Here is a 259,693-nt window from a genome sequence, read left to right on the forward strand (position 1 = left end):
CCAGATGACAGGGAAATGGAAAAGAGAGGTGGAGGCAAGGGGCAAGAGATATAAACAGGAAAAAAGGGGTCCTTTTTATCATGTTTATTTCCCTTGCCAGTTGCCCCCACCTCCCTTCTCCCTTTCCCTATCGTCTGCTTTAAAAAAAGGGATGTGGAGGAGAGGGGAATGAAATAGAGTATGGGAGGGGGGCCGTGTATTCTTAACTTTTATATTTAAACTACTCTCTGTCTGCTATACTCAAAACTAACACAGCGAGTAGAGGCATTTTTACGCACTCAGTCAGAAACTGCTAAATTCTTGCACATTCCCTTTAAGCCAGTACCTAAAGTCTGAGACTCCTAAAAATTGAATATTCGATCCATTGTCCCCTCCCTTACTCCCTGGCTTAGTGGGGTGTATTTGAATGGAATTATTATTACTTGGATCTTACACAAGATTATCATTTCCTCTAAGAAAGTGAAACTTGTAGCTGACTAAAATAAAGATACTCACCATCCGACGCCTTTACCCCATCCCCTCCACTCATACTGGATGAACAAACTGAACAATAAATGACAAGGGAAATAGCAACCTAAATTGACGACAGATCTGAGCTTAAGAGTAAAAAAATTTGTAGGTGAGGAGCTGATAAATTTTTGTGTTATATACATTCTACTGTTTCCTTCCTCCCTGATTATTTTGCATTTGAATAAAAAGTTGTAAATAAATAGTACTGCATTGAAACAAACATAAATATATAAACCCGTAATATGCTTTTTTATTTAAGTTAAAAGCTAGTTTTTTTAAGATCTAACAATATATAAAATAACTGTACCTCCGTCAACAAACGGGGTTATTGGGATTGAGACACTTGAAATTGTGCCTAATCATTAAATTAGTTACAGGAATCTTCAAAATAAGTTCTTGATTTGGGATTATAAGAGGTAAGGACAGGTGTGAACACAGTAATAGTGTCTGACTGATTATGACGTAACAAAAAAAAATTAGCCAATGAGAGGCCGTTATTGACCAATGGTAAAATTTATAGTGGCCTCTCATTGGCTAATTTTTTTTGTTACGTCATAATCATTCAGACACTATTACTGTGTTCGACAGGTGTACTAACATCACTTTATATAGAAAAGCTACATGCCAAAAAATATTGTATGTTTTATAAATAGAGACATTAGACTTTGAATTACACTGGTATCTAAAGTTTTATAATAGGGTGGGTCGATTTTGGACATTTTTTTTCTGAGGCCAAAGCGGGGATCTGCAAATGATTTGTATGAGTATAATACACCTCTGGATGATTTAAAATTTATCCTAAGTCTTAAAACCGCTGACGACCAGACATTCAATTGTATAGCTATTAGTAAATGGGAGTCAATTTTTTTAAAAATCAGAACTATGGCTTCATGGTGCTCCCAGGAAAGGCATTGAGTAGTAGAATCAGAAACTTTTGACCGTTTCAAAAAATCTTGTTCCTAGCCTGAGAAAATCTAAAAAATCTCTACAAATTAGACATTTCTCAATAAACCTTAAAAAATTGTGTTTTTTTAGTGAATTCTAAGGCTAGGAACGAGATATTTTAAAACGGACAAAAGTTCCTGATTCAGCTCCTCTAGGACTTTCCAGAGAGCACTATGAAGCCATAGTTCTGATTCAAAAAATGTTTTGAATGTCGTCTTTGCATATTAATAAGTAATGAAATATATTTTTAAGTGGTCGCGTTCTAAAACTCAATTTTTTAGAATTCTTTTTCGGTCAGAAATGTTTTTATGGTTAATTTTATCTGTTGCATATCCCCTCTTTGTCTAATTCTGAAATGAACCCGCCCTATTTTATAACAACGTTATTCGTTGGCTAAAAAACTTTGGGTACTTATTAGATTTCTATTGGTTGGTTCCCAACTTGTGGTGTCTACCTTTCTCCACTATCAATTTTAAATAGCAGAAGGAGTAATTTTTTTTCATCATTGGGGATGTATACAAAATTTATCATTCATTGTCTTATCCCTCAAGATCCATGTATAGTACATATACAGGGTGGGGCACATAAATCCGGACTTTTTTTTAAACGGTCATAGCGTCAAAACTACTTAGTTTACTGTTAGATACATAAGCAAGACACTAGAAAAGACTAGAGCTCTCTATCTGAAATGGCTTGGCCGTAGTACTCCAGCAAAGTGAAACGTGGTAAATTTTGAGATGTCAAAAACGCCAAAAATTGTGAAAATTTCTCGGTTCTCGACTTCAGGGACCCATATGAAACTTTAAAACTCATTTTAGAGTATGGGTTGCGCTGACAACTCTAGCTGAAACTTCATGCAATTTCCAAAAGGGTAAAGAACTTCGTTCTAGCTCAACTGTGGTCCAAATAAGCCTCCGTGTCTAAGGGTAGCCTTAAAGTTGGGTGAATTTAGATCCTGCGGTTACTCACGTTTCTAAGGAAATGTGGCCTCCAGAACAGCCCGATCTTAATTCAATAGACTTTTGGGCCTGGGGCTACTAAAAGTACGGATTTATGTACCCCAACCTGTACATACTGTTTACATGATTATACAACTGAATATATTAAGCATAAAATTGTGCAAATTTTGTGAGCTGCTTCTATTTCGTTGCAAAATTTTGGCGGCTCTTTTGCATTTATGCAAAATTCATTAAAATAATCATTTTACAATAAATTTTAATATTATACAATTAGTTTTATCATTTAATAGTTACTGCGGCCCTAGATTAAGAGGCAGCTTAACACAAAAACCCTTGCTAACATTTTCGAGAGGGGGTTGAGGTGGTTAATTTTTGCAAAATAGCCTAAAACATGTCCAAATAAAAATGTTGATTATATTTTTCTTAAATAAAGTTACGCGCATTTTTACGCAAGATCTTGTTAGGATTGCGTCTTGAAATTTAAATCAAGCATAAATCAGAAAAAAGGGATATTGGAGCCAGGTAGAAATGATTTTTTTTTCTCGCTAAAAACATAAACATTGTTTTTGATGTCAATATGTATATTACAAGACTAGATGAGAACTTTGGTTATTCTTACGTTCAGGGATTTTAGGGGATTAGACAATTGACGATGAATGTATTTACATCCTCAATAAGGTTTTTAAAAATTGCCCTTTCTTTACATTAAAATTTCATAAAAACTTGAAACCAATTGATCAAAATTGAATAAAAGTTCCCATAGTTTTGGGGCAACCAAATAAGATATCGTGGTTACTTTGAGTACCAGTATTTTTTCCAATGTCCCCTCCCTTCTTGGGTATGCCTGATATTCCTGAGTAAAACAAACATTAAAACCCAACTTTATACCGCATGTAAAATAAAACATATAAAGTAGAAAACTACTTTAATTCAATATTTTAAATGTAAATAAACACTTCCTGAGAAAATCTATTTTATTTTGAGTTGATTGGGAACATGAAAGGCTTTTAATTAATTGGATATTTAATATTAATCTCTTACTTACATATAGACGGACTTAAAGACTCTTAAAGTAGGAGAGCTTCGCTTTTAAAATAGAAAACCCATTAAGAATTCCCAATAAGGTAATTTCTTTCAAGTCTGATGATGTTATTAATCAAGTCAACAATGAACAGTGAGGAAGATGAGTTCATGATAGTGTAATAGAGTGGATGATAAACAGTGAGGGTATTGAGTACATTACAGTCAAATAAAACAGATATTAAACAGTGAGGGTAGTAAGTTCATTACAGTGTAATAGATATCCCTGGTAATAGAGTGGATAATAAACAGTGAGGGTATTGATTTCATTGCAGTCAAATAGAGCAGATAATAAACAGTGAGTGTAGTTAGTTCATTGCAGTGTTATAGAGTTGATAATAAACAGTGACGATAGAGAGTTCATTACAGTGTTATAGAGTGGATAATAAACAGTGAGGTTAATGAGTTCATTGCAGTGTAATTTAGCAGGTAATAAACAGTGAGGGTAGTGAGTTCATTACAGTGTAATAGAGTTGATAATAAACAGTGAGGAGAGTGAGTTTTAATAGTTTAATAAAGTGAATAATAAACAGCGAAGTTTCTGAGTTCATTGCAGTGTAACAGAGTGGATAAAAACAGTCAGGGAAATAAATTAATTAATTTGTAATTGAGCAGATAATGAACAATGAGGGTTGTGAGTTCATGATAGTGCAATAGAGCAGAAAATCAAATAACCTGTATCCAAGTAAACAGATCAGAAAATGAGATCAATTTAACTGAAACTAGGGGTTGGACTATAAATAAGTTTAAAAACGAGTTTGTATTGCTTAACTTAGGTTGTGATGTATGTAAGCACCAAGTGTTAGACCCTCTTAATTGAAAGAACAAGAGCCTTGGTGCAGGTCATTTAAATTCAATTTCCGAATGTGTACTTAGTTTCCTCATTCTATCTCAATATTTACTACTAGCTAAAAAAGCTTCAAACTTTAAAAATTTAGATTTATTTTGGAAGTTTGAAGCTTTTTTAGCTAGTTGTAAATATTGGGATAGACAGACCTACACAAAGTGCAGGAGACAATTAATTTTAAAAATGCATAATAACAAGGTTGCTACATCCATAAAAGCGAAGTGTTTTCTGGTAACGATTATAGAGTTGCTACGCTTCCTAAATCGTACCTAACTGTTATAGGAATCATCGAAGCATGAAAAAGTGTCTCCACAGATTATGACGTCATACGTTAGAATAGCCAATGTGAAGCCAGTATACACCAATGGTAAAATTTATCCCGGCCTCTCATTGGTTATTCTATCGTATGACGTCATAATCTGTGGAGCCACTTTTTCTTGCTTCGAATCATCATGCAAAGTTTGAAATCGATATGATAATTCTAACATGTTTTAATCAAAGAAAAGTGCTAACCTTTCCGGACGGACGGACCTTAATTATATAAAAGCTTTGCTTTTAAAAATAAATACAAATTGGCAATAATCTGATCAACTGTAATAACTAGTTATAAAGTTGCTTGTAAAATTAAATGACTTTGTTTTATTTTTCATTTTATTCAAGTCATTTGATTATGACATAGATAAGATATAATCTATTATCTATGTATATATTTAATCCAAGAATAGTTTAACAAGTATAACATTGCACATAGGAAACTAGTCACGTGACATAATAAATTTAAAATAACAATAATTATGACAGGGGGGAAATTTAGCTTGCTTATATGGAACTCATTTATTGGTCAGTTCGTTCATCCACTAGGAGGAGGGGTATTGTTATCCAGGGGCGTCCAAGCTTTTTTTTTTGGGGGGGGTAAAAAATTTTAGGGGGGGGGGGGGTAATTCGTGTTTGGGGGGGGGGGGGGGTAAAATGGCGCGCGAAGCGTTTGGGGGTGCCAAATGGCCCATTACCCCCCCCCCCCTTGGACGCCTATGTTGTTATCTTAGCCTGCTGCATGTTACACTTTATCAAAGAACATGATAATCTGGTGTAAGATCCAATTGATAATATATTCTTTATTCTACAAATATTCCTGTTTCTCTGTATTTCTTTCTGTCTATCTATTTGTCTATCTATCTGTCTATCTATCTGTCTATCTATCTGTCTATCTATCTGTCTATCTATCTATCTATCTAACTGTTTGAACTCAGATTTTTCTAGATTTGCAAGTGTTTGCACGTTTCTATTTTTGGACGCAATCGTCCCCGATTTTTTTTGTCAGTGTTTCCCTCCTCCCGTCCTGTGTTGGAACAAAATCGATTTTCTTAGCTGCCATGTACAATAGACGTCTCATTTTTGTGCATAGATTCCCATAACAATGAGGTATATTAAAGGATAAAACAAATGAAATATCTTTACTACATACATGGTTAAACGTCTTTATCCATTGGAAGACCATCGTGCTACATATGTACTTATAGAATAGCTGTTCTACAACAATGCATTTATTTTATTAAAACTTTTTACAAAAGAAAACAAATTTCAATAATTATCAAACATTAAAACATAAATCATAAAGGATAACAACATCAATAAAAGCGAGGATGTAAAATCAGAAGGGAGGACAAACGAACAATAACTATTCTAAAGTGTCAGACGCAAAACATTAATTTGTAAGTCTAAACAAAATTGTACATAAATTTATTTCAGAATCGCGTAAATACAGTATAGTAAATACTTTCATTTGTAAGATTTGATTAGAGTACTCTACCTTGTTGTCCTAGGAATCATTATCACAAAAATAAGATGAAATGGTCAATTATCATACAACAGTTTGTTGTCAAATAAGTTAAAAACCAGCATGCACGGTTTCTGGTAACGATTAAAGAGTTGCTACGTTTTTTTAAATCGTAGTTATATGCCTTAGTTATAGAAAAGCTCTGCTTTCAAAAATAATGAAAATGTTTATATTTAAACATGAAATAAATCAAAATCAATGAAAATAATTCATTTGTTTTAATTGTCTGAAATTTTAAAGTCTGAGCAAATAATATTTGAATTACAGACATTTGAAAAAAAATCAAATAAATGAATATGGAAAAATTTCGTTAATTCCAGTTGCAAAGATGGACATCATTTATTGGTCACTTCGTTCATCCAGTAGGAGGGAAAGGGATAGAATAAAGGAGGTGGATAGAGTTATTTGATATTTTAGCCAGCTACAAGTTTATTAGAGTACATGACAAGGTGGTGTAAGATCCAAGTAATAATAAATCCATTATTAAACAGCATAATCAAATTGTTGTTTTTTATTGTTTATTGTTTTTATCGTGGATGGGGATGTTCCTAGCTGCAAACTACCAAAGTAGGACAAGTATAAAGCTTTCTTGTAAATCCCCCCATCCCTAACTATGAATTTTCTTCCTGATAGACGAACTAAATCCAAGTTCTGACTCCTAAAGTCTCTAGGGGCTTTTTAAAAGGATCGATGAACCCCAACAAATAGAATTAAATTTGGAGGTAGAGTAATATTTTGTTTATATGAACTATAATTTTTTGGGCGATTTTTTGAGCTTCTGTTCCTTAAAATGGATAAAATCTTACCAGGACCTACAAGAAGCTTCACGATATAAGAGTACAATAATGGTTTATCATTTAGCGAGATCTTTTAGCACAAACAGCAGCAGACATACATACTACTTTTTATTATTATCATGATATTCTATATTTTTATTTAAGGGTTTACTATGATTTATATAAAGTAAAAAATAAATTATTATACTATCCTTTTAATGTAAACATTTATTGAAAGAAATATAATTTTTACATGAGTGTTTTCACGGATTTTAGGGAAACTTGCATGATAAAGGCTTTTTGTTTGTCCATTATGATCTCGCTAATTATTGAGCGGAGTTCTTCGTGTTAGGTAAGTTCACATTGGTTTCTAGATGGTTTATTTCATCCTATTTTTAAATATTAGTCTTTTAGGCTATCATATCCTCTTCTCTTACGAAAAAGAAAGAGTAGAGGGCTTGTGTAATTTACCCCCTTAAAAGTAATTTTTGATTGGGAATCAATTTATTTTAAAGGAAAATCTTTTCTATCCGTTAGTGCTGTGTTTTTTGGAGTTGAATGCAGTTTCAACCAGGGATCTATAGGGATAAGACAATGGACGATAAATTTATGTACATCCCTAGTGATGATACACTAGATTTCCCCTTCCGAAGATTACAATTAGTGGTTGAAATGTTTGGACACTCACCTTCTAATCAAAAGACTCCAAATTTTTTATACAAACGAATATCATTATAAAACTTTGGGGACTAGTGTAATAAACAGCCCAATGTCCCCTTTCTCCCTGATTTTCAACTCATACATATCATGTGATTACATTTTTTATTTCATTGACTTTTAAGGGTTACAGGGAGTGTGAATGAAAGATAAAAAGAAGAGGGAGGTTGTCTTTCTCTATCTGCCGAAAGATCTTTCTAACTGTAAAACCGAATGGTTTCTCATTGAAAGTGAAGTTTAATATAGGTCCTGGGAAGTTTCGTTATCAATTTGGGAAAGGATAGCTCAAACCTCCCATAGAAAATTAGCTCTAGAAAAAATTAATAATTTGATAATTTACAAAACAGAGTTTCCTCGCTTTTGTTTAATACAATTCATTATTCCTTTTATAACCTTTGTTTTTATCTATTTAATTCCTTTTTAATAAGAATAACCTTTTTTTTAAGAATTTTAATTTATTTAAGGGAGTAATTCTATTCTTTCCATCTTCGCACAAATTACCCTTGTTTTTTTACAACCCCCCTCCTTCACATCCTCATTTAGATTGCACTTATCCTAAGCAGTAAAGTGATGAGTTGCTCACTGCTCAGGGACAGAGGGATATGGCAATAAAATAATATCCCGCCAAATGATTGTGTGAATTCTGTCTTTGGTAGTGCAATATTTCAAGAAGATTAGTTTAAGGACGTCCAACCTTTTTTTAATGAGGGGTTGCAAAGATTTAAAGAAGTAATCTAATGTATATTTAAAATTTTAATGGGGGTAAAATTAGGGGTTTGAAGGGGGTAAACACTACTTTACACCCCTATTAGTAATGTAATATATGACCAAGATTGGGGTAAGGAAGTCTTTACCAGTGTTACAAATGTTTGAGAGGTGTAATCTAATATATGCTTAAAATTTTGAGGTGGTAAATGAGTGGTTTTAAAGTTTAAAGGAGGTAAACACCACTTTACCCCACTCCCTGGACGTCTATGGATTGGGGTGTAAAATAATTTGCATGCTACTATCCTCTCCCTCCCTGTTAGTTGCTCCTGACCTTCAGAGGGTAAAAATATTTTGCAAATATTTTTCTGATTAAAATATTTTCTGTGTTGAAAGAGAAAGGAAAGTTATGAGTGAGGAAACAAGATTAGTTGTAAAGAAAACTTACGCATTTGTACGCATCTCTAACATCTGTAAAACTTGCGTAGTAAAGGAAAGAAAATTGTATTTTTTTTTTAAATTTAATCATTCAGTTTTTTGGGTATGTATCGAAATATAATTGAAATGGTTACATTTTTACTGTTCTCCTTGCATAGGGCTAAGCAAAGATCCTTTAACCTAATCAAAGAATATAATCTCTTTTTTGAAATCTGGGTGCAAAATCTGTTAACATGGACTAGGGTGTGGCAGCTGCGCGTCAGCCGCTCATTAGCCTAAAATTTAAATGCAAAAATTATTTCTTAACAGATGAACTGCCATATTTGAAACATGATTAAGTTCAGAACGACGTTTTAAGTTACATTCGATAAACAGTCAAAATTTCTTCTAAATATCAGAAATAGTGAAAACTTGTTTCTTCAGCAAATGCGCCATAAATCAAAACTAAAATGCACCTGGGATCTAAAACTCATAAAAAAAACTATTCTTAAAAAGCTTTGCAAATATTATTTCTAATTCCTTTGAAAGCATTTTTAAGATTTTAAATTTTAAAATGAAGTTCCTACTTTAAATTTGCATGTTGATCATCTTTATGTTGCACGCAGCTGCAACTTTTTTAATTCTGTAACTTTGGTAAACTGTACAAATTGCTGTTATTAAATCTACATATCTTTATGATATTAGCATGATTTCACGAAATTAGTTTAGGAGTGATCCTGTGTTGAATTTTATATATGTTTTATTATTGAGCTATGACCTCTTCAAACAAATAACAATTAGTCAACACGAACCTTTAGGGTCATATGTCAACCTTAAGCTACCTAGTACAACAGGGAAGTTGACCGCTGTGAGCGCACTGTTAGCTAGGGTTGACCGCTGTGAGCGCACAGCTAGCTAATATCTAGATGCAGCTGTTCATAATATACTTAGTGTTCATCCAATACAACCATTTTTCACTTTGAATTATTATTTACCACCTACTAGTTGTAATAGATTTAAATATAGATATAAAGTTATAAAAAAGGAAAATAGCTTTAAACCATCCTGGGACCTTTGCGAAGCTTTTCTAAAATGAAGAACTCAATCGGTTCAGGGGTTAGCTTGATTTTAACAAAAGCTCTAGGAGATTTCATAAAATTATTTAGAACCGGTTTTCTTCCATTGTAAAATAAATTTATAAAAATCAAAGATCTAATATTATTTTCCTTTGCTTTGTGATAACATACATAGAAGCAAAAACTAATTTAATTTTAATTTGCAAACTAAAAACACATTTGACCCTCTCAAAAGCTTCTCTTTGATTTACTTTAACTTTATATAAAAGATTTAAATTAAAATAATAATTTTAATAATTTAAATAATTTATTTTTTTATAAAATTAATAGGGGAGAAAGAAGGGAGATATAATAAATTACCACCCAAATTAAGAACAAATTTTATATTTTGAAGCTTGAAAATATAAAAAAAAATTGTAAAAAAAAATAAATTCCTACCCCTCAAAGTTTTTAAATACATTTTTATGTTAACTAGATAAAAAGCAATCTGTATATTTTTTGTTTTTTGATTTGTCATGATTATAATAACGATTTTATAGTAAAATCTAGCACATTAGTTTGTATTTATGGATGAATTAAAAACTAATTAAAATATTTTAGACAGCAGCTTATATTTTAAAAGCGAAGCTTTTCTATAATTAGGGTCGGTCCGAACGTCCGTCCAAGATAGATAGCTTTATTCGTTAATTTAGGCATGTTAGAATTGTCCTTTCAAACTTTGCATGGTGATTCCTTTAGTAGTTAGGTACGATTTAGAAAGCGTAGCAACTCTATAATCATTACAAGAATGTCCGTACGTCCATTTTAAACATGTTGATTTTTTAAAATAGTGACTTCGCTGCTTGTATCTTTTTTTGTGTATCATTAATGGGGATGTACATCAATTTAACGGCCATTTTCTTATCCCTTCAGATCCCTGGTTTTTTCGCCCTTTATACATTTTTATATTCTTGTTTTTTAATTAATTAGCATTTAAACAAAAAGAAAGCTTTTAAGACTTTTGTAATTGCTTTTTATTCTTTGCTCTAGAATAAAAAGACAAATAAACCTAATAAATATCATTTCAGAAAAATCGACACAAAATGAAAACTAGGGCTCGGCCTATGCCTAATATTTAAACATGCCTGTGTGCTAATTTTTTTTGTTTGTTGAAAAGATATATTTTCTGTTTTGGAACAGGTTTAGACAACCAGCTTAATTTTTAAGTTACAGTATAATACTATTTTCCAAAGGATGACACGCGGCCAACGCGGCTGCCGAGCCCATGATTGAAACATTACAAGGATGAAAATCTATAAGTGCAAAATTTAATTAAAAAGATAACGAGGTAGCGCTGCAAATCTTTAAAAAATTATCAATGGACGACAAGCTGCACTTTGACGTCAGGTATAAGTTGATAATGTTCTCTTTCTTTCATTTTTCTTCTTGCTAAAATAAGAAAAATCACCTTCTTTTTTAAAATTAAACAAGAAGTCAACACCCATAAAAGCGAAGCTCCAAAAATCAGAACATGAGACAAACGAACATTGTCAAATTTAAAGTGACTGCACATTCAATATCAATGAAACTAAATGTTACTTCGAATATGAGCAAAACTTTAATGTTATATTGTTGTTGTTAATTGGCTACAATGCAGGATTTTACTAACTTTTTAGCATTTATGCCCCACGCATTATATGGTGCCTAATCGCCATATGAATCACTATTCAATGCATATTGGTGAAGAACAACTACATCACGTAAAAAGTTGATTTCTAAATATTTTTAAAAATATTTCAGAAATCACCATGCCAAGTTTCATAATAATGGAACAGTTCTAACGTGCCTACCTTGAAAATAAAATTAATAAAAATAATAAGAAAATTTGAAAAAATAAAAATTAAATCAGACATTTGGGAATTCTAACCCTTATAGAACAAAGTGTTATAGTTAAACATATCAAATAATAAATATAAATAAATATATTATTACTTGGATGTTGCACCACATTTTCATTTTCATGATAAAGTGATGATCGCAGCAGCTGGCTAAAATACCCCATCCCCTACCCTCCTACTGGATGAACAAACTGACCAATAAATAAGGTCCATATAAGCAAGATTTATAGACGACAAATTTTTCCCCTGTCAATAAATCCACATATATCCTATATCCATTTAAATATATTATGTGTATGATAAATAATTGTATATTGTTGGCCAATGTTTTGTTAGATAAGAGTGCGGGTGTCAGATAACTTTGTTATACATTAAACCAGGTCAGTTGAATTTGAGTTGCCGATTGTGTACACAGTTTCCTCAGTGTTTCCTCATCGTATCTTAATATTTACTGCTAGCTAAAAAACTTCATATATTTCCCCAAATTTATTAGTAGCGAAGCTACTCTATAATTCACTTTGTCCGTCCATCAGTCAGTCCTCAGTCCGTAACGCTATGGGGGAAATGGGATTTACTCAGCTCCTATAAAAGATAGAATGCTGAAATTTTTGACAACATTCCCATCATTAAGGAGCACAATTGACTATAAAACATCATTGGCGTTCGGACCGATTTTTAGCAGGTTTTAGGCTATTTTTATATTTTTCACATTTTTCTCCTATCTTCAATGTTTATGGTCCGATTTTCAAAATTTTTTCAGTTACAGATATCAAAATTAAATTTCCCGTCGTTTAAAGGAACAACCATGAAGGCCAGACTGCCTTTTCAGCAGGTTTTAGGCTATTTTTATATTTTTCACATTTTTCTCCATATCTTCAGTGTTTATGGTCCGATTTTCAAAATTTTTTCAGTTATAGATATCAAAATTAAATTTCCCGTCTTTTAAAGAAAACAACCATGACGGCCAGACTGCCTTTTTAGCATGTTTTAGGCTGTTTTTTTTTATATATTTAACATTTTTCTCCATATCTTCAGTGTTTATAGTCCGATTTTCAAAATTTCAAATTCAGCTGACCTTAAACCATTGTAAACCAACTAGATGTATATGAGGAAGGATAGACAACCGCAGCAATGGATGTATTAATACTTGGATCTAACACCAGATTTCATGTTCTCTAATAAAGTGAAACAAGAAGAAGGCTATTATAACGATTCGTCCCTTACACACACTTTACGCCATGATTTTAGATAATAAAACTTTTTCAATAAACTTTTTTAAGGCCTAGTTGGACACTGATACTAAGACCCCAGCGGGGCTCTCCTCACTCTAGGAAGAATAATAGAAGAAAGATCGTTGAGCCTTTTCTTTTTAGTTTTAGATGCTTTCACTTAAAACCTATTTCTTGATCTATGAGTTTTGAAAAGAAAATTAACGAGGGGCTTTAACCCTTTAGGGCATTTTCTCTACTGAGTCTTATCTGGATTAAAGAGATTTGAGTGATAGCCTATAAAGCAAAAAACACTTTGAATCAGTGTATAATACAATACATATTACATAAATTGTTTAAAATTTAAATTTAATTTTCTATTTGCAAAGCAACTAAAATATTCCCCTGGATTGTTTATAAAACAAAAATAAATGTTTTTCCATTTTCAACTGTAATCCTTTAATACCTCTCCGAGTTCATACTATTATTCTTTTAAGGCTATCTTTAAAGTTTAAATCTTTTTTAAGGGCATTACTAAGTATGTTTTATGGGCGTGCGAAGGAATTTATTAGTGGGGATAATTGTAGTAGAGCAAATTGAGTCATGATAAAATTACCCTTTCGATTTCAAACCCTGTGTTAAGTTTTCTTTACTGATAAAGGGTAATCTAGGAATCGGGGTAACTCTATAATAATAATCTAAATGCTAATAATTTTAGGGGTACGTAATTATATCATAAAAATGGTGGCTTCCTCCCTAGACTAAAGTGACATGGACAAAAGATGTAGAATATACGTGGATATTATGTCAGGGGAAAAATTGTCGTCAATATATGTTGCTAACATGGAACTCGTTTATTGGTCAGTTCATTTATCCAGTAGAAGGGGATAGGATGGGACAAAGGGGGTGTAAGTGGGGAATCGTTATTTTAAACCACTGTGAGTTTTACTTTGTTAGAGAAATTATTAAGTAAAATAATCCTATTTTTATTGTAGAGTTACAGAGTAGGTTCTTTACTAAAATCAACTTAAAAAACAAGGATGTAAAAATGGAAAACGTCTGTTATTATTTTGGTTTATGATTATAAAAACAAGATATAAAATTGGATATGTGTAATAAAAATGAATGCTCAGTGTTTGTTGATTGCAGCGTTGCGGAGCCGTTTGATTTTGGTGCGGCTCCGGTTCCGGCTCCGCGGAGCCGTCAGTGATGATGGCGGCTCCGGCTCCGACCTAAAATCAAGAAAAACTCGACATATTTTTTTCCCACGTCTATTTTGACTTTTGAAAGTTTTAAAAGTTCAATTTTTGATAAAAATGGACTTGAAAAACTTAAAAAGGGCATTTGCACATGACAAAACAGAGTTACCAAATTATAATTTATCAAAAATCTCTTTGTTTATCTAGTCCGGAGCCGGAGCCGTTTTTCACGAAAATTACGGCTCCAGCAAAATATGGCGGCTCCACGGCTCCCGGCTCCGGCTCCGTAACAAAGGTTGATTGCATTACTTTTATTTAATTTTGTATTCTAAGAGTGCTCATATAAAAGTAACAGGATGTCTTTGTATCTTTTTGTTTGATGCTTGGAATCTCGCTAACCGCTGGACCGATATTGGTCTCCTTTACAGTGAAGCTTCTTATAGGTCTAGGGAAGGTTTATAACTACTTTAGGGGGGTTACCTTGACAATCCCAAGAGAAATCGAAACTTGTAAAAAAAACTCCCCCAAAAGATTTTTTCTTTATTTCTAAATCAAAATATAAATGACATGGTTGACTCTCCTACCCCTTCCCTCAAGTGTTCCTAGAGGCCTCCAGGGACGTAGCCGCTAAAATACATATAAAGAATTAAGTATTTACATATTTGCATAAGAACCACATTCCTCATGCGTCAACTACATATATACGCATAGTAATAGATATAGAATACCTGGATAATCTGACAGGCGAATTTTTATCGTCAATTTAGGTTGCTAATATAGTCCTCAGATATTGGTCAACACGTTCCTCCATAGTCAGGTAAGGGGTCAGGAAAGGGATAAAATTATTAGAGGGGGGGGATGGTATCGCTATATTAGCCAGCAGGGAGAAACATTTTGTCAGGGTATGCAAAAATCTTTAACAATATCCACGTATTTTATATCCATTTGAAAAATCTTATGTTATAGTGTGGTATACCACCTCTTTGATTTACTATTTAACAAATAAATGATTTCAAATAATGAATGTTGGGCACGTGTTAGGAGCATCATAATGTTTTCTGAGTGACACGTTCACCCATTCGTTGGCTTAAACCCGTTACAAAGTCCTTGAATAACCTATTTTTTTAAGAGGGGTTGCACATACATTTATCGTCCATTGTCTTATCTCTGATAATTCTTGGTTGTAAATCTGTGAATTTAAAATTGTTCTGTAGAGTTTTAACCTTATATGAAGATTACTTTATCAAATAGGCACAATCTTTTAACCATTTTAACATGCAGTGAATCCATTTTGAAATAATGTACTTGCTATTTTTACATCAATTTTATACTTAAAATATAGAATCGTGGAAAGAAAACGAATTAGCGGGTTTCATCGCAGTTTTACGGTAGCTTTTGATAGGTTATATTAATTTAGGTTAGGTATAAGTTAATGATTGCCCCGCAAGGTTAGAGTTACTGTGAAAATACGACAGAAGTAGCTAATTCGTTTTCTTTCCGTGATCCGAAATATAAAATATAAATTTATAGTTCTGGTAATTCTATTATTCGTTTGCACGATACTTAGATTTATTGAGCTCCGCATGGATGTTGTAATTCTTGTTTTTTTTGGTATGCATATTAGTTAAAATTAGCATTCGTAAAGAAACCATTGGGATTACATGGTCGGTATAGGAAAAAAAAGCAAATAGTTTTGTGGCCTTAGGGGTTAAGAATGTCATTTACATGAATAAAACTTGTCAGACATTGTGTGTGTGTGTGTGTGTATGTGTGTGTGGGTATGTGTGTAAAATGGTTGAAATAAGTCAAGTTGTCAGTTTTATCATGGTTACCATTCTAAAAGTTTGGGGTAAAGGGAGTGGGGGGTATAGTTATTTTAGCCAGCTACGAGTTTCACTTTATTAGAGTACATGATAATCTAGTGTGAGATACAAAAAAAACATTGCAAAAAAATTCATAGAAATAACAAAATGTGTGATTTTTATTTTATTCAAATCTACATAAATTATTTTCTTGCAAAAATTTATTTGGAGAAAAAAGTCGAAATTTAACTATAATACCCCAAAAAGTGAGCCAGTAGGGGGTGGCAAAGTGGAGAAACAAAAGACTGGGAAAAGTTTGGATCTAGTGCAGTTCTCGGTAAAATATAAACGGTAGGCCGGACGTACAGATTATGATAGCACAAAATTTTAACCGACAAAATAAAGCCGACAAATTATAATCTTTAATAGCAATTACCCAATAATGAACATTTATTTTGCAGTGCACATGAATGCGCGAAAAAAGATTATTTACGCGTTTTTTCTTCTGTGAAGCTTTACCCGTGCATCATTGAATCTTGGCTATTTCAGATTGTTTATAGGCCTTCTTATGCCACTTTATACATAGTGTTCGAGCATTACATGCACGCATAGCCATTTGGTACCTAGCCGCCTTTAAATTTCATAGATTCTTGGAAAATTATCGTTACCAGGGAGGAAGCTTTACAAAGTGTTCCAAAAAAATCAGCCATGTAACGTCATAAAAATGAGGGATGAGAGAAGAAGTGGAAAAGGAAACCCCTAAAAAAAGATGGTTAATCTGTCATTTTTATGACGTCACATGGCTGATTTTTTGACACACTTTGTAAAGCTTCTACATGAAACATTTTACCGCGAACTTCAATGGATCCAAAAGTTTTTTATAGTTGGTCAGGTCAAGGGGATCAGTAATATTTGACATAATATCATTTAACATAAATTCATTTCACATAAAACATTTGACATAAAATCACTTCACATAAAGGTACATTTGACATAAAAACATTTGCCATAAAGGTACATTTGCCATAAAGGTACACTTCACATAAAAACGTTTCACATAAAGATACATTTGACATAAAGGTACATATGATATAAAGGTACATTTGACATAAAGGTACGTTTGACATAAAGGTACACTTGGCATAAAGGTACATTTGACATAAAGGTACACTTGGCATAAAACGTTTCACATAAAGATACATTTCAAAGTCTACCCGAGGTTGTCATTTTTTTCCCCGAGCATGGCAACCGGTGAACAGAATCTCAGTTCTGCACCACAAGCCTCGCACGACTGAAGTTCCCATGTCTGTACAGTCATATTTATATGAAAATATTTTTAGAAGATTTTTGAATTTTTTTTTGAAGATTTTCCATTTTTTTTAAAGATTTTAGAAATTTTTATTTATTATTAAAAGAAAATCTTCAAAAAAATTCAAAAATCTTCTAAAAATATTTTCGTATAAATATGACTGTATAGACATGGAAACTTCAGTCGTGTGAGGCTTGTGGTGCAGAACTGAGATTCTGTTCACCGGTTGCCATGCTCGGGGTACCTTTATGTGAAATGTACCTTTATGTCAAGTGTACCTTTATGTGAAATGTACCTTTATGTCAAATGTACCCTTATGTCAAATGTACCTTTATGTCAAGTATACCTTTATATGAAATGTATCTTTATGCCAAATGTACCTTTATGCCAAATGAGTTTATGTGAAACGTTTTTATGTCAAATGTACCTTTATGTCAAATGAGTTTATGTCAAATGATACTTTATGTCAAATGTTTTATGTGAAATGAATTTATGTGAAGTGATTTTATGTCAAATATTACTGATCCAGGTCAAGGTGGTAAAAAAAGGCCAATGAACAGTTGGGTAGATTAGACATATTCTCCTTCATTAATTTAAAAAAAAATAGTAACCAATAGATGATTATCATTTTAAGATTTTGCATAACAGTTATTATAATGGACTTATCATTACTTGGATCTTACACCATATTATAATGTACTCTAATAAAGTGAAGCTTGTAACTGGCTAAATTAACGATCTCTCTTATTCCCTCCCCACATACTGGATGACAGCAACCAAAATTGATAACAATTTTTCTGTTGTCATAATATCCAAGTATATTCTATAATAATGGATAAAAATAAATTAAACAAAATGCATGTAAACTCAACAACCCAACTTAAAATTTTGTTGCTTAGTGATGGCTGAAAAGAAATGAAAGAAGTTAAAGTGGGTGGTCTCAGGGATCTTAAGGGATAAGACAATGGACGTTATATTTTTTCCATCCCCAATGATGATAAATAAGATTATTACTTCTGAAAATCAGGTTGAAAACTTAAAAGTTGCTTGGTGCTATGGGCGAGGACGTTCGAAACTGTTTTATAAATGATCTCTTTATCCATGTCTGTCTTTTATCTTGATGACATAACCTGGGACGATGTGCTGAAAATGGATTGCCTATTTCTTTCCTAATTTCCAAAGTTGTACAGCAGATAACCCAATTATTGCAAACGCTATTTTCAGCTACTCCGGTCTAAAGGAAAAGCAATATAATGTATAAACGATTTATACATTATACATACATTCAAAATTTTAATTTTTCAAAGAAGGTGTATCAACTTTTTTTTTATAGCTAGCCGGTTCTTTTAGTAAGTAGTAGATGTAAAATTTTTCATAGAATTCAGATATGCAATCGTTTTTTTTGTAGACCTCTTATTTTTTAAGTAATTTAAGTTTAAAAAAAAAAGATTAAGTCGATTTTAAGGTACTAAAACGCAACAAAAAAAAGGAAGAAAATGTCCATTATGTACAAAAATAGTAAGATCTTTAATTTGACACCTTACTTTTTGAATTTTGTCAGGTAATTATTGAAAAAATTGATTTTTTTAAACTCATGAGAATAAAAACTTTGAACTTAATTTTATCATTTCACAGGTAAAAAAAATATGGGTTCATATATACCTTTAGAATCAGAAAAATATTACAAATCCATTGTAAGCAAAATTGAAAAAAAGTAAAAAAATAAAAAATAAACAAATGGCCAATTATATTTTTTGTTCAGGCAACACTTTTGTCATCCCTTTTTTACCCCCTCTTTACCCCCTTCCCATTTTTATACTTAATTCAAGAATTAAGACGTTGCCTGTATAATATAATATGATATTTTCATATAATTCCTTTTATTGTAGTTTATATACACTTTTTTTTCAATTTTGCTTACAATGGATTCGTAATATTTTTCTGATTCTAAAGGTATATATGAACCCATATTTTTTTACCTGTGAAATGATAAAATTAAGTTCAAAGTTTTTATTCTCGTGGGTTTAAAAAAATTGATTTTTTCAATAATTACCTGACAGAATTGAAAAAGTAACGTGTCAAATTAAAGATCTTACTATTTTTGTTCATAATGGCCATTTTCTTTCTTTTTTTGTTGCATTTTAGTACCTTAAAATCGACTTAATTTTTTTTTTTTAAACTTAAATTACTTAAAAAATAAGAGGTCTACAAAAAAACCGATTGCATATCTGAATTCTATGAAAAATTTTACATCTACTACTTACTAAAAGAACCGGCTAGCTATAAAAAAAAAGTTGATACACCTTCTTTAGATTTTTTTGGGGAAGTTTGAAGCTTTTTTAGCAAGTAGCAAATATTGAGATAGGACACGGAAGCTAGGTACACTTTCGTAAACTAAAATTCAGTACATCCCTGGGACAAATAACACAGTCAGGGAGGAAAGGCACATTGTCCTCAAAGTTTCATAACAACGTTTTCTTATTTGGGGACTTTTATTGAATTAGTTGGTTCTTAAAGTTGAGCAAGGTAAAGAAACAATAAATTTTCCATAATTTTTCTTCAACTCCATTAATTTTGTTACTGAAAACATTTACAGCATGATAATGATTTTTTAGTTGAAAAAAGGATTAAATCAATATGTTTTTTTTCAAAATTAAACATGACCTAATAGCTAGATATTTCCATAGACACATTTGATTTTTTTTCTTCTATAGCCTGTGTGATATGATTTATCTCTCGTTGACCTATCCCTTGTCCCTGAGGAAAAAAACAACAATTAAAAACAATTTAAGCCACGCCAAGGGTGAAAAAAAGATTTGACTTTTGAGAAATGAGATGGGGTGTGACGATGGGGGGTTAATTTAGGGTTCGATTTTATATAGTACATTTCTATCTCGAGTTTTATTGTAATATTTTGAAGGGCTCTACTTAAACCCTAAATATATTAGATCTTTAACTAATTCTCGGTCTACCTGGTATCTGTTATCAATGTGTCACTATAATCTTTTTTTTTATAATAAAGTACAAAGTTTCTGCTAGTTGTTGAGAAGTTTTTTAGTTTAAGTCTGTGTCATATGAAAGACATTAACAATTGTATACATCCCATATAGTAAGATTTTTTCTGGAACGAAGGAACTCGCGAACTGCTGAACAGATATGGTTCTCCTTTACAACAAACTTCTAATAGGTTCAGGGAAGAATTAAAATTTTTTTGGTGCTTCAATTTATGGAAGCTTCACAAAAACTCCAGAGTTTTTTTTATAGGCTATTCAATTCTAAATTTAAGTCTTGGGATGTATTAGGCTATTTATTCAATCACTAAATACAGAGCCTCTAGATGCTAAGGGTGCAGTCACTAGTATGAACATATATAAGGAAGCCTGTATTTGGCCATCTATTTTTTTGATGATAGAATTGATTTTACAAAAATATGGTAATTGATGATAATTTATAAAAGTGCTAGTATAAGAGCATTGTTTCTAAAGGATTGAGAGGAAAATTGGATGTTTTTATTACACAAGTCCCCAAAGTTTTATATTTACGTTTTCTTATTTGTTGGCTTAACCACTTTGGGAACTTTATTGAATTTTGATTGGTTGTTCCATTAAGTTGAGTGCCCTTATGTTTCAACCATTTATTATAATCAACTGAAGGTGTAGTTTTGTTTATCATTATTGGTTATGTACATCAATTTATAGGCCATTGTCTTATCCCTTTATATCCCTGGTTGTTTTTACACCGCCCGTAATCCATAACATAATTCTTACCAATTTAAAATATAAATACAACAAATGATAAAAAATAGTTATTTCTCGCATCATATTATAAACGGCTTTCCGCGGATATAGAATGTACAATTAGTTTTTTTAGCCCCGAGGTGCCGAAGGCACCGGCTAAAAAAACAGAGGTGGGTTCTTAAAAAACCTTACCCCACTGAACTTTGGAACACTCGTTTGGAACACTCAATTGCTCCCTTGTTTTCCCATTTTTTTGGAACATGAAATGGGGTAAATGTGATTCTCATTCTTGAAAAAAAATCAATTGAGAAAAAAAGTGGGGCAAAATAATGTTCCAAAGAGTGTTCCCTAGTTCAGTGGATTAAGTTGGGTAGCCATAATTAAATTTCGAATATTTTTTTTTAATTCAGAGATTTTTCAAAATTTCAAATATCTAAATTAAGCATAAAAAACATGTCTAAAAAAACAAATACTAACAAAGACAAACAAATTTTTAATTCAAATAAAACTTGGCACCCCATTTTGTCGCCATTTTGTATAGGCAAATACCTAAAATGAGAAGACAATTTTTCTCAGCAATTTGTTCCCTTTTTAATAGCAATTTTTTTGGAGTCAATTGTAAGCAGATAATTCCTTTTACTTTGATTTATTAGTTTTAATTTTTAAAAAAATTACAATGTGAAGCTGTTGGGATTTTTTGTCAAGTAATTTTTTGTCCCAAAAAAACTGGTCAAGGGAGGATAATTTATCCTCACTCAAAAAATCATTTTGGAATATTATAACCAGCGGGTTAAAAGTTTTTTAAGAATCAATATTACCAAATTTTTTATTTGCCCAACTGGTTATAATGTTCCAAACTGATTTTAGTGGGGTAAATGTTTTTTAAGAACCCACCTCTGGTTTTAATCTTATGATTGTACATTTTTATATTCGTAGAATGCTGGATATAATTCGGTGCAAGACATAGTTTTATCGTATGGATGAGAACCGGTTCCTATCCACCGGATTCGCATGAATTACGAGAAAATATCTTTAAAATCTAAAACTGGTGTTGTTAATACAAGCATAATTAAAGTAAAGTGTATGTTAATATTTTACCCCCCATTTTTGGCAATGGTGTAAATTTGCACTAGTGTAAAAAACGAACACACCCAAAGTTTGCAGATTTTGTTTAACCCCGACACATAAGAGAGAACAAAAACATTAATAAGGATGAAAACATCCAAAAGAAAAACAATATAGGGACAAGGGGTTAAATAACTGTATGTCCCCACCCCCGAAGACCCTGTGCCGACTATAAATTGGGTTTTTGAACATCAGCCAATGGTGTCGTGAATATTTACACAGCCAAGTCGATACAAAAGAGCAAAAAGCCACTTGCTAGCAGACGAAAAGGTCCCCAACAGGCGGATCCAGGTAGTTGTCTGGTTATACATCTATATTTATAGATTTATTAAAAGAATCACTGTAAATTTAACTTGTAAATATCCTCTTAAAGGCTACTATCGATTCTGTCGATTTTTTAGCATTAAATAAAAGTGGTCAGGGCTGACATATCAACTACATGTTGTTATTCTAATATATTATTAATATCGGCAGCCGAGCGTCAGCCACAACTAAGCCTCAAATTTAAACCATTTTGGATGCTTTGGATATTTTTAAGAAAAGAGGGATTGCCATTTTTGTGTCGGATTTAGACTTCCAATTGTAAAATGTTGATTTCCCTGAGGCTTACTTGGGGCCTACCCGCGACTGTCGAGCCCTAATTAATATAAACCTTTAAAAAAAGCTATTGGCCATGCATTGGTTGTTGGGCTGTTTACTTCTATGGTCCCTAAAGGCTTATATTGGAATTTTCATATTGGCTGGCTTAACAACCTTTAGAACTTTTTGATTGGTTGGTTTATTTAGTTGATTGTGCAAATGTTTTGATCACTAATTGTAATCTAAAGAAGGGTAATTTTGTGTATCATCATTTGGGATTTACATCAGTTTATCAGCCACTGTCTTATCCCTTTAGATCCCTGAAATAGCCACACTAATTTATTTGTAGAAAAGGTGCATTCCTAATAAAATGGTTGATTTTATCACAAAGCAATTTAAGAATTAATTTTCCCATTTTGGTATCAAGTAAAAAAATTCATGGTTGAGATTAGAAGTGCATCCTACCAAGTTTTTTTGTTTAATCGAAGCTACTCTAGGATTAACTAAATAATTCCGTTAGAAGCAAGGTTCACTTCGGCTTTAAATGATTGTTCAATGACTTTATGACATCGACCAAGAAGTGTTACTTTATCGCCCGAGGATACTGAATTAAACAATTTCCAACAGACACCAAACACCTTGGTTGCACGACCTCTAAAACTATTTTTATCTCTGAGCTTCGCTGCTTTGTATGTTATCATCATTGTTTACTTCATAACAAGAAATAAAATGTAAAAGGCGTAAAAATGGACAAAGGAGGGTATATTTCTTGAGATAAAAATCCATTTGACCCAAACTTTATTAGAAGTATTGATTACTAAACAACAACAAAAAAACAATGATAACTTCAAAGTTTGTTTGATTTTATTGTAATATATCCTGTTTTTTAAAGTAGTAAGGTTTTTTTTGTCTGAAGCTTAAGATCTCAACAACTAATAAACTGATTTGGTTCTCAATTTCATGTATTTATTATGTAGGTCCCGTGATGGTTTTAGGCTATTTCATTTTCAGATTTAAGTCTAAAGATGGTTTAAAGCTATTTTTCTAGCAGCCCCTTTTTGCTCTTTTCAATACAGAGCCCCTAGCAGCTTGTATATACACACAAAAGGAAAAATTTAACCTTCTCTACTACTCCAGATTTGCATGTACTCTAATAAATTAAAACTTGTAGCTAGGTAGAATAACGATGCCTCCAACCACCTCTTTACCTTAACACTTTACTTTCTACTGAATAAACGAATTTACCAGTAAAGGATCTCCATGTTGGGAAGCTAAATTTATGATAATTTTTCCCCTGCCATAATATCCACATATGTTATATTTACAACACATTCATTTTTATTTAATTAATAGAAAATTCATTAATATTAATGTAAAAGCAAATATTTAATACCCACCCCTCTACAGCTACTTAAATAAATATAATGGACTTTATTTTTTTGTGTAAATCTAAAAATTTGCTTTGTGTATAAGTAGGATGAGAGATAAACAAACATTAACACCAATCTAGCTAAGTGCCTGCACTGGAAAAATTATTTTTTTCTAGAGATTAATTTTGTGCTAGCGGGTACGCTTCGCCCCTTTAGGGGCATTTAAAGGGGGGAGGGGGAGTTGATCTCTCCCGAATATCAATTTTAGGTTTTAACAGAAAAAGATTTTTGGGGGGAGGGTAATTTTTTAGGGTGATTTCTAATAAGAGAGTAGTGGTACTTTCCCAGAACTTATGAGATACTTTATTGTAAAAAAGAACCATATCGGTTTTGCAGTTATCGAGAATCCTCGGTATAAACAGACAGACAGACACACACACACGCACATAGCAAAGAAGACATCCTGTTACTTTGATATAAGGATTGTTTGTTTAATGGGTTGAGAGGGTTCTATCAAGATTTACATCCCTCACTCTGTCTTTATGTATGTATACAAAAAGTTTGATCATTTGGAAAGAAAACGAAGTAGCGAATTTGTCCTATTTAGACAGTACCTTTTTCTCCTTTTTCTTGCTCCTGCGGGGCAATCATTAAGTTTTACCTAACCTAGAATAACCTATCAAAAGCTATTCATTTTCTTTCCATGATCCAAAATGTTTTACTTGAAAATAAACTAATTCATAATTCATAACTTGACATTAAAGGTTTGGAATGTAGTAATACCAAATTGTAAAAGTTTTTATAGTGTGAGAATATATTTTATTTTTAGGCACTGAAGAATATTTAACAAAAGAGACATATACAAAATTTTGATTAATTTATAGAAGCAAGACTATATAAGAGAAAGATAGGTTGAAGAGTATTAGATTGATAGATAAAGAGATATTATAAGGAATGGAAGGAGATTTTCTGTTAAAATATAGAAAATGGGATTATTAGATAAAATATAAATAAAACAGTGAAAGCTACAGAGAGAAAAATGAAAATAAGAATTTTAAAGCAAAAATTAGATAATAAGATAGACCAGATTGAAAGATATGTATGTTACAAAAAGATAGATCGAAATAAAATGAAATTAGGTATTAGGAAAGATAGATAGATTATAACTGAAAAATAGAGAGAGATGGGTAGATAGATAGAAAGATATTTGAGTGAGAGTTGTATTAAAGTGGTTAGGACAATATTTACCCAACTTTATATTTTGTTTGATCAGAGCAGTTATAGTAGGCGTTCCATCAGAGGTTAGGGACATTTATTCTTAAAATAGATTTATTATTACTTATATTTTGTTTGATCAGAGCAGTTATAGTTGGCATTTCCATCAGAGGTTAGGGACATTTATTCTTAAAATAGATTTATTATTACTTATATTTTGTTTGATCAGAGCAGTTATAGTAGGCGTTCCATCAGAGGTTAGGGACATTTATTCTTAAAATAGATTTATTATTACTTATATTTTGTTTGATCAGAGTAGTTATAGTAGGCGTTCCATCAGAGGCTAGGGACATTTATTCTCTAAATAGATTTATTATTACTTATATTTTGTTTGATCAGAGCAGTTACAGTAGGCGTTCCATCAGAGGTTAGGGACATTTATTCTCAAAATAGATTTATTATTACTTATATTATGTTTGATCAGAGCAGTTATAGTAGGCGTTCCATCAGAGATTAGGGACATTTATTATCAAAATGGATTTATTATTACTTGGATCTTACACCAGATTATCTTGAACTTATGAACAATGTATAACTTGTAGCTGGCGAAAATAACGACCCCCTCCCTAACCACCTCCATTTCCGATCCTCTCGCCTTCTACTGGATGAATGAACTGAACAATGAATGATGTCTATGTTAGCAACCTAAGTTGACGACACTTTTTCCCCTGTCATAGCATTCACACATGTTCTAAATCCATTTTATCAAGAACAATATAAACCCCCTGAAGTGCAGCAAGGATGAAAAATAAATTACAAGTTTCTTGTTGTGACAACCTATGATGACAAGTAGATAAGTAGATGTATGAGTAGTAGAGTAACAAAACATTATAACATAGAAATAGTTAAACAACCAATGTTGTTTAATGACTTATAAGTAAATCTATCTTTCCTAGCAGCTAAGTAAATGACGGTCATTAATGACCTACATGTATAGAAGGTGGATTTTAATACAATTTCATGGGTAGTTTAAGACATGACAAAACCACATTAAAAGAGTTTTTTAAACCCCCATTAATATATTGAACTACTTAGATGTGCTGAAAATGGATTGCCTATTTCTTCAATAATTTCCAAATGTGTACAGCAGATAACCCAATTATTGCAAATGCTATTTTCAGCTACTCCGGTCAAAGGGAAAAGCGATATAATGTACATGTTCTCTATAATTTTCTACATCAAAGGATATCAAAATATTTTTTTTACATCAATTAACAGCTGAGATTTTTAAAGCCAAAGTTTAGAAAAAGTGCTTGAGAAACTGGATATTGCTAAATATTTCTTAGTTTTTTATTAGTATATTACTTTTTATCAACCAGTTAAAAAACAAATAAGAAAGAAGAGCAAGTTTACAATTGATACCTTTTTTATTGCATTAAAAAATGTTGGTTTTACATTTAAAAAAATACTTTTAAATTTTATTGAATGCATTTTTTCTAATAACCATTTACCCATAAACCTTATAATATCCCCTTCTTAACCTTAAATGAACCCCTCCCCAATTTATCCTTATGACCGGAAAGGATTAGCGCAAATTTGACCTAATAAATTAACACCCACTTATACAAACTACTTAAAGACACATAAAAATCATTTAAATTGTGAAATGTTTAATAAAAGTTTGTAGCTGTAACTTTTTGGTTTTTAACTTATTTTAATAAAATAAAAAGTGTCTGATTTCTGTTTATGTAAACTTTTTATTTGCTACTATTTTTTATAGGATTTCTTTCTGTAAGGGTGTTTTTGCAATTTACACTAATCTAAAAATGCCTTTTAGAGCAAGTGAAAAAAGTGCTTTCAGCATGAAATAAATTTCTTGGAAACATCTTAAGTTTTATAAAAAGTATTGAAATTATGAGGAAAACACATCATTTCACTTAAAAAAAACATTTTTCTTGAAAAGTTACTTTTTCCTCAGCCACTTTTTCAAAACTTTGGCTTTAAAAATCTCGGCTGTTAATTAATGTAAAAAAAATATTTTGATATCCTTTGATGTAGAAAATTATAGAGAACAAGTACATATGAATCTTTTAATATTTTATTGAGAAATATAGACTGCAGATGCTTAAAAAAACTTTTTCGAGGGTCATGCTGTATAAACGATTATATCTTATACATTCAAAATTCTAATTTTTAAATTTTGTTTTTTGTTTAAAGCTTTTTTAGCTAGTAGTAAATATTGAGATAAGACGCGGATGCTCGGTACACTTTCGGAAACTAAATTTCAGTACATCATTACTTAACTTATGGTTATACCATTTAACTTATGGTTATTTCATAAAACTGCTTAAATTTTTGTCTACTCTGTCATATTTAAAAACAAAAGTATTTTTATAAATAAATGTCTGTGTGTGTGTGTATTGTGTGTGTGTGTGTGTGAGTGTGTGTGTAACCGTGAATGATAATGACATGGCACTAAATTAAAAGACCGCTTCTCAAATATCTGACACAGGATGTCCACAAAATATATACTATTCCATAAAGTAGCTTGTTTTGTCTGTTGGGAAGGATCTCGCTATCCTCTGAACCTGTATAGATCTCCTTCACAGTGTAGCTTCTTATAGGTCCTGATATGGTTTTGGGCTATTTTGTTTTTATAAATAAATATGTTTATGGTTTTAGGCTATTTTTCGAATTTAGAGCTCTTAAATGCTATGGGCGTAGTCGCTAGTTGGTCTAAAAATTACTTAAGGGGCTTTTTAAATGTAAATCACGCTTTAATATTCTGGCCAAACAAAATATCAAACCTTGAGCTGTATACTAAGACCAAGTGCAATAGTATTGAAGCAGAAGTGAAATATAAAAGACTAAGGTGCCTAGGACATTTGTTCAGAATGGAACAAAATAGGTTTCAAAAAAAGTGCTTAAAATGGAACCCCACCACTGGTAAACGTAAACAGGGACGACCAAAAATGACCTGGAGGCAGAGCACTGAAAAAGACCTAATTAATCAAAGAAGATAAAATATAGAATAGAATCCAGGTAGAAGATTCTGCCTGGCTAGCCTGAATTAAAATTGGAACATTTGAAAGACCAAAACGGCTATGAGGCTGTTAGTAAATCACATGATTTAAATTATTATTCTGAAAAAATATTCAAAATAAATTCCTTTTGCATTAATTTACTAAATCGAATTTTATGTGCAAAGCCTTAAAAATTTTGATTAAGTAAGCAACTTACTTTTCAAAAAAATGAAAATGTTTTCAAACAGCTGATTATACATACTAGCAACTACATCCATACATGAACTTGAGGTAGAGGAGGGGGGGAGGGAGGGGTTGTACCCATTTAGCTGACCCTTAAAAATTATAAACGTGGTCAATCATACTTATCAAAACAAGGTGTACATCAAAAGTAACTTTTCATCTTTGTCTAAAACAACCAAGCATCTAAAGCTGGAAGGTGTGTTACAGTGGTGATTTTCTTAGTATGACACCAATAATTTAAAGGGTTAAAGAGTACCTACTATCCACAGTAAATGATAGCAATTTGTTCAAAGACAAATATTACAAAACACAGTATAAAACTAAATTTTAAAGGCTTAAACAAATATTTAACAGTATCTATTAGATTTTGATACAAATTAAACTTTTTTAATTTTGTCCAACTAGTCAGTGTGACTTGTACTTTAGCATTATTGTCTTTACTGCGCAAGTCAAAGATTCCTTCAAATTTCCCAGAAATATTTAGGGTTTTCACTTCTATTCCTCCTTATTCTATGTAATTAATTCAAAATTAACACGGGGAGAAGCTGAGAAACTTGCCAAAGACTGGAATTCATGGAGGAACAAGGTGTCTGTATTCTCTGGCCTTCACAGTCAAAATGAGAGATGCGCCTGATGATGATGACTGAAGGGAAAAAAATCATTAAAAATACCCCAAACTATCAGATTTAAACATATCAATATAGACTTTATTAAAGATACATACATTGTTGAAATAATCAGAAACTGAGGGATCTCAAGGGATAAGATAATGGATGATAAATTGGTGCACATCCTCAATTATAAACAAAATTATAATTTTATTACATTAAGCTATTTGTTGTAAAGAAATAAATTAAGAACAATCACAACTAAAGACTTTAAAAATGGTTCCTACTGCTGCTATGTCAGGTACACGACATAAATAGCTAGAGTAGGGGGATTGCCTCTGTCCTAACAGGCGCAACTCATTACTCTGCAAAGTAAGGCCAAAGGTTATGCGGTCAAAAAGATGGTTGTCGATTAGGTTTACCTCAACTAATACCCTGGGTGATTGAGAACACTCCAATTCTAATGAAGAGTATGTTCAAGGTGTCGTGGAGAGCTCTTGTACGCAAAGCGTCACCGAGCCCCCAAGAGGTCATCATCATTTATCATATCCTAAAATAAACTTTAAAAAATATTTTTTGAAAAGTTTTATATATAGTTCATATGCAATAGGAGGAAAATTGTTCTTTTTCCTTGGACACTCTGTGTATTACTCAGCCAATTTTTAGTCCAACCAAGTCCTGCTAAAAAACAATAGGATGAAAATAATTAACTGATTATTAATTTTACTGGTTAAATTCAGTTTTATTTTTCTTCCCTTTAACCGTTGCTTTTACATCAAAATTTCTTTTTAATATTAAGTGCATGTACTTTTAGTAAAAACATATGTAAATAAATTATAATTTCCTAAAAGGCTGGCAAATATATTCAAACATTGACAACCACAAAAAGGAGCATGTCTGGTTTTTAACCTAATTAAAGGCGAAGCTTTTTATAATAAGGGCCCGTAACAAGAGTACAAGAGTAAATGTTCGTTTGTCCTACCGTTTTAGAGCTTCGCTTTTATGGATGTTGTTGTCCTTATTCATTTTAATATCCACGGGAAATACGATGCGATGAATAACTGTAATTTGTTAATGGTTGTTCGTCTAACTCTTTAATATGTTTGGCATCGCTTTTATGGGTGTTATCAGATCTTTGCTTTTATTAAGCTTTGACTTCTTTCAGTTAAAAAAATTTTCCGCGACCATGGCTCAACACGTAGCGCATCCACTCGTCGTTCGGGAGATTATTGATTGGAATCTCGGCGTAACACCGTGTCATTACTAAAGACATTTAAAATGGTTCCTTATGATGCCACATTAATAACAGTAAGAGTAGAGGGAATGCCTTGGCTCGAAAAAGGCGCAACAGATTACCATGCATATAGTAAGGACTTGCAGGCAAAGGTCGTGAAATCAAAGAGTTGGTTGACTGTTGTTACTTATACTAATACCCCGGCTGTTTGGGAAAAAAAGAGAGATATGGCTCCCCATATTCATCCTGACTTGTTGGACTTGACGTTATAGTGTCATGTACAGCAGCATTGCCCGTGTATGAGGTCATTGATAACAATTCTAAATTGCAAATCTAAAGAATATTTACAAGAATCCTTGTGTGAAATATCTGTGCACACCCTTAAATAGATCCCTTCTGTTTCTCAGAGTAGCATTACTCAGGGATCTAATAAGATAAGACAAGGGCCGATAAATTGATGAACATTCCCAATAATGATGCACAAAATTATCCTTTTTGTGGATTGTAAATTAAAGGTTGACACTTAATATGAACCAAACAAATAAAATTCAATAAAAGTCTCCAAAGTTGGTAAGTCAACGAATAAAAATACCATATTTAAAAACTTTGGGGACTTTTGTAATAAACAGCCCAACGTCCCATCCCTTCCTGAGCATAACTACCCTCTCAATTTTTCAATCTTTTTATCTCCCAAAACAAAAAGTAGACAAATTGAATTGAATTGAAAGAGTGAGCTTTTACTAAGTTGGAAACAGTTTTTAAAATAAAAAAATTTAACATGTCATAATATAAAAATATAGGATGTATGTAGATATGCTTTTAGTCGGTTAAAAAGCTTCCTTTTTTACTAAAAAAATAACTTTTCAACTCTTGGTTCTCACCCCATACCTGTAGTACAGTACAAAGCGGACAACCAACACTTTGATTGTATGATTTTTGTCAAGACTGAGCAATGGTGATGAATTGTGCTATTGCATTTCACTTACTCTTAATTTTTATTGTCTTATGCCGAACGAGGCAATTAGTTACCATTTTTAACATCTTTGGTATTACGCGTACTGGCGGATTAGATAGATGATAAAAGTTTTTGTATAAGTTTTATTTTGAGTTGTCTGTAAATCTGAGAAAAAGGTTCTAATCTCAACAAAAACTAAATTATGACAAAATTTTTTTTTAAATTTTCCTATTTCTGCGTCTATTTCTATATTAATAGAATATGCTAAGGATTGCTTTTGAGTGTAAAAAGATACTTAAAATTGCAGTTGTACATATTAAACATCAGGACAAAAGTTTTTTAATTAAAGTGTAAGCTTGTCATCATTTCATGCAATTTAATTTCAGAATGTAAAATCTACACCGTAAAAACATATTACTTTAAGAATTCGCTTTTTTAGCAGCCGACTGCAAAAAAAGAGCTGATTTGAAGCCGGCTGCCGAATTCATATTGTTATACTTTTATATTTTTATAAAATATTTCTTTAAAAACTATGCTTATGAATTATAGTGTGTATATGTGAATAAGTTGGGGTGTGTGTGTGTGTGTGTGTGTGTATGTGTATGTGTGTGAATAAGTGTTTGTGTCTTTGTATGTGAAATAGTGTGTATGTGTGAATAAATGTTAGGGTGTGTGTGTGTGTATCTTTGTCTGTGTGTGTGTGTGTGTGTATGTGTGAATTAGTGTGTGTATGTGTATGTGTGTGTGAGTATGTTTGTGTGTGTGTGTTTGTGTGTCTAAATATGAATTATTCTGTGTATAACTTGTCTATAAAAACGCCCATGCTATAGATAATTTAAGATTACTCTATTTGTCTATTTTTGAGAGGCTAACAAGGATGGAAGATTATCGAGTGGAAGAAATAAACAGAGAATAGTATAAATAAGATATTCAGAATATAAAAATGACTTAAGGATTTAATATCTAGCAATTATGCCATTAGAGGTAGGGATCTATAGGAATCAGACAATTTACATCCCCAATGACGATACACAAAGTTACCTCTTCTGTAGATTACAATTAGTGGTTGCAACGTTTGACACTCATCTTAATGAACCATCCAATCAAAATTCTATAAAAGTCACCAAAGTTGTTAAGCTAATTAATAAGAAAACGTTATTATAAAACTTTGGGGGTCTAATATAGGGGCCCCTCTAATGAGGGTGGGCAACAGTCAACAAACTTTCTGTTTGCTTGGAGAGATTGGGTTTGGTTTTCCCGGGCATTTTTTCTAAATCATCTCTAAATAGTAAAGGAATCATCATGCAAAGTTTGAAATTGATAGTACAATTTACCATGTCTAAATTAACGAAAAGAGCTAACCGTTACGGACGGACGGATCTACCATAATTATAGAAAAGCTTTGCTTTTAAAAGAATATAAAACTGTTGTTTCCCCATGTCTTGGAGGGTTCCATTGGAATTCAGCCCACACGGGATTCAACCCACGGAATTCAGCCCAGCGGGATTCAGCCCAACGGTATTCAGCCCACACGGGATTCAACCCACGGTATTCAGCCCACACAGGATTCAACCCACGGTATTCAGTCCATACGGGACTCAACCCACAGAATTCAGTCCTTACGGGACTCAACCCACGGAATTCAGTCCATACGGGACTCAACCCACGGAATTCAGTCCATACGGGACTCAACCTATGGAATTCAGTCTACACGGGATTCAACCCATTATATATGTAAAATTACCAGTTTGAAAAAAAATATTTTTTTTTTAAATTTGAGAACAAAATTTTTAGAAATTTTTTTAAAAAAGTTTTGAAAAAAGTTTATGTAAATTTTTTTATTGTAGAAATTTTTTTATAAAATATGCTTTATAAAAAAATTTGAGAAAAAAGAATTATTTTCTAAAAATTTGTTTCTCAAATTTGAAAAAAAATTATTTGTTTTTAAAACTGAGAATTTTATATATAAATTGGGTTGAATTCCGTGTGGACTGAATTCTCAGCTTTAAAAACAAATAATTTTTTTTTTCTAATTTGAGAAATAAATTTTTAGAAAATAATTCTTTTTTTCTCAAATTTTTTTATAAAGCATATTTTATAAAATAATTTCTACAGTAAAAAAAATTTACATAAACTTTTTTAAAAACTTTTTTTTTAATTTTCTAAAAATTTAGTTCTCAAATTTAAAAAAAAATATTTTTGAAAACTGGTAATTTTAGTTATATAATGGGTTGAATCCTGTGTGGACTGAATTCCATGGGTTGAGTCCCGTATGGACTGAATTCCGTGGGTTGAGTCCCGTATGGACTGAATTCCGTGGGTTGAGTCCCATATGGACTGAATTCCGTGGGTTGAGTCCCATATGGACTGAATTCCGTGGGTTGAGTCCCATGTGGGCTGAATTCCAGGTGGGCTGAATCCAGTGTGGGTTGAATCCCGTGTGGGCTGAATACCGTTGGGTTGAATCCCGCTGGGCTGAATTCCATGGGTTGAATCCCATGTGGACTGAATTCCAATGGAACCGTCTTGGAGCTATGAAATAAAGTTATAGTGTAATAGTGTAATTAAACCAAAATTTTTCAGCATATGGTTTGTGGTTTTAAAAACTATAACCAATACATTCAAATAGGTGAAGCCAATTTTTTAAAATTCATTATTTTCTGTGAAGCATTTTAAAAGGTCTAAAGAAAAAACAACCTTCTTTTGTTATTTTTTAAGTAATTTGAAAATAGGAGGAAGGGGTAGTTTTTTTTATTTGTTATTTATTATGGCGGGTTATGATAGGTTATACTGGGTTCTGATTAGCCCCGCAGGGCTAGGTATTAGCAGGAATAGGGCCTACTGCAGGGGTAAAGCATTGGAAAATTTACAATTTTTTTAGTGGTGTGAAAGAACCAAAACAAGGATGTCCAAGGGGGGGAGGGGGTAAAGGGGTGATTAGCCCCCCTAAAACGAATTTGGGGATTTTCATTTTACCCCCCCCCATTTAAAATTTACCCCTACCTTAGGGATGCCGTAGGCACCCTCAACCATTTAGGAGTGGGTATTTACCCCCCCCCCCACAAACAATTTGGGGGGGTTAATACCCCCCCCCTTCCCCCCAAAAAATAAATAATTCGTAATAAAAAATTTTTTGGCACGCTTCGCGCGCATTTTTACTGCTTAATATTTAATAGTATTTCATTATTAGATAGGTACCTTTTTACATTATCAAATTACCCCCCCCACAAAATTTTACAAAGGTGGTAATCTTTTTTTTTTTTGGGGGGGGGGTAAAAAAATTTACCTCTGCCAACAGATTACCAACCCCCTCCCTGTTGTAAGATCATAAAAGACCTGTAGTTTTAATGTTGCGTGATCTAGTGAATGCGAATATGCAATTTATAGTAAAACACTAAACAATTAAGAAAAATAAAACCAATTCAAAATTTAGATAATTTATTACAGCATAAACATATGAAATCACAAAATAAAATAGTAGAATAAAAGTATAAATATAGATAGAATAATGAAGATAAAAATTCCCCTTCCAGGACTGGTTTTGAACTCCAGGTGTGTTAAAACTAAAAATAAACCAATTAAAATGCTAAAATAATGACTATTGTGATAAAATATAAAACATTGACCAGTAAAATCTATAGGATAAAACCATAAAATAAGATAAAAACTGGACTAAAACTGGCATAAGACTTAAACATGCTTAATGACCAAAAAATAATAAAATATCACTAAAAAGATACGTCAGAATAGCAAATAAAATATGGTTAAAATTAGATAAAATCAAATAAAAGTCAAAATCAAAATCTGCTATAATTGGAACAAGATCCTACCTACAGATGCCTGATTTGGGTAAAAGAAACACTAGACCACTAGACTTGGACTGCACTACAAATCTCAGGAATGGCAAATACACTAAGCCTAGGTAGCTAATATAAAAGGGTAAAATTGTTCTAGATTATTCTATGTATTTAATATAAAAGAAAGATAAATAAAAATACATTAAACAATCAAATCCATTTAATTACAACGAATATTGAATGTTTAATGCATATAAAAGAGATAAAATGATTAAAGTACATAAAATAACTAAAACTTTAAAATAAGAGTAAAATAAAAAATGTTATAATTAAAATAAGATTAAAAGAGTAAAAGGAATAAAAACTTGATCTCAATTGAAATTGATCAAGAAATAAAATGAAATGAATAAAAATAATAATCAAAATGACATGATATAGTCAAGTGATTAAAATGATAAAAGGAGAAGTGATCAAAATGACCAAGAATGATCAAGTGATTAAAAGCAAGTAAATCAAATAAAAGAAGTGATCAAATTGACCAAGAATGATCAACTGATAATGTATTCAAAGATACATTGCTATTTATAGGCAAAACTATTGTTATTGTTTTGATTTTAAAACCAGTTTTGATAATTAAGATATTTACTGTACATGTGTACAGCGATTTTTTAAAGTTAAATTGAAATAATAAAATGATAAAAAATGATTAAAATATAATTAAAATAACCTAGTGAAATAGATAAAAAAGCATTGGCATTTTAAATATAATAATATAAAGAAAATAAAAGTATAATATAAAAAGATTGACGAACTCTTTGTAACTTTTATCATAAGTTGAGCTCTTTGTATGATTTTTATAAAAAGAACAAGAAATAAGGCATTTCGGCAAAATATAAAGACTATAGAATTTAATTAAAATAAAATAATAAAACTAAGCATTATTTATTTTGCATATTTGATTTTTTCACACAACACTCCCCCCAAGCAAATTTTATCCCCGCTGTAAAAAAAATTTGCGGTAGGCTTCACGTGCCATTTTACCCCCTCCCAAATACAAATTACCCACCCTTAAAAAATTTTGCCCACCCCCCCCCCCCCACCAAATAAAAAAGCTTGGACGTCTCTGATTACCAAAAATTTTAGTTGCCTAATTTACAGAGAATTTTTTTTAGCTAAGGCACTTGAGCATTTCATATACTGGCCAGGACGTCTGCATCATGACTGCTTTTGTATTTGTTGCACATGTAAAGTAGCTGCCGTACTAAAACTCGTGTAAAAAAACATATGAAAAAAAAATAACATGTACTACCGCCTGAACACACTTTTTGTCTCTGTGGTTAAAGCGAGAACATAAGTTTTTTTTTATGGTAAAAATAAATTATTTTTTAACAAAAACATTATCTATATAATATTGGTCTTGAATATTCTACTGAACATAAAAAATAATATGCTGTTAAAATTGTATGAGTTATTTAACGCAGCGTATTATAGACAGCTTTCCGCGGATATTATCATGAAAATTATAAGATTGAAAACAGTTTTGTTAGACCAGAGGGGCTGTATTATGGTATTCGAATCATGACTTTTATTTTGATATTCATAGAAAACTGGATGTAATACGATACGATACATGATGTTGCAGAATGAATTTTTATCGTAATTTTAGCCAGCTGCGAGCATTACTTTATCAAAGTACATGAAAATCCTATGCAACATCCAAGTAATAATATATCGTTTGTTAAAATAATACAAGCATCAAAGTTTAGCTTGGGCTAGCCAGCTACAATGCAATCTCGGTCAGCCTGTTAAATAAAATGTTTTGTCTTTTCATGACATTACGACAACAAAAACTAATTCTGCCATTAAAACAGAGAGTTAGGAGACAATGAGCTGTTTATTACAATAGTCCAAAAAAATTTATAATGACATTTTCTTATTCGTTGGCTTAACAACTTTTGGGACTTTTAATTGGTTGATACATTAAGTTGAGTGTTTAAACGTTTCAACCACTTATTGTAATCTACAGAAAGGGTTAATTTTGTGTATCATCATTATGGATTTACATCAATTTATCGGTCATTGTCTTATCCCTTTAGATCCCTGAATAAAAAAGTGTCACCTTAGCACAAGATAAAGGCATCTATACAATAAATATAGAACATCTAGAAACCTACTCAGTAAATTGGGCCTATAGGAAAACAGTGGAATGGCAATCTGGTAATATGATTGGTTAGGAAGTGTATAGATTCATATAAAATTACCTCTTCTGTAGATCACAATCAATGGTTGAAAAGTTTGGACACTCAACTTAATGATCCAACCATTCAGAATTCACTGTAAATCCCCAATGTTGTTAAGTCAACGAATATGAAAACTATGTTATAAAATTTTGGGCTAGTGTAATAAACAGACCATTGTTTCCTCTCTCTGCTCAAATCCCTTTATAAGAGTCACAATGGTCTAAGGCCAGACATTTCGCCATTGGAATTCCTCTAATTTAATAATTTATTTTAAAAATATACACCCTATCTCATATAAAACCAAAGAAATTTTGACTTTTCAACTACTGGTTGATGAATTATGAACTTTGAAACTTGAAGGTTAAGGATTATTTTCACGTCATGAATTTTACCGTTGAATTTTCACCATCTCTGGAAAAAATAATTTTTTTCAGTCTTACATTGATACAATGAAGTTTCTCACCTATTTACATTCATAATATTACATGATTTATTAGGAAACTTGGTTTTTAGAATTTCTTTTACTTTTTTCATCCATTTTAATGTTGTTTTTGAAAATTTTTCATGTCATTTCCTAAATATTTTTGCATAAAATTTTATAAATAATTTTCAGTTTTTTAGGTTTTTCACAAAAAACTGGGCTCCGCAACCATATATTATTCTTAATATACAGGTATAATGCCATAGTTTGATGTTTAGTTTTGATTGTTGCAGGGTCCTGTTTCTTAAAAATATTAACTTTAACTATAGGGGGTAAACTCTAAAATTGCAATAAAAGAAATTTTTTTTCTTTTCTTTGTTAATTTTAATTTCTACTGCATTTTAACTGCCCACAAAGAGCATACAACCAATAAAGAGACTATAGAAAATTTAAAATTAGTGTTTTATACTTTGAAAAAATCCTAGATTAAAAAAGAAATTTTTTTGGCAGTATGTTAATCTTAAACATCTTGTAGAGTAATTAAAGGATGCCTGCAAGAAATACCACACTTCAACTGCTGAAAGACTGCCACAAGTAGACCCAATACCCCAAATTTAAAGCCTTCAGCTTCAATAACAAAAAAGTTCTAGGCATTTCAAAATAGCATTTTATGTACAATGAAATATTTGAAAGATTTCCAATGTTTATAAAAACAATATTAAATTACGTCGCCTAGGCACAAAATTATATCCTTATCTTTGTCAGAAACTTAGATTGCCAGTAACTGATTACATTTTTACAAAAAAAAAACACAACATTTCATGGACAAAATCTATGAAAAAAATGGATTTAAATTGCATTTTTAAACGAAAATCATAGCGGAAACAAAGGGCGAAACTATTACAAGCTCAGCTGTGATTGGTTGTTAAGCTGATTCAGCCTTCTGATTGGCTACAGTACACTCTGTACAACACAAGTAAAACTTAATTTTTTAAAATGATTTTGACTATAAAAATGGGTATTTTTATTGTAAAAATATAATTAGTCACTGGAAACCTAAATTTATGACAAAAATAAGCTTTTAATTTTGTTTCTAGGCCACGTAGTTTAATTTCAAAGTTTTCAACATGAGCATTGCAATTCTTTCAAAATTTTCATTGTACATAAAATGTCATTTTAAAATGCCTAGAACTTTTTTGTTATAGAAGCTGAAGGCTTCAAATTTGGGGTATTTGGTCTACCTGTGGCAGTCTTTCAGCCATGAAAGCGTGGCATTTCTTGCAGGCTTCCTTTAAGGTAGTTTTAAAAGTAGTTTATAATAAAATTAAATAAAATATATTGCTGTACACTTTAAAGTACACAAAGTATTTACTTATTACATAAAAGATAATTTTTTATCACTTACAATCATGTCTCTTTTAGAGAAGGATATATCCAGGGTTATTTTTCAAAACAAATTAACTAGTTATTAACAATTGATAGATCATTTTTCTAATATTTGTAGTAATGATTCTGATAAAAAAAATTCTGATTGCTATTTACACAAAAGTGCGAGGTCTACAAAGCAAGGAACTTTTAAAAAACAAAGACTGAAAGTGGATGAATCTTTAATGGTGAACCTTGGCTCTGATGCTATTGTTTAAACATAGAAGAGGAATTAGTTCAGGTAAAATATATTGTGATAAAAAATGTAATACTTACTGTAGAAATTTAGAAAAATTAAAGAATAATATTTAAGGTTTCAAATTGAAAGAAACAACAACAAGTACTTTAAGATATAAAAACAGATATAACTTTGAGTAAAGATTTTAGTTTTTAGGCTCTTCTAGGTAGTTAAAGCATATTGATGTTGAAATATTAAGGAGACTTAATTTTTGGTGTTGCAATTTTAAGGGAATAGGTATTTTTAACAAAACATTTATATATATTACTATGCATCAACAAACATTTACATGTAGATTAAAGTAATTGTTGAATCTAATCAACATTCACTATTTAGGAGCTTCCTGGAGTAGTAGATCATGATGACAATGGAGAGGTTGACCCTGGGCGCACCCACAACAAACACTGGCATGAAATATCAAGGAAGCAGCAAAAACGCAGAAGTGAAGTATTGTGGTCCCTAAATTTTGGAGTTTGCGGAATAAGGTTAGGTTTTTAAGAAAGAAAAAAGTGAGAGGTATAGCAAATGAAAAAATTATTGTTTATCAAATATAATTAGTTAAGTTAAGTCAAATGTATCTTACTTTAAATTGATATGTTCTGTTTATGAAATATGATTTAGTTTATTGCTAATCTTGGTATAGCTCAACATACAATACATCTATAATACAAAGTAGAATGATGTCTGTCCATCTGAACTGATTGGGATCTTCTCTTCAGGGAATATACCTTGGTCCTGTGGTGGTTTTAGGCTATTTTCTAGGCAAAGCCCCTAGAGGCTAGAGGTGAAGCCACTAGTTTAACATAAAAATCAAAACTTTTCAAATTAAAACTGTGTCAGTAGGATACATGCAAAGAAAACTAAACAAGTGAAAAAAAGTTTTATCAAATGATTTTTTTTAGACATTGAAGTGAATAAAGTCCTTTGGTCACTGCCTCTGCTGTTGTTCAAACCTGTAATCTTGGCCAAAGAACTTACTCACAGATCTGTACAATGCTGAAATCCACTGACATTGAAGTTTTGCCATCTTAGGGTCTTGTGCAAAACTTTCATGTTTCAATTTTACCATCTTTGCAAGGTCTTCCTGAACCACACAAAGGAATGTTTTGTTCATTGATGGAAGCTTTAAAATTGACACTGCAACAAATTGTGGAGAATGAGAAAATCAGTGCTACAGCTTTAAAATGTAACATTAAACTTGGTCTTGATGGTTCTGGCGGACACTCAATGTTAAAGAACTCTGTTATGGAAACAAATAATATTATCTTAACTATGTTTTGATGTTTGGAGCTGTGGGAGAATGATTTGTTAATTTGCCGCTAGATTCTCCAAATTCAGAGTTCAAAGAGAGGCCAGTAATGCTCTAGCTAGGCAAAGAGTCAACAGAAAGTTTCCAGTCACAGAAGTTGTTTGATGATCATATTAAAGAGATGAAAGGTTCAGGTATACAGTTGACAGAGAATCTGGTCTGTCAAGTTCATGTTGTTGCCCACTGCATGGACTAAAAGGCATCTAATCTTCTACTTGGCATTGGTGGAGCTTATTGTGATCTTTGTTCAGTAAGTAAGTCTGGCTGTCACTGTATATCTATTGTTGAATCAGGATTTCTCATCACAAGGGATATAAATTCTATTCAAGAAATATTTGAGGACCTCTATGACCCAGATGTTGATGCCATAAAAGAATTGCCAGATGACTATGATGTACAAGCTGGACAAACACATAAACCTATTCCAGAAGTTAAAGTACACCCTGTACAAGTTCTGCATGCCCTCCTCAGATGTTTTAAGCACTGAATTAAAGTAATTTATCATTTCATTGCTGGTATTAAAAGATGGACTGAGTCAAAATATGAAAAGGAAACCAATTCATCAAACTTGCCAAACATCAGCTACAGAGCAAAATTCAGTCAGCAACAGGAGAGTGTTCGGATTTTGTTGATAGCACAGGGCATGGTGGGAGCTCTACCACTGGTAATGTTGCCAGAAATCTTTCAAAAATTGAGCCAAATTGCAATATTATCTGTGATGAGATTATAAACACACACACAACAGAGCAGTAGATAAAGAATATGGCTCCATATTGGTGCAAATAATTTTAATTGTAAGCTCAGATAAAAAAATTTAAATTGAAGAGTTTAAAGCTGTATGCTTGAATTTGTATGTTTTTTTTGTTAGAAGAGCCTCAATGGGTATCAATAATGCCTAGCTTACACAAGCTTTAGGTTTTAGGTTTGAAAGCTTGGAGCAAGGAGGGGCTTTAGGCCAAGAACAAAACCCTCAGACTCATCAGAGCATGACTGTCCCGTAAATCCAATCAACTGGTCAACCTGGAGGACTGCTTCGAACTTCTCTGGATTTGGTTAGATCTACTGGTTGTTTCTGAACAGGAAAAGGGTAAAGGATCCTGCACCTTGTGTTCGTTGTTTGGACACAGAAAAATATCATGTCCAAACAACCCTAGAAGAGTTGCCATTGAAGGATCTCCAACAAATACACGGTGTTTTAGAATAAACTGCGTTTTCCGTTTTTCTGACACAACCAGAAGCAATACAGAAAAACAATTATTTGTCCTTATTCTCTGTAAAAAAAGTACATCAAATTTATAACAGGTGTTTTTCATTATCTCTAAAAATACGGCCTCTATGATAGGTACATAGTTTCCAAAAATGCTTTATGTGAAAAATGTTGAGCAAAAAAAATTTAAATAAATCTTTTATTATGTATAAAAAAATCGTAGAATTTCAATATTAATTTAGAAAAAGATATAAGAAAAGTACTTTAATGAGTTTTAAAGGTGAAATGCTTTTTAGCTCCTCACAAAAGCATTTTTATAAAACTGCAAATTGTCATTTTTTCATATTTCTTGATTGTGATGCATTTGCAGTAAAAGAATCTTCTTTAATAACGTAGGTTATAGTAAAAAGAAATAAAACTCCTTTTTATTTGATAAAAAAATCTCTAAAGAAAAAAAAGTTATTGAAGGTTGAATTTTTTTTATTAAAGCATTTAATTACAAATTATGGATAAATTATGAGTTAATATCTCAACCTGTCAATCAAATTAAAGGATTATAGGAATAAATGAGGGGTGGGGTTTTACGAACATGAGCAATTTTTAAGGTCATGTTTCTTAAGTATACAAAAAGAAAAACTGAATATTTGTTTTCAGTGAGGGAATTTTAAATGAAATTTTTAGTGTAATTGGTAGAAAATTGTATTGGCCGTATTAAGATGTTGTTTTCAAGTGAATAAATTTTTGAAAACCAACCTTAAGGCACAAAATTCTACCAGAAAAAGCATCATAGGCATCTTTTGAAATAATTATGCTTTAAAATGCGCCATTATTTTCAGAGATATTAAAAAACACCTGTAACAATTTCGATGCATATTTTTATAGAGAATATTGAAATATAATTATTTTTTTTGTACTCCTAATGGTTGTTTCCCTAATTTGGAAAACGCAGTTTTTTTAAAAACGCCCTGTATATCTTATTTTTTTGAATACTTTTTTTTAATAAAATAATTATTTGCCAGTAACCTATCCTTATTTTTTATTACTAGATTACATTAAGTATTATTATTTATCAAAGAGAAAATAACTTTGTAAAAAAAAGGGTGAAGAAACTTCAATTAGTTGTATCAAATGTATATCACACAAAGTTTGGTGATGGGGCATTTACCTTTATATATCATTTCTATAGTAATATTTATCAATGCTGCAAGGTTTATAAACATTTTTTTGCTTTAAAACATCGAATTTAGGCTCTCTACGACTTATGAAAAAATTATGAAAATATTTTCAAAGTATTTTCTAGACCAGTTGGCTTTTGTTTTTCTTCTCTATATGCACATACAAGTTGTATTGGGTAATAATAAGGCGCATGCTTTTTAATTTGAACGATTCTTTCAACTGCAAGCTGTGAAATTTGACTTTAAGTAGAGGTAGGTGAAATGTCCACCAAAAGGCCAAAATAGACCACTGTGAGGGTAACGGATTATTGTGTATTTATGATGGTTCGTCTATGGTTATAGATCTATTGGATGATACAGTGTCGGCAGCAAGGTAGCCCAGATATGAAAATCCAAAATAATTAAGTTGACCCATCCACAAACAAACAAACCTCCTTTTAATATTTCTAAGATATTAAAAAGATTTTTTACAAGACCATGTACTCATTGGTTACCCAGAAGTCTTATTTATATTTTTTTTTAACTTAAAAACTTAACAAGTTGACTTTATTCTTAGGAATTTAGTTCCAACTAGCAAATTTTGCAATAGTTTGGATGTTACACAAGATTTTCCTTTCTATAAAGAAGTAAAACACGCAGAAGGCTAAAATAACGATTACCCCCTCCACCCTCATGTACCCCCACCCCTGTGGGTCAACTTTACAAATAAGATTAATGGGAAATTGCATGCAAATCCTCTAAAATTGTGCAAATTGAAAAATTTGCCCGGAGACAAAAGTTTAGCATGCATCTTTTACAAACAATTTTGCAAGCATTTCAGCAACAAAATTGCGCGAATATTTGGTTTACATATAAAACTTATTTGTTAGTACTAAAACATTTGCAATTTAGTTCATAAGGAACGCAGGTTAATAACAATTAAGATAAAAAAAACGCAGCAAAATATCCCTTATAAAATATCTTGAAGAGCTGTAGCATATATTATTAAAAGCGAAGCTTTTCTATAATTAGGGTCGTTCTGTCCGTACATCCGTCCGTACGTCACAGTTAGTTATTTTCGTTAATTTAAATGGGTTAGAATTGTCCTATCGATTCCAAACTTTTCATTGTGATTTCTGTAGTAGCTTAGTACGATTTAGAAAGCGTAGCAACTCTATAATCGTTACCAGAATGTCCGTACGTCCATTTTAAACATGATGGTTTTTTTTACTTTTTTAACGACAATTTTTTATATGATAAAATTATCCGATTGATCTGATTTTTGGAATAAAGATTCCTAGGACAACAAAGTACAATATTAATAGCGAAGCATCTCTAAAATTAAGTCCTTAAAAGGTAAGTATGTCCTTTAACAATATCCTGAATTTTAGCAGTTTTTCAACAGATTTACTTACAATTTGTTTCGCTTTTTATACATTTATATTCTGATTATTCAGTTCTGAAACTCTATACGTGTTAACGTTTAAAAAAACCTTAAATATACCCTGTCAATTAAAAAAAATATTTTAATTTTATTGAAGCATTGGTATATTATATTTTTATGTCAAAGAAAGTTTCAGGATTAATACTTAAGAAAAACTTTGGTAGTTAAAATGATATTGTTAGAATAAAGAAAACTTGGAAAATAAAGGTAGGCTGGCAAATTGGAGAATATAGGAATTTTTACAAAATTAAATGTAAAAAAAAACTTTTATTGAACTATCAACTCTTATTTCATAAAACGATAGACGACTAATTATTTTTAGTGGTGATTCTTCCGACCAATTCGCTTCCATCGAATAACTTTTTGGTTCATTATTGGTTTGTTTTTCCTAATAAATAAGCATCTTCTTTATCTACTTTAGATTTTTAGGCTTTTATGTTATTTTAAGATTAAAGTATGAGTTAAATAACTGTAACTGTGGAGACCCTGTGTCGACTTTCCATTGCGTCTTTGATTATTAGCCCAATAGCATCGTTTACATTGACACAGCCAAGGCGCTACAAAAGAGCAGAAAGCTAGGAGACGAATAAGGTCCCCACCACTGGAACCGGGTAGTTATACATCTATACTTGTACATTTATTATTGTAAGATTATTTTAGACTTGTCGTTCGATGGTGTAATCAACTTGACTGACATATTGCATGAAGGTCTAACCAACCGACAAACATACTTTTTATAATAATAAACATTTTTTTGAAAAAAATATGCTAATTCATGCCCTCAGCTAATTTGTATATATTTATATAAAACAAGAACAAAATATTATTGAAAGTAAAATTACACGTCAAGATGTTGTTGAGTGTAAACAACTTTCATGTAACGATTATAGAGTTGCTACGCATCTTAAATCGTAACTAACTGCTATAAGAATCATCATGCAAAGTTTGAAATCGATAGGAGAATTCTTATATGTCTAAATTAACCCAAAAAGCCAAAAGTTACGGACAGACCGATCCTAATTATAGGAAAGCTTTGCTTTTAAAGTAATTTAATTGTCTATCCTTTCATAGGGAAGAGGACCCAAAAAAAATAAAAGCCGAATATGGATAGCCTAAAACCACCCGGAGAAGTATGTGAAGCTTAAATAAAATAGCGAACTCAATCGGTTCAGTATTAAGATCTTAAGCTTCAAACAAATAACCTTAATACTTTTTATGATAAAATAGATGTTGTTCCAGGAATCATTAATCTAAATATAAGATGAATCGGACAATATAATTGTGGAAAACCGATCCTAATTATTTTTTCAAAATGTTTGCTCCGCAGCCCTGTCAAGATGATAGCACTGATAATAATATTAAATGCATAATTACTGAAACCCAGGGCTCGGCAGCCGCGGGTCAGCTACCTTAAACTGACCTTAAAGCCTTAGAAAATAAATAAAAAAATAAAAAAATAACCTGGGTGTCGAAGATGATTAAAGTCCCTCAACAGATTATGACGTCATACGATAGAATAGCCAATGAGAGGCCAGTATACACTGTAATTGACCAATGGTAAAATTTATGCTGGCCTCTCATTAGTTATTTTATCGTAAGACGTCATAATCTGTTGAGGGACTTTTATCATCTTCCTGGATGTCTTAACCTTTTTTTAATATGGCAAACTGACTTTAGTGTCAGAACCTAAATTGGGACATAGTGCATTTCATTACCATAGGTTAGGTAACTTCATTTCACTTTTCAATAAAATCTAAAATGCAGCGGTTTTTGAGAAAATTATATTTGAATTTTCAATTTTCACCCACTAGGAGTTACCGCATAACCATGACAAGAAAAGCGAAGATTATTTATTTAAAATTTTGAACAACTTTGCTTTTATAAAGTCAGTCATAAAACCTCTCTATATATGATTTATTCAAGGTTGAATTTTCGTGACCTTAGCAAAGCAATTGATAAAAATGGCCATTAATTAACTCACTTCAGGAGTGGTTTTATGAAGAACATTATAAAAGCAAACTTGTTCAAAATTTAAATTAATAATCTTTGCTTTTCTTGTCATGATTATGCGGTAACTCCTAATGGGTGAAAATTGAACTTAAAATTTTGTAATCTAATTCTCTCAAAAACCGCTGCATTTTAGATTCTAAGTTAAATGAAGTTACCTAACCTTGGGTAATAAAATGCACTATGTCCCAATTTAGGTTCTGACACTTAAGTCAAAGCACCTTCGAAGGCACTGTGGCCTATTCAATAATTTCCTTTAAGCAGAAGAGTGGGTTTAAAGATTAGTCTGAAACCCTTCACAAAGATTTCTATCTATAAACAAGAATATTCGCAAGTTTGGGTCAGATTTTATCTGATTTTTATCAGAGCGAATCTTTTCTATGTTTAGTGTCTGCCAGTCCATAGTTTATTTAGGCATATTGGAATTAACCTATCGACTTCAAACTTTATATGAATATTCCTGTACCATAGTCTAGCTTTCTAATTGCCTAAAAAGATTTATTTTTATTAATGGGGGGTTAGCAATTAAGTTCTAAAAGTCTTTTTAACTTCTTTTATACTAATACAAATATTTGATTTGTAAGCTGAGGTTTTATATTTTCTTTAACTTGTTCTCCATATTTTTATAGAATTACTAATCAGGGTAGAATTGAAAAATAATAAAAATATTTTTATACATATCATTCAAGCTAGAAAATGGAGATTTATAATATGGTAAATTTTCGGCCATTATACTACTCTGGTACTTGTATATTGTATGCATGATGTCAGATAAAAATAAATTATGTTATGCTCACACAAATTTAACAAAATAACTATGAATATATTATCCTATCCTGTATCCCTGGTATTTGTATATTGTATGCATGATGTCAGATAAAAATAAATTATGTTATGCTCACACAAATTTAACAAAATAACTATGAATATATTATCCTATCCTGTATCCCTGGTATTTGTATATTGTATGCATGATGTCAGATAAAAATAAATTATGTTATGCTCACACAAATTTAACAAAATAACTATGAATATATTATCCTATCCTGTATCCCTGGTACTTGTATATTGTATGCATGATGTCAGATAAAAATAAATTATGTTATGCTCATACAAATTTAACAAAATAACTATGAATATATTATCCTATCCTGTATCCCTGGTACTTGTATATTGTATGCATGATGTCAGATAAAAATAAATTATGTTATGCTCACACAAATTAAACAAACTAACTATGCATATATTATCCTATCCTGTATCCCTGGTATTTGTATATTGTATGCATGATGTCAGATAAAAATAAATTATGTTATGCTCACACAAATTTAACAAAATAACTATGAATATATTATCCTATCCTGTATCCCTGGTATTTGTATATTGTATGCATGATGTCAGATAAAAATAAATTATGTTATGCTCATACAAATATAACAAACAAACAATGAATAAAATGTACTAAACAGCGGAGCACATTTATCAAAGAGAATTCTTATGAAATAAACTTTTGTATTCTAAAAGAAATTTCCACCCCCCCCCTCATTAGTCATGTTTCTCTGCAAATACCAGTCAGGAAGGGAACATTGAATTCAAATTATACTAGTCCCCAATGGTTTAAAAACCCGTTCTTTCATTCGTTGGTTTGAAAACTTTTGGAAGATTTATCAAATTTGAATGGGTTGTAAAAATTTTACATTTTCCACCAATAATATTAATTGCAGAAGGGATAATTTTGTCTATTACAATTGGGGATGTATAATATCAAGAATTTATCCTTTCGCACCATAAAATTTCTTGTTTGTATTGATGAATTGTAGAGTAGCTGCGATACCCCAAACTGTATGTATTAATATTTTTCTGTATTACAATCATGATTTCAAGTGTGGGCGTGGGTGCGCTAGTTTCATACACTTTTCCACGGATATAAAGGGATAAGACATAAGCCGATAGATTGGTGTACATCCCCAATGATGATACACTAAATTACCCTATATGTATATTACATCTTGAAACGTTTAGACACTAAATTTCATGACCCAACATATCAAAATTTAATAAAAGTTCCCAAAGTTGTTAAGTCAACAAATAAGATGTTATAACTTTGGGGACTAGCGTAATAAATATCTCAATGAACCCTCCCTCCCTGACAGTTTCCCTATGAAACTATTATGTCGACATTTAATTCTAGTATTTTATGTCAATTGCTAGCGGTTGCGCTCTAGAATTGTTAAAAGAAAGGGTAATAATAGTTATTTCTCGTATCGTATTATAAACGGCTTTCCGCGGATATAGAATGTACAATTATGAGATTAAAACTAGTTTTTTTTAGCCCCGAGGTGACGAAGTCACCGGCTAAAAAAACTAGTTTTAATCTTATGATTGTACATTTCTATATTCGTAGAAAGCTGGATATAATACGATGCTAGACATAGTTTTTTCGTATGGATGAGAACCGGTTCCTATCCACTGGATTCGAATGAATACGAGAAAATAGCTTTATACCATTCCAATACATAAATTTTGAAACGAAAAAGTCTATCAATATAACATTAAAATAATGATATCCTATTATATAAAGTAGTAAGGTTTTTTTCGTATGTGGCTTAGGATTTTTTCTTAACTACTGAACTGAATAAGTTCTTCATATTATAAAAACTTTACATAAGCTATAATGCCTTTTTTGTCTCCTTCTTACCCCTTTGAATATAGAGCCTTAGATTCTAGTGGCGCAGCTACTGACGTCATTTTAAAAACTTGTCCTTGTTAAAACTAAAGTATGATGTTGATATAATAACAACATAAAGGTTTAACATGGTTGTACTGGTAAACTTTAATATTTTATGAATATTGCAGCACATAAAGTATTACTACAGCTTACATGTACATATATACATAAATAAAGTGGAGATTTTTGGATTTGGTAGGCTAGGGTTTACTTGCGCGGATTTTAATTCGCGTGGTGAAGGGGGTGTCTTAAAATCGTGCACGCCACTGAATACAAGGTACCTTTCCAAAAAATAATTTTTAAACACTAAAATATGAGAGAAAAATTTTGATGGTCTATTAAAATTTCAAATTTAATGTTCAAAATACAATTTAATCAATTGTTCACATAAATTGTCTTATTTAGAATATTAATAATTGCAATAATTAATTAATATTTAAGCTGATTTAATGTTTTTTATGCTTAATGTTTTAGATTTTGTAGATAGAGAAGGTAGAAGAGGATAATTTGTAAGAAGCTGCGATTTAAAATATATGTTATCTACATAGTTATGGGTTAAAACAAAGAAGGCAAAATAAAGATTTATTGATAGGTAAATTTATTAAACCTAGGGATATAATGGATAAGATAATAAATGTTAAATGAATGTAAATTCCCAATGATTAAAAACAAAATTATTCCTTTTTTAGATTTAACTTATTGGTTTTAACCCAAGATTCATCCATACAATCATGGTGTAATAAAATTACCCAAAGTTTTTAATCCATTGATTGAGAGTATTTTGGGGTCCTAGAATAATTTACAGTCCAATGTCCCTGACCTATTCCTCCCTAAATAAAACAACTTCGAGCCAATATACCAATTACAATGAAATAAGCATTCAATTGAAAACCAATATTCTTAAATTGTCCGCAATTCATATTGGAGTAATTTTAAAGTTAAGAAGAGCATTGGAAAGCACACATTTTAGTCTATAAAACAAATTTGTAAAACGTATTGTTAAAAAAGCAGCTTCATTACGGATGAAATTTGTAAGAAATAAGGGTCGCCTATAGAATTATAATCTGTAGGAGGGTTATCTCACCCAACCCCTCAGTCTTCAAAATATTGTTAAAAAAAACAGGGCAGTTTAAAGCTTTATTAATAAGTAAAAAGCAATCGGTTCATAATTTTTTTTTTAGATTTGATAAAATGTTAGAAATCGTTGTAGTTACTCCATATGAATTCTATTAAAATTGTGTGAAATATATTAAAATTTGTATGGAATGATTATAGTTGTATGTCACTCTATAATAACTCTACTAAAGTGTATGTGAATTATATTAAAAATTTGTATGGAATAGCCATGGTAGTAGGTCACTCTATAAAAACTCTACTAAAGTGTATGTGAAATATATTATATTTGTATGGAATATTACATGGTAGCAAGTCATTCTATAATAACTCTAATAAAGATATATATTGAAATTTGTATGGAATAACCAAGGTCGTCACTCTATTTTAACTCTAATAAAGTGTATGTGAAATATATTGAAATTTGTATGGAATGATTATAGTTGTATGTCACTCTATAATAACTCAACCAAAGTGTATGTGAAATATATTGAAATTTGTATGGAATAGCCATTGTAGTAGGTCACTCTATTCTAACTCTACTAAAGTGTATGTGAAACATATTGAAATTTGTATGAAATATTACATGGTAGCAAGTCATTCTATAATAACTCTAATATAGAAATATATTGAAATTTGTATGGAATAGCCATGGTAGTAGGTCACTCTATAAAAACTCTACCAAAGTGTATGTGAAATATATTGAAATTTGTATGGAATAGCCATTGTAGTAGGTCACTCTATTCTAACTCTACTAAAGTGTATGTGAAACATATTGAAATTTGTATGAAATATTACATGGTAGCAAGTCATTCTATAATAACTCTAATATAGAAATATATTGAAATTTGTATGGAATAGCCAAGGTCGTATGTCACTCTTTTTTAACTCTACTAAAGTGTATGTGAAACATATTGAAATTTGTATGGAATATTACATGGTAGCAAGTCATTCTATAATAACTCTAATAAAAGTATATACTGAAATTTGTAGGAATAACCAAGGACGTATGTCACTCTATACTAACTCTAATAAAGTGTATGTGAAATAAATTAAAATTTGTATGGAATGATTATAGTTGTATGTCACTCTATATTCTATAACAACTCTACTAAAGTGTATGTGAAACATTTTGAAATTTGTATGGAATATTACATGGTAGCAAGTCATTCAATAATAACTCTAAAAAAGATATATATTGAAATTTGTATGGAATAACCAAGGTCGTATGTCGCTCTATTTTAACTCTACTAAAGTGTATGTGAAATATATTGAAATTTGTATGGAATGGACGCTTAAACATTAAATGACCATTTATCAGACTTGAATCTAAATTCTTTATCTGTAATATTTCTAATCAATTCCTTCTAAATAAAGTATTTGTTTAAAGGATCATGTTACTTGTAGATGCAGCGCTGCACTTACAAGTAACATGTTTAACTTTGCTAAACCTACAAGTAACATGTTAAATGGAGATAAAAAAAAAGGAGATAGGCAGACAATGTTAGTTATATTTTTATTGAAAATAAGCTTTTTAGTCATTTCTAAAGAACTTCAAAACCCCAAACAACTTCCTTCATCTTGAACCAAATTAAACCAGGAAAAACCTTCTTACAAAGTTATATGGATGAATACATGTGGAGGGATCGCTATAATGATAATGCATTTTACAATTTGTGCAACCAGATTGCTATTCAATATCATGTGTAATTGTTTAATAATATTGCATATATTCAAAACCATTACTAATAAACGTTTAGCTAACGAATTAATCTTAATTGTTTCTATTTATAATCATATTAGTATCTCTATAGGGAATGGAGGGGGGATATTGCTGCACCTACAAGTAATATGTATGAGTTTGCTGCACCTACCTACAAGTAACATGTGATAAGCGCTGCATCTACAAGTAACATGATCCTGTTTAAGAAACAAGTCGCTCTATTAGGCTTGCCTGTTCGTTTGTTTGTCTTTAGTAAGCGCAGCTTCACTATAATTACGTTGAGTTTGACCGTTTGTTGACTTTGTTTTACCATGGATTGAAAGGCCATTGGACTGGTCTCCAATGCAATAAAAACGCATCCACTCAATAGTTGACTAAAACTTAAGGAAATTTAAATAAATCTTGATCTGGTTGTACTACTACCACCTCTTTTACCCATTAATATAATCTACAAAAGGTTTTTTTTACTGAATCTTAATATTTTTTTGGCAACGACCAAAGTTTTTTTTATAAATCATTGATAACGTATAATTTGTACCTAATATTTAATGTTATTTAAAGTATTTCCTAAAATCCTCCTAGAAATTTATCTATAAATCTGTAAATGAAACAAGGATGACAACATCCATAAAAGCGAAGCACTGAAACGATAGGACAAACGAACATTAACACTGTATAGCGTCTGAACTGAATAATCAGAATATAAAAGTATAAGAGTCGAAGCAAAATTGTAAGTAAATTTGTTGAAAAAACTGCTTGATACAGGGTAATGTTTATGGACATACTTACATATTTAGGACTTGATTATAGAGTTGCTTCGCTTATGATATTGTACGTTGTTGTCCCAGGAATCAATATACCAAAAATCAGATCAAACGGATAATTATATCACATAAAAATTTGTTGTGAAAAAAGTAGAAAAATCAACATGTTTAAAATGAACGTACGGACATTCTGGTAATTATTATAGAGTTGCTACGCTTTCTAAATTGTACCTAACTACTACAGGAATCATCATGCAAAGTTTGAAATTGATAGGACAATTCTAACATGCCTAAATTAACAAATAAACGCTATCTATCTCGGACGGACATACGGACGGACGGACCGACCCTAGTTGGAGTGAATTTTGAAATAAATTTTATCCTTTCATTTCAAATTAAATTCAAATATTTATTGGGACAAAACTACATATTTAATACCAACATTTATAAATAATAATTACTTTGCATTAAAAATTTATCAATAAATCTGGCAATGAAAGAAAGGGCTCCGTAACCCTTTGCGGAAAATTCACGCCCTTTTACACCCCCTTTAAATATTGACCGCCCATTTCAAATTCCTTATCGAGACGTGGGTTTTAAAGTATATTTTATCCTTTCTTTGGTCGCTGCAAAGCATTGTTGATTGTAGAAATGATTATAGGCACTATAAAGAGCTTCAGGTTGGATAAAAAGCACGATATAGAAATGTTTGTTAGTTGGGCACTACATATCAACCCACTAAAAAAATTTCATGATAAAGATAATGGTTTTTAGAGACAATTGACTTCATTGACGTTTCCGTGGACAATATCCCTGAGAAAAAAATGGAAGTTACGATTTCTGGTTCAGATCGGTTTATATAAATGAGATATAGATATTGATTTATTTTTAAAAATGGAACTTAACACAAATATATCATTTCCTGCTCTTTAATAAAACCCCCATTATTTGAAATTCCACCCCCCCCCCCCCTACATCCAACACCCCCCTATTTACTGATAGCTTCTCTAAAATATCTGAAAATAGAAATTACGCGAAAATGACGCAAATGACGTTTTTTAAAAATGAAATTTATTTTTATAATAATAGCTAATAAAACAATTTTCAAGCATAACTTTTATCCTACTAAAAATTTCCAGTATGGCTTCAGAACCGATTAAGATCCCCGGGATTGGAACCAGTTCTCAACAATACTGAAAAATCATGTATAGCATCGTATTATAGACAATTTTCGCGAATTTTATAATAAAAATCATAAAATTAATACCTACCAGTTTTGTTAGCCCGGGGCTTAGAGAAGCTATCTATAATACTAATCGAAAATTACTATTATCCTTATCCATTTATATAAAGTAGTATAGTTTTTTGTTTTTATTTACTTCTGGCTGTACGTTGTTACATATTTAATAGTTATATAAGCTAGTAATTAACAATAAATTAGTAACGGCAATTTACAATTTAAATTTGTTGAACTGTAGCAACATATTGAAAGAGCTTTGAAGGGGTGTATCCAGAAATTTCTGGTTCATGTACAATGAAAATAGGGGAGGGGTAAACGGGTTTGAAAAGATCCTTAATATCTGAGATCGAGATCTTCCTTCATCCTATTTACTACATCCAACAAAATAACCCTTTTCTAAGCTTGTGCCTATTATGTTATTGAAAGTTAAATTTAGTAGAAAACAGCAAAATTTTGAAAATAGCGATTTCTTAAATATTTTGAAAAACTTTGTCTTTTTGTCCGTCCTCCAGTTTATCTGCTAACCAGTCATTTAAGATCTCACTAACTTTTTGGGTTCTGCTTTACAGGAATCATACTAATGCGGTTTGCACAGGGAGGGAGGGGGCATTGCGCTGTTTATTACACTGGTTCCCAAAATTATATAATAACGTTTTCTTATTTGTTGGCTAAACAACTTTTGGTACTTTCATTAATATTTGATTGGATGGTTCATTAATGTTTCAACCAAAGGGGTTCTATTGTGTATTATTCTTGAGAATGTATATTAATTTATCGGCCATTGCCTTATCCCTTTATTGAACAGGACAGACGGACTGTTAGACATAGTTCTTCTTTGTATTATAGATTGTTAATAGCTGATGCTATAATAAAAGATTTTTCACAATTTTTTGTAAACATATTTATCGACTGGTGTCCCAAACTAATTGTGCATTAACAGTGTGATACATATCAGGAAATGAATATCGGCAAGATCCCAGATTTTTTAAGTGAACCCCTTTCTCTCTCCCTTCCTCCCTCCCTCACAAACTTGACAAATCTTTGCTTAGCCCCAAAATCGGGGAGGGAGAAGACATTGGCCTGCTTATTCCACCAGTCCCCAAAGCTTTATAATTGCGTTTTCTTAAAAACTTTGAGGACCTTTTTAAAGATTTGATTGGTTGGTTCATTATGTTCAGTGTCTAAACGTTTCAATCACAAAATGTAATCTACAGAAGGGGTTATTTTGTGTATCATCATTGGGGATGTACATTGATTTATCGGCCATTGTCCTATCTCTTTTAATCTCTGTCTAAAATGCTCTAAATCGTATTCTTAATAATATGGTCATTTTTTGTATTATTGTGTGTGAGCTAAAAGGGGTTGTTAAATGGCCCACTAGTACTTTAATGGATGCTGCCTAAATATTATTCATTTTACAAATACTAGAAGTGAGAGTTTTAAAGTGGTCACACAATCATGCAGATTTTTATTTTAAGAAAAAAATAAACTACATATAAATTTTAATAAATGAGTAAGCAAAATTTTTAAAATCTCAATAAATTTTTCTCAAAGTAGGGGTTGATTTGTGATACAGAAAATAGCCAAAATCTTAAAAGACTTCTCTAAAAAATTAAGAATTATTGAATTCCATATATGAAATAAAACAAAATTAGCTATTTTTGATATACTAGTGGCTTCGCCTCTAGAAGCCTCTAGGGTTACTTAAGGTGGTAGGAAGAAAGTTGACACCCTCCCAATTTCCAATTTGAGTTTTAAAAAGAAAAAAGATATTTTTTGGGGGGGTGAGGTCATTTTTTAGGGAGAGTGAGGTTACCCTCCCCTAAAATAGTGTCTGTAAAGGAGAACCAGGCTCACATGAAGAAGACTAGCACCGAAATCGAAGAATGAAGAAATCTAGCACCAAATGTCTTAAAGTGAAGAAAGCTAGCACCTAATGTTTTGACCCTTCTTAATTGTATTATGTTTTAATCCTATTATATAAAGTAGTAAGCGTTTTTGTCTTTCCCGAAGGATCTCACTAACCGCTGAACCGATATTGTTCTACTTTACATTGAAGCTTCTTATAGGTCCTGGGAAGGTTTTAAACTATTTTTCGAGATGGTGTCTTAACCCCCCTCTCCCCCAAAAAATAATTTTGAAAACTCAAATTTAAAATAGGATGAGGTCGACTTTTCCTTCTCCTACCAGTGCAGTGCCCCTAGAGGCTTCTAGGGGGCGTATCCGCTAGTAATAAATAAATTGCTCCTCCCTCTTTCTCACACAAAATATGTCCCGGCCCTTTTACACCTTTTTAGGATGAAGAAGCCTAGCACCAAATGGTGTAGAATGAAGGAGACTAGCACCGTTGCTAGTCTCCTTCATGTGAGCCGAGAACCATATATCATCAGTTAGCGAGATCCTTAGTTACGTACAAAAAAAGCTTACTACTTTATATAAAAGGATTGCTAATTTGTGTGAATACTGATCGAATGTTATAAACACATAAATACGCCTATTCAATCTGAAATTTATGATAAAAATCTGGGCTAGGTGTAGAATTCAATTTCCAGAATGGCTTCGAAACCGATTAATATCCGCTGGATTAGAACCGGGTCTCATCTCAGCTATACTAAAAATCAAGTATAGCATCGTAGTATATTATAATAAAGAATCTTTAAATTACTACCAGTTTTGTTAGACCGGAAATTCGGTCCCTTTAATTTTATAATTTTCTTTCAAGTTCCGCGGAAAGTTGTCTACAAAACGATGCGCTAAATAACTATTTTACTGGCTTACCATTATTTTCTGTGCAGATTATATTTTTATGGTTATTATATCTGACCATAATATACTTTTAGAATAATTTTTTTTTAAATGTCACAAGGCACTCGGCTCCAAGAGTTGAGGTCAAGCCGGTTACACACATGGAAAAAAAATCACCTTTGCCCATGTTCACAAACAACTTTTAGAGGTCGACCGACATATTTGAAATATTATCTTTAAGCAGTTTGCAATTACTTCCTACCAAAGTTTAGATTAAATGCCATAAACGCGATAACAAAATATACCTTCATAAAATATTAGGTTTAGTTATTGCTTTGTTTTGTGACAGAATTGTTTGTTAAATATAAACTTACTGAGCTTTTTTGTATTGGTTTATGATCAATGTTCAAGTTGACTTTGAGTATATGAATAAAATTCTCATCTAGGTGTTCAATCGATCCCACAAAAATACTTGTTCTTTACAATACTAAAACACAAAATATAAAGAATTGTATAAATAGTGTTCAAAGAAATCAAATTGAAACAAAAATAATTAAATAATAAGTGTAAACCATGGATGTTATCATAAGAGAATCATGTCTTTTAAGGCATGACCAACAGACAGACGGACAAAACAGTGTATAGACTAGATGCACATATGTCAAAGGAATTTTAATTAAAAATTTCAGCCTTCCATCTTCAATAGCAGCAGAGAAAATCACATTAACCTTGTATGTTTGCAATTAAGCGAATATAGCACAAAGTTCCACCTTTGATTTTTTTTATAAGAATCCTTAATTAATGCAATAAAATTTTCGCGTATTTGAGTGAACATCTTTGAACTACTTTAAGGCTTAATAATAGAAACAGCTGCAGTTAATCTAAATCCAATAAAGCCTTTATTATGCTTGGCCATTCAAAAAAAAATCGCATATGCTATAACTCTAGCACTAGTTCCTTCGCCCCTAGACTCTACTGGTTACGTCCCAATACGGGGCTAAAGAGAACATCTACACTGTTAAAAATAATTTTTTCATTTAGTATCAATTGATACTCTGGAAAGTATTGGAACCGTAAGTACGCTACAACTATATAATTAATATATAACACTATGTAATACTATATAACACAATAATTATTACTATACAGAACCCATACATTTTTTTAGTATCGATTGATACGCTCTTGAATACTGGAAAATACGGTACAGAAATGTTTATTAAAATAGTACTATTTGATAGACTCTAGTGTACTGGAAAATACGCTGTAGAAATGTTTTTTAATTTAGTACTATTTCATACGCTGTACACTGTTAAAAATAATTTTTTTTTTTAGCATCAGGTAATACTATATATTCTTCACATTAATGTATAGTATCAATCCGTACGTACTAGGAAAAAAACCTCATTACGATACAAGGAAGTTTTCAATGCTGTATTGAGTATTAGGTAATGTTCTGTGAAGTAACATGTAGTACTAAATAATGTATTTGTCTGTAGAGTATTATCCAATACGCTCTTGGGAATAAAATTCAGTACGGTAGAAGTAATTTTTCATTACCCTCCTTCGCAATTGTTGTTACCCTCTATCATAATTTTTGATACTTTATAGAGTATGAAACTGTTTTACTTTGTATGAAAGATCAGTTTATAATATATGATTATTATATGTTCATATACATTTTGTTATATCAACAAACATACCAAGCAGAGCCATAAAACATTAATTTAAATGTAAATTAAGTAAAAAAATTACTTTAAAGATGTTTAGGACTAAACATTATCCTTAAAAATGAAAAATATGGTCAGTCATAATTACAAAAAACAAAATTATAGATCTGAGCATAAATAGTAACATTTCATCTTTGTCTAAAACGACCAAGCAGAAACACTTCCATGAGAGGTATGCACGAATGGTGTCTGTTTCAATTATTCTTTACAGTACAGATTCGTACCCTAGAACGTATGAATAGTTACTATTTTCATAAACCATTCTCTTGCGTATTGTCTGATACGCTACAGCGTATGAAATAGTACTAAATCAAGAAACATTTCTACAGCGTATTTTCCAATACCCTACAACGTATAAAATATTACTATTTTTATAAACTTTTCTACAGCGTATTCTATCGTACCCTAGAGCGTATCAATCGATACTAAAAAAATGTATGGGTTCTGTATAGTAATAATTATTGTGTTATATAGTATTACATAGTGTTATATATTAATTATATAGTTGTAGCGTACTTACGGGTCCAATACTCTCCAGAGTATCAATTGATACTAAATAAAAAAATTATTTTTAACAGTGTAGCGTATCAGACAATACGCAAGAAAATGGTTAATTAAAATAGTAACTATTCATACGTTCTAGGGTATGAATCCGTACTGTAAAGAATAATTGAAACAGACACCATTAGTGCATACCTCTCATGGAAGTGTTTCTGCTTGGTCGTTTTAGACAAAGATGAAATGTTACTATTTTTGCTCAGATTTATAGTTTTGATTTTTGTAATTATGACTGACCATAGTTTTTATTTTTAAGGATCATGTTTAGTCCTAAACATCTTTAAAGTCATTTTTTTTTACTAAATTTACATTTAAATTAATGTTTTATTGCTCTGCTTGGTATGTTTGTTGATATAACAAAATGTATAAGTACATATAATAATCATATATTATAAACTGATCTTTCATCCAAAGTAAAACAGTTTCATACTCTACAAAGTATCAAAAATTATGATAGAGGATATCAAAAATTGCAAAGGAGAGTATTAAAAACTTACTTCTACCGTATTGAATATTATTCCAAAGAGCATATTGGATAATACTATACAGACAAATACATTATTTAGTACTACATGTTACTCCATAGAACACTAAGTATTGCTCAATACAGTATTGGAATCTTCCTTGTATTGTAATAAGGTTTTTTTCCTATAACGTACAGATTGATACTATACATTAATGTGAAGAATATATAGTATTATCTGATGCTAAAAAAAAAAAATTATTTTTAACAGTTTATTTTTATTTTATAGAAAAGAAGAAGTGGGGTCGCAGTAATGAGAATATTCCCTGAAAAGAGTGGAACGATTGGTCCAGTCGTTTACGAGATCTTAGTGGACAGATAGACACCGTATTACTTTAGTAAAAAATTATGTGTTTTCCTATAGGAAGCCTAAGTTTTTTTTCATACTGATAATCCGAAATAAATGAAATATAATTCTTTTTTCCTTGTTTTATACTAAGTAAAATATTTTAAAAGTTTCATTGAAGTTTCAATCTTGTAAAAAACGTATATGGCATAAAAGTTTTTCAATACAATATATTTTTGTGTATGGTTTGATGTAATATCATCATTATCGTATTGCAAAGCTTGTAACAATGGATCTATTATTACTTGGATCTTACACCAGATTTCCCTGTTCTCTAAAAGTGAAACTTATAGCGTGCTAAAGTAACAATACACCTTATCAACGAACTTAACCCCAGCCTCCTCCATCCTACTAGATGAACCAACTGACCAATAAGAAACTTCCATGTTAGCAACCTAAATTGACAATAATATCAACGTATATTCTATTTCTATAATGGTGGAAACTAGGAAATAATTTTGAACATACGATAAATTCTTTTCCCTAGCTGACGAAACCTAGATCAAAATTATTAAATTTATTTGATCTAGTGTTACAGAACATTTAGTTTTATGAATCTTTTATCTCTTTTATGTGTTCTATTCAATCATGATATTTCGGGAATAGTCCCTTTCGTAACATCGCCCCATAATGGGCGATTCGTCGTATTTTTAAAATGGCTTTTTATAGGTTATTTTAGGTTAGGTTAGGTGATTGCCTTACAGGGTTTGGTAATTGGCCCCGCAGGGTTAAAGCCCCCCGCAGGGGCTAGAAATAGGAGAAAAGCTACTGTGAAAAATACGAAGAATCGCCCCATAAGGTGCGATGTTTCGAAAGGGACTATACCCGATATTTCTTCTTTTGATATCAGTTTACATTATCAGGGAGAGAGGGGACACAGGGCTGTAATGTTTTCTTATTCGTTGGCTGAATAACTTTGGGGACTTTTATTGAATTGTGATTGGTTGGTTCATTAAATTGAGTGTCCAAACGGAAGTCCCTCCACACATTATGATGGCATACGATAGAATAGCCAATGAGAGGCTAGTATACTGTCTAATTGACCAATGGAAAATTTATGCTGGCCTCTCATTGGTTATTCTATTGTATGACGTCATAATCTGTGGAGGGACTTTAATCATCTTCTCCAAATGTTAAAATCACTAATTTTAATATGCAGAAGGGGAAGTTTTGTTTATCATTATTGAGGATGTACATGAATTTATCAGCCATTGTCTTATCCCTTTAGTTCACTGTTACATTACACAGTTTAAGATTATATTCCCAAACAAGGATTTCTAGGGGAGGTTGATACCTCTCAAAATAGTAAAACCAATATAGATTTATGTAGATTTTCTTTCCATCTTAGAAACAATTTTGAAGTAAAATTTTAAAGAACTTAGAAGGAAGCTACATTAAATCAAAAAGGAAAACTTAAATATGAAAGATTTATTTATATATACATTTATATAAGTAATATTAAAGATAAAAGATACTCAGGGATAAGACAGTGGCTGATAATTGATGGACCTCCCCAATGATGATACACAAAAATACCCCTTCTGTAGATTACAATCGCTTGGACATTCAACTAAATGAAACAATCAATCAAAATTCAATAAAAGTCCCCCCAGATTGTTAAGCCAACGAATATGAAAACGTTATTATATGAATTTTGGGACTAGTGTAATAAACAGCCTACACTCCCCTCCCTGAATTATAGATCCTACAGACATGTTTAATCAACCTTCAGTTATCTAAACAGCCAATTTTACTAATGGAACTAATGGAATTTTATGCACTTTTTCTACATCTTTAAATTCTAGAGCATGCCGGAAAAAGCAAAGGTTATCTACATGTAGAAAGTCCGTAGTTCTGATCTTTCTTAAAGCATTTGAAAAAAAACTGGTTTTAATCTTATGATTGTACATTTTTGTATTCGTAGAAAGCTGGATATAATACGATGCTAGACATAGTTTTTTCGTATGGATGAGAACCGGTTCCTATCCACCGGATTCGAATGAATACGAGAAAAATGGATATATTATTACTTGGATGGTACAACCTATTTTGATGTTCTCTAATAAAGTGAAACTCGCAGGGGGCTAAAATGACGATACCCTTATCCACTTACCTCTTACTGGATGAACAAACTAGCCAAAAATTGAGGTACAACCTAATTATACAACAATTTTTCCCCTGTCATAATAACCACGTATATTATATATCCATTACGATAAGAGACATCGCCTTCAGCGAGTTTTTTTCCTCTGCCCATTTATCTTAAAATACATTTAATTGTTTTGCTATTTCAATTTTAGAAAAGGTGGCAGCGCCCCTTCCTGGCCCTGGCATCAGCAATTAATTATTCTTTTTGGGAGAGCAATCGAGTAATATCTCGTATTTCATGATTTTAAAGAACGGAACTATCATATATTTAGGGCTTGTCCGTCTGCCCATATGGTCGGACGGGTAGCTGTGATTTTTTCATATAAGAGGTGTCCTATTGCTTTTAAATCGTATATGATGATTCCTGTAACAACAAAGAATTAAACTAGGAAGTTTTGATATTAAATTATTACAATGCTCAAGAATTTTGGATATAGAATATACGTGGATATTATGACAGGGTAAATACTGTCGCCATTTTAGCTCAGTCAGTTCGTTCATCCAGAATGAGGAAAGGGATTTGGTTAAAGGGGTGAAAGGGGGGAACGTTACTTTAATTTTTAGCTCACTGTGTGTTTCACTTTATTAGAGAACATGAAATTCTGGTGTAAATTCCAAGTAATAATATATTCATTTTAAGAATATAGATTTAGAAATAGAATTGTATGGTGTAGATAAAACTTTAAGCTAGAATTGCTTGAGGACATAACTAAATATCTGATAAGATATCAAAATTTTAATATTGAAACAAAAAATTCTGCAAGAAATAAAATGAAGATATTTTAAGGTATTTTTGTCTTTAAGTAGCACAGCAAATTCAATTTAACAGCATTTTCTATTAAAAGGAACAGTTGAACAGGTAAAATGCTTCACTTAGAAAATTATACCGTTTTGTAAATGTCAAAAAATAGAAAAATCTGCATGTTTTAAATGGTTATATGGACTTTCGGGTAACGATTATAGAGTTGCTACGCTTCCTAGATCGTACCTGACTGTTGTAGGAATCATCATGCAAAGTTTGAATTCGATAGGACAATTATGATGTGTATATATTAATGAAAAGACCTAACTGATACGGACCGACCCTATTTATAGAAAAGCTTTGCTTATAATAGAAGCGATCTACAAAGAGATATGGAAAATTAAGAAAGAGAGAGTGAAAGAAATCAAAGAGAGAAGGGACATTGGACTGTTTATTACACTAGTCTCTTAAGTTTTCTTATTCGTTGAATTTACAACTTTGGGGACTTTTATAAAATTTTGATTGGTTAGTTCATTAAGTTGAGTGTCAACCGCTAAATGTAATCTGCAGAAGGGGTAATTTTGTGTATCATCATTGGTGACGTTCATCATTTAATCAGTAATTGTCTTATACCTTTAGATCCCTGAACAGAAATGGAGTCACTGTCAGTGTTTGTGTCAGTAATTAAGTTCCTTACTAAATTAATGACCTTCTTAATGGAAAAATAATGATGGTTTAAACTTCAATTTGTTATGCATTTCCGAGACCTAAAAACTCCTAATTGATTTGCTATAACATTAAACATAATTTACGATGTGTTAAAATATAAAGTATATATATTATGTACATAATACAACAATTAATTTCAGGGCTCGGCAGCCGTGCATCAGCCGCCTTTTTGAAATTAACCTTTTACAATTTTAAAAATCAGCTGAAAGTCTAAACCTAACCTAATATGGCATCATTAATAATTTCATTATTAATTTTTTTTAAATTGAAGCATTGAAACGGGTTATAATTTGAGGCTTAGTCGCGGATGATGCACGAATGCCGAGCCCTGAGGTGGATTCTTTAAAAAAATTTGCCCCACTAATCGCTTAGCTGTGTGTGGCAAAATTGTTTTCGTGAAAGATCCTCCAAAATCACATAAAAAATCTACAAAAATTAAATAAAATCTTATATTAATAACCCTTCTATGATTTTGTTTAATTTTTTGTAGATTTTTAATGTGATTTTGGTGGATTTTTCACGAAAACAATTTTGCCCCACCAAGCGATTAGTGGGACAAATTTTTTTAAAGAATCCACCTCTGATTAATTCTTTTCGTTGCAAGAGGTTACTATAAAATTAACCACCCCAGTCTGCCTGCATATAATCTCAGCTTTTTATTTTTACACGTTTGTACCTCATTTATTGGTCAGTTAGTTCATCCAGTAGGAGGGAAGCGGATGGATTAAAGGGAGTTGATGATGGGTTTCGTAATTCCAGCCAGATGCGAGCATCACTTTATCGGAGTTCATGAAAATCTGGTGCTACATCCAAGTAATAGTATATCGGTTGATATCCAATTTTATCTATTTTAGCCATATGGTTAGCCTATAGGGAACAGGATACATCACTAGATCTCTGAACCAAATATAGCTTAATGATTATAGGGTCAAACACCCTTCAGACAACCTACCCTTTGATTTCATGACCTTTTTCTGAACAAAATCTTGACTATTTATGTGCATGATTATATGATCAAACGTTCTTCAGATTACCCTTTGATTGCATAACATTTATCTAGAAGACCTAACTTTATATAGTATTGAGCTGTTTTTCGCCAAGGCATACCCCATGCTTTAAATATGCAGCAGTTGGAATTTTTAATTTCTTTAGGGCCAAGATGCAAACACTGGTCGCCGGAAGGAAAAAGCAGTTTTTTGAAACAGGCTCTCTGAGATTATTACAGATTCTGATATATACATATATAGACTAATGAAAAATGCGAAAAACGAAATCAAAAGCGTTCCTTCTTGGGAGAAAATGCGGGAAAAAGATTTTAGCTATTTTTAACCTAAAATTCACATTGGGAAGCCTGTAAAATAAATATATACACATTTTAAACATGTCATTGCTCAGCACCTAGAAGTGGTAGAAAAATGCTACACATACCATTGTAAAGCTCATAACCTCTAGTTTTCATATTGGTATATAACCTTTTTTGTACTATTATTAGTTTTTGAGCTATCCTCTGAAGTATACACAAGTTTTAAAAATGCTGTTTTTTCTTGAAAATTTTAAGTTTGATACTTGATACACAAACCTTTTTCAAATTTCATTACTTAGCACATGGGAGTTACAATTATTATTAGTTATATAATTATTTTATATAGGTAAAATTGTATATTTTGGGTACTTTCAATTTTAGCTTAATTAAAAATTGTCTTTACAATGTGTATAGTTTGTAGTAAGAACCAAGGAGGGAGTGGGTGTGTTTATACACTTATAGGAAATGAAATTCAGTATAAATTTTTGCCCTGTATGTTTTTGGGCTTGTTGTTATACTTTAAAAATTAAATTTTGGCACTTTTCTTCTAGGGGCTAGTGGATTAAAACAGCCACCAAAACACTAAAATCTAAGGTCTGAGCATTTTTTTGAGATATCAAGCCAATTTTTAATGTAAACCTTTTTTTTACCTAATTAAGCTAAGTAGTCACTAAAGATTTCATTTTGTCACTTTCCTTCTTGCGGTTAGTGGGATATAACACCCCCAAAAACACTAAAATTTAAGGCTTGAGCTTATTTTTAGAGATATCAAGATGATTTTTAAATTTAACATTTATTCTCATAATTGAGATTTCATTTTGGCACTTTCCTTCTTGGGCTAGTGAGGGGATAAAACAACCCCTTAAACATTAAAATTATATCTCAGTATCATATTTTGCCCTGGCTGTTTGGACTTGTTGTTATAGTTATCAAATGATTCTTTTTTTATATTTTCTTATATGATTGGATCTAATTGTAAGTAATGAGATTATTATTAAAGATATCAAGCTAATTTTTTAATGTAAACATTTTTCACATAATTGAACTAAGTAGTCACTAAAGATTTCATTCTGGCACTATCCTTCTAGAGTCTAGTAGGGTAAAACACCCCCCAAAATATTATGAGTTTTGAGCTTATTTTCAAAGATATCATGTTGAATTTTAATGAAAACTAATTTCACATAATGAAAAAAAATAATTTAGTCATTGAAAGAGAGTGCCTAATTGAAATCTATAGTGATTTGAAGAAAGAAAAAATATTCATTAACAAAATCAGCCCAATATTTTTAAAAATAAGCTCAGAACTTAAAGTTTTAGTAGTTTTGGGGGCAGTTTTACCCCACTAGTCCATAGAAGGAAAGTGCCAAACTTAAGTTTTACTGGTAGATTTGATCATATAAGAGATTTATTAATGATCAGGTTTATAACTTTAACAACAAGCCCAAACATTCAGAGCAAAATTTTATACTGAATTTCATTGTCTTTAAGTGTATAAACTCTCTTTCTCACCTAGGATCTTATAAGTTTACAAGTTGTTTCAACCCACTATCCCATAGAAAGAAAGTGTTAAATGAAATCTTTAGTTGCTACTTAGCTCAATTATGTGAAAAAGTTTACATTAAAAATCAGCTTGTTATCTCTAAAAATAAGCTCAAGCCTTTAATTTTAGTGTTTTGGGGGGTGCTATACCCCACTAACTCCAAGAAGGGAAGTGCCAAAATAAAATCTTTAGTGGCTACTTAGCTCTATTATGCAAAAAAAAGTTTACATTAAAAATATTGGCTTGTTATATCTAAAAATAAGCTCAGACCTTAGATTTTAGTGTTTTGGGGGCTGTTTTAACCCACTAGCCCCCTAGAAGAAAAGTGCCAAAATTCAATTTTTTAAGTTTTACAGGTAGATTTAATCATATAAGAGATTTTGCAAAAAGGTTAATAACTATAACAACAAGCCCAAAAACATACAGAGCAAAAATTTATACTGAATTTCATTTCCTCCCCCACTCCCTCCTTACTACAAACTATACACATTTTAAAGACAATTTTTAATTAAGCTAAAATGGAAAATACCCAAAATATACAATTTTACCTATATAAAATAATTATATAACTAATAATAATTATAACTCCTATGTGCTTAGTAATGTAATTTGAAAAAGGTTTGTGTGTAACAATTGACAAACTTAAAATTCAAGAAAAAACTGCATTTTTAAAACTTGTGTATACTTCAGAGGATAGCTCAAAAACTAATAATAGTACAAAAACGTTATATACCAATATGAAAACTAGAGGTTATGAGCTTTACAATAGTATGTGTAGCATTTTTCTACCACTTCTAGGTGCTGAGCAATGACATGTTTAAAATGTGTGTATATTTATTTTACAGGCTTGCCAATGTGAATTTTAGGTTAAAAATAGCTAAAATCTTTTTCCCGCATTTTCTCCCAAGAAGGAACGCTTTTGATTTCGTTTTTTGCATTTTTTATTAGTCTATATATGTATATATCAGAATCTGCAATAATCTCAGAGAGCCTGTTTCAAAAAACTGCTTTTCCCTCCCGGCGACCAGTGCAAACATATAACCTTTCAGACAACAAGCGGATGTACTACGAGTTACGCCACATATTTTTTTTCTTTGCTGTTATTTAACGTTCTCGTTGTTGTTACGTACTTTTAATATCAGAAAATATTTCACAAAATTTATTTCTACTTAGAAAGTTTTTTGACACATTTGCTGCAAAAACAAAAAAGAAAGTTTGTCCTTTAAAAAGTTGGAAAATATCCAAGCCTGCGAAATTTTTTTTGCAAATCTTTGCTGACCCTATACTGAAACACATACTAACACAGAAAGTAATACACATACACAGAAACCCACCTACCTACACATACATACACATATACACCCACACACATACACCTACACATAATACACAAAAACACTCCCACATACACATACATACACAGAAACACACACACACCTACACATACATACACTCATACACCCACACACAACTACACACATATACACAGAAACACAAATCCCTACACACACATACATAGAGCAACTCCCACCTACACACACATACACAGAAACACATCCACCCACATACATAGAAACACACACACCTACATACATAGAAACACACCTATATACACACACATGCATAGAAACACACCTTATTACACACACATACATACACAGAAACACACCCATATTCGCAATGAACTTAATTCTCATACATAATAGAAAAAAATCTGCTTTAGTAGAACAGCTACTTTACATGTGAGGTCTGTCTGTCAGCTGTTCTTCTAATTATATCGAATTCTATGAAAATTATGGCAACTTTATCAATAATAGGATAGAAAAGAAAAAAAAACTTGATGGGAGTTTTTATGTATCAAATAAATAAAAATCTTGGCAAATTTATTATAGGGATTATTTTAGCACAGAATTAAAATTCAAAAAGGATGACAACATCCATAAAAGCGAAGCACTGAAACGGTATGACAAACGGACAGTAACACTTGTATAGTGTTAGAACTTATCATAATATAAATTTATAAGAGTCAAATTAAAATTGTAAGTAAATTTGTTGAAAAACTGCTAGATACAGGTTAATTTTTATGGACATACTTACATTTTTAGGACTTGCTTATAGAGTTGCTTCGCTTATTACATTATACTTTGTTGTCCCAGGAATCAATATACCAAAAATCAGATCAATCCGACGCGATGATTAGATCACATAAAAATTTGTTGTTAAAAAAGTAAAAAAATCAACATGTTTAAAATGGACGTACGGATATTTTGGTAATGATTATAGAGTTGCTACGCTTTTTAAATCGTACCTAACTACTAAAGGAATCACAATGCAAAATTTGAAGTCGATAGGACAATTCTAACATGCCTAAATTAAAGGAAAAAGCTATCCGTTACGGACGTACGATCAAAAGTGTTAAAAAATATATGATGTCATAATTTAGATTTAACAAAAATTCCAAAAGGCTTTCGTTGTTTCTTATAATCAAGGTTCGACAGCTCTGTCTTCGAGTGTTGATTGTAGATGCTGCGGCTTATGGCGGCCAGAATAAGTAACGCTGAAATAACCGTATTAAAATTTGGTGGCTTCTTCGGCGACCTTATTCGTAAAACTGCTACAAATTTCTAAAAATTATTTGGACCTTTAACAAAAAAAGTTGTGCAAAAATGTTTGTACACAATGCATATATCTATAATACAAAGTAGAACGATGTCTATCTGTTTGTTTGTTTGTCTGTCTGTCTGTTTGTTTGTAGCGAAGGATCTCGCTAACCTCTGAACCGATCGGGTTCTCCTTTACAGGGTAGCTTCTCATAGGTCCCGGGAAGGTTTATAACTATTTTCTTGGAGGGTGGGACACCCCCCATCGAAAAAATAAAAATACCCCCCCCCCCCCAAAAAAAAATATTTTTTTTTTTAAACTAAAATTTAAATAGTGGGGTCGACTAGCCCCCCCCAAAAAAAAATTTCTCCCCCCCAAAATTTTTTTAAAAATTTTCCTTTAAATCTTAAATACGAAAAATTGGTTTGATCAAACCTCTTGGGGCAAAGCCCCTAGAGGCTAGGGGCGAAGCCGCTAGTCTATAATACAAAGTAGAACGATGTCTGTCTGTCTGTTTGTGTGTTTGTGTGTTTGTGTGTTTGTCTGTTTGTTTGTAGCGAAGGATCTCGCTAACCGCTGAACCGATCGGGTTCTCCTTTACAGGGTAGCTTCTCATAGTTCCCGGGAAGGTTTTTAACTATTTTCTTGGGGGGTGGGACACCCCTAACCCCCCCAAAAATGAAAAATACCCCCCCCCCCCCAAAAAAAAAAAAAAATTTTTTTTTTTTAAAACTAAAATTAAAATAGTGGGGTCGACTACCCCCCCCCCAAAAAATTTTTTTTTTCTTTTTTATTTTAAATCTAAAATACGAAAAATTGGTTTAATCAAACCTCTTGGGGCAAAGCCCCTAGAGGCTAGGGGCGAAGCCGCTAGTATGTATATATAGACACACATTAACTCACTTTGCTAAATTCCAGTTTCAATGATTTACACACATTTTGTCCGCTTTTTATGCAAAACATATGGCGCAGCTTTTTTTAAAAGCGAAGCTTTTCTATAATTATTAAAAGCGAAGCTTTTCTATAATTAGGGTCGGTCCGTCCGTACGTCCGTCCGTAACGGATAGCTCTTTTGATTAATTTAGACATGTTAGAATTGTCCTATCGATTTCAAATATTGCATGATGATTCCTTTAGTAGTTAGGTACGATTTAGAAAGCGTAGCAACTCTTTAATCGTTACCAGAATGCCTGTACGTCCATTTTAAATATGTTGATTTTTTACTTTTTTAACAACAGATTTTTATGTGATCTAATAATCCGAATGATCTGAATTTTGGTATATTGATTCCTGGGACAACAAAGTATAATGTTATTAGCGAAGCAACTCTATAATCAAGTCCTAAAAATGTAAGTATGTCCATAAACATCATTCTGTATCAAGCAGTTTTTCAACAATTTTTTTTTACAATTTTACTTCGACATTTATACATTTATATTCTGATTATTCAGTTCTGACAATATACAAATGTTAATGTCCGTTTGTCCTACCGTTTCAGTGCTTCGCTTTTATGGATGTTGTCATCCTTGTTTTATCTAATTTTATGCTCTTTGTATTTGTTCGTATGGTGGCTATTCTATAATTCTCTTCATTCTGAGCTGGATCTTTTAATCATTTTAGTGGTGAGCCAGATCGGGGTGAGCCAACTTTCCACCAATGAGAGCACAGCATTTTATGAAATGCCGCGCTGTGATTGGCTGGCAGTTTAGACATGTTAGAACCAGGGAGTAAGGGAGGGGACAATGGATCGAATATTCAATTTTTAGGAGTCTCAGACTTTGGGGACTGGCTTAAAGGGAATGTGCAAGAATTTAGCAGTTTCTGAATGAGTTTGGGGACTTGCGCATAGAATGCCGCTACTCGTTATGTATGTTTTGAATATTGCAGACGGGGAGAAGGGATAAGGGAAGTGGGGGGAAGGGAAATAAACACTCGTTGTGTTAGTTTGGAATGTAGCAGACGGGGAGAAAGGAGAAGGGAGGTGGGGGAAAGGGGCAAGGGAAATAAACAGAATAAAAAGGGGCAGTCATATTCTTGCTAGCAGCTGGCCGGGTCCAATAATCTTTTAATATAAAAATCACACCAAAAAACCTCAATATATTTCATCAAAAACAAGTTGTGATTTCACTTTACATGACGCTATGGAAATCTATTATTCAATTAACAATCCCTTTATAATTTCCTACAAATTTATTGGATTAAACTGGATTTCATGCCCTTTCTTTGATAACTCTTATATTGAATTAATTGCCCATTGTCCCCTCCCTTACTCCCTGTGTTAGAACTGTCCTATCGATTTCAAACTTAGCGTGATTATTCCTATAACAGTTAGTGATTTAGAAAGCGCAGCAACTCTTTAATCGTTACCAGAATGTCCATACGTTAATAACAATATTATAAGCGAAGCATTTTTATAGTCCTTAAAAATGTAAGTATGTCCTTTACAGTATCCTGTATTCAACAGTTTTGCAACAAATTTACGTACAATTTTGTCAAAACTTGTACATCTCTATTTGCTTTTTAAAATCAAGACAGAGGTACTGTTTGTTTGTCTTACCGTTTAGAGCTTCACTTTTAAGGCTGTTGTAATCCTCAGGGAGTAAGGGAGGGGGCAATGGGCAGTTAATTCAATTTTATAGTTGTGACCCTTTATGGTTGAAAACCCAGATATTTCCAGATAAAACAAGTATTTGCAATATAGCAACCTTTAGTGGAAATTTTTGACTTTTTGAATTGTTTTTAATTCGAAATGCACCATCCTTAAACTGATGCTTTACTACAAGCCTTTGATTCTAGAGATCAAGACCCTTGGTTACAATTCATTTCCATAATTGTTATTATTTAAACTTCGGAAAATTAAGGAAACATACCATTTTACTTTTACAACATCTTTTACCCAAATTTTTTTATTGTATTTATTAAAAAGCTTAGACATGAAAAAGCCTTTAAATAATTATATTACAAAACTTACTAAAACAATTACTTTCCTACAGAACTTTTAACTCAAGTTATTTCATTTAACAAAATAAAAATGAGATACCTTGCGTCAAAATTTCATACTACATAAATAAAATAGTTGAGAACTTAAGTACATCTTAATTTTAAAGATCTTAAGGTTTAAGTAACATATCTTAGGATAACTGGTAGCTGCGCTCCCAGCATCCAGGACAGAAAAATAAAATAACACCATCTTGAGATTTTAATGATAAACAACCCTTGAACAACTCCGGACTTCGTGAATTTTCCCTAAAATTTTGAAATTAATCGGATCATTACTTACAGAAATATTAAGCTAAAGACAAAAAACTTTTGCCTTTACATTAAATCAATAAGAAACATCTAACATGTCTAAAGTAACGAAAAGAGCTAACCGTTACGGACGTACAAATGTGCGGGACCTAATTATAGGAAGGCTTTGCTCATAATAACTAATAATCTTATTATAATTTCTTTCTACAACGCACTAATCGGAATGAATTAACATTAAACAAGAATTAGATATAAATAATGTAATGATTCAATTTACAAAATAATTTTCAAAATCAAAATATTCTGTCTGCTTGTTATTGTTTATTATTTTGTTGACGCGCTAGTTTGCCGCGAGATTATGCATGATTTTGCGTGACGTCATTCATAATTGGTCCCCAAGATTGGTTAGAAACTGCTAAATTCTTGCATGTTCCCTTTAAGCCAGTCCCCAAAGTCTGAGACTCCTAAAAATTGAATATTCGATCCATTGTCCCCTCCCTTACTCCCTGTGTAATCCTTGTTTATTTGTGGTTTTTACAATTTGACTCAACAAATTAGGAATATTGATTCTGATAGGTCTGTCTGCAGCTAAGTAACCACAAAATACATTTTTGTTTAAATGCCTATTACGTTCAACCTTTTATTGTTTTGTTTAACTAATAAAGCTTTTAAAAAATTTAAATTCTTGAATATATACAGGGATCCTAAGGGATAAGGCATTGAACGACAAATTAATGTACATCTCAAATGATGAAAAACAAATTCACCACTTTTTTAGATTAAAATTATTGGTTGACAAGCTTAAACACTGCAATTCTGAACCAACCAATCAAAATATAATAAGAATACAAAAAGTTTGGGTACCATTATGATTTACAGTCCAATGTCCCCTGCCTCCCTGAATTAATGATTAATTCATTTTCTGAATTTCTAGGAGTGGTGGCGCAAATAATTCACAAAAAACTTTTTTTTAATGATTAAATATTCAAAATGTCAGGCTGGTTTTTCAAGAACTGATGAATATATTTTTTTTCTGTGAACTATGCAATTCCATATTTTAAATAATGATAATTGCTATTTTGTCCAGGGATCTAAAGGGATAAGACATTGGTCAATAAATTGATGTATATCTCAAATGATGATACTCGAAATTATCCCTACTGTAGGTTACAATTAGTGGTTGAAATGTTTAGACACTCAGATTAATGAACCAACCGATCAAAATTCAATGAAAGTCCTCAAGGTTGTCCAGCTAGACTTTGGGGACTAGTGTAATAAACAGCCCAATGTCTCTTCCCACCCTGAAATTTTAGTTGGTTTTTCTGTTTTCATGGTTTTACCTAGTAGTCATACACGTTTTTAGTAATTCTGTAACTAGAACCTAGTAAAAGTGTCTGGCTCTGATTATGACGTAAAAAAAATTATAATCATAATCTGAGTCAGCCACTTTTACTAGGTTCCTGTAACTAGTAACATAATACCATGAGAAATAGTTTTACATTATTTAAACATAATTTACATTTTAATAGTACTTAAGTAAAATAGAGCGAAATAAATGCAGTAATGTGTTAAACAGACAGTCAAAGACAAATTGAAGTATAGCTTTGTTCAGCTAGTTTTCTTTATTCAAGTGTTTTTCAAGGTTAAACTACTTAGAAGCAGTATTGAAAGTCAGAGATCTAAAGGGATAAGACAATGGCCAATAAATTTATGTACATACCCAGTATTGATACAAATATTTCCTCTTCTATTTATCACAATTATTGGTTGAAACGTTTAGACGCTTAACTTAAAGAATCAACCAATCAAAATTCAAAGTCCCCAAAGTTGTTAAGCCAGGAAATAAGAAAACTTTGGGGACTAGTGTAATAAACAGCATATTGGGGGAGGGGGTATTTAGGCATGTTAGAGTTGACCTATCGATTTCAAACTTGGAATGACAATTGTAGCAGTAGGTTACAAATTAGAAAGCGTTGCAATTCTGTAATCACTACCAAAATATCTGTATGTCCATGTCCACCATCCATATTGAACATGCCTTTTAGAATTATTAACAGGGTTTCGTCTTTTATGATTTGTATCATTTACATGATTTTATAAATAGTGATTCCAAGGGCACAATATCATAAGCGAAGGAAATAAATAATCCTGTATTTACGCAATTTCGGGCTAGATTTATTTTTTAGAATATTAGTTCAGCTTCTACATAAATAATGTTGAATTTTCAATTAGTTTTTAAACTGTATTTCCTAATGTTCGTTTGTCTAGCGTTTGTGAGCTACGCAATTTTGGATGTTGTCATCCTTATTAACTATTGGGGCACGGCAGCCGTGCCTCAGCCGCTTTCAAACCTCAGTTAAATCGTCAAATCCGAAACTGAAAATTAAGCTGGATGTCTAGAACCTGTTCCTTAACAGACAATCCATCTTTTTGAAATTTTTGTTTTGCCCACAAGCGGCTTGAAATTTGAGGCTTGTGTGCGACTGAGGCGCGGCTGTCGATCCCTGTCAACTATTACTGCACAATGTTTGTGTTACTTCAAAATGAAAGACTAGATGTCACAGCTAAGAATAAACATTTATTTTATAAATGACATGATAATTGACAATTAATAGTAAAATAATAATACAAAAAAATCTGGTTTAACTTGCGCAAAAAAAACTGTTTAAGTAATTTAATATAAAGAAAATTTTGACTGAATTATGTGAGGTTAGCTTAAAGCTGTCAAAAAACCTTCCTTCGTATTTCCAACTTCATCCGAAAATTTTATTTCAAAGATTTTTACAACTAGTTCATCAAATTATTTCTTGGAATTAAATTACTTAACAGGAAAAATAAAGATTTTTTACACTGAATGAATAATTTAAACAAGTTTTACATTTAGAGATATAGCATAATAATTAAATTACAGCATTTTATTACATTCAAAATTTTAATATACAGATGTTTTTTTCATCTGTTAAAATATTAAGTTTATTTAATAATACGAAAAAATATGTCTTGTAACGTTAAAATTGATTCTAATATTATTTTCTACCTAGTAGTTTTCATATACTTTTCTATTATTTAAAAATATCTAGAATTGTACATAAATGATCAATGAAAGCCTTAATTGCATTTGAAAAGCAAACTCGTTTTAAAATCACTTGTAGCTAACTTAATGGAATTATTATTAGTTGGATCCTACACCAGATTATTATGTACTCTAATAAAGTGAAACTTGTAGCTGGCTAAAAAAGCGACCCCCCCCCATCCACCCCCTTTTATATTATCCCCTCCCTCCTACAAGATGACGAATAGACCAATAAGTGATGTTCATGTTAGCAACATAAGTTTTTGCCCTGTCATAATATCCACGTAAATTCTAAATATCCATTGCTAGCTTACTTTGAAAAAAGCGCAGAGTCTCTGCGTCTTCTGTAAGATTGTCAAAAAGTCGGTCACTCAAAGCATGTTAAGAAGACAGTGTCTAGAAAGTCTTTACACAAAAAATCAGTCTGGATTTTACAGTGTATACACAGTCAAGACTCTACAGTATCTACACAGTCTAGAATCTATTGTAACTATTCAATTTGAACTCAATAGTCTTTAAAGCATTTTCTTATTGTTGCTTATTCTTATTACTTATGGATAATATTGATCTTATTTTTTATCAAATCAATAATGCTACTGCATAGATTTTTTAAGAATTTGACTTAGTTTCTATGTTTAAAATGATAATTATTGTAAAATATAAAAGTGTCACATGTGGTAAAATGCTAACAATCCAATTCTTTGTGTGTTTTCAAAATTGTCGCATTCATCAGGGAGGGAGGGGCTAATGGGGCTTAAAATAGATTGTACCCCATTTTTTCCTCGAGTTATAACAGGTTAAATAAAGCAGAATTTGGGGGAAGATTATTTTTTTTTGTCTATTGTCCTATCCCTCTATCTTTTCATACAATGAAGATTCAATTTGAAACAATAGAAATGACCTACACACACACACACACATACTTACACACACACCACGCACACATACTCACACACACACACTCACAAACAATGTGATTGTAGAAATTGAATTGAAAAATTGTTTCTTGACCAGCATTTTTAAATCATTTGTTTGCAATAAAACTAACGTTTAAAAAAGTACTTGACTCCTATTTTTATAAATTTATAATAACAATTTCTCAATAATTAAAAAAAACTACAATTATGATTTTTAACGTTTTAAGTATGTTTTAAGTTAACTTGTTTAATTTTAATTTTTGGTACTTAAAACAAAGGGTGTGCCCAAGATTTTTAAGTAAGGTTTTTCTTTTAATAACATTAACATTTTGCATAAGTTGAAAATATAAATTTAAAATTGTTTTCTGCTAGGCAATTTTTCCAATAATAATGATATAAAACCTAACTATCTTAAACTTTTCCAAAAGTCAAAATCCTATTATCAACTGAAAAATTAGATGCAAAATAGTTTTTTTTTGTGGTGCCATATTCCCGAAGAATTAAAACTAATTTCTCCTTATATTATGCAATGCATTAAAAAATCTGCATAAAATTTGATTGCATTATTTTTTACATAAGCTCTATGTACTTTTATGATACTATGCTAGTTTAATCTTAATTAATTGTATTTTGTACTAATAGTTAATAGCGCAGCTACTCTATAATAAGGGTGTGCCTGTCCGTCGCTATATTATGTAAGGATGCATTCCCTTTCATCTCTCTTTCTTCGTTGGGATAGTTAAAACGTCCCCAGACTTCCATAAAACATATTGTTATTGTTAATTAACATTATTAAAAAGCTTTCCAGTATTTATAGCATCATATTACAGACAATTTTCCGCGAACATAAGAATAAGAATCATAAAAAAAACATGTTTAGTTAGTCCAGGCCTTCGGCCCCTCGGGTCTAAAAAAAATGGTTTTAATCTTATAATTTTTTCAATTTGATATCCGCGGAAAGCTGTCAATAATACGATGCGAGAAATAACTGTTATTGTTATTATAACCTAACAGTAATAATTCTCAATTGATTATTGTTACAATTAGATTAAGGCAAATTATTTTATGACCCTAATGAAATAAACCAATAAATAATAGGGACAATAAATTTAATCATTGATCAATCTATAGCAGTATAAAGCACTTTATTAACCTTATTTATTTTATCAAGAAATATAACAATTATCCATATAAGCGAAGCTCACTTATTGACAAAATAATATTAACTTTTGAAACATATCAGGATGATTATTTATCGCATCGTATTAAAGATAGCTTTCCGCGGATGTTAAAACAAAACATTATACGATTAAAACCAGTTTTGTTAGCCCCGTGAGGATGATGGCCTGTTTTAACAAAACTGGTATTAATTTTAAGATTTTTAGTAGATATTCGTGGATAATTTTCTGAATTACGATGCTATACATGATTTTTCAATATAATTACTGAGAACCTGTTCTAATCCAGGGGATATTAAACGGGTTCAAGCCATAAAATATATCTATTAGTAAAAAAAATCTTAAAATGGATAAACGCATTCCTTGACGTACTGACATTTAAACCTTAATCATATAAAAGCTTCGCCTAAAAAATACAAAAATAGGCTAAAGAACTGCCATAAAAAGAATTTATATAATAGAGATTGTATAAAAATTGGTTGCCTAGCCCAAGAAATTCAAAAGCCATAATTGTTTCAAATTATATGAAATTGGTTTCGTATCAAAATTTAAATCTATGCACCTTACTCTACATATATTCTTTTGTTTCTTAGTTTAAATTTAAAATTATTTATGGATCATGGATAAATAAAAAGGAAGAGGGTAAAAATAAGCAGCTTATAGTCATACAATACAAATTACCAATGACAGGCCAGTACACATTTAAATTGACCAATGGTAAAATGTTTACTGGCCTATCATTGGATATTTGTATTGTATGGCGTAATTTTTTATAGGCACTATATGCTCCTTCGAAAAAAAAGCTATTTTAGGATAGAAACTAAATATATTAGGTACTATTTAACTGCTAAGAATAAGCTACTTGGTTAATTTTGCATTAATTGAAATATTAAAAATTATATAAATTTTATCACGAGCATAAAATCAACAGATCATAAATTTTAAAAAGCACATTTCATGAACAGGATTTTTAAATGTGTTCAGATCATATATATTTCGTTGTTTGTTATTTTGGGGATACGGAAAGTGTCATGTGTGACGTCATGAAAATAGGTTAAATCCATCTCTTTTCAGGGGTTTCCTTTCCCACTTCTCCTCTCATACTTCTTTTTTAGACGTAATTATATGACGTCACCCATGACTTCCGTAACGCCGTTATTTGGAATAAACTATGAAAATGTCTCTACAGGCTGTCCATCCCGTTACCGTTCAGATGGACTTTCTCAAAATGGGCTGAAACCATAAACTCCGAGTCGTCCTCTTCATCCAGCGGCCGGTTCCGCTGGAAGAAGCCGACCTTGGTGAGCACCATGATGATGATCACAAGAAGGAGGACACCGACCGCGGCGGAGAGAATGTAGATCCACCAGGCGGGCGGCTGGCGCGGCTCCAGCTGGCGGTCGGGCAGTGCGACCGTCAAAATGGACTCATGGTCGTTTGCCGGATCCTGTGTGTACACAGAATCAATGATCACAGATGATTTTGAGTAAATCTCGACCCTGTCGACGTCGGAATAGTCCTCGACAAGGGTTGAGTTCCACAGCCTTGCTTTAATCTCGACAGTCACGGAATCCCGGGCAGGTAGGTTGTATACCTGACACGTGATGGTCAGACACTTGGCGGTGCCACGGTCACAGTCCAGCCTCACCACCAGCTCCCCGGGATTCTCGCTGTCACCGTCAGAATCTTTGGCACCCGAGGGATTCCACACGCGGTGCGCGGCAACAATGTGCTCAATCTCCCGGCGCGCCCGGTGCCTTGTTTGTGTACTAGAGTCTAATTCATCATTAATTGAGGATATAGATATATTTTGACTAGAGAGACCTTCTTGCTCATCACTATACAATTCAAAAGAGTTATTATCACTAATATCTGAAAAAGCGTCGAAATAATCATAATTTGAACTTTCGTATCGCGCGTATCTAATACGATTTTTGTCTACTTTGCGCGTTAAATTTAACGGATTTGGCGGATATCCGGCGGGAACTGTACAATCACCCCGCCCATTTTTAAGATACGGATGCTCTGTAAGATAGAGCAGCCACTTGCCTTGCGGCTTATAGTTTTCGACCTGGTGGGGCCATTTTATTTTAACAGTGACAACATCGACCTCGCTGGGTCCATGATTGGAGACTAGATATCTATGATGCACCATCGGTCCTATCTCGGACAGATCCTTCAGCGCGGACTCGCCCCGCACCTGGCCGCCGTAGAACACATTCTCGGCGGGCAGACTGCGACCGGTTATCTTAAGCTCGGCACGCCTCACCACAACACAGTTGAGGAAGGTGAGTGCGTCGACAACCAGCTCGCTGCTGGTGCTCGACATAAACTCAAAGGTGATCAGGGTTTCGTTGATAATGCTGGCCGGGGCAAATCTCATTTGCACGTTCATAGACGAGGAGACGTTGTTGTTGTTGTTTCTGCCCTCGGCAGACACGCGGCCCCTAAATGGGTTGCCGAGGTTGATGCTGATGAATGTTGAGTTGACGAGTGTGAGATCCGTGTTGTCTGAGTTGTTGCCGAGCCCAACATAGGAGATATGGTCGGGAAAAACAATGTCTAGCTTGGCTTCATATGCAGCCTCACCTAAAGAAAAAAAACTATCTTAATTATAATAATACTAGAGGCTTCTCGTAGGTGCAGAGAGGGATTAGAAAAATAGCTTAAAACCATTCCAAGACCTATGTTAAACTTCAGACAAAAAACGTTACTTCTTCATATAATAGGAAAAATTCAAAGTTTATAAGCTTGCTTATCCATATGATTGGCTATATAAGGCTGAAATAAGAATCAATAAAATTCAAATTACAAGTTGAGATTTTAAAAAATCCTTACCTAAATTTTGAATATTAAGATCTAGAACAATCTGGTTATCGGGCAGGGTGCCCAACTCCAGCTGATAAATGCCCTGCTCCTGGCTCCTACCCAGCTCTTGTCCCTCCGTGGTCATCAGCTTGGGCTCCACCATCAGCTGGGCCTGGCACAGCTCATCCTCCCCACAATTCTTCTCAAACTTGGCATAGAAAGTTCTCAACGCCTGTTGCTGATTCAATATTGGATATTGATTCACGTTGATTAGAGGTTGACCGGCGTTGTAGGTGACCTTGGGTTCATCCTGGACCATTGTGTAGGACAGGGCGAACTTGACCGGGGTCTGCAGGTCTGTGTGGGTGTTGGAGAGGTAGCCCACCAGGCTGGTGCAGTAGTCCTCGCCCTGCGCCTTGATCAACAACGTATGCTCGATCCTATTCTTTCTCTTATCCTCTTCATCATTTTCGTCAACAACTTCGTTGAGTTCATCTTCAAGGCGCAGCCACACCCGGCTGACAGGCTTGTTGGGCTCTGCCACGATCAGAAACTTGATCTTCATGCCGGACTTGGAGTTGAGGATGACAGAGTTGAGGCGGAAGCAGGCAGAGAACTGGAAGCATGTGTATGGCGAGTCTTGGTCAGGTAAACAACCCGCCTCGCCTGGATCAATGCCCTGTTCCAAACCAAAATATTTTCAATTAGTTCGAAATCTTTTTGAAAGTGCTAGTGCTGTATAAAAATGCAGGGATCTAAAGGGATAAGACAATGATGAATAAATTGATGTACATCTCCAATGATGACACACAAAATGATGCATTCTGTAGATTAAAATTAGTTGAAACGTTTAAACACCCAACCTAATAAACCAACCAGTCATAGTCAAGTAAAAGTCCCCAAAATTGTGAAGCCAACGAATAGAAAACGTTAGTGTAAAAAATTGGGGACTAGTAAGAAACAGCCCATCGTTTTTAATAACAACAATTCTAGAAAAATAGTGAATGATTTTTGAGACTTGGGTCGTGATGATTTTGGTAGAATAATGATGAATATTGGGTATGATTGGATGATTAGTATGCTTAAAAGTAATCACTCCTGTCAAACCACTAAATAAAAACCATTTAACTTTTGTTAGAGTTCTTGTTCGTTTTTACCCACGCCTTAATTTTCATAATTTTTGCTAGATGCTTCGCCTCTAGCTTTTTTAAGGTGGGGGTAGGGGAAATGGTGTGGAAGGTGTTTTGAGTTAAAAAAAAATAAAACCACAAGGAGATTAAGATTTTCTGGAAAGCACAAATCAAAGGGAAATCTTTAGCTTTAGAGAATGTCTATTTTTTACTAATATTACTTTTTTTAAAAACTAAGAAACATGCTTCTTTAAAAAACCTAATCCAATTTTTTAAAACTATGCCCATTTGCTTGTACTGTATGTATGAATTAAATTTTTTATTAGTTTTGCGATATTTTTAGGTAAAATTCCTTTAATTGACTAGTGAACAATATAATAAGAAAAAGTGAACAAAAAAGATCCCTCCCCCTCTCAAATTATTATTTTTTAAAAAGAAAATTGCTCTATCATTATCCTAAGCTAAAACAATCATCACAAATATGTTTAATTTAAACATTTAAAATAATGATTTGGGGGTTGTGGGTTCTCCATCGGTAATTGTTGGGTAATTGACTGTTTTTTTCTACATGTCTAATGGGGGTTGAGTGTGGGGGTATTGTGAGGGCATTCAGGAATGCGGGATGAGTCATAGAAAAATACTAATATTTCAGTAACCACAGAACCAATTGGGTTCTACTCTTCAGGAAATATACCTACTGGTCTTGTGATGGTTTTAAGCTATTTTCTTGGGGGGGGGGGGGGTAGGACCCATGAGGGTTGACGACTAAACTCCACAATGATAAATCCTTACTCTATTACATATAAATTATAACTTTTATTTACCCTTACTTTTTCCCTGCAAGGTATTGCATTTTCTATATTGGGTGGGGTGGGGGGGGGGGGGTGGAGGTAACCCTCCACCCCCATCAAAAAGTACTTGTAAATATGCAAACAGTGGGAGGTAATTGTTGTTACATTTCACAATTTTGCATACAATTCAATTCTTTTATTTTTGCATGATGTTGCAAAAATTATATTTTTTACCCATCGTTGACAACAAAATTGGTCGATTTAGAATTTAGTTGGATTGCATTGTTGTCAATATTTTTATCATTTGAACCCTTAAAAGGCTAGGCAGATGCGCCTTAGTCGCGCATAAGCCTAAAACTAAACCCCGCTTGCTGTGCAAAAAAAACCGTAAAGATGGATTGTCTATTTAGGAAAAAGTTTAGATATTTAGCTGATTTTTTAAAGAAGTTATTAAATGACGATTTTATTTAGGATTAAAAGCGGCTTACGTGCGTTTGCCGAGTCCTGTTTCTTTTTGGATAATTCGAATAAGCTGCATTATACCATAATATATTCATTTAAAAGCATATATTTTCAACATAAATGGTATGTCCGTCATTACGTACGTAACTGATAGCTCTGATAGTAAATTTTGGCACGTTTTAAGAATTATTTAACTTTACAAGATAATTTCTATAATTGTTACTTAGGAACAAATGGAAAAGTTAAGCAACAAATTTTTTTATATTTTTTTGGCAAAAATTATTATATGAAAAATTTATCCTTTTAGCTTGAAAATAGGAATAATGAACCTATAACTCGATTAAGCGAGTAAAATCAAGAGCATCTTCTTGACATGATCCAATTTTTGTTTTCAATATGTATACAATACACTATTTATCTGGGCTCGGCAGTCGCGTGTCAGCCCAGAAATCAGTGAAATCTTTATCTTATAAGTTTAAAATTTCAACTGGAAGTGTGTCTAAACCTGAGGTGGATTCTTAAAAAAAATTTCCCCACTAATCGCTTAGTGGGGCAAAATTGTTTTCGTGAATAATCCTCCAAAATCACATAAAAAAATCTACAAAAATTAAATAAAATCTTATATATGTTAATAACCCTTCTATGATTTTGTTTAATTTTTGTAGATTAGTGGGGCAAATTTTTTTAAAGAATCAATTATCCACCTATGTTCTTAAACAGAAAATCCATCCTATCGAGAATTTTTTTGTTTTAATTGAGGCCTATGCGCGGCTACGGCGCAGTGCCGAGCCCTGCTATGTATAGAGAATGCAGAATATATTCGTTCATGTGCATTCAGTTATCTTTTATGCCAACATATTTTTTTTTCATTTCAGTGGCGTGGCCTCTCTAGCATAGTATTTATGTACGTATAACATATGATATAAGTCGATTGTCTTATCCTTTAAGATCCCAAGTTATTACGAATTAATGCATTTGTTGTTGACTTATTGCAGCGCTACTTTGGCACATATCTGTCCTTCGCATTCGTTCATTCATAAATTGTATTCGAACAAGGATGACAACATCCATAAAGGCGAAGCACTGAAACGGTAGGACAAACGGACATTAACACTTGTATAGTGTCAGAACTGAATAATCATAATATAAATGTATAAAAGTCAAAGCAAAATTGTAAGTAAATTTGTTGAAAAACTGCTTGATTCATGATAATGTTTATGGACATACTTACATTTTTAGGACTTGATTATAGAGTTGCTTCGCTTATTACATTATACTTTGTTGTCCCAGGAATCAATATACCAAAAATCAAAAACCAAAAAAATGGACGTAGGGACATTTTGGTGATGATTATAGAGTTGCTACGCTTTCTAAATCGTACCTAACTACTACAGGAATCACCATGCAAAGTTTCAAATCAATAGGACAATTCTAACATGCCTAAATCAACGAAAAAAGGAACCGTTAAGGACGTACGGACCGACCCTAATTATAGAAAAGCTTCGCTTTTAAAAATAAATTTAATTTAATTTGAAAGATTTTTTGTTGAAAATATTTTCCTGTAGATGAGAATCGTCAATTCTTGTAGAAATATTAATGATGGGTCTTGCTAGTAGTAAATAGGCAGCGTTCGAACCATACGCTCCAATCAATAAATCTGAAGAAGAAAAAAATTTAGTTAATTCCATATATGTAGAATATGCATCATATTGGCTTCGAAACCGATTAATATCCGCTGGATTAGAACCGGTTCTCATCCATATAGTATCTTATTACAGTTAATTATCTACGAATATTTAAAAAAAAAACATAAAAGCAATACCAGTTTTGTTACCCGAGCTAACACAGCAGATTTTAATCTTATAATTTTTTATTTTACTATCCGCGAAAAGCTTTCTATAATACGATGCGATAGAGAACTATTCCATCTTTTAGTTATACAGATAGGAAAACCTAACTTTATTTTATCAAAAGAATAGGACGAGCTAATATCATAATAATTTCAGGGTTTTAAAAATGCACAAAAACCAAAGTTCGATAGCCGCTATTTTTGTTCTTTATTCATCTGCTTTAAATTAAATTTTTTCCTTACGATAATAGTTATCTATCGCATAAAATTATTAGCCTCGAGGGGTCAACAACCCGGAATAATCCTATGATTTTTATTACATTTTTTCCAGAAAAAATAATCTATAATTAATATGAAATAAATGATTTTCAGTGTGGCTCAGAACCGGTTTTGATCCATTGGAAATTAAACGGATTCGGAGCAATACTGTAAAAAGATTTCTAATTATTAAGTAGCAACTTTTTTGCAGCAAAATCACTTTGAAGCTTAAAGATTATCATGTGTTTTTTCATCTTATTAATAAAATCAATGTCGGCAGTCAAGCACTGACAATAAGCAAAAATTAAATTTAACAAATCATGCATTTCCAAGCTAAACATTTCATTTTTTAAAGACTCATGTGTGAGTGTGTGTATTTGCATGATTGTAAGTGTCATGTATACATTTTTACAAAAGGAATATTCATAAATCTCCCCCCCCCAAATTTTATAAATTCATTGAATCAAAAGATTTTTTTGTAGTTAAAACTATTTAATTTTGAAACCTCCTAACTTATTATATTTAAATGTAAATTTGGCAAGAAATAGATGTATAATTGACAATTTTGGATGTATAAATGCAGTATTAGATGTATATTTGTCAGCATAATAACAATATTTAGCAAATTACTGTCGAATTTACATCCATACAAAAATTTTGACAAAAAAAAATATCAATTGCATTTCCACCAGTTGTAGAAACGGCAAAATTCCAAGAACAAGTAAATATTTCCTCTAACATCAAGAAATATTTATTTTGAAATAAGCGTCCTGAAACCTAATGTTGACCGGTCTACGTGTATGTAAATCTAATATAAAATATTCCCGGGTTTCAACGATGATTCATTAATTGTTATTTACACAATGCATGGGGCTTTTTTTATATTTTTCAATGACAAATCAACAAATAGTGTTTAAAGGACACTATTTTCTTTCTTTTTTGTTTGTTTGTAATCATTTACATTTTAGTAATAATTCAGCCCAACATGATTTTAAATTAAGATGAAGCATTTCAGTTTTCTTGAGACATTTCGTATTAAATATGAAATATATTTTTTTACCTGGATAATCATTGTCATCCAGATCAATGCCCCCGCCAGATAAGCTCGATCCAAAAGTGACCAAATCTTGTGGTCCCACGGGTACGTCACTCTGATCCAACATTTGTTGCCCGCTGATGACCTGGCTGGCCACCTCGCCCGCCAGCCCGCTAATCCTGCCAGACTTGAGGCCGGCCAGACCGGTGGCCGAGCCCAAAAATATGTAGACAACACCGAGGCCTTCGTAGGGAGCTCCCACGGCAAAGTCATCGAAGCCGTCCTTGTTGAGGTCACCAAGTCTGGCCAGCGACAGGCCAAACTGAGATTCTTTGGTTGGTCCTTCCAGTTTTAGGTATCTGGAGCTGTCCAACCCCTTCTTGCTGTTCACATACACATACACGGCTCCTCCGCCCTTTCCATCATTGTCGGTGAATGGTGCCCCGACAATTAGATCATCAAGGCCGTCACCGTTAATGTCCAATGTCTCGAGGCTGTAGCCGAAACCCGCGCCAAACCTGCCACCCGTCAACTTTCTATCTGCCTTAGCCTCTAACCGTGAGGTGGCAATGTTCCGGGAGAAAAAATGAATCTCTCCACTTCCCTCTCTGCCGTTAACATGAGGTGCACCGGCTGCAAACTGAAGCTCGCCGTCAAAATATTTGCCTGACGTAACTGACAGCCCCAGGTGGCCGTGTTTAGTGTAATCCAGGTTGTTATCCGGCCTTACAGCAGTCTCATACCTGGCGGCTGTTCCAGCATTCTGTGCCAACAAATTGCCCCTCCAGGTAAAGCAGCCAGGCGCGCCAAACAGAGCATAATCATTTTCAGTATCAGCCACACCATCCCCTTGAATATGAGGATCCTGTTGGACCCAGGAAACAGAGGTTCCCACCTGGCAGGCACCATAAACAGCGTGGTTATCAAAGTCATTGATAAGCTCCAGTCTTTTGCCACGCATGGCCTCTCGTATCACCAAAACATCTCGAGCACCTAAAATTATATTTTTAATTTAATTTTTACTCTATTTTAACTATTTAATATCAAAGCTTCTCTATACCTAAGACATCTGCCAATCTTATCTTTATCATTGGTGGCTTTTGATAGCCGCACTAAATATGGACAAAATTGTCTTTGTTAACGTTTTATTTAATCGTTGGCTCAATAACTTTGGGAACTATTATTGAGTTGAGTTTCCAAACGTTTTAAACACTAATCGTTTTCTACAAAAGGGGTTATTTTGTGTATCATCATTGGGGAAAAATATAAATTTTAAGGCCATTGTCTTATCCCTCTAGATCAAGGAATTATAGTAATTTTTTTTGCTTTTAATGTAACACTTTATCTAAAAAATGTACTAGATGAAATTTTTATGTTTTTGCGGTCATTCTATACTTACGAAATTGGCAACAGATTTCGTACAGATAAAATTGTCTCCTTTTTCTATTTCTGTATGTGAACAAGACCGAATATGGCCATGATGCATTTATCAATATAATTTAACATAGAATTAAAAATACCTATGTATTATATTTATAGAGAGAGATATATTGATTTAATTTTCGTTATCCTTAATGGGAAAATCAAGAAGTGTTAACATTTTCTAATGTTTTAGTAAAAATGTACAAAATAGTAAACTTATTCTGCCACCACCAAAAAGGAGTATTAAACATTAAAAGTTAAAAGAAAAAAATAATATAGGGGTTTTATTTAATAGCGTTGACTTTAAGGCACTCTAATAGCAGTTGGTCTAATTTTCTGTTGCAAGGAGTGAGTGAGTCAGTCAGTGAGGAAAGCAGAAACTTATAGAGAAGCGACGCATTTAAATCAGGAAATTTAAACATAAGAAATGCAGTAATATTTGCTATTTGAGTAAAAATATGTTTATTAGGGTGGGTCAATTTTGGAATTTCACATTAGTACACATTGGCAAGGGTTACTAGGCCAATATAAAACCTTGTGAAACTTGAAAGAGGTTTTTTAATCCAAAAACAACGGGCGCGCGGGGGTTATAAAATTTGCCCACCCCCTTATAAAACCAAAAATCCAAATAAGATGGTAAATCGACCCGCCCTAATGTTTATATGGACTAAAGCACAGGCTCTAGTTATAGATAAGCTACGCAACCAATAAATAGTGTATTTAAGCATTAAAGAGTTATATAACACAAATCATGCCAAGTTAACTTCTAAGGCCCTATCCAACCATAAATCTTTTTATACTTTTTTTGAAGCGCAGCTACTCTATAATTATAAAGAGTTGTGCGGTCTTTTATATGAGTTGTTTGCGGTAAAAATCTCGGCTGCAGTAATTTAGAATCAACTCTACAATTTACTTAACGCTTTAGTAATTTTAAACTGGAAATGAGATTTTCTATAACATAGAGCATCTACTATAATGTCCGTCCGTCTTTTGTACCTTTCCTAATATTGTAATAAAATTAGCTTTGCTGCTTTTGAGTGTTGACATTCTTGTTTAGTATTAAACTCACTCACATACATGTACCCATAATATCACACACACGAACACACAAAACACACCCACACACTAGGGAGGTAGAGTAGGTTGGTTATTACGCCAGTCCCCAAAGTTTTATAATAACATTTTTTTATTTGTTGTCTTAACAACTTTGGGGACTTTTATTCAATATTTATTGGTTGGTTATTTAAGTTGAGTTTGCAAACGTTTTAACCACTAATTGTAATATACAGAAGGGTAATTTTGTTTATTATCATTGGGGACGTACATCAACTTATCGACCATTGTCTTATCCCTTCAGATCCCTACACACCCATACCCAAAACACACCCACACCCACACACAGGATAAAGCACACACAGCGCTGTATCATGATTTATCTTAATAGATATAAAAGAAAATATATGAGATTAATCTACCTAAACTAATGTATCATATCATGTTTAATACATAACTCCAGTCAAAGCTATTAAGATAAACATATATATTATAATTTATTTAACCCATAGGCGTCCAAGGGGGGGGGTAATGGGCCATTTGGCACCCCCAAACGATTTTGGGGGTGCCGTAGGCACCCCCAAAATTTTGTGAACAATACCCCCCCCAAAAAAAAATTATCCCTACCTTGGGGGTGCCGTAGGCACCCCCAACGATTTTGGGGGGGGTATTTACCCCCCCCAAACCATTTGGGGGGGGGTATTTACCCCCCCCAAACCATTTGGGGGGGGTATTTACCCCCCCAAAAATAGAAAATCTCTAATAAAAAAAATTTTTGCGCGCTTCGCGCGCATTTTTAATACTAAATTTTTTATAAAATTTAAATTACCCCCCCCAAAAATTTTACCCCGGGGGTAAATTTTGGGGGGGGTAAACAAATTTTACCCCTGCCAACAGATTTCAGGGGGGGTAATTACCCCCCCCAAGCAAATTTTACCCCCGGGGTAAAAATTTTGGGGGGGGTAAAAAAAATTTGCGGCGCGCTTCGCGCGCCATTTTACCCCCCCCAAAACCAAATTACCCCCCCCTTAAAAAAATTTTACCCCCCCCAAAATAAAAAGCTTGGACGCCCCTGATTTAACCCTTTCTTTTTATATTATGCGCCCCTATAAACTAGGGGAAGGGGACACATGACAACTGCATAATTAACTATTACTTTATTTTTGGGTAGGAAAAAAATGTAACTTTACTAAGTGTCTCAAAAATCAGCCATGTGACAACATAAAAATGAGGGATTATCCATATCGTTTTTAAGGGTTTTCTTTCCCACTTCTCCTCTTATCTCCCTGATTTTTATGACGTCACGTGGCTAATTTTTGAGACACTTTGTAAGGTTACGAAAAAAATCTTGAAAAATTAAAGCTATAAAGAAAAAAAGAAACTCGTTTAAGCAGTTGGAGATATCTAGATGTCCTTCTCTTGACAAAATGAAACTGCAGCTAGCGGTTGTTGCAAAAAGTACAGCTCGGATTGACAATCATTTTTTGCTGCTAGCCAGTGCCTGCTCAAAGATTCCTTAAAGCAACTGCATATTCGAAAAACTAACGCAATGTGGCTGCCAAACCATAAATATAACTTTGTTAATACCTTTTTGTTTTGATAAGAAACAAAAAAATGGAAGCTCTCTATAGTGCCTAAAAATAAGAGGATAAAATCAAAAACTTTTGGCCGGAAAATCCCAAATGACGTCATATTAGAAAAATGGACTATTCTAATACTTCAGCCTAAAGTTTTTAAATTTATCCTCTCTTTTAGAGACACTATAAAAAACTTCAAAAATTGTAAAAAAAAACTTACCAACATTTGTATCCTTAGTGAGTGTGAGATTACTGTCTAGTATGTAGCACATGCCAAGGACCCCTCTCTTGGTGTCCAGGGGCTGCTTGTTGTACTCTAGCACGTCCCTCACTGTGTACCTGTGCGCGCACACCAACACTTTACCTCCAGCACCTGCAATTATATTTTTGTTAATCCTTTTATTTAAAGTAGTAAGGTTATTTTTGTCTGTAGTTTAAGATTACGATAATAGGTGAACAGATTGAGTTCTTAATTTTATGGAAGGTTCTAATAGGTTCCTGGTTAGATTTAGGCTAGTTAATTTTAATATTTAATATTTTTTAATAGGCACTATAAGCTGCTTCCTAACTCGGTAAATAATGTTAAATTCAAATCATAAGTTAGCTTTACATAAAAGTGTTATAACTTTATAAACATGAAAATTAAATTTGATTAAATTTAAAATATTATCAAAAATGTGAAACATATGTGTAGCTTATCAATCATTGCTGTGTGCAAAAAAAACTTGCATATGTCAAATTGCAAAGATATTTGATTCTTGAAATTAAGATATAGCATGTTCTTTTATATAATTTATGATATTTTAGTATTTTAAGTGATAGAAAAAATCTGATATAATGAGTATTTACATATTAATGAATAATTTAAACAGAAAGGGTTATTTAATCTTATTTAATCCCTGTGTCAAAACGCCATTTTTAACAACAATTTATAAATAAAAAAGCAAAGAACTTTAATACAATATTTCATAATCGGGCTTTCGCTCAGAGCCTATAGGGACTTCATCCCAAATTAGTGGAAGAAATCCCCCACCCTCTTTTTGTTTTAAAAAAAACCAGGGCAGGGGATATTTTTGAGGGTTCCAGGACAAACGCAGGAGTCCCAAACGTCGAAGTGGACAAACGCAGGAGTGTTAAAATATTAATTTTATTAAGTATTTCTATACAGATTAGGTTAGGTTAAGATAAGAATGAACAAATAAGCCCCCCACAGGGGTTAGGCATTTAAAAAACCTATAAGATGGTCTAAAATAGGTTAGTTTAGGTTAAGTGTCCACTCCGACGTTTTGGACTCCTGCGTTTTTCGTAGGACCTTTTTGAGTGCTTTTTCTTAGCTCCTAAGGATACTAAAAAAGCCTAAAACCTGTATTTAGCCATAACTAAGCTTCTCCGGAAACTGTAGAATGATCGTTTCAGCCGTGGTGAAAAACAGACATACACAGCAAATTTATAGAGTAGTTTCACTTTCAAAAGTATGAAGGTTTTCATCCAAAAAATATAAAAAATAAAAAATTAAAATATGATATTAAAGGGTAAGAAAATGCAAATCAGATAATTCTTGAATTTTGTTAACTTTATTTGAAAGATTTGTATCTATTGCTATGTCATTCTCTTTCTTTGAGGTATAACTCAGGGATCTAAAGGGATAAGACAATGGCGGATAAATTAATGTACATCCACAATGGTGATACACAAAGCTACCTCTTTTGAAGATTACAATGTTTGGACACTCAAGTTAATGAACCAACCTATCATAATTCAATAAAAATCCTCAAAGCCAACAAATAAGGAAACGTTATTTTAAAACTTTGGGGACTAGTGTAATAAATAGCCCAATGTCCCCTCCCTCCATGGGTAAACTGACCCCCATTTCAAACAATCATCTTTTTTCTGTGCTAAAATTAAACCCTTTTACCGCCCTACACGCTTGCACGAAAGGTTTAAGGAAAAAGGATAATTTCAGGCATGGTTACTTTACGTTTTTTAATAAATTTTCATTACATTTAAACTTTATCATCTTAAATTATTTGAAAAACTGTTGTGTTTTTTTTTCAGTAGGGCATAAATTCAGCTTTAAAATTTTCGAAACATTTAACCATTAAAAAACTAAATATGATTTATTAAAAACGTTTCATGCCAAAATTTAGACTTAGGTAGAAAGATAATATTTACCAATAGTATTAGGAATAAAATAAACTTTTACCCCCAAAAATATTTTTCCCCCTTTAAAAAAAATTGACATGAATTATCTCTAAAAATGAAATTTTTTCGTAGATAAAAGTGTTTTAATATTATTGCATGTTTCAATTTTAAAGATCTAAAATAACTGGCTAGAACATGAAACTAAAATTTTTAGTAGCACAACTACTCTGTAACTAACTTTTTGCGTAATTAATTGTTAAATGAACCATTAAAGAAAATTTGCTATTAATTGACAGTAACAAAAAAAATGATGGATAAAGGTTATCGTCAATTTAGATTGTTGACATAAATTCATTTATTGGTCAGTTCGTTTATCCAGTTGGAGGGGAAGCCATTGGATAACGAGGGTGGATGTGGGAACTGGGAAACGTTATTTTAGCCAGCTACAAGTTATACTTTATTCATTAGAAAACATGAAAAAATGGTGTAATATCCAAGAAATAATAAATCCTTTTGTGTTACTTATGAAAAAGTTGTCCTTGTTTGCACTTTTTAAGCCAAGGGTCGAATTCTCTATCCAAATTTTATGCATTCAATATTTCTCAGTTTTTATATCAAAACTTTTCTAGAATTTAGCCTTTGAAAGTTCTTTCAATTTCAAACGTTTTTTTTTGAAAAATTCGCTTAACATAATAGATTAATATGAATTAAAAATAATCAAAACCCGAAAGTAAATCTATTTAAACAAGTAATATTTTAAGTGTCATCCTGTTTATTTGACGTTTAGATTAATAGTGATTCATTGGACTATTGGGCATGATATGCCAGGGTAGTATCTCTAAATAAATAATCAAAATAGCCATATCAAACAATTTTGTATCAAAAAGTAATTTGATTTTAATTTTGATATATGATATAATAGCGTTGTACATTTTTAATTGTTGATGTCCGTCTATCTTATTCTGTGCCTGGTTGTTTTTTTCTTCTCTTTTTATGAAAGTTCTTGTGCTTGTGTTAAAAAAATTTTAATTTGTTATTTAAGTTGCCAACAAATGAAAATCATAATAATTAAGTTTGCTATAAAATTGCAAAAAGAAGGAGATATAACACTTAAAGAAAACTTATTGTGCTTCCAACTTTTTTTTTTAACAAACAACTTTCAATCCAGGAGGGGAAGGAACATTGAGCTGTTTATTAACCTATTACCCAAAGTTGTTTTATGATAACGTTCGTTTAACAACTTTGGGGACTTTTATTGAATTTTAATTGGTTGGTTCATTTATTTGAGTGTCCAAACGTTTAATTACTGATTGTAATCTACAGAATGGGCAATTTTTGTAAATTATTATTGGAGATGAACATCAATTTATCGGTCATTGTCTTATCCCTTAAATCTCTGCATAAATACGGAGGTAAATATGATTCTTTCATCTTGAATATAAAAACAAGGATGATCGAAGTAGCGAAGCACAAAAATCATGAAATATAAAATAGATTAATGATCAATAAATGCACCCCAAAAAAATCAAACAGCTGACTAAATCAAAGATGATCCATATGTAAATATAAACGTCCTTCATAGCATTAACGACAGACAAACAATTTGCACATAAAATTTCAGGCGTAACGTAAACCGTTTTAGAAGGCCTTGTTAATTATAAAGTAGCTTTGCTACCAAAAATTTATTACTTATATATTTTTTTATTGAAAAAGCACACCTGCTCTATATGTAATTATAGTCTGTTAAACGATCATTATGTTGAAAAATGATCAACCGAATATTTCCCCCCAATTCATTTTTAAAACAGAATGCTAAATTATATCTTCACTAATATGTAATATGCTTACAAGGTCATATGGGTATTTTTGGAAACTTTACTTAGTATTTGTCAAAACAAAATGCATACAGATCTAATTATGAGGGAGGGGGAGGGGGTATTGGGCTGTTTATTACACTAGTCTCCAAAGTTATTATTCTTTGGCTTATCCCTTTACATCTTTGTCCTTTATCGTAGTAAACAACACAACCTAAATATAGAAAAGCTTTGCTTTTAAAAAGAGCAGGCAATATTTCAAATAGGCATAAAAAAAATAAGTTTTTATTTTAGATATTTTTCTATCACAATATGAATACAATCTTTATTAAGAAATAATCAATACATGATTAATGGTTCATTTATCTGTTTGTTACTTTTTGAATAAACTTTACTTTATAATCGATATTTATTACTTGGATGTTCCACCAGATTTTCATGCTCTCTGAAAAAAGTAATGCTCGTAGTTGGCTAAAATAACCATTCCCCCCCTCCCATTTAATTCATTTACCACATCTCCTCCCCTCATAGTGGATGAACAAACTAACCGATATATAAAGTCCATATTAGCAACCTAAATTGGCCCCTGCCAATATATCCAATTGTAGTTTATATCCATTTTTACTATGTACAATGTACATTACACAATACACATATTTTATCGAGTACGGTTTAAGCAAGGGTGGGGTTAGGTACAGTAGATATGTTCATTATTTTCACATTTTTAATTTTCTCTTTTTTACGGAAATAAAATACTTTTTAGGGTAAAAATCTATGGAAAAATTAAATCTTCCATTCTTAATTGTAATTAGAAAAACTTTGAGTGCTCCATCCTTATTAAAAAGTAACAGGATGTCTGTCTTTATCTTCAGATCTCAATAACTGCTGGACCGATATGGTTCTCCTTTACATTGAAGCTTCTTATTGGTACAGGTAAGGTTTAAACCTAATTCGTGGGAAGGTTCCACCCTTCCCTCAAGTTTTATAATTTTCAATTTTCATCAACCTTTTACTATTTTGTACCTAATTATTATCCCCCCCCCCCCCCTGCTGATTATTGTCTTTTGCTAATAATTCCTATCAGTTTACATTTAACATCCAGCTAAACTACAAGGTTGATCATATTAAAAAAATTTCAATTAAAACTTAAAAGCAACATTTTCTGCCTTTATAGTTTTACAAAATTTCTTTATTTTTACTTATCTTTTAATATGTAAATTGAATTAATATGATTTATACGATTTAGACTGAAGAGGGTGCCATGTTCACCTAAATATATTTCAATAAATAACTAAGAAGTATCAAAGGCTTTTTCACTCAATGAATTTATAATGATTTTAGATTGCACAATTACATGATTTTCTAAGCGAAGAAAAATAAAGTCCACGAGGTTGTTACTCCAACAAATAAGAAAATTTTGTTATAAAATTTTGGGAACTAGTGTAATTAACAGCCTAATGTGCCCTTCCTCCCTGGTCTTTGACAACTTCATCTCACACACCCAGATGAGAGTACATATCTTTAAAATGTTTATGGGGTTATCCAATATTCATAATAAACGCCTCAGCAAGAGAGCTTTTGTCATCCTAACAAGTCTTTCAAAAAAAAAGATGTGGGATAAATATTCTAAATAACACAACCAGGGCTCAGCACCCGCGCTTCAGCCGCCTGTAAGCCTCAGGGAAATCTACCTTTTATAATTTTTTTAAAATTAGCTGGAAGTCTAAACCTGACCGTCTGACGCAAATATGACAATCCCTCTTTTCAAACAAATTTTTAAATCATTTAAATGGGTTTAAATTTGAATTAAATTAGTCGCGGTTGGCGTGCGGCTGCCGAGCCCTGATCACAATAAACAAAGATTTATCTTTTCATTCTTATATTCAAATTGCATTTAAAATTCAATCTCGGAAATAGCATTATTGATATGTGGATTGGGACGGTTTTATGCTATTTTTTAGACATGCCAAGATTGGCATATCTATTTCAATTCTTTCATGAAGATTTCTGTAACAATAAAGAATAATTTTTAAATTTTTTGTTTTGTGTATTTTGTTATCCTTGTTTTATTTAACTAACAAATAATTATTTTATTAGATAATTATTTTCAACTTCTTATGATTACTAGCACATTTTGTGTAAACATTACTTTCATAAATTTACATGATTTTTCATGTTTTCAAATTGTAAAAATCACCAATGCAAAATATATAAAATTTTATGTAAACAAGTAAAATACATATTACCCCATGGAAAGGTACATATTATAATAAACAAAATTACCCCTCCTGTAGATTAAAACAATTGGTAGAAACGTTTAAACAATACTAGTTTGGAATCAACAAAATTAAAGAAAAGTACCCAAAGTTTTAGAGCCAGCGAATGAAGATAACGTTGGTATAAATCTTTGAATACCATTGTAATTTACAGTCTAATTTCATGTCTCTCCAAGCATTTTGTGGAATTTACATTTCTTATTTGAATTTTAAGCATTTTAGGTTATGTAAGGACACCTACATTATATCCTATAATATAAAGTAATAAGCTTTTTTGTCTGTAGCGAAGGATCTCGATAACCGCTGAACCGATATAGTTCTTCTTCACAGTGAAGCCTCTAATAGGCTCTGAGATGGTTTTAGGCTATCGATTTTTTAAAAAAAAAAGTCTGGGTATGGCTTTAGGCTATTTTTCTGCCCTTTAAATATAGAGCCCCTAGATGCTAGGGGCGCAGCCGCTAGTAAAATTAAAGTTGATTAAAATCTGTCTCAATTCTTGCTCACCACATTTATCCAAAAACATAAAACCTAATTTAATGTCAGGGATCTAAAGGGATAAGACAATGACCAATAAATCGATGTACATCCCCAATGTTAATACACAATATTAAACCTTCTGTATAATACAATTAGAGGTTGAAACGTTGACACTCAACTCAATAAAGCTACCAATCAAAATTAATTAAAAGTCCCCAAAATTTAATAGTCAACTAATAAGAAAACGTTACCATGAAACTTTGGGGACTAGTGTATTAAACAGCCCATTTCCCCTCTCTCTCTGATTTAATATTGAGCCTTGTTTGAGAAGGCATTAATTCGTGGTAAAAACCTGAAGGACGATCGTTAAAAATCAATAACTTATACTTTGGTAAGACGAAAATTTTTGATGTTGCTATAACTAGGATTATTTACATCGATTATTTGTAAGATATCCTATAATGTAGAGTAATAAGGTTTTTTGTCTGTAGCTTAGGATTTTGAAAACTATTTAACGAATAGAGAAGTCAATTTAAGGGGAGCTTCACACATGTGCCAAGATGGTTTTAGGCTATTTTATTTTTAGTTTTTTTTTGTCTTTTCCTAATCTTTCATATACAGTGCCCTAGATGCTAGGGGCGCAGACACCAACTATTTAAATTACATTAATTTTTAGTGGCTAAGCTAATCCAAAGTATAGTTATCTGTCGGTCTGTTATGCCATTTCTTTAGGGTTGGGCCGGATACTTTTTTGGCCGGATACCGGATACCGGATATCCGGCTGATTTCAAATGCCGGATATCCGGTAACCGGCCGGATATTCGGTTAACGCCGGATATCCGGCAAATATCCGGTTATCCGGCCAAATTACCGGATATCCGGCCGGATAACCGGCCAAATTACCAGATATTAAAGTAGTAAAAAAAAATTTCTTCAGAAATCTTATATAAATTTACATAAAGTTAAACTTATTCATAAAATACGTTCTTCTAGCTTCAACAATAAGAAAATTATAGCCATTTAAGATTTAAAAAAGCAGAGATTTTTGGTGTAAAGTATAAAAAATTATAGAGCCGGATATCCGGCCGGATAGTTTCAATATCCGGTATCCGGCCGGATATTGAAAATGGCCGGATATCCGGCCGGATATCCGGCCACACCGGATATCCGGCCCAACCCTAATTTCTATAAATTTACACACTTCCCTAATTCATTTTCAGATTAAATTATGATTTTATTTTACTCATGTGATTTCAAAATAATATTTAATTCAAATCAAACACAAATGTATAGAAATACAATTTAATTTTTTGACTAGTTTGCATATAATTTAATCAACCATCTAATAAATAAGTCATATGTATTGATTTATTTACAATGCTTGCAAAAATATTACAAGTTAAAATATTCAAAAAAGTCTGCTAAAACTTTTTGAAAAAATCATCCAATATGTTTTTGTAAAAATCATCCAATATTGTTCTACCCTAAATATAAAATTGTTATTTAGAGTTTTTTGTTGTTACTGTGGTTAGCTTGTTATTGCTGCTATACTTCAAAGATATTGTTCTCGTTTCAAAAATCTTCGTTTAATTTGAACATAAACATCCTTGTTGGGTAAAAAAAAGAAAAAAATGAGCAAATAATTAAGGAACATCATTTGTCTTAAAATAATGGATATAAATAGACGTGGATATTATGACAGGGGAAAATTGTCGTCAATTTAACTTACCAAAATGGAACTTATGTCAGTTCGTTCATCCAGGAGTAGGGGAGGGGATAAGGTAATTATGATTGTTAGGGGGTAATCGTTTTTTTAGCCCACTGCGTGTCTCACTTTATCAGAGAAAATGAAAATCTGGTATAAGATCCAAGTAATAATATATCCATTCTTAAATTAAGTAATAGCACCCGCGGAAAAAGGGATAGGAAATTCTAAGATACTTTGTAAAAATTGTAGATTGACGTCGCTGGATTTTTCCATTAGAATTTTAACATACTTTTTACAAAGGGGGAGGGGGGGGGCAGAATATTATCTGATGTCTCCCTCAATAAAATCTAATATTTTGTATCTTACATAAAAAAATCATTTCTTTTTAAAACGTAGATTTAATTTGTTAGGATGACTGAAGCAGTATCATATTTCAAATATAAATGATCCATTGTTTTATCTAAAAAATCTTTATATAACACAAGAACAATAATGTTCATAAGTAGAGCAGCAAGAAAAGCAAGTTTCGCGAAAAAAATATCTTTTATATGATATTAGTCTTTTTATGCTTTTTTAAAAGCAAAGCTTTTCTATAATTAGGGTCGGTCCGTACGTCCGCCCGTCCGTCCGAGATAGTTAGCTTTTATTCGTTAATTTAGGCATGTTAGAATTGTCCTATTGATTTCAAACTTTGCATGGTGATTCCTGTAGTAGTTAGGTACGGTTTAGAAAGCGTAGCAACTCTATAATCGTTACCAGAATGTCCGTACGTCCATTTTAAGCATGTTGATTTTTTTACTTTTTTAATAACAATTTTTTGTGTGATAAAAACATCCGATTGATCTGATTTTTTGATTACTGATTCCTATTACAATAAGGTACAATATTATGAGCAAAGCATCTCTATAATCAAGTATTAAAAATGTCAGTATATCCTTAAACAGAATTCCGTATTTAAAAAGTTTTGCAACAAATTTACGTATAATTTTGTCAAACCCTATATTTTCATATTTTGTATATTCAGTTCTGAGACTCAACAAAAGTTAATGTTCGTCTGTCATATCGTTTCAGAGCTTCGCTTTTATGGATGTTGTCATCCTTGTTACCTAACATTTATTCTTTTTAAAATGACTTGATTGGAAGTACTGAAGACTTTTATTATTGATTAATATATATAATTATAGACAGCTTTCTGTGGATATTGAAATAAAAATTAAAAGATAAAAACCAGACGAGAATTGTGGAAATGATAAACTTTTTAAATGTCAAGATAATATTTCTTTTTTATTTTAATATTCGTGGAAAATTGTCTTTAATACGATTTATGCATGATTTTTTCAGTATGGCTGAGAACTGGCTCTAATTCAGCGGATATTAATCGGTTTTGAGGCCATACTGGCAAAAGGTTACAGTTTCCTTGTTTGAATTAGATATAAGTAATAATTTCAAAACTGCAAATAATCACCTTAATTATTTATTTATTTTATCAAATGTACTGAAAAAATTTAAATTTCTATTAAATGAGGTATGTCACATGTCTCGAGCTAATTTTACGAATTCTTAAAATAACTTGAAATAACGAAAAGTACTATAAGCGTATATTGAAATAAATTGACAGAAAACTAGCATAAATTTAAATACAAATGAGTAGTTTTCATTGTCATTCTATTTTAACAAAAATATATTTATTTTTCAATAAGGCTTCGAAACCGATTAATATCCGCTGGATTAGAACCGGTTCTCAGCTATACTGAAAAATCATGTATAGTATCGTATTACAGACATTTTTTCACGGATATTGAAAAAATATTAATAACAGTTTTGTTACACCCGGTCTAACAAAAATGGTTTATATCTTATAGATTTTAATTTTTATATCCGCGGAAAGCTGTTTACAAAACCATTAGGTATACTATTACCATTCAAAATTTTTACTAATAATTCAAACAGTTTTTCTTTAATATCAATAGCTTTTGTGAAAAATGAAATGTAAACATTTACTTCTTTATAGGGAAGCTATATATAGGTCCTGCACAGGCTAAGAGCTCAGAGATTATTATTTGATATGACAAAATATAATTAAAGTACATCTCATTTTGAAACCATCACATTACAAGATTAAAGTTTAAATCTAAAAGACCTCTTCAAAAAAGAAGAAGAGACACTTGAGATGTCAAAAGATGATGACAAATTTTAAAAAAATGAATGACTCAAATTGAAAAACAAACATATTTAGTATTATTCTTTTATAGAACTTAAGTTTCTTTTAAACCACAAGTAAGGATTTTAAAATTGTTATAGTTTATACCGACCATAATGCATTTAATAAAAGTAGTTATAGCTGACAAAGCAACAACAAACGATATTCTAAATGTATTATAAATGTCAACTATTTGCCATTTAAAAAATTATTTTATAAATAAGTGGCATAATTTTACATTCCAATGGCTTTAAATTGTAATTTAGAGTTTTTAATTGTTAATGTGGTTAGCTTGTTATTGCTGCTATCTTTCATAGATATTGTTCTTGTTACAAAACTCTTCGTTTGATTTTGACATAATCATCCTTGTTGGGTAAAAAAAGAAAAAAATGAGCAAATAATTAAGAAACATCATTTGTCTTAAGATAATGGATGTAAAATGTACGTGGATATTATGACAGGGTAAAATTGTCGTCAATTTAACTTACCAAAATGGAACTCATGTCAGTTCGTTCATCCAGTAGCAGGGGAGTGGATGGGGTAAAGGGGGTGAAAGGGGATGGAAGGGGGAAATCGCTGTTTTATCCCTCTAGCTAATGATTTCCCTTTATTAAAGAACATAAAAAATCTGGTATAAGATCCAAGTATTAATATATCCATTCTTAAATTATGTAATCACCCAGGGAAAAAGGGATAGGAAATTTAAAGATACTTTGTAAAAATTGTAGATTGACGTCTCTGGATTTTTCCATTAGAATTTTAACATGATTTTATACTTTTTTACAAAGGGGTGGGTAGAATATTGTCTGATGTCTCCCTCAATAAAATCTAGTATTTTGTATCTTACATAAAAAAATCATTTCTTTTTAAAACGTAGATTTAATTTTCTAGGATGACTGTAGCAGTATCATATTTCAAATATAAATGATCCATTGTTTTATCTAAAAAATCTTTATATAACACAAGAACAATAATGTTCATAATATTAGTCTTTTTATGATTTTTCACCTAACATTAATTCTTTTTAAAATGACTTGATTGGAAGTACCGAAGACTTTAATTAATGATTAATATATATAATTATGGACAGCTTTCTGTGGATATTAAAATAAAAATTAAAAGATAAAAACCAGACGAGAATTGTGGAAAAGATAAACTTTTTAAATTTCAAGATAATGTTTTTTCAGTATGGCTGAGAACTGGCTCTAATTCAGCGGATATTAATCGGTTTTGAGGCCATACTGGCAAAAAGTTACAGCTTTCTTGTTTAAATTAGATATAAGTAATAATTTTAAAACTGCAAATAATCACCTTTATTATTTATTTATTCTATCAAATGTACTGAAAAAATTTAAATTTCTATTAAATGAGGTATGTCACATGTCTCGAGCTAATTTTAACGAATTCTTAAAATAACTTGAAATAACGAAAAGTACTATAAGCGTATATTGAAATAAATTGACAGAAAACTAGCATAAATTTAAATACATATGAGTAGTTTTCATTGTCATTCTATTTTAACAAAAATATATTTATTTTTCAATAAGGCTTCGAAACCGATTAATATCCGCTGGATTAAAACCGGTTCTCAGCTATACTGAAAAATCATGTATAGTATCGTATTACAGACATTTTTTCACGGATATTGAAAAAATATTAATAACAGTTTTGTTACACCGGGTCTAACAAAAATGTTTTATATCTTATAGATTTTAATTTTTATAACCGCGGAGAGCTGTTTACAATATGATAATCATTAAGTATACTATTACCATTTAAAAAATTTTACTAATAATTCAAAAAGTTTTTCTTTACCCTAATTCATTCCTGTGAAAAATTTTGACTTTGGTAACTTTTTATATTAAAGAAGATTTTAAACTACCTTTAAGCATTAAATAGGTGTTCTATTAGAATAAATTATTTTTAGAAAAGATCTTTTTATTAATGAATACTAAAGTCATAAATATCAAACACCTTTTGACCTTATCTTGAGCTACGCTGATTATAGCTGTTGTCATCCTTGTTAAAATTCCTATTTTTTGCATCGATCTAACATATGACCCCTATTAACATTTAATAATCAAAATTTGACTTTCAATTTAATTTTAATTCCACAAAAATCCTTGGAAAAAAACCTTTAATATTCTAAACTCTGAAGGTTTTTTGCATAAATATTTTATTTTGACACGTTTCATCTGTTTTCTAACCTCTGCCAACTTTATGACAAAAAATATGACAAATTTTTAAGCAGCCAAATTTCAAATTTAAATTTCAGTTTTGTTTTGAATAATTAAATCAAAGACATTTATACATACACAAATGGATATAGGATATATGTCGAAAATTTTTCATCAATTTAGCTTGCTAATATAAAGCTCATTTATGGGTTAGTTGGTTCATCCAGTATGGGAAGGAATGGGGTTAAGGGGGAGGATTGGTTGGGGGGTGTCGTTATTTTAGCCAGCTGCAAGCATCGCTTTATCAGAGTACTTAAAAATCTGGTGCAACATCCAAGTTAGAATTAGATATTTATAAATTATCGCATACCTACCTTTAGTTTTGTACTGTCTTAACTTGTCTTAAATTTTTGTGTATTTTCTGTCTTATTTTGGCAGATTTAAATAAATTTCTAGATACTTAAATTACATAAAATAGTTAGAAAACAATGTTGTAACCCTGATATAGACATATTTACATATAAATGTTAAATTTACACAAAATCTCCAGGGAGGTAGGGGACATTGGGCCCTTTTTTACAATAGTCCCCAAAGTTTTATTATAATGTTTTCTTATTCGTTGGTTAACAACATTGAGGACTTTTATTAAATTTTTCTCGTATTCATTCGAATCCAGTGGATAAGAACCGGTTCTCATCCATACGAAAAAACTATGTCCAGCATCGTATTATACCCAGCTTTCTACGAATATAAAAATGTACAATCATAAGTTTAAAACCAGTTTTTTTAGCCCGTGCCTTCGGCACCTCGGAACTAAAGAAAATGGTTTTAATCTTATAATTGTACATTCTATATCCGCGGAAAGCTGTTTATAATACGATGCGAGAAATAACTATTATTGGTTGGTTCATTTAGTTGAGTGTCCAAACGTTTCAAACACTAATTTTAACATAAAGAAGGGGTATTTTTGTGTATTATCATAGATGATGTACATCAATTTATTGACCATTGTCTTATCCCTTTAGATCCCTGCACAATCTCACACACACATACTCATGCACACACACACAATCCCATTTGATAAAATAACATGCATACTAATCTTAATAAATATATTTAATCTGGTATAAGGTTACACAAGAATAACAATATGCATACACACACACACACACACACACACACATAAACACACATAAACACACCCACGCATACCACAAACACCAAAACATTTGCTTAAAGATGCAAAATGCCATATTTTCAATGTTACACAAGTATCTGTCATTGACGTACCTGGGGGGGGGGGGGGTTGTACTGTGCACTCCCCCCCCCCCCCCTGAACAGGCAAAATAAAATATCATTTATTTTGGATATTTAAAATAAAAGAAAAATAGATTAAAACTAGTACTATCTGGTTTAAACATTTAGAATTTAAAAAAAATTCTTTAAAGTATAAATTTTAGATTGATTTCTTAGTATATAACAACATGTATTGTATATCTATTATTAGAGTTTTTCTGAAGTACATCCAATTTTGAAACCATTACATTACAAGATTAAAGTTTAAATCTAAAAGACCTCTTCAAAAAAGAAGAATAGACACTTGAGATGTCGAAAGATGATGACAAATTTTAAAAAAATGACTCAAAGTGAAAAACAAACATATTTAGAATTATTTTTAAAGAACTTAAGCTTCATTTATCTACAAATGGATGTAGAATAAGCTTGGATATTATGACAGAGAAAAGTTGTCATCAAATTAGCTTGCTAACATTGAACTCATTTATTGGTCAGTTCGTTCATCCAGTAGGAGGGCAGGAGATGGGGTGAAGAGGGAATCATTATTTTAGCACGCTGCATGTCCCACTTTATTAGAGAATTTTGGTGTAACAAGTAAATATCTATTAACAATAAGTAAGGATTATGTCGATATAAAAATTTACATTGTTTAGACAGAACATAATGCATAATATAAAAGTGGCTATTACATAAGTGACAAACAATATTGAAAAGATTTTTTTCTAAATGTATTATAAATGTCAACTATTTGCCATTTAAAAAATTATTTTATAAATAAGTGGCATAATTTTAAATCCCAATGGCTTTAAATTAAATTAATATCCGCTGGATTATAAAAGGTTCTCAGCTATACCGTAAAATCATGTATTGCATTGTATTACAGATAATTTTCCACGAATATTAAAATAAAAATCGTATACAAATACTAGTTTTGTTAGCTCAAGCCTTCAGTCCTTCGGAGTTTTTCATTTTATTATACGAGGGAAGCTGTCTATAATACGATGCGATAAATAAATATTTTCTGGTGAAACGACACCAAAAATACCAACTGTAAAGAAGTTTCGTTACCTAGTAGCTTAAAGTAAAAAAATATTGAGAATAAAATATCCAAACATGGTTACATCAAAATCTAGGCAGGCACAGCCAAAATATATACTGTCCTATTATGGGAAACCCAAGTGAAATTAACAGCCTAAATATTTCAGCTGTTGCTGTTGTTAAAGTTGTCGTTGTTGTTGACCAGAAAGAAATTCCTTTGTGTTAAAGATTTGTACTCATCCCATCCCCACTACAGCACTACCTCTTTTCAGGGAAGGAGGAATACGTAAAATTGTATTATGTTTACTTTACAAAATTAGTTAAAAAGATAAATATCAGCTTTTATGTATGTATCTTTTAAGTAAAATAGATTAACCTATGTGATAAATAAGTATATATTAATTGAAATAATGTAGTACATCTTTGGTTAAAAAAAAGTTGACCCAAATGTTCTTAATATTAATACTTCTTTTAAATTGATTCTTATTATTGTTTGTAAAATTATTTAATATTTTAATCTGTCCATTTCTTATATATTTTATTTCTTTGATTTAAACTTTTAGTATATATGAAAGATCTTTTACTCCTGTTAAGTAGTGGCTAGTTATAAAATATAGCGTATACAGTATTTTAGTGTATATATGTATTTCTAGCACTCTTCAGTATAGACACATTTTTAGTAGCGAATATACTCTATAATTACATAGGTCCACCTAGTCATTTCAGTGTATATATGTATTTCTAGCACTATTCAAGTATAAACACAATTTTAGTTGCGAAAATACTCTATAATTACAAAGGTTCACTTATCAGTATGTCCATTAAAAAGGGTGAAGAAAAACAGACATTTTCTTGCTTGATTTTAAAGACAGGGGGTTATTTTTTATAAATACGATTCACCCTGCCTTAAAACTGTTGGCAATTTATTGAGTTTATGTCGACTTTGTGGCTGCGATGAAAACTGATGTGGCTGACATATAACGACATAATAAATATAGAATATACGTAGATATTATGACAGGGGAAAAAGTGTCGTCAATTTAGCTTGCTAACATAGACATCATTTATTGGTTAGTTCGTTTATCCAGTAGGAGGGGAGTGTAAGTGGTGGATTGGGGAGCTTCGTTATTTTAACAAGCGATAAGTTTTACTTTATTAGAGTACATGATATTTTAGTGTATAATCCAAGTAATAATAAATCCATTAACGACATGCTATATAATATTTACATGATAACGACACAATTTTTTTTAAAAGGGTACTCAACAGAAATGCAATTTCTATTTTTATGCTTCGCTATTTCAGGATATAACATTCTTGTTTACTTCACATAATCTTACATAATAGTTTTTTCCTCTTATTTTTACAAAAAAAAAACTAAAATTATTTAAAATGCTTCTTGAGTAGTAAGCTTCTTTAGTACTAGTGGTGAATTATTACGCAACAAGTTCTTATTTACACTTCTTTGTTAAAAGCAAAGATTCTCGACAAATCATCCTATTATATAAATACTAAGGTTTTTTTTGTCTGAAGCTAAAGATTTCAATATTTTCTAAACTGATTGAACAATTATTTATAGGAAAGCTTCACATAGGTCATGATATAGTTATTTTAATTTTAGCCTTGGAATGGTTTTAGGCTATTTTTATATCCCTTATCTATTCCTTTGAATAAAGAGCCTCCAAGATACTATTGGCGCAGCCGCTAGTAGTAGATAAATACTTTGTATTGCTAATTAAGACTGATTCTTAGGCGAATAATTTTTTTGTAATTTCATCATTTCAGCGCCTCCTACTAAAGGGAGAGCAAAATGCGGATCTTTTTAAAATTGAAATTGCGCGGCTTGTGTTAATGGTAGAAAAACCGCTATCGACTCTAGTTTTTGGATATATAAAAACGATTCCTGTGCAATTTATAGAGGTAAAATGTCTCTACTGACTTTAAACTTGACTCTCTAAAACATGAACGAAGTTGTTATAAGAAAATTCGGGAATCCTTTTAATGATTTTCATCTGTGTTATCAAAAGATGTAAGAAACATGACGTAATTCTCATTTTTATTTTTTGCATGCCATAGACACAACATTACAGAATGTCCGTCCAGGGATGAAGGATGGACAATAGAATTAAAAATACATAAAAAAATGTTGCCTTCAATGTAATTTAATAATTTCTTGTGCTGAATTGTGCAATGAGTTGCTGTAACTATTATAAAAATGCAAAAAAAAGTATTCGAAGATAAAAACATTTTTGGACTTGCAAAATAGTTTTTCCTCGGGTGTCATATACATATTCCTGAGATGTGCTATGTATGTACACCATCCCAAGGAGGGAGAAGACATTGAGCTATTTATTACACTAGTCCCCAAAGATTTATAATGACGTTTTCTTATTCGATGTCTCACAATTTTAGGGATTTTTAAATGTATTTTGCTTGGTTGGTTCTTTAAGTTGAGTGTCCAAACTTTTTAACCACTAATTGTAATTTATACAAGAGGTAATTTTGTGTAGCATACTTGGGGTTGTACGTACATCCATTCATAGACCATGGTCTTATCCCTTTAGATCCTTGGATGTCTCCCCTCACCATACAAATCTTTATAAATTTAGAATGACATAATATGCATAGTTGCATGTTGTGGCATGTTAAATGGCATGAACATGCACAATATATTGTGTGCATTGATATATAATATACATGCATATTATGACAGGGGAATAATTGTCGTTAATTTAGGTTGCTAACATGATCATCACTTATTGTTCAGATCGTTCATCCGGTAGCTGGCGAGAGGATAGGGTAAAGGGGATGTATCATCATTTTAGCCAGCTACAAGCTTCACTTTATTAGAGTACATAATAATCTGGTGTAAGATCCATATAGTAATAAATCTATTATAGTGTGTATGCAACAGAAACAAGTCATGCAAAATATCAAAATATGCCTTCAAATTTTCAATGATGTAATGAAAAAAATTAATGATTCATCTCAAAGTTTTCTAAAATAACCAAAAATAAAAATTTACATTTAAATAGATTGTAAGGAGTATTTTTAAAAGCGAAGCTTTTCTATAATTAGGGTCGGTCCGTCCGTATGTCCGTCCGTCCGTACGTCCGTAACGGATAGCTTTTTTCGTTAATTTAGGCATGTTAGAATTGTCATATCGATTTCAAATTTTGTATGGTGATTGCTTAAATAGTTAGGCACGATTTAGAAAGCGTAGCAACTCTATAATCATCACCAAAATGTCCGTACGTCCATTTTAAACATGTTGATTTTTTTACTTTTTAACAACAAATTTTTATGTGATCTAATCATCCGATTGATCTGATTTTTGGTATATTGATTCCTGGGACAACAAAGTATAATGTAATAAGCGAAGCAACTCTATAATCAAGTCCTAAAAATGTAAGTATGTCCATAAACATTATCCTAAATCAAGCAGTTTTTCAACAAATTTACTTACAATTTTGCTTTGACTCTTATACATTTATATTATGATTATTCAGTTCTGACACTATACAATTGTTAATGTCTGTTTGTCCTACCGTTTTAGTGCTTCGCTTTTATGGATGTTGTCATCCTTGTTTTTACCAAAATTAAGCAAAAAAGAATAAAAACTTATAGGTAGTAAGTATATACCTATTATATGAAATTTTTGTATTTTTATCTACGTGGATAGTAGCATATATATACTACAGGTATATATCAACTAAATAGTTAAAGCGCCCCTAGCATCTAGGCTCTGTATTTAAGAATGAAAAAATAGCCTAAAACCTTCCGGAAGCTATTTCAAGATTCCTTGAATGGAGAACTCAACAGGTACAGTAGTTATTGAATTTTTAAGCTTTAGACAAAAAAACCTTACTACTTTTTATCATAAGATGACACATCTATGTTCAAAAAAGAATAAAGCAATACCCGGGGGGGGTCGAAAAGACATTTTATTTAATAGATTGGTGAGTCATAACTCCCCCTACCCCCAACCAAACCAACTTTTGTACTTACCCCCTACCTTAAAAATTTATGTATGTATTGACAGGGGGGGGGGGGGGCAAATTGATAACATAACCATGAAATATATTTTGGATGATATTGGCCGTGTATAAATCTTTCTTTATCATCTCTGGAATCTTAAGGGATAAGACAATGGATGATGAATTGATATAAATCCCCAATGATGTTGTACAAAATTACACCTTCAGTTTATAAGAAATATTAGTTTGGGCATTAATTGTTTTGCCCCAACCAATAAAAATTCAATAAAAGTTGTTGGGTCAACGAATAAGATGGTTATAAAACTTTGGGTACCAGTGTAATTTACAGCCCAATGTCCTCTACCTCCCTGGTAAAAATCCTACTTTATCTACATTTCTTATTTTCTTTTTGTTACAATACCTACCTAGCCTTTGGCATACATACACTTATTTTATAGATATTATCTTTATATTTCTTACATTTGCCCAGATTATAAATTAACAAGAACTATTGTATACATTAGTTAAGGAGCAATAACAAGCAAATATTTTTTTTTAAATCAAAAGAACAGTAAAGAAAATTTGTCGGCAAAAAATTGTCACATATTTTTAATTAGACAATTAAAATTCAAACATAGTGAACAATTCTATAATGTTAAATAGTAAGGTTTATTTTTGTCTGTAGGAAATAACTGGTCTGAATGGAATGTACTTTTCAGGGAACCGTTTTAATTATCTTGAGCTGGTTTTAAGCTATTTTACTGACCTTACCCCGTTCATACCGCCTATTATAGAGGCTAGAGTCGAAGCAACTAGTAAAAGATTGCATTTTTGGAATAGACTTTGTCGTTTGATAACTATAGTTTTTTTATGCAATATATTGCTTATTATTAAACAGACAGACGGTCTTACGTTCATGATAAAGCAGCTCAAAAATGTTTTTTTTTCTTTCTATAAAAAAAATGCTTATTTTTGTTGTTGTGATATTCTTTAGGGTGAAAAAGTGGTTGGTAGATTCGATTTGCGTACAATGACACCAATAAATTATAAATAGTTATGGTTGACTGATTTTTTAAAAATTGTATTAGAAATTGTAAAGTTGATATAAACTGCTTTCTAACCACTTATAAATATCTCTAGCAAAAAGGAAGTAAAACCCAGGGATCTAAAGGGATAAGACAATGGCCGATAAATTCATGTACATCCACAATGATGATACACAAAATTACCCTTTCTGTAGATTAAAGTTTGTGGTTGAAACGTTTGAATCAACCAATAAAAATTCACTAAAGTCCCCAAAGTTGTTAAGCAAACGAATAAGAAAACTTTATTATAAAACTTTGGGGACTATTGTAATAAATTATTTTCTCCTTATTAAAAATAGCTAAAAATTTTGTAATGTGCATATGGCATAAAATTTTAATAATATACTTTAAAACTTATCTCTTTTTTATTGTATGTAAAGGCGTTCGTCAGTGCATGAAAGTAAGTTAAGATATATTATTATTGGAAATTTTTATTTAATTTAGACATTTAAAACTTTGCATGATAATTCCTATAACAGCTAGGTACAATTTAGGAAGCGTAGCAACTATATCATCGTTACCAGAAAGAGTTATTGTTCGTTTGTCCTTCCTTCTGATTTTAGAGCTTAGCTTTATGAATGTTGTCATCTTTTAAAAATATAATAACTCCGTGCTAACCTTGTGATTGTAGGCTGACTCCAAGCCACTGATCCTCCTTGATCTCCGACGACACCGGAGGCATCAGCTCCGGTACGCTGCCGTCGTAAATGCCGTACAACCTCCCACGGTTGTGCCGCTTGCCGTCCGTCTCAACCTGAACACAGTCGTCGGTGGCCAGCGACAGCTGGCATTTATACAAAGCGCCGGTTCGGTTTGTCCCCGGCTGCAGGTTTTTATCCCTCGGGGCTCCAACAAGGATGAGAGGTTGACCGTCGGGGCTGAGCCCTGTGCGGTGCTGGGCCACACTGTACCCGAAGTAGCTGTCATTGTAGGCACCACCAAATTTAACTATAGGCACTCGTGTTTCAAGATTAAAACTATAACAACAAGATGTAAAAAATGCAAGCACTGTTAACAAAACCACAAAAACTGTATGACATGTATCCCGTGGCGGTTGTATCCGCCGGTCAGTTCGGCGGGACCACGTTTCACTGTCCCTATCCGTCATCACGATAAGCGAAGAACATGATTTTTTAGAATAAAATTAAGCTAAGGCACGTGTACATTTTCACTGCTTTGTTGTGTCGCGACGAGACGGTACTAACAAGATTTTCTTTTAGTTTAGTTTAGTTAGTGTAGAGATTCTGGTGGGATGGGGCGTGGGTGAGGGGGGGGGAGAAAAGATACAAGGCATTGCTTTTACATTACAAATATATCAAAGGAGGGAAGAAAGGGGAGGGGGGGGGGCAACAAGGCCTGAAGTAACTCTCCGCTCTGTCTCTCTCCGTCCAGCCCCCCCCCCCCCTTTTCATTCATTCCCATCTGACCAGGGATAATGTTATAGGATAATGATAGAAATTTTTTCTTTCCCCCAATACTTACAGTTTGATATACAAGGAGGGAGAGTACTATTGCAGATAAAATAATTCTTATCCCAATATTTTGCATCTGCCTAAGTCAGAATCTCGCACTTAAATTGTAAGGGGGAAGAATAATTTACAACATATGTCCTCTCCCTCCCTGCATCTCACAAAGCAGTGTTCAAGTAGGCATCCTCTTCCCCCCCCCCCCTTTCTTCACCCTCTGTCCCCACCCTCCTCTTATGAGAGTGCATTAGTGGCAAATCCTCTGACAATTAACTTACGGAGAAAAAAGTGCGCAATCTAATTCCTGAATGGAACCACAAAATGCCGCATTTTTATCTTCTTACATGTTCTATCTTATTTTGTGCTTGATTAATTTACTTAATGAGCATATATTATTAAGTATTATAAGCGTAAATGCTAATATTATGTTTAAAATATACTTTTATCATGGAATATTTGTTTTAATATATAAAAGTAAAACGAAATCATCCAAAGTTTTTCATAATTATTATATTTCACACCAATAATTTATAGCTAGTACAACTTTTTAAAGATTACAAGATAAGCTACGGATTGTATAGCATTTGTAAAACATTCAGACGGCTGAATCCGGCTGTTGCTGTCGTCTATAGCTGAATATAAACTCCAACATTTTGAACTCAACATTATTGCTATTCTATAAAACTAAAACAGTAATACTACTTCTTGGTGAGGTGGGGACCTTTTTGTTCTGCTCTTTTGTAGCGACTAGGCTGTTTTATTATTTCCGACGCTCGCTATATTCTAATATTCAGAGACCCAATTGAAAGTCGGCAAATGGTCCCCACCCCGTAGATGTAGATTTATTTAACCCTTGCCCCCTCTCTTCTTTTACTTTAATTTTGCTCTTAATGTTACGTTGATTTTGGTGTCTTTCAATAGCCATTGACGACTGAAATCACTAAAATTGTAGTCAACACAATACTTGCAGGTTTAAAATAGAAGTAGACATATGTACTAATGTAGAAGCATCTAGGAAGAGAGGGGACATTGGGCTATTTGTTAAACTGTTTTTCAAAGTTTTATATTAACGTTTTCTTATTCGTTGGCTTAACAACTTTGGCTGAGGACTTTTATTTAATTTTGATTAGTTTCAATTACTAATTGCAACCTACAAATGGGTCATTATGGGTATTATCATAGGAAATGTACATCAATTTATCGGTCATTGTCTTATCCCTTTGGAACCCTGAGTAGCATCAGTTTTAAAAACGGAACAAAATCTCGTTAAAATGTATTTCCTGTGTTAAACTAATCTCGCCACTTTGATAACTTCCGGCCTAGTCAACACAATCATTGTCCTTGCCAATAGTATGGCCTATGAAACTTCTGTTTATACATAAAGGAAGCAATGCAATCTATAAACCTTCTGATTATATATGAACTAGTGTAGCTTCCAAGACTCCTCTTTATAGAGGAAATAGTGTAGCTTATGAAACTTTCTTTATATTGGAAACAGTGCAGTCTATGAAAGTCCTAATTTTATTTTGATCAGTAAAATCTAGGAAACTTTTGATTATATTTGGACAAGTGTAGCCTATGAAACTCCTCTTTATATTGGAAGCAGTGTAACCTATGAAACTCCTCTTTATATTGGTAGCAGTGTAGCATATGAAGCTCCTGATTATATTGGGAGCGGTGTAGCATATGAAGCTCCTAATTATATTGGAACTAATGTAACCTAAAAAACTACTGATTATATTTGAATCTGTACAGTCTATGAAGTTCCTAATCATATTTAGGCCAGTGTAGTTTACAAATGTCCTGATTATATTGGAAACAGTGTAGCCAATGAGAACCCTAATTATATTTGAATCAGTGTAGCCTATAAAACTCCAGTTTATATTGGAATTGGTGTAGACTATGAAACTCCTGATTATATTGGAATCAGTGTAGCCTATGAAACTTCTGATTATATTGGAATCAGTGTAGCCTATAAGACTCCTGATTATATTGGAAGCAGTGTAGCCTAGTAAACTCGTTTTTTTTATAGGAAAATGTGTAGCCTACAAAACTAATGATTATATAGGAAACAATGTTGCCTATGAAACTCCTGATTATTTTAAAATCAGTGTAGCCTATGAAACTCCTGATAATATAGGAATCAGTGCAGTCTATAAAGTTCCTAGTTATATTTGGACCAGTGTAGTTTACAAATGTCCTGATTATATTAGAAACAGTGTAGCCTTTGAAACTCCTAATTATATTAGAATCAGTGTAGCTGATAAAATTCCTGATTATATTGGAAGCAGAGAAGCCCATTAAACTTCCGTTTATATTGGAACTAGTTGAGTCTATGAAACTCCTAAATATATTGGAAAAGGTGTAGCCTATGAATCTCCTGATTATATTGGAATCAGTGTATCCTATGAAACTTCTAATTGTACCAGCCTATGCAACTTCTGAATATATTTAGACAAGTGTAGCTTATAAAACTCCTGATTATATTGGAAAAAGTGTAGCCTATGAAACTCTTAATGTTTATGTTGGAACCAGTGAAGCCTGCTATACTCTTGAGTCTTGATTATATTGGAATCAGAGTAGCCTATTAAACTCCTGTTTATATTTGAAACAGTTGAGTGTATTTAACTCCTGATTTTATTGGAAAAGGTGTAGCCTATGAAACTCCTGATTATATTAGAATCAATTTAGCCTATGAAACTCCAGATTATATTGGAAGCAGTGTGGCCTATGATTTTCATGGCGATATTGGAAGCAGTGTAGTCTATGAAACCCCTGATTACAATTGAAACAGTGCAGTCTAGCACCTGTGTAATAACGATAATAGTTATTTATTGCATTGTATTATAGACAGCTTTCCGAGGATATTAAAATGAAAATTTATAAGTTTGGCCAATTAGGGTAACAAATCTGGTATTATTTTAACTTAAACAAGCAATAATTTTGACAAAGATTATACAGTACTAATTTAACATAATAAGGTTTTTTGTCTGCAGCTTAAAATTTCAAAAACTACTGAATTGATAGAATTCTACTTTTAAGGAATATTCACATAGGTCCAATTATGCTGTTATGCTATTCTAAATCTAGATTTAAGTATTGGGTAGTTTTAGGCTATTTTCTGCCTCCTTTGAATGCACAGCCCAGAGATGTTAGGGGCGCAACCGCAAGTATTACATTAAAGTAGACCAAAATGATTTATCCAAACATGTGATAGGTTTGGTGATTTTTTGCTTTAAATTACATGTACTAAATAAGTTTCGTGATTTTTTCTGTCATGCTTATTTAACCCTTTACAGTCGGGCCCCTTGCCGCACCTTAATCGGTCGGGGGGGGGGGGCGTTCAACGCCCCCCCTAATTATCTCAGTTCCTATTAGAGCTAGAGGGCTAAATTTTTTTGTGCAAGTCCCCTGTTTGATAATGAATTTCCGACCTTTTATAAGTCTAAGTCAATTTTCGCTTCCTTCACCCTTTTATTTAACAACCTTTGTTTTTAGGTCTTTTTTTACTTAAAAATTTCAAACGGCTGTAATTTTCTTATTTTTGAAGCTAGAAGAAAATTTTTTTCCAGAAAATGTTTATCTTTATGTAAATTTTACATTAGAAATATCAAAATATCAATTTCAGCGGCCGCAGCTGTACTTGGCAGCTGCCAGCCGCCGCAGTCGGCGGTCGGCGGGAAAACGGCGGCGGATCTTCATGAAATTTTAATATGTTATGTAGACATGTAAGAAAAGCTTAAGTATAAAATTTGAAGTATCTAAGTCAAAAATTGCGGCCACAGGAGCCTTTTATAGATTTCTGGAGACCTGGAGGATCAGGACCTGCAGGATCATACCTGGAACCTGAAAGTGACTTGAACACCTGTATTTCATACAAGGATGTACTACTAGAGGATTTTTTAGAATTTTGCTATGATAAAATGCTTTGTTTTAGTCAAAAAATATTTTTGCTCTTTACCTGGATGACCCTGCCAGGTTTGCTGGCATCCTGTGCCCGCCAGGATGGAGATATTCAAAAAATTTCAACTCTCAGTTATGTGTCATACCCATACTTAAAAAGTCAAGCAGTTTGGGCTCTTTATCTTTCACACACAGAAAATGAGATGGAAAAAACTGGATGGGGGGGCGTTCAACGCCCCCCCCCCCGACCGTTAAGGGTTAAAGGAGGCAGTATAGCTGTCTTGTGAACTGTGGCTGTCTATGTGTTTGTACTAAAATAATGCAACCACTCCCCCACCTCCACGCCATAAAATATTTTTTTTACTTTTCGATTTTAAAACTAAAATTCATAGTAGTAGAATTTCTCTTCAATTTTCTAATCTATAGTTTACGCCAGTAAACTGAAAATAACAAGGATGACAACATCCATATAAGCAAAACTCTGAAACGGTAAGACAAACGAACATTAAACCTTGTAGAGTGTCTTAACGGATTTAAAAATCAACGAGTTTTAAATGGACTTACGGACATTCTAGTAATGATTATAGAGTTGCTATGTTTTCTAGATCGTACTTAACTGATATACAAGAATCACAATGCCAAGAATGAAAACAGTGAGACAATTCTAACATGCCTACAATAACGACAAGATCTAAACGTTGTGGACGGACAGACGGACTTACACTAATTATAGAAAAGCTTCGCTTTTTAAATTGTAAAAGGTATATTTACTTGAAGGTTCCAACCACTTTCATAAGGACGAAATTGTATTAAAATTTAATTTTTCCTTTTTAATCATCTGCGTGCAATCGTAGAGGCCCACTCCGGTGCATTTAGTTTCTGTCAGAGGGTGTAAAATTTGGTAATAAAATTCCCATCCATACTCTGTGTTTAAATTTGGAGGAAAATAAAAAAAAAATGTTTAGCAATACAAAAAAAAATCACTAAACCTTTAATAAAAAATACTATCTAGATCGAATTATTTTAACAAATTATCTAATAACTATCGGATGCTCCCCTTGCCTATGATAGCATCTATTAGAACAAGAATAAATAAAAACTGGCTTTCTACCTATGAAAAGATTACCGATGATTTTGACAAAAATATTCAGATGTCTATCTTTGTTAACAAACATCCTTTTTTTTGTTGTAAAACTTTGATAAATTCTAGAGCAGAAACGGTTGATAAAAAAATATAGATTTTATATCCTCTAAGGCATTAAAGACATACTGACGAACTGGGTGAGTTGTAAAGTAGAATCTATCAGCCGTATATCAGCCGTAATAACAGCGGAGAAAATCAAATTTTTCAGCCAACGTTTTAAGTACATTAGAGCATTACCGATAGACTGGTTAACCAAGTATATTAAATACTGGATGCTGTTTTTTAAAGGAAATCTTGACACCAGATTTAAGTGGTCTATCTTGAATAGCAACCGAGAAAAAATAATGTTTCAACCTAAGTGAAGGTGACGGACAGACGCACATTTCGAATTATATAGAGCCTTCCGCCAATTTTATGGACTAGTGGCTGCGCCGATGGCCTCTATGGGCACTGGGCTGGGCAGCTTAAACTTTAGGAAGGAAAGGTCGAAACCTGACAGTACCGAGATATAGCTTCCTTAAAAAACAATACTTTTATGCATGAACTTTGATGAATTATTTATATTGGTAGCATTGGATAAAGAATTTTCTCGTATTCATTCGAATCCGCGGTGGATAGGAACCGGTTCTCATTCATACGAAAAAACTATGTCTTTCATCTTATTATATCCAGCTTTCTACGAATATAAAAATGTACAATCATAAGATTAAAACCAGTTTTTTAGCCCGTGCATTCGGCACCTCGGGGCTAAAAAAACTGGTTTTAATCTTATAATTGTACATTCTATATCCGCGATACAGTTTATAATACGATAAAAGAAATAACTAATATTATATTACTATAATATGGGAAAAATTGTCGTCAATTTAGGTTGCTAACATGGACATAATTAATTATTCAGTTCGTTCATCCAGTAGGAGTGGAGAGGATGGGGTAAAGAGGGTAGCTACGAGTTTCACTTTAAAAAGTTATATACAAGATAATCTGGTGTAAGATCCAAGTATTAATTAATCCATTTTTGTAGCGCAGAATAATAAACTGACCAAATGGCAGTGAACTAAGGACAATCATATCCATGAGTAGAACACCAGCACAAAATTATACAACAGTAAATGGCTAAACAGTAATAATGTCCGGACAAATAATTGCGCAATTTTGTATCCAGTCCTAGCCTGCTCACTCAAGTTCAAATGCAGTAAATGGAAACAAGGCATAAAGAAAATTGTAGTACGTCTAAATGGAATGGATATAGGATATAAGTGGATATTATGACAGGGGAAAATTTCATCGTCAATTTAGCTTGCTAATTTGGACCTCGTTAATTGGTCAGTTCGTTCATCCAGTATGAGAGGATAGGGTAAAAGTGGTGGATGAGGGAATTGTTATTTTATCTAGTATTACATTATCAGAGTACTTAAAAATCTGGTGCAACATACAAGTAATAATTAATCGATTTCTGTTTACAACAACTTTACGGTAGCTAACAAGTACGCGAAAATAAAGCCGCGCGGCCTACAGAAGCCTTATATATTTCAGCCATAAAACTTACTAAGCAACCCCTTAAGCCTAAATAAAAGCCATCAAATTTTAATTCAGTCACCCTTTTAGCATTATAGCTTTACAAACTAAACCGCAGCCACTATAAATTACGCGGCTTGTTATAAGCTTGAGCCGCAGCCTTACTCACTACACTCAAATTCGAGAAAGCTGTGGTTTGTAGAATTAAGCTGCACCAACCCCTTTTTGAACTACCCTCAGATGCAACAACCAAATTTAAGCTGCAAATTTGTATCTATCCGAAACAGCAGAATGCGCATCTGTCGAGCCTTGCTTTTTAAATATACTATCATGCAAAGTTTGAAAACGATAGAACGGCACTGACATGCTTCAATCAACAATAACAGCTATTCATTATGGCCAAACAGTAGAACCTACCCTAAATGTAGAAAAATACAAAATTTTTACAAATGATTGATTTTAAAAATGGTTTCAAAATGTAACTGTTCATATCCTTATAATAAAGTAACAGGATCTGTGTGTCTGTATGTCTATGTGTAAGTTTACCTAAGGATCTCGCTAAAACTGAACCGATAGGGTTCTCCTTTACAGGGTAGCTTCTCATAGGTTCTATGTAGGTCTATAACTATTTTGGGGTAGGGTACAACCACCCTTTCAAGAGAAATCGCCCCTAGAAAACATATGACCCATCAAAAAAATCTAAGGCCTCTAGGGGCGTAGCCGCTAGTATTATGTATGTTAAGTAAATCCAACAAGGATTACAATTCACATAAAAGGGAAGCTAAAAAATCAGACGAAAAAACAAACATTGACAAACATAGAGTGACCTGCACTTATTAAATTATGGTTGCGCGAAATACATTTTTTATTGTGGGGCGGGAGCTAATTCTATATTCGAGTAGTAAAAATTTCCATAAAACAGAATTATGCCTAGTTTATATTTGGTAAGATAATTCTTTCATATAAACTTATAAAATGGGACCTGTCAGCAGTTACTGTTTTGAGCACTGAAATAAAAACTAGTTAGAAAAGGGCTTCTTTAAAAAATTCATGGACTTTTTAAATAGCGAACCTTCTCCATAATTCGATATGTTTCTATTCATATACGTATGTATTTAAATCAATTGTTACGTTGTTCAGCTTTTGGTAATGCTTTGTGACGGACATTAGATTTTAATTTTGATTCATTCGGCTGTTTTTTTAAATTGACACTTAAATATATTTGTGAATAGCAGCTGCACCCCTAGCATCTAGGAGCTCTGTATTCGCAGTGGTAGGGCAGGCAGAACAAAGCCTAAAACCATCCCAAGACTTAAATCTAAAATTAAAATATACTAAAACCATTCCTGGACATATGTTAAGCTTGCATTAAATGGAGAACTTAATAAGTTATTTAGTTATCGAAATCTTAATGTCCAGACAGAAAATTTTTTAAATATGATAGAATGATTTTATAGACCAATATTCTCATATATGTAATGTTCTTGGGAAAATATTATTTTCTTTTTTGTTTTAAGATAAAAGTCTGATATATTTGTAATTATAATTATAGTAGTGAGGTTTTTAAAAGCTGAATACAGATTCCTGGGACAACAAAGTATAATGTTATAAGCGAAGCATCTCTTTAATCAAGTCCTAAAAATGTAAGTATGTCCTTGTCCTATAAACAATAAACATTATCCTATATTAACGCAGTTTTTCAATAAATTTACTTACAATTTGTTCTACTTTTAAAATTTAAATTCTGAATATTTAGTTCTGATACTCTACAAATGTAAATGTTCATTTTTCTACCATTTCATAGCTTCGCTTTTATTTGTTGGATGTTGTCATCCTTGTTTTGTATGAGTCTAAATATTTCAAAATTTATTGGTCCAAATTGGTTGTACGTTTCATAATTCTTTATAAAGGACTTTAGGTGGTTTTAGGCTATTTTCATGGACTCGATGGAGGCTAGGATCTAAGCAATTAGTTTTATACTGGAGTTGGAGAATGTGATTGTTCTCAGTTGCTATTAAAGAAAGATGCAGCAATATTAAAGCTGTTCTCTTAAATATATTCTAATTTAATGTTAAGAAAACGTTGTTTAAAATTGATCATATAATGTTTAAAAGCGAAGCTTTTCTATAATTAGGGTCGTTCCGTCCGTACGTCCGTAACGGATAGCTTTTTTCGTTAATTTAGGCATGTTAGAATTGTCCTATCGATTTCAAATTTTGCATGGTGATTCCTTTAGTAGTAAGGTACGATTTAGAAAGCGTAGCAACTCTATAATTTCATTACCAAAATGTCCGTACGTCCATTTTAAACATGTTGATTTTTTTACTTTTTTAACAACAAATTTTTATGTGATCTAATCATCCGATTGATCTGATTTTTGGTATATTGATTCCTGGGACAACAAAGTATATTGTTATAAGCGAAGTAACTCTATAATCAAGTCCTAAATATGTAAGTATGTCCATAAACATTATCCTGTATAAAGCAATTTTTCAACAAATTTACTTACAATTTTGCTTCAACTCTTATACATTTATATTCTGAGTATTCAGTTCTGACACTATTATAAGTGTTCATGTCCGTTTGTCCTACCGTTTCAGTGCTTCGCTTTTATGGATGTTGTCATCCTTGTTGAAGTATGAATAGTGAAAAAAGGCCTTTATGATTAAAGTTTGCTTAAATCAAATAAAAAAGCTATTGTTTCATCCTTATGAAATTTTTTAAAATTTCTAATTATGTTGAAATTATCTAATTGTCTTTAAATAATAAAAAAATGAATACAAAGCTGATGACGTCAATCGTAAAACATCATCGTTTTAGTGCCACATATATTTTACTTGAAAATTCTGTGAATCATCTTTTTTACTTTGTATGACGTCAAAGTACAAAACATGGCGTCGGGCGAGCAAGATCTTGTTCGAACAAGTTTGGCGCGGAGTAATTTCTTTAACAAATCTAGAGAAAGTTCAAATCTTTATTTATTAAAATTAATATATTTCCTAAACGAATTTATAAGTATAGAAAACGTTTTGGAAATATATGATGATAATTAAGGTAAATCTAAAGAAAGGCGGGCTTTATCAATATAATTCTACTCTTATTTGTGACTCACGTTATCATCACACAACAATGCATAATTTTCAGGGATAGGGTTTTTTTTTATAAAAATAAATAACTCTTTTATTTGTGAAATAAAAGCTACCAAAGGTGTATTTTATATATTTGTGTTTTAAATTTCGTAGTGCTATGACCTTTCATCCCTGATAATTTCCCGTTTAATTTTGGAGGAATGGAGTTTCATGTATTTCGAGGGGTTGGGACAGAGAATAAGGCTTAGAGAGAGAAGGCAACACATCATCTGGGGTTGTTTGTATTCAAGGCTATACGTGGGGGGAATTGGGAAGGTCTTTTTTAGCGTGAGGCTGGCTTTGAGAGCAAAGCATTACTTGAATGTTTTTAAAACAACAATTTATATTTAAAGCTGACTTTTCAAATTAGCTTTATTTTACTAAAATACATATGCAAGTATATAAAAATCAAAATCTGTAATTCCCTTAAGAAAAAAATAAAGAATAAAAAGCTAGCTCCACATAAAAAAAGCTTTTTTGGTCTTGCCTGAATTGTATTCAAAACTTTAAACAAAATACTGATTACTAAAGTGATACTTTTTTTTCTCAAAAATGAATACTTTTATTTTATATGTTAGTTTGAGTTTTATATAAATCTTTTAGCTTTTAAATAAAAAATGATTAAAGGTTTAAAAATTCTGGTCAAGGTACCTCTCTGTTTCATCATGTGTTCGCTTCGAGAGGCTATTCCCAGTTTTAAACATATTTATTTCCTTTCTTGCTTGTATTTAGTTTATTTGGTAAAAATCACATACATTTTAATGCTCCGCCACTATAATATATTTCTTGAATATTCAAATACGGCTCAACATTTTCGTTCTTAGCTGCAATTGAAAAAAAAAAATTTTTGAAGGTTAAATTTTTTGCTTGTTTTTTTCCCCACCTATACAAAAATAGCTGAAACCCATCATAGATGAAGATATATGTATGTAACGTGAATATTTAAAACGATTTATCAGTTTTTGAGATCTTAATTTTGTTAAGGAACAATGGATGGACATTTGTGTTTATACTTTTACCATAGAAAATCTCCAAATATTAAAAAAGAAAATCCTCCAATTTTATTATAAAAACTGGTCTGGGCTGACTTTCAAAACATTTGGTAAGTTGGAAACTAGAACGTTCTCTGTTTTATTATTTTTAAGGCTTTTGATATGTTTTTATATAAAATAAGTATATATTTTGTTTCAAAACATTATTTTATAGTATTAAAGCATAAAAACGATTCCAGATGTCAATTGTTAGTCGAATTTAAGTAAAGTTTAAGTGAGACTAGTTTGTATGCTTGTGTTGAGTAACCCAGCCGAGCACTGGAGTATAAATTCAAATGCGGAGTAAAATTCTTTGTCATTGATTCAGATTACTTCGTGTGGAGAGGTTGTGCTGTTAGTTGCAAGATTTTTTATTGTGAAACGTTTTTGTTACGTGCCATTTTCAAAGTTTCTACGTTTACCCGAGTGTTGCTGTTCTGTTTTTAAACACAGGTATATTTCACCATTAGTTCAGGCTTTATTAATCATCTAGCTTAGGTTAGAGAAATGACTATCCTGAACTATCGCGTGAATGCGGAGGAGGAGGACCAGATGGAGACCCAAGGCGTGGAACGCTATCCTTGGGACAGGTTTTTAGCTAATTCTAAAGTGCCGCAAGGTCAGACTGATGAGCTTTTAACGTGGATTTCTAAAGTTAACCAGAAGAAGAATATGGTTAGTAGGCAAAAGAATAAAGACCTCCGCAAGGAGGCTTTACTCCAGAACGCCAAAATTAGTGCTGTGAATACTTTGCATTCTATGCAGAACGAGAGGAGACGCAGATGGAATGAGTTTAAACTACGCCAAAAGGGCATTTCAGACGATGATAGTATATGTGATTGTGAGGCCTGTTTCTTATGCATTAGACACAATGGTGCAATGCACGGGAAATGTTACTGTAACGTAATTTTTAGTCCCCGGCCCTATTTCATGGAATTTAATCACACTTCTAAGACTATTAATAACCAAGATGAACATTCTATGGCTATAGACAATTTTCTTTCATCTCTTAGTTCTAATAATGCCAGTGCATTAAAACGTAAAAGGCCCGACGCCTTTGTTCCTAGTAAAAGATGTAAAGCTTAATTTATTAAATTTTTTCTAAATTTTATACTAATGGCTGTGAATTAATATCGTACTTTAGATAAATATATTTTGTTAAATATTTAATTATGTTTTGTTTTTAATCTATTTAATTTCAGCCTCTTTGCCGGAGTGTGCGAGGCTACCACCTGACAGGAATCTGTCCTCGGTAACCACGCGTCTTCTGAATCAATGACGGAGGTAACCAGCTCTCATTTCAAGACCAGAGTCTTCTGTTATTGAAAGGGGAGCCAGGTACTTAAATTTTGGACGTTAGTGCTTGTAAATCTTGTTCATATTTATTTTTCGTTTCTAATTGTTACATTAATTGTTTCCTTTTTCTATAATCTTTGTTATTTTTTCTCAAGATTTACAACCATTTTTGTCCGTGATACATCAAGATATAAATCTACTTTACCAAGTGGGATATACATAGTTGTACGTATTTGAAATGCAGATTAAATTGTGCCGTCAAGGCCGCTTGAATATTATTTATAGAAGGAGTCACTTTCAAGATAAAAATCTACTCGGTGTGATACATCACCACTGCCAAGCCAAGTAAAATTTTTCCACAACAAATGCGCTAATAAAGGACCACATACCTGAAAGCCTGTACACATCAGGTACAACACTTTTAATCCTTTCTTTATTTTTGACAAATTAATAATTGTATAGGTTTACATGACATCAAGATATAAATCTTTGTATGGTATATGTTGTGAATTATGCTCATGAGATAATAATAATATTAATTAAATATTTGGGTTGTCAAAATCACGGCACGTTGATTGGTTTTTGGGATTTAATTTATTTAATTAAACAAAAATAAGATTAATGAGTTGGTGGCTAAATGCACTCATGTTATTGTTTTTCAGTAGCACTTTATTTCCTTCCGTGCTTTCCTTGCCTCCTTATTTGTATGATATCCTCTAAATTTTGATTTTAAAGGCCATGCAAGGAATGTACATCACAGTAATCTTACTTCCCCACCCTTATTGCTATTGTGGATTAAGCAGGCTAAGTTTTTAATGCATGAGGCATAGCCAGCTATTAGATATAGAGCTAGTATTGTGTGCCGTGAGAGCAGCAGATATTCAAGATATAAATCCTTAAACCGCGGCCAATTGCTGTATGCTTGATGATTCAATTCTTTTAACTAACAAGTATCTTCATTCTTAAAGACTTCATGCACCGCAAGATATAAATCTCATTTGATAATTTTATTAAAACTAAGTTTTTTTATGACTGGTAAAATTTGTTACACATTTGTTATTACTTTTTCCTTTGATATCATTGTGCATGATTTAATTGATGGGAAGGGAGTTGGCTGTGAAGATGCTTTAAGCTAAAACATTTATTGTGTTTCTGTGAAAACCTAGTTTCTTACTAAATTTACCTCTTCTGTGTAATAGTATTTAGTTTAAGGTTAAGACTGGAATGGATATTCTTTTTTTATCAAACGGGACATGAGAAAAGAAAAAAACAAATTTTAATTAAAAATCCCTTGACTTTCAGTCTATGTTTCAATTGTATCAAGATATAAACCACTTCTTGTAAGCTTTGTATCAGTCTTTGTCTTAGTCTAATTTCACCCTAAAATTAATTTACAGATATCTTTGCACTTCAGTTTTAACACAGGGCTAAGAAGTACAATATTAATCTGTAAATAGTTTATTATATGTCTGTAAATTGTCATGGTTTTGAATGCATGGAGTCGGGATGATAAATTCCTGTTTGAATTTATCCTCTTTATTTTTTTTCCAAGATAAAAATCTAGCACATTCTCAATATCCATGCAAGTAATTTTATGTTAAATAACATAGTTTTGTAAGTAGTCCTTAACTTTGGCTACAATTTTTTTCTTGGTTTTAACTATTTAGCTTCTGTAGTTACCACGGAACCTTACACCTATCAAGATATAAATCAACGTGGTGCTACAGAACACATTTTGGTAAAATGTTTCACAGTACCCTTAATCAAATGTTTGGTCATATAAATATTTTTTCAAGATATAAATCTTACTGTGCCCATATGTGGTTGTATATTCAACCCTAGCTATTATTGGAATGAAAAATGCTTGTTGTTTATGCACATAGATTCAAGTTATAACTCAGATTATAGAAACTTTTAAAAGTGGATATTGAATTCAACATGACCGAAACACAATTTGATGTAGAGCTTCTCGCCAACTCAAACAATACACCTAATATCAACATACAGATTTCTTCCAAACTAAAAGATTTAGACAGCATGGTGATAGTACCTGAAGTCCTTGAAATAATATTTGAACTTCCATGTTGTCCTAAAATGCCAATAACCTTTTTGTTTTAACAAAGGAAAAAGACTTTACTTACAGTTTTCCATGAATCAAGCTATAAATCAAATGGCCGCTGACTTCCTGGAAGTATCAACCAAAAATTCTTCTACAGTGGTAATCCATTATACATATATATATAAAAATACTAGTAATTAGGACACGAAAAATTTTACCTAAATTGAAAATAGTTTAAACCCTGTTATAGAAATGCTAAAAACTTCCAAGATATAAAGCTGCTCAATGAGCCTTTTTTTGTAATGTTTAGAGGTTAGTAACAATTTGTTGCGCAAGCCATGTTAATTTTTGGTAAATATGTAAAGCATCAAGATAAAAATCTCAAACAAGTTATTAAATATTCGTAGCGGTGACAGCAATCAAGATAGAAATCTAGTTTTTACCTGTAATTTGAATGCCTGTGAATTTACAAATTTTCGCTCATTTGTTGAAAATATCATAAGTAGACTAGATATTCTAGTGAAATAATCTGTTTTTAAGAAGGAAAATAGTCACCTTTCAAGCAACGGGAGGTAACAACTTTTAATTGAGATGCATGTATATTTGGAAAAATAACATGTGTTTTAGGAGTGCGGTGAGCTCCACAATGGGCCCGCACACTGTCACCAAAATATAATCTGTTTATGCCAAATTAGCTGGGTCAGGGGGATGTTGTCACACACTAACCTTGCTTCTACAGGTACATGGTACTTGCTTTTTAATTTAATTAATAAGTATTTATTGCACATATAATCTAAATATTTAAATAAAATGGAAAGTGGTGATTTGTATAAGGGGGGTAATATTCTTTGCCTAACCTATGTTTCAGTAGTGTGGTGAGCTCCATATGGGCCCACACTTAACGTTTGTTGAAATGGGATTCCAGTCGTTTTCTTCTCCCCTTCTTCTGTTGTAGTATGAGGTAAAATGTAAATATTTAATTTTTGGTATTGCAACTAATTTAGAGGATTTTTTCATTATTTTATATTAGATAAAATTCTATGTTTGTAACCCTTAGTTGTTTAGGTATTCTTTTTCCTATGTAAACTTTTTTATTGTGGCGAGCTCCGTATGGGCCCACAAATATTTTGTGCGGAATAACTCTTTTTCAGAGTGTGGCGAGCTCCATATGGGCCCACACCATTCATAATGTAAATAATGCGAGTCTTGTGCTCTAAAATCAATAATGCTACGTGCTTCAATCAATCCAAGGAAACATATTTTTTAGAAATTTTAGGTCTAATAAATAAAGGTAACAATTTTTGTAACAAAAGTCTTCTCCTTGAAATCACTAAGTAAAGGCTATATTAGTGAAGTAACATTTAGATAAAGGTCCTATGAGAAGTCTAAAACTAATTGTCTAAAAATATAAAAAAAAATAATATATAACCAAAATGCCTTAATTTTATTTGCTTCAAGGCAATGTCTTAATCATTTTTTTAGTACTGCGTCCCCAACCTCCCCGAATAAGGGGAGCCTAATCTAGTTATTTAGTTAACCAAAGGCCGGAAGCTAGTCGTGAAACTGCCCCAATACGTGCCATCCAAGATAAAGAGCTGTGAATCTGTGTATCTTCACGCACCCCTAACAAGTTAAACACACGGTAACATAATACCTAAAAGTTGATTTACTTTCTTACCTTACCTTGTCTACTTTTGATATTATCATGCATATACATACTGCTTAGCTAAATGTTCTTAATTAAATCTGTTTCTTATTTTAACTTATATTCTAAAATCTCCTTAATTCATATGATTGTCACAAATAATTTGCATTATGGAAATTTTATGTCATTTAAGTCTTATTATTTGCATTGTTACTTTGCCTGACCTCCTCGAGAGGATCTAACCTATGTCTTAGATAAAATTAAACTTGAAATACAACTGGTATTGTGCTGGAACTTCTCCTGTTATTTTCTTCCTCCCGTGAGCTCCGTATGGGCCGGGATTGTATCAGGTGTAAATGTGAGAATGTTTGATTTTGTATTCTAACCACATGTAAAATATAACATAAATTTTTTTCTTTAATTAATATCTTGGAAACTAGTTTTCCAATAATTTTTTTTGTTTGTTTTTTAACTCTATTAAGACTTGAGCTTAAACCAAAGGGAATCGAATATTCTCACTGCGTGTGCGAGCCAATGCGATGTGTCTCCCCTCCAATGGGTGTTGTGTGTTCTTGGGCCAAGTTAGGACTACGAAGACTCCAAATCCCGTGAGCTCCGCATGGGCCGGGATATGAAGTAAGTGAGCCTTCAATTCAATAAATAAGATTTGTTGGTCTTGTGTATTTTTAGCCAAAGAACGAACTAAATGGTGTTAACCTCACAATCCCAAGTTCGAGCCTCAACCTGTAAGAAGGTGAAGTTGGTGTGGTGTGTGCGCGCGCGCGTCCCGTGAGCTCCATATGGGCCGGGACACACAGTAAGTCATTAAATTCTTATTGTGATCTTCTCGATAAATACATATAATATAAACCTCATTCTATTCGATAATTAAACAAAATGTATTTTGTAATTTAGATCTTTTATTAGAAATTAGTTACATATTATAAGATCTTAACATATTTGTTAGCATGAATTATTTGCTTCTAATTTTCTTAGTAAATGTGATTAGTATTCACTTAAATTATATGAAAGGTTTAAAGCATTGAATTATTGGTTTTACTTAAAGGCCCTGAAACCTATCTTTGTCTATAATGTTAATGCTTCAAACTTTATTAATATTGGTCAAGCACCTGTTATAATATCTAAATATATTGAACCCTTATATTTTTGTCTAATAAAAAGATATTTTTGTGTCCCTTAAACGCCCTAGCTGGCATGTTCAGGAATGAAATAAACTGACAAATCTGACGCAGAAAATGCAACATGGAAGTACGTGCCGTACAGACCTCCTCCTAGGGTTCCATAACAGTAACCTCGATCTCGGTAAAGCAAGTGTTGGTATACTTTTTACTTAATCAAAGAAAGAAATAAAGAAAACTTATTCTCCAACGGGTATATCCATGTTTAGAATACCCAAAAATAAAGTTATTACGTTAATTTTTATAATTATGAAAAATGCCACTTTCACTGTATTTTTAGATATTTGCCTCTTGAAAGACCTGGCGGCCTTGCTTGCGAATGCAGCAGACACAATTTTTCATTCCAAGGGATCTTAACTAGGGAGCTCCAGAAAGAAAGGACCGGCCGTTATTTAGCAGGGGAAAGGTATAAATGAGGCCATGACGGAGCAAGAACCAGACATTGACTTCTTCACCGAGAGAGGATATCTAAGTATTAGGGAGTCCTTTACAATGTTGCAGAACGATGTATATCTGCATTTTAACCAGAAAAATCTTCCCAATTAACCTGTCTTTACTGATACAACCATCATTTATCAATAGCATCAACTTATCAATAGCTACATATTATGAATAGCTTAATCTATGGAGATGTCATCTATTGCCTAGAGTCTTAACACATCCCAAGAGTCGAGTTAAATCACACACATACAACATTTCCTACGCGTGCGTTTTCCAGCTGATGTCGTCCTATATCCTAAAATAGTTGTGAGGTTGAGCCTTTAAATATGGCGCGTGTATTTTGGTATTCCCTGGTCGTGTAAAGATGTGACCGAAGAAAGAAGACTGGTAGCAGAAGAAGGATCATACCCAAAGAAGACCTGGTTGTCCAACATAGCCGAGGCTTGGTGAGCTCCTGTTCAGGGCCCAAGTCTCGTGCTTCTTCATTCTTTATATATTTTAATTTAGTGGCGAGCATGGTTTGATTTATGTTGGGTGCGGCCAGCATTTGTCACAGAGCCAGTCGTTGCTTATTTTTCTCTCCCCATTAGCTGCAGCCTGGTAGCAGAAGAAGGAGCGTTGACCCGAGAAGACCTGGTTGTCCAAGATTTTCCTTGTTCAGATGGGAGAGCTCCTGTCCAGGGCCCTGTCTGATGGCCTGAGGTTCTACTCAACAATTTTCTTCTAGACAGGTTAAGACTATTTTTTTCTTAAGCCCGGCTATTCTACAAGTAGCGTGTCTGACTAAAACTTCTCGTTAAAGATCCCTTTTTACTTTATATTAAATCCTAAATTTTTCACTTTCTTAATTCTACCAAGATAATCTAGAAACGTTTATTTGAAAATTTGGTTTTTTAGTAAATCAAAAACTTAAATTGCTAAATATCTACCTAGCATATGTATATATCAGCATTAATTTCAAACATAACTTTTCTTTGTTTTTCATGATTTAGCTCTGCAGGATGTTTTTCAATTTTAGATACATAGGTTTAGAAGACTTCTTTTTACAAAACCTGATTTGCGTTATGATACCTAGTTTATTTTATAAATTTTTTACACGTTTTCTTCGGAATTAAAATTATCTGTTCTGATCGTATCTTTGCATTCATTTTCTTTAATTAAAATCATTTTCATTTTACTATCTGCGGAATACGATGCGTTAAATTACCACTCTTTGCCATTTTTATGTTTCTTTACCTGAAGATTATTTTCTTTTATCTAAAATAACTAATTATAAATTTTTTATTTAGTTTGCTGTTTCCTGAGTAACGTGAGCCTTGATTTCACATTCCGGTGGCCGATGATTTGGACCTCAGGCGGGTGGTTTTCCTCCGGGCACTCCGGTTTCCACCCAATTTTTTCAATAATAATAATTACAAGAAAAGAAATAAACTAAAAGAATAATAAAGAAAATTACAAATTATATTCTGCATTTTGTTATTTTTAGTACCTTAGGTTTTTAATGATGAATCAAGATTTAACAACTTAAAAATTTAATTTTCTAAGATTAATTTTTCGTGCTTATTAATTCATTGTTAAAATCCATTTTATTATGTATATATGTTCGAATTCGGCGTTGATACAAGGATGATTTTAGATCATATTAGCGAATATATATTTCTGAGTGGAACGCCGTAATAGTGTCTAACTGATAATGACGTTACAAAAAAAATTGGCAAATGAGAGGCCGTTATTGACTTTGGTAAAATTTAAAGTGGCCTCTCATTGGCTAATTTTTATTGTTACGTCATAATCAGTCAGACACTATTACTGTGTTCTTCTGAGTGGGGAAAATTCAAATAGTTTTTTTTTCGGGGATATATTTGGTATCGTAACGGCTAGGTAGTCTGCTAGGGGGTTTTGAGCAGAAGGGTTATTTAAACGCTGAGATTGCGAAAAATTAAGTCCATCGACTTGGGTATTTACAATGTAGTTCAGCCGTGTTCATTTAGAATCGTGGATAGGTATAAAGAAATTGACATCTCGAGGTTCTGTTCAGACTGCACAATGCTGAATACTACGGTTTTTCAAATTAGTACGATGTCTCTCTGTCTGAAGCTTAAGATCTTTGACCCACTATTTAAGAATGTACTTTATTTTCTATGGTAGTTTTAAGCTTTGTAGTTGCAGTACCTACCTGCCTAAAATTAATTCTCTTAACGCACCCACCTCAAGAGTATTCTTAAAATATGCGGGTTTTTTCTTTCACGGCAGGGCAATGGTCCTATCTATAGTAATAAGTAGAACGATGTATGTCCGTCTGTATGAACTTCAAGATTTTCGTAACCGATTGGGCTCTACTCTTCAGAGATTACATATTACTAGTCTTACTAAAGTATCAAGTTCATTCGTCTGTCGCGAAGGATCTTGCTAACCACTGAACCGATATGGTTCTCTTGTACCGTTAAGATTCTTAGAGGTCCTGAAATGGTGTTAAGCTCTCAATTCAAAGAAACTGTAGCCACTAGTTTTTTAAATCGAACGTTTAAATTTTTGTTCTCCAGCAAATAAACTAACCAAGGATGTGTTGTCGAGAGATTGGAAGGAAAAACAAAACCGTAGCAATTTAATGTAAAACATAAATGGATATTACAAAAAAATTTGTCTATTCAAGTTGCTATTTCCCCTGTCAATTATTGGTCAGTTCATTTTTCCAGTAGAAAGGTGGGAGGGGTGGATATTTTAGCCCGCTACAACGTTCATTTAGAAGTTAAATAACATATGAAATAAGTTTAGAAGTAAAGCTACTCTATAATTACATATGTCTGCTTATAGCTGATGGCTACGCGTTTTGGGAAATATTTGATTCGTCAGTCTGTCGGTAACGTTTCAAAGTTATACTCTGCGATTTTATATACGATAAAAGTTATTTCTCGCATCGTATTATAAACGGCTTTCCGCGGATATAGAATGTACAATTATGGGATTAAAACTATTTTTTTTTAGCCCCGAGGTGACGAAGTCACCGGCTAAAAAAACTAGTTTTAATCTTATGATTGTACATTTCTATATTCGTAGAAAGCTGGATATAATACGATGCTAGACATAGTTTTTTCGTATGGATGAGAACCGGTTCCTATCCACCGGATTCGAATGAATACAAGAAATGATTTTTGTCTTCGTTTATGTAAGACTTGTGGGGGGGGGGGGGAGATAATTTGACTGCACAAAGTAAAAAGGAAAATTTGGGGGAGGGGGTTTAGTTGGCTTCCCCTCAATTTTAGTACTAAAAAAAGAAAATTAATTTTCTGTTGCATGCGGTGGGGGAATTTTTTTACAGGTACGATTTCTCCTCTGAGGGTGTTGGTACACTTCCCCGAAATAGTTAGGAATCTTCCCAGGACCTATAAGAAGCCACATTATAACGGAGAACCATATCGGTTCTGCGAAATCCTTCAATACAGACACACAGATCCTGTTTCTATTTTTTTAAGGTTGTTATTTTGTTGAAAAAGTTGCTGACCAATATACATCTACTCTAAAAATCCCTTTGTCCGTCATTCTATTGATGCTGTTATGAATAACATCATAATTTTATAGGAAATCTGTGTCTTTTTCTAGGAAAGGGGAGACATTGGACTGTTCATTACACTAGTACCTAAAGTTTTATAATAACGTTTCATTTTCGTTGGTTCAACAATTTTGGAGATCATTGAAACTCGCTTGGTTGCTTTATCACCTTGAATATCTATACGTTTCAACCACTAATTGTAATCTACAGATGGGATAATTTTGTGTATCATGATTAGGGATGTACATAAATTTTTTGGTCATTGTTCTATTTCTTTAAATCCCTCACGGTTGGACCCTCAGATGTCAAAACTTTATTTGAGTGTTTGGCCAAAATGACTTAGCAATTGTATCTGTAAGTACGTCTAATAACACCCTTTGCTATTTTTAAAATCCTAGAAAAATTTTTTTGCAAGAAAATTGCATAAATTCGCAACCTTTTTTAGAACCACTACATAACCCAAGTTTTGAAACTTTTTATATAAAATCCTTTTTACAAAAAATATCAATAATTACTTAAAATAAAACCTGAAAGAAAAAAAATCTCATTACACGTGTTAATTTGCATGTTTTAGGTCTTTTTTTGAGGAAAGTATAACTTCCACATTTTTGACAATAATATATTTTTTTAACATTTCAAAGTAAAATATAATAAAACTTAAACGATTTTTCTTGAATTATCAGTTGAAAATTTCATCAAACATGCAATTTAAGTGATGAAAATTTAATAAAATCATTTTTTGAATGTTTAGAATTACCAATTTTCTACATTTAAAACAAAATGTTAACAAAATTTAAAAACATTTAAAAACATTTTAACATATAACTTCAAAAATCAATAACATTTTATAAAAAGATGTTTCAAAAAATAAATCATTAAAAGGTATTAAAATGCATTTGAAATTACTTAAAATTAAAACGAGAACATCTTTTTACACTGTATTCTGTGTAATAGAGTTTAAATGACATGATTAGTGAATGAAATATTTCCTAAACTCATTAAGCCTTTTTGTGACTATATTAAAAATAATTTATTTTGTTTTATATTGTTTTTTTATTCAAATATTTGACAAAATTTTCCCTACGTCAATAAAATAAAGTCAGTTTTTTACTGTTTCCAGGTTTTTCTTTATAATTATAACAATTAAATATAATATAAATCTTCATTATCTTTTATTTGAATTATCATACACATTAAAATGTAAAGTATAAGCTAGAATAGCACTTTTTTCAACGAATATTTTAATGACATTATATCAAAATAATTCCTCTTAAATATCACACAACATATGATTGGGAAGTATAGCCATTTCTTGGAGGTATAATATTTACAAAAATACCATTAATTCTGTTTTTATCAGAAGTTAAAAAAATTGAACAATTCTAAAACACTGGTTGGCTGTCTAGATATTGAGTACACTAAGACTACGGCTCTGTTCTATTGAAATAACGTTGCAAAAAGAGGGGTTCTGAAAGTAATCTACCTAATTTTTTTTAAAGAACCAACAAGTACTGTCAGTATATTTTTTCTTGTAATCTAGCAGACAATCAAATCATAACACAATTTTCATGATAAAATATTCAGGTTTCTACTTCACATTTTAAAAAATATACTGATCAATAAAATGTTCAAAATTTTACTTTGTACTAATTGAAAAAATATGTTGTAATTCTTATTTTAAAGTTACATTTTTATCCCTGACAAAATCATAGACGACTTTTAAAGGCATCAAAACTTAAAAATGTTAATTAAGTATGAAAACTATTTTCTTCAATTTTTCTGAAGTTATTATCGCATTCTATGGTTTTTTTATTATCATTTACTTATATCGAAAGTGCCAGACATTGTACCCTAACTTATTCATTTAATAAAAAACCAACCGTGCCCTGTTTTCAGACTGCTAAATTTTTGAGTCAAGATAAATATTACCCTATTGCATCTATATTTTACAACTTATGTCTGTCTGCCTGTTAAATGCTTACTTTTTCCATCCACATTTGAGTGCCTCGCTACATTATCCGGATTCTTTCTAGATTTACTTAATTTTTGTGTTATACTTTGGATTAGAAGATTTAACTTGAATCTTCGCCAACTAATTATGTCGTGCACCTGACATAGGAGCAGTAGGAACCAGCTCATACCAACAATTAAATTAATTCGGAAAAAAATCACGAAACATATACGTGTTTTTCAGCTGTCGTTGGGGGGCAACACATCGTAAAATTAACGACCTCTCCATTTGCCCCCAAAATATTATTTTATATTTATTTCGCTTGTTGGTTATACCTTATTCCTGAGTAGGAACCATTTTGTTGATTTTTTTAACATGATCTATTAGTAAAAGCCAACATTCTACTTATTTTTCGATTGTATAAAAGTAAAAGGATGTCATACATGCACCAAAGGATCTCTTAAACCGCTGATCTTGTAGGTTCTCCTGTACAGTGTAGCTTCTCTTAGGTCCTGGGAAGGTTTTAAACTATTTTGGGAGAGAGTAAAACTGCACCCATAGAAAAAAAAGAACCCTCAACAAAATTTAAATTTTTTTTATTTAGAACTAAAATTAAAAGGCGGGGGGGGATAAGGGAATCTATTTGTCCATGAAGACCTTGTAACTACTGAACCTATTTAAGTTCTCCATTCTAGAGAAGCTTTACTAAGGTCCTTGGATGGGTTTGAGCTGTTTTACTGCCCTCTTCTTGATGCTATTTAGAGGCGTAACCTTATAATATATGCTTTTGTCTATAGGAATAGTTACATGTATGCAGTCTAAAGAGTTCTGATTCTGAAGATAAAACAATTCTAAAGGGATAGTTCCATTGGGATAAGGTTTTTCAAACTTGATAAATCATAAAAATTCAGTATTGTTGCTTGAGCAATCGCATTTATTAAAAAAACTTATTATAAAAGAAATAAAATGTTTTGTGGTACAATAATAATTGGGAAGCAACTTGCAATATATAAAACTAGTGGATACGACCCTAGAGGCCTCTTGGGGGAGTTGAATCCCAAATCCGATTTTTAATATTTTTTTTTTTTTTGGGGGGGTGGGCAATTATTTTCTAGGGGCGATTTCTCTTGGGGGACTGGTTTTACCCTCCCCCAAAATAGTTATAAACCTTTCCTTGGGACCAATGAGAAGCGACCCTGTTAAGGAAAACCCGATCGGTTCAGCGGCTAGCGAGATCCTTGGTACAGACAAACAAACAATCATCCTGTTCTTTATTATTAGGATAAACCTACTTTTCGAGATTTTTTGAAATAAAAAATAATTAATAATTCAAATAGTCGATTTGTTTCTTGAAAACAAATAAACCTATTTTCACATGGTTGCGCCCCTGGCATTTAGGGGCTCCGTATTCGAAGGAGTCCGGTAGAAAATAGCCAAAACCTTACTAATACTTAAAGAACCACGTACATCTTAATTTTGGAATATGTATTTACCCTTATAAGCATAGATTATTTAATATTAGTGTACTTATTTTTAGCGTAGATTCGATATTTGAAGCCAGATTTAACATAGGAGTTGCCGTTTTAGAGATAACAGGGGTAATAAAAAGCCCCTAAGTTAAAAAATTAGAAACCCAAGAAAGAGGTCTATAATTTTCACAGGAATAAGGCGGCTTTATGTAAAAAAAATAAAATACATACAACAGAATAAATATTTTACAGATTTAGTATTGGGTCATTTAACTAAAAGCCTTCATTGCAGTTATTTTTAATTTATTCAAAAAACATATGGCAATTAACACGATCTTACACACACGCCAACCAAGTTGCCTATACACACACATACACACACACACACACACAACATTCAAGGTGCTCGGCAATGTCATCACACCCTCACTCCCGCATTCTTAATAGCTGTAAATAAAAGATTCTCTTTCTAATTAATTGTTTACTTTATATCGAAACACACACACACACACACGCAGCACAACGCTGCTTGCAGGAATTAAAAATTTTTTGTAATCTTTTGTGCCTCCTAGTCCTTTACAATGAAGGGAGGAAGGGTAAGGGTGCGGAAGAAAAAGAAATAGAGAAAGGGAAAGGGGTTTTCTAGACCGGTGTCTTTTAGATAATCATCATATTCATAAGCGCATACACTCAAAACATTAACACACAAACGTATAAATACATGTTAGCATTGTGTAATGTGTATTATATTAGGACGCACTTTTACCTTTCAGTAAATATTATTAATTAATATTATCAACAAGAAAGTACAATTGGACTTCAGTTCCGTAATTTTGTTTTAATGAAATAAAATATCAGTTTTAATTGTTATTCCCATCATGTACCCGCCTATTTATGCTTATTTAAGTGTATCAACAAACACTTTTTCTTTATTTATATTTGTCATGTTATTAAGGAAAATATTTGTTTTAATACGTATATGTTTCAGATTTCATTAAAATGGCAAGTAATCTCCACATTAAATGTTTGCAGCAGGATTTACGTCAGAGCTTAACAGAATAGGTAAACTATTATATTCCATAACATTGAGCCAGGGTTTAAAATTAGCTATCTAATTCTTTAAATCAAGCAGTTCCAATCTGCGAACTCATTATTTAATATAATTAGCCCGCGATCTTTATTTTAAAGCATACTCAGTACTGTTTACTTTTAAGTGTATTATTTATTTTAAGCTATCTGTTAAAATATATTGGCTTCACAGGAAAAATGTTTATCCGGAGAGGGGGGGGGGGTCGGTTTAAACTTTAAACCATGACCTACCATACCAGTTCAGCTGTAAGCGAGATCCATTCGTGCACACGCACATAATTCGTTTTTTAATACTACCGGTTGTGCCCCTAGCATCTAGAGGCTCTGTTTCTGAAGGGTGGGGGAGAGAAATAACTTTATATCTGGAAATATTAAGCCTAAAATCATTTTGAGGCTTCCTTAATACAAAACTCAATCTTTTAGTGTTATTAATGTCTTAAGCTTCAGACAATAAATCCCAATAACTTTAATTCACTATCTGCAACTCCCCTAGATGCCTCTAGGGGCACGAGAGCGTTTAGCAAGCTCTTTCGGTACTAACATACATAGATCCTGTTACTTTTTTATTAAAAACTAGCGGCTTTGTCCTTAGAGGACTCTAGGGGCACTTTAGGAGGGGGGAGTTGAATTCCAAAACCTATTTTTGGTTATAAGGGAAAATTTTTTTGAAAAAATAACATGGTCTTTTTAACGGTGGTGGGAAATGGCGGCGAACTTGGGGTAATTAGTGACACAACTCAAAAGATTTTACACAATTATCTCTAAAACTAAGGCAGTAGCGCCCTAAATAAAGTTGCTGGTATGGCGTGGCACAAGTCACCACATTTTACCCCCCCCCCCCCACTTTCTTTGCACTAATTAAGAAAAATATACATACAATAATTGAATTTTATATTTGCTTTTAAAAAGGAAGAAATGATTATTCCGGTTCTAAAAAAATATTTATCGTATCTTATTACAGACAATTTTTCTACGCATAAAATAAGATATAAATCATATGAAAATAACATTTTTTAGCCTGGCTCTCGGGACTAAAAAAACTGGTGTTAATCTTGCAACTTTCCATTTTACTATTCACTGATAGCTGTTTGTAATACGACAATGTGAATGTTAACTGTTATCCTTATTTAGAATAAAATACAATAAGGCCTGAGAGAGGTCAATGCAAGAAGTTCTTGACTAATATAACCAGGTAAGAACAATATACTAAGGGGTTCTCTAAAAAGTATATTACAGCCTTGATTTCTAAATTATAATAGATAAATCGAAGAAAAGCTTATAGATTTTTCTACTAAAGGTTTTTTTTAATGCAACCATCTCGTAATCAATATATAAATGGCACTTAGAATTCGCATTTCGATCTGAAATTTTGCATCATGAGTAATCCTTGGTAGGTCTATTTTCCCTAAATTGAACAAAAAGATGGAAAAATAACGGCTAACAGCTGGCGGCTCAGCCATTTAGCCATTTTTTGGGCAATATCTAATGCAAATCATCACGAAACTAATAATACTATTTGCTGCTGGTACTAGAAATCTAAAAATGTTTTTTTTGCAGGTATCATTTCACACAATTTAAAGCAAAACTATGTTTCAAAAAGTTGATGCCTACGTAATTTATGACAGATTTGCCCTAAAAATAGCCAAAACTTTTTGTTCGATTCAGGGAAAATAGACCTACCAAGGATTACTCATGCAGAATTTTAGATTGAAATTCGAATTCTAAGTGCCATTTATACTTTGATTACGAGATGGTTGCATTTAACCCCCCCCCCCCCCCCTTACATAATGTAGTTGTATAAAAATAAGCATGACAGCATTCATGAAAGCGAAGCTATAAAATCAGAAGAAAGGAAAAACGAACAATAACTCATCATATAGAGTATCAAGACTTCATAAGCAAAAAATTAAGTCTAATTTTTTTTCAAAAATAAAGGATACTGTTCAATGACATACTTTTTCTTAATATTTAATAATACAGATGCTTAGCTCTAATATTGTATCTTTTTGTCCAGGAAACATTATTAAAAAATCAGAAGAATATAATTATTATATCATACAAAGCTAATAATTAGCATGTTTTGAACGTACGGACTTGCTGGTAACGATTATAACCTAACTGTTATCGGAAAATCATGCAAAGTTTGAAATCGGTAGGACAATTCTAGCATATTCAAATTAATGTTTCAGACGGATCAACCCTTATTATAAAAAAGCTTCGCTTTTAAAAACTTTAGGTACTATACTTAAAAACTTGAATAGATTTAAGGCATCATTTTTAAAATTATTTTGGTGATTTAGAACATATTGAAATAATACCTACAATTTTAGGTGAACAGTCAAACTCTACCATGCTACGTGGCTTAATCCATTGAATATTTCAAACTTCTACATATGGATGGATTACAGGTAAGGTATAAATAATACTAGCTGTTGCGCCACTAGCTTCTAATGTATTGGAAGGGGTAGAGAAAAAAAAATATTTATTTCTCACGTCGTATTATAAACAGTTTTCTGAAGAAATGTACAATTATAAGATTATAAACAGTTATTAAGCTCATGCCTTCGGCATCTCTTAATCTTGTGATTGTACATTTTTATATATATTCGTAAAAACTCGATTTAATACGATGCTAGATATAGTTTTTCGTGTGGATGAGAACCGGTTTTAATTCACCGGTTGATATTGGTTTCTAATAAATAAGAGAATAGATATTTCTTGCATCGTATTATAAACGGCTTTTTAGCCCCTAGGTGCCGAAGGCATGGGCTAAAAAACTGGTTTTAATCTTATGATTGTACATTTTTATTCGTAGAAAGCTGGATATAAGACATAGATTTTTCGTGTGGATGAGAACCGGTTCCTATCCACCTGATTTGAATGAATACGAGGAGAAACATTCTTAGACTTAAATCTATAAAATATAATGGCTTCTCTTTCATGGAAAACTCCTTTAATTCAATGCTTTTCGAAATCTTAAGCTACAGATAAAAAAAACTTTCTGCATGATAATTCTTGAAGATTGGGACACAGCATTTCGTAATATGATTATAAAAAAGGGAACATATGTATAACCAACTATAGATTTTAAGGCGGTTCCTCACAAAGCACCTAGTTAAGCAAAGAATCCCTGTCCTTTATTTTGATATTTAAAATAAGTAAGGGAGGAACACACAGGGGCTATTCCTGAAGAAATATTATTCCCTTTCAATAATAAACCAACTGGGGGGGGGGGGGGGGGAGGGGGGCTGGTGGGAGTTAGGTTCTCTGCTCACTAGGCACCAAAATCAGGAAGATATGTCTATGTTTTATTTTCTTGGCCTTATTAACATTGTTTTTTTAACCTAAGAAACAGTAATTTATTTCTTTATTACCCCCTCCCCTCCTCCAAACTTAATGACGTCTGGGTAAAATTAACAATTAACTGGGTTATTTTTTCATTTTTTTAGGGGGAGGGGGTGGTGAAACCCACATTTTAGATGATCTTTATGTTATTAATGTATTGTAAACAAGGATACAACATCCATAAGTAGAAAAGTTAAAAAATCAAGGATAAGATTACCCACATAAAGATTTATAGAGCATTTGTTAAAATCAAGAATAGATATGTTTGGGGAAAAAATCAGGAAAGGTACGTCCATGTGGGGGGCGGGCGAATTTAGGGGTGCCATATTGACAGCTTTCTACATATATTAAAATGAAAAGATTAATTCCAGCTGCTTTGTTTTTCCTGGCAATCAAAACTGACAATAATTTTTGATCACTTTTTTAATTCTTAAAAAATTATCTTTAATACGAAACAAAACATGACTTCTGTATTACTCATAACCAGTCTAGCGGACATAATAATATTTTCATTTTGATATCCACAGAAAGCTGTCTAAAATACGATGCAATATAAAAACTTAAACCATTACACTTATGTTTTTTAGTTGCAAAAATCCAGTCTTGAGAAGAAATCCAAGCAAGAGTTTTACTAACTATCCACATTACATTATTAGGTAAGCTTTGGTTAGTAGGATAAACAAGGATGACAACATCCATGCGTAGCGAAGCACAAAATTTTGTGGATGGGACTGACCGTCATGGTTGTTTCTTCAAACGACGTGAAATTAAATTTTGATATCTTTAACTGAAAAAATGTTGAAAATCGGACTAAAAACATTAAAGATACGTGGGAAAATGTAAAAAATATAAAAATAGCCAGAAACCTGCAAAAAGGTAGTCTGACTGTCATAGTTGTTTTCTTCAAACAATGTGAAATTTGATTTTGATATGTATAACTGAAAAAATTTTGAAAATCGGATCATAAACACCAAAGATATGGGAGAAAATGTAAAAATATAAAAATAGCCAAAAACCTGCAAAAAGGCAGTCTGACCGTCATTATTGTTTTCTCCAAACGACGGAAAATTTAATTTTGATATCTTTAACTGAAAAAAATTTTGAAAATCGGACCATAAACACCAAAGATATGGGGGAAAATGTGCAAAATTAAAAAAATAGCCTAAAACCTGCTAAAAAGCCGTCCGACCGCCATTGATGTTTTATAGTTAATTGTGCTCCTTAATGATGGGAATGTTGTCAAAAAATTTCAAAATCCTATCTTTTATAGGAGCTGAGTAAATCCCATTTCCCCCATAGCGTTACGGACTGACTGACGGACTGACGGACGGACATAGTGAATTATAGAGTAGCTTCGCTACTAAAAATGGAGGATTTAATTATTTTTTCATTAGATAGATATTCACCATTCAATGATAGATAATACTGCCCTACTATCACATGAAATCTCTCGTTTTCTGTCCAAACACCTGGGTATTAGGTTAAGTAATACCCATCAGACAACCTACTCTTTGATTGCACAACCTCTGAGAAGTTCTAACTGTGCATTGTAATGAGTTTTGACCGTTTTGGGCCAGGGCATTCCCCCTACTCTGATATAGAAGCAGTAAAGAACCATTTTTAACGTCTTCAGTTAAAACCATTCACCTGCGGTTGCGCTAAGCCACGGTTGTGGGTTAAGATTGTAGGCATTTTAAGCAGGGATAAGGGGGGGGGGGGGGTCAATGCAACCATCCCGTAATCAATGAGTAAATGGCACTTAAAATTCGAATTTCGATCTCAAATTTTGCATGAGTAATCCTTGGTAGGTCTTTTTTTCCCTAAATCAAACAAAAAGTTGGAAAAGTGATTGCTGGCGGCTCAGCCGTTTAGCTGTTTTTTTGTCTATTTTCAGGGTAAATTTATCATCAATTACATAGGAATCAACTTTTTAAAACATATTTTTGGTTTAATTCATGTTAAATGATACCTACCAAAAACTATTTTTTAAATTTCTAGTAACAACAGCTACCGGCTTTAACCGTATGATAACGTTTTTGAGCTGCATAGAGTATTATGTGATTGTGGAGATAGGTTTCGTGACTAATTTGAACCAAAGAAAGCCAAAAAAAACGGCTGAGCCGTTAGCCGTACTTTTCCAACTTTTTGTTCGATTTAGGGAAAATAGACCTACCAAGGATTACTCATGCAAAATTTCAGATGGAAATTCGAATTCTAAGTGCCATTTACTCATTGATTACAAGATGGTTGCATTAATCCCCTCCCCCTTTTAAGGGGAATGACAATACAGGAACTTTGAAATATATTAAGTAGTCCACTTTGAAATTACCTACTCCGAAAATAAGAGATAAAATAATGAAATAAATAATTTTTTAGAATCAAAATTATCTACCTGGTCCTGCACATTTGAAGTTACAAAGAATATGAGAAGTAAAGTAATTTTCAGGTAATAAATTTAATCTTTATATGCTTCTTAAGTACTTGATAATTACCTATCCGATAAAAAAAAGAAAATAATAGTGGTAATGTTGAAAACGCGTATTCGTTAATACTTTAAACTATTTCAACATTCAATTTTAACCTATATTGCAACGATAAATGAATGAAAATATGAGGAATAGTAATAACAAGGATGACAACACCCATTAGTATAAAGCTCAAACAATTATACAAAAGAAATCCACGAATAACAAGAAGTAGATGCTTGTGATTAAGAGGATTAAACTTAGATAATTGAAAATTTAATTCAGCAATAAAGCTACCTGTCCCTATATTTTTTTAATGTTATTATTCTCACTCAAAATCAACGGGTTATTCGACATATTTTTTTCTGCACTTGTGGGAGATTTAAGATGTGCTTTTAAGCGTTTTGCGAATCTGCCAAAAATAGCAGAGAAATAACCTAAGTTATGCAGTCAAATTAAAGTAGGTAATTTTTTATAAAGGCCCTTTACAAAGTAAACCTTCGAAACCTGTTCTTTGTAAACTTTAATGTATTCTTTTAGGATGGAACCAAGAAGACGGGAAAGTTTACTGTTTCTTATAAAATTAAGTTAGTGAGATGTTCTTTTCCCTCCCTCTTCATTAAAATTAAAATTGTTATCATTTCAGTTCTAATAAAAAGAAATTTTATGTATTTAAATTAAATACACAAATTCACATTTTTTTGTTATCCTTGTAATATTATTTCAGGCCATGTTATATAATTTGTCATGTTAACTTTATTTTAATAAATAGATACTAAATAAAGTATTTTTTTCTAATGGATTATTTTTTATCTGTACATGTTAGTGAATTAATTTGTAACCAAGATGGGTTCATCTTTCAAAGGGTATTTTTAAATTCAGTCTTTTTTTCTTCAGTTTTATGTACCTATTTCCTAGAAATTTTTAAACATCTAATCCTAAAAATAAAGTAGAAGGATCTATGTCTTTGTGTGTGTCTGTATGTAACTAAGGATCTTGCTAATCGCTGAACCGATATGGTTCTATACAGTGTAGCTTCAGACGGGACCTGGGAAGGTTTAAAACAATTTGGGCAGGGTACCATCACCTCAAGAGAAATCGTCCCTAAAATAAAATTACCCTCTCAATAAACTTTACTTTTTTTTAACTTCAAGTTTTTAATGTTGAAGTAAACAAGTCATATGCTATCCTAGGACTTAGCTTTGTTAAAATAAAGAGCTCATACGAGATTTCCTATAACAAACCAAAAAGTAATCTTGCTGCGTCATTGCCAAAGATGTTACAAGGTTCCTACTGCTGCTCTGTGAAGTGCGTGATATGAATAGTTAGAACAGGGGAATGCCTTGGCCCAAAACAGCTGCAACTCATTACCATGTAAAGTAAGGACTTCCAGACAAAAGTTGTGCAATCACAGAGTTGGTTGTCTAAAGGGCTAGTGAAAATATAATCATGCACAGAAATTAAGCAAGATTTGGCTCAGAGATTAACCTAAATAAGATCTTGTGTATATCGAACTCATTTGCTATCTAACAGAATGATTGATTGTTAGTCTGTCTGTGTGAACCGAATGATCGTGTTAACCATTGGACCAATATGGTCATAATAAAGCTTCTTGTAGATAAATTGTAGGTTAAGAACTTTTGAGAGAGGATTCCTCAACCTCCCAAAGAGAAATTGTCCCTTAAAAAACTAACTCTTACAACCGTTTCTTTTAAAACTAATGTAAAGTTTAGGGTTGACTCCACCCCTTCTGTCAAGTGTCCTTAAAAGCCTCTTTAATCGTAGCCAATCATATAAGATATACAGTGTATATTTTTCTTCTATTATACCCCTTCATATTAAGTATTACATTGTCCAGGTATTTCATATTAGATTTGAAACATATGTTTTGCATAATATAAACAAACATAAAACAGCTGTTTGCATAATGTAAACAAATATCTCTCTATATTCCTTGGCAATATTATTAAAAGGCTTTTTGTAAAATACCCAAAATATAATAATATTTTTTTAATCAATAAAATTGATTTTATTATTTTTACGCTAAGCGTTTATTCTTGTGAAAATGAAAAGGCTTTTTCTCGGTATCATTATTTTTTTACTTAGGGGCTATTTACTACCCCTTATATCTCGAAAACAGCAACTCCTTTGTAAAATCTGGCTTCAGATATTAAATCTACACGAAAAATAAGTACGGATAACCCTCTATACTCAACTCTTCTATGCCTGTTAGGGAAAATATATATTTCAAAACTAAGATGTACGTGGTTCTTTCAAAGTAAAACAGCTTAATTTGTTTCCAGTACCTATGTAAAACTTCCCTAAAATTAAGAATTTTTTGGTTTAGTAGTTATCGAAACCTATAAATCTACAGACAGAAAACCATCCTATTTAATTATATAATAGGATAACAAGCCAAATGATAATCTTTACGGAGAGAGAGGGGTCAATGGGTTGTTTATTATACTATTCCCCAAAGTTTTATAACAACGTTTTTTATTCTTGGCTTTACAACTTTGGGGACAGTTAATGAATTTTAATTGCTTGGTTTTTTAAGTTGAGTGTCGAAATGTTTCAAACAATAACAAATTGTAATCTATAGAAGGGGTAATTTTGTGTATTAACATTGGGAATGTACATTGTACATCAATTTATCGGCCATTGTCTTATCCCTTTAGATCCCTAAAATCCTTATCATTAAAGACAAAAGTTTAAAAATATTGCCAAACCAAATATTTTCTCCTCTTTGGCGCGGCACGGAATGTTCGACGTCCATTGCACTCATTTTCATTTGTAAACAAACTATAATTATTCTCAATTTCTCTATAAAATATTATTATTTTGTATATTTTTTAATGAAAAACTATAGAAATTCAGTGTTTATTTTGAATTATTGCAAGTTTTGAAGAAAAAAATAGTGAAAAATATGATTTTAGTGAATAAAGGCGGTGTTAGCTACACGGGAAGGACCCATGTACCCGGGACTACATGCATTAATCCGCATGATGGCGCCACCAGTCACAACATCCCCCCCTCCTCCTCCCACCCCACTCCTTAGTTGTGTGGGTGGTGGGGGGAGGGGTGCAGCACTAGCAGAGCACGTTTATTCAATCTGGGGACTTTCTTCATGCTAAGTAGTAAGCGGTGTCCCAAGTTATTCTATGGATTAATTAATTTTCATAGGTATCATATTTTATTATTATTAAATTTTAAAAAAGTACTTTATAATATTTATAAATATTTTAGTTACCTACTACAACTGTCATAATTGTTCTATCTTTAATTTTAAGTACCTAATATATTTTTTATATTTTATGTAGGTATATGTATAATATTGTATATAGCAAGAGCTAGCTAGAAAATAAGAAAAATCAGCTGCCGTTGAAAATACAAATTTTTTTATATACGCAGTTAGAATATTAATCTCAGTTTTATATTACTAGTTTTGCCTAAAAATTCAGTTTTCAGATTTTAAGCCCAGTATATTTTTATTTTAGCGTCCTATTAATTGAAAATTGATAAGATTTATTTCCTTTTTTGAAATATTAATATAAATATATCTAACTATATAGTTAATGTATGTTCAAAAGAAAGTAATGATAAATGAAACACTTATTGCTGTATGTTATGTTTTTAATTCTTACACAGTTAGACTTGGAAAATATCGAAAAATGTAGAAAAAAAATTAAAGTGAACTACAATTCATTTTAATATATTCTTTTTTATTTTAGTAACAGTTTAATTGAAGACTTTGTTTTCTTTATTTTTTTAAAACTATATAATGATTTATTAGTCGCATACCTACCTATTCTAGAAATCCAATTACCTTTTTATTGCTACGCGACGTACTAATCAACGCAATTTTAAGGTTTAAATTAATTTTTGTAATATTTTTCAGTGTTTGGAAGGGTGTTATAAGCACTATGCGGCCTGGAAATGAGTGAGGCCGCACTTTTGAAAATGAAGGATCAAAACCAACTTGGAAACAAAAATAAACCATGGTCTATTTCTATCGACAAGGTAATGTCAAATAAATTGGATTAATGTTAAAGTTGTAACTAGTGAAAGAACCGCATGTAGTTAACTAGGGGCTACGCTCCTTCCTTTTTTTTGAGGGAGGTCAGTTCTAAATCCAACCAAAGACCAGCAAATAATCATCTATGTTAAGATTTTCTAATATTTTGAATCATTGGTTAGCGAGATGTCGGTGGAAAAACCAAACAATCCGTACTAATAGGATGATAGGGCGATTTATCAAAATTTTTATGCAAATTCCTTTTAAGTGAACACAAAAAATCTCTATATGTCCAGATAGGAAAATATCTTTGCTTTTTTTTTTACAAATGTTTCTTGTTTAAGGTGTCAAGTGTAAATAATATTGATGTTCCTGAAGGGGAAAATAAGGCGGAAGATAAAGAGAATTGTTCTACACTAGAAGATGATGATCTACAAATTCTGGATAACCCAGGATCTGCTACCACACCAACAGAAAAGGTGAGATTTCAATTGAAAGATTAAAAAAAAACTGCGACCGTGGCTCAACACGATTTTAAAAACACATCTTTTGAATAATTTACCAGTTGCTTTCCTAGAAATAAACAAACAATATTTCCCGTTCCAATTATGAAAATGATTCTTAGATTATTTGATTTTATTGTCTTAGGATTCAAACATATCTCCATCCGACCAACAGAAAAAGAAGCGTCCTTGCGACCTTTTTGTCAGCAAATCCTTACGCCTAAAGTCCTACGTGCGCCGGCGGCCGATACCCCTGAAACGGCTGACAGAACTTGATGCCCAATGCGGCACAAAATGCTTTATCGTCCAGATCCTTGAGGAGATGGGGGAGGCCATCTACACCGGACACCCCGACCTAGTCAAGTGCTTCACAAGCGACTCCGGCCTCAAGCTGTCGGACGTGAATAATCTGCTTGTGTCGGGTAGGTATCAGGCCAGGCCCAAGGGAACCAAACAGAACTGGGAGCACGACTATAATCCTGCTGGACCGGAAGAGACGACGGATAACGAGGATGAGGATTTCTTTCAAACATTGAAGGCTAAACGGCAGGCGGAGTCAGCAAAACAGGCGGCAAAGAAAAACAGCAGTATGGAGTTTATCAAGAACTGCAGCGACAGACAGAAAAAGATTAAAGTTCAAAAAGGTAATGATTTTATCAGTTAGTGTAAAATTAAATATTCTCGCTGACACTCCTGACGTCACAAAATAGTTTTTCAAAGTATGTACTCGCACATTAACAAGCCTAAAACATAAAATGCAGGGATTTTGAGGGATAAGTCATTGGGCGATAAATTAATGTACATCCTCAATGATGAACAAAATTGCACCTTCTGTAGTTTACAACTATTGGTTCAACAGTTGAGAGAGAGAAAAAAGAAACAGTACTTGTTAGGAACCAAGTAATCAAAACTCAATAAAAGTAGTCAAAAATTTGATCCAACGAAAAAGAAAATGTGGTTATGACGCTTTAGGTACTATTGTAATTTACAGACTATTTCCCTGCTAAAATATAGTAAAAATTTCTTTATTTTATAAATTATTTCTGTACCCTTTTCTTTTTAAGCATAAATATTTGCTTGTTATTGCTTCGCTTTTTAAAACAATATTAGTCTTGTTGCGAAACCTTTTATAATCATTCGATGGTGGATGAATTATTACTTGTATCTTACAACAGATTTTCATGTTCTCTAATAAAGTGAGCAACACAGCGGGCATAAAATAACGATTCCCCCTTCTACCCCACCCCATCCCATCCTACTAGATCAACGAAATGACCAATAAATGATAATGGAATTAGCAGCCTAGATCGACGACAATTTTTCCCCTGTAATAATATCCACCTATATTTTACACCCATCCCGGTGATGTTTGATTAATAAATACTTATGTTTTAGATGGAATATTTTGCAAGGTGAAGGAAATCGACCAGGTGTCAGGCAGTTTCAGCTTTGTCGTTGTTTGCAATTATGATAGAGATACTTGTTATTACTATGGAGCACCCAGCCTTCTTGCGCTCTTTTTTACTACAGGTAACGTTACTTGAATAATAATAATATCTATAGTTGAACTACAACACCAAATATCTATAGCCATTGAATAAATTCGTAAAGTTATTGACCTTTATGGCATATGAAAGTTTTAAATTTTTTTTTAATCTACCTAATAGTTAGGTATATTTTAAGAAAAACCGTACCTTACTAACTGTGAACTTTAATTTTCAGGTATTAAATATGACGACATGTTGGCCAACATGAACGTAAGAAGTTATGATCTAAACGAGGAGATGTTTAATACCTGTGTCGTCCCTAACTGTGTGGTGTCCAGAAACACCCTGGCAAAATGGAGACTGGTTGCTATTGACAGGTTTGGGTTCCCCCGCCAGCTAGCGGTCACCCTGCATCCTTGCCCGGAAGAGGAGAGAGATAAGTGGATGGCAGAGATTGACTTGGATCCTAATTTTAAGGTAATTGCGTATTGATTGTATATTTACAGTAGTTTCATTTATTAAACAATTCATAATTTTTATCTCTAAAATGACATTAAATAAAAAAGTTATAGGTAGCTTATTTTTAAGTTTCATTTATTTTGTTTTAAAATAATTCTCGTCAATTTATTCTAGTTGAATTTACTAAAGAGTCAAAACTGCAACCCTTGTTTTTAAAACACTACAATTTGTCATAAAGAACCCACTTATGTTCTTGTTCTTATTCAGTAAATGCTTATTAAAATTACCATAACCCTAATAATATTTCAGGCGAAAGTTGCTGTGTGTTCTTTTCACTTCAAAGACGGGCAACCAACTGCCGAGAATCCTTATCCCAGCCAGCTGCTAGGGGCAGGATTTGGTCCTCAGTACTTTTGTGGCAAACCACCTAAAATTGAAGTCACACAAGAAAGTATGTCACAGGTATTCAAAATTATTATCTTAGTAAACAAATAAACAAAAAATCTCCCAAAACTTTACTTTGCAATTCAAAATTTTAGGAAAAAGGTTTAAAACATCATTTGTTCTCGTTCATGCATTATCCCTTTTTTATATAAAATCAAAAACACTTACCATTTAAAATGCAAATATTTTTCTTTTTTTTCAGATAATTCGAGAATTTTGTAGCACACTTGTCGAGACTCATATTATGAACGATGTTAACAAACACATTGAAATCATTGAGAAACAACGGGAACAGCAAGAAAAGATAAGAAAGGAAAGAGAAGAAAAAAGAAAGAAGGAACTATTAATTATGAAAACTATTAAATTCTTGAAGTTCTCCCCTCTACGGGTAAAGAAGGATAAAAAAAAGAAAAGGTTAAAACGAGGAAGATTATCTGCCAAGTTGTCAACGTCAGTGGTGGACAAGGGTGAACATGTGCATCGTGTATACAGTCAGATCAAGTTTTTGAAACAAAGATTAAAATGTAGACAGCAGAGAATCAAATGCAGATTTTGTCCCAAGAGGTATATTCAATTTGAAATTTTTTAAAACTTAAAAAAAAATTGTTGGATGTTTGTGTGTGTGTCTTGCGTTTATTAAGATAAAGTTAAGATTAAGATAAACTGCCCCCAAAACGTGAGAACTACAATAAGTTCATCAATAATGTAAACAGGTTATGGCCTATAGAAGGTAGGTTGGCATCTACTATTTTATAAAAAAAATTTATTAAAAACCAGGGCTCGACTATGGGCAATGTATCCTCGTTTTGGGAGAACAGCTGCCATCAGCGCCAAACGTGCAGCTTAGTTTTTATTCCCATAAAACAAAACTAGTTTCACCATCTTTGGAGATAATTTCAAATGTACATGAATCTTAATTCAGAGTTTCATACTCTAATAAAGTAAAACACGGAGCGGGCTAAAATAACTATAATTCTCATCATCTCATTCATACCCCATCCCCTCCCCTCCATTGATGAATGAAAAGACCAATAAGCGAGTTTCATGGTAGAAACCTAAATTGACGACAGTTTTTCCCTGTCATAATATCCACGTATATTCTACATCCATCATTATAATTTTAGCTTCCCCTACACCAAGTACCTGTTCAACCACGTGCGCAACGTGCACGTGACCCCCGTGGTCAGGCACGAGGCCAAGGAGTGGATTGTGCCCCCCGAGGAGGAGGTCAGGATCCTGCAGGCCCTGTACCCCAAGACTCCGGTGTTGAACCACAACAAGAAGTATGTGTGTGCGGTGTGTAAGACAGTGACCACCCTGGTGGGGCTGTTTAAGCATATGAGAGAGGTTCACCATGGGATGTTGTGTCAGTATTGTCTCAAAATGTTTAAGCGGGTATGTCACATTGTATTTTGTTTTTGTTATGCAATAGTTATTTATTGCATCGTATTATAGACAGCTTTCCGCGGATATTAAGAAGATAATTAAATGATTTTTAATTTAATACTCGTGGAAAATTGTCTGTAATACGATACTATACTTGATTTTTAAGTTTGACTAAGAAACGGTTGTAATTAAGCGGATATTAATCGGTTTCGAAGCCATACTGTAAAAAGTATTTCATTTTTTACATAACTTTTTTATTCTTTGCTATTTACACTTTAACGTACAATATATTGCAAAATAATATATTCATTTATTGTTAGGTAATGATAATTGTTAATTTTAGGTAAAGGATCTTGAAAATCATTTGGAAGTACACCATCAGAATAGTGCCAGATATTACAGCAACTTTGAAACCTTTAACAAATATTCAGGTTCGTATCTTGGTACATTAAAGAAAAAAAAATATAGGCGGCAGGGGTTAGAGTATGTGTATGTTCATGGGTTGAAACCCTGTGCCAACTTTCAATTGGGTCTTTGAATATCAGTCAATGGCGTCGGAGATATTAACACGGCCTAGTAGCTGCAAAAGAGCAGAAAGCAATTTGCTATCAGACGAGACGACAAAGGTCCTCACCAATGGAACCTGGTAGTTATCTAGATTATATATCTACACTTTTAAATTTATTATTGATACTTATAGACGGAGTGAGGGCAATCCAACTACTTTTTAGATTCATCCGAAAAATGTTTTACCTAATGAGGCAATTTGGAAAAAAGACCAGCGTTTTTTTGCCACTAGTGCATTTGGCGTAGCTTTGGTCTGCCAACGATTTTAACTAGGGACGAATTCCCCTTGAAATAATTTTGATTGTACTGTATTTCTCCCCTTCCCACGGAGTTAATTTGATCAATTTGACACGAGTTCGCGGCTTTATATCTCATAATTATTTCTGTTATTTAGGAGGTCACCATACGATGGTTTGTTATGATTGTGGAGTGCCAATGACCGTTAAGGAGGCTGAAACTCACAGCTGTTCCATAAACCTTCATCTTACCTGTTCATTTTGTCATGCGGTCTTCAGGTCAGCAAGCTCATTTTCATATCAGAGCTGGATCTTTAAATCATTGCTGCGACTGCCAGTGCTGCCAATAAAACATGGATCTTTAAATCAAAATGGAAGTGGTGAATGGGAAACTCATTAGAAATGAAATACCCACCGGCTCACTCGTATCGCAAAATGATTACTGCCACTGTGGCATCGCAGTGATTTAAAGATACAGCTTGAGCTAAGGTCACAGAGATAGATTAACTGTATTGTACAGATACACGTGAAAATGGATCCATTATTACTTGGTTATTACACAAGATTTTCATGCGTTCTAATAAATTGAAATTTTTAGTGGCTAAAATAACGTTCCCCCCTCCACGCCATTTACCCCATCCCCTCCACGAATACTTGATGAACTATCTGACGAATAAATGATATCCATGTTAGCAAACTATTTATCGACATTTTTTTCCCTGTCATATTATCGTCGTATTATATTCTGTATCCACGAACGTATACTATTTTGTTTGAGCTTAGATGTCTTATTAAATGGGGTTTTAGGGTAGGTGAAAGATTAAGAAATCATTTCATAGTGGGATAACCATTTACGTTTTTTTTTTTGCAGTTACCAGTCAAGTATGTTAACTTTTATTTGGTTTTAATGGCTTGCGGCTATTTGGCGGTTAGTCGCTGTCAACCAAGGCCAGGAATGATTTCGAAGTCATACTTTATTCTTGATCCAAAAATTCTTTCTTTTTATATTATATAGAAAATCTTATTTTTGTATTGCATTTCTTTTCTCATTAAGATCTCTTTATTTAGGACACAGGACGATCTTGAGCTTCATATTGTGCGAGGAGATTGTCGACATGGTCGAGCTAAACTGTACAGCAAGCACCAGTATTTCAATACTAACAACAAGCAGGATGATCAAGGCAATGCAAAGGTAAACAAATTAAATTTAGATTTTTTCAGGGGTGTATATTCTGCACAAGATTTATTTTTTTTTCCGACTACAAATTTTTTTATTTGTTTCCTCCCCTAATATATAGTTTTTTCTCACCAAGTAGGGGGGAAAATGGAAAAATATTTAAAGAACTCTATATATTATTTATTTTCCCCTCCTACCACACATTTTTTTAGTTTTTTTTCACCTGTATTTTTTTCTTGGTTAAGGGGGGGGGGGAAGTTCTGACACATTTGCGTAAACGGTGAGTATAGGCTTTATCTTTGGACTGAGAGGATAGGTTATTAGGGATAAAATCATTCTTATATGATGAATTTCCCCCAGATTTAAGATTTTTTGGATAGGCCTCCAGGTTCCGGAGCTCCAGGCCTTCAGGTGGTCTCTGTACAGGTAAAATTGAAAAAAAAAAATTTTTTTTTTTAAAGTTACAGGTCAACTTATAAAACAATATATGCATCTTTTTTAATATTATTCACATATTTGAAGAAAAAATATGCATATTTTGTTTTATAAGTTGATTTTTAACTTTAAAATTTTTTTTTTTTTTCATTTTTACCTGTACACTTAATATCCACTGGATAAGAACCAATTATCAACCATTTTGAAAAAAAATTATAACATTAGTACCAGTTCTAATCTTACAATTTTTTATTTTAATATCCGTGGAAAGCTGCCTATAATACGATACGATAAATAACTCTTTAGTTATATTTGTTATAGTGTTATCTTACTAGTTAAATATTTAGACTCTGTACAAAGTATTGACTGGCAAGAATCTTCCCATCGACCATAACTCTAATAAACAGCTGGATAGCACAGATCTATTGGATATAGATATCAACACTCTACTTCAAGTTGATATGTCCCAACCAGCCCAAAATAAACAGGTATTAGAATAAAACAATTTGTTTTCTTTCCTATTATATAAAGTATTATTTGTCTGAAGCTCAAGATCTCAATAACTAATAAACCGACCAGACTCTCTTTTAGGTAATCTTTTCATAGGTCATGGGTGGTTTTAGTCTTTTTTGCTTTCAGAACTAAGTGTCTTTGGATTAAGCTGTTTTTCTAGCTATTCACTCGACATTCTTACACTTAAAAAGAATCACAAATTTTTGTTTAAATGAGGTTAAACAACGGTGACTAAACCCTTTTTTCCTGTTATAATAATTTTTAAGAATGATTTTCAAGTCTTTATATTTGTAAAACTATGTGGTAGAAAATTAAAATCCTTCGAATTTATGCCCCATAAATATAGTTTAAACAATTGAACAGGAAAAATACTATGGTTCATTAAAATCTTTTGAATTGCTAATTATCGGCAATTAAAATTTAATGTGATATTTGTTTTAGGTTTCGAGTAATACCCAAGCTGTAACTAGTCACGAACCTGCTAAACCAACATTCAGCTGCTTTGACAGAACTGCCCTTTCCAGATATTTGCCCTTCCCATTCAAGAGTTCTCTCCCGCCAAAATTTGGAGCGGTTGTGTTGCCAAACGTACCTAGCCTGGGCCAAATCTTCAGTGGCACCAGAGCAAAGGGAATTACAAACAATGTAAAGAAGGAATTTAAAGATTGCGGCCATATGTTCAGCATTACCAACGAAATTGACGAGGCATTAAAGGACAAGGATGATAAGAAAGAAGAAGTATCTAGCCTGGTTGATTCCTCCATTCTTTCACTGCGCATAGAGCGAGCTGGGAAGAATTTCATTATTGATGACTCACGCAAGCGTCCCAGTGGTGATGACAACGAACCAAACTCTGACACCGACGACGCTATGGAGCCACTTATTAAATCTCCTGTGGTGCCCCTGCCAAAACGACCAGCAAGTAAACGCACAGTGAAACCAACCATGAAGATACAAGGAGCTACACAACCTGCAGATATTACTCCGCCAGCCCAATCAATAACAGCCAAAGGTATAACCGCACTACCTGTTGTTGTCCAGCAGAAGCCAGACAAGGCCAAACTTGAAAGCCGCACGGACAGGATTGCTAGGATGGAGCTGGAGATTACAGAGAATGTTAGAAAAATGCGCAGAATTATTGACAAGTTTGTCACCTGCCTGTTCTGCCAGCAGTGCAAGACTGTGAGTGTGGATGTCACCTTTCTGCTATCACATTTTCATATTCACCACCTGCAGGATGGAGTCAACAATATCATGGGGGAAACCGCTCAAAACTGTATCCAAAGAGTCAAGAAATATCTGAAAGACACAAAAAGAAAAGAGGTACTGTTCAACTACTGTCCTCGGGAGGAACTATTTGTGCTGGAATTTTATCGTTGTTCCTATTGTCCAACAACAGAATGTAAAGAATATTCTGACCTGTTCCAACATACAGAAACTATCCACCAAACCAAGATCCTAACTTGCAACATATGCCGTAATATTTTCCTAAACTATGGCAGCCTGATCAGTCATGTTTGTACAGGCCCGCCAACATCCAACGCTACCCGTGCTAGGTTCGCCTGCAAGGTCTGTTTGCGGGTTGACCTGCATAGCTTCCTTGAATTTCAAAGCCATATACGCAAAGAGCATAATATTTGCGAAATCTGTTTTACCTCCTCCAAAGACCAGGAATCTTTACTCAAACATTGTACATCGCACGATCAAGACATGATGTGTATGAAATGTTTCGTCACGTTCGAGAAGGCAATCTCATTCCGAAAGCATTTATTTTTCAAGCACAGCGGCGAACAGAAGGAATGTTTGAGCTGCCATTGTCCCACCTGGCCGCATGTTTATCATTTCTGTCTGCCAGACAACCCTATACCTTGTCACAACTGTGATATGACACTCGCCAACGCGGCAGCATTTAAAGTTCACTCCAGAAAGCACCAGGGTGTAACACCTCATGTCTGTACACAACCCAACTGCAACCGATCATACATCAGCAAAAGTTTGCTATGGAAACATCAAGTGCGCCGACATCCTCAGCTGCAGCCTGTGGTCAGCCAACTTCTGAGGCGGCGCAAGTTAAAGCAGGATGTCACCAAATTTTGCGCCCAGGAAGTGGATAGCCTTGATATTTGCCTTCAAGTTCTTGATCTTGTGTGGGACGGTGTGTGCAAGAAAATCGAAGAGTTGGAGCCGCCCGACATTGAACCTGAAACAGAAAAGAAGACGACTACTCCTGAAGTCACTGAAATCAGCGTTCTTGACGCTGCTATCCGTTCTATTATGCCGGAATCTGAGGATGAATCTAAGGCTATGGACACGGCAGCGTTGCAAGAATCGGACAGGGACGCAGTACAGTCGACAATTGCTGAAAAGGCCTACACAGAGGACAACTCCTGGCAGGCAGGTATAGACGCTCTGCTGGCTGGAGCAAGTATGAAGATGCCAAAGGTACCAGCACCCTCGGATCTTCCACCTGAACAACTCTTTCAAAATACCGACCAAGAGGATGGTGCGGTAGGTACTGGAACCGCCACCAAGCCTAGCCCCGGTGAAGGTCCCAAAGCTCCGGTCATCGGAGGCCTTTGGAATCAAGATCTCATATTTGTTGGCAACAAGGATGGACAAGATGCAGATGGGCCGCAAAAACGCCAGGCTGGACGAGCAAATACACGGGGTGGTGTACACTCACGTGGTGGAGGGCATGCCCCAACTCATAACGAGTTATACTCACCACAACGGCCGACAGGCACAGGCCCACGTGTTCGTGGACGTGGAGCTCGTACCCTAGTACCACGGGCGATCCGCACAAATTTTGGAGTTGCTGCGGCACATCCGCCGAAGAAATCCGAGTTTGATCTGAATTTGTCGGAATCAAGCGACGATGAGGATCATACGTCTAGACGTACACAGTACACGTCTATGTCTTCTTACAAATCCTTGATGGATCATGATTATTGTTATGCTGCATTTATGATGGGACAGGAGCCACCAGAGGATACCAGAGAAATGGATAAAATTGTCAGCAATGTCACCTTTGACCAGTTCGGTGACAGCTTTGAGCCGGAACAACATGAAGACCTTTCTTATATGGAGGAAGAACAAAACGTCAGTCAAGAAAATGAACAGCCGCAGCCGGTAACGGCTTCGGCAAAAAGACCCGACTCGTCGGCAAGTTCTGACACAAGCAGCGCGGATGAGAGTCCGGAAAAAATGAATGAGAATGTGGATATGTTTGGTATGGCGGCAAGACGGCAGTTGACAAGTACCCCCGCCGTTCCATCAGCTTCAACACCATACGTTCAAAATAATTCAAACGAGAATAACGATACAAAGTATGAATCCGGGCTTCCATTGGCATCCCCTGCACTAACACCTTTCTTAAAGCGTGGCCCAAAGCCCAAGTATCACACACCTGACGTGGCAAAGTATAGTGGAGTCACCGCGGGAACCGCACGACCCTCTTTTGATACAGACAGTTCTAAAGGATCTGATACAGAGGACGGGAGCGATTCTGATGATGACACATCTTGTGATGATATTGCTACATCAGATCTTGACACAGACTTCTCTGCTGATGAAAGCATTGTTCCTAAATCAAATTCCCCCAAGGGCAAAGCAAAATCCTCAGCCACCAAGGCCAAACCAAACATTAAGCTTAAAATAAAGTTACCACCACAAAAAACCAAAGATGGGAAATCGCGACGAAAAAAGAAAAGAAAATCAACCGCAAATGAGGAAGGTGGACGACCGTTGTCGAAAAAGATGCGGGAATCTCTGGCTCTTAATCAACGGAGGGCGTCTAGTGAGGAGGAAGATGGGGAAACATCCGACGACGACAAAGCTGGCGGAGACTGGGCTGCTGCTGCTGGCAGTGGCAAGCAGAGAGTCGACGGCACCAAACATAAAAACGGGAACACCGAAGATACAAAGTTGTATTGTTATTGCCAGTGTCCGCATGACGAGTACAGCGAGATGATTGGATGCGACGCACCCGACTGCAGGCTCGAGTGGTTCCACTTTGAGTGCGTCAACATTCTGGTTCCTCCAGAGGGGAAATGGTTCTGTCCGGAGTGTACAAAACGTTATGGCCTCATGTAGGCAATACAAAAGGGCATCATCAACACTATTTTGGCATTCTAAAATTTCAGTGAGCAACTTATGATTTTATCAGTTTGTATTTCTTATGTGATAGAAATTATATCAAATTCTATGGGTATATCAAATGATGTTTTCTATTCGCGAAATAAATGTAACAATATTATTTCAATGTTTATTTCTTATTTTTAAAAGCGAAGCTTTTCTATAATTAGGGTCTGTCCGCACGTCCGAAACGGATAGCTTTTTTCGTTAATTTAGGCATGTTACAATTACCAGAATGTCCGTACGTCCATTTTAAACATGTAGATTTTTTTAACAACAAATTTTTATGTGATCTACATAATTATCCGATTGATCTGACTTTTGGTATACTGATTCCTGGGACAACAAAGTTTAATATTATAAGCGAAGCAACTCTATAATCAAGTACTAAAAATGTAATTATGTCCCTAAACATTATTCTGTATCAAGCAGTTTTTCAACAAATTAACTTACAAATTTGCTTCGACTCTTATACATTTATATTCTGATTATTCAGTTCTGACACTATGTCCGTTTGTCCTACCGTTTCAATGCTTCGCTTTTATGGATGTTGTCATCCTTGTTTATAGCGCATTTTCTCTGTAATTAGAATTGTCTTGTCTGGTTTTACGTCATTTTTTATATTTTTTTGGAAGTAGAACTATAATCCTTGGATCTAAAGGATTAAGACAATGGCCGATAAATTGATGTTCATCCACGATGCACAAAATTGCCCCTTCTGTAGATTATATTAAATTCGGGAATAAGGTATAATCAACAAGCGAAATAAATCTAAAATAATATTTGGGGGGAAATGGAGAGGTTGTCAATTTAACAATGTGTTGCCCCCCAACGACAGCTGAAAAAATAGGTTTCGTGATTTTCCCCCGAATTAATTTCGTTATTGGTACAAGCAGCAATAATAAGTGATTCAAACTTTTGGCCACTCGACTCAAACCAATTGCAATTCAATAAATCTCCCCAAACGTTTTGAAAATTACTTAGGGGACTAGTGTAATTAACAGCCAACTGACCCCTTCCTTTCTGACTATATACTGTCCTTAATTTACTTAGATGCCTAGGATTTTTCAAATGTACGTCTAGTACACAGTTTTTCATTGTTTAATTTTAATATAACATCAGTTAGTTTATAAATAAAAAAAAACATGCTATTTTTATGACCATAAAATGTATACTCCTAAATAAGTAGTAAGGATTATTTTGTCTGTAGCCTATAAGATTTTGATGACAACTTTAACGATTCACATACGTCACGGGACGTTTTCAGGCCCTTCTTGTTTAATATTTCAGTTTTGGTATGGTTTTAGGATATTCTTGCACTTCTTTACCTATTCGAACTTAGAGCTCCTAGATGCTATGGGCGTATCCACTGTTTTGTTAAGTTAGTCCATTCTACAAACTTGAATAATCTTGGCAGAAGATGTGTGTGCGAGTTTTTGATTGTGTGTATGTGTGCTTATGGGAGTTTATGTGGGTATTTGTGTTTGCTTTTGCACAATCAGAATGAGCAAATTATCCACAAGAGCAAAAATCAGGGATGTAGGGTAGGGGTATAATACAACCATATAAGTCAATATTATGACAGCGGAAAAAATATCGTCTTGCTAACATGGAACTCGTTCTTTCATCCAGTAGAGATGAAGGGGATGGGGGGAATCGTTATTTTTAACCCGCCGAAAGTTTCTCTTTATTAGAGAACATGAAAATCTGGTGCAAGATCCAAGTAATAATACATCCATTATTCCAACAAATGTAGTGTGTTTGTGCACGATCATATTTATTAGTACCTAAATTAGAACATTAGAATTATCATTTTTCCTGGTTCAGTATCCCTGTTCCAGCACAAAGGAAAATTTAGAAGATGCAAAGGAACATTTTCAATTTGCGCAGTGCATTCAATTCCATTCTTAATAGGTAATTATAAAAAAACAATAGCGGAACAATACTTACAACCTCTAGGGCCTCTTAGACCTGTAATACATCCGCTCGTCGTCAGGGATGACATTCATAGTTAGAGCACCCTCTTGGAGTGAAAGAGACCTACTTCTTCCCCGAAATGGCCTAAAACCTGCCAAAACTAAGCTGTATCGGCCTTGGTTTTGTAAAGATCTAAAAAAAAAGACTTTATATTGCTTATTTTCCTTATTAGAAGCTTAACAAGAATGACAACATCGTCATCTATTCTATAAGCAGCGATGCACAATAAATTGTTAATGGAAAAACGGAAAAAGTAAGTTATAGAGCAGATAATGTCATTTAAAAATAACAAAATGGTTTGGGTTTGTAACAAGAGGGAGGGAGGACATTGGGCTGTTTATTAAACTAGCCCCCAAAGTCTTATGATTTATTCGTTGGATTAATAACCTTGGGAACTTTAATTGAATTTTATTCATTGTCCAAATGTTTCAATTAAATTGTAATCAACAGAAGGGGTAATTTTTATTATCATCATTGTTGATCTACATCAATTTATCGACAATTGTCTTATCCCTTTAGATCCCTGCTAAATTTCAGGATGCCTTATGTTCATTGGCAGCGTTGCGGAGCCGTTTGATTTTGGAGCGGCTCCGACTCCGACCTAAAATCAAGAAATAACTCGACATATTTTTTTCCCACGTCTATTTTTGACTTTTGAAGGTTTTAAAAGTTCAATTTTTAATAAAAATGGACTTGAAAACTTAATATGGACATTTGCACAAGACAAAACAGAGTTACCAAATTATAATTTATAAAAAATCTCTTTATTTATCTAGTCCGGAGCCGTTTTTTAACGAAAATTACAGCTCCGGCTCCAGCAAAATATGGCGGCTCCACAACACTGCTCATTGGTATAGGGAATCTTCACTAAAAGTCCCAACCGGCTACTTTTAATAAAGGTTGGGAAGTTCATTTTTCAACGTAACAATTTTTACGGACCGTCAGACGGACATTTTGAATCATAGAGTAGCTTCACTAATCAAAACAGCTTACATACATTTTAATATTTATTTACGAAACTTTAAAACGATAACATTACAGAAAATGTTAAATATTAAAAAAATGTTATGAAAATATAATTCTTTTTACATTACAATAACTCCAGTCAACAAATGGAAGAATAATTCATAAGTTAAAGTTCTAAAATGTATTAATTTAGAATTTGAAAAGGAAAATCCAACATTCTAGTTTTTCTAATATTATGCAACTTAACTCCCCCAAAAATTATTTTTGATTTTATATATTTTTAAGAAAAACTTAAGCTATAGATTAATTATATGCATACCTTAAATTTAATATTAATAATAATAATAAGTTGGGTTGTGGGAATATAAAACTTTTTAATCCTTGTCAGGGTTCAGCAGCCGCGCACAAGCCTCAGTTTTAAAAAAAGAAATTTCAGAAAGAAGGATTGTCTGCTAAAGAGCAGTTTTATACATCCAGCTGAATTTTATAGTGATAGAATGACGTTTTTACTGAGGCTTACGCGCGGCTGCCGATCCCCGATCCTTGTGCAATCTTATATGTTATGAATTTACAAGAATTACAACATTTATAGGTAGCAAAGCTTTTTCAATTTTAATAGGGTAGGTCGTTTTGCTATTATAAATTCATTATAAACAAATTTGTTCGTTGATACATAAAAAAAGTAATTTTTAAACTATTCCGATAAACTATGAATAAATCAAACTTTCAGAAAATTCACAATAAAATATTTTTGAATATGGGAGTAATTTACATTTTAAAAGTCTGTAGACTGGACGTAATTGAATTATCGAGTAGTTCCGCCACTAATAACTAATGCCCTTAATAACTGTTTATTATTTCAAGTTGTTGATGTTGTTGTTTGCTGTTAGATATTGCTGTTGAAGGCTGTTGCCAGATTTTCTATGTCACTGCACTGTTGAAAAAGGTGTCATCTTTATAATTTATACTATAGCTTTCCGAGGATATTTAAAGGAAAAATTATAAGATTTTACCCAGCTAGAGGGTCCGAAGGCCCGGGCTAATTGAATGGTTTCAATTGAGGGGGTAATCTAATGATTTTTTTTTAAATTGTGGAGGAAACTGAGGGTTTTCAAAGTTTAAGGGGGGTTAAACAACCCTTTAATCCCCCCCCCCCCCCCCAATTGAACGTCTATGAAAGAGAAGAACTTCAAAGTTGCTATAGGCACAGCGTGTAACATAAAAATACATCAAATGTTGCCTTTAAGTCAAAGTAACAACAAATAAAAAATAATATTCGTTTCCTGGGTAAAAAAAATACATAAAATGAAATTAAGCATGTTCAATTTCAAAGGAATTTTAGTTTAAATTAGACATTTTTCGAAGATAATTGAATTCATAAAATGTATGACACTTTCCTTCATCTTTGTATGCGCCTGGCGTGCTGGCTGGTCCGGTCAAAGTGTCCATCCGCCCTCCCCAGCTGGATTGGCGCGTAGATATAGTTTTCCAAACCGTTACTGAAGTCAACGTTCAGGACACCCTGAAATTTAAAACAACATTAAAGTCATAAGGAACTTTTTAATTTTTTTTTATCAAAAGTAGAAGAAATGATGTTGTAAAAAACGAATTTAAATAAATTGTTCGTTAGTTAAGTACATACTAGCGCCTTATCACTTAGTATTTTGGGGCTATACATTTACAGGAGTAGAAAATTAGCCTGTAACATTAATTAAAGTAAAATAAAACCAATTCAGAACCTGTGTAGAACTTGCCTTCAGTGGTTAGCGAGTTCATATTTGACAAATATATAAAACCAGCTACTACTTTGTATAATAGGTTACTAGCGGCTACGCTTCTAGAGGCCTCTATGGGCACTTGAGGTGAGGAGAGGGAAGGGGGAGGTCGACCTCCCCCCCACTTTAAATTGTAGTTTTGAAAAGAATAGGTTTCGGCACCCTTGTTAGAAGAAAAGTCTATTAAGTCAAACAATGGCGCCGCCTGACAGCACTTTAAAATATTCTTGCGATTTTCTTTTCCAGGGGCGATTACTCTTGGTAGGGTGGCGGTACCCTCCCCCTAAATAGTTTAAACTTTACCAGGAACCATATGAAGCTTTACTGAAAAGGAGAACCATATCGCTTCAGCGGTTAACGAGATCCTATGGACAAACATAAAAACTCTACTACTTTATTTAATAGGGAACTGAAGTTCATTGAAAGGAATCATTTTGAAGTGGAAAAGATGAAATGAAAGAACTTAAACTATAAGAATAAAATGTTTCAATTATTTGGTAGGATTTCTTGTTTCCTTGTTATGCACGCTACACTGGTTCAGAGTTTGCATTCTGTAATTTATTACTTTACCTTGTCCTCAGGGATCTTAGGGGATAGGACAAATAAATTAATATTTATCCCCAATGATGAGCAAAAAAATTACCTCCTCTTCAGAACAAAATTATTAAAGTACCCATTGTTTTTAAGCAACGCAATAAGATAACATGGTTAAAAACCTTTGGTACTTGTGTAAATTACAGTCCAATGTCCCATCCCTCTTTGCGCTGCATTAGAAGCTGGATGAGGTAATGGGGTGGATAGTTAGTTTAGCCAGCTACAATTTTCACTTTATTGGAGAGCATGGCAATCAGGTGTAAGATTCAAGTAAACAAAATCCATTATTTAAGTCAACTTTGCCTAACAAAAGTATGTTCGCATATATTAAGTCAGCCAATGCTACTTAATTAATATCATATGATATACTGGAAGCCTCTAGTGGCACTTTAAATGTTTTTTTTTTATATTTAGAATATATCTATGACGTTTGACGTTTATGTTTGCGTTGAACTCTCTTTCTAAAATCAAGAAACGTAAAAAAAAAATAGATTTTTTGTGATTGGGAGAGTGGTGGTACCCTCCCCCAAAATAGTTAAAAACCTTCCCGGAACCTATGAGAATATACCCTGTTAAGAAGAACCCGATCGGTTCAGCGGTTAGCGAGATCCTTCGATACAGACAAACAGACAAACAAACAAACATCCTGTTACTTTAGTATAAGGAAATAAATGAGCGCTTTAAAGAACCAAATGTACAAGTATAAAATCAAACTTAATGTCTTAATTATATTACCAATAATGACTTCGCCCCTAGCCTCTACAATGCAATGCTAAAAGACTAAAAAATTATTTTTTTTGTTATGTGATTAATAGATAAAAAGTATAAACTTTTTCTACAAAATATTAATACGACACTAATTCCTTGAATATTTATCTTTCTCTGTTATGCTTTTAAAATATTTATAAATAATTCTGTAAAGCCATATGATAACAATGTTTTTAACTTAGATTTCAAATTTTTAAAAGCGAAGCTTTTCTATAATTAGGATCGGTCCGTCCGTCCGTACGTCCGTCCGTCCGTCCGTCCGTCCGTCCGAGATAGATAGCTTTTATTCGTTAATTTAGGCATGTTAGAATTGTCCTATCGATTTCAAACTTTGCATGATGATTCCTGTAGTAGTTAGGTACGATTTAGAAAGCGTGGCAACTCTATAATCATCACCTAAATGTCCGTACGTCCATTTTAAACATGTTGATTTTTCTACTTTTTTAACAATAAATTTTTTGTGTGATCTAATTATCCGTTTGATCTGATTTTTAGTATATTGATTCCTGGGACAACAAAGTATAATGTAATAAGCGAAGCAACTCTATAACCAAGTCCAAAAAATGTAAGTATGTCCATAAACATTTCCCGAATCAAGCAGTTTTTCAACAAATTTACTAAACAATTTTGCATTGACTCTTTTACATTTATATTATGATTATTCAGTTCTTACACTATACAAGTGTTAATGTCCGTTTGTCCTACGGTTTCAGTGCTTCGCTTTTTTGGATGTTGTCATCCTTGTTAGATATATATTTACATATGAAGCTACATTTATCTTTTAACATAATTGATATAATTATGTTTTAGGTAATTGGATTGTTCATATAAGATAAATTGTAGACTTGTCTCTTTTGCAGTGTTTCGGAGCCGGGAGCCGTGGAGCCGCCATATTTTGCTGGAGCCGGAGCCGTAATTTTCGTTAATAAACGGCTCCGGACTAGATAAATAAAGAGATTTCTTAAAATTATAATTTGGTAACTCTGTTTTGTTATGTGCAAATGCCCTTTTTAAGTTTTTCAAGTCTATTTTTATCAAAAATTTAACTCTTAAAACCTTCAAAAGTCAAAAATAAAAAATATTTTTTATGGGGGGAAAAACATGTCGAGTTTTTCTTGATTTTAGGTCGGAGCCGGAGCTGGATCCGGAGCCGTACCAAAATCAAACGGCTACGAAACGCTGCTTGTATTAAAAAAGTAATTATCAACCAAGGGGAGCAATATTCATTATAGAGTAGAACATTTTTGGGTTAATGAGGAAGCTCAAAAAAAACTTAATTAAAAGTTTTCTTTATAAAATAAATGTGATTTTTTTTTCTTTAAAATTAATATGATAATTATGTCAATTATTTTTTTTTAAATCCACAAGTTCTAAGTTAAAGGTTTGAAATCAATTGTTGTTCTTTAATGTATAATTTAACCACCAGAACTATCCGTTATTCTTTATGGACGGACACATCCATAATTCGGATATGCATTGCTTTCAAAAATAAAATTTATAATTAAAAACTTTTTGCTATTTGCATTTTTCTATTTCTTGTTACGCGGGGAAAAACTTAAATCTACGTATTTTGTGAAACCTTTAAAGTGACATCTCGATATCGATGTTATTGACCCTTTCATTTTATTTAATTTTTAATTTTAAGATTTATTTTTATTTAAATTAAAGAAATAATCCATTTTTAAAATTACATTTTCTTCCAGGGTTTCTTCAGAAATCTTTTGAATTTCATAGATAAAAATAAATCCTTTGTTATAAAATATTGGGATGATACCTACATATTATGAACAATGATTATAGTGCCTATAAAAATGATGCCATACTGGCTTACCGTTGGTCAATTAAAAGTATACTGGCAGGCCATTTGTATTGTATGACGTCATTTTTGTATAGGCACTGTAAAAAGCTTCGACGTTCTCATTCTTATTAAGTAATCTTTATCAAAGGTTTAAAATGGATAGGACAATTCTTCTTGGTACACACTAACCTCAATGAAGTCTCCTCTACCCAGAGTCTGTTGGATCTCCCAGAGCTGGAGAGGTTTCCCTTTGCAACCCTTGCCGCCTGGTTTTGTGCTAGAATTCGACCTAAATAGAATAGTTATTTATCGTATTGTATTACAGACAGCTTTCCGCGGATAAGATTATTAAAATGAGAAACTATAATTTTATGATTTTTATTGGAAAATTGTCTGTAATAATATGATGTATGTACAAGATTTTTTATGTATAGCTCAGAACCGGTTCTAATCCAACTGATAATAATCAGTTTCGAAGCCATTCTAAAAAATATATTACTCAGGTTTTTACTGAAACAGGGCAACGGGGGTTAATTTAAATAGAAAAATTTCAGTCCATTAGTCTCTCCTTCTCTAAGTTTAATGTCAGTCTGAGAGCGTTAGCACGAGCGTTTGAATTGTAGATGATTTTCACAAAATACCCCGTTAAGCACGGATACGCCCTCCCCCCAAAAATTTTTTTTAAGAGTGATAATATGTGGGGTGGGAATTTTTATAAATTATAAAATTAGTAATCTAATTTATTCTAATTTTTTTTAAAGCTATTTAATTAGCTTCGAGTTTTTTGTTTTGTTTCAACCTCTTGTTAGGAAGGAAGGGAGAATAGATTTAGGGCTCGACAGCCGCTGTTGCTTTTAGAAAGTTTTTTTTAGACCGATCCAACATGCAAGAGCATGAGCAAAGTTTCATTTCAAATATAAAAAAAAACAGCTATGAGAAAGTCGCAGCTCCATTGCTCCATTATTAATTCATCCGCCGCAGCTAAATGCACAGCTGCCGGGCTTTAATTATAACAATAAACCCACACTCATATTTAATGAGGAAAATCGAAAACTTGAATATCAGGGAGGGAGGGGACATTGGTCTGTTTATTACACTAAGTTTGCTTGACTACTTTGGCGACTTTTATTGAATTTGGATTGGTTGATTCATTAAGTTCAGAGTCTAAACTCTGTAATCTACAGAAGGGGTAATTTTGTGTATTTTTATTGGGGTAGAATATCAATTTATCGGCCATTTTATTATCCCTTTAGATCCCTGCTTGAATATACATTTCTCAGAAATTCTATAATAATCTAATTCCCCGAGAGGATTGGAATTTCAGAACCAAGATTTCTCCGGGATCTTAAGGGATAAACCTTAATGTATGATAAATGACGTCAATCAAAATTACCCCTTCTGTATATTATTGGTTGAAAAATTTGACAACTGTTAAGTTTTAGTAAAACTTCCTTAATTTTTAAGCCTACAAATCAGGAATAAGGAACCAACAAGCGATATAATTCTAAAATTATAATTGGGGGGCAGATAAAAAGATCGTCAATTTTAGTGTTGCCCCCCAAACTGCAGCTGAAAATCACGTAGAGGTTGCGGGCTTTTTTCAAACTAACCTCGTTGTTGGTATACGCTGCCTACTGAGCTTGATTATAAGTCTTTTTGAACAAGAATTCACAGTTAAATGTCCCCTGCATCCCTGGAGTTTCCCCTATTCCTTCCTTTACGATTATCATAAATTTAAAGAAAAATCTTCTATTTAGAAGAAGGCGTTTTCTTAGCAAACTTAAAATTATTTTGGTATTGTAACATAATAAATAATATATATTGGTTTTGTCTACAATATGGCTTTTAGGGCAGGCTGAAACATTTGTTTTATTGACAAACAAACCTTTTAATAGTTTAGAGATCTTATTAAACATACAGATACACATCCAACTTTTATACAGCATGACCCTCAAAAAAGTATTTTTAAGCATCTGCAGCCCTTATTTCTCAATGAATTATAAAAAAGTGCATATGTCCTTGTTCTCCATAGTATTCCACATAAGTAGATATAAAAATATTTTTTTTACCTCCATTAACACCGGAGATTTTTAGAGCTAAAGTTTTGAAAAAGTGACTGAGGAAAAAGTAACTTTTAACATGAAACGACTTTTTTAGCAAAATTAAGGTAGAAATCCTTTTATTTTTGTTACTAGCAGAAACTTTATACAAAAATGAAATAAAAAATTTAGTTTTTGAGTGAAAAGCATTTTTTTACACATATCTTTTGAGTCTTTTTAGTTTAATGATATTTTGAAAAACTTACTTATTAGGCAAAATTGTTTAAGATTAAAAAACCAAATAAATCTTTATGAATATAGCAGGAAAATTGTTTTTGTTTCACAATCCTAACTTTAATAACAAAAAAGTTATAAAGAAAATAAAATTAAAACATAATGATTTTTTTGTCTAAAAAGCTTAATTAACCCCCTATTAAATTATTGAGATGTCAGAAAAGTAGGCGGAGCAACTGTCATAATTAATCCTTTTCTCAAATAAGGGTTAATAGATAACCTAAAATTTGCAAATAATCAATTCATTCAGTAGTATTTTTTGCCATTAAAAATTTATATTTTTTGGTGGAATAAAAAAGAAATAATTAGTTAACTTGTTTTTCTTTGTGTATCATTATTCAGTTGCCAGAAAAACATAATATAACCATCCAAAAAATAAGAGAAACAAAAAAAATTCTTTTTCTCAGTCACTTTTTCAAAACTTTAGCTCTAAAAATCTCCGGTGTTAATGGAGGTAAAAAAAATATTTTTATATCTACTTATGTGGAATACTATGGAGAACAAGGACATATGCACTTTTTTATAATTCATTGAGAAATAAGGGCTGCAGATGCTTAAAAATACTTTTTTGAGGGTCATGCTGTATAACTTCTATGAATAGAACCCTTGATTTTTAAGTTAGTTAAAAGTTGAAGTACTTCTGTTAGTTAGGGTTTAGTTGGAATTGTATAAGAGACACACAAACACTGCAACAGTTTAGAGATCTTACAGGACATACAGATACACATATAACTAGGAATAGGACCCTGATATTTTATAATATAGTTATAAGTTTTTGTCCTTCTTTTAGTTCAAGGCTTTTTTAAAAGCGAAGCTTTTCTATAATTAGGGTCAGTCCGTCCGTACGTCCGTCACAAACGGATAGCTTTTTCCCGTTAATTTAGGCATGTTAGAATTGTCCTATCGATTTCAAACTTTGCATGGTGATTCCTTTAGTAGTTAGGTACAATTTAGAAAGCGTAGCAACTCTATAATCATTACAAGAATGTCCGTACGTCCATTTTAAACATGTTGATTTTTTTACTTTTTTAACAACTAATTTTTATGTAATCATCTAATCATCATCTAATCATCCGATTGATCTGATTTTTGATATGTTGATTCCTGGGACAACAAAGTATAATGTTATAAGCGAAGCAACTCTATAATCAAGTCCTAAAAATGTAAGTATGTCCATATACAATGATACATTATCCTGTATTAAGCAGTTTTTCAACAAATTAACTGACAATTTTACTTCGACTCTTATACATTTATTTTCTGATTATTCAGTTCTGACACTATATAAGTGTATAATGTCCGTTTGTCCTACCGTTTCAGTGCTTCGCTTTTATGGATGTTGTCATCCTTGTTATAGTTGCAATTATAAAAGGGACAAACAAACTTCTCAACAATTTAGAGATCTTACAGGACACACAGATACACATCCAATTATAATGTAAACTTCTAGGAATATAACCCATAACTTAGTTAAAAGTTGTAGTTTAGAGATCTAACTGGACACCCATCATACTGATAAGTTAACCTTAAACCCTGATGGTCTGATCTTTAAGTTAGTTAATGTTGAGAGAAAAGTTTGTTTAGTTACTAGATTGTAACACACAAAGGACATAAACTTTATAAAAGTTTAGATGTTGAAATATTTATTTCAGTATATACATCATTTTATAACGGAATGGAGTATAGCTTTTTTTACTCAATGCGTTTAGTGCCTATAAAAATTATGTCATACTGGCCTACCGTTGGTCAATTAAAAGTATTCTGGCAGGCCATTTGTATTGTATGACGTCCATGCGGAGGTCCATAACAATGAGATTTTATGCCCACAGTGTTCCAACCCTGCAGGGCTAACGCTGCCCTGTGCCCTATATGAACCAAAATAACCCAACAAAAGGTAAAACACGAAATACTACTAATTTCCATTTATTTCAAAATAAGAAGGGGGGGGGGGGGGAGGGGGTGTTTCTGTGGTCGCTAGCCACCTTGAAGATAACCACTTGAAACATTTTTTATTTTTTTGTACATTACGAAGTTCTCTGTGATTATTTATGTGTTTGTATGTAAGATCTTAAATTCAGGTGGAACGACAGTTTTAAATTCTAGACATATATTGATTTGAATTGGTCTTTGGAGGGTTTAAAATCGGAGATCTAGGGGGATAAGACAATGGCCGATAAATTAATGTACACCCCAAACGATAATACACAAATTTACTGCTACTGTAGATTACAAATAATGGTTGAAACGTATGAACTTCATGAACTAACAAATCTATAAGTAATAAAAGTATAAAACTTTGGGGACCAGTGTAATTAACACCCCAATAACTGCCTTGTTAAAATTAGAATATTTTAAATTTTCTCACCTTAAACTTTGTGATTGTTTCCACTGAAGTCCACAGTCTCTGCTGCAGGAAAATGGTTCAGGCTCACTAAACATAAAACAAAATTTTGGGGATCTAAAGGATAAGCCAATGGCCGGAAAATTTATTTACATCCCTAATGACAATTAACAAAATTACCCCTTCTGTAGATTACAACTAATGGTTAAAACGTTTTAAAACTCTTTTTAATGAACCAACCAATCAAAATTCAATAAAAATTCTCAAAGTTGGTAAGCCAACGAATAAGAAAACGTTATTTCAAAATTTTGGGGACTTTGTAATAAACAACCCTATGTCCCCTTCCTCCCTGATAATAATTAGTATTTGTTGGAAAAAATAGACATTTGCAGAGGGCACTTTGCATCCACGAAAAGTAGGATGGTATAAATTTTGTCTTAATCAAAATATTTGATAAATTCTAATTCTTTTAAAGGATTTATTATTAGAATTTGGTATTTGAAATAAAAAACTTAGGAAATAATTCAGAAAGCTTTCATGTGTCAATAGTTATTCAAAAAGCAATACTTAATAATAAATAACTGGTGCTTTCCATCAAAGGACATAGTCGAACACACTCTCCCCTATTTTTTATTGTTTATTTAGGTTAGGTTATACTAGGTACTGCAGGAATTAGTACCCCTGCAGGGGTAAAGTATATGATTTTTTTGCCAAAGTAAGGGTTTTAGAAAAGTGCCCGAAAGGTACTTTAAGGGAAAGCAGGTATTAAACATTACCTGACTCTAGCCTGATTCAATTCTCTGAAAGATTTTGACCTGCTTCCGCTGGACCTGGAGGACAGAGAACTTATTGTGGACACACTGGACGACCTGGCCAGCCTCTCCGAGTCACTGCCACAAGAGCTGGGCATTCGCGGTTTCGGCGGCCGTTTCAGCGAGGAGTAGTTTGTCACTGGCGATGGAGATGTGGTGGTATGCTTTGGCGAATTCTGTTTGCGGAAGGATGTGCTCGTCCCCGTTCCACGTCTGTCAGCACAGCCGCCTGAGCGTGAACTGCTGTAGCGGTCCAGGGTCCCTCCGTATTGTGTGTAACCCCGCCGGTCTCCTGAGCTGGTCAAAGGACTAGCCCGACGGTCTAGAGATGCGTAGGAAGAGAATGGACTTGCCGCACATGAGCGCCGACACTCTGGCGAGCCTCTCTCTAGAGTGGCGGCTGGACTTGCGGCTGTTGATCGGCGCCCCGGGCTGCTAAGTGTGCTGCGAGTTCCGTGACGACGACCGCTATAGTTTAAAGTTGGCGAACCGCGTCCGCTTGCGGAACGTGCTCGCGGTGATCTTTGTGCGGCGACCGGACTAGAGTTGCGACTGCCTCTTCCCAGCGTGGCTGACGCAGAAATTCTGCTGTGAAGAGATTCTGACTTTGTTAATCCTGATGGAGTTGTGTTCACTTTGGTGCTCGTGTTGAAGGTCGTTCTTGCTGAATACCTGGATGACTCTGGTACTCTAGAAGTGTTACTGCCTGGCCGTGAGTGTGGCGGGTAAGCGGCTAGAATCTTGCCGGCTCTCAACTCTACACTGCGGGTTGTTGGAATATGCCGTTGGCCAGCCCGTGTGCTTGAGGATTTACCCCTTCTTGGCAAACTAGAATATGCGCCTGGATCTAATCCTGTTGGAAGTCTGGCATCTTTGTCAGTACCAACGTTTAGTTCACTTTTAATGTTATCTTTTTGTGCTGTCACTTTATCATTGTCATTGTCATTTCTAGTTGTAACTGTTTCAGTGTCTGCACAAGATGACAGTTCAGTGACAGCTGACAGAGAATTATCCTCCGCGTCCTCAAGACCTCCAGCCTCATCATTAACATAGTTAAGATCATGTTTCAGATGAATCTCTCCGCTGTCGTCAGCAGCATATTCTGTCTCAACACTATCTCGGCCCTCATCAATATAATCAAGGTTGCTTGTGGCTCCAACTGAAATATTAACAATACTTGACAAAAATCGACATACTTAATGGATTTTAAATTATTTAGAGAATTTATTTACATAATACAACTTTTTGATACGGTTAACCTTCAACCGATTCTCCGAATTTATTTATTATTTTCTGAACCAACACCTTACATAAAAATGGATATAAAATTACAGGGATGTTACACAAGATTTTCATGCTCTCTAATAAAGTGAAACTCCCAGCGGGCTAAAATAACGATAATTACCACCCACCTTCTTTACCCTATTTCCTCCCCTCTTACTGGATGAACGAACTGACTAATAAATGAGTTCAATATAAATGCTAAATGAATTGATGACAATATTTACCCTTTCATAATATCCACGTAAATTCTATATCCATTAACATTAATATTACCTCTAGTGCTGCCCCTGCCCTCATCCTCAGTATCATGAACACTCAGATTACTTGTCTCTCCGTCAGCCTCACCAACAATGAGATCACACTCACTGGGTGTGTCGTCATACCCACTCTCGCACTCGCTGGGCAGACTGTGGACACGCCCCTCGCCTGACTTCAGATCTACCTCAAATTCATCAACAAGAACGGGGTCCCTGCAAAATTATACCTTTTCTCTCATTTTTTCGTGGGTGGGGATGTCCCCCCCCCCCTCAAAAAAATTGCTTAGAACCACTTCAGGAACAATAGCAATATTCCTTGAAGAGTAGAGCTCAATCGGTTCCGTAATTACAGAGATCTTAATCGTCAGAATGACAAACATCGTTCTACTTTGTATTATAGACAAGCGGCTACCCCCCTTTGCATCTAGGGTCTCTGTATTCGAAAAATAGAACAATGCCAAGATTTAACTTTTATTGTAGAATAACCTCAAACCAACACAGAATCTGTAAAGCTTACTTAATATAGAGAACATTATCGGTTCCGTAATTATTGATATCTTAACCTTCAGACAAAAAAATCTTACTACTTTCTAAAATAGGATATAAATTTTTATCACAACTATAAAATTTAAAATAGTAACTACTGCTGACTTTTAAATAAAAAAATTCTTCATTATCAATGGCACCTCTAAGTGAAGTGAATCAAGCAAATTAGTCAGTTTAAAGGGAATGACATGAAAAGGTATAATTTCCTGGCTGTATCAGCTGATTTAATTTGAACATCATCATATTCTTCACACAGAGATTTTTCAGGGGTGGACTCTTCTAAAAATATAAAATTATCAAGTATTTTTTTTATTACATAAATATATAATCAAAAATGACAATTTGACAAACCTCCCCATCGTTTCAAATTTTTTTTTATACTAAGGATAAATTACAAAAATTATAGCATTTTGAATTAAACCAAAATATTTCTTTATAATACTTAATTTTCTTGCACTCCAATTGATTTCAATTTAAATGACACAAGAAAGTGAGAACCTAGTTGATGGGAATAAATATTGATAGTATTTTCCAGTATAGCTTCGAAACCTATTAATATCCCCCAAAACCAGTTTTCAGCCATGATAAAAAAATCATGAGTAACATCGTAATACAGACAATTTTTCACGAATTTAAAATAAAAATTACAAAATTTATACCAGTTTTTGACCGGCCCTTCAGTACCTCGGGACTAAAAAAACTGGTTTTAATCTTATAATTTTTTATTTTAATATCCGCGGAAAGCTGTCTATCATTCGATGGAAAAAATATCTATTAATTCGCTCTAAATTATCTCTATGCATCTCACTCTTTTTGTCTCTTATCTTTGTCTCTTTCTCTTTATTTCTTTCTAACTGCTTATTATGGCATTGCAGGAGCATTCAAACAGTCATAGGCCAAGCAGATTAAAAAATGACATTCAAAAATGAATTACCTGGAGTACTATTATGTGTCTCCATTTTACTGGAAAACCGGTTTTATGCGTGGGTGTGTGTACGGGTATATATATATATGTGTGTGTGTGTGTGTAGAGGATCCTGTGTTGATCAGCACCAGAAAATAATCATTTGTGTGCGGTCATACTTCCAGGACTAGGCCACCACCAAGACATTTCCTAAACAACAAAATTAGAATTAATTTTGAGGATTTGGGTTAAAGTAAAAGAATAGAGGGGGCACGAGGTAACACTACCTATAGGGTGAGGACACTATGCCGACCTTCAATTAGGTTTTTGAATATAAGCCAATCGGGTAAGAAATATTAACACAAAAGTGCAGAAAGCAATTTGCTAACAAATGAAAAATGTCCTTGCCACTTGGGCCATGTAGTTGTTTGGTTTATATATCTATATAAGCAAAAAATGTATCGTTTAGGATGAATTAGGTTGTCGAGAGCCCGGCAGGGTTTAGAACTGATTAATATATCAAACTTTTAGCAAGTTTGAAGAATCTTTTATGTGTGAAACTTATGTGTATAACAAAAATTAAAACATAAAAATGGATGCTTTGTAAAATATTTTTTTAGATAATTTTATAAGTTCTTTATAGTACCTACAAAAAAGGGGATAAATTAAAAAAAAAAATTACTGGCCGAAGTATTATGAATGACGTCATATTAGAATAATGATATTTCGGCCATAAAATTTACCCCTTTTATATGGGCACTAAAAAGAGCTTCTGATTTTACTATAAAAGAAATTTTCGAGAATTTTGATATTATATCAGCATACTTCAAGTTGAATAATGTTGAATTGAGCACTCGGTTTGATAAAGTTGTTTAACTGGAAGTGAGTTATATTTTTGATAGCCTAACTACTCCATAATTCTTTTCTTTTCGTATGCATAACCAAAGCTTTTTTTATATAAAGATTTTTTCAGAATCATTTATTGGTAAGTATTCGTTCGAACTTTCGAAGATAAAGAAAGATACTCAAAAAAAATTCTGACGTCATAAAAATGAAGGATGAGGAGAGGAGGAGTGGGAAAGAAAAGCCATAAAAAAGAGATGGATAATCCCTGATATTTTTGACGTCATATTTGATTTTTGAGCGACTTTCTTCATCTTCATTCGATCAATTGAAAGATATCTGAAAGCTGGTAAGATACATATTTATAAAGGAAGTTTCGGATAGGTTAGTGTGGTTTTCAGTGTATGTTTATTGTTTAACATTGAATCTAATACAATATATTCTTTTAACTAGCAGCTACGCCCTAGAGGCCTTTAGGAACCCTTCACTTTCAGAGGTTAGCAAGATCCTTCGCTACAGATAGATACACACATATCCTGCTACTTTAAAATGTTGAAGAATATTTTACATTGCTGCATGTTATCATCCTTGTTTGTTGTTGAAATGTATTAACAGGTGGATGGAAGGACAATTCATTTCCTGTGTATACATCCAACAAGTACTTTAACTCAGGGATCTAAAGGGATAAGACAATGGCCAATGATTTTAAACAAAATTGCCCTTTCTGTAGATTACAATTAGCAGTTGAAACGTTTGGACACCCTACTGCATGAACCAACCAATCAAAATTCAATAAAAGTCCTCAAGATTTTTAAGACAACACATGAGAAAAGGTTATTATAAGATTTTGGGGACTAGCGTAATAAACAGTCCAATGTCTCCTCCCTCCCTGACTTTAAATTCAAATATTTCATTACTTACATTTACTTTAAAGGACTTTAAAAACATTGATAAAACTGAGACATTAAGTTAATTAAGTTACTTAAAATAAAACCTATTTAAATCTAATTGATCTTCTTTTTACCATTTGACTTGCTTTAACTAAAAGTATGTAACAAATATTTTTTGTATTAGAACATGGCAAATTTTTAAAGAGGTTTGAATGTCCTTTAATATAAAGTAGTAAAGTGTTTTTTTGCCTTAAGCTGAAGATCTCAGAAGATACTGGTCCGAATTGGATGTACTTTTTAAGTGTCCTATGATAGTTTTAGGCTAGTTTTCTAACCTCCTACACCCTTACACAGGGGAATAACAGCTAGTTAAATTACTTATTCTAAAATAAGAAGAATCTAACGAGACCTTGGATAGGTTTTTCAAATATTCCAATGAATAAGATGTGATTTTTAACAAATCAAAATCTAATAAAAAAAAAAAATTTCGAGTCACTTTTACATTTTGTTTTGTAAGTAATTATAATTATGAATCAAGTTTATTAATGAAATAAAACTAAATTAATTCTGCCTGTATATCTAGGAAGTTTGAACAATAACAAATACATCTACTGTAGCGCAGCATTTTCAAGATGTTAATGTTGTTATTCGTATAATATAATATTGTCTCCTATTTCTAATATGTGTGTGTGTGTATTTGTGATAAGTTATGTAACTTCTGGACAGTGCACAATTATGTCAAGCTCTAAGGGGCGTGTCCGTAATTTAGGTGCAAGGGCGGTGACATAAAGTTGCGAAAATATTGACCCCCATCCCCCAGAGATGTTCAAGCTTTTTATTTTGAGGGGGGTAATATGAATGTCAGGGGTTTTAAAGGTTATCTAATGTATTTTTCTAATTAGGGAGTAAAATGAGGGGTTTGAATTTTTTTTGGGGGGGTATACACCTCTTTACCCCCACCGTTAGATGCCTATCCCCCCCTATCTCTCCAACAAACACATAAACTTGTAGAGTTGCTATGCTCCTAAAAAAGGTAGATGCAAGGCTAGTGTTTGATAACATGGAAATATAATAAACAAACTACCAGTCCAACCAACACATAAACTTGTAGAGTTGCTATGCTCCTAGGTAGATGCAAGGCAAGTGTTTGATAACATGGAAATATGATACTCAGCTAATTCTATTACATAACAATCTTCCAGTTCACATTGATGCTCACAAAATATTACTTTTTTTTATAATTTTGTTTTGCGTTTTCATATAAAAATTATAGTTCAATTTGGAATTCCAGTCCAGGTTGGTATCTGTTTATAACACTAGTCCCCAAAGTTTTATATTGACGTTTTCTTACTCGTAGGGTCATTAACTTTGGGGACTTTCTTTATATTGGTTCATTTAGTTGAGTGTCCAAATGTTTCAACCACTAATCATAATCTACAGAAGGAATAATTTTGTTTAAGATTATTAGATATGCACATCAATCCACCCACTAACTGCACCGTGGCCAAAACCTTGCGGTAGCCTAACCACTACGTGGTGCTTACCTAACCTAAACATTAAATGAACCTAACTTATTAATGGCTATTTTTACCTATTTTATATAATTAAAGCCACATATTTCACTTATACCATAAAAACGTATTTTGTATAGAGAGTAAAAAATAGATCTTTGCTGAAAAAGTTTTCTGTGAATTCAGATTTTTTTATATACATTCAATAGAATTAATATTCAAGTCTTAAAATAACAATGGCTATTGAAATAATAAAGAATTACAACGTTCTCTTTATAGAAAAAGAAAAAAAGTTAGGGCCAGCAGCCGCAAAAACCCGCATTAATACTATTTAACAATTTACATAATAATAGTCATTTATCGAATCGTATTATAGACAGCTTTCCGAGGATATCAAAATTTATTTATATATCAGTGGACAGTTGTCTGTTATACCATGCATGATTTTTCAGTATGGCTGGAAACATGTTTTAATCCAGAAGATATTAAAGGGATTTTGAGCTATACTGGAAAAGCTGTTAAGAGATGCTGGCGGCTTGTTTGCGGCTGAGAGAAAGCGACTGCTGAATCCCTGAATATACAATTCTAAACTCGACACTTAATGTACAGGGAGAAGGGAAGAGTAGGATTATTTTATATGTTATAACCAGGGAAGTTATAACAAAATAGAGGTATTTAAAAAAATATTTTGATTTATTCAGGATTATGAAATAATTGTGCGAAAATGAGTAAGGGTGTTTGTCTGTCTGTCAGTTCGAAATTCAATAATTCGCCAACTACTATTATGAAATCAAAATTTATGAAGGTAGACTTTCCCAAATGTGCCCATAGATCTCGCTAACCCCCTGGTCCGATATGGTTCTCCTTAACCGAAAAGTTTTTTCTTATTTAATTTTGGGCGAGAGAAACTTATCCCCACCAAAAAAGTATCATTAAGAAAAAAAGGTCACCCATCCAAAGAAAATATTGTGGACAATATTATTAAACAATAGGTTTTATAATTTACTAAGATACAATATTATGCATAATTTTTACTATAATCTACAGCCGCAGTCTTCCCTTCCCCCCTGGCATAATGTACTTGTATTTATAATGTAATTGTTTCTTAGTAGAAAGGCCTTATTTTAATTTTCAAATTGCCAAGTTTTGCTCATTCAGAATACAACAGTGTTTCCACGAATTGGTATAAATTTAGCATACTATATTGTTATTCTTTACGTTAGTCCCCAAACTTTTATCATAACGTTTTCTTATTTGTTGGCACAACAACTTTGGGGACATTTATTGAATTTTGATTGGTTGATTCATTAAAATAAGTGTCTAAACGTTTCAACCATTAATTGTAATTTATTTAGGGGGTAATATTGTTTATGATCATTGGAGATTTACATCAATTTATCGGCCATTGTCTTATCCCTTTAGATCCCTTGTATAATACTAATTTTATAATTTAGGAAGAATGTTGGAACACTGAATACAAGTGGTAATTATGCGAGACCATGCTCATTAACAAACAAGGGCGTACAAAAAGGTACTAAGAAGGGGGTGGGGGGAGGGGGGTGAAACGTAAGAATATGAAATTTAACAGACATTTTTTCAACAATTTAAGATTATTCCGTCATATGTAAATTAATAAAATGTCAACAATCCGCATCAGCTGCAAGCAAACCGCGGCTTTGAGCCAAAAATTTAACCGCACGATTTCTTAATAGTCCTTAGTCGCAAGTAAGTAAACAATAAGCAGCTAGATACAAGCCAAACAATTTAATCAATCAGCTGGTTACCAATGCCCTTCTCCTTTTAATTCTGTTATTAGAGAGAAGCTATTTATTTGCAGGGACAAGGGACCAGGATTCTGACAAAATTTCAAGTTTAAATTTTTCCACAACTTACTTGCTCCCCCCCCCCACAACCTTTCCTTTCACACCCAATTCCCTTTAGTTACACCACAAATCAAGTTTTACGCTATTAATACGCCACAAAAATATCCAAATTTTCAACAATTTCAAATGGAATTAATTTGGTGAATAACGACCCCAGTATATTTGATACATACCTATCTAAATTGTATCTAGGCCTAATATAACAAGGAAGATATTATCTTTAGCCTGGATAATTTTTCTATTAAAAATTTACATAATTATGCTAATTTTTATCAGGAAGGGAGGGGATAGTGGGCTGCTTATTACACTAGTCCCCAAAGTTTTATTATAAAGTTTTCTTATTCGTTGGCTTAACGACTTTCTAAAATTTTGATTTCTTTGTTTATATGGTTGAGTGTCCGAACTTTTTAACCACTAGTTTTAATCTACAGAAGGGGTAATTTTGTGTATCATCATTTGGGATGTATTGTATATCAATTTAACAGCCATTGTCTTATCCCTTTAGATTCCTGAATTTTTATATACTATTTAGAGCTACGTTTCTGCTAACAAACGGCTTGCCTCTCATAGTAAATTTCAACATAATAGAATCGTCTATTAATTTTCAAACCTATAATAGTTATGTTATCGCATCGTATTATGGACAGCTTTCCGCGATTATAAAGATGAATATATTTTAACATTAAAACGAGTTTTGTTTGGCCAAGGGCTGCCTTAAGTTTTAAGGGTTAAGTCCGAGTTTTTTTTTAATGCTTCCACTACTAACATTATACATTAAGAAAAAAATCCTCCAATAATGTTAATGCTAATCTTTCAAGTGCTTCGTGTAAAAATGTTTTCATCCTTGTCTTAAAACATTTTTATCCATGTAATAATATCTAATTTACTCTAAATTAGTTTGATATGAAATTAAGATTAATAGGTAAACATCCTACTGAGTTTTTGATAAATTATGTTTTAGGTTTTTTTTAATTCCATGGCTTAATATATAATATAATCGCATCCTTTTTATAATTCTAATAGATTTTTACATTAGATTATTAATTATCTTAAAAATTGGACAATGTCTTTTTTTAACATTCGCTTTTATATACTAGATATTTTAATTAGATATTAGAAACCGCTAAACTTATCATATCGAGCTTTTCAGGAAATATATATTGGTCCTAATTGGCTTTAAGCTATTTTCTTGGAGGATTGAAAACTCGCTCATGAAAATAATGTCCCAACGATTAAAATGATGATAGGGAGTTACCCCCCCCCCCCCCCAACAAATATCAAATATAGGGGTCAACCCAAACCCTTCTTGGGCTAAGAACCTTTTGGTTAGGCGCGAAACCGCAAGTTTAATAATAATATACAATTGTCCCTTTTAGTTATACTGACCAAAATATAATATGATTTTTAAAAAGAAATGACTTAGAAGGTCATTTCTTCAAAAATATTTAATTGGCATTTTAAATATTATGATAAGTATAATGAAAATGAGAAGTATGGCCGGTGGACTAGAATGGGCTACCATAATCGATATATTATTACTTGGATGTTGCACCAAATTTTCATATGCTCTGATTAAGTGATGTCTGCAGCTGGCTAATATAACTATACCCTTCATCCACCCACTTTACCCCATCTCTTCCCATTCTACTGAATGAACGAACTGGACAATAAATGAGGTCCATTTTAGCAAGTAAAATTTCCCCTGTCAATCTGTCCACATATATCCTACATCCATTGCTACTATGCGTGAAATATCTGTAAGCCTAGGGGCCACTCTAGTAATACAGGGTCAATTAATAATTAGGGCACTTTTTACATAAAAATATCGCCATAGAATGACTCCAAAAAAGTTTTTTAAAAAAAGGCAGTTTCCCTTAAAGTTAATTTACTACTAATTTAAACTTTAGGGCAAGTTGAGTTAGGTTATAGTACAGGATACCCCCGCAAGGTTAGGGCACCTCAGTTATAGGCCCCCCTCACAGGGATTGTTTCCAAATAAGGAAGGGAGGGGGGGGGGAGAGGATATGCACATTACTCAATTAAAGGGAAAGCACCTGGTGCATTATTTGCCAAATGTACCACTTTTCTGCACTACCTCTCCGATTTTGTTAATACTCTATATTTTGGTCCGTTGGGTCATTCAAGGATGCTGGATGGCCAAAAAAAAGTTTCAGAGTCCCTGGATGTCTAGATATCTAGCTATCTATGAAGGTAGGTAACAAAAATGTAAAAAACACCTATTTTTTCACAATTTTAAAAATTAATTTTTTCATCAATCTTACATCCAATCTATACATTTTATACACCAAAATGATCGTTTATTCATGTAAAAAGCGCACATAATGCTATTTTGGCCAAAACTCTAATTTTACAGGGTGTCCAACAAAAAGTGTATTTTGGATATCTAGCGTAATACCCAAAATACCTGTCCGAAAAAAATCATTTTTTTTGGCTTAAATCCTGTGTTTTATCTGTGTGCATATGTGGTATATAACGGTTTGGACCACCTGGGACTATAAGGTTGTCAAATTTCACTTTGGGACACCCTGTAAATGTGATTTTTGTGTCTGTAGAGCTAAAACTTGGTCCAAATTGGCTATTTTTTCAAATTACTCTAATATGTGTCTTAGTATGTTTGGCCATAGTGTTTTCTGACCAGATCAATATTTTCCTGAAAAGAGAAAAATTTTTTTTGTATTTTTAAAATTTTTTTTTCTATTTTTAAGTTACTTAAAACTGTCATATAGATACAGATTTTGACTGATAACAATAATATTTGCCTATTTTACAAAATTTTACACTTTTGGGACACCCTGTGCATGTTTTTGAAAAATGATGGTTTTTGCCCATTTTTGGGAGGAAGGAGTCGTTTTAGGGCCATAGACTATTTCTTCATTTTTGTAGAACTTTTCAAAACACATCATTTGTTATTTATGCAAAAACCGCAAAAACCGAACCGTTTTGCCGTTATTCACTGCCAAAGGCGGAATTTTTTACGTTTTTGACGTTCCCGAGGATTTAATGCGCATTTTAGGTAGGAAGACGTTGATTTTTCAAGACTACTCTGAAATACTTTTATTTAGAAAATTTAATTTTCTAAAATTCATATTAGGTCAAATTTTTTGTGCAGCTAACCGTTTTTCGTCGAGATGGATTTCAATTGTTAAAACAAGAAATTGAAGTGTATATAATATAAATAATTGCTATAACATAAGCAATAAGAGAAACATAAACCATGTGCATTTGAAATTCCTTTTGACAAAAATCGGTTAGATATACAAAAATTTTTAATTTACATGAAATTTAGTAAAATAAAATGCCTAAATAAAAGTATTTCACAGTTATCTTAAAAAATCAACGTCTTCCTACCTAAAATGCGCATTAAATCCTCGGGAACGTCAAAAACGTAAAAAATTCCGCCTTTGGCAGTGAATAACGGCAAAACGGTTCGGTTTTTGCGCTTTTTGCATGAATAACAAATGATGTGTTTTGAAAAGTTCTACAAAAATGAAGTAATAGTCTATGGCCCTAAAACGACTCCTTCCTCCCAAAAATGGGCAAAAACCATCATTTTTCAAAAACATGCACAGGGTGTCCCAAAAGTGTAAAATTTTGTAAAATAGGCAAATATTATTGTTATTAGTCAAAATCTGTATCTATTTGACAGTTTTAAGTAACTTAAAAATAGAAAAAAAATTAAAAAAAAAACAAATTTTTTTTCTTCTCTTTTTTTGAAAATACAGGGTGTCCAAAAAATAGGAAAATATTGATCTGGTCAGAAAACACTATGGCCAAACATACTAAGACACATATTAGAGTAATTTGAAAAAAATAGCCAATTTGGACCAAGTTTTAGCTCTACAGACACAAAAATCACATTTACAGGGTGTTCCAAAATGAAATTTGACAACCTTATAGTCCCGGGTGGTCCGAACCATTATATACCACATATGCCCACAGATAAAACACAGGATTTAAGCCAAAAAAAATGATTTTTTTGGACAGGTATTTTGGGTATTACGCTAGATATCCAAAATACACTTTTTGTTGGACACCCTGTAAAATTAGAGTTTTGGCCAAAATAGCATTATGTGCGCTTTTTACATGAATAAACGATCATTTTGGTGTATAAAATGTATAGGTTGGATGTAAGATTGATAAAAAAATTAATCTTTAAAATTGTGAAAAAATAGGTGTTTTTTAAATTTTTGTTACCTACCTTCATAGATAGCTAGATATCTAGACATCCAGGGACTCTGAAACTTTTTTTTGGCCATCCAGCATCCTTGAATGACCCAACGGACCAAAATATAGAGTATTAACAAAATCGGAGAGGTAGTGCAGAAAAGTGGTACATTTGGCAAATAATGTACCACCTACAAAAATTTCAATTTTTTTTCTATGCCACCCTGTACAACCCAATATTTGCAATGTTAGGCCTTGCTGTGTAATGGTTTTAGAATACACGTGGATATTATGACAGGGGGAAAATTGTCGTCATTTTAGCTTGCTAACATGGAACTCATATATTGGTCAGTTCGTTCATTCAGTAGAAGTGGAGCGGATGGGTGAAGGGGGTGGAAGGATAAAATCGTTATTTTAGCCCGTTTCGTATTTCACTTTATTAGAAAACATGAAAATCTGGTGTAAGATCCAAGTAATAATATATCCATTGCTGTAGCATATACACCATACATGCATTTAAGATTAGGGTATGCTTTTACAACATTTAATTAATATCATTATCATAATTTACTTATATACTGTATTTCTAATTATATGATTGTAATTATACAATTCTAGAAATGCATCCATGTACTACGCTAACAAACAACAATGGATTTATTATTTCTTGGATCTCACACCAGATTATCATGTACTCTATGAAAGTGAGATGCTGTCTAATATGACGGCACCCTCCCATCCAGCACCTTTACCCCACCCACTGACCAACAAATGATGTCCATGTTAGTAACCTAAATTGACGACAACTTTTCCCTTGACATAATATCCACGTATATTCTACATTAACACAACAAACACACAAATAAAACATACAAATGTGGATTTTAAAAAAGAATGGATGTAGAATATACGTGGATATTACGACAGGGGAAAATTATCACCGTTGCTAACTTGGAACTCCCTTATCGGTCAGTTCGTTCATCCAGTAGAAGGGGAGGGGATAAAGGGGATTGGATTAGAGAAAACGTTATTTTAGCTCGCTGCAAGTTTCACTTCATTAGAAGACATGAAAATCTGGTGTAATTATACATATATCCATTAAAAAAAGATAAACTTATGAAATTTTTTAACTAATAGTAGTTTTTTGCCAGTAATGAAATAACTAACACATACACTTTTAGAGAAGCTTCGCCTGTGAAAAAATGGGCCATAAGTCCTTGTATAAAATTCCTAATGTGATGTGGTAATAACATGGGTTCTACAGATGAAAAGTAAAAATATTCTCATGGTTTTATCACCCGGGGCCATTTATCCACTCAGCTGCAAGTATAAGAGTCATTCCAGAGGAGGGGGAGGGGGGGGGGTGAAACAATAATAATGAGGCTTCAATAAGGCCTAATGTCAGGGCTCGGCAGCTGCCAACTTTTATGCGGCCCGACTGTACATCATTAAAAAGCAGCTTAGATGTGGCAGCTGAAAGCAGCTTAGATGTGGCAGCTGAGAAGAATTACGCGGCTCGACTGTACATTATAAAAAGAGAAGCTTAGTTGTGACTGCTGATCAATGAAAGATTTTCGCGGTTTTTCATTGTCAGCCGCGGATTTTGCCATTTTGAGGATGTACACCAATTCATCGTTCATTGTCTTATCCCTTCAGATTCCTGGTTAGAATGACCACATCCATAAAACGTAGCTCACACTTTTGAATGATAGACGTACTTTCAGTGAATTGTCTAGAATTGTATAATTTAAAGAAACATAAAAAGAACACTTAACATTTTTGACAAAAAAAACTAATTAAATTTTGTACTTGAATTACATTTTTATAACTCTTTCATTTAGTAATTAAAATACTAGTTAAGAAAATATTCTTTACATTAAAGTAGCTGGGTGTATGTTTACAGGCTATACATAAATATGATCATAAAAAAAGGCACGCTCAACATGAAAAGTTCAAATAATCAAATGTGGTGGATCACTTCGCCGCCCCCCTTAATAGGGAATATTATTGAATTTTGATTGCTTAATTCAATTAGTGTCCAAACGTTAAAGTAGGGGTAATTTTGTGTATCATCATTGAATAAGTACATCAAATTATCGGCCATTGTCTTATCCCATTAGATCCCTGAGGTCAAAGCACCAATTATATAAAAAACAAGGATGACAACATCCATAAAAGCGAAGCACTGAAACGGTAGGACAAACGGACATGAACACTTATATAGTGTAAGAACTGTATAATCAAAATATAAATGTATTAGAGTCGAAGCAAAATTGTAAGTAAATTTGTTGAAAAACTGCTTTATACAGGATAATGTTTATGGACATACTTACATATTTAGGACTTGATTATAGAGTTGCTTCGCTTAAAACATTTTACTTTGTTGTCCCAGGAATCAATTTACTAAAAATCAGATCAATCGGATGATTATATCACATAAAAATTAGTTGTTAAAAAAGTAAAAAAATCAACATGTTTAAAATGGACGTACGGAAATTTTGGTAATGATTATAGAGTTGCTACGCTTTCTAAATCGTACCTAACTACTAAAGGAATCACCATGCAAAATTTGAAATCGATAGGACAATTCTAACATGCCTAAATTAACGAAAAAAGCTATCCGTTACGGACGCTTTTAAAAACATCCTAGTTGTAAGGTTGAAAGAGAGAGAGAGAGAAAAAGATAAGAAAGAGAGAGAGAGAGAAAAATGAGAAAAAAAGAAAGAGAAAAATAAAAAGATATAAGGAGGTGTGAAGTGATAATCAAAATTGAAATGAATAAAGTATTTATGCAGTCAGATTTAATTTATGTGGGATTATGCCCGGCGATAAGCGCATCTTACCACATTGGGCTGTAAACAACTTTTGGGGACTAAATAATAATCAGAATAATAAATACTAAAAATGGATGTAGAATATACGCTGATATTATGACAGGGGAAAAATAGTGTCATTTCGGTTGCTAACATGGACATCATTTATTTGTCTGGTAAAGGGGGTGGAGGGGTAAATCGTTATTTTAACAGCTACGTGCTCACTTTATTAGAGAACATGATATTCTGCTTTAAGATCCAAGTAATAGAATATCCATTTGAAAAATTATAATAAAAATGGTGAAAAGGACAGACGGACGGCTTTGTTTTACTATTTGAATTTTGTAAAAATCTCTTTAAATTCATCAAAATTTACAACAACAAAAAAGAAGACAGGCCTAATCCCCTTCATAAATAATTAAAACCTGCAGAAATATACTTTTCAAAAAGTTTGCAAAATCTTGAGAAAGAGTTGCCTAAAGTTTATAAATAGATTTGCAAAAAAGTGCATGTTCTTTTCTTCAAGTATTCTGCACATTTTGCAACAATACCTAATTAGGTATTTATACATTTTTTAATCTTTTGGAAAGTCATTTTAGATTATAATTTTGATACTTTTTTTGCAATAATTTATGTAAAAAAAACAAGGACAGTTATGTCAATCAGCTGTGCAGCAAATAACAAACTAACAATATCTTAGAAGGTAAAAAAATATAAGTAGTAGGATGTGCATCTGTCTGTTTCTTTTAAATCATTGGACCGATATGGCTCACATGTACAGTGAAGTTTTGACCCAAATTTTTTTGGGGGGGAGGTCACCCCCACCCCCACGTGAAATCATCCCTGGATACAGCATCCATTAAAAAGGAAGTGGAATCGTTATTTCAGCCAGCTACAAGTTTTGCTTTATTAGAGTACACGGTAATCTGGTGTAAAATCCAATTAATAATAAATCCATTAAAGCTGTACAACTAAAAAATGTCATCTTTTAGACCACAGTGATAATGAGTTGATTTGGTTGTATCGCAATGCCGCGCGTTACAATGATTTAATCCAGAGGAAAGGTGCCAAAAATGTATGGAGATTTGAATGATGTGATAGATTTGCATATAAACACATATTCATGTTCATTCCCATTCTAGATTTCATATATATGCATATTTTACTTGTACATATATACAGTAGACGTTTATTTTTTATAGAAAAAATTATCCAAGATTATCTTTAACTTAATTTCTCATAGACACTGTGCCTTTTTTAGGAAGCTTTATACAAGCCCTAACCACATTTTTTTAAGTTAAAGAAAAATTTATTCAAACCCTTAAAAATATTTATTTCTGAAACTGACATCTAAATAAATCTGAAGTTATAATCTTTTCCCTCTCCCTCAACTTCTTTACATTCCCATAAGGACAGGGGTGCTGCCACTTGTAATTTTAAACGAATGCTACTATCATTTAAAATATACCCAGGACATTGCGCCTTAAAGGTGATTAATTTTGCTTATAAATGTTAGGTCATTTAAAAAAATCAGTGTATAGATGACAATTTTAGCATGTCAGTATACAATAAGATACATACATTTTAGATCATTAAAGAAGGTTCTTAACTAGCGGAAAAGTTCTTGGAAAAAATAGCTTTTGATGCAATTGCCATTCCATGTATATAAAGGCAGGATCTAAAGGGATAAGACAATGGCCTATAAATTTATGTACAACCCACATATTAATACCTTTGGTAGATTATAATTACTAGTTGAAACGTTTGAACATTCAACTTAATGAGCCAACCAATCAAAATTCATTAAAAGTCCCCAAAGTTGTTTAAGCCAACGAATAAGTAAACTTTTAAGACTAGTGTAATAAACATAAAGGCGTAAAAAGAAATGTAAAGTAAAAGGTGAAGAAACTTGACACACAACCAAACTTATTTATATTCATTTTAGACATAGAAACAAAACTAAACTTTTTTTGAATTGTGGCGAAATTTCGTAAAACTTTTGTTATAACAAGGACAAACATATTTTGTAAGTAGCGCAGAAACTATAACAATAAGGCAATAACAATTATTTAAAACTAGTATTAATTTTATGTTTTTTATTTGAATATTTGTGGAAAATTGTCTGTAGTACGTTGCTATACATGTTTTTTTCTCTGTTTGGCTGAGAACCGGTTCTAATTCAGCAGAAATAAATAGGTTTCAAAGCCATACTGGAAATTGTATTTTTTTCTTCTAGTTTTAGTGTTTAACCGTCTCGGGTTTGAAAGTTTTAAATCATTCAACAAAAGAAAAGAAAAATGCAAGCACTACTAGACATACAGGACGTACGAACATTTATTTAGCAGCTCCGCTACTAATTATGTAATTTAAAAAAAGACATTCTTCGTCTTATTTAATCATAATTTATTTAATTGAAGTATAAAGGCTTAAATTAAGTTTTAAATTGGCCTATGTTTAACTTTGAAAATTATCAAGGCTTTAAAACCAGTAATTATTTAACAATTTTATCATTTATGTACAGTTACCTAAGCCAAAATTATAAGAAAAATATATAAAAAGAAGTATAATATAGCGATTAATGCATAATTATTGGATAATCAGCTCCGACATACGCCTAATAATTATTGTTTGTGTGTGTGTGTGTGTGTCTGAAGACCAAAGAGTGGGGATAATGAAAAAATTTTGCTTGACTAAAGCAGCAATAGTAATTTTCTGTTTTATCTAATTTTTTGTATATTTTTAGTAAAAATTATAGTATTTAATATATATGTATTTCCGCGGATAAGCCCCAAAAATGGAACAATCCCGATATTTACCATTTCGTGGAAAATTTCTATGGTTATTTTAAGAAGGAGAAAATTATTTTTAAAAATGCTTAAAGCATACAAAATTAGTTTTTACAAAATAATAATGGTTGCTAACATGGACATCACTTATTGGTCAGTTCGTTCATTCATTAGTAGAAGAGGGGAGTGGGTAAAGGGGGTAGATTGGTATGTTCGTTATTCTAGCCAACTACAGGTTTCATTTTATTAGAGTATGTGATAAACAGGTTTAAGATCCAAGTAATAATCCATTTAAATATGTGTTATTGCAGAAAAAATGCACACAAAACAAAAATAATTGTCTCCGTAAAGACGCACAAACAGGTACATGGCGTTCCTGCAACTGGCAGAAATACAGTTAGATGTTTTTTTGTCAAAATGTAAAACCTCTGCCAAAAATACAGTCATACTTAAAGTAACCGCCATAAATACATCTAACACAGGCATTTATACATCCAAAATTGTCATTTTTACATCTATTTCTTGCCAATTTTACATCTAAACTTTTTTATATGTCATAAATACATCCTATACATTTTAATTGATAATAAACAATAGTGAACAAAATGTAAAAGAAAATGTATAATAAGTGTCACTCCATTGCACAATAATCCACTGAAACACCCCACTGGTAAATTGATATTTTGTGGTGAAATTTAGGTTAAGTTGGAATATTGCATGGACAGAATATGAGCACAGAATAAATGCACTCATTATAGTCTGGGAGGGAGGGGACATCGGGCTGTTTATTACACTAGTCCCTAAAGTTTTAAAATAACGTCTTCTTAATTGTTGACTCAACATCTTTTGGGACTTCTATATAATTTTGATTGGTTGGGTAATTAAGTCGGGTCTCCAAACATTTCAATCACTAATTGTAATCTACAGAAGATAAGGGGTAACTTTGTGTATCATCATTGAGGATGTACATCAATTTATCGGCCATTGTCTTATCCCTTTAGATCCCTGCTTTCTAGTCAGGGAAACAGGGATAGGGCAATGAATGATTAATCAATCTCATTCTCAATTCTTGGTTTTAATATTCTTGGAATTATTATATTAAAGATTGGGTTGTGGAATAATTTTACTGCTATTGTCACCTCCCTCCTTAACTTATTAACATACAGCCTGACTATAAATAAACAACAATAGTTTCTTTTTAAAAAATTTAAAGAATAGTTTAATTTTTTTTTTAAAGAAAAGATGATTTCTATGAAAATAATTTTCAAACTATTTTTTATAAAATTTTTCTTTTCAAGGGTAATTTATGTTTTTTTCTTCATTTTTGATTTAATTTAATTGAATTTCAAAGCATCACATTTCATAATTAATGAATAAATCTTGAAAATTTTCTTTAAATTAATTGGCCAATGTAAAATTATTTATATCTGTTTGGTTATGAGACCAGGTTTATGGTAAAAGATTAATACATCAGATATTGCAAAAAAAAGGTTGAAATTCCTTCACTGCACCCCTTAATCAACTATTGTTATAATACTGGCCTGACCGTACACACCCCTCCTTAATCAAAATAAGATGGAAAGCACAACAGACCTCCAAACTCTAGTTTATTTAAGACTGCAACGTGGTAACAAGTTTATATCAGCTGCATATATCCAGTAATATCTCTTAAACGGCTTGACCAATCAGTCTTTTTTTTATGGAGTCTTGTTTTTGGTATAGAGCATGTTTAGGCTATTTGTCGAAAGGACGGCGGGGGTGTAAGTCAACTCCCCCAATAGATATTCTAAAAAAATCCCTAGAAAAAAAGGTTGAATGGTAAAAAATTATTACATGAAAAATTAAAGAAAGAAAAATTAAATTTCCCCTTAAAGGGGCGACTATATATCGCCTCTTATCACAATGGGCGTTCATCGCCCCTTAAGAAGCGATGTCACCAAAATGACTATAGCCAAAATATCTTATCTTATTAAAGAAGTGGTGTATAGAACAAGCATACCTGCCCCGGACACACCACTCTTGATTTATCTACCATAATCTATTAAATTCAAACATCAATAAGCTTGAGTGCCCAAAAGTAATTATTCTATACAACATACTTCGTGATTATATATCAAAACTTTTTTTTTGTGATTAATTATTTTTTAAAACAATTTAAAGTGTCTGCAGTTGATAATCAATTTTATTTAGATAATTTTTTCTTTGATCTTTCTTTAAAAAAAAGGAAAGTTTAGATTAACGAATTTTAATCTAATTTTCAGGGACTATTTAAATTTTTTTTCTTGGGGGGGGGGGGAGGGGAATAGTATTCGCTGAAAAGAGGGTTAAAAGTAAAAATTCTATAACATAACATAACAAAAGTTTTGAATTTTCAAATTGGTGATTTTTATAGAAAAGTCTAAAGTTGGTTTTTAGTCATTTCACTACAAAGCTTTAGATACTATGGGTTAATATACATATAGTATACGCGTTTAAATTAGCCTTTTTTATTTATTATATGCCTTGCCTGAGAATAAGACTTAAAATGAGATATGGCCTATTATTATTAGCGAAGCTACTCTATAATTTTTTTTTGACCATGCAAGGTTTCAGTTAGCCAAGTAGGATTAAACGGGTAGAAACATTGTAAGTAAAAAGAGCTTTCTCGTTATTAAAATATGTTTCTTTCCTATTTGATTGATATCAATTTCAGCATGCCATTGTGAAATTAGATGCAAAAATGAAGGATTATAAGTTTTTCTGGTTTTTCTACGTTAGTTTCTGTTTAAATTGTTGATTGCTGAATGATTCAATTTTTAGGTATAATACTTTTGCTTTGCTCATGGTCATCCTTGTTATCTGTATTACTTCTCAATTGCATGAATACTTCATGAGGTAAGGGACATTGGGCTGTTTATTGCACTAGTCCCCAAAGTTTTATAATTACGTTTTCTTATTCGTTGGCTTTAAAACTTTGGAGACTTCTATTGAATTTTGATTGGTTGGTTCATTAAGTTGAGAAACAAAAATTTTCAACTAATAATTGTAATCTATAGTAAGGATTATGTTGTGTATCCTCATTGGGAATGTACAATTTATCGGCCATTGTCTTATCCCTTTAGATCCCTGATGCCTGCCTACTCTTGATTAAACTCAAATCCTGGGAAACTTTCTCATCTCAAAACATTAACTTTCAAACAATTTTAGCGCCAATAAAGTATTGCAAAACTTTGCAAATCTCTGGAGTCAACTTGGGTTTGCAAAGATTGTTTGCCAAATTTTGGTGGCTAATGTGAAGCAAATTGCAGTTTAGATGGGAGTACGCTTTATTAACAATTAAATTCAGTCAAATATTATTTTGGTGGTTGAACATAGAATTGCAACCATAACAGGATTGTACATATTTTTACTAAAAAGAAATGTGATTTGATAAGTTAGGTTAAAATGGGCTAGTAAGCTATCATTTAAATTTATTCTTTTTAAATCCTCAAAGTTTCTTCAAAGATTGAAAGTTAAATAGTTGCTTCGCTCCTCGTCTCTAGAGATATTTCTACCCAAAAGAGTTTAAAACGGAGATTTATCTTACCTCAATTGCTAAATACCCAGTAAAAATAAAAGACTAAAAAAGCACATCTTGATACTTTACTTCATGGGATAAATGCAACCCATTTTATTTTATTATCATTATAAATACAGTACACTTAGAGTTTATACTTTAGGCTACAATTTATAGTAATATGATACCATTTAGCCGTCAATTTTTGGATTATCATATCCGTATATACTCTATATATATACAATGGATGTAGAATATACGTGGATATTATGACAGGGAAAAAAATGGTCGTCAATTTAGGTTGCTAACATGGACATAATTCGTTCAACCATTAAGAGGGGAGGGGATGAGACAAAAAGAGTGGATCACAATTTTAGACAGTTACAAGTTTTCACTTTCTTAGAATCTGGTGTAAGATCCAAGGAATAATAAATCCATTAGATATACACACAATATATGTTGTCAGCCTTATTATTTCAAATCTAGGTCTTTTCATACTTCTTTTTTATAAATTGATAAAATATTTGAGGATGTAAAATAAATTTATTATATGCATTTTTGTAGCAAAACTACTCTACAAGTCAGAGTTGGTATAACGATATTTCACTTGTTAATAGTGCAGCTAGTATTTCACTAGGTTGAGCCTGTAATTTCCTCTTACTAACGGCTATAATTCTCCCCTAGCATCTAGGGCAGAAAAATTGCATCGAACCCTTTTAAAATTTAAATAATAAAAAATAATCTGAAACCATCCGGGACATTTCATAATATGTAGAACTCAATCAGAAACTAACGAAATCTTTAGCTACCGACCAAAAAACCTTACTACTTTATATGGAAGGATTGAAAAAATGTAGATACCATTTTCTTAAAATAGATTTTATTCATTGACAATAACAATTTCTATTTTACTGTTCATTTTTTGATCAAAAATATTGTTACTGCATTATTTACTCTTAGACCAAATCTTACTTGTTTTGGTTATTTGAAAGTAAGTTTTGTTGATAGAATTATAAACAAGGATGACAACATCCATATGTAGCAAAGCACAAAAATTCATTGATTGAAATAAGGAGATTTAAAGAGCATTTGTTAAAATAAAGAATCACGAAACCTTTCTCACATACCTTATATTTTCTAATATTTATTATTTTGTAGCCTGACTGATAGACTAACGGACAAAGTAAATTACATACTGGATGCTCATTAGTAAAGGGATTCTTAATACAAAAAATCAGCCGTCTAACATAAAAAAAGCTGAGAAAATAACATTTCCCACATAGAGTTACAGACTATCTGACTAGGTGAATTTTAGAGTAGCTTCGCTACTAAAAAAAATCTTGGAGGCATAATAATGATGGTAAATATTGTTAAACTGCTAAAGTGGCAAATCATCAAATATTATAGGATTTTCAAGTATTTGCATTAATACATACAATTTTAATCATTTTTAACAAGTACTTTTAAAACAAGTATGAAAACATTCTTAAAAGGGAAGCTCAGAAAATCAATAAAACATTCAAAATAAGAGCTAAATTATTTTTTAGACTATGAATTACATAAAAAATAATTTAAACCAAGTTACTTAACATGATAAATTCTAATAGTTGCTAAATTCAAAACCTAAAACCCCCCGAACAAGGATGACAACACCCATAACAGCGAAGCTCTAAAATCAGTTGGAATTTCGTTTGCAATATGGCTTGATATAAAGTTGCTTTTCTTATAAAATTGTACATTCTTCTCCAAGGTATCGTCATTTTATATCATACTAGAGTTGGCTCGATAAAACTATCTTGCTATTAGCTAGTTTTCTATAAGTACATATCTATTTATCTTTTTCAATTTTCCTCCCCCGCCATTACTTTCTAAAAGAAAGAAGTAAATATTTAATAGTCTAATTGATTTTAAAAATTTTTTTTCAATTATATTCTTTACATATTACCATCACCAAAGGTTACTATGATTAAAATTTTAGTTTTAATATTTGAACACAAAGGAAGTGTCGCCACAATCGAATTCTTTTAAAACAGAGTTTTCTTACATTTACTATATTATGAACGTATATTTTTTGTTTATTAAATTAAGATTAAATACTTAAATGTAATTCAAATATCAACATGAAAAGAAAAACTTAATTTATTCCATAAACAAATAGAATAAAGGCCTTTTCGCTTTGGTCAATGCGAGTTTAATGAGTATTATTGGAGCACTATGAGTATTAAATCATCTACTATTGGAAGACTCGAGCTCATTTATAGACGTTTATTTCATATAGAGATCTGTCATGGATCTTGATGCAATATAGTATGCCGTTTTATAAAAAATCAGTCAAAATATTTCATAAGGTAAAAAATTGAAAAAGTTGTCGCTCATATAGGTATAGAATAAAAATCAAAGGAACTTTTAAAAATCAAAGTGTTTTAAATAGTTCTACGGCTTTCAGAAAAAGATTAAAGAGCTGCTACACTATCTAAATCGTACCTAAATGATACAGTAATCACCATTCAAATTTTGAAATTGATTAGACAATTCGGACATGCATATATCAACTATAAACGCTAGCGTACTGACGGACGTACAGGCCATAATTATAGAAAAGCTTCGCTGTTAATATAAAAAAATACTAGATAGGAATGTAGCCGCGAAAAAAATGGATAAAATTCTTTGAATTAATTTAAATGTCAAAATATGGACAAAATATTTGTTAAGGCATTTTATTTGTAAATTTTATTTATTATCTTCAGATTAATTTAATAAATCTTTGGTTAAATTCCATATTATTACTGAACTAAGACACATAGATAATGTAAAGAACCGGTTTACATTCGGTGGAAATGCAGTAGCCAGTACGTAGTCGTGAAGAAAAATGAAAAATTAAGCTGCTGCGTTACTTAAAAATTGACTTCTGTACACGATTTTATGGTGAGGGAGGGATGTTATTTCATAGTTCGATTTTGTACAGTACTTTTTGATAACCCTGTTTTTTTTTATAGAAGTGTATAAATATCTTTAAAATGTCCATTTAATAACATGTACAAAACAAAGAGATTCCTAAAACCAAATTCTATTTAAACTTTAAAATGATTATTTTGGTGGTTCTTTGTACTTTAAAATTCTAAAACATTCTTGGTCTACTCAGTGTCTGGCATTAATTCGTCTGTGTGTGTGTGTGTGTGTGTGTGTGTGTGTGTGTGTGGTGTTAGTCTGTGTAAATTGATATATTATTACTTGGATCTTACACCAGATTTTCATGTTCTCTAATAAAAAAATTGCTATTGGCTAAAATGACGATTCCCCCTTCAATCATCTTTACCCCATCCACTTCCCTCCTATTGGATGAATGAACTGACCAATATGTGAGTTCTTTGTTGGCAAGTTAAATTGACGACATTTTTTCCCCTGTCATAATATCCACGTATATTCTACATCCATTTCTGTGTATGTCTGTTTGTGTGTGTGTTTATGTGTATGTGTTTGTGTGTGTGTGTGTGTGTGTGTGTAATGTTGAGTAATGATTCTAGTTACTATTTGGCCTATAATTTTACCATACCGGCCTCAATAATAAAGTACGCTAAAATAATGGAACAAGGAACAATTATATCAAGTAGCGTAGTAACAACATCAAAATAATGAACAAGGAACAATTATATCAATAAGTAGCGGAGTAACAACCAAAGATTAATAGGTTCTAAATTGAAGATCTTATGGAATATTTAGAAAATGTAATGTTTGGCTTAAAATTAGTCAAATAATACAGGGATCTAAAGGGATAAGACAAAGGCCGATAAATATATGTACATCCCCAATGATGATATATAGAATTACCTCTTCTGTAGATTACAATTAGTGGTTAAAATGTTTGCACACTCAACTTAATAAACCAAATAATCAAAATTCAATAAAAGTCCCCAAGGTTGTTAGGCCAACGAATAAGAAAACATTATTATAAGACCATGGTTACTATTGCAATAAACAGCCCAATGTCCCCTCCCTCCCTACAAAAAATTAAATTAATTAATCAAATAATAATAACAAAGTTTCAAGCGTATGAGAGCATCATAATTTCTACGGCTTAATTATAAAGTATCTACGCTGAAAGTCTGTGATTTTGTCACGATGGCTACTTGACAGAAAGACATACAGACTCAAAGCTAGTTGTAGAGTAGCTTCGTTATCAACAAAGTTCTCTTATTGCGCATTCTTTTATAACTTACTTTATATAAATTGTCAGGCTGTTGTAAATAATACTTTATTAGACACTAGAGACTTAGTCCCTAGCCTTTAGGGGCTTCGCACTACTAGGATATTTCCCATTTCACCAAAAAAAAAAATTTAAACGGTTTAAAAAATTTTCTATGTACCATTTTTCTTATTATGGTTGAATTTTTCTCCTCAAAATAGAAATAATTTACCTGAAATATTCTCAGAAAAAAAAGAACCTTATCAATCCAGTGCAGTGGTAAGCGAGAAATTTTGGTACAGCTTTGTTTGTCCTTTAATATCTCGCTTACCATTAAAAACAGATTGAGCCCCCTGGGTTGGTTATAAAATTTTTATAAAAATTTTGGTATTGGATTAGGCTATTTTTATGCACCCTCCCTACGAGTCCCTAAAAGCTAGGGTCAATGACATTAGATTCATGTAATGATTGACAAAGTTGTTAAATAACTTTTATAATAATGGATAATAGTTGCATTAATGATAATCGAACGGTTAACCCACTTTTATTCAAGAATGTCATTTTGCCGACATAAAATAATGTACTAAATGTCATTGGAAAAAATGAAATGTCGATTATATATCAGCTATTGCCACTTTATTATAGAGCCATATATTGTCGACATAAACTATTGGTATTTATATAACGGTTGGATCTAAAGGGATAAGACAATGGCAGATAAATTAATGTACATTCCCAATGATGACACACAAAAATTACCTCTTATGTAGATCACAATTAGTGGTTGAAATGTTTGAACACTCAACTTAATTAACCAACAAATAAAAATTCGATAAAATCCCCAAATAAGATATAACGACAAAATACCACTAGTTTTTACATTGATCATTAAAATATTTTTGGGACAACGAATATTTATTATGAATTATTTATTAAGAAAATATTTCAAAAAAACTATGGAATTTTTTCAAGTTTTTACATATTTTAATAATGATGAATTTTACTGCGTTTTAAATTTTTTAGCAAAGCTTTTCTATAATTAGGTTATGTATGTTATACGTCTAAACGTACCAACTTTTCAGTACCAGTAAGAACTCAGGTCCATTCTAAAGTAATTTCATTCATTTTTAAAAGCGAAGCTTCTCTATAATTAGGGACAGTCCGTACGTATATAACGATTAGCTCATTTCGTTAATTTAGACATGTTAGAATTGTCCTGTTGATATCAAACTTTGCATGGCGATTCCTATAACATTTAGGTACGATTTAGAAAGCGTAGCAACTCTATAATCGTTAACAGAAAGTCCGTACGTACATTAAAACATGCTGACAATGACATCGAGCCAATAACTTTTGTAAGATATGATTATCCCATTGATCTGATTTTGGAATACTGATTCCTATTACAACAAGGTACAAAATTATAAGCGAAGCATCTCTATAATTAAGTTCTAAAATGTAAGTGTGCCTTAAACAGTATTCTGTAGTGTATTTAGAAGTTTTGCAACAGATTTACGTACAACTTTGTCAAAACTTATAAATTTTTATTTTGCTTATTCAGTTGATGTCCGTTTGTTCTACCGTTTCAGAGCTTCGCTTTTTTGGATCCTTGTTATAATAAAAAATCATGATTCTAAATACGTAGAAAAAATTATTGGACAGCGTAAAAAAACGGTGAACATAATTTATAAAAAATATGAGGAATATGCAAATTTGATTTGATGATTGTGACCAACTTAATTCACATTAATATGGGCGAGTCACAGAATATTTTAAATTCCATCAATTATATGCATTTAGTTTTTTTGTGTGTGACCATTTCCTTATTCCCATCCAGAAAGTGAGAATAATTATTCATCGCATCGTATTATAAACAACTTTCCGCGGATATCAAAATAAAAAAATTAAGATTAAAACCAGTTTGGTTTGCCCCGAGGGGTCGAAGACTTTACGTAACAAAACTGGTATCAATTTTATGATTTTTATTTTAATATTCATGGAAAATTATCTATATAATACGATTTAATACATGATTTTTCAGTATGGATAAGAACTGGTTCAAAGCCATACTGGAAAATTATGCTTATGCAGTAAATCTGAGTGTCTTTAAACATAGACTCAATAAAAATAAAGCCAACTGAACATACAAAATGTATAAAGTAGTAAAGATTTTGATAACTACTGAATAGTATGAGTTTTTCTTTTAGATATTTCAAGAGAGGGGTTTTGTCTATTTTGTAACATATTAGTCTTATGGTGGTTTTAAGCTATTTTCTGCCCTTCACTACCCCTTCAAAAACCAGTTTATTTTTATTTTTAAAATCCTATGTTTCAGGGTATTTAAAAGCACCTAATGAACATAAGAACATACATTATTTTTACTGACAGCTAATAATGTTTCAACTTGAAGTTTATGCACAAGTTTTAACATTTTTAATTGCAAATGACTGCAAAGAGCCGGATAATGTATCAGTTGCAAAATTTTAATAATTTTTTGTGCTAATTAATCATGTTTCGGTGCGGGTACAAAGTGCCTTAAAATTGCTAAAGTAATATGCAAATTAATTATTAAAATTTCACAAAATTAAGGCGTTTTTAATCTAAAATACTATCAAAATCAACGCTTGAAATGTTTTTGTGCATTGTTGGTAAAAAACTGATAACAAATTTAATTTTACCCACCAAAAGTTTTATTAAAACAAGCTATGAAAGCAATGCTAACCTTTAAAAATCAAGCATTATTCTATTTTATGTTTTTATGAACAGTTTTAATTTGAAAAATTGTCTACAAATAAAAATAAAAATTTTACTGATATTTGAAAACCCCATTCTTGTTGTAAGATAATGAATGAACAGGAGATAGAAAAAGTGATTCTCAAAATTTGCAATCCATCACAAAATTATTGCATAAGGTTCAAAGATCTCCAACAAACCACGCGGGTTGTGCACAGTTGTCACGTGTCTGCAGACCGCCTAGGCTGTGTCTGGTTCGAATCCTTGTCAAAATATTTCTCAATACATTGTTAAAGTGTATTACTGCCTCATTTCATTTTTCGAGAAAATTCTTCTTTGAAGCTCTTTTTAGTGCCTATAAAAAATGACGCCATACAATACAAATGACCATTGATAGGCCAATACACAGACTAAATTACTGATGGCAGGCCAGTATACACTTTGGTTGACCAATGGTAGACCAGTATGACGTCATTTTTCATAGGCACTATAAAAAGCTTCTGGTTCTGATCTTTGTCAAAATATTTCTCAATGTTATATTTACCTATTTTACTTTACTGTCCTATATTCCTTTCAGAAATTTCTCTTTAACATTCAACTAGTGGCTATGCTCTAGCATTTAGGAGCTCAATATTCTAAGGAGCACGGAAAGTAGGAAAATAGCCTAAAACCAAACTTAGATATAGAATTTTAAAAACATCCAAGGACTTATGATAAGCTTCCATAAAATGGAGAACTCAATAGGTTCAGTAGTTCTTGAAATCTTAATCTACAGACAAAAATACCTTACTACTTTATATAATAGAATATTAAATACTTTTTACTTAAGTTTAAAGTATGTACATATATAAACTTATTTGTTAAATTTTAATACCAAGAAAGAATTGATGAAGATTGGAGAAGATTTGAAAAGTTTAAATGAATATAATCTGGAAATTTAATGTTTTTCTCCAAGGAGAATATGACATCCAACTTCCGCAGATGAGAGAGAGAGGAGACAATGGGCTGTTTATTACACTAGTCCCCAAAGTTTTATAAAACCTTTTTCTTATTCGTTGGTTTTACAACTTTGGGGGCTCCAGTGAATTTTTATTGGTTCTTTCATTAAGTTGAGTGTTTAAATGTTTTAACAACAAATTTTATTCTACAGAAATGGTAATTTTGTGTGTCATCATTGGGGATGTACATCAATTTATCGAACATTGCCTTATCCCTTTAGATCCCTGCAATGTGCGTGTGTACTTTCATTTATTTCAATTTTTCAGAAAAAAAATATTATGTCATAACTAAAAATATTATATTTTCCTGATGGCCAAGAAAAAAATTATTCCTTATTGGCCCACCAAAACACTGCAGGATTACCAAAACCTTGCTATGCCTAACCTTGTTTTTTTCCCTCTTCAAAAACTAACATAAAAATAAATTAAGTTATAATATTAACTTAAGTGAAAATAAGCATATAATTATCATCCTAATTAAACTAGTAAAAATGGTTTCTATTTCTAAGGAATCTCATTTAAATCCAGGTATGGTTTGAAGCTATAGAAACATAAGACTCACTTATATTATATTACTATACGAAGCCCTTAAAAGTTCAAGTCAAAGCCACTAGTCCTATTTTATATAGCAGTAAGTTTTTTTTGTCTAAAGCTTAAGTTTTCAATAAAAACTAAACCGATTGAGTTCTATACATAATTAGGGAAGCTTTATATAGGCCCTAGTGTGGTTTTAGGTTATTCAATTTTTAAATTTAAGTCTTGGGATCGTTTTAAGCTATATTTTTTTATCTTAAAAGATTGGGTCTCTGGTGCTAGGGGCGCAGCCACTAGTAATTGAAAAAGTATTATCTCATATTATCTCTATGAATTACGCGGATAAAGAAGATAATAAGATTTTAGAAACAGCTTTGCAAAAAAGTTAATTAATTCTAAACTACAAAAAAAGTTTTTAAATGGTAATTATGAGCGCAATCTTTTGGAGATTCATTTTTTTAAAAAAAGTTAAAAATAAATTTGTAAGTATTGTAAGGAAAGTATAGTATAAAGTATGTTGCATGATTTGAAAGAAAAAAAAATGCATTTTCCTTTCCCCCTCAACTTTTCCTCTTTCCTTATCGCAAGGGATCGTCAGCCGCAGAAGCAATATCCGCAGTTTAGAACCGCTCGCAAAAAGCCTTTTTGATCATTTTCTTATCATTTATAACTTTTTTTATCTGTTTTTAATCTTTTAATCAATCTTTTCTTGAGATTTTTTTTTGTTTTTCTCTTTTTCATTTAGTCATGGTTACATAATCAATTCTTAGTAAAATACATTATTTTGCTACCAGAGTTTTACAATCCCCCCCCAACACCCAACGATCAAATTCTTTGAATCTACAATGTCTGAAAATTCACCCGCTGTTTGCTCCATAGTGTCATACAAGAGACAATAAAAAATAGTAATTACTGGTGATATGTTACTTTGTTGTAACATTAATATAATGAGTTTGGCAGATAACATTGTCCATAAACAAGGATGAAAACATCCATAAAAGCAAAGCTCTATAACCAGAAGGTAGGACAAACAAACAAAAACTCTTGTAAAGTGTCAGAACGTAATAACATTAATTTGCAACTAATCATAAAAAATCAGTAAAAAATAAATTGTTGCAAAAGTGCGTAAATAAATATTTAGGCTATTAGATTTTTTTTTAGATCTTTTATATATTTTACCACTTGTATACTTTATATAAAAATACTTAATAAAGGGGTGAAAAGAAATATAGGGTATTGGATGACCACTTGAAATTAGCAATTTAAGCCAAATTTTGCTTTCAATTTGCTCGGTAAAGTTTTTTTTTGCGTGTGGTGAATATAATCTTTACTCAAACTGTCAGGATTAGTTTAGAGAGCCAGGGAGGGAGGGTACAATAGGCTGTTTATTTCACTAGTAACCAAAGATTTAAAACAGCATTATCTTATTGGTTGGCTCAACAACTTTGCGGACTTTTATTGAATTTTGATATACTATGAGTGTCCAAACGGTTCAACCATTAATTGTAATTTACAGGTGGGGTAATTTTGTGCATCATCATAGGGGATTACATCAATTTATCGGCCGTTGTCTTATAACTTTAGATCCCTGTTATAGAGCCCAGCTGCTATAACATTCACCCACTTCAGAGAACACAGTAATAGTGTCTGACTGATTATGACGTAACAATAAAATTAGCCAATGAGAGGCCACTATAAATTTTACCATTGGTCAATAACGGCCTCTCATTGGCTAATTTTTTTGTTACGTCATAATTAGTCAGACACTATCATACTGTGTTCCACTTCAGATTAAAATATTGTACATTTGAAAATTTAAAAGTAAACCAAACTTTTTAAGGTTTTTAAATATTATAATAATGGATATAAGATAAACGTGAATATATTGACAGGTAAAAGCATTCTAATTTGGACTTCATATAGTCGTAAGTTCGTTCATGCATTAGGAAAAAAAGGGATGGGGTAAAGGGAGTGGATGGTGGTAATCGTTATTTTAGCCAGCCGGGAGTATTACTTTATCGGAGTACACGAAAATTTGGTGCAACATCCAAGTAATAATATATCAATTTTAAATATCAATTGACATTTTTTCTACAAAACTATCCTTCTCTAAAAATATTTAATTTGAAAACAAAACTTAATAAAATATTTGATAAAAACATAATAAAAAAATATTTAGCAATCTTAAGCTTTAAAAAGCCAAAAATGTTATAAATTTGAATTTGTTATTGTTCTTATGTAAACATACTAGCTTGTTTATCACAACTTTATGCCCATAGCAATACAAGGACAAGCATATTCATAAGTATCCTAGGTCGAAGCCAATATGAATACGATATTTTATTGGTTTTTGTGTTTAGGGAAGTGATCGGGAAGCTTTTTATAGTGTCCATAAAAATGACGTTACACTGGCCTACCATTGGTCAATAAAAATTTATACTGGCCTGTCAATGGTAGTTTTGTCTGTGTATATGCCTATCATTGGTCATTTGTATTGTAGGATGTCATTTTTTGTTTAGGCATTATAAAGAGCTGAAGTGATCAGAGCTTAAAAACTATTTTGGAAGAGTTAGGTGAAATTGAATAACTACACTTACTTGAGACTTTTAAAATTATATTCTAGTATGGCTTCGAAACTGATTAGTATCCGCTGGATTAGTACCAGTTCTCAGCCAAACGTATACCCCTCTTGGCTAACAAAACTGGTTTTAATCTTATTTCTTTCATTTTAATACCCGCGAAAAGCTGTCTGAAATACGATGCGATGAATAACTATTAACAATCTATTAGCACAGAAATACTGCTAAAATTTAATATCTATAGAGTAGCTGCGCTACTTGAAACGTATTAAAAAGTGTCCACGAAGCACAAATGAATTATATCTTTATTGGTGGTGCCCATTTTAGTAATACAAAATAAACTATAAAACAATAAAAGTCTTTTTTTTGTCTAAAGTTTATAAGTTAAATAAACAATACCTATAAATGCTAAAAAAAGATAATCTTTAAACTGACCATGAACTAGAACATTAATATTAACAGTAGCACAAATATGCCAATTTTGGCGCATTTGAAGTTGATGATTTAGATATCATATCCTAAAAGCAATTATTGAAATCCTTATTAAGATCTCGCGTACTGCTGTACCGATTTAGTACTCCTTTACAGTGAAGCTTATTATAGGTCCACAAAAGGTTATTACTATTTTGGGGGAAGGTACCTTCAACCACTGAAGAGAAATTCCCCATAAAACTAATATTGAAAGTGGATGGTCTACTCACGGGCGTCCTTCCTTCCCTCAAGTGCCCCTAGAGGTCTCTAGGGACGTATCCGCTATTGTTTACTGGCTGAGTATTTAGGTCGACAATATGACTAATATCTAGCATGATTGATTAGAATATTGAACCTATTATTTAACGCTATTCCAATAAGATCATTATGACTCTAATTTTATTTTGATGTAATATAGATTTTTATCAAACCACGAATAGAAGCGACTATAGATTATATGTATTTGCTAAAATTTTCCAGTAGGTTTTTTAAAACGATCATTAGCCGCTGAATTAGAACCGGTTCAAAGCCATACTGAAAAATCATGTATAGCATCGAATTACAGTCAAATTTCCACTAATTAATACCAATTTTGTTATCCCGAGCCTTTGACCCCTATGGGAAAACAAAACTGGCTTTAAAATATTTACATTTTAATATCTGCGAAAAGCTGTCTATAATACGATGCGATAAATAACTATTATCTTATAAAATGAATTTAGTTTGCGTAGGGGATCGAAAGGGGGTGAGTTGAGGGCTACTGTAGAGGCCTACTGAAACTCATGAAATATTTCACATTCCTTATTTTCCAAAACTTTTCTACATTAATAGGTGTGTCTGTCTGTACTTACGGTCGTTTGCAACGTCTAGCATTTTTTGAAGAAAAAAAATATTTTATCATCTTGACTTTTGAAATGGTGATCCATAAGACATTCATGCAGAATTTTATAAGCAAAGCATCTCTATATTCAAATCTTCAAATGATCGATTGTTTTAATGTACGTTTATCCGTCTGTTTGAAATCTTGAGCGTCGCTTTTATGGATGTTGTTATCCTTTTCAGCATATTTTTTGTCCATGAAAATGTTTGATAGATAAAAATGCTAGCATTGATTGGTTCTGATAGAATTTGAAATCATTCTTTTTTAAAGATTTTGAATTGATAAAATTTGCATAGATTTTTGATTTAATAACTTGCCCTTTCAAATTTACAATGGTTTATGTCGACTAAATTGAATTAAATAAAAGTGATAATGACCATTGACTAACATAATATCGACATACATTTCTGAGAACAAAGGGTGATGTATGACATATTATAATGGATTTATTATATCTTGGATCTTAAACCAGATTTTCATGTTCTCTAATAAAGTGAAACACGCAGAAGGCATAATGATTCCCCTTCCAACTCCATTACACTATTCCCTCCCCTCCTACTAAATGAACCAACTGACTAATACATGAGTTTCATGTTAGCAACCTAAATGACGACCTTTTTCCCCTGACAAAATAACCACGTATATTCTATGTTTAGGTTTAATTATATTTGTTTTACGCCAGAAAGCTCAAACCCTGCAGATTCCAATTCTAAATCTCCTGAACCTTAATTTAAAAAATGATTTCAATTCTATAATTTTCATTCAAATATAAAATAAATCTTCTTTAATTTGCAATGAATATTTAAGCTTGGATTTAGTGTGTATTGTGTAAATGATATTTCGTACTTCATACAGACTGGGTACTATGGGTCAAATGTGGATAAAAGTTATTTGCTTAAGCCCTAAGAAGCAAAGAGGGGACAATGACAGAGATCTAAGGGGATAAGACAAAAACTTAAGTACATCCCTAATAATGATATACAAATTTTCCCCTCTAGTAGATAACATTTAGTGGTTGAAACGTTTGTACACTCAACTTAATGAACCCACCAATCAAAATGCATTAATAAACAGTCCAATGTCTCCTCCCTCCCTAGGACATTGGACTGTAAATTGCACTGACCCCTCAAGTTTTATAAACACATTCTCTCGTTCGTTAGCTTAGAAACTTAGAGGACAACAACAATTTTAATATAAAGAAGAGGTAGATTTGTTGGTCTTAAAATTTACAACTTTACTTAGTACATAAAAAAAACATGAAATAATTTTTTTTATATTTTAAAATTTTTGTTTTATACCAACGCATTTTGGTTGTTAGATGGGCATAAAATTGTTAAAGAAATTTATTTTTATCTTGCCAGATCAGTGGGATGTTATAATATAATGCTCTTTTCATAAACTAACACACACACAAACATACTCATACATACACACACACACACCCACACACATACACACGAATATATTTTAATCTATTGAAAGTTGAGATATAGGAATTAATAGTTGACTGTTTTTATATCATTTTTTTTCCTCCAAAAAAGTAACACTTACATTTATTTACTAACGGCTGCGCCAGTAGCTTCTAGGGACTCTGTCTATAAAAGAATAAGAAAAGGGCAGCAAAATAGCTCTAAACCATCCCAAGGCATATATCTAAAAATAACATACCCTAAAACAAGGCTGGAAGCTATATGAAGCTTCCCAAAAAGGAGGAACTTAAGAAGTTTTTTTTGACAGAAAACCTTACTACATTATAACACAGGATAAACTTAAAATATGTTATCATATATAATATAATATAAATAACATTATTGTAATAATGTCATAAAGAAAAAAGATTTTAATTTGGTTACACAATAAGAGGAATTAAAGCCACAATAAAGATATTTAAATAAGTTATCAGCTACATGAGTTAATGTGTCGATTTATGCCTTGTGTATAGGGGGAGGGGGGGCGTGGATTTATTATTACATGGTTGTCATAGCAGATTTTTATGTTCTCTAATAAAGTGAAACTCGCAGTGGGCTAAAATAAAAAATAACGATTTACCCCCTTTACCCCATCCCCTCCTGGACGAACAAAGTGACCAATAAATGAGTTCCATGTTAGCAACCTAAATTCATAAAGTCCACTCATATACTATATTCATTGGAGAGGGACGGGGGGTCCCAATCCTTTACAGCTAATATACTTATCAATGAAACCCTGATTTTAAGTTAACTTCATCTATTGGTGTAAAATTTAGCCGGGAAGGTTGTTCATTGTTCTGGTCCGGCCTAATCAATTATGAAAGAAGGCAGTTTAGGGACTAGAAAAAAGGCTAAAAGTTCCACAGACAAATACTCTGAAGATAATTTAGAAGCACTAACTATCCAGTCCAATATGGATAAATTATTAAAAGCTTCAAGTTGTTAAATATCACTATAATAAGCAAAGCAACTTATGATGAACAGCAGATGGTTCAAGGGTCCAATTAACATATTGAATTTTAAAATCCTCGTTGTTACCATCCTCGTTAATTAGTGCCTTTCTTGTCCTACTTTATTTTATAGATTACATTTCCTATCAGGGATCTAAAGGGATAAGAAAATGGCCGATAAATTGATGTGCACCCACAATTATGTTAACCAAAATTACCCCTTCTGTAGATTAATAAAACATCCAGTCATAGTTCATTAAAAACCCACCAAGTTGCTAAGCCAACGAATAAGAGAACGCTATTATAAAACTTTGGGAACTAGTGTAATAAAGAGCCCAATGTCCCCCTCCCTCCCTGATTTCCTATTCATTTTTTTCATAACCTGATGACTTACAAAGGAAAGATGATAACATTATTTTAACAGTTTAAGGATAAGGGATTCGAATCAGGGATCTATTGGTATAAGACAATGACTGATAAAATGATGATACACAAAATTACCCTTACTCTAGATTACAATTAGTTGTTGAAACGTTTGGACACTCAACTAAATAAATCATCCAATGAAAATTAAATAAAAGACCCCAGAGTTGTTGAGCCATCGAATAAGAAAAAGTTATTATAAGACTTTGGGGACTAGTATAATAACAGTCCAATATCCCCTCCCTCCCTGGATATGAATATTCGTTAATGCTCTAAGGATTCATGAATTTAGACATTTTTTTTTGTTAAATTATTCTGAACTTCGCTACATTATTAGTTGTCAATATTATCCTCATTAATTTTAGGAAGCTGAGGTGAATTCTTAAAAACTTTTGCCTCACTAAAATCAGTTTGCCCCACTAAAATTTTAGTGAGGCAAAATTATCCCCTCTAAATTTTTAGCGAGCCTCTCTGATTTTAGTGAGGCAAAAGTTTTTTTAAGAATTCACCTCTGATCTGTTAAAAGTAAGCTTAAAAACTTAGTGAACTTTTATTGAATTTTGACTGGTTGTTTATTATTTTAGTGCCCAAACGTTTCAACAACAAATTGTAATCTACATAGAGGAATAATTTGTGTATTATCATTAGGGATGTACATAAATTTATCTGCCATTGTCTGATCCCTTTAGATCCCTGGGGGCTTAGACTTCAAAATGATGATGGACATAATTATCCTTGTTTACATATAAATTCTTGTAAATAAAATAGAAAAGGAAGCAATGCTAATTTCTAAACTTTCCTGCCATCAATAAATCTTTGTTTTTTCCTATTTTAATGGCTTGCAAAACATCACACTTGGCTTCAGCAAAATGTAGGTTTTCTAGAGAGTATCAAAAAATAAATTTGAAGATAAACGATATCTTTTTTTTCAATTAAATAGCCAATTAGAAAAAGAATTAAAAGTAGCTAGTTTCGTCGTACTTTTACAGTAGCTTTTGATAGGTTATTAATTAAATGTTAATCCTTTAACTTTTTGACCTCTCCATAGTAATTGATGAAAAACGTACCTGAAATGTAATATATATTTTTATTTCATGAATAAAATTTATTTATTACTTATAATCTTACTTATGATTCTTTACATTTTGCTTATTGTGGGGAAAAAAACTAGGACCAAAGTAGCAGGTTTCTTCGTATTTTCACAGTCGCTTTTTACATATTTCTGGCCCCTGTGGGAGCTCTAACCGTGCAAGGCAATCATTAACATTTACCTAACCAAACCTATCAAAAGTTACTGTGAAAATATGACGAAACCAGGTACTTCGTTTTCTTTCCATGATCCATAAACTGCTTTATGAAAACACTAATAATGTTCAGTTAAAAATCCATTTTCCAAAACCTATATTCTATTGGAGCCAAGTGTGGCATTGCATCATGATGGAATGAATCTTACAAAGTTTGAAACAATGGCATGACTAAAAACACTCATTTTATACACAGTCAACACTGCATACATATACATTTCAAAACAGAAGATTATTTTAAGTTAAATTTTAAAATGAACATATACTTTTGCTATAATTTCATTAAATGTTAATCAGTAGTACCTAAATTAGGCCTTATACATAAACAAAAATTCTTTTATTATAAGTTTTAAAAATTCTTCTAACATACAAGCACCTTTTAACTTAAAAACTTTAAAAAAAACTTAGGTAGACATACAGGCACTCTTAATCATTTTTTTTGGCGGTTTCCCTCAAAGTGCATAGTTGAGCACATATCCCCCCGGCCCCTATATATAAAAATAAATTGGAAATAAGAAGAGGGGTGGATATTCATGTATTTTTAAAGACTGGTTAGGTTGGGTTACATTGGGTACAGGATATCTTCCTGCAGGGGTTATGCAAAAAAAACTTGGGTATAGTCCCTTTCGTAACATCGCACCTTATGGGGGGATTCTTCATATTTTTCTTCGCGTCATATGGGGCGATGTTACGAAAAGGACTATTCCCAAAAACTTCTCTCCTCCTTATTTTAATACATTTTAAATATAAATTGGGGGAGGTTTCAGTGCTCGATAGTCAATTTGAGGAAAAGCATCAATTTTCTCTAAGGCAATATTTATTTGCATAATCCAAGCCCAACCCATTCAATTCTAACATTTTTTTGCACTTTTTTATGCAATAAATCCAATTTCTTCATTGAAGTGCAGAAAGGTGAAAAAAGTGTGTTTTGTTGTAATATATTGAGGTGGAAATAATCCTAAATATGTTTGTGTGTGTGTGTGAATTTGTGTATGAGTTTTTTTTAGTAAATGCTCGTTTTCTACAATACTATCCTAAAATTTTAAGATAACATATATAAAATAATTCTAGTTCAAAATTCAGCTAATGAATCGAGATCATAAATGTAGGGTTAATTTTGTTTATCATCACCAGAGAACATAAATGTATCGCTTATTGTCTTATCCCTTTAGATCCCTGAGTTATTTCTAAGATTCTAAAAACCAAACACAGTTTTCTCCTCCTATTATTATGTTTTTTTTGTTATGTATATAATAAAACTACATTTCCAAGAATAATTTTAAAAAATAAATAATTTAAAATAATTTAAGTAAAAGAATACATTGAAAATATGTATTTTTATGTGTATTCCAAACCAAACTATGAGGTAGATATCTTTAAATTGAAGTGAATATGACATTTAAAAAAACATATTTTTGGTTTATATTTTGAAATGTTGAGCTAAGCGTCAAGTTTGTGAAGGATGTATAAAATGTTTTGACATCTATAAAATCATATTCGTAAACAGTGTATCATATAAAAGCCATATTGATATAATAGAGAACCTAAAAACATCTTTTCATGCCTTTTTGTCTAGTTTTTACTATTTCCACTAATTGAAAAAAATGTCAATGCTTTCCCGGGTATTGGGCTAACAAAACTGGAGTCAAATCTTATAATTTTTCTTTCACTATTTGAGGAAAGCTGTTATAATATATATATATATACTAGCGGCTACGCCCCTAGAGCTCTAGGGGCACTTAAGGTAGGATGGGAAAAAAATGGACCTCATCCCATTTTAAATTTGAGTTTCAAAAGAGTAAAAAAACATTTTTTGTAGGGGAGGGGGTGAAGACACCCTCTTTAAAAATAGTTTAAAACCTTTCCAGGACCTATAAGAAGCTTCACTGTAAAGGAGAACAATATAGGTTCAGCGGTTAGCGAGATCCTTCGGGACAGACAAAAAACGCTTACTACTTTATATAATAGGAGGATTATGCGATAAATAACTATTCCTCTTTAATGATTAATTTGATTAAATATTAAAAAATCTTTTTTTGACTACTAGCGGCCATGTATTTGAAGGGGGCTAGAAAAATCAGTTCAATAGTTATTGAAATATTAAGCTTCAGACAAAAAACCTTACTATTTTAAAATACTAGCGGCTACGCCCCTAGAAGCCTCTAGGGGTACTTAAGGTAGGGGAGGGGGAAAAGTCGACCTCATCCCATTTCAAATTTGAGTTTCAAAAGAGTAAACCAAATATTTTTGGGGGGGAGGGGGGTGAAGACACCCTCCCCAAAAATAGTTTGAACCTTCCCAGGACCTATAAGAAGCTTCACTGTAAAGGAGAACAATATCGGTTCAGCGGTTAGCAAGATCCTTCGGGACAGACAAAAGACGCTTACTACTTTATATAATAGGATGTATGTAAAGTAAGTTTCTAAAGAAACAAAATTGTTTTTAAAAGAAATAGATTTATTCTCTTCATTATATCGATAATAATCTCATAGGAAATCCAGATTAAGGCAGACAATATTGTATTTCTATATGCATATTTACAATTGACAGCTTAGCATACATCTTATATAGTTTTTTAGTGATATTTTTGAGCTTCGCATAAAATCATCAAGGGATATTTCATCAGAAGAATAACTATTTTTTCTCTAATAAATTTTTGTTTTATTGCTAAAGGGATAGTTTCACGAAGTGCATTTAAAAAAAAATAGTGAACTGTAAGTTTTTTCTATTTTAAATAACGTATTAGTGCATAATATAAAGTTATTGATTAAAATTAAAAGATTTGACCAGGGATTTTCCTTAAAAAATGAGTTTTTCATTTTTATTTTCAACTTCGTTACATGTTATATATGGCAAAAACTTTATTGTCATAAATACAACTTTAGATAGCATTTACTAGTTAATATAACTTCAAACTTTTTATACAACAAAATATACATAACAACAAAGAATAACCAATAAAATATTTAGTATAGTACTTAGAGTAGTGATCTTTTTATATGTCTTAGTAGAATATATTAGGCATTGGATAGATATGATTGTGATAAAGAATTTTAATATTGACCTGACCGAACTTTTTTTATTTGACAATATCTAAAAAAGTTAGTATTTTGCAACATAAATTACATGAGAATGGTCTTTTTATATATATATATATTATATGTAGTATGGTTAGTTGGTATTTCCGCGTGAGATAATGTGTATATTGTAAGTAAACCAGACGGTTTTCTTTATTTTTTAAAAAAGAATCTATAGAAAACCTATCCTATAATGAACCGGACGTTATTTTTTATGTTTTTTAAGTAACTTGTCCCAAGGGGAACCCCTGTTTAATTTTTTTATAACTCTTGTGAAATATGTGGAAAAAGATTCTCTCATATTGGTGTTTTGGCTATACATATTTGGAAAAAAATAGACCATTCTCATGTAATTTATGTGGCAAATCACTTTAACATTTTTAGATATTGTTAAATAAAAAAAGTTTGGTCTGGTCAATGTTAAAAATTCTTAACATATAATCATATCTATCCAATGCCTAATATATTCTACTAAGACATATAAAAGTTCACTACTCTAAGTACCTTAACTCTTTAAATACACTTCGTAGAACAATCCCTTTATTGCAGGGACTTAAAAGGATAAGACAATGACCGATAAATTGATGTACATCCACAATGCTAATACACAAAATTACCCCTTATGTAGATTAAAATTGTGGTTGAAACGTTTCAACACTCAACTTAATTAAACTACCTATCAAAATTCAATCAAAAATCCCCAAAGATGTTAAGCCAACCAACAAGAACACATTATTATAAAACTTTTGGGACTAGTGTAATAAACAGCCGATTGTCCCCATTATCTCTCTGAATTTCAGAAGTATAAAAATTTCCCAAAGTAGTTGGTCAAGACTTTTGAATATTAATTGTTTTCATTTAAGTTTAATTTTAGCAGATATTAAAATAAATTCATACAATCTCCGGGGATAAGTAATGTTTTCTCAAATATAAAAGTTTTGATTTAAATTATAAAAGAATAAAGAAAATATATTTTCCAGTACGGCTTTGAAACAGATTAATATCCGCTGGTTTCAAGCCACACTGAAAAATCATGTATAGCATAGTATTACACAATTTTCCACAAATATTTAAATAAAAATAATAAAATTAATAGCAGTTTTTTAGCTGGGTTTTCGTCCCATCGGGGCTAACAAAACTTATCTTAATCTTATTTTTTTCATTTTAATATCCGCGGAATACAATGCGATAGATAGCTATTAAACTCTTGAATGTTTTAGGCATTTGAAATATCTCTTAAACGTCTCTTTTACCAGTTCATGTACTCTAATAAAGTGAATCTTGTAGCTGGCTAAAATAACGATCCTCCAATACACCCCCTTTACGTAAACCTTGCCTCTCATAGTGGATGAATGAACTGACCAATAAATTATGTCAATGTCCACAACCTAAATTGTCGAAATTTTTTCCCCTGTACTAATATCCAGCTTATACCAATAACGAAATTAATTCGGAAAAAATCATGAAACCTATACTTGTTTTTCAGCTGTCGTTGGGGGTAAACACATCGTAAAATTGACAACCTCTCCATTTGCCCCAAAATGTTTTTTAGATTTATTTTGCTTGTTGGTTATACCTTATTCCTGACTAATATCCATGTATATTCTATACACATTGCACTAACCCTTTAAGTCTATCCCCAAGTAAAATTAAATGTTTTGGTTTACTCTTCTTTTTTCTTATTATTTGTCCCTGTCTAAAATTAATGTTGCAACTACTAGAAGATGAGTAGATCGTTAATTTGATTATTCTAGGAGGGGTCACTTAATATATACAGCTTTCTCAGGGATCTAAACGGATAAGACACTGGCCGATAAATTGATGTACGTACATCCCTATATATATTACACATATTTACCCTCCTGTAGAATACACTTAGTGATTGAAACGTTTTTCACTCTACTTCATGAACCATCTAATCAAAATTCAATATTATTTCCCAAAGTTAATTAAGCCAACAAATGAGAAAACGTTATTTTGCCATCCTTGTTTTCATAATCATTCTCAAATAAAAAGATTTATCACAGAGTTGAATTATTTAAATAATATAAAATGATTCTCTATTGTGTTTCACATGCAGGAATTAAGGGAAAGGCATCTTTTAAAAAATTACAACTGTTGGGAGCTGTAACCCTCCTTCTAGACCTAAACATCTCCTAACCTATAGGAGCATCACAAGCACATTTCCTCTTCTTGAAATAAAACTAGCGGCTGTGCCCCTAGCATCTAGGCCTCTGTTTTCGAAGTTGTAGGGAAAGTGCTGAAATATAGCCTAAAACCTCCCCTAATACCTAAATGTAAAAATAATATAGCCTAAGACAATCAACGGATATAAATGATGCTTCCCAAAGTTGAGAATTTCAATAGTTTAGAAGATTATGAAATCTTGAGCTTCAGACGAAAATCCTTTATACAAAAAAAATATAATTGCCACATATAACTGAATTAATTAGTGGCAAAATATTTTTCCTCAGATGCCAGTTCATAAATTGATGACTATATGAAGATTAAAATGACAGATTATCAAAAAATCTATTTGTATCTTTCTATAGTGGAAATTATAAAAAAAATGTCTAGATTACTTATGATAATATAGTACAATAAAATATTTGGAAACGCCTGTTATTGTTACATTATAATTTACTTTATTACGTTAGATAATAGTATTAAAATTATTATCTTTTCATGACATTGATGTTTTTATCTGTCAAAATGTAAATCTTTAAATTATTGATGGTATTTTAGAATAAAGATTAAATAGATTAATTTCAATTGTAACTTTTAAATGTTTTTTTTTGTTGTTGTAAAGAATAGGATTTTAAATCAGGTAGGGAGGGGACATTGGGATGTTTATTACACTAGTCCCCAAAGTTTTATAATAACGTTTTCTTATCCGTTGGCTTAACAACTTTAGGGACTTTTATTGAATTTTGATTGGTTGGTTTATTACGTGTCCAAACGTTTCCAAAATTAATTGTAATCTAAAGAACAGGCAATTTTGTGTATCATTATTAGGGATGTACATCAATTTTTCGGTCATTTTCTTTCTCTGCCTTAGTTAGGAACCAACCGAAATATTGGCTTAATGAAATAGAAGACTTTAAGAGCAGCTACGCTACCAAGAAATAAACAAAAGCTGAGGAATTTATATTCGTAACTGTAATCAGGATTAACCAAATGGTCGCTCACATGCCAAAAACTTTTGTTTAAAAAAGTTTGATCCCCATTGTTGGGTTGAAAGCCTTGGTGGGATTAGGTGTTTTAAATTAGGTTAAATTCTTTAATTCAATTTGACTTTTAGCACCTGCATTCACAATTTATTGTCCGTTTTGTAAATGTTTTAAATATTATTTTTATTCATAAAGAATTAAGAATATAATGATTTTCTTCGGACAATTATTCAATTTGTATCTAAAAATAAAATTTTTTCTCGAGGATTTTTTGACTGGTGAAAAAAAAATAAGTTGCAAAACAATTTAATACTGTGCTTTATATCCTGATATAAAGTAGAATATTCTTTTGTCAACTTTAATAACCACTTAACAGAGAAGCTTTACTTGGTCCCTGCTTAAGGTTATTCTATTTTTAAATTTAAGTAGTTTTATAGTTTTTCAACATTTTCCTGCCCTATTCTCCTCCCTTCAGAGCTATTTGATTCTAGAGGTGCAGCTGCTAGTAGACAATATAGACTAAATCTGTAAATTTTCTAAATAAATTAAAATCAAAATTTTAAAAAAATCAGCTTAACAATATTTCAAATCCTCCAATGGATGTAGAATATACGTGGATATTATGACATGGAAAAAAATTGTCTTCAATTTAGCGTGCTAACATGGAATTCGTTTATTCATCAGTTTGTTCATCCAGTAGAAGAGGATGGGATGGGGTAAAGGTAGTGGAACGGGGGAATCGTTATTCAAGCCCGCTGCATGTTTCACCTCATTAGAGAACATAAAAGTTTGGTATAAGATCCAAGTAATAAAATATCAATTAGCCCCACCTGACCCATTTAGTCAGAAGATTAGTTACAAAAATATTTGCGACTGCCGCTGAGTTCGAGGTTAAGCCAGAGGAACACGTCACAACAAATTTTGCAACATTTTCTTATTTTCGCAAATTGTACAAATATTTTGGCCAAATTTGATCGTAAGAACAAATTGGTAATTGCGAGCAGTTTAACCTTGTTGTAAAATTAAGGCAAGGTTTTAGACAACACTTTATAAAAATGGTATGACAGTGCCCTAAAGGCCTAAAATGGCTACCCCTAAAAAATTCCTTTAAAAATGGATATATTATCATCTTACACCAGATTTTCATGTACTTTAATAAAGTGAAGCACGCAGCGATAACCCCCATCCCCTCCCCTACTACATGATCAACGAACGATCATTTTTTCCCTATCATAATATCCACTTATATTCTATCCATTCCTAGAATTTTAATCTTACACTATTGTAAATTTATTAATTGTGAAAAATAACATTTAATTTTTTAGATGATTTTTTGAAAATGCAGGTATTTTTTGATTATTTATCAGAAATGATTTAGTAATTTATTTCTAATTTTAAATAAAAGACTTTAAAAAGATTATTTGGCCCCAATTTAAAGATATTGATAAAATAATCAAACTCTATGAAAACATTATAGATACAAAAGGCAGTAATCCGAAAAATGGTAATGTTAACATTTTTTCCAATATAAGACCTGATATATTTTTATATAAAAAAATAGATCTTTGATATTAAAATCCTCATTATACAACCAAAATCTAGTTTGATCTAAAATTTTAATGAAGAAATCTTATTGCATCAACAGATTGCAATAGACATTTAAAATTAGCAATTCATTTCAAGTTATTTTTAGTATTGTACCTACTTGATAAGTAGGGTATTTCCGTACGTATTCTTTGCATCCCAACGTAGGGGGTGGGGGTTGAGGGGAAATAGGGCTGTTTACTTAACAAGTCTCCAAAGTTTTAGTTAACGTTTTCTTATTTGTTGGATTTTTATTTAATCCTGATTGGTCGGTTCATTAAGTTGAGTGTCTTAACGTTTTAACTACTTATTGCAATCTCCAAAAAGTTTAATTTTGTGAATCATCATTAGAGATGCACATTAATTTATCGGTAATTATTTCATCACTTTAGATCCAAGATCCCAAGTTCATATGCAGACATTGGATATGATAAAATGAGACATCGGAGAGCAACATTTTTTACTGATTTGTAGACAATACCTTCCAATTATGCAATTTTTGTCTTACAGAATATAAATTTGTTAGATTGTTCAAAAATATATCTTTTTGGTAATATTTTTGGAATGTATTAAAAATAATTCTTCATTTTACTTTATTGTAATTCATTATTCTTTTTTTAAAATTTAAAAAAGTTACTTATGGACATATTAGTCCTTGTTTTTTTTATTTGAACAAATAATTTTTATTAAATGTAATGAAAGTAGAGAAATGTGACTCAAGATATTGCAAGATCTGTCAAAAAAATTTTATAAAAAAAGTTGGGTAAAATCCTTTATTTAGCCAGTGAATCACAACATCAGTAACCCCCCTCCCTCTTTCTGCAATAATTACTTCAAAATTGAACCTATCAATTGCGGATTGCTTCACAAAATTCTAAAATTAAATTGTTTATGTATGTTGGTTTTGAGAGGGGGTGGTCAACTCGAAAACAAATAATGCTGCAAAAAATTGCAATTCTTTACTTTTCATATCTTTCTGTCATGTAGAAAATAATTTATAATTTTCATTTCGGTTTATTTTTATAGATAACTATTTGAAGCTTGGTAAAGAAAAAAGAATTTTGAAATAGTTATTTATCGCATCGATTTATAAACAGCTTTACTAGGATATTAAATTAAAAAATTAGTTTTATTTGCACGGAGGTTATGAAGGCCCGAGTTAACAAAACTGATATTAATCTTATGATTCTTACTTTAAAATTCGTGGAAAATTGTCTGTAATACGATGCTATACATGATTTTTCAGTATGACTGTGTATTGGTCTCAATTCAGCGGATAATGATAGGTTTCGAAGTCAAACTTTTAAAAAAAAATTATTTCTTTATAATTGAAAAGAATATATATTGTTTTTCAAAGTAATTTGTTATTGTTGTGTAGTTTAGCTCTTTTAAGTAATACAATTAAAGAGGACTGGTCATGATTATAAATGTTTCACTTGCAAATAAATCATATTTTGATTCTTTTAAAAGAAAAAAATAGTTTCCTAGAACCTAATTTTTAGGCAAATCAAAGAAAAATTATTCTTCAATATTTTAATATCTATATATTTAGATTTTCACTAACCCAAGAAAATACATTTTAGTTCAACCGTAAATGTTTAAATGAAAAAAAATGAAGTTAGTATGATTAGTCAATCACTATGAGAACACAAAAATTAGTCACAAGATCACATCCATGCAAACAACACAGCATTTTCACCAAAAATAAAATTTATGAAACGTATTCAATATTTGTCATAATGTGAAAATTATTTTTAGGATTAAGTCACTAACTAATTTAAACGTAAAAGATTAGCTTTTAGAATAGAAGTAAAAAATGAAAACAGAAAAAAAGGTAGAATTTGCCTACCCTGTGTGTAACTGATCAATCCTGAGTTCCGACTGACGAAACTTTGGGTACCGATATAGGTATCCCTGTGTGGGTTACCTAACCTATGTATAATATATGTATACACAACACATATACACACAAGAGAACCAACACGACATCGTCAAAATTGACGCAACTGCCCCGAGATTTCAGGGCTCAATTGTATCGGAAAATCAAGGCGTAAAGGCCCGAAAGAAAAAAATACGATGTGGAAGTGGGGGGGGGGGGGGAGAGAGTATGGGGCCTATAGGCCTGAATAGTTGGGTATATAGTTATAAAAATGTTGACGGGCGGACTGCATTCAACCTTATTTGTTTTAGTTTCCCTAATATGTAGCTATATACTATTATAAAAAGTTTTTTTTTAAGCAATAACTACTAAACCGATTCGGTTCTCTATTTTAGGTAAGCCCAACAAATGCGTGTGACTGTTTTAGGCTATTTTATTTCTAGATTTAAGTCTTAAAATGGTTTTAAGATATTTTTCTATCCCCATCTCTGTTCCTTCTAAGACAGAGCCCCTAGAAGCTAGGGGCGTAGCCACTAGTATTTTATAAAGTAGCAAGATTTTAATGTTTGTCTATTAAGATCTCACTAACGATTGATTAATTTTAATCTACATAGAAAGGAAAGCTTCACATAAGAACAATTTCGGCAATTTATATAAAATATGAAAAAATACCATATTTTATGTCAACTTAAAATACAGCCTCTCAGCCAGTTAATTCCATTCAGTAGGTCTATCTTTTATAAATTTTCTGAACAAATAAACTAAAGCATTAGAATAAGTTTCTTTATACTTCAGCTTATTATTCAGATATCTGTTCAAATATAATTTAAGTATATAAAAAGCCGCCCATCAATCTTTAATGTTACTTGGCATAGCAAGAGAGAGAGAAGGAAAGGAAATAAAAGATGATAGCTTAGGAAACAATTTACCCCTCCCCCCCACTTTATTGGGAGGCATATAAATCATGCATCAAGGATAATAGAGGGGGTAATGGGGTAGGTAATAATTGGGGGGAAGTGCAAAAAGGAAAACTGTAGTTGGTGAAAATCGCGGCAATTAAGAAAACTTACAACACCATTATTTTGTAAACATGAATAAATTCTCAACATTACACTATGTTTCTTTGAAGTGAAGCTTTTTTATTTAGCGTCGGTCCGTCTCTTTTTAATTGATCTTTAGGATTGGTGATTTTTAGAAAGATTTGGCATTTTTGTGTAATTAAGTCTTAAAATGTAAATACATTAATCCATTTTGTTATTTGGCAATTTTGAGACACAATTGTATTAAAATTTAGTATAAATTTCTAAATAATATTTTGTTTCTTTTTCATTCTTTATTTTTAAATGTCCGTTTGTCTAACTAGCTGATTTGTTAAGCATCGCTATCATGAATGTTGTCATCCTTGTTCAAGGGTTATGTTAGTTCCAAATAAATAGGAAAAATATTCTGGAAACTAGACTGAAAACATCTTTTAAAGAAAACGGGCTTAATAATCATTGACTGCGACTGTTGGGCAGGTCAGACGAACGAACAGACACACTCTAATTGTAGATGTGTTGCATTACTAAACAATTTTTGAACTAATTTTAACTAAAAATAAAAGAATAAAAACGCGCTAAATAAATGTTGATTACGTAGATTTTTTTCATGAAGCATGACAATACAAAAGTGAAAAGATTTTACACATAAAAAACCAAATCTGTTATATAATCTGTCATCCTAGATAATAAAATTAATATTTTTATTATGTGTCCATTAGGATCTAAGCTAAAATTATTAAGGAAATTGTAATGCGAGAAAAATTTTCTAATTGGCTAAAAGTCTTAAACTTTTAAGTTCGTCTTAATAGAAGTTGGCCAGTACCCAATAAAACCTAACCTTACCTGACTTAAAATAATAAACAAACTAACAACCCCCCCCCCCTCTTTTAAATTGATTTCGTTCTCAATTTTTGGGGAGCTTTACGAAGGTCCCAGAAAGGTCTTAGTCTATTTTGTTTAAAGATATAAGTCTTGAGATAATTTCATGCTTTTTTTTGCAACCAACCATTTAAATACAGAGCCACTGAATGCTAAGGGTAGACCTATTGTTGATCACAAAACGGATTTAATATAATTTTCATTTACCTGAAATTAACTCCCGCAGGACTTCTAACCCCCAAATGGACCCTACTAAGGTGGCTCTTTTGGATAACAATCAACCAAACCTAAAAAAGAGAAAAAATATCACTATTTATAACTATTGGGGGGGGGGGGGACCACTATCCTCCCAAGAGAAATCACAAAAAATCGAAATTTTTTTCACCTATAGAGACTTCTACGCAACATAGCTAGGTATCGTTTCTAGGCTTCTAGGGGGCTTACCCGCAAGTTATATATTCATATAATATTTCTGTATATGTGTCCAAACCTATTTTAGTAATTTTTCTTCAACAATTATTTTTAATACATAATAGTCAAATTTAAAAAAAAATTAAATGTCTTTGAATTTAATAAAATAATTGACGTTTAAAAACTAAAATAGGCAGTAGAGGGTCGACCTCTCTATCGCGCCCTCCATCAAGTGCCCCTAGAGGCTGTAATAAATGATAAACTAGCATTATGCCTACAGTTTTGTGTTTATATGATAACAGCAAAAAAAGTTTGACGGTGATTATTCTGTAGTAGTTTTAAAGACATACTGACTGACCACTACAAAATATAAAGCAAAAACTGTCAGATGAAATTCTTAAAGTTTTTGCTTTAATTCCTTTAATCTTTGATACCATTGGGTGGGTATTCGATTCCGCATATTATTACAAAAGCAAGTGTATCTTAATACAGAGATCTAAAGTGATAAGACAATGGTCGATAAATTGATGTACATCCCAAATGATGATACACAAAATTACCCCTTCTGTAGATAAAAATTAGTGGTTGAAACGTTTGATGACTCAACCTATTAAACCAACCAATTAAAATTTACTGAAGTCCCCAAAGTTGTTAAGCCAACAAAAAAGACTATAGTAATAAACAGCCAATTGCCCCTGGTTATTATGACTGCGCTGAAGACTGGCTAATTTGATATACTGGCGGAATGGAAGACCCACCAATATCAAGATTTATAATGTTTATAATGTTATGTTGCATACAATTTTTAATATTATTGAAGTGGCTTAGAATTAAAATGTTGAATAAGGACAATTTTGTTTATAAGCGGATCAGCAGTAACAATATAATATATACATAAGAACAGTAAAGTAGCAAACAGTAAAAATGTAAGAATTTTCATGAGGAGATTTTTTTCAGGAGGGTGGTGTTACCCTTCTTCAAAATAGTTATAAACCTTCCTGGGACCTATTAGAAGCTACACTATAAATGAGAACCATATCGGTTTAGCGGTTAGCAAAATCCTTCGGTACACACACACACACACACACACAAACATAAACAGACACACATCCTTTTACTGTTATATAAGCATTCTTTCTAGTCTAAAACTTTGTATAGTACCTTGAAAGTTAAATGTATGATGAATTACTATACTTTTTAAACTAGAGTTGCCATTTTGCCATATAGGATTGTTTAGGGGATATACAATTTAAACAAGATTAATATGCAAAAAGGGTTAGAATTTTTGTTATGAAACCTTTTATGATATTTGTTATTTGTTGCATCGTATTATTGGAAACTTTCCGTGGATATCAAAATTAAAAATTATAAGATTAAAACCAGTTTTGTCAGTCCTGTTGGGCCGATTAATTTTTTGATTTTTATTTTAATATTTATGGAAAATTATCTATAATTCGATGCTATACACAATTTTTAAGTTAAAGTTAGTTCTATAGTTTAAAAAGAATCTATGATTTGGCCCTTCACAGATTTTACGGCTTTTTGGTGGAGTTATAAGCCATCCCCCCTCAGCCTATGAAAAAATGGCCCTAGTGCAAAAAAAATCATTTCCGCTTATTTAAAAAAAAAAATTTTATAAGGCTAGAAGGTGGAAGGTGTGGGGGGGGTTTTTTTTATCTCCCCTCTTATAATCTTAACAAAATTAAACGCAGCTTTAACCGAACAAAAAAGCATGGAATCCCAACTATCTAAAAGGAATGTTCGGGTTTAAAACACACAATACAATATGACCAAACCATTTTACAATAGAAAAACTTTACTATTGATTTTCTATACGATAGTGGTGGCAAAAATTAAAAGCTTTTAATAATCGGTATTTTTAAAAGACAAATCTTTTCTTAAAGTCTTGTGTGCTAAATGTTTTTCTCTGATAAGAGAGAGAGAGTGGACAATAAAATGTTTATTACACTTTTAATTAATTCTAATTGATTGGTTTGAGTGTCCAAACGTTTCAACCACTGATTGTAATCTACAGAAAGGGTAATTTTGTGCATCATTATTGTGGATGTACATTAATTTATCGGCCATTGTCTTATCCCTTTAGATTCTTGTCCTTTGATGATTTTTTATGCAATCGTTACTTTATAATGCAAAATTAAGCTTATTTTTTAAAAAGAAATAATTTGGAATAGATAAGAATAAAAGAAATTTGGGATGGGGCAGGGACGTCCAAGCTTTTTTTTTTTGGGGGGGGGGTAAATACCCCTTCCTAAATGGTTGGGGGTGCCTACGGTAAATTTTAAATAGGGGGGGGGATAAAATGAAAAAAAAATTGGGGGGGGGATAATCTCCACTTTACCCCCCCCCCTTGGACGTTTATGGGATGGGGTACAACTGCCAATTCCTAGGAAATCCCCTAAACTAGAGCAATATCCCAGGGATTGAAGACGGGACTGTAATTGTATATTATGCTGGTACCCAAAGTTTTCTAAACAAGTTTTCTTATTCGTTGTATTTTAAACTTTTGGTACTTAATTAAATCTTGATCGGTCAGTGTTCAAACTTCTAAACCAATCATTTCTTTCTACAGTAGGTGTGTTTTGGTTTATCATCAGTAGAGATGTTCATCTACTTATAGTCCATTGTATATAAACCTTAAGATCACTTATAGGAAACTATAATAATAATTGTCTAATATTGGCGCACTGACAATATGGATGTAGAATATTCGTGGATATTATAACAGGGGAATTTTTTGTCAATTTAGATTGCTATTTCCCTTGTCATTTATTGATCAGTTTGAGTGGAGGGGATGGGATAAATGAGGGGGGGATGGTGGGGATCGTTATTATAGCCCGCTACAACTTACACTTTATTAGAGTACATGATATTCTGGTGTATGATCCAAGTAATAATAAATTCATTACTGGCAAATAGAAGTTATATAGGAGCTATGCTATTGAAAACAATAAGATCAGATCAAGAATGAAGGATAATTGTAAGGAAAGCAGGGTGCTTAAGGAAAAAGACAATGACCGATAAATTGATATACATTCCCAATGATGATAAACAAAATTACCCCTCTGTAGACTAAAATTAGCGTCTTAAACGTTTAGGCACTAAACTTAACGCACCATCCAATCAAAAATCAACAAATGTCCCCAAAGTTGTTGAGCAAACGAATAACTTTTAAAACTTTGGGGACTAGTGTACTAAACATGCATATGTCCTCTCCTTCCCTGAAAGGAAAGGGTCAAATATAAATTTCTGACCCAATACGACCTACAGAGACCTGCTCATGATTGAAAACATAAATGATTATTGATCTAAACAAAATTGATTGTTTTTAAAAGCGAAGCTTTTCTTTAATTAAGGTAGGTCAGTCCGTCCAAAATGGTAAACTCTTATTACAAATTTAGTCATGTTAGAATCGTTCATTCGATTTTAAACTTTGGAAACCGATTCCTATAACAGTTGGGTAAAATGTAGTAAGCTTAGCAGCTCAACAACCTATTCTAGAGTGAAGTACGTTAATTTAAAACATGCTGATTTTTAACTTTTTGACACCATTTTTTATGTGTTGTAATTATCATAATCAACTGTTTTTTAGAATAATTATTCCTTTAACAACAAGGTAAAAAGTTACATTTGAATCATCTCTTTAATTAAGTAATAAACAGATATTAAAAAGTATCTTGTATTATTCCAGTAACTGGAGATAGATTTAAACTTAGTTTTTGTTTAGACTTTAAGATATTGTTAAATGCGTTGTCACTTTATTTTCGTTTGTTGAGCTTTGCTTTTCTGGATGAAATCATTCTTGTTTCTATATATTCACACAGTGAGATAGAAATAGGGAAAAGAAGAATGGAAAAGCTTACCTAAAATAGAAAACTCAATCGTTTCAATAGTTATTGAAATTTTAAGATTCAGATAAAAAAAACTCTTTCTACTTTTTTTAATAGAATAAATATATATATATATATTTAGAATGAAAGAACGACTCTAAATTTCGAAAATTTTGTTATTAAGCTTTAAATGAACAATCATGTAACCTTAGAGATTTTGGACGAAGTTATAGAGCAGCCTCAATAATGAAACTAAGAAGAAGAGAGAACGAATGAGAGATAATTGTGCTACATCTTATAGAATCCAATAATGCATTTATTATATCTTACTTGGATCTTACACTAGATTATCATGTATCGTGTATTATAATAAAGTGAAACTTGTAGTTGGCTAACATTACGATCCCCCCATCCACTTCCTTCCTACTGTATGAATGAACTGACCATTAAGTGATATCCATGTTGGCAACCTCAATTGACGAGTATATCATGTCTTTTTGCGCTTATTAATATTAAGACTTTTAAGCTCCTAACTTTCTATGTATATAAACTCTATTATGAATGCACCTTCATATCGAAAATGTATTTCCAATGCAATAATGTTCTTAAATTGTGCATCAACTTTTATATTTATGTAAATTGAAGATTGTTTGTGTATTCTTTTTGCACAAATAAGCACTATTTATACATTTTATACACTTTAGCACGTGTTTCTTTGGGCAAAGAAGCGAGTCTATACAAAATATTAGTGTAAAAGAATAGAGGGGATAGGGGTTACATAACCCTGTCCCAACCACTTGAACCATGTATTTGTCTGGGTTATACATCATTACTTACTTATAAATTTATTTATTAAATAACCTATTTACTGCAGGGAAAAATAGTCTTTTCTTCAAAACATGAGAGATTTTATTTTATAATGAAATTAAAAAAAAGATTTATACTATGATACTAAAATATTGTTAATGCTATTTCAGCCATGAATACTTTTATACTTTAGACGACGTTAATTATTGAATTATATGTCAATTCAATGCTTCTAGTTCTAGAAGAATTAATCAGGGCTCGGCATCCGCGCGCCAGCCGCTTGGAATCTTCAAAGATTCAATTCTAACCGTTTACAATTAAAAAATTATCTGAAAGTCTAGATCTGACCTGAGTATGACAATCCATAGCATCCAACAGGTTTTAATTTGAGCTTAGTCGCGGCTGACACGCGGCTGCCGAGCCCTGGGATTAATTTTGGAGACAGAGAAAAACATTTCTCCAATTAGGATGAAATTACAAACTAATTCAATACTTATGTACAATATAACCTTTCCAAAAGGGTCAGACTACGTAGACTAATGGATATATTATTACTTGGATCTTACACCAGATTTTCATGATCTATAATAAAGGAAAATTTGTAGCTGGATAAAATAACGACTCCCCCTTCTAGCTCCCTTACCACATTTCTTCACCTCCCAATGAATAAACAAACTGACCAATAAATATTATGAAGCTAAATTAACAACATTTCCCCCTGTCATAATATCCACGTATATTCTACATATATTACTAGACTACATTAGTTTTGGATTTCTTTTTAGCAGCACAGCTACTTATCAACTGAATTTTGTCTGCGTGACTTAATTTGCAAAGGCAGACTAAGGAATAATCACATTTAAAGTTTATAGTACGACATAAAATTGGAGAGAACCCCATAAAATAACTTTTCTAGTATGGTTCTCAGTCTTTCTCAAAAATCAAACTATTTTTTTAGATCTTAATTTCATATGGTTTTAAACCTTCAACACAATTTAGTTTTTTTTCTAAGAAGATATTTAGTGATTAAAATATTTACAAAGTTTAGGAAACTAAGCTTTATATTACTTGCTTGTCGTTTTAAAGTTTTTTTTCAATATCGCTTCTAAACCGAATAATATCAGCTGGACTAGAACTGGTTCTCATACTGAAATCTCATGTAAAGCATCCTATTATAGATAATTTCCCTTGAATGTTAAAAGAAAGTTTATACCAGTTTTGTTAAAATTGTGTAATCTTAAAAATTTTCATTTTAATATCCACAGAAAGCTGTCTATAATACGATGCGATAAATAACAATTATTGTAAAATGCCATAATGTACATAGAAGAATAAATATCTAATTTTCAATGAAACTTTTGTCTCACTGCGTAAATGTGCATCTAATAGTCTGACATTTTATCTGGTATTTAAACTGACCTTGGTTGTATTTCATTTAATATTGAAAGAATATTAAATTATTTAAAAACTTAAAGAAACAAAATAATGGAATGTCGGGGACTTCAAACTTAAAAGCCAGAGAGGGAGGGGAAATTGGGCTGTTTCTTACACGAGTCCTCAAAGTTTTATAGTAATGTTTTCTCATTCATAAAACTTTGAGGACTTTTATTGAATTGGTTTATTAAGATGAGTTACAAACTTTGGCGAAAAGATAGCTAGAGAAACGAACAATTAGAACTGACAGTCATCATGCAAGGTTTAAAATCAATAACGCGATCTTAATATGTCTAAAAACATAATTTCGAAAGGAAGGACACGCCAATTATATGTAGAAATCTTCACTTTTCCATAATATATCTGAAAACCAATTCTCAATGTAAAAACTTTCATTTACTTTTGAGACTTTGTCAAATTTCCATGACATTTCTTTCTGGGAAATCCAAGGAGAAAAAAAATAAAATGTCAACTGCACTTCCAAATGTGTAGTTGGAAAAGTTACTTTTCTTTGTAGCGAACCTACTCTATAACAAGTGTCTCTCAAATCAGAAGGAAGGACAAATGTACAATAACTAGAGTGTCAGAAAATAAAAAACAGGACATACGTTCATTTCTTGGATTTTATTATTGATAAGCCTCGCTTATAATTTTGTACCTTATTATCCTAGGAATAAATATTCCAAAAATCAGATGAATAGGATAATTATATCATACAAAAAGTTGTTGCAAAAAAAACCCAGCGTTTTAAATGGACGTGTGGACTTTCTGGTAACGATTATAGAGTTACTAGTAAATCGTACCTAACTCTTATAGGAATCATCTTGAAAAGTTTGAAATCGATAGGACAATTATAACAAGTATAAACTAACGAAAAGACCTAACCGTTACGGACGTACAGACCATAATTTCGCTTTCAAAACGAACATTTTTTGTAAACTGTTCTTTTTAGCAAGACAAAATTGTATTAATATTTTTACAGCTTATATTCTATTGTGTTTATTACAAATTTGGTTAGGGAAATTTAACTAGTGCATAGCTAGAATAATATCCTATATTATAATGGCACCCAAAGTTTTATAAAAAATTTCTTATTCGATGGCTTGAAAACTTTGGGTCCTTTTGGTAAATGTTGATTGGTTCAAGCTAATAGTGTCTAAACTTTCAAACCAACAATTGTAATCTACAAAAGGGGTAATCTTGTTTCCCATAAATGGCGGTTACATAATTTCATCGACCATTGTCTTATACCTTATCATCTACTAGCCTTGGCGCCCCTAGCATTTAGGGCTCTGTATCTGTATGGTAGAAAATAGCCTAAAACCATTCTAAGGCACAAATCTAATATAAAAATAGCCTAAAACTATCTAGGGACCTATGTATAACTTACTTTAAATTTAGAACACAGACAAAATTACCTTACTACTTTATATAATAGGATGAAAAGTCTTATAACAAATGATTTGAAAAAAAATCAAGGTGTAGGAAATATGTCATATGACAGAGTAAAATGGTTGTCTTATCTTAATGGATACAGAATATACGTGGATATGATGACAGGAGAAAAATTGTCGTCAATTTAGGTTGTTAACTTCGAACTCAGTTATTGGTCAGTTCGTTCATCCAGTAGAATGGGAGTGGATAGGGTAAAAGGGGAGGGGATTTTATTAGCCAGCTACAAGTTTCACTTTATTTAAAGTACATGATAATCTGGTGTAAGATCCAAGTAATAATAAATCCATTGTTATCTTGGTGTGCAAAGTTGTGTATATGGTCAGGTCACTCACAAGAAATCAAAAAAAAATTTAAGCTGCCGTTAAGGGTGCGTCGTAAGTAACTGAAAATTATGATTGGCATAGAAATAGTATTACATATAATTATGTAATATTACAGATATTAAAAGAGAAAAAAATGGGTTTCAAAATTTGAGGTATGTAAACACCCCTTTACCCCCTCCCCCCAACGTCTGTGATATAGGCTAACAGACTAACATTTTTCGTGGAAAAGTTTGGACAGTGCTAATTTGTACCAACTAATCAAGATTTTAAGTTTTTTACTTTGGCCCTTAACATTTTTGGTACCATTAACGGTAGCTTCCTCTTTTGAGGATTATTTTTGTAGTAGCTGCATTTCAAACTTTTAGAACGTAAATGTTTCATAAATTGCAAATTTTCTTGCTATTATTTACTTTTTAATTATCATACTATGAGACGTTTCTCAAACTTATATAACTTTTATAAAATCAGATATCGGTAGGTCCATGACGAAAAGTTGAAAAATATGGACTTTTTTTATTGATTCAGGGCATATTTTTAATCAGCTATTTTGGAGTAAGGCACGTACGTTAATTCCTTCCATAAATCAAAAATATATTTTAATATTAACCCCAAAAAATATTTTACCCCCTGTCCCTGCTTTTTATTGAAGAAATAACAGACTGGATTCTATACAATTTGGTCTTTTTCATTTGATATCATTTAAAAATCTGTAAAAAAAATCGAAAAAATAATTTCAATAATAGGCGTCTTTGAGCGATGGTAAAGTGTCATAAATTGTGCATGTTGTAAATATAGGAAATTGGCCAATTTCAACCAGACACATAGCTAATATTAGCACTCTTTAAAAACCCCATAAATAATTTCTTGTCAAAAACTTAACTGTATCAAAAGACAAAACAAAGGATGACAACATCCATAAAAGCAAAGCTCTGAAACGGTAGGACAGACAAACATTAAAACTTTTAAAGTGTCAGAACTGAACATGCAGAATAAAAATATAAAAATTTTAAGTAAATTTGTTGTAAAACTGCTTATATGCTGAATTCCATTTTAAACTAATTCATAGAAATAAAAACTCATGTGAGCTACCTGCACTAAAAACTAGAGTGAGTGATAAGTTATATATTCCAGACAAAGAAATGCTTTCTATGTCGTTAAAAAAAATATTTAGCATGCCAATTATTTTATATTATAAAAATTTTATCCTTGAACAAATGAACAGAACATTAAATAGTAAAAATAAACTATATAAATTTAAATTAACTGATTCAAAATTATGTTCAAAATGTAATATAATAAGCTCAACAGAACATGCCCTCTATTTCTGTGTGTTTCCTACCTATTTTATACATAAACTTGCATTATTTCTAGATTATGTTCTAAATGATAGTAAGCCAGAATTCATCTTTTTAAAAGAAAACTTTTACTTATACAATATGTTTTATGAAGGCTTTTCAAACGATTTCTATCTACAATTATCCCATTTAATTTTAGTTGCAAAAGATAGATCTTTAAAAATAAGCATAGAGGACGATTTCATTAAGTGGGATGACAACAATTTCTATGCACACTCTATTCTTTTATCTCAATTTACTTGTAAACTCCTTCATAATGCTGGCTTGAATAACAATATAATATATGATTTTATTAATTTCATATCAAACTAAGCCTAACATACACATTGTTTCTTTTATTCGTTCTATGTGGATCGATTTATGTCTTAATTTTATCTTTTTATTATTATTATGTTTTAACTATGTTTGTATATTATTTCGTATTGGAATAAATATTTAAATGTCAATTGACATGTTTCGCCTAGAACATTATACCTTGTTGTAATAGGAATCAGTATTACAAAAATCAAATGAATAGGATAATTATATAACATAAAAATTGTAGTCAAATCGGTTAAAATCCAAATGTTTTAAATAAACGTACGTACATTCTGGTAACGATTATAGAGTTGCTACTCTTTTAAATCGTACCTAACAACTACAGGAATCACCATGCCAAGATTAAAATTTATAGGACACTTCTAACAACCTTAAATTAACGATAAGATCTATTAAACTACTGTCTACTATCTACTATTAAACTCTAATTATAGAAGAGCTTCGTATTTAAAGAAGGATATATTTACCCAAGTATGATGTGTTCTAAAAATATTTTAAAATATAGTTTATATGTAATTCAAATTTTACACAATAAATGATCTTAAAGAAACCAAAATTTTGCATTTAATTTTGATAATACCCATGTTTCCTGCATAAAGGTTTTTTTCTGAAAACATTTAAAACATGAATAATAAGTTACATACATATCTATAATTCAAAATTCTAGGGGCCACTTTGAAAGGCTTACCTACATATCTAAACCCAATCCTAAAGTATATATGTAATAATGCATGGATAAAGGATACAACAATTAAACCCTAAATTACATTTTAGAAAGGGATCAGAAAATAAATGCAAGTCTAAGGACATTGAATAGAGCAGTATACATAGAAATTTTTCTTTTTGGGGAAAGAACATCATTGTTTATTTTTTGCTCCAGAAATTGCTGTTAGGCCTATTGAAAAAATCTGCTAATTTATGATATTGGGTTGCTAATTGAGATTTTTTTATTATTATTAATTACTGAGATGTATATACCTATCCTTAAATAAAAGTAACAGGATGTCTGTTTGTACCCGAAATATTTCGCTAACAACTAAACCGATATGGGTCTCCTTTACAGTGTAGCTCCCTCTAAGGTCTGAGAAGATTTAGAACTATTTATAAATTTATTTTTTACTCGTAAAACTAAAATTTAAAGTAAGGAAGGCCTTACCATCCGTCCACCCTAGAGGCCTCTAGTAGTAAAGCCACCAGTGAAGAAACAATAACAAGATTGATTACCTATCCGCCATAACGTGCTGCAATATAGTTAATCTACGGGTGAGGATTCTCAAAGTTTGGATCATAATTCTTTTTATCTAGACAGAGGAAATGAATTCTCGCCTCAGCTCGTCACTGACTTGTCTCGTAATTCTTATCAAACTATATTAGCTTCCGTAGCTAGCCACGGAGGAGTATTCTTTCATTCAGAAGATAACGATTACTCTATCCAATCAGGGATCTAAAGGGATAAGACAATGGTCCATAAATTAATGTTCATCCCCAATGATGATGATCAAAATTACCTCTTCTCTAGATAACAATTAGTGGTTGAAACATTTTAGACAATTAACTTAATAAACCGACCAATCAAAATTCAACAAAAGTCCCCAAAGTTAGTAAAACAAAGACTACGAAAATATTATTGTAAAACTTTGGGGACTAGTCAGGGGCGTCCAAGCTTTTTTATTTGGGGGGGGGGGGGGGTAAATTTTTTTTAAGGGGTGGGTAAATTGCTTTTTGGGGGGGGGGGGTAAAATGGCGCGGTAAATTTTGTTTACCCCCCCCCCAAAAAAAAAAAAATTTACCCCCGGGGTAAAATTTTTTTGGGTGGTAATCACCCTTTTACCCCTCCCCCTTGGACGTCTATGGGACTAGTGTAATAGACAGCCCAATTTCCCCTCCTTCTTTGCTATCCAAAAGACAAAAGTAACAGGATGTCTATCTGTCTATACGCTAAGATCCGTTAACGGCTGGTCAAATTGTTTTAAACTTTTCTGGGAATTTTAACTTTGGTATAGGCAAGGTTTCTGGATGTGGGTGGACCTAGAGTCTAGGGGAGAAGCTTTTATAATCTGCATTTATTTTCTATAACTCTGACTTTGTGAAGTTATGTATCTTTTACCTTAATTTTTTTGCTTTTTGTCTAACTTAATCTTAAGTTAAGTTAATTTTAACTTATCCTATGAATAGAGGTTTAGACTTCCAGCTGATTTTTAGAATTGTAAAATGTTTATTTCACCAAGGCTTAGACAGTAAAAATATTTTTCAGTATCCAAATACATGTCCTTGAAAGCCAGGCATCTTGATTATGTATTTGAGAAATTTAAAGTAGGACAAAACAATATGTACAATGTTTCTAATTCATAATTTTACTCTTTGTGAAATTTATTCTTAATAAGGTTGACAACATCCATAAAAGCGAAGCTCTACAATCAGAAGAAAGGACAAAGGAACAATAACTCCCCTAGAGTATCAGAACTTAACAAGCATAACATTAATTTGTAAGTCTAAACAAATCCTGTATAAAGACAAAATTTGATTTTAAGGATTTAATCATAGAGTATTGGAGATGCTTCGCCTATTGCACCTTGTTGTCCTAGGAAATATTATTTAAAAAATTAGATGAATAGATTAGTAAATCTCACAAAAAGTATATCCTCGAGTCGTTTGGTTTAAAATTGACTCATATATGTATGTATATCAGTTAGGGAGTTGAATCCATTTTTATAGAAGCAGAAATATAATCTATGATTATGGTTTGGACCCTCTAAAACTGTAATCTACCCTTCCACTTTCCCCTCTCTTGTTGAAGATATCTTCAACGCCGATACGATTTTTGAAATATAAGATTCCACTTTTGTCTCTCTTGTTGAAGATATCTTCACCAAGAGAGGCAAAAGTGGAATCTTAAATTTCAAAAATCGTATCGGCGTTGAAGATATCTTCACCAAGAGAGGGGAAAGTGGAATCTTACATTTCAAAAATCGTATCGGCGTTGAAGATATCTTCACCAAGAGAAGGGAAAGTAGAATCTTACATTTCAAAAATCGTATCGGCGTTGAAGATATCTTCACCGAGAAGGGAAAGTAGAATCTTACATTTCAAAAATCGTATCGGCGTTGAAGATATCTTCACCAAGAGAGGGGAAAGTGGAAAGGTAGATTACAGTTTTAGAGGGTCCAAACTATAATCATAGATTATATTTCTGCTTCTATAAAAATGGATTCAACTCCCTAACTGTATATATGAAAGCGATAGTTTATAAATAAATGGATTAAAAACCAATGTTTTTGCGCATCTTGGAATTATTTAGAATAATGGTGTTTACACGTACGCGGAAATATCATACTTGAAAATTTATAAATCCGCAAGTTTTAAATTTTGGGTTTGTTGTAAATGTTCTGACTCCTGATGAAATATTGGAGGAGTGTCAAATATAAAAGTTTAATGCTTAAAAACATGATAAGAGCAATGGATATAGAATATACGTGAATACTATGACATGGTAAAAATTGAAGTCAATTTAGGTTGTTAACATGAACACCATTTATTGGTCAGTTCGTTCATTCAGAAGCAAGGAGGGGATGGTGTAAAGGAGGTGGACGGGGGTTATGGTTATATAGGCCAGCTACGAGTTCCACTTTTTTTTGAGTTCATGATAATCTGGTGGCTTTTAACAATAACCTTTTTTTGCGTAAACATAAGAATACTTACATGATTCAGCACTGAATTGTATTTGATTATTATTTAGGATTGAGATGGCTCACACGGAGATATCACGAGTTTTCATTGGTCCCGGAAAATATATCATATAAAAAATGTCGCAAATATAGATAATAAATAAGTTAATAATTTATTTCCTCGTATTTATTCGAATCCGGTGGATAGGAACCTGTTTATAATACGATGCGAGAAATAACTATTCTAGCTCAGGGAGTAAGGGAGGGGACAATGGGCAATTAATTCAATATAAGAGTTATAAAAGAAAGGGCATGAAATCCAGTTTAATCCAATAAATTTGTAGGAAAATATAAAGGGATTGTTAATTGAATAATAGATTTCCATAGCGTCATGTAAAGTGAAATCACAACTTGTTTTTGATGAAATATATTGAGGTTTTTTGGTGTGATTTTTATATTAAAAGATTATTGAACCTTGCCCCCACTTCCCTTATCCCTTCTCCCTGTCTGCAATATTCAAAACATACATAACGAGTAGCGGCATTTCATGCGCAAGTCCCCAAACCCAGTCAGAAACTGCTAAATTCTTGCACATTCCCTTTAAGCCAGTCCCCAAAGTCTGAGACTCCTAAAAGTTGAATATTCGATCCATTGTCCCCTCCCTTACTCCCTTTTTCTAGCTACCCAATTTACCCATTAACCTGACATGACCTGAAGTAAAACCAGAGAGGGGGGGGGGGACATTAGACTATAAATGACTCTGGTACCCAAAGTTTTATAACCATGTTATCTTATTCTATGGATAAAAAAAAATTTGGGTATTTTTATTGAATTTTCATTGGTTGCTTTTGTTTCCAAACCTTTTAACCAATAATTTAATCGACAGAAGAGGTATTTCTAATAGATACTTACTGCACAATTATTGATAAAACTAATTATTTTTTTTTGTATAAATTCTTATTTGGTAGTTTGTGAGGGATTTAAATACGTAAAGATTACACTTTGCAGTGTATGTAATAGACAATTCATACATTTATACTTTAGGCTGGTTCAAAATTCATATTATACTTTGCAGTGTATGTAATAGACAATTCATACATTTATACTTTAGGCTGGATCAAAATAAAGATTATACTTTGCAGTGTATGTAATAGACAATTCATACATTTATATACTACATTTATACTTTAGGCTGAATCAAAATAAAGATTATACTTTGCAGTGTATGTAATAGACAATTATAAACTACATTTATGCTTTAGGCTGGTTCAAAATTCAGATTCATAGGTTCTAGAGGTTAAAATCAATAATCCTTATAATAAAGTCTGTACCGAAAGATCTTTCTAACCGCTGGACTGAAATGGTTCTCCTTTACAGTGAAGGCCTTAATAAATCCTATGATGGTTTATAGCTATTTTGGGGGAGGGTACCAACACCCTCCCAAGAGAAATCGCCAAGAATAAAAAAAATAAAAATCCGTCTAGCGCATTTTTTTGGTAAACCATAGAGTGTAAAGAAAAGGGGGTAATTTTATTTATTATCATTAAGGAAGGATGTACATTTTTTATTCCCTAAATTTCATATATTCTACAATTTTTTGTGGTGCTTCATGCACTTCTCTGACAAAATCCTGAACACGCGCTGGGTTGCTACTATGTTCAAACACTAAAAAATTCTTGCCCATCCTACTGTTTGTTTTGCATAACTTTTAGGCCTCTTGTATTCTTACTGTTCAACATTAATGTTACATGTAGCAAAAATACCCTTCAATTCACATCATTAATTGATAGTTATAATTTTTCTAAATTGCTATTTACTTAATATTATAATAGTTATTTATCGCATCATATTATAGACAGCTTTCCGCGAGTAAAAAATAAAAATATAAGATTAAAACAAACTGGTATTATAATTTTTCTTTTTAATATTCGTGGAAAATTGTCTGTAATATGATGCTATACCCGATTTTTCTAATCCAGTGGATATTAATCGGTTTCGAATTTTCGAAGCCTTACTGGAATACACAATAAGATATCTAATATATATTTTTTTTTATTATATAAGAAATATTTTGAAGATTTTCAAAGACAAGCATTTAAATACACCATCCCTATTTCAATAAAATTTTATGTTACTGTTTTCTATTATTTTATTACTTTATGTCTTCGACTAGTGGCTTCCTTCATAGCTCCTAGCTCTTCTTTGAAAGAAAAAAAGCCTTAAACCCTCCAAGTACTTTAATTTAGAGGGTACTATCGATGTTCCTATTAATAAACTGATTGAGTTTTCCAATGTAGGGAAGCTTCTATTAGGTCTCATGAAGGTTTTATGTTTTTTCATCTCTTTTACATAAAGAAGTAAGGTTTTTTTTGTCTGTAGCTTAAGATTTCAATAACTTCTGAACCGATAAAGTTCTTCGGTTTAGGGAAGCTTCACATATGTACCAGAATGGTTTTAGGCTAGAGTCGAAACCATTAATTTTGTATGTATCCTATAATATACAGAAGCAAGGTTTTTTTTAAAGCTAAGGATCTCATTAACCTCTAAACCTATTGGATTCTCCATTTTAGGAAAGTTTTACATAGGTCCTTTTATGGTTTTAGGCTATTTCATATTCATATATTGGGATGGTTTTAAGCTATTATAAATAAACCTCGAATACACAGCCTTTAGATGCTAGGGGCGAAAATACTAGTTTTATATGTATAAGATACTACAGAAATATATAATAATAATCATGAAAATTTTCAAAATAAATAAATCAATAAAGTTTTGATTTTATTTACATGCATTATACCATATACAGATAAATATGATTTGATTGATATGCTCATTGTAAATTCTTATAATTAATATTATGTGTGATGTACTACACAAAGCAATCTAAAGGGATAAGGCAATGGACGATAAATTGATGTTATCCCCAATGATGATACACAAGATTACCCCTTCTGTAGATTACAATCAGTTGGTGAAACGTTTTGTCACTCAACTTAATTAACAAACCAATCAAAATTTAATAAAAGTTCTCACAGTTGTTATGCCAACGAATAAGAACACGTTATAATAAAACTTTGGGGACAAGTGTATTAAACAACATAATGTCCTCCCTGAGTACAAAGCCATATCTATCATGAATTTGATTCAGAAAGTTTGTGTGGCAAAATTGTTTTTCGTTTTGGGGGCAGGTATCGGCAGCCGCAAATATTTTAACACGTTATAATTTAGCACGTTGGTAAATGTGAAGCTTCCCTCTGAAGGAAAACTTAATAAGGGCATAACTACTTAACACATAAAAAAATTATTACTGTTGTTTTTATATACCTACTATATTTCGAGGTAAATATGAAACAAACTATTAATTTATGTATTTTTAAATGTTTATTATAGAAACGAATTGTGATTCAAAGAATATAAAAATAGGATGGTTATTTTCTCTCGGAGGGGTAAACATTTTATCTCCCTCCTCTATAGGTCCAGCCGTTGACGATATCTTAGCAGACATACAAACATATGATTTATGATGGCAGAATTTTTATTATAAACTTATAGAACATTTTTAAATTTTAATCAGAGAGCTTATAAAGTAGCGCTTTAATATCAATTGTATAATTAACTTAAAAATCTTTTTTTTTATTTGCAGGTTTGAAGCTATTCTTTAACCAGTTTATGTGCAATTTATGAACATACATCTATTAGTTAGAAGACATTTTGTGATAAAAAACCATTAGAAAGTGTCTATCTATTATAAATATTCCCTTGACGCTACAAATAATTATCTGTTTATTGAAGATTATAAATATAATTTGCGTAGCTTCCCTATAACCATAGGGCTATGTCAGTGCGTACTTATGAAAACAAGAATATCACAAAATGATTAAATCTAACTTGTTTTGATTTAGGCCTTGGTGTGGTTTTAGGCTGTTTTACTGCCCTCTTCTTACCCCTGTTAATAAAGAGCACCTGGATACAAGGAGCGTAGCCGCTAATAATTTATAATATTTTTATTGCGCTATTATTTCACATTATTATCCTTGTTTTCTATTATATGCATAAACAATCAACATAATAAATATTAATTATAAACTGCTTCCCTTATCTTCATTTTTATTTTAATAGTAGACAAAATAATGCCACGGTCGTAGCGGTTATGCGTCTTGCGTCAAGTTGGAAGGGATACGCAAATTTCTGACCCCAGATTTGGCGACTTGAGAAAAATTTATCTTTATATTATAGCGAATTAGATAATCAAGCAAGCATCGCTTTTATCTTATAGAGAAAAATAGTAAATCAAATCGCGAAAACTGAGATCTGAAATTTGCGTCACCCTTCCAATACGACACAAGACGCATGACCGCTACGACCGTGGCATTATTTAAAACCCTATCTTTATTTTTGTACCTTTAACCAAGGCCCTTCTCTTAGCTTCTAATGGCTTTATTCCTATAGCAGTTAACCGATTGAGTTCTCCATTTAAGTGAAGATTCACACATGTCCTGGGAAGGTTTTGGGCTATTCTATTTTCATTAGATGTAGGTTTTGGGATGGTTTTCTGCTCTTCGATCCCTACCCTTTCGAATACAGAGCATCTATTTAGTTTAGGCGGAACCGCTAATGCATTGATAAAGCAATATTGATGAATCTAAATAACAAAAGATTACTCTAAGCATGTCAACTCTATTATGTTTTGATAAAATCGAAATATTATTTCATGGATGTTGCACCAGATTTTCATGTACTAAAAGAACGATACTCCTCTTCAATCCACTTTATCCCATTCTCTCCCCTCCTACTGGATGAACGAACTGACCAATAACTGATGTCTATATTAGCAAGTTAAATTGACGACAAAATTCTCCTGTCATAATATCCACGTATATCCTATATCCATTGTTGATTGTATATGTTATTCCTTACTTACATACCATTCTGATATATTACCTAGCCAAGAATAAAGGTTCATTGCCGGTTAGCCAACATTTATTTTCTAGGAATAATACTAAAGTCTAGTTAACAACGATCCTATACCTTTTAAAGACTGTGTCGATAAAAAAAGACTCAATTTAACCTAACTGAGCATTGATAACAGTAAGTTTCATCAAAAATAAACTTTTAAATAATTTAAATTTGTTCAACAGAAAATCAATAGAAAAATATATTCAGACTACTACAATACAAAAAATACTATTAGGATGTTTTATATTTTTTTTAAAATTTGGAATATGTTCATAATTTCTTCAATACAAGCAGGGGGTACCATCCCACAAAATAGTTACAAACCTTTACTAGACCTTTAAGAATGTCACTGTAAGAAAACCATGTCGGTCCAGCGAGGTCTTAAGCTATTAACTGCCAGACATCCTATTACTTTTATATAAGGATTATAATAGATAAATGTCCTATCTTATATGAACACAATATTCTAAAATTACATTGTCTGGCACTAAAAGTTTTAGAACAACCATTTAATTATAATGCTCATCATTTCAAACTTTTTTGAACATCTGTGACTTCGCAAAACTAATTTTCGCAATAGAAACAATAAAACAACTATGATATATTTATTAAAATTAAAATCATTTAAAAAAAACTTATTTAAAAACTTACCTTATTTTGCACTAAAAACACAACGATGATGTAATACTTGAAATCACAAATTTTAGAAATGAAAAACTTGGTGTCCACTAAACTGGCCTCACAAAATCATCACAAACTCTACAAACGTAAGAGAAAAAGGGGGAGAAGACTATGTATTTTGTATTAAGGAGAAGGTTTATACATGCACTAATTTAACACTGACTACTGACTAGAAGCTGATCCTAATAGGAAGAGAATCTGTTTGTGTACAGAGATCAACTGCAACCAGAGAACCGGCCATGTACAAGTTCATATGGGACCGCCGCCGGTCTCTTGGGGGCTCTCTTCTAAATCTGGAAGGGTGATGTCTACCAGAACCAGATGAATGGGTACAGACAGGGAGGTTGGGGGGTATGGGGGGGGGGTGGAAGCTGTCTTTCTGCTCTCAACACACAACACCCCCTCTTGTTGTCTCCGGAGAGAATAATCTGAGAGGCTCTGTCGGAGAAATGAACATTAAAACAAGATCCCCCCCCCCTCCCTCCGCCAGCCTAATTGGAATATAGAAAGAGAATGTTAGAAAGTTGGAGAGGCCATATTTTGGATGTTTTCATTCAATTCAAAGATATTACAACCTTCTCTTTTCTGCAGCCGGTTAAACTTAAAAGTCATAACTACCCCTTAAAGTTTCTCTTTTTATATAAAATTGTACTCTTTAAACCAGCCGTATTATTTCTATTTTGATTCTCTTCTTTCTCAATCCAACATTAAAGTATCATTTTAATTAAAGATTAATATAAGTTGTTGGGGCAAAGTTTAAAGAAAATCTTCCTTTCAACCCACCCCATATCCATTAAAAAGGAAAATAGATTAGATATGAACCATAAAAAGGATATCTTTAAGGATCATCCTATATAAAGCGAAGGATCTCGCTAACCGCTGAACCGATATGGTCCTTCTTTAGGCTTTTTATTGGTCCTAAGATGGTTTTACGATATTTATTTTTTTATAAATAAGTCTTGGCAAGGCTATTTTTCTGCCTATCCATATCCTTTCAAGTTTACAGCCTCTTTTTAGGGGCACAGCGTTTAGTATTTAAACAAAGTAATACGTTTTTAGTCTGATTCAGTTAAGAACTCTGAAGCTATTGAGCAAAGATAATAAAATCCATTGTCTTCTTTAGTTTATCAATGTAATTTACCGCGGATAGTAAAATAAAAAAAATCAGGATTAATTCCAGTTTTGTTTGCCCAGACCAACAAAATAATTAAGGATTAATTCAAAGATTTTTATTTTAGTTCCCTTAAAAGAATATCAATATAAAAAAAATTATACGATACAAGGTTTTATAATATTCCAGCAGTGGAAATAAATTAAATTGGGTTCAAAGCTATAATGAAAATACTAATAATTAGTATCATAAGCTTTATTAGCTTTCCGCGGATATTAAAATGAAAATTATAAGATTTTTGGAATTTTCTATAATACGATGATATACGTGATTTTTCAGTATGGCTGAGAACCAGTTCTAATCCAGTGGATATTAATCGGGTTTGGAAATGCTAAAATTACTTTTGCCACTTTATTTTGTTTAAGGATCCGTAACAATTCTGAATTTGTTTCTTTTTCTTAGAAATAAATCATAATCCTATACTGTAGTAAGGGTTTATTTTGACTGAAGCTTAAGATTTCAATAACTACAGGACTGAACGAGTTCTCCTTTTATGAAAAGGTTCACACAAGTCCCAGGATGATTTTAGGCTGTTTTTTAAGATTTAAGGTTTGGGGCTATTTTTCTGCTCTTTGCTTACCCATTTTAATTCAGAGCTCCTTGATGCAAGGGGCGCATCCGCTAGTATAATATAAACCATAATATATAATTCTGTTTGCATTATTCATTATAGTTATATATTAATAGACATATTATTACTTGGATATTGCACCAGATTTTCAAGTACTCTAATAAAGAAATGCTCGCAGCTACCTACACGAACTGACCAATATATGAGGATAATGAGCAACCTTATAAATTGCTGACAAAATTTCCCCTGTCAATATATCCACGTATTTCATATATCCATTTAATTATATGTTTTATGCATTGCAGAGAAATTAACAATGAAAACTTGCTTTATTTCCCAAGAAAAATAAATCCCCTACATTTATCCAAAGAACATCATATGTATCACTAGTGGCTTCGCTCCTAGCCTTAAGGATGAGAGGAGAAATCAAGGAAAGTTTCACCACATGATACCCCATAGATGTTTAAAAAAGAAAATGGAATTGGGGTTCTTTTCTTAGAGGTGGGGGGTGGGAATTGTCCCAACTCCAAGAAAATAGCTTCAAACCACTTGCAGGCAGACAGAAGCACTGAAATACATATAATTTGTATTTTAGAGTATGATACATCAGCACAAACTGCCCTTTTTAATTTCCTTAACTCTCATTAATCGCATTATATATATTTTTTTGCATAATGCGCTGCTTAAATGTTATTATTATAAACTTGCGTCTGCTTTAACATTATGCGGAATTGAAGACACACTATGTTTTGTTAACCCTTAAAAAATTATGAGATAGAGTCAGGGAATCATCAAATTTATTAAAGTTTACACATACAAGTTGAAACATTCCTTATTTTATAAAGAGAAGCTTTCTATAGTTCAGTTGGTCGAATGGTAATAAAAAAGGAAGGCCCCAACCATTCTAATCCTTATACTAAAGTAACAGGATGTTTGTCTGTGTGTTTGTACCGAAGGATCTCGCTAACCGCTAAACCGACCGGGTTCTCCTTAACAGGGCAGCTTCTCATAGGTCACGGGAAGGTTTATAACTTTTTTGGGGGGAGGGTACCACCACCCTCCTATGAGAAATCGCCCCTAGAAAAAAATTATCCTCCCCCCAAAAAAATATTAAAAAAAAAAATTTCTTTTAAATCTAAAATAAGAAATTGGGTTATCAAATTCGACTCTCCCCTCCTCAAGTGCCCCTAGAGGCCTCTAGGGGGCGTAGCCGCTATTTTATAATATAGTATGGCTTCTTTTTTCTGATCATTGAATCTCGGAAAACCTCAAGGCTTATTAAGTTCTCCTTTTTAGGGAGCTTGACATAGCTAAAGAGATGGTTTTAGACTATTCTATTTTTTTTTAAAGAAAGAGATGGTATTTTTATGTACAGTAAAAACCCTTAAGAATCATATATGAGCGTTAAGTCCAATTTTTTCTTAAAATTATCTTTAGGTTTTTTGCCTTTTTTCTTGGGGTTCAAATTATTTGAACTAATATTGAATGAATCAACTGTTATGAATTTACTTAGAATTTTACACTATACTCCAGAAAAAAAGATAAATAGATAAAGAGATAGAATGTGATTGCGGGGGAGAGAGAGAGAGAGAGAGAGAGAGAGAGAGAGAGAGAGAGAGAGAGAGAATGAGAGAGATAGAACAGAAAGAGGGAGAGAGTGAGAGAAAGAAAGAGAAAGAGAGAGAGAGAGAGAGAGAGAGAGTAAGAGAAAGAAAGAGATATATAGATAGATATAAAGAGGGAGAGAGATGAGATTATAAGAAAACATCTTTAGTTTTCTGTCTTTTGTAGCTTGTACACATGAAAGCGTATATAGGGTTATAGATTATCTACTATTTTCCTTAGAGTGATAAAAAGAGAGAGAGAAGAGAAAAAAAAGAGATTTGAAATATGTATGTTGTTAGAATTATAACAAAATATCATGCAATCTAGAGAGAGGGGACAATGGGCTGTTTATTACACTAGTCCCCAAAGTTTCAAAATAACGTTTTCTTATTGCTTTGCTTATAATCTTTGGGGACTTTCGTGATTTTGATTGGTTGATTCATGTGAAGTTTCAACGTTTCATCAACCACTATTTTTAATCTACAGAAGGGGTAATTTTATGTATCATCACTTGGAATGTACATTAATTTATCTGCCATGGTCTTATCCCTTTAGATCCCTGCATGCAATCCCATGCTCATACACATTAAAAACCACTCGCACTTTTTCATATTCACCCCTCCCCCCCTCCCTCCAAGCACTCAGCAGCCGCAGCCAGCCGCCATCCAGCTGCTAAAAGAATATTACATAAACTACCTAATGGGTTTTTTAATCCGATTATAAAAAGTAGTAAAGCTTAATCTTACAAAAATTGAGTTCCTCATTCTAGAAAAGCTTCACATAGGTTTCGGATTGTTTTATTTTAGTTTATTTAAGCCCTGGCATATTTTTTTGTCTATTTTCTGCCTCTTCTTGCCCTTTTAGATATAGAGCCCCTAGCTGCTAGAAACCCAGCCTCTAGTATACATATATAAAACAGGTTGGCTTTCCAGCTTAATTTTAAATTCGATAATAGTTATTTCTCGCATCGTATTATAAACAGCTTTACCGGATGTAGAATGTACAATTATAAGATGAAAGCCCGTGCCTTCGGCACCTCGGGGCTGAAAAACTGGTTTTAATCTTATTATTGTACATTTTTATATTCGTAGGATGCTGGATATAAGTCGATGCTAGACATAGTTTTTTCGTATGGATGAGAACCGGTTCTTATCTACCGGATTCGAATGAATACGAGAAAATATTTTACTGCAAGCGGCTGCCGAGCCCTGAAAGTAATTTCCTCTCGCTATTTTATTAATATCATAATGTAGGCCTTAGAAAAGTATTTGATTTAAAGTTACTTTGTAATTTCAATTTTTAACTTGCTCAGATTACTATTTATCGATATCTTATTCCAAAGTAATAGACAAAAAAAACCTTATTACTTTATACATAGCTAGTCATCTAGCGAATATTATTTATACTGTTTAAGAAACATTTTAATTGGTTTGGGTTGGTCGGTTTTTTAGGCTTAGTTCAATAGGTCACAGTTATTTCTTGATAAAAAAGTTAATAAGGAAAGGAGTACTTTTCTCTACATTTCTCACTAAAAGCGCACATATGGTGGCACCTATGCTAAAATCTTTCGACTTTCCCTGGAAGGAGAACAATACATGACTGCCATGTATGAAATAAGCTAATTGATGCAAGACTACAAAAATGTAAATTTAAGATATCTCTCTTCATAGATTGAAAATTATTACTACAAGTATAGAACTGAATTTGCATGTTTTGTTGTCAATGGAATTTAAACTTATATAATAAATATTGTTAAAAAATTTTGATTTAATAACTGATTAAAAGACTAAAAATCAATTTCATATTTTATTAAATTAAAATGTTTTGTTATGTACTTAAAAAAAGATAGGACAAAAATATTTAAACTACTAACTACTTAAAATCTTATAATTAAAATTAGACACCTAGCGACAAAAATATACACTAAGAACAGCTGCACTTTTTCATTGCCTATTTTGTTCTAAATATTTTATGCCTTTTCCCCCTGTAAAATTTAACATTCCTGCTCATATATTACAAAATTATTACAATAGTGGCAAGTTAAATAAAACTTTGTTGTTCTGGGTAGGGGGTTGGAAATTGGAGAATGGGATGTTTTTTTTTTAAAGGAACAGGAGTGAATATTTAACTATTTTTAGTAGCGAAGCTACTCTATAATTTGAAATGTCCGTCTGTCCGTCTGTATGTCTGAAACGTTTTGGAGGAAACGTGATTTTCTCGGCTCCTATAAAAGATAGAAGTCTGAAACTTTTTGACAACATTTCCATCATTAAGGAGCATAATTAACTATAAAACATCTATTGCGGTTGGACTCATTTTTAGCAGGTTTTTGGCTATTTATATATTTTTCACATTTTCCCCCATATCTATGGTTCGATTTTAATTTTTTTTTTAAATATGAAAATTAAATCTCCCGTCGTTTTAAGAAAACATCTATGACGGTCGGACTGCCTTTCAGCAGGTTTTTGGCTATTTTCATATATTTTACTTATTTCCTTATATCTTGATGTTTTTGGTCCGATTTTCAAAATTATTTGTATGTCCAGTATGTAATTTACTTTGACCGTTGGACTATCAGTCATCATAGACATCAAATTGAGGTTTCGTGTTTATTTTTTCTCCAATAAATATATTTTAACAAATAATCTTCAAATCTACTTATACGTATTTTCATCCACTATTTTTTTTTATGCTTCGCTACTTATGGATGTTGTCATCCTTGTTATACATCTAAATTGATATATACTTTTATATAAAGCAGTGGTGTGTGAACGAGGAGGGCAATCTGTCCCTCCTGGCCTCTATCCCACCCCCCCACCCCCCCCCCACCAACCCATTAGTCACTATCCCATTACCACCCCCCTTAATAGCTCTTTTTGCAACCCCCCCCCCCCCCTGGTGAATAAAAATGCAAAAAACTTGTGCGACCATTTCAAAAAACCTTTAACATTTATCTTATTTTTTTTATCCCAAAACTGAATTTCTGTTTTATTAAATAAATCCCTTTTTGGAAATGCTTTTCACAATCTAAAGAAACAAACAGACAAACTTCCAGCTACTAACAGAATTCAGCGTTGTATTAGTAGAAAGATACTCAATTATATTGGCTATAGAGCTATCAAAATTTAATTGTAAAATTGGATAAGGTTTACTGGGAGATATAAACTAAATTGTCGAGAATCAAGGCAGGAGTTATAATTACCAGGAAGGGAGGGGTAATTAGAATGTAAATTATTCTGGTGCCTTTAATTTTACAAGAATCTTCATACATAGTTTTAGATCGATAGAGCTATTACAACCATTTTGAATTTACCAGGAAGGGAGAGGATAATGGAGTGTAAATTATTCTGTTCCCAAAAGTTTATAATAGCGTTCGTTCATTTGTTTAAATTAAATCTATGGGTACTTTTATTAAACCTTGATTGGAGGGCTCAAAATAGCAGTGTCAAAACATTTTAACCAATAATATAAATCTACAGGAGGGTGAATTCGGTCGTTATCATGTACATCTTTTTAACATCAATTGTCTTATCACTTGAGATCCCTGAATATTAACACATCCTATCTCTGTAATTTTAATCAGTTCACGTGCTACTTTGGTTTAATTTTCTTCATATATTTCAGCTGCTACACTACTACTACCATTCACACTTTGTCTGTCCGTCCGTCAGTTCGTCAGGCAGCCTTTTTCTTTGCCATATGCACATCTAATCTATACATTGTTTTGCCCGTCTATCTGTCTGTCATAATTCAAAAGATGTAAAAGTACTAGACATCTGCTCTATTTCTCACTTTGTCTGTTAGTGCATTCCAGTATTTTTGTGCTTCGCTTCTTATGGTATGTATGTATGTAGCCTTGATTCTCTGATTCTTGGATTAAGATGCACGAGGAGATTTGAGGTGAGAATCCTTTGGCCAATCCTAGATTGGTAAGCTTTGCGCACAGCTGGGTGTATTCTATGTTACATTACAAGCTGACCCGCACTTATCGTGGAAGCTACTCAATTATTACATCACACTGGCCTAGAGTTTTGGCAGGTGTTCCATATTAAGCCACCCTAATTAATGGCACACTCATATGAATGAGGAGCATGGACGAGGGAAGGACTATAACAGTTGCTAGATAGGTAGGATCCTAACTTCCTACAAACCTCCCTCCTTACAACCTGAGGACATCTCAGGTAAGGTTATATATTCTGACAAATTGCAACAGCATTTGTCATCCAAGTGCAATATATATAAGGGGACTTGAACTCGGGTATTCCCAACCACAGCGTAGTGCGCTAACCACTACTCTATTGGACACCCATGCTTCTTATGGTTGTTGTCTTCCCTGTTTCATATCCCCCTTTCTATCAGACTGTTAAATTATATTTCATTCCAGAACAATGATGCACTTGTATTTCAAATATTAGATGTAAAAAACATATTTTTTTTTTTTTGTAGTATATGGGTAAATTAATCCTTGTTTTTAAGTAGTTTTTGTTGTATAAAGTTATATATTGGTAGTCTGTCTATATACATATCGATACAAACTGACACTTCTATTACATATATTGACGGAGTAGTAGCATACACGGACAAGGGATCAACAATACAAGAATTTTTTATAGAAACCCTTGTCCTTTTAATTCCAAATGAAAAGTATTTTTGATTTAAAGACCACTTAAAGCAGGGCTTGGTATCATGAGCCACAGTCCCCATCAGCCGCGCATCTTACAGAAGACCCACTATCTTCTACCTTGAATCGAAAACCACCGTAAAGCCGTGCGGATCGTAATCCAACTAATGAGCCTTACTGTCAGCTTTGCGGCTTGCTAAGCCACAAAGTAAGCCTTTGCCACAAACACCTAATCTAAACCCTCAGCCACCACCAAGTGGCTTATAGCAGCTGTAGACGCTATAATATTAATTTACACATCTTAGACTAAAATAAAGTAGTAGACACCATAACTAACCAGGGATTTAAAGGGATAAGACAATGGCCGATAAATTGATGTACATCCCCAAAGTTAATACACAAAATTACCCCATCTATAGATTACAATTAGTGGTTGCAACGTATGTACAATTAATTTAATAAAACAACCAATCAAAATTCATCAAAAGTCCACAAAGTTGTTTGGCCAACGAATAAACAACGTTATTACAAAACTTTGGAGGATAAACAGCCCATTGTCCCCTCTTCCCTCTCTCTCTGAATTATACCAGACTTCCTCCTCCCTTATTCTCCTTTTGTTTTTTATGCGTACACAAATCATCATTGGACTTAATCTATTCTAAGCTTTCCAAGTTGTTGTTTTAACAGCGAAGCTACTCCACTAGTCATTTGAGTTACCACTCCGTTGGTCGTTAATGGTGTGTATTGAAATTATACAATAACTTTCCGAGGCATATTCCCTTATACGGACTAGAACTTTTTGAGAGAGAATAACATGTAATTTTATGCTTATTGTAGGGCAGGTTAGGTAAAATATATGTTAGAAGAGCCCCCAAGAGGAAGAGGTTGTTTCTGATACAAGATTGATGGTGTTTGAATGACTCATCACGTAGGAAAGAACGTTCTCATAAAGTTTTAACCTTTGGTTTGACAAACACAAACACACAGAAAAGAAAAGATTAAATTAAAATGGGCGAAAGATGAGTAAAAGAAGGGGCAAAGGCGACATTTTTAATTAACACCAAATTGGCAAAATAAATTGTTACACTTCTCCGTATTTATAACATGGGGGAGGGAGGTCCAACACCCCTCCCAAACTCTCATGATCTTATATCTATATTCTAATATACGAATTATCTGTTTTCTAAGAATCAATATATAATAACTTGGATGTCTCACCAGATTTTCATGTACTCTATTAAAGTAAAAGTCGCAGATGGCTAAGATAAAGATACCCCCCATCTACCTTCTTTACCCCATTCCCTCCCCTCCAGCTGGAGAAACTGGCCAATAAAAGAGTTCTACATCGACGACAAATTTTCCCTTGTCAATATATCCACAATCCACATATACTAAGTAATAATTCATCACTGTACTGCTTGATGTATTGAGTGAGGCCTATCTTATTTTTCTTTATTTATGTGAACTCATAACTGAATAGCCAAAGTCATAGCTTAGGCTAGGTTTTAGCCCGCGAGTCTGATTGGTGTTAGGGTGGATTCAAACCGCGTCATAACTAAAGACGTTTACAGATTTTTACTTTTGTTACTTTTTAGGACTTCAAGACTTCAATATGTTTAATGCACTTGCTAGGCACTAGATTGGATCCAATTTTTTTCAATGTATTTCTTTTCTCACCAACATAGAATCTTTAAAAACTCCTCTTTTTTTGCCAGCTAAAATACATATAAAAATGAAATAATATCTCTAGATAATATTAAGAATTGTATTATATATTATTGAAAGAATAATACTAGGTTTGGAGATGTTAAAACTTACATGTGATTTGCCTTTAAAAGTAAATAATAGTTATTTATAGCCCCATATTATAGATAGCTTTTCTTTAATATAAAATGAAAAATTATTAAACTATAAGCAGTTTTGTTAACCCCGATGGTACAAGCTAACAAAAATTGTAATAATTTTAGGTTTTTTTTATAAAATGCCTGGAAAGGGATTATAATAAATTTCTATACATGATTTTTAAGTATGACTGAGAACCGGTTCTAAACGGTTTCGAAGACATACTGAAAAAACTCATAACCTTAGGTTTTATATTTGTTATCAGAGCTATTAGTTTCATCTGATATACAGGAATGGTGTAGAGTTTCATATAAAACTTGATATATAGCTAAAATCAAGGTCAAAAATATACAATTATCAAATCTTTACACTATCCTACTATATAAAGTAGTAAGCGTTTTTTGTCTGTCCCGAAGGATCTCGCTAAACGCTGAAACGACATTGTTCTCCTTTAAAGTGAAGCTTCTTCTAGATCATGGGAAGGTTTTAAACTATTTTTGGAGAGGGTGTCTTCATCCCCCTCCCCCCCCCAAAAGAAAAATAATTTTTTTACTCTTTTGAACTTTTTTTTACTCTTTTTAAAATGGGATGAGGTCGACTTTTTTCCCTCCTACCTTAAGTGCCCCTAGAGGCTTCTAGGGGCGTAGCCGCTAGTATAATACAAAGTAGCTTGATGTCTGTCCGTCCGTCTGTCCGTCCGTCTGAAGCTTAAGATCTCGGTAACCACTGAACCGATTGGATTCTACTTTTCAGGGTATAAACCAATCGGTCCTGTGGTGGTTTTAAGCTATTTTCCTGGGGGGAAGGACACCACCAACCCCCCCAAAAAATGAAAATTTACCCCCCCCCAAAAAAAATAAAAATAATTTTCTTGAGAACACATTAGACTATGAGCAGCACCAGTAGTAATTTTCTTGAGAACACATTAGACTATTTTTTTTACGAATTTTGGGAATTCGTTATTTAAACGAGAAAATGTTTTCCTGCTGGGTAGGTGCGAAAATTTGCGATCCGTTCTGCTGGGTAAGTAATAGAAGATGTAATTATACTTCTTGGGGCAAAGCCCCTAGAGGCTAGGGGCAAAGCCGCTAGTACAAAAAATAGTAGTAGCTTTGCCCCTAGGGCCTATAGAGGCCTTTGGTGGTACCTTAAAGATAGGTGGCGGGGGAGGCGGGAGTAGACATCCCCATAAAGAAAGATACACTGCACTGTAAAAAACTTTTTAGTGTTTTTTTTGCCTAATTGTTTTTGCTTGTAATTTTTGAATAAACCGACGAAAAAAGGTGTAATTTATCCTAAGCTATATGTATATAATCAAGTTGTTAGGCATGTTATAGCTTTTCATGCCTAAATATACTATCAGATATAGAAGCATGGTGTTGACATATAATTGTAATGGTCTATTTAGACTTTATACACTGGTCCCAAAATAATTATAATACCGTTTCTTATTCGTTGGCCTAATAACTTTGGGGTGTCCAAATGTTTCAACCACTAACTGTAATCTACAGAAGGGGTTTTTGTCTATCATCATTGAGGATGTACATCCATGAATCTGCCATTGTCTTATCCCTTTTGATCTCTGGTTTATTCTAAAGACGTGATGTTATGATAATGACAATAAAACTTTAGTCTTATGTCAACCTAATAAAAGCACTAAAGTTTGCCAGGGTATAGGTCATGTTAAGGCCTGTTGTATGCCTTAATACATTAGGTGTGTGTTGTCCGTGTTATTAGAGCATAATAAACACACATTCAAAGGATGAGGAATAAAAAATGAATTTTTAGTAGGGAAGCTACTCTATAATTCACTTTTCCTGTCCGTCAGTCAGTTAGTAACGCTAAGGGGATATGTTTTTTTTTCTCATATGTTGTTCACAATAGACGGCTGATTTTTTGGTATAGAATCCTCCTACCAAAGAGCATCCAGTATGTAATTTACTTTGTCTGCTGGTCTGTTAGTCAGGCTACAAAATATGGATATTAAAGTATAACAAATAAGTGAGAAAGGTTTCGTGATTCTTGTTTTAACAAATGCTCTTTAAATCTCCTTGTATTTCCCATACATGATTTCTTTGCTACTTATAAATCAGACTTTGCCATCCTTGTTTCCAATTGAAAACAAATATATTAAATAAGCATGATGACATCCATAAGTGGCCAAGCACAAAAAAATCATGGATGGACAAACATAAATTGGATTGTGAGTTATAGGGCAGTTGTTCAGTGGTCATAAAAATACTATATAAATTTTAGATACTAAAAAATCAGGAAACTTTTCTATGAATTATATTTTTATCTTTTGTAACATGACTGACTACGACAAAATTATAATCAGCAGTGTATCTAAAATAAATATCTAAATTTTATCAACTAAGTATTTTGTCGTATAGTCCTAAGAATCACCATTTCAAAAAGTTAATAGTACAATGATAGCAAAAAACTAAAATCAGCATTGTAAAAATTTTGAACGTGAGGTTACCAAGGGGTTGCTACGCTTTTAATAATTGTTCCTGGGTGTTACAGGAATGTTTAAGATCAATTGAGCGATTCTCACATGTCTTAATATCTGATAATTATACACTCTAACTGTAAAATAATGTAACCTTTAAGAAAACAATTCATTTTATTAATAATTGGCAACAATAAGTTTTTCTTAAAATTGTACATCCCTAACATCTGAGATAATAGGTAGAAAATCGTGATGTCTAAATATTTGATAACTCTATCAGACTAAATACATTTTAAAATGCAAAGTAAGAGGTGTGGCGGTGATTTCATACATTTTAATTGGATTACAGTTTTTTCTTAAATACATACTGAAATGGATAATGGATAATCGTGGATATTATCACAGGAGGAATTTTTCGTTATTTTAGCTTGCTAACATGGAACTCGTTTATTGGTCAGTTCGTTAATCCAGTAGAAGGGGACTGAATGGGGTAAAAGGAGTGGGAGGGGGAATCGTTAATTATGCCCGCTACAAGTTGCACATTATTTAAGAACATGAAAATTTGGTGTAAGATCCAAGTAATAATTCATCCATTCTTACTGAGCATTCATTTGTTCTTAAATACTTATATAATTTCTTAAAATTAAAGGGTATTACTTTTTAATTTTCACCTTAAACCAAAAAATATGAATGCCCTTAAAACTTTGCCTAAACACAATCTTCCTTGATTAACATAAACAATTCTGTAATATCCCTAGTTGTTAAAAATCTGAAAATTTTGTTGTTAGAATTTATGATTTGTTGAGCGCTTGTTAAGTTAATGAGAGGTGTAACGTGTAACAAGGACACAACAGCGAAGCTCATACATTTTAAAATGTTTTTGAATTATAACAATGGATCTATTATTACTTAGATTACACGATATTTTACTTCTAATAAAGTAAACCTTGTAGCAGGCTAAAATAACCCTTTTACCACATTCCCTCCCCAGGCTCCTCTCCTGCTGGATAAACAAACTAATAAATAAAAAACAGTGGAAATAGCAAGCTAAATTGACGACAATTTTTCTCCTGTCATAATATCCACGTATATTGTACATCCATTAAAATAATTATTGATTTATTAAAAAGAAACATATTCTTTGGCTTCGGCCATAATATAAAAGCAAAATTTAAAAGATTTAAAAGCAAATAATAAATCCTAAACGATATTTATAAAAATTATGTTAATTACACACAGACAAGCTTAGCTTGAAGCAAATATCCATATAGTAGAGAAGTAGTATTGATGTACAGGCTCTAATCCAAGAAAAGGTTCGCTATTAATAAGCACCTGCATAATCATCATTTATCTGAATTTTCAACCCAGATATTATCTATATACAGCAAAGGTGTTTCTGAATTACTGCAAAATTTTAAGTGAAAAAATAGCAAATTTATGTAAATTATTCTTCAATTTAAGGTGTTTCTCATGAACTGCAAAATTTCAAGTGAAAAATTTAGAAAGCAATTGTAAATTTTTCTTTAACATTTTTGTAAAATGGTAAGTTAAAAAATAACCTTAGTATGTATGCTTAAGATAATTTGAATTTTGCTATATTCTAAATCTTTGCAGTTATTGGAAATACTCTTATTTTTATAAAAACTTGCTACCCTAAAAAGACTAACATGATGCCTTAATTAAATCAAGACATTGTGCATTGACTAACTATTTTTGTTAAATTCTACAAAAAATGAGATTAATCTATTCAGCAAAGGAAAAATCGAAATTCCTAATTTTACTTTGGTGTATTTTAATTTATGAGTTGTTAGTATTATTTTTAGCAGCAAACCAACTAACTTTGTACGTCCGTCTTTAGAGTTGTGTAACAAATTCGATTATAGTATCTAAACGAGATAAAAAACCTAAAGTTTCTTGTAAAGAAAATGACCAATTGGTATTTAAAATATCAATTTAGTTTGCTTTTCGTCAACGTTAATTGTTTTTTTTTTCTGTTCTTCAATTCTTGTGGTTGTTATTATCCTTTTTTAAAAGATAGATAAACATTTAGCAAAAAAAATTTATAAAATATTCATGCCTTTGAAATAATATTGCAAATTTTTAAAAGAAAAATAATTATTATTTACATATCACAATAGCTCTGATAGTTTATAAGAAAACATGAGGTTGACAACATCCATAAGTAGCGAAGCTCAAAAATCATGGAAGAACATCCAAAAGGAACTATAGAGTATTTAAATACAAAATAAAAATCTATATAAAATCACGAACTGCGCTCCTAGCAGTTCAATTTAAAGAAATAGCCTAAATACACCCCGGGAACTATGTTAATTTTCAAAAATTTAATAAGATTCAAAATTATAAATGTTATTTCTTTGCTTTATAATATTGGTCCTCTGCTAGTTGGTATAATTGTCCTTGTTTATATTATTTATTATTTATATATATATTTATGTATTTTTTATTGTTTATATTATATTTGTGTGAAGTGAATCTTTTTATAGTGCCTACAAAAAAATGACGTCATACTGATGACCTATCATTGGTAAATTAAAATGTATACTGGCCTGCCATTGGTTATTTAGTCTGCGTATTGGCCTATCACTGGTCATTTGTATTGTGGATATAATTGTCCTTGTGTTGAGTGTATTTTCATGGTTTATGGTCGTGCTATAGGGAAGGAATAAAAACAAAAACACTTTAACACAGAATATAAGTACATGGATCTACAGGGATAAGACAATAGCCGATAAATTGATTTACATCCCAAAATCGCTCCTTTTGTACATTAAAATTAGTAGTTGAAACGTTTGTACACTCAACATAATGAACCAAACAATCAAAATTCATTAATAGTCCCCAAAATTTTTGAGCCAACGAATAAGGAAACGTTATTATAAAATTTTGTACAACCCCAATGATTAAACATAAAATTCTGTAGATTACAATTAGTGGATGAAACGTTAAAGCATTCTACTTAATGAACCAACCAACGAATAAGGAAACGTTATTATAAAACTTTGGGGACTAGTGTAATAGACAGCCCATTGTCCCCTCCATCCCTGATATAAGTAGCATGTGGGGTCAAGAGGTCCATCTACATAAATTCTTTAGTTTTACGATCCAGGAGGTTTTGCTACTAAAGTTTGACCCCTTCCTTGCCATACCCAACTCTTGTGATAGATACCCAGTAGTCTGAGTATGTACTCAAGTTTTATATGTACAAATATAAATAATTACAAAAATACTCCTTTAAAAAGTTAAATAAATATTTGGTTTATAGAAATCTCTTTGCTTTGTACATTTTAGCAAATAGATCTTTTAAAGAAAATATTTGCAAAACTCGAGAACAAACCAGAGAGAGAGGTGACAATAGGCTGTTTATTATACTGGTCCCCAAAATTTTATAGTAATATTTTCTTATTTATTAGCTTAACAACGTTAGGGACTTTAGTGAATTTGGATTGGTTGAATCAAGTTAAGTGTTCAAACTTTCAAACTCTAATTTTTATCTTAAGAAGGGGTAATTTTGTGTATCATCATCGGGGATTTACAATAATTTATCAGCGATTGTCTAATCCCTTTTGATCCCTGAGAACAAATAATATAAACAAAAAAAACTTGTTATGTACAAAATGAGCACTTGAAATAGCCCCCATCCATATGGCTTATATGATCCCAATAAACTGTGATACCACATAAATGCAAGTGTATATATCAACTCAGGAGTGTCCTATCACTCTCTCACAAATTTGATCATTAACGGTTGGGCACCGGCCGGAACTAAGCTATACAAAACTGTCTTTTACAAATAGATGTAGAATATACCTGGATATTATTACAGAGTGAAAATTGTTGTTAATTTAGGTTGCTAACATGGACATCACTTTTTAGTAATTTTGTTAATCCAGTAGGAGGGGAGAGGATGGTGATTTAAAAAATCTTTTGTTTACAGCCTTTCATCAGGTACTTTAGTTGAATTTTGATTGGTTGGTTCATAACCATTGCTTGGAATCTACAGAAGGTGCAATTTTGTGTATTTATAAACCCGGAGTGATGTTGGGGTTTAAAGCCCCTAGACCTGTAGGATATAATAAAACCGCGTAATAAAAATAGACATAAATGTGTTAAACATCTAATGTGCGGATGGAACATGAGCAGTTCTCCTTAAGTAAAGGATTGTTGGCCCTTTCAAACCACTTGAACTGGCGGAAGTGACCAAAACTCAGTCACGCTTCTCCTCTAGAACCTTTCCAGTACAATAAAACTCTTCTGGTGTAGGTCCTATGATCACAAATTCACGTCACAAATTATTTAAAAATCGCAAATATCAAAATAAACTACCTGTCCTATAATTAATGTTTTGACAAAAAGTGTATTTTGACAATGTAAAAATTAATGCCTTTTTTGATTTGGACGCTGTGATGATGATATTTTTGTTGAAATGATGGCATATCTTTAACTATTATATGCAACGAGAAATGCGTTTGTGGCACATAAAGCAGCCAAATCAGGGAGGGAGGGGATATTGGACTATAAATCAAGCTGGCATCAAAATTACCTAAACGATATCTCATTTGTTTGCTTGAAAACTTTGGGTACTTTTATTGAACTTCGATTTATTTACTCCCATTTTTCTCAAGAAATACTTTTATTCTATAAAAGAGGCAATTTTATTATCATCAATTTATCATCCATTGTCTTATCCCTAATATCCCTGAACCAGATACAGCATCTTGATTTTCATACGCCATACTTATATCTATCTGGTTAAACCATCATAATCATCATAAATTGGGTTGGATTTTTATGGTGCAGCGAAGCGACTCAATAAGTTTTTTAAAAGCGAAGCTTTTCTATAATTAGGGTCGGTCCGTCCGTCCGTACGTCCGTCCGTCCGTCCGTCACGGATAGCTTTTTTCGTTAATTTAGGCATGTTAGAATTGTCCTATCGATTTCAAACTTTGCATGGTGATTCCTGCAGCAGTTTGGTACGATTTAGAAAGCGTAGCAACTCTATAATCATTACCAAAATGTCCGTACGTTCATTTTAAACATGTTGATTTTTTTTACTTTTTTAACAACAAATTTTTATATGATCTAATTATCCGATTGATCTGATTTTTTGTATACTGATTCCTGGGACAACAAAGTACAATATTATAAGCGAAGCAACTCTATAAGTAAGTCCTAAAAATGTAAGTATGTCCATAAACGTCATTCTGTATCAAGCAGTTTTTCAACAAATTTACTTACAATTTTGCATCGACTCATTTATATTCTGATTATTCAGTTCTGACACTATACAAGTGTTAATGTCCGTTTGTCATACCGTTTCAGTGCTTTTTTTTAAGTGGTTCAGTGGTTAGCGTGATCTTAACTGACAAAAAAACCTACAACTATATACAATAGGATTATGGGTAAAGGCAATGCTTAAAAGTTATTAACACCTGTAATTAATAGATACTTAAAAATTTACAATAAAATTGAAAATTTATAGAGTGAATTCAAAACAGATTAAAATCTGCTGGATTGGAACCGGCTCTCAGCCATACTGAAAAATTATGTAAAGTATCGTATTAAAGACAATTTTTCATGAATATTAAAACAAAAAAACATAAGATTAATATTAGTTTAATCTTTTAATTTTTCAGTTTATTGTCTGCGGAAAGCTGTACATAATACGATGCGATAAATAACTATTTTTGGCCCCTAAAGCAGGCTTTGTTTTACTGTAAAAAAATGTAAAACGGGTAAATACTAAAGATGTCTTGAAAAAATACTTAAAATTGCTTAAATAAAACTGTCTTTTTCACTATAATATAAGTAGAAATCTTATACCTCAAATAATATCAAATATCAAAAATGTATAATATCAAGGTTATCAATGATTTTTACAAAGAGGGAAGTCATTTTCTAGTAAATCCCGTAAAGGTGTGTGTTATAAGGCCTAAAAATAGTAGTAGAACTATAAGGTGCTCTATATAGTGGTATTCCCTATTGAATAGAACAATAGGGAAATTTTTTTTTTTTTGATAACCGTACCTGGAATATCTATCATAAGAAATTTCTATCAAACGCTTTGTTTGGCTCAAACTGACAAAAATAAAAAAAATATATAATTATAATAATAATGTTTTCTATAGGTACAAGGTAAAGGTTAAGAACAATCTATACCATTAAATAAAGGAAGAAGCCATTCTTTACAGGTTGTACGAGCAGTGAACATTAAAATGAAACTTTAACAATTCATTAATACAATGACTTAGTGAAACAAACCAACACAACAAGTTACATACAGACAATTTTGAAAACATTCAGATATACAATCTATATAAGAAGGTAAGAGATTCAAAGTGGAGGTTGCATGTCATATTCTTTCTTTGCTTGTTGTGTAGTATGTCATTCTTAGTTTCAAATCCTATTTTAAAGCCAGAATATTTTTTTTTATAATAAAGATTGACCAAAATATAGTTGAAAAACAAGTTAGTTTTTTGATAATGAAAGTTTAATTTACAGAAAAAAATGTTCTAAAATGTAGTTGTTCGCTGTAGTGAAATTGAAATGAAACAATGCACATTGAAACCTTCTACTTCAAAGCAAACAAACATGAAATTCCACAAACATAAAACTAATTTTTGTCACCTTGAATAAATCAACCTGTAAAGAATGGCTTCTTCCTTAGTTTAATGGTATAGATTGTTCTTAACCTTTACCTTGTACCTATAGAAAACATTATTATTATAATTAATTTTTTTTTAATTTTTGTCAGTTTGAGCCAAACAAAGCGTTTGATAGAAATTTCTTATTTTTTTAAGATATTCCAGGTACAGTTATCAAAAAAAAAAAAAAAATTTCCCTATTGTTCTATTCAATAGGGAATACCATTATATAGAGCACCTTATCGTTCTACTACTATTTTTAGGCCTTATAACACCCACCTTTACGGGATTTACTAGAAAATGACTTCCCTCTTTTTAAAATCTTTTTTATTCTTAAGCTGTGTTCTAAAATGTTTTGTTTCCCTTGTTCTTCCTGTTTAAAATTT

At 32.2% G+C, this 259,693-nt stretch overlaps 3 protein-coding genes and 3 long non-coding RNA genes across 13 annotated transcripts; 3 read left to right on the plus strand and 3 right to left on the minus strand.

Moving 5' to 3' along the window:
* Nucleotides 1–34,774: 34,774 nt before the first annotated feature.
* LOC145318267 (uncharacterized) lies at nt 34,775–35,703 on the minus strand. 4 transcript variants are annotated; one of them, XR_013879278.1, is made up of 3 exons: nt 35,431–35,703; nt 35,184–35,303; nt 34,775–34,916 (listed from the first exon to the last, which is right to left on the minus strand). It is a non-coding gene; the product is annotated as an uncharacterized LOC145318267 (long non-coding RNA). The 4 variants fall into 4 exon arrangements; XR_013879279.1 differs by having other exon boundaries at nt 35,447–35,701; XR_013879277.1 differs by having other exon boundaries at nt 35,184–35,313; nt 35,431–35,701.
* Nucleotides 35,704–75,810: 40,107 nt separating this feature from the next.
* Nucleotides 75,811–111,323, minus strand: LOC145316423 (integrin alpha-PS1-like). Its single transcript, XM_080156892.1, has 6 exons — nt 110,740–111,323; nt 90,152–90,304; nt 85,904–86,872; nt 84,295–84,393; nt 80,384–81,031; nt 75,811–80,134 (listed from the first exon to the last, which is right to left on the minus strand). The coding sequence occupies exons 1-6, from the start codon at nt 111,227–111,229 to the stop codon at nt 78,729–78,731; spliced, it is 3,765 nt and encodes a 1,254-aa protein (XP_080013018.1). The 5' UTR covers nt 111,230–111,323; the 3' UTR covers nt 75,811–78,728.
* An 11,300-nt stretch (nt 111,324–122,623) lies between these two features.
* Nucleotides 122,624–130,413, plus strand: LOC145316424 (uncharacterized). The gene is made up of 3 exons (XR_013878496.1): nt 122,624–122,764; nt 123,514–129,682; nt 130,241–130,413. It is a non-coding gene; the product is annotated as an uncharacterized LOC145316424 (long non-coding RNA).
* Nucleotides 130,414–136,907: 6,494 nt separating this feature from the next.
* Nucleotides 136,908–143,604, plus strand: LOC145318268 (uncharacterized). 2 transcript variants are annotated; one of them, XR_013879281.1, is made up of 6 exons: nt 136,908–136,983; nt 138,142–138,202; nt 139,341–139,418; nt 140,943–141,011; nt 142,732–142,801; nt 143,361–143,604. It is a non-coding gene; the product is annotated as an uncharacterized LOC145318268 (long non-coding RNA). The 2 variants fall into 2 exon arrangements; XR_013879282.1 differs by lacking the exon at nt 138,142–138,202.
* A 1,951-nt stretch (nt 143,605–145,555) lies between these two features.
* LOC145316425 (uncharacterized) lies at nt 145,556–158,297 on the plus strand. The gene is made up of 14 exons (XM_080156893.1): nt 145,556–146,003; nt 146,719–146,840; nt 147,180–147,314; nt 147,484–147,982; nt 148,734–148,868; nt 149,061–149,302; nt 149,594–149,746; nt 149,931–150,292; nt 150,853–151,123; nt 151,458–151,545; nt 152,076–152,196; nt 152,986–153,109; nt 153,877–154,017; nt 154,484–158,297. The coding sequence occupies exons 2-14, from the start codon at nt 146,757–146,759 to the stop codon at nt 158,132–158,134; spliced, it is 6,006 nt and encodes a 2,001-aa protein (XP_080013019.1). The 5' UTR covers nt 145,556–146,003; nt 146,719–146,756; the 3' UTR covers nt 158,135–158,297.
* Nucleotides 158,298–161,153: 2,856 nt separating this feature from the next.
* Nucleotides 161,154–240,605, minus strand: LOC145316426 (uncharacterized). Of its 4 annotated transcripts, none has more exons than XM_080156897.1 (9): nt 219,182–219,320; nt 174,562–174,741; nt 173,833–173,906; nt 173,098–173,293; nt 171,505–172,699; nt 170,753–170,818; nt 166,244–166,343; nt 162,517–162,641; nt 161,154–162,053 (listed from the first exon to the last, which is right to left on the minus strand). In XM_080156897.1, exons 2-8 carry the CDS (start codon nt 174,584–174,586, stop codon nt 162,519–162,521), a joined length of 1,779 nt encoding a protein of 592 aa, XP_080013023.1. In that variant the 5' UTR covers nt 174,587–174,741; nt 219,182–219,320; the 3' UTR covers nt 161,154–162,053; nt 162,517–162,518. The 4 variants fall into 4 exon arrangements, with proteins under 4 accessions (XP_080013023.1, XP_080013021.1, XP_080013022.1 ...); XM_080156895.1 differs by lacking the exons at nt 161,154–162,053; nt 219,182–219,320 and adding exons at nt 221,338–221,417; nt 240,354–240,605 and having other exon boundaries at nt 162,505–162,641; XM_080156896.1 differs by lacking the exons at nt 161,154–162,053; nt 219,182–219,320 and adding an exon at nt 240,354–240,605 and having other exon boundaries at nt 162,505–162,641.
* Nucleotides 240,606–259,693: the final 19,088 nt, after the last annotated feature.

Source organism: Acartia tonsa, chromosome 4 (genome assembly GCF_053477335.1).
Source record: "Acartia tonsa isolate MP-2025a chromosome 4, ASM5347733v1, whole genome shotgun sequence".
NCBI lineage: Eukaryota > Metazoa > Arthropoda > Copepoda > Calanoida > Acartiidae > Acartia > Acartia tonsa.

Coding starts and splice junctions, on each gene's coding strand:
- LOC145316425 (XM_080156893.1), top strand. CDS start 146,757: ATGAGTGAGGCCGCACTTTTGAAAATGAAGGATCAAAACCAACTTGGA. Junction 147,315..147,483: donor CTACCACACCAACAGAAAAG/GTGAGATTTCAA, acceptor TTATTGTCTTAG/GATTCAAACATATCTCCATC. Junction 152,197..152,985: donor TTTTGTCATGCGGTCTTCAG/GTCAGCAAGCTC, acceptor CTCTTTATTTAG/GACACAGGACGATCTTGAGC.
- LOC145316426 (XM_080156897.1), bottom strand. CDS start 174,586: ATGGAGACACATAATAGTACTCCAG. Junction 173,907..174,561: donor GACACATAATAGTACTCCAG/GTAATTCATTTT, acceptor TTATATTTTTAG/AAGAGTCCACCCCTGAAAAA. Junction 162,642..166,243: donor GTAGAGGAGACTTCATTGAG/GTTAGTGTGTAC, acceptor TTTAAATTTCAG/GGTGTCCTGAACGTTGACTT.
- LOC145316423 (XM_080156892.1), bottom strand. CDS start 111,229: ATGACGGATAGGGACAGTGAAACGTGGTCCCGCCGAACTGACCGGCGG. Junction 84,394..85,903: donor GGATGACAATGATTATCCAG/GTAAAAAAATAT, acceptor TTTCTTCTTCAG/ATTTATTGATTGGAGCGTAT. Junction 81,032..84,294: donor TGACGATTCTCATCTACAGG/AAAATATTTTCA, acceptor GTTTGGAACAGG/GCATTGATCCAGGCGAGGCG.